This window comes from Notolepis coatsorum (assembly GCF_963971535.1).
Source record: "Notolepis coatsorum genome assembly, chromosome: 20".
Lineage (NCBI taxonomy): Eukaryota > Metazoa > Chordata > Actinopteri > Aulopiformes > Paralepididae > Notolepis > Notolepis coatsorum.
Window position 1 is genome coordinate 19,024,943 of NC_140184.1, and position 288,358 is coordinate 19,313,300.

A 288,358-nucleotide genomic window follows, 5' to 3' on the forward strand; every position below is an offset into this window, starting at 1 on the left:
CTAATACTGCCAATTGTATTAGTACGGACGACCAGCCAAACTGAAAACAATGTGGAGAGCTGGATTCGAAAATGCGAACCCAGCGTCTCCACCTTGGTGGCGAGTGCCTTGCCCACTACACCACCTAGCCGCCCAATCACTACCCACTTTCAAAAACACTCTCAAAAAACACCTACGGGAGACTGCAATTCGAAACTGGCCCCTGTAAATGTCCTAACACAACCCCCCCCCCCCCCCCCAATGTACAGTAAATGACCAAGTATGGTCTTGTTAATATTCCAATGTACAGTTTTGCTTGTACAGTTGTACAGTTTCCCCCACCCACCCCTCCTACCCAACCTCCAATGTACAGTCCCCCCCCCCCCCCCCCCAACCTCCTCCAATGTACAGTTTCTACGTCAAATGTATATACCCTCTTTTCTGGACTCTTTTCGTATCACAAACAGTACTGTATTTGCAAATCTGGTATGTCATAAATGTATAGATGTAGCAGTACTGTCTATCTGTATGTCATGTCATGTATGTCATATTATGATGAATTGAAAATGGGGGACCCTGATGTTGATTGATTGATTGATTGAAAACTTTATTAACAGATTGCAGAATGGGTACAATACAGTACAGCTCAATACACACAATTGTTAAGGGGATGCAGACCAGAGAAAGACTTTCATCTTGTTTACATCAGGGTCCCCCATTTTCAATTCATCAGGACATATATGACATACATGACATACAGATAGTCAGTACTGCTACATCTATACATTTATGACATACCAGATTTGCAAATACAGTACTGTTTGTGATACAGAAGGAGTCAAGAAAAGGGAGTATATACATTTGACGTAGAAACTGTACATTGGAGGAGGTTGGGTGGGGGGGGTTGGGTACATTGGGATATTGACAACCATACTGGGTAATTTACATTGGAGGAGGTTGGGGGGGGGGGGGGGGGGGGCACACTGTATAAACAAGCAAAACTGTACATTGAGGGGGGGGGGAGGAGACACTGTACAAACAAACAAAATTGTACATTGGACTATTGACAAACCCATACTAGGTAAATGACTGTACATTGGAGGGGGTTGGGTTAGGATATTTACAGGGGCCAGTGTTGAATTGCAGTCTCCCGTAGGTGTCCCTTGAGAGAGGTTTTGAAAGTGGGTAGTGATCCACATTCCTTTACAGCTTTGGGTAGGGCGTTCCACATTGATGTGGCATAATTGCGAAACGTGTTTAGTCCCTTATTTGAGCCGAATCTGGGTTTAACATGATTTGTGGAGCTCCCTCTGGTGATCGTGGTATTCACTGACCTTTGGGAAGTATTTTGACATGTACATGGGTACCTTGGTCGTGTAGTGTATCTTGTAGACCAGGCCCATTGCAAGTTGCTGTACTCTGTCGTCTACTCTAAGCCATCCTAGGTTGTCAAAGTGGGCAGGGGTGAGGTGGGTTCTAGGAGTAAGGTCAAGCAGTAGTCTGACCAGTTTGTTTTGAGATGTTTGTAATTTTGTTTTCAGCGCCTTTGAGGTGCTTTGGTACCATGAGGTGCAAGCATAGTCGTAGTACCCCTGAATGAGTGCTCCTGCCAGAGTCTTCAGGGTATTCTTGTTTACCAGAGAGGAGATCCGGTACAAGAATCGAGTTTGTTGGTTGACTTTTTTTATTACATTGGATGCCATTTTGTCACAGGAGAGATTAGCCTCTAGGATGGAACCCAGGTAGGTAATTTCATCTTTCCTTGTGACAATATTGTCACCCACTGTAACTGAGAAGCCGTCGGTCTTGCTGAGTTTGTTATTTTAACCGAAGAGAATGGACTCTGTTTTGCCCATGTGTAATGATAGTTTGTTATCAGCGAGCCATATGCAGATTCTGCCTAGTTCCGAGCTGAGGGTTTTTGCAACCTGTAACTTGTTCTTGTCAGAGACCAGCAGGGCTGAGTGTAAACAAGACGAAAGTCTTTCTCTGGTCTGCATCCCCTTAACAATTGTATGTATTGAGCTGTACTGTACTGTACCCATTCTGCAATCTGTTAATAAAGTTTTCAATCAATCAATCAATCCCTTCGGCGCAAAACCAATCAGAGAGGGTCTTCGCTGTACGCCGCTAGCCAATCAGAGAGCGTCTTCGCAAACATAGGCTACGGAAAGAAATCACGCGGAAGTACCGTATTGTTTTGGTCGTTTCCGTTCTTCCTCTTCTGATTATTTCTGGCAGATTAGACGCTTCGCGGCGTATTACTGCCACCCACCGGTTAGTATAAACATTTATTATCTCTCAAAACTAGCAGGAATTTTAGTTTGGTTGTGTTTTGGGTTCCATTAGACTTTATCCTTTCACATTATCACTTAACTTGCATACATTACTTCCATGCATCCATGCACCCACTACACAACAGATACTACTGATACACATATCACCTTGTGTTTAGTTTTCTATTAGTATATGTTGTGAAGGGCCAGATTAAAGCTGAGAATCTATGTTTTATTGTTTTATATAACTTGTATATTATTTATATATATAAGCTATATCCCTTTAAGCCTGCGTTTGAATCCTAGTAATATTCACTTTCCTCATTGGATAATGCCCTTGACATTATCGGCACCAGGCAGCGCGCCCCTGAAGTCAGGTTCAAAGGCGAGTCTGGGCATGTTGGGACATGCCTGGTGCCGGCGCATTGATTCCAGACGAGAGCTGAGGCTTGGCACTAGAAAGCCACTTAAGTATATATATCGTGGAAGGCGCGAACAGTAGCAGTTCGGTGAAACAGTGTTAGTGGGGGTGATTGGGGTGATTGGGGTGGGGCAGGCTGGGATTGACCTGTGGTTCACAGCAGCTGAGAAGGTCAGGACCGCCGTGTGCGGCTGAGCGGGGTTGGGGTGCTTGTTCGGGGGAGTCCGGCGGTCTCGTGGGAGGGGGAGGAGGAAATGTCTTGTCTTTCTTGTCTTTTGTGATGTCTTGAATTTAACTGGGGATTTTATTGGGGGGCAGCTATTTAGCTGTTTCTTCACTATTTGGTAATTTATTAGATAGTACCCCTTGAATTTTGAATTTAAAATTTAAAAAGGTTGAACTCTGTTTTCTTTTCTTTTTGTCTTTATAATTTATAAATTGTTATTTCTGTATTATTATTGTTTTTGTTATTTTCCTGTGAAGTTCTGTGTATTGTTATTGTGATTAATGTGTTGTCTTGTTTCATGTAAATAATAATAAAAAAAATTGATAAAAAAAAAAGGATTTTAAAGTTGACAGATGCCTGAAACCGCTGGATTTCGGGGAAGTGACCTCTGCTCAGTTACACCACTTTGCAGATGCAAGCGAAAATGGCTATGGAACAGTGACTTACCTGTTACTGCATAACGGCCACAGACAAACACACTGTGCTTTCATAATGGGGAAAGCCAGAGTGGCCCCACTGAAAACGGTCACTATCCCTCGCATGGAGCTGACTGCAGCCACGGTTGCAGGTCGTATGGACAAGATGAGGAGGAAGGAGCTGCAAATGCAACTTCAGGACTCAATCTTTTGGACAGATAGTACTTCTGTACTGAAGTAAATCAGGAATGAGACCTCCAGGTTTCGAACCTTCGTAGCCAACAGGGTTTCAGAGATACTCAATGTATCAAAACCGTCTCAATGGAACTATGTGAACACCTCAAGCAATCCCGCAGATTCAGCCTGAAGAGGACTGGCCTGTAAGCCCAGATGACTCTGGAAGTATCTCCTCAGATGACCCTGAGGTCAAGATAAGCTTGATGGTGAATGCCGTGCAGGCCGAAGAGGAGATTGATCCAGTAACCTGCTTGATTAATCACTTCTCCTCTTGGATTCATCTGAAGAAGATTGTTGGTTGGCTCCTTAAGTTTAAGAGCCTGCTACTGTGTCTTAGTAGGAAGAGGAAGCAATTAAACAAGACTCTTGCCCAGTCTGGCTTGGATAAAGTCCAACAGGAAAGAGAGATGAAAAAAGAAATGCAGAGTATCAAGACTCATGCCGTCAGTGAATCTCTCTCAATTGAAGAACTCAGGGAAGCAGAGATGGAGATTATCCGCTTCTGTCAAAGGAAGAGGTTTCCAGATGAGTTCAACAGCTTACGAAGAGGAGACACTGTGAGAAGGACAAGCCACATCTACAAGCTCAATCCATTTATTGAAGACAGTGTTCTGAGAGTTGGAGGACGACTTAGTAGATCATGTATGCCTGAAGAGTCTAAGCATCCCGCCATATTGGCAAAAGATCTTCACATTTCGGATCTCATTCTTCAGCACATACATCAAGAAGTGGGACATGGTGGTTGTAACCACATGCTATCTAACCTGCGCCAAAGATATTGGATCCCTGGTGCTAGCGCAGCTATAAGGAAAGTCCTGTCCAAGTGTGTTGCTTGTTGGCGACTGCATGCAGCTCCAGGGCGCCAGCAGATGGCAGACTTACCGCTGGACAGAGTTTCTCCAGATGAACCTCCATTCACTCGTGTAGGAGTTGATTATTTTGGACCCTTCGAAGTTAAGCGAGGAAGGAGTGTAGTGAAGAAGTATGGAGTTCTCTTCACATGTTTATCCATAAGAGCCATCCACATTGAAGTGGCATCATCATTGGATACAGACTCCTTTATCAATGCTCTTCGACGCTTCATAGCAAGACGTGGACAAGTCCTGGAATTACGCTCAGACAACGGAACCAACTTTGTTGGAGCTGAGCGTCAGTTGAAGGAGGCAATGGAACATTGGAATCTTGCTCAAATTAACAACATTCTCCTTCAGAAAGGCATCAAGTGGGTTTTCAATCCCCCTACTGGATCACATCATGGAGGAGTATGGGAGAGACTGATAAGGTCTGCGAGGAAGGTCCTGAACTCTTGCCTGAAGGTGCAAAACCTCGATGAAGAAGGTCTTCACACAGTCCTTTGCGAAACAGAAGCTATCATCAACAGCTGTCCCATCACTAAAGCATCTACTGACCCAAACGATTTGGAAGCCCTTACTCCTAACCACCTTCTGCTGCTTAAAACCATGCCATCTTTGCCACCAGGACAGTTTCAGAAGGAGGATATATATGCTCGTCGCAGATGGAAACAAGTGCAGTATATTTCTAACTTATTCTGGAAAAGATGGGTCAAGGAATACCTACCTCTACTGCAGGAACGTCAGAAGTGGTCAAGTGTCGAGCGCAACTTCATCGTTGGCGATATTGTGCTCATAATTGATGACTCGGCACCTCGCAACTCATGGCTTACAGGAAGGATTGTGAAAGCTATCCCAGATAGAAGAGGACTTGTCCGTCAAGTACAGATAAAGACGAAGACCAGCTATCTGGACAGGCCTATCACCAAGGTTTGCCTTCTACAGGAAGCGGAAGAGCCATGAGGACTTCAGATGTTCATATTGAACTGCATAGACTGGCATTTAACACATGAACATTGGATTACAGTTTTTTGTTTCTTCTGACTTGACTGACCAAATGATGATAAGTATCCCTCCTTAAGGCCATGTGCTAGTAACCTCTGGCCCTAGGATATGATTAAGAAAGAAGAAAAGGACATTTGCGAGAAAAATTATAAAAAAAATCGGGAAAAAAAACTAACTTGTCAATAATTGTGCCTTATATTTAATTGTTTTTCCTGTAGGCTCCTACATAATTTACAGTCGTGTAATTATTACATTTGAATAATTAGGACCGGTAACGGAAAAAAAACTATTGTTTGAATAATTAGGAGCGGTAACGTAAAATAACTATTGTTTGAATGATTGTGCCTTATATTTAATGTTTTTTCTTGTAGGCACCTACATATTTTACAATTGTGTATTTATTATATTTGAATAATTAGGGGCCGGTATGTAGGCGCCGTAATGGAGGTCTCTTTATTATGATTCAGTATTCTATTTGTGTTGTATTATTAGTTGTACTGTCACTTTAGGTGGTGGGCGTGCTCACGGGGGTGTGGCGCTAATGGGAGTGTTTTATGGAATTTCATTCACCTTTTCACGTCTGACAGTGCTCGGTGTTTTGACAGTTCACAGAGGTTGACAGTTCACGGAGAGAGGGGGTGAGAGTTAGGAGAGCATATTTTCTTTTGACCGCAATAACGCAAAGTGCAAATCGTATTTTGTTTGTCTCATGATGAAGCGAAAGAATAAAAGCCTCAAAAGTATTTCCTGGACGTGGAACAGAGTTATTTCACGTTGCGCGTCAATTGTTTGAACTCCTCCACTCAGCCCCTCGGCACTACCTGTCTATGACAGTCTACTGCCGCAACAGCCATCATCACCGTGGCAGCGAGTAGACCTTGATTTCGCAGGACCATTCAAAGACTCAATGTTCTTGATAGCTGTAGATGCGCATTCAAAATGGCCGGAAGTGAGAAAAATGAAGTCAACTACATCTGAGAAGACCATTTCTGTGCTGAGGACTGTGTTCGCCAGGAATGGTTTAGCACAACAGATATGCACGGACAATGGACGCCAGTTCGTTTCGGATGAATTCCAGACGTTTGTAAAGAGAAATGGAATCAAGCACTTCACATCTGCACCATACCATCCAGCCACGAATGGCTTGGCAGAAAGATTTGTGCAGACATTCAAGAAAGCAATCAAAGCGATGGATAATGAAGATCTACCGATCCAGCACAAAATCGACAAATTTCTCTTTCATATCGCAATGCCACACACGCCACTACCAGCCAGACGCCAGTGATGCTGTTTCTCAAAAGAAACCTGAGATCTCACATGGACCTTCTCAAACCAGATGTGCGACGTGACGTGGAGGACAAACAGTTCAAACATCTCAAAGACAAACCAACAAGGAGCTTCAAAGTAGGACAGACAGTTCTCGCTCATGATTATCGGAAGGACAAGTGGAACACCGGAACAATGACTTCATGTGATGGACCGCTCATGTATACTGTGGACATGGGAGATGATGTATGGAGACGTCATGTTGACCAAATCCTGGACACTCAGGTACAGAACAGTGTGTCACCTGGCCTGGACTCACCTGAGCATGAAATAGACAATAGACAGTTTTCTCAGCACCACCCACCGCAGCGCCGTCCGAAACTGAGAGCTCTAGTGCTGATACCTCACCACCTGCGATGTCTCCACAGCCTGGTTCCCCGCTCTCAAGCGAGCCAGTGAGACGCTACCCAGAGAGGCAGCGTAAACAGCCTCAGAGACTTGATCTGTAGCCTAAAGGCCATGTTGTTGTTTGTGTGTTCAGACATGTTTTAAAACATAATGTCATAGTTACTAGACATTTGGTTAAGGGTTTATATAGGCCTAAAGGGGGAGGATGTGTAATGTATGGAGTTAGTACAGGGACTACTTAACGTTAGTCTACATACGCCCCTCTTGTCATGCGTGCTTACGTTACGCACAGGTCATATGAATGTACTGCCAGGTTGGGGGTACGTCATTAAAGCCATGGGTTCAACGCTATCTCCATCTCCGTGATTCTTGTATTATGTAGTTGTGTAATTAGACAACATACACGACAACAGCCTTCTCTTTTCACAATGTTGATAAAACCCCAATAACACCAGGATGTGATTTCCTGTACAGATTTCATATCCATTAAGTCTCTGTTCGGCGTTTTCCATCATTAGCGTTGCTGAGGCACTGGGGCTGTCTGCACATCATCTATTATCCCCCCCTAACCCCCCCCCCCCCCCCCCCCCCCCCCAAGGAAAAAATTATATTCCTTCTGCGAGAGCACAGTTAGAAACAAACACACACTCATTAGCATATGTGACCCATTGGTGGTAAACGCGCTCAATTCCACATGAGTGCAGTGGGAGAATGAATAGGAGAGAAGCGGTCGAGGTAGGTGGGCCAGTCGCCTGCCTTTATGGGTGCGTTTATGAGGATTTAACAAATGCAAGTGGACAGGCACAACATTCTCTGGGCAAAACGGTCATGTTGGTACAGTGTGTACTTGTTGGAGGGTGACTCCCACTGTAGCTGTAGTCTTGGGTGGTCAGTGAACTTCAGTTAATTCATAATGGGTGCTAATTGTCGGAATGAGACGGCACCTTACGTCTGTCTGCCAGAATTGAGGTAATTTGTGGCGTTCAAATGCTTTTGTGCTTCTTCTTCTCTCGAATGATGAAAGAGGGCGATGATTATGGGGATAATCAAATCTGTCAAGGATTCCGCTTCATTTGGCCTCTCCCTCTTTCACAGCATCACAGACCGCAAACTGACAGTCACGCTCCGCTTGAGTCTCGGACTTGCTGACAAGATAATTTGCACTGTATAGAACTGTTTCAAACAGGAATTTGGCTACAGTATATGTAAAATACAGTAAATGCTATGCGATGAGTTATGTTTTGTGAATACGAATTAGACCAAATTTGCAGTTAACGTAAAAAAAGAAGTATATTCCTAGATACAGTATCTAAACAGAGCATTTGCCTATAGTTTTGGCCCCATGAATTAACTTTATTTAACAGAAATGTGTGTAGGCTAGACTGTAAACACATTCAATTGTGACATTCTGGCACATTCGGACTCTCTAGATTTGGATTCTATATAAAGCACGTCATATTAATGGCTTTCAGGATATAACATTTGTCTATTGACCAATACTAAATTAAATAGCATGTGAATTTCATGACATTTGGTCAATCAGATTCAGATATTTTTAGCATTTCTGACAACCCTATGAGTTGATTTGAGAAATGACATAATACACATAGTTTGGCCTGTGGCCTGGAGCAAGTTTCATGGTGATTGGATATAACCAATTTTGTGATAAGTCATGGAGTCTTAAAAAGTGTATTGCTTGATAGTGGCATGGTGTTTGATTGCAATGGTTTACACAGGATTGGTATGTATGCTATGCTGCCAGTTTAGGTAAGAGCAGATTGGACAACAACCACAATGCATTGGAGTGGTGGGAACTCCTGTATGGTGGACTTTATTGGTCGAAGAAGCACATCTGTATAATGAGGACAGTTATACATATCAGAGATGCTTAATGCAGGTTGATTGATTGATTGACAACTTTATTAACAGATTGCAGAATGGATATACAATACAGTACAGCTCAATACACACAACTGCTAAGAGGATGAAGACCAGAAAAAGACTTTCGTCTTGTTTACATAAGGGTCCTCCATTTTCAATTCATCAAGACATTTATGACATACAGATATACAGTACTGTTTCATCAAGAAATTTATGACATGTAAGACATTGTAGGAGTGCGGAACAAACAGACTGCCAGACGGTTGTTTAGATGCAATACACATAACGTCTCATGTTTACTTCCCACTTCCTTAATACAAACTAATACGTCATCACGTCAACCCGTGTGACTACATAACGTCAATGCCCTCTAACCACACCCTGTGCATAACATTGAACATGGAGGTGACAGAATATGAATGTGAATTCTATTGTCCATTATTGTCCCCCACATGCGCCCCCCCAGAATTCACAAGAACTGGCAGCATGAGCCGTTGAGGACCCCGTAAAATCCTGCCGAAGCGGCTTCGGGTGTCCAGAGTCTGTGTAGCGACGGGATCAGTTACCACCAGAGGGTGGTCTGAGGACTTAACGGCCAGGGGGAAACCCTGCGTCATGGTGGAACCCGTAGACCCCGGAGGGCGGTCTGAGGTTTTGATGGCCGGAGGGCGGCCGCGCCGTGGCGGCTGAGCTACAGGAACCGGACGGTCCAGGTCCACATGAGCCGGTTTCAGACGGTCCACTGAAATGTGGTCCGGTTTCCCTCCTATTTCGACTACAAATGACTTGTCCCCTGTCTCCAGAACACGAAAAGGCCCCTCATATGGTGGCCGTAGTGGCGACCGATGGGCATCATGGCGGACAAAGACGTACTTTGCTGTATGGAGATCAGGTGGAATATAAGCCTGGGGCACAATGTGCTGTGACGTAGGCACCGGCCTAAATACCTTGGCATTGTCCAGGAAAACAGACCGTTGCTGGCCAGCAGACCAAGGCGTTGTGGTGTTGGGCATGAAATCCCCGGGGACTCGCAATGGCTGCCCATAAACCAGTTCGGCTGAGGAGGACTGAAGATCTTCCTTAGGGGCTGATCGGAGGCCCAGCATGACCCACGGAAGTCTGTCAACCCACCCATTGTCCCGAAGACTGGCCCTGAATGCGGCCTTCATTGACCTATGAAACCTCTCGCACAGTCCATTGGCTTGAGGGTGATAAGCCGTTGTACGGTGCAGCTTTACCCCGAGACCCTTGGCCACAGCATTCCAGAGCTCCGATGTAAACTGAGGCCCCCGGTCGGAGGTTATATCCGATGGAGCACCAAAACGGGCAACCCAGGTGCCGATGAATGCTCGTGCAATGTCGGCAGATGTAGTTGAAGATAGTGGCACGGCCTCTGGCCAACGGGTTGTCCTGTCAATCATGGTAAGGAGGTGGGTGCAACCGTGTGATGGTGGCAGTGGCCCAACCAAGTCTATGTGCACATGATCAAACCGCCTTTCAGGCACATTGAAAGGGGTTAGTGGGGCCTTGGTGTGGCGGTGTACCTTGGCCCGTTGACACTCTAGACAAGCATTAGCCCAATCCCGAACATCCTTTTTGAGACCGTGCCAGACGAACTTGGCTGCCACCAACAGCTGAGATGGTTTCCTGCCCGGGTGAGAAAGGCAGTGAAGGGCGTCGAAAACACGCCTCCTCCAAGCGGCAGGGACAACAGGGCGAGGCTGCCCAAGTGAGATGTCACACAGGAGCGTAGAACCAGTGTCATTAAAAGAGATGTCCACCAACTGAAGACCTGTATCGGTGGTCCTACATGCCTGGACGTCCTTGTCGGAAAGCTGATCGGCTGCCATCTGTGCATAATCAATCCCGAGGTGGACCGTACTGATGATAGCACGAGAGAGGCAGTCTGCGACAGGGTTGTCCTTCCCGGCCACATGTTGGATGTCTGTTGTGCCGAGATGGAGGACAACTGGCGTTGCTGGCGAGCGGACCATGGCTCTGAGACCTTGGCCATAGCAAAGGTCAACGGTTTGTGATCGACAAATGCTGTGAATGGTCGGCCCTCCAACAGGAAACGGAAATGCCGTACCGCCAGATAGAGGCTGAGGAGCTCCCGGTCAAAGGTGCTGTAATTGCGCTCACTGGCTCTGAGCTGCCGACTAAAAAAGGCAAGGGGTTGCCAGTGACCATCGACTAGCTGCTCATACACTGCCCCAATAGCATAATCCGATGCGTCGGTTGTGAGGGCGATCTGCACCTCAGGTAATGGGTGCGCCAATATGGCCGCTGTAGCCAGGGCTTGCTTGGTGTTTTTAAAAGCTCCCTCCATCTCCTCTGTCCAAGTGAGAGTGAGCTTAGCAGGTTTGCCCTTGAGTGCCTCGTAGAGGGGCTGCATGAGCTGGGCTGCGCCAGGCACAAAGCGATGATAAAAATTCACCATACCCAAAAATTCCTGTAGTGCCCGGACGGTGGAGGGCTGCGGAAACTCGCTCACAGCCTGCACTTTCGATGGCAGAGGCACTGCCCCATCCTTTGTGATGCGGTGCCCGATGAAATCAATTATTCGCAGTCCAAACTGGCACTTGGCTGGGTTAAGAATCAAGCCATGCTGACTCAGGCGCTCAAAAAGTGTGCGGAGGTGAACCATGTGTTCAGCCCTGGAGGAGCTGGCGATGAGGATGTCATCTAAATAAATGAACAGGAAAGGCAGGTCCCTTAACACACTGTCCATGAGGCGCTGAAATGCTTGGGCAGCGTTCTTGAGCCCAAAAGGCATGCGGAGGAACTCAAAAAGCCCAAAAGGGGTGATTACCGCGGTCTTGGAAATGTCCTGTGACTGCACCGGCACCTGGTGATAACCACGAACCAGGTCCACTTTAGAAAATATGACCTTCCCCGCAAGGCGAGATGAGAACCAACATTCTGTGACCATTCTCTGGCTAAGATGTTTTGATGATTGATTTGACTTCTATGGACCTTTTATAAAATAGTTAGCCCCCGTGTCCCTCCGAAAAATCCCGGGATTTTTTGTCAGATGGCCAAATACAAAATACCTGCTGATGCCATCTTGAAAAATTAACTTTTGATCCAGAGCACCTAGAATCATGTATGAATACACTTTTTTGTGTAAGTCAACCATGACGATTCCAATTCTGACATTAGTTTGACTCTATGACATCAATTTAACCCAGAAATCCAAGGTGGCCACTGGCCACCATCCAGTAGAGCAAAAATGTTACTTTTGAATGGGAAAGTAAGATTTGGTGTTTGGGCAGGGCTTCAGACTAACAACTTTCCCAATAGCTAGCTAGGTAGCAACAACAACTAGTTAGCTAATATAGTCATTGTAGCCCTGTGTTTGGGGTTTGTTAAAGGATAACTCCACTATTTTGGGAAATTAGCTTATTTAACATCTTCCCTGGAGTTAGACAAGAAGATGCATACCTTTTTTGTCTCTGTGCATGCATTTTAGCTTTGGGAATAGATGCTCCGTTAGCATAGCTTAGCTTCATCACTGGAAGTGAGGCAGGACAGTAGCCTTACAGTGCCTTACAGTGTATTGCAAGGTCTGACATTGACCAAACTTGATATGCATGACCTTGGTGGGCTCTAGGTCAACTCCTGAAAAGGGGGTCAATGTCAGACCTTGCAATCAAAAGTTAGGGGCGCACTGAAATTATGGCAAGGGTTATTAGCCCCCTAACTTTTGATTGCAAAGTCTGACATTGACCCCCTTTTCAGGAGTTGACCTAGAGCCCACCAAGGTCATGCATATCAAGTTTGGTCAATGTCAGACCTTGCAATACACTGTAAGGCACTGTAAGGCTACTGTCCTGCCTCACTTCCAGTGATGAAGCTAAGCTATGCTAACAGAGCATCTATTCCCAAAGCTAAAATGCACGCACAGGGACAAAAAAGGTATGCATCTTCTTGTCTAACTCCAGGGAAGATGTTAAATAAGCTAATTTCCCAAAATAGTGGAGTTATCCTTTAACCCTTGTGTTGTGTTCGAAAGCTGTTTCTTTCAGGAGTTATTTTGATGATGTTCTGAGCTTGTGCTCAGCCTTCTGTTTCAAAAGGTATCTTGGACCACGCCATCTCGCCATTCCTTGACATGAAGAACTCCTGTTGACCTCGCTCATCCAGGCCTTCTTCTTCAATAGACTGCGAGAGTGTGTGTGTGTGTGTGCGTGTGTGTGCATACGTGCGTGTGCACATGTGTGTGTGCGTACGTGCGTGCATGCGTGCACTATCCCTTCATACAATGGGTTTCACGCTGGCTTGAATATGGAGCAGAGGAAGAGCAAGGCTTATTTTCATACATCTTACAATAAACCGCCCAACAAGTCAGTTGTGAATGACATCATGGAGAAGCTGTCTACCATCATCGCAACTAAGCACATGCCCTTCGCCTTCTTAGTGGGAGATCATCCTGTGTACGTCCTCATCACTCTGCTCAAGGCCAAGAACCCAAACAAGTACCATGACATTGTACCCTTTCTTGGTCCCTTCCATACACAGTGTGTGATGATGAGCGCTATCTACAAGCGCTACAAGGGGAGTGAGCTAGGAGATGTACTTGTGGCAGGAGTTGTTGCAGAGGGCTCCGTCGACCGTGCACTGAAAGGCAAGCATTACAAGAGGGGGCTGCGTTGCTTGAGGCTCATCTATGAGGCACTCATGAGTCAGCTGGTAAAGGAGAGGCTCATGCCCAACCTGGCTGATGAGACAAGGGAGAACCTTGAGATTCTGAGAGATATGAGTCTCTCCCAAGAACCCCGTGCAGCTGCACATGCGGCACTGGAGGATGATACTGACCTCGAGAGCCTCATCACCAATTTATTCACCCAGGTGGAGGCCAGTGACATGGCAGACTACTGGAGGGACTTCCTGTCTATGACGGATGCACTCATGCAGAATGTGCATGCAGTACATATCTGCAACTGGGATGAGTATGTCAGCTCTCTGCGTGCCATGCTGCCATGGATGGTAGTGTACGACAACAATGGGTATGGAAGGTGGCTGCCTGACTTCTGGGCAATGCTGACAGCTCTCCCTGCTGATTAGGTCGCCTTCCTTCGTACTGACTTCACTCAGTCCATCACAGGCAACCCCTACTCCAACATGGCCTGGGACATGTGGATCGAGTGTACAATGAACAAGGGCAGCAAAATGAAGTCTGGCTGGCTCTCCATCCTCCAGAATGAGAAGCAGCTGCTGGTGCACTCCAGGAATGTGAACAATTTGGCCAAGATCCGGGTGGCTCACAATGCCCTGGCCACACACAAAAAAGCCAAGAGGAAGCACATAGAATGTGGTCCGAAAAGGATGAGAGAAGATGAGCAGCGCGTGCAGGACCTGGTCGCATGCATGTATGAGTTTGATTCCTTCCCATTTGATCCAGCCTCACCCACCCTCCGCACCCTACAGTCAGCCATGCCTGCCTCTGATGAACTCATCGCGGACTTCAACTCAGCCTATGCTGTGGGAGAGGAGAAGTTGACCAGCTTCTTGCAAGACCGAGTGTTCAGTAAGAAAACCTCCCTCCATGCACCTGTCCCTCTGAGCAAACGCTTGACATTTGCCAAGCAGCCCTGCATGGAGAAGCCCGGGGAGGAACTCAAAGCAAGAGCTGCTGAGATGGAGCGGAGTGCTCTCAAGGCAGTGATCGACCTGGTTGAGGTCAGTCAACTTGTGAATCTCTCAGAGTTTCTGGAACATCGTGTTGTCGAGGAATGTGTGGCCATATTCAACTCCAATGGCACATATAGGAAGACACAGAAGAGCAAGCTCATTCAGAAGCTCTCTCTCCAATCTGTAGATCTGCAAGAACCCTACACCGCTCTTGTCGACATGGGCATGATCTGGAGGATGGCAACCCCATCAGCAGAAGATCAGCAGACACAAGATGGCACCCCATACAAGTGGTTGGACTATGTCCACAAGGTATCATCCATCATCCTTGCCCGCCATGGTGATGCTGACCGTATTTTCTGTGTAAATGACCCGTACGATGCAGCATACTCAACTAAAGATGATGAGCGAGATCTGTGGGTACAAGGTAAGGTACATGTCCCCAACACCTATGAAGCTGGGCGACCCCTTCCCCTCTGCCAGAGAGTTCAAAACACTGCTGTGTAGCGTCAGCAACAAGGAGCGGCTACAAAAAGTAATATGCAGCTATCTGACTGACCTTGTTGCACAGGGTGTAGATACAGAGATCGTCTACTCTGTTGGCTCCCACTGCACCAACTTGTCAACCCAGCAACCAATGCAGAACTACAGCTTTGACCAGTCTGAGGCTGACACCATCCTCTTCTCTGCTTACACAGTTCTACGTGAGTCAGGCTACAGTGGCCCTGTGGTCATTGATGCAGCCGACACCGATGCCTATGTCATGGCAGCGGTCATCTCTCAACAGCTGCCTGGTATGCTCTGCATCAAGAGAAAGCAGGACACTGTCTTCTGCTGTGGCCTGGTTACTGAGGAGATGGCAGATTGTATTGTGCAGCTACACTGCATTACAGGCTGTGATGCCAATTCAGGCTTCTATGGCAAGGGTAAGTCGTCGGTGTATGACAAGGTGGCAAAGAGCCCTATGGCACGACGGCTGCTCTCGCGGTGTGGAGATAGCCTTGACCTTGAGGAGGAGGTGCTAGAGGAGCTGTTCGAGTTCACACGACATGTTATTTATGGCGACAAGAAGAGTAGCACCATGGCTGAGGCCCGTGCCACAAAGTGGAAGAGAATGAAGAACAAATCATTCATCCATCTCCCTCCAGATGCAGATAGCCTACGTCAACACTGCCTCCGTGCCAACTACTTGGCATATCTAGTGCGCCACCCCTCCCTGAAGCGACACCCTTCGCCACTCGGACATGGCTGGGAGCTGGTGGGTGGTCGCTGTCGCCCTGTCCGCCACACACGACCTGCTCTCCCAACACATCTACCTGCACCAGGGCCAGCTGAAGAAAGTGAGGAAGAGGAGAGTGAGGAGGATGATGATGAGAAGGGAGATGATGATGTATGGAGGAGGAGGGGTGATTCATTGGAATCTGATGATTCAGAATCTAGTGAGGCAGAATGCTCTGATTTGGACTGATCATGACATGTTTAAAGTGGTTTCATTGTTGGGGCGCTCCAGTAGCACACCACATAGCGTGCTGAGTCGCGAAGCGGTCGTCCCGGGTTCGTTTCCCAGTCCCGGCGACCATTTGCTGCATGTCTTCCCTACCTCTCCTCCCGTTCTCCCTCTCTCCCTCTATCGGTCCTGCGTGGCCAGAAAAAGCTGAAAATGCTATAAAGTAAAAAAAAAAAATTAAGTAAAAAAAAATAAAAATAAAGTGGTTTCATTGTTAATCTGTTCAAGTTACAGCTATTTAAGAGAGCGTATTTTGAAGTATAATTAGTTATCTTATCATACTGTACATTCATCAATTATTTTGCTGAGATCCTTATGAAGGTAGTTTGTTTAAAGTACAGCAGTACCATGGTAAAATTGGTTTTGACATTAAAAGTTACATTTTTGCTCTACTATATGGTGGCCATCTTGGATTTCTGGGTCAAATTGATGTCATAGAGTCAAACTGATGTCAGAATTGGAATCGTCATGGTTGACTTACACAAAAAAGTGTATTCATACATGATTCTAGGTGCTCTGGATCAAAAGTTAATTTTTCAAGATGGCGTCAGCAGGTATTTTGTATTTGGCCATCTGACAAAAAATGTCGGGATTTTTCGGAGGGACACGGGGGCTAAATATTTTATAAAAGGTCCATAGAAGTCAAATCAATCATCAAAACATCTTAGCCAGAGAATGGTCACAGAATGTTGGTTCTTGACCCAACTACTAGGGCTGCATTTTAAATTTTGTTGTAACATTGTGACAATGACAATAAAAGATCATTCATTCATTCATTATATGTATGTTGTGTATGTCATAAATGTCATTATGAATTGAAAATGGGGGACCCTGGTGTAAACAAGATGAAAGTCTTTCTCTGGTCTGCATCCAATTGTGTGTATTGAGCCGTACTGTATTGTACCCATTCTACAATCTGTTAAAGTTTTCAATCAATCAATCAATCAATCAATCAATCAATCAATCAATCAATCAATCAATCCAGGAGCTGCCTATAGCTGAAACATATTCCACAGTGCATCCAAAGTAGGCTTCAGTGTTTATTTCAGGTATTGTACAGTCTGGAGCTTGGCCCCATTGACATTGCATTCGTTTTATGCCAGATTTCTGATAACCCCAAACAATTTGATCATATTTAAAAATCTTGTAGACTTCAGATCATTGGGGGGAAAGTGCTATTAATATACTGTGACCCATTCTAATATATTTTTTTTCTCTTATCCTACAGTATATATTATGATACTTGAACTTGTGTATTTATTGTTTGTGACTTTATTGGTTCCTTTAACCACAAGGTGGCAACAGTGACACGAATCCTGATTTTGCTGCATTCTTGATCTTTCAGCACAGAACTAGAGCTGATATGCTGCTCTCTTTGGTTATGAGAACACACTATGCTGCCTTTTTATTTTATATGCAAATGCCCAATGAAAGCCAAACCATCCTCTTGTAAACTCTAAGAGAACTTAGTTTTTTTCTAAAGCAATAAAGACCTGTTTGCAGCAAGATAAATCAATATGTTGAATAAAAATTTCGTGGTGGGGTGGGGGGGGGGCTGTACATTGGAGGTGGTTGGGTGGGGTGTGGGGGGGGGGGGTAGGCGGGGGGAGGGGTAACTGTACATTGGATTATCGACAAAACCTTACTTGGTCCCAAGAAGAGGGTCTCGTGTATTACTGGGTTTAGGACATTTACTGTACATTGGAGGGGGTTGGGTTAGGACATTTACAGGGGCCAGTTTCGAATTGCAGTCTCCCGTAGGTGCTCCTTGAGAGTGGTTTTAAAAGTGGGTAGTGATTCACATTCCTTTACAGCTGTGGGTAGGGCGTTCCACATTGATGTGGCATAATTGCGAAACGTGTTTAGTCCCTTGTTTGAGCCGAATCTGGGTTTAACATGATTTGTGGCGCTCCCTCTGGTGTTGTGGTCGTGGTATTCACTGACCTTTGGGAAGTATTTTGACATGTACATGGGTACCTTAGTACCTTAGACCGGTTTAGACCTTAGACCAGGCCCATTGCAAGTTGCTGTAGGCCTACTCTGTCGTCTACTCAAGCCATCCTAGGTTGTCAAAGTGGGCAGGGGTGAGGTAGGTTCTAGGAGTAAGGTCAAGCAGTAGTCTGACCAGTTTGTTTTGTGATGTTTGTAATTTTGTTTTTAGTGCCTTTGAGGTGCTTTGGTACCATGAAGTGCAAGCATAGTCGTAGTACGGTAGTACCCTTGAATGAGTGCTCCTGCCAGAGTCTTCAGGGTATTCTTGTTTACCAGAGAGGATTGATTGATTGATTGAATTGATTGAAAACTTTATTAACAGATTGCAGAATGGGTACAGTACAGTACAGCTCAATACATACAATTGTTAAGGGGATGCAGACCAGAGAAAGACTTTCGTCTTGTTTACATCAGGGTCCCCCATTTTCAATTCATCATAACATATGACATACACGACATACAGATAGACAGTACTGCTACATCTATACATTTATGACATACCAGATTTGCAAATACAGTACTGTTTGTGATACAAAAAGAGTCCAGAAAAGAGAGTACATATACATTTGACGTAGAAACTGTACATTGGAGGAGGTTGGGTAGGTGGGGTGGGGTTGGGTGGGTGGGGGGGGACTGTACATTGGAGGTGGTTGGGTGGGTGGGGTGGGGGGGGGGGGGGGTGGGTAGGAGGGGTGTGTGGGGGACACTGTACAACTGTACAAGCAAAACTGTACATTGGAATATTGACAAAACCATACTTGGTCATTTACTGTACATTGGAGGGGGTTGGGTTAGGACATTTACAGGGGCCAGTTTCGAATTGCAGTGTCCCGTAGGTGTTCTTTGAGAGTGGTTTTGAAAGTGGGAGATCCGGTACAATAATCTAGTTCATTGGTTGACTTTTTTTATTACATTGGATGCCATTTTGTCACAGGAAAGATTTGCCTCTAGGATGGAACCTAGGTATGTAATTTCATCTTTCCTTGTGACAATATTGTCACCCACTGTCAGGGATGCAGTCGTAATATCAGAACTGCCTGGATGCCACGTGCACGCACGTGCGTGCGCATACATGTTCCCTCGCGGTCGCACAGAACAGATGATTATTATGCATAAATAGTAGGAAACATGTTTGTATAGGAAATTACTTAGTTTTAGTTTAGTTTTTGTAAATATTGCCTTGAAATAAAGAAGCTGAAAAAGGTAGCAGGATGTAGCCTTCAATATATAAAGAAATTATATTGTCAACAGATATGGTTGAAAAACAAACAATGTTTTAAATGTAATTGTAGATACAATATTGTAGTTACAATTTCTTTAATTGAATTAACTTAAACTAGAAAAGTAAATACAAACTAAATTAACAATGTAACTTACAGTTTATAGAAGGCACAACTTAATGCCTCATCCTTCCAGTCGGGACCATTTGTCACATAGTGAGAGTTCCACAGATCAAGCAAACCCCCACTGCGCTTGTATTTTGGTTTTGCACTTCTATCCTAGTTATCCTATTATTATGCAAAGTCTAGGTGATAGATAAGTGCCGGGTAGTGTAGTTGAAGACACCTGACGACCTGCGCTATTGTTATAAGACGGTGGGTACTTAGCGCACAACGAGTGGAGCGCATTTTTGTGTGCGCGCGTGCACATCCGTGCGCGACTGCGCATACTTCTGCTCAGAAAACTGCTAGGACGGTGTGGTACCCCGTGGGACCAGTGGTGCGTTATTGAAATCATCTGGGGTGACACGCACCACGTGCACGCGCGCTCCCGCGAATGCGCATTTAATGTCCCCTCGCTTGGGCACAGACTAAAGACAGTGCCTAATTGCCTCTACGAATGGAATGTAACACGTCTTCACAACAAGGTTAAGTGTGAATGTGTCTGAGAACGTATTTAACACACCTGACGACCGGAGCTATTGATATGCAAATAGCGAGTGAGGTCCCACACCGTGCTACCCCGTCCCATGAACAACGCATGCCTGCGTGGGACCACCACTGCATCACTGCCCAGTGCCCACTGTAACTGAGAAGCAGTCTGTCTTTTTTTTTTTATCTAGTTTTTCCTCCCATTTTCTATTTTCTCCCATCCCAATTTCGTATCGTCCAATTCTACCCTCCCCTGTCTCGAACGCTGTTAGGCCAAACCAGAGACAAAAAATGCTCTGAGTTTCGTAAAAGTCAGTCAAAGCTTACTAAAAGCACGAGCAGTGAACTCCAAGCCCACGTGACTGAACTCAAACTAGAAAGAAACAGACTAAGAAACGACGTAAACTCCATGATCAAAACTGCAAAAAAGAATTTCATCAATGACAAAACTGAGGAAAACAAAAACAAACCACGTGAACTTTGGAAATTACTCAATAATCAACTAGGATGCAGTAAAAAACTTAAAACCAGATTCTCAAACATAAACATAAAAACTGACAACACGCTCATCACAGACAAGCTGGATGTAGCCAATTACTTAAACATTTTCTTCACAAACATAGCCACAACACTGGTAAACAAACTACCCTCCCACTCAGGGCTTTATGGGGTAGAACACATAGTAGCTTTCTACAAAAACCTAGGGGTCCGCAAGGACGACTTCAAGCTGGAAACGGTAACAACAGATGAGGTACTCAATAAACTGAGCGCCCTCCAACCTAACAAGGCCACTGGCCATGACAACATCCCCTCCAAATTCCTCAGAGACTCAGCAGCCGCCATCACACCAATCATCACACACATAATAAACCTCTCCATAAAACAGGGACACGTCCCCAAGGACTTCAAAATTGCGAGGGTGACCCCTCTGCACAAAAAGGGCAGCAAATTAGACCCAGGCAACTACCGCCCTGTTTCTATTCTCACCTCCATCTCGAAAGTCATGGAAAAAATAGTCTACGAACAGGTCGAAAAGTACCTAGCGGAAAAAAATCTAATCTACGAATTCCAATCTGGCTTCAGAACATCCCACTCCACTGACACATGCCTTCTCTATTTGAATGACCACATCAAACAAGAGGTGGACGCAGGCAAATACTGCGGCATGGTCATGCTGGACCTACAAAAGGCCTTTGACACGGTCAATCACTCCATTCTGATTGACAAGCTAAAAGCAATTGGTTTTGATAGTCTATCAGTGAGCTGGATGCAATCCTACCTTGAGGGGAGGGAACAGATGGTGGAGGTAAACGGTACCCTATCCCCCCCCCTCACAGTGAGCTGTGGTGTTCCACAAGGAAGCATACTAGGACCGCTACTGTTCCTAATTTATGCAAATGACATGTCGTCAGCTTGTGACTGCAACTTGTTCCTGTTTGCGGACGACTCAGCCCTGCTGGTCTCTGACAAGAACAAGTTACAGGTTGAAAAAACCCTCAGCTCGGAACTAGGCAGAATCTGCATATGGCTCGCTGATAACAAACTATCATTACACATGGGCAAAACAGAGTCCATTCTCTTCGGTTCAAATAACAAACTCAGCAAGACCGACGGCTTCTCAGTTACAGTGGGTGACAATATTGTCACAAGGAAAGATGAAATTACCTACCTGGGGTCCATCCTAGAGGCTAATCTCTCCTGTGACAAAATGGCATCCAATGTAATAAAAAAAGTCAACCAACGAACTCGATTCTTGTACCGGATCTCCTCTCTGGTAAACAAGAACACCCTGAAGACTCTGGCAGGAGCACTCATTCAGGGGTACTACGACTATGCTTGCACCTCATGGTACCAAAGCACCTCAAAGGCGCTAAAAACAAAATTACAAACATCTCAAAACAAACTGGTCAGACTACTGCTTGACCTTACTCCTAGAACCCACCTCACCCCTGCCCACTTCGACAACCTAGGATGGCTTAGAGTAGACGACAGAGTACAACAACTTGCAATGGGCCTGGTCTACAAGATACACTACACGACCAAGGTACCCATGTACATGTCAAAATACTTCCCAAAGGTCAGTGAATACCACGATCACAACACCAGAGGGAGCTCCACAAATCATGTCAAACCCAGATTCGGCTCAAATAAGGGACTAAACACGTTTCGCAATTATGCCACATCAATGTGGAACGCCCTACCCAAAGCTGTAAAGGAATGTGGATCACTACCCACTTTCAAAACCTCTCTCAAGGGACACCTACGGGAGACTGCAATTCAACACTGGCCCCTGTAAATATCCTAACCCAATCATTCCAACCCCCTCCAATGTACAGTCATTTACCTAGTATGGTTTTGTCAATAGTTCAATGTACAATTGTGTTTGTTTGTACAGTGTCTCCTCCCCCCCCCCCTCAATGTACAGTGTTACTTGTTTATACAGTATGCCCCCCGCCCCCCCCCCAACCACCTCCAATGTAAATTACCCAGTATGGTTGTCAATATCCCAATGTACCCAACCTCCCCCACCCAACCTCCAATGTACAGTTTCTACGTCAAATGTATATACTCCCTTTTCTTGACTCCTTCTGTATCACAAACAGTACTGTATTTGCAAATCTGGTATGTCATAAATGTATAGATGTAGCAGTACTGACTATCTGTATGTCATGTATGTCATATATGTCTATATGAATTGAAAATGGGGGACCCTGATGGAAACAAGACAAACGTCTTTCTCAGGTCTGCATCCCCTTAACAATTGTATGTATTGAGCCGTACTGTATTGTACCCATTCTGCAATCTGTTAAATAAAGTTTTCATTCATTCATTCATTCATTCATTCATTCATTCATTCATTCATTCCCACAAGCCGGCTGCAATGTGGACGAAGCCTTACATCACGTGTCCCCTCCGGTACTCGAGGAAGCAGCCGTCGCATCTTTTCACCTGCACAGCGCGATCTCTCAGCGGCGGGGGTCTGTGTGGGAGGGACACGCCGCCCCTGTCGCTTCCTGATTCTGCTGCGCAGGCGCACCAACCGACCTGTAGGAGTCGCTGTCCAAAACGTCCGATCCCCACCCATCAGCTTTCCCACCCCTAACACTGCCAATTGTGTTAGTATGAACGACCAGCCAAGCCAAGCTGATAGCAATGTGGAGAGCTGGGCTCGAACCCAGCGTCTCCTGCATTGGTGGCGAGCGCCTTGCCCACTACACCACCTAGCCGCCCCCCAGAAGCCGTTGGTCTTGCTGAGTTTGTTATTTGAACCGAAGAGAATGGACTCTGTTTTACCCAGGTGTAATGATAGTTTGTTATCAGGTGCAGATTTTGCCTATAGTTCCGAGCTGAGGGAACGATCGGAACGATCGATAATAGGCCTGCTGCCGGAAGCTAATCATATTGCACACAAAAAAAGAAAGAAAAGAAGACGTGAAGAAGTATAACAGCACAATACAGTCAGTTGCCATTTAACCGCATCTCTCTACCTCGGCCGGCGGCTGTCTTTATTGTCACATGGTATGCATTTGTGTGAGAGGAAAACAATCCCGATACCGATACTGGATCTCTCTGTCCAGGTTTTCCTTCTAACCTCGTAAAACGTAGCCAAGCCATAGTGTGTGTGTGTGTGTGTGTGTGTGTGCGCGTGCCTCCCGTGCCTTGTTGACAGCAGCGTTGGTTGATCCCACGGTGCAGAACCAGAGGATGGCTCCGCGCTCGCGCTGCTGCAGACAAGAAGAAGAAGACGGTTGCTTCTTGGGGACAGTCGAAAAAAACCAACAACGATTGACATTAGAGAAAAGCAAAGGAATTGACCAGACGAACGCGTTTAATAACTTGTATAATAATTCCCATTTCAGCTGCCTGTAGTAGGGGAAATGGATTGTATTTAAATAGTCTGAACGGGTAGAAGGAAGGTGGGAGAGACTAGAGAGAGAGACGGAGGCTGCAGTCGCTGCTGCTGAGACCATTTTTGTCCTCCTGGCTGCTGGCGCGGCTATTTCGGATCAGACGACGACGACGTCGTGTGCCGTCGTTCATACAAGGATGGTGTTTTCATTTCTCTCCATTCATGTGCAGCTCGCTAAGCACGGGGTCCCTACTACTAGACGACGACCACACTACTAGTCTGCTCGGTCTCATTTCAACCACGTTTGACTTGAGGACTCACCCCCCCCCGCCCCCCCATAACAACGTAAACGTTATTCACGCCGCGGCGCCTTGAAGCAGCAAAAAGAAGCTGAAGTGTCATTGGTTTCAACTGAAGAAATGGAGTCTGAAAATACGGATTATTACCCGAGGAATGCCCACCAGCGCTGCACCACGTTTGCCTTTTCAATTATTGTACACACCAGTCTGTAGTTGTTGTTGGCGAGGATAATAAACGAAGCTAACGATGATAAGCACACGTTATTATTATTATTATCTGCCGCTGCCACAGAAGAGATATCGCTGATTTGTTTGGAGTCAGTTGTTCGTTCCGTCGACACCGTCGTCGCTCCGCCGCCGCCGCGGACTCCCGAGAAATTCCATCGCATCGCGCCACAGTGTATAGTAGCTGTTAGCTAGTTAGCCGGCCTGGCTGCTTGTAGCTTCGCCACACAGCAGCTAACAGGAGCTAAACTGGCTGTTTATTTTTTATATTTATTATCTGACCCAGTTACCCGTCGTCACCGGGTTCTTCTTTCACTATTTATTCATCGGGACCTGGGAGGATTTATTATTGTTCAGGAATGAGGTCTTGCACAGAACGAGATCGTTTGACCTTGTTTTGGGGTCTGCTGCTGCTGTCTCTCTCCACGTTCTGCCTTTGGCCCGCATATGGAGAAAGTAAGTCAAGTGATGATGATAATAATCAAAGCTGCTTGATGATGATGATGACTGTGTTGTTTTTGCTATGCGATGTGTTGATACAGTGTGCAACAATGCCGCTGCAACAAATAGGCTAATTCAACTCCGCATGGAAACCCCGATACCCTGTTTTTGTATCACAAACAGTACTGTATTTGCACATCTGGTATGTCATAAATGTATAGATGTAGCAGTACTGTCTATCTGTATGTCGGGTGTATGTCATGATGAATTGAAAATGGGGGACCCTGATGTAAACAAGACGAAAGTCTTTCTCTGGTCTGCATCCCCTTAACAATTGTATGTATTGAGCTGTACTGTACTGTACCCATTCTGCAATCTGTTAATAAAGTTTTCAATCAATCAATTCAATACACTTGCATACTGCTGCTCCTTCTGGCTCCCAATCCCACACGTTGGCTTTGCATCGTTGGCCTGTTGTTGTTGGTAACAACACTAACTCCACATGCTTCCCTGCATTGTAAGCATGGCATGCAGCCAAGGTGCTTACTTATAGCGTCCCAATGTGTCTCCTCGCTGCTCTCTTTACGATTCTACAAGTCTGTCGCATGTTTATCTACAGCATGTGGTCAAGTCCCTCGGTTTCACATTCATCACAACGGTCACAGCTTCGCTCCTCCTGATCAGCATCGCGGTGCTGAAAGGAAAGCTCGTATCAGACCAGCGATGCCAATATTCACCAATTCATCTCGAGCAGAATGTATGTCGTGAATATTATGTTATGATGAATTGAAAATGGGGGACCCTGATGTAAACAAGACGAAAGTCTTTCTCTGGTCTGCATCCCCTTTACAATTGTGTGTATTGATCTTGTGTGTATTGATCTTGTATGCAATCTGTTAATACAGTTGTCAATCAATCAGCATTCATGTCGCAGCTAGGATAACTTACTTGAACCAAAGTTGGAAGGCTCAATACATTGTCAAATCAATGGCACCCACACAACCCACACACAATCATCCATTACATGCAGTGAGTGGTGCCATTCATAACATGCAAGTGATCAACTCCTCATTTACTGGGTTCGTGTTTGATCGTCAACACTTGATGGTTTTATGAATCATTATGCTGAAACGAACATAAGATAAGATGAGCCTTGATTAATTAACTACAGTACATGAATTAACATTAGCCTTCTAGTACTATTTAAGTACCCCCAAATGTTCCCTGTATCCAGGCATTCGTGTAAAATATGTATTTGAATGAAGATAATCCAAGAGGAAAATCAGTCATCTTCAGTTATTAGCATAATAAAGAATGGGATTACATTTGGCACCAGCCGAGCTCTTGTAGTTTTGGTTGGCCAGCCACTGCGAATCACGGGGCATTAGGTTTTAACGTCCTGCTGAGACAACGGGCCCTGAACTCACAATAGAATACAGAGCATGGCCTTTCCTCTTTAGCTTAGAGGTGCCATTGTTTGCTGATGTTTATTTACAAAAGGTCAAACTAACATTCCTGCAGTATTAACTCAAATCTGACAAACCAGAGGTCTCCACCCCTTATTTATTCCCCTTTGTTAAACAAGCCTCAAGTTACTTTGACCTTGGACATCTTTGCATGACAGATTGCCATGCAAAACTCCTCAGTGCTGTCTGAGTGTTGGAGACATTGTTAATGATTTATTATTTATTTCAACGAGGAGAAGGCACTTCCCGTCATGTTTTCATGGAGATCATAGAATGTCAAAAAGTGACAGTGACTTAGAAGAAGAATCTCATCTGCCCCCAAAATAGTCTATAGTTCAGGATAATGATCATCATCATATTTGAGAGTTGAGTCTTGTGAACCGTCTGCCACAAAGCAGAGACCAGAGAGCCAAGACTCTGCTCTGGCATGTCATCACAAGACACTTGACTGGGAGTCGCACTTTGTGGACGCTGTGATGATGATCTATGGGCGATTCTAGCCAAATCGAATTTGTGTCTGGTCTCGTTTGTGAAACAAGATGGAATTTGTTTGGAAACTGCATGGAAATCATTTACATAAGCATTCTTTTATTAATCAGCCGCTTTGGAAATATCGTTTTTATATGTAGGCCTAAAGAGTTTAAACAAAGAATATTTTAGAAGGTGGGCAGATATGAGTGAAGGAAGTGGTTACGAAGTTCTGATTGTTATGCTTCCTTTTATAATGCATTGTGTTCACATTGCAACCAAAACAAGGAAGATAAATTAACTTTGAACATTTCTCTTAAATTGTAAGTCTTAGCCTGTTCATTCAGTGTTTTGTTGTGATCTTATCTTGGTTTCACACTCAACTCAGACTATGACATTTGCCTGTTTGTCATCTGTTATTAGTTGCTGATATGGTAATAAATAATCTAGGCTAGATGTTTTGTGTTGCATGTTTTAACGTGATGTTATTGTTGCCTGAACATTGCAGACCTATCCTAAACATGAAGCTCTGTAAAATTCCTAGTGATCATAAAGAACACATTATACCCCTCAGATTGTTTGCAGGGTGTGCGCCTAACATTCTTTGTGAATTACGGTCTCAAGGAAACGGCAGACGCATGTACGCCTGTCCAGATGTCCTTATTTATGGGGTTGATAAATGCAGGATAATATTTGCGTATGGCTGTACTCTGTACATTTTACACAAAATAATATATCGACATTTCAAATTATCTGAATTCAACGAAAAGGTCATTGGTGTGACGACATCAGATTAACGAGATGGATAGACTCGGATCTTGAGTCTTATTCAGTTCTAATTGATTTCCTGACTTCTAGCTTTTGGAGAATGTTGTTCATATTCATTTACCTGAGTAGTTAATAGTCACCAGTCACCATTTATTATTATTATTTTTTAATTATGTTTTTGGTAGATTTGTATTGTTTTTATTGCCGGGCAGTCCGGTAGAGAGAGAGAGAGAGAGGAAGAAGAACGGGAGACAGCGGGGGGAAGACATTCGGCAAAGGACGCCTGGTCCGGGAATCGAACCCGGGTCGGCCGCTTCGTGACTCAGCGCGTTACATGGTTCGCCACTTGGGCGCCCCATAACCAGAGTATTTTGACATCTTTTTCACCGGATACTGTTACACATTTTGAACTTTGAGAGAACTTTGGTTGGACATGGGTGAGGACACCAGACGGAGACGGCTTAGTTGAAGAGGAATGACTATTCTACATTAATGACGATAGTGAGTAGTGCAAAGTCTAGAAAGCACCCAGTGAGCTTGCACACTCAAAAATAATTTTATAACTTTTTAAAACATGCATGTCTTAAGCTATACCTGTATGTGTCACCACCGCAAAATTTCCATGTTTCCAAGTATAAGGCAAACAAGGCTCCCTGATTCATCATGAGAGGAAAAGAAGAAAAAAAAGAAAAGTCTGGCTTTTAAAATAGAACACGTAAAAATACATTCACAAGCAAAACAGACTTGGTTCTGTTGATTGGAAAGAGTGAGGAGTTTGTGAAATGTGTGTTATTGGGTTTACTGTTAACCCCAAGCGGTCGTCGGACAAACCTGGCAGCCGCGAGGTTCTCTCATCGAAATCCCAAGTTTCTACCCACTCTGGCACGGAGCGATCTAAAGATTCCTTGTGTGGCTAAGCTGGCTCTCGTTTATTTTTTTATTTTTTTTGCTGTCTTGACTTATCAGTTGAGACTGAGGTGTGACTGACACAGGGGTTACCAAGTTCAGCCTCTTCACTCGAGCAGTGCCACATCATATTTTGAGATTGACCTTGTGAAAGTTTAATCTGTAAGTAATGGCCTGTGATGATTTTCGGCGGAATTTTTTCCCCACTCGTTCCGGGCCTTCTTGACTGTCATGTGGAAGTATTATTTAATAGGTTTTGATTGCCTTTGTGCCTCTTAAAGTAAACTTGTTTTCTCATAGACCTGCTGTTGTGGTAGTCGAGCCGCGGCTCAGAGATGCGGTATATTGCTTTCTGTTTAGGAAATAACTAGGGCTGTCTTAAATACTTCGAAGCTTCGAAGCTTCGTTCGATGGCACAAGCTTCGAACATTAAAAAAAAAAAAAAAAAAATATAATTTTTTTTTCTTTACTTCGATTTGTGTGTGTGTGTGTGTGTGTGTGTGTGTGTGTGAACTACCCATCCCAGTTAGGACAGCCGAATCCCGTCCAATCTTTCGCTGTCGACTAAAGACTCACTTCTTCAACCATTATCTGAAATGATAAAAGAAAAAAAAATATATATAACCGTGACTAACCTTACTGTCATGCACTTGTCCTAATAAACTAACCTACACTGTAACACGCAACACTTTGATGAACATTGTTACTCAGCTGATAGAGTTGTACCCTTCTTGCTGTCTTGTCGTACAGAACTTGTAAGTCGCTTTGGATAAAAGCGTCAGCTAAATGACTGTGTGTGTGTGTGTGCGCGCGCCTTGTAGAATTCCACACATAAGAAAGAAAGATACTGGGATGAATAAACAAAATAGGAAATAAAATGTAGAAATGCATGCAATACATAAATAAATATGAATCTCCATATATGAAATATAACATTTAGATAAGGTGCTACTGAGATGTTTTGGTGAGTTCTTTGTTTTTTTGTGGAAGTTGCCCTTCTTAAAAATGCATGATGAACATTCACTGATAATTGGTCTGTAGTGGAGTCTACAAGGTCTACATTGCCGGACCATGTAGAATCCGGACCTTGTAGACTGACATAATTCTGTGCATAGTTTAGTCTACACAGGCCATATTTCAAATAATCAAAATCTTACTTCATTCATCTTAAACATTCTTGATTTGGGGGATTGATAGTTCCCATGAAATCTGAAGTTGTTCAAACAACAACAGCGATCCACCTTGAATTAAATCACACAGCCGAGTGAAACCTTGTCACGAAAGGGGCTACTTAATTAATTAATTCAACCCACTTTATTTATAGAGCACATTTAAAAACAACAAAGTTTACGAAAGTGCTGTACAAGTCCTACAACATAAGATAAAGATTTTTTTTTTCTTCCGAAGCTTCGAATTAAAATCGAAGCTCGGCCCCCGAAGCTTCGATTGCCAAAAAAAGCTTCGAAGGTCAGCCCTAGAAATAACTAATCTGGCTCGGCGTAGATTTATCCTCATCCCCTCTGTCTGGACAGCTGAGCGGCAGCGGCTGGCCAGAGAGGTTATCAAGAGTAAACATATAATTTGGAGTTCCATCAATACACATGGAGAGATGTGTGTGTTGTTTACTTAGCAGTGTGAAATGTTTGAGGGGAGCCAGGTCTAGCTTGTTATTTAGCCAGTGTTATCTTTACCCTGTTGGCACACTGTACACATACCTGGATTGGAAACCTCGTTTCGTATTGTAAATCCTGGCTTCACTTAGCCTAAATAAATGGATGTGTTGTGGCCAATTCTGACTGAAAGGCTTCCATGATAGCGCTGTGGTGAGGCTGCGGGACATGAAGATATTTGTTCGTTGTGACGGAAGCAGCCGTACGTTGGCCGTCTCAGCTGAGTATTTAATGTATTGACCAGGGAGTGTAGGACGGTGTAAACATGCAGGCAGCATTCTGTACACTGATGCCGGCAGGTGGATAGATAGTAGAGGGGCAACCCTACAGCGCTGCCCAGGTTCATACGGGATGCACCGATCCGACTTTTTCAGTCCCGATACCGATACCTGGGCTTTGGGTATCGGCCGATAGCGAGTACCGATCCGATACCCATTGTTCAATTAATAAACTGTATGCCTCACTGTGTGGAAGAGACTGGGATCATTCTTTTGTGCGAGGCAACATCAGGCTTGACTTAAAACGTATTAACTTAAAGGGGAACTATCTTATAAATGGCCTTTGAGTGTTTAGCATTGTTTCCTAGCTATGTGAACTTATATTAATATGATCTATGTCTCAAAATTCTCATATTGGCGCATTCTTCCAATTCTCCTCTCACAATATTCACCCTCACTGAACTGAGTCATTTGAAAATGTGCGCGATATGTGATGTCAGAAAGACACCGCTGCATGTTAATGTTGAGATAGAAGATGAGCTCCACACAGTGGCTGGACCCTGACCAGGAGCCCACACAGCCTCTAGCTCAAAACGGCTCGAGATCTTGAGGTAGAAAAATGCTGTTTTTGAGGACTTGATTAGAAATACAAAAACGATGAATAAAAAAATATATATATATTACAGAGGTGTTCCATAGACTCACAGGAATTGTGTAAAAGTGCCCAAATAGTGAAAGAAATAGTAAAATAGTTCCCCTTTAAATTACTTTGCTAACTTAGTGAAACAAAATGTAACAAATGAACACATAGATATAAATGTCATCTGTATATATATATATATTATATATATATTTTGTAATACAATTTCTAGAATAAAGCATAAAAAAAAATATATAATAATTTGTCCCTGATACCCAATCTAGCTATTTTAGTCATATCGTGGGCCGATATCCGATATCAATATCGGATCGGTGCATCCCTATACCAGACACTGATGACTGTGACATCTTAGTAGGGGTGGGAATCACCGGAGGCCCCATGGTACCATATTATCACCACACTAGAGTCAGGATAGTGTTATATTGCGATTTTTTTAATCTGCAATTTATGTCTCAACCGGTGTCAACTGTCAAGTCAACATCTGAAATAAAAAATATCTGTTATCTAATAAGATGAGGTTTTCAGTCTGTTCACCTCACTCGACACTTGGCCTCAGTTTATCTAATAAGAGGAGGTTTTCAGTAGGGATGCACGATATTGATTTTGACACCGATACCGATAACTTTATGCTCCTCGAGCCGATACCGATACCGATAACCGATATTTATTGTATTATAATATTTTTTTTAACTGTATATATATATATTTTTCTTTATCATTTTTTTTTTTTTTTAGTATTTATAAGCTCCGACGTCATCGGTACTGCTATCGGTACGCGAGAAATTATGGAGTTTTTTTTTGAGGAATTTAAACGTCGCAAACTAATCTTGTTGGCCGTTGTCTATATCTCTCCTGCCTCTGTCTCTGCCTGCGCGGGGAGCGGGCTGCCTGCTCTCTCCTCTCTTCCCCTCCCACACACACACTCACTCACACACACACACACACACACTCACTCACACGGGTGCTGCGCTGCTCTCATAATGGCGGACAGAACGAAATGTTCAAAAGTCTGGGTCTATTTTACTAAAGTCGATGCTGACAACGCTCGTTGCCACAAGTGCAACAAGACATTTGCCAGTAATGTATAAGCAGGGACCAAAATTAGAGGGCGCCACCCGCCATTTGCGCTCAGTTTTTACGTTTGGCGCCTCCCACTGAGACGTCTGAGCGCCGTGTGGCGCTCAATCAAATAGTCATGTGAAAACCGAAAATCATGATCAAATTCTTTAGCGGAGTTCTCACTCGCTGTCTCAGCAGACATGAAGCGCGCACCGCGCACTGCTGCTGCTACCCCCTCCCCACCTGTTTCTGTATGCTGCATGTAAACAGAGGCTATTGCCTCCGAGTCACCGTGACGTTAGTTAGCACTTAGCACTGCTGCTCCTACCCCTGTATGCCTGCATGTAAACAGAGGCTATTGCCTCACCGTGACGTTAGTCTAGTCAGTGTGGGACCTTCGTGAGATAACGTTAGCTACCGTTACAAAATGACCCAGTCAACTATTCACTTAGTTTAATACACGAGGCATTGTGTAACGTTATCCAGCCGGCTAGCTACGGATAGCTCCCGACATCAACAAATCCTCCAGCAATAGTCCAGTGCATAATACCTCCGTTGGCTAGGTAACTAGTCACTACGAAATGTCGCAGTAAACTAAATAGTTCACTGAGGCGTTGTCCCAACGCCATCCAGCAGTAGCTACAGATAGCTCTTGGCATCAATGTCCTACAACATAACAACAACAACATGCGTATTCGAGTCCCTGGTTTACATCGCATGAGTGAGGGCTGCTGACTAGGGTCCAGGTGCAGCGCCGGAGAATTCTTTTGCATGCTGAATGTAGCGTTTAGGGTCCAGCTGCACCCCCGGAGAATCCTTGCTGGAGCTGGAGGCCACTCGAGTATACACACAGACAGTGGAGCTGTTTGCAGACAGCGAGGTGGCGATGTCTCGCAGATAACACAACCACAAGTATGATTATATAATATATATATTTTATTAAAAAAAAAATATATATAAAATAATAATAAAAAAAAATTTATCAAAAAAAAGTTGGCGGGTAAGAAATATGCTTGGCGGGTAGATTCTTCCCATCTACCCGCCACTGGCCGGTGAGTCAAAAAGTTTATTTCGCTCCCTGGTTGCACTAAAGGACAACTCGACAAGGGTTGCCTCATTGGCTGTCGTGGGCATCGAACTTGTGACTCATTGGTTGAGTCACCCTGCTTCCCAGTGTGTTAGATTTGATAACTTTTGATAGATTTGATTGATTTATCGACTCATTATTTGTAGTACTTTCTGTTCTGCTCCTAATAGCCATGTAACATCCTCATTATAAACTATAAAGATCACAGTGACATTAGGTGGATACAAAGCAACAATAACATTCAGGCTGTGCAATCTAAGGCCTCGTTTAGACGGAAACGCTAGCAGGTGAATCCGCAAAAATATTTTTTCGGATGTGCCTTTCGTTTATACGGAAACGGCGTTTTTACGGGGTGAAACCGCAAAAAGGTGAGACTACCTTCCAGGGTGGAATTCCTAGAAACGCAAAAGCTTTGCGCTCTCGTCTAAACTGTCAAAACGTATAAATCTGTTAAAACGATGACGAAAGGGTTGTCACGGCTCTGGTCGCGCGTACTGCTTACGTCACAGGTAGCAGGTATGCGCCAGTAGCCGAGACGTAAACAAAGCAAGTATGTCTGACACTATCAACGGAGATCACCTGAAGGCTACATTGGCAGTACTTTTAACCCTTTCACTGCCACACGACAGAAGGTTAACCCTTTACTATCACACAACCGGCTGTCGTGTGGCAGTGAAGGGGTTAAATACACAAGAATCTGTCCCGCGGCGTGAGTGGACCCACTGTCTGCGAGTGACTCTGCTTTGGTCCAATCACATTCCCCATCCACAGTCTGCGAATCAGAGGCAGAGTAGGGCGGGTCTTCACAGCACGTCATGTGACATATGCGCCAATCGTGTGACAGCGGGGGTCCGTCGTTACAGCGTCGTCTGCACGGAGAATTCCACCCCAAAACGCTTGTCTAAACGTAAAATTAAAAGTGAAACCGCAAGATGACTTTTGCGGTTTCTGTTCACAAAACGCTTGTCTAAACGTAGCCTGAGCTTTATTGTACCAGTTACATATGCCTGAATGAAACCTGGGTGAAGCATGTCGAACTTGTGAATGAAAATGAGTGCAACGCAAACACTCTGTGTCAACAGTACCACAGCTCAAGTGTACCATCAATATAAAAAGTGGATGGCTACGCAAGACTTTCAAATATTAGCATTCCTTGTATTGAATACTTTGCTTATTTAACTGTTTAATTCCTCCTTATTGTTTATCTTATTATACTTTTTTTTATCATACTTTTGTGTTTTTATCATTTTATTTGTTGTTTTTCAAATGTCTTATTTTACTGTTTAATTCCTCCTTATTGTTTACTGTCTAATTTAGCTATTATTATTATTATTATTATTATTAGTATTATTATTATTATTATTATTATTATTATTATTATTATTATTATTATTATTATTATTATTATTATTATTATTATTATTATTATTTTGTTTTACTATTACTTTTCAAAGTTTTCAGTCTTTATTATAATTTTTTTTGTCTTGTCTAGTTACTGTGTCTGATTTAGCTATTTTTTACTATCTTATCTAATTGTTTTTATTACCATTTTCTATCACTTTGTTATTTTTTATCCTTTTGTTTAGTTTTTTGTGTAAAGCACTTTGAGCTGCAATCTGTATGAATGGTGCTATATAAATAAAGTTGTTATTATTTAATCACCTAACATGTGGCTTTTCCTCTCTCCCCCAGTCTGTGGTCCCAGTATTGACATCGGCAATGACATCAGCGAGTTCAAGCGGCTGGAGAACTGCACGGTGGTGGAGGGATACCTGCAGATCCTGCTCATCGGGGACAAGAACAACAACGTCAACCAGGAGGTCTTCCGCGCCCTCAGCTTCCCCAAGCTGACCATGATCACCGACTACCTGCTGCTGTTCCGCGTCTCGGGCCTCGACAGCCTCAGCACGCTCTTCCCCAACCTGACCGTCATCCGAGGTCGCAACCTCTTCTACAACTACGCCCTGGTGATCTTCGAGATGACGAGCCTGAAGGACATCGGCCTGTACAACCTGAGGAACATCACCAGGGGGGCGATCCGGATCGAGAAGAACCCCGAGCTCTGCTACCTGGACTCGGTGGACTGGTCCCTTATTATGGATGCAGAGTTTAACAACTTCATCGCCGGGAATAAGCAGTCGAAGGAGTGCGGGGACGTCTGCCCGGGCATCATGGAGAACAACCCTCAGTGCAAAAGGACCATGTTTAACGACAACTACAGCTATCGGTGTTGGACCTCGAACCACTGCCAGAAAGGTAAGCTTTGAACCGTCGCATGTTTTGATAATGGCTCGAGGTGTTTCAAAAAGACATTGGTCTAAATCATGCAAACGGCTGCTCAGGATGCGGTTTATTCGAAATTGATTCCTTTTTACACTGCAGACATTCAGTTTTAAATCCTATTGCAGACCCGGGATATAATTAGTAGTGATCCACTGATCCGTTTCCACAGGCGATCAGAGAAGAGTATGCCGGAATTGTTGAATCTCCTGCAACAATAACCATTTCTCACCTTGTGTTTGCTGCTGATAGCCTCACTTCCATGTGTACAATGCACACGGATGATGGAATGCATTGTAGGTAGCGTTGCACAAGATGGTTGCCGTGACATTTCCTCCAGCTTTACCTTTTTATACAGAACAAATACCTGGTCAACTTAGTCTTCTTTGCTAGTTCACGAGGTGGGTCAGACCAGGTCAGCTCCGCCAATAATTCTAATATTGTAAATGATCAGTGTAATATATATATATATATATATATATTAGGGGTGTAACGGTACACAGAAGCCACGATTTGGTACCTACCTCGGTTTTGGGGTCACTGTTCGGTACGAGTTCGGTACAACAGGAAAAAAATATGTATAATTTTTATTATTATTAAATATAATTCTCTTTTATTAAGTTATACTTAGTTCCACCTAGGCTTGGCGCTGTAGTCAGTGATACCAGTGTCATTCTGTGTTCAGGAATCCACTTGAGTGAAACCGGTGTATACTTTCAGTTTCACTTCTAGAGTAGATTTAACTTGACGTGAAGCAGAGAAAGAAGACTCTAGAGAAGAGATGCCGTGTTACACAACAATGGCAGAGGATTTATCAATATTTTGAACACCGCAGCAGCTCCACTGGGGAGCAGCTCAGCAAAAGTACATTGTGTGTTTTTTCTCTCTGATCAGCTGTGAGTGAAAGTATCACGGAAGTTTGGGCCGTTTTTGTACACATCGGTATCGGTCCTATATCAAGATAGGGCCGATAAAAAGAAAGACATTTTTTTTATTATTATTATTATTTTAATAATTCTTTTCTTTTTACATATTTTGGCCTTAAATAGTTTTAAAATATCAGTCATTTCTGAAAATAAGTTACAAAATTAAAAAAAAATATGCGTTTTGGAAAATAGCTCTTTATTTGATTATCATAAAAAAGTGTTTTCTATACAGAGATATCGACATCGGTAAATATCGGTATCGGCCAGAACAGCAATATTAATATCGGTTATCGGTATCGGCCACAATTTTTGTGTGTGTGTGTGTTTTATTTGGCGAACAAGAAAACACTTTTAGTAATGACCCTGCTGTGTTACAAACATATTTTGGGAAGGGGTGAATTTGGAGTTGAGTAAAATTCTACAAAAAAGTTCTACACGTACCGTTGCATTAGTTCGGTACACAGCGCGTACTGAGCCGAAGGTCCAGTCAGTACTGAAACTGTTCTGTACGGATACGTGTACCGCTACACCCCTAATATATATAGTATATGACTCACTCTGCATCTACAGCTGCAACCTATTACCTGCAGTAGATTTACATTTTAACGTTGAGATACTGCTATTAACTTTATTTACGTTTTCCATGAGGGTGCCAGCCCGACTGGGACATTCGGCACCCGTTTACTCCTACAGTGTCGTTTTGTTTGGGCTCCGGGGCTTTTAACTGCTGCACTGGTGTGTGGTGACAAAATGGAGACGGGCACTTTGAGAGTGAGCCCTCTGTTTTTCCCGTCTTCTGAAAGATTAGCAGTTGGCGGCGGCGCCCACATGCCCCTCCGGTCTGGCCTTGGGTTTGATGATAACATGGACTCGCCAGACGTGGAGAAATCAAACCTGTCTGTCTGTCTGTCTGTGTGCGTGACTGCATGGTCCTTTCCCTCGAAAAGGCTGCTTAGGGAGAATGGTGGGAAAAATACCCCTATGTGAACTGGGCATAGTCTTGACTAACTTGTACTCTGAAACCCTGTACACAACACTTGTCAGGGTTCGTCTAGCGGCCAGCCTGTTCTTCACCCCTAACAGAGAGCTACTGGTTGAAGATTTGTCTGTCCCCCCCCCTCTAACGGAGAGAGCTACTGGTGTAAGATGTGTCTGCCCCCCCCCTAACAGAGATACTGGTGTAAGATGTGTCTGCCCCCCCCTAACAGAGAGCTACTGGTGTAAGATGTGTCTGCCCCCCCCTAACGGAGAGATACTGCTGTAAGATGTGTCTGCCCCCCCCTAACAGAGAGCTACTGGTGTAAGATGTGTCTGCCCCCCCCTAACAGAGAGCTACTGGTGTAAGATGTGTCTGCCCCCCCCTAACAGAGAGCTACTGGTGTAAGATGTGTCTGCCCCCCCCTAACAGAGAGATACTGGTGTAAGATGTGTCTTCCCCCCCCTAACGGAGAGATACTGGTGTAAGATGTGTCTGCCCCCCCCTAACAGAGAGCTACTGGTGTAAGATGTGTCTGCCCCCCCCCTAACAGAGAGCTACTGGTGTAAGATGTGTCTGCCCCCCCCTAACAGAGAGATACTGGTGTAAGATGTGTCTGCCCCCCCCTAACAGAGAGATACTGGTGTAAGATGTGTCTGCTCCCCCCTAACAGAGAGATACTGGTGTAAGATGTGTCTGCCCCCCCCTAACAGAGAGATACTGGTGTAAGATCTGTCTGCTCCCCCCTAACAGAGAGATACTGGTGTAAGATGTGTCTGCTCCCCCCTAACAGAGAGATACTGGTGTAAGATGTGTCTGCCCCCCCCTAACAGAGAGCTACTGGTGGAAGATGTGTCTCAGGCAGCATTTAGTCTTGAACCCTCCTCATCGTGAAGAAGAGCAGACAGTTTCTCATGGTTCACTCCTTCCCCAAAAGATGTCGCAGCCAAAAATGTCTTCTACCTGGACAAAGGTGTCATTATATTTTCACAGCACAGAGACAATTTGGTGTCGAGAAGGAAAACAATAATGCGTTTCCATGTCATGAACTGAGCATCAGGCAAGAGAGAACAAGGACACACGGTGTCCATAGATGCAAAGCATCCTCACAATAGACTGAACTGGTCTTTCCACCATGCCATGTCTGTGAGCCGCCACTAGGAGCAGAGTGGCTAAGTGTGAGTGAATGACTGAATGAGTTAGTGACATATAGAGGTGCTTCACATCTACAAAAGACAACACACAGGTGGACCATGAGCAGGGCTGGACTGGGACAAAAAACCGGCCCTGGCATTTTTGGCCCAGACCGGCCCACCACAATTGGTCGGACACCACCCACCAGTACACCATCCTTGCGGTGCCCTTAAATATGCGTACCTACTGTACTATTCCCCCAAACCACTAAAAAGCTGGGTAGTAAGTGCCATGGACAAGTGGACCCAGTGTACTCACTCGCTTTTGGCTGAATCTTGTTTTTGGTGGTGATGTAAAACACCTGCATCATAGCAGGCTCAGGATGGGCAAAGTAGTCAACAGCCTGTTCATCCCCGTCTCTCTCCTCCACAACCTGGCTTGACTAGACATAAGGAGAGAGAGATGATTACAATTAACTGGTACATTCAGGTCCAGAATTGTTGGAATTACCTGACAAAGATGTGCAAAAAGCTGTACAATTTAAACAATACCATACTGGTAATGAGAAAATAGTTGTTTATTCAATTAATGCATGGAGCTGTTCCATCTTATTTAATTTGATACTACTACCAACTATACAGATTTCAAGTATCCAAATATCAACGATGAATATAAACATTGCATAAGGTTTACACAGTTATTAATAGATCACCTTTTTGTTTTATATTCATGTTCAGAGAGGAGTAATAGTTAGATCTTTGTATGTGATTTATATGGCAATTAAATCAATGGTGTGCTTGTTTGTTTGGGGAGTTTGACCTACAGTTAACCCTTTCACTGCGGCGACCGTCGGTTGTGTGATAGTAAGGGTTAACCTTCTGTCGTGTGGCAGTGAAAGGGGGGGGGGTAACGTTGTCTTATATTCTGGCCATTATGATTATGGTAACTCGTATTAAAAAGAAAATCAACCCCTCCTCTTTCCGTTTTGGCTGGTCTTTAGATGCTGTCTTGTGGGACATTATGGGCAGTTTTCATCTATTCCCCCGGGTTTTGCACGTTGCAGTGTGCACTGCAGTAGCCGTGTTTTGGCCTGACAGACCTGTGTGTGTGTGTGTGTGTGCGTGTGGCTGAGTTGTTTTGGCTCGGTTGTACTTGGTGACGGCCTTGCTGACATTGCTGGTTGGTGTTTGTAGTCTTGTGACTGGGACTGCTGCTGTACTGACCTGGTTTGCACCCCCTCCCCCTCCTTGTGGGGTTTGCGGCTTGTTGAGAGTGAGCAAAAGGTGTGTGTGTGTGAGAGAGAGAGAGAGAGAGAGGGTTGGGGGTGGGGGGCACACTGAAAAAGAAGCCCAAATGGCGTGTTGGCAGGTAAAGGCAGAGAACTAGGCCATATTTACTGTGTCTCAAGCCATTGGGGAAAGAGACCTGACAGATCACATAAACTCGGTCAACTCCCTCCTGCTGAGGCACCTGGGCTGCTCCCCTCTCTCTGTGTTCTCTCTCTGTTCTCTCTCTCTCTGTTCTCTCTCTGTGTTCTCTCTCTCTGTTCTCTCTCTGTGTTCTCTCTCTCTGTTCTCTCTGTGTTCTCTCTCTCTGTTCTCTCTTTGTGTTCTCTCTCTGTGTTCTCTCTCTGTGTTCTCTCTCTCTGTTCTCTCTTTGTGTTCTCTCTCTGTGTTCTCTCTCTCTGTTCTCTCTCTCTGTTCTCTCTCTGTGTTCTCTCTCTGTGTTCTCTCTGTGTTCTCTCTCTGTGTTCTCTCTATGTGTTCTCTCTCTCTGTTCTCTCTCTGTTCTCTCTCTCTGTGTTCTCTCTCTCTGTGTTCTTTCTCTCTCTCTGTTCTCTCTCTCTGTTCTCTCTCTCTGTTCTCTCTCTGTGCTCTCTCTCTCTCTGTGTTCTCTCTCTGTGTTCTCTCTCTGTGTTCTCTCTCTGTGTTCTCTCTCTGTGTTCTCTCTCTCTGTTCTCTCTCTGTGTTCTCTCTCTGTGTTCTCTCTCTGTGTTCTCTCTCTCTCTGTTCTCTCTCTCTGTTCTCTCTCTCTGTTCTCTCTCTGTGTTCTCTCTGTTCTCTCTGTGTTCTCTCTCTGTTCTCTCTCTGTGTTATCTCTCTCTGTTCTCTCTCTCTCTGTGTTCTCTCTCTCTCTGTGTTCTCTCTCTCTCTGTTCTCTCTCTGTGTTATCTCTCTCTGTGTTCTCTCTCTGTGTTCTCTCTCTCTGTGTTCTCCCTCTCTCTGTGTTCTCCCTCTCTCTGTGTTCTCTCTCTCTGTGTTCTCTCTCTGTGTTCTCTCTCTGTGTTCTCTCTCTGTGTTCTCCCTCTCTGTGTTCTCTCTCTCTGTGTTCTCTCTCTATGTGTTCTCTCTCTGTGTTCTCTCTCTCTGTGTTCTATCTCTGTGTTCTCTCTCTCTCTGTTCTCCCTCTCTGTGTTCTCTATCTGTGTTCTGAGGGTTCTCTCTCTGTGTTCTCTCTCTCTGTGTTCTCTCTCTCTGTGTTCTCTCTCTCTGTGTTCTCTCTCTCTGTGTTCTCTCTCTCTGTGTTCTCTCTCTCTGTGTTCTCTCTCTGTGTTCTCTCTCTGTGTTCTCTCTCTGTGTTCTCTCTCTGTGTTCTCTCTCTGTGTTCTCTCTCTCTGTGTTCTCTATCTCTGTGTTCTCTCTCTGTGTTCTCTCTCTGTGTTCTCTCTCTCTCTGTTCTCTCTCTGTGTTCTCTCTGTGTTCTCTCTCTCTCTCTGTTCTCTCTCTGTGTTCTCTCTCTGTGTTCTCTGTGTTCTCTCTCTGTGTTCTCTCTCTCTCTCTGTTCTCTCTCTGTGTTCTCTCTTTGCATGCTGTGTGCTACATGTCCCAAAAGCCACCTCCAGGTAATGCCTGCACCTGATTCTCTGTACATTGCCCCGAGGGGACGGTGGCTTGGGAGGTAGAGCAGTCATCTGGTAACTGGAGGTTCCCGGGTCGTTTTCCTCTCCTCCCGGGCAGCGTGTCGAAGTGTCCTTGAGCAAGACACTTAACCCCTAACTGCTCCCGATGTGCAGGTCGGCACCTTGCATGGTCGCCTCTTCCGTCGGTGTGTGAATGTGTGAGTGAATTGGTCAAATGTGAGGAAGAAATTGTAAAGCGCTTTGGATAAAAGCGCTATATAAATGCACCATTTACCAAAAGGGCTTAACGGAGGTTCCTCTGGCCAAGGGATCAAGTAAGACTAGCAGCATACTGTGAAGGAGGCATTGGGAACTAGCTAGGCACCCTCGTTTCATTGTGTGGAGGAAAGTACATAGCAACTAATGAACTGTTCCTGACTGCTGCCAGCCACTGCTCCCATAGAAACTGAGATAACCAGGGTGGACAGCTTGGTCTTAGTCGACCATTATTATTGTCAATTAGTCGGTTTATAGGCTTTTTCTTTCCACAATTAGTTATTTCTAATTATCTCAAGTCCTTCTAAATTATTGCGTGTAGGAAACGCAACTCACAGTTTTGTCGATAAATACTAATCGATAAGTCAAATCAGTCATGGGTATTGGAGGGCAGCAGCAGAGATGAAGTGCAGGCAGGGGTTTGTGTCTTTGGTGGGACCACTGACCACAGAACAAGCCTCTAGTTTTACTATCGGGGGATTTGTTTGGTCTATTGAAAATAGACAATGTTTGTATTACGAGGTCAACGGTGTAGCTATTGTGAACGTCCCCCAGTGCTCCGCTGGTGGCGATGAAAGCCGATTTACTGGGCACCGGCGCCCCGTCTGTGGCACAGTCAAGGTCACAAGGACTGTGCTTAAGACGCGTGGGGCCCTGGCCTCGCCCTGACCTCTCTCACTGGGGCAGACTGAAGACAACACGGCCCGCTCTGTTTGAGAAGAGGCTGCAGCTGCTTAAACTGTCTATGTCTACCTTTCAAATGTTGTCCTCCTTCCCGGGGCAGGATCTGCTCATTTAGTCTAATGGTGTTATTGACATGAACTGTGTTGATGGCCAATGTCGGAACGCACAGGAAGCACTGTTTTAATGTTTTTAAGCCGGTTCATCAGAGACCTTTTTAACTGGATTAACGAAGAGCGCCCTTTGACCTTCTTCCCTTTCTGTCACGATGACCTTGAAAACAAAGAAGACCTTTATCATCATCAGTGTGTCATCGTTACAAATCGAACCCAGACTCTGTTCTTCTCCTGAAAGCACAGGAATTGATCTCAAACCACGCCGAACAAAGTCTGTCCCAAGGGAAGCAACATTTGCGATTGGAGGACCAAAAATAGAGTGCAGGGTTTTTGCGAGGGGTCAATCATTTGAACGACTCTGTTTCCTCCTCTGGTGGGTTACTGAGGCGGGATGGTCATCACCCTGTTCTCTGTGGAGTCACTGGTGGCAGTGCTGCTGCCTGGGTGGGAGGCGCAGGGTGGGGGGGTCTCTTTAAGTGGGCATATAATTAGGCAGGAATTCCAGCTGGCTTAGTCACTACTTGGATGGGCTTGGTGGATGTGGGGGGGGGGGGGGGGGGGGACAACGCTCTTGGCTATTACAGGGGCCATTGACTAGCTCTGTCATTCTCAAAGAATTTGTGTGTGTGTGAGAGACGGCAGTGGAGGGGAGCTGTGGGCAGGGTTGTGTAACGGGGGCACAGATTTGTCGCTGCCCTGTAGTAGTAGTATGTGTGTGTGCTTTTTCTTTCACAAAATGTCAAACCTCATTGTTACTTGAATCCAATATCAATTTGATATGTAATATAAATTGAATCCAATATAAATTAATTTGATGTGCAGATTAAATAAACTATGTAAAGTGTATGTGTGTGTGTGTGGTGTAATTTAGGGGTTGGTCGTTAACCAGCAGAATTCCAGGTGTCTGCCCATACACGCAGAGGAATGATCTCATCTGAACAGGTGAGGGTGGGTAAAAAAAAAGAAGACTCATCTCAAGGTTGTAAGTAACTGAGGCCCCGTTTAGACGGAAACGCTAGCAGGTGAATCCGCAAAAATATTTTTGCGGATGTGCCTTTCGTTTATACGGAAACGGCGTTTTTACGGGGTGAAACCGCAAAAAAGTGAGACTACCTTCCAGGGTGGAATTCCTAGAAACGCAAAAGCTTTGCGATCTCGTCTAAACTATCAAAACGTATAAATCTGTTAAAACGATGACGAAAGGGTTGTCACGGCTCTGGTCGCGCGTACTGCTTACGTCACAGGTAGCAGGTATGCGCCAGTAGCCGAGACGTAAACAAAGCAAGTATGTCTGACTTATATCAACGGAGATCACCTGAAGGCTACATTGGCAGTACTTTTAACCCTTTCACTGCCACACGAGTCACACGACAGAAGGTTAACCCTTTACTATCACACAACCGGCTGTCGTGTGGCAGTGAAAGGGTTAAATACACAAGAATCTGTCCCGCGGCGGCGTGAGTGGACCCACTGTCTGTGAGTGACTCTGCTTTGGTGCAATCACATTCCCCATCCACAGTCTGCGAATCAGAGGCAGAGTAGGGCGGGTCTTCACAGCACGTCATGTGACATATGCGCCAATCGTGTGACAGTGGGGCTCCGTCGTCTCGAGTCGTTACAGCGTCGTCTGCACGCAGAATTCCATCCCAAAACGCTCGTCTAAACGTAAAATTAAAAGTGAAACCGCAAGATGACTTTTGCGGTTTCTGTTCACAAAACGCTCGTCTAAACGGGGCCTGACTGTCCTTGCAGCGGCGTCGAGGTGGTGGATGGTAGCGACTGAGGAGGTGCAGAGAACCACAGGCTTCACCTCGCCTCGCCTCTCCCTCGCTGTCGTCGCGCCGACAAAACCATTCTAATCGAATGTATTGGAAATGGGCAAATATTCCGGAGCACATACTGCACATACCTCGCCCTGGTGTCAGTACCCACCCAATGTCCTGGAGCAATCTTTCCAGGTTACAGATAGCAGGTATGGAGTGATTGGGAGCATACAGGTGCAGACAGAGCTGCTGAGTAAACAGTGGCTCGGGAGGTCGAGCGGTCGTCTGGTAATCGGTAAGGTTCCCGCCCGGTTCGATTTCAGCTCTTCGTGGCAGTATGTCAAAGTGTCCTTGAGCAAGACACTTAACTCGATGAGCAGGTTGTGTGAATGTGAGGCATAAGTTGTAAAGCACTTTGGATAAAAGCGCTATATAAATGCAGTCCATTTAAACAAATGCTATCTCTTCTCCTAAACCTTGCATTCAGCTCCTGTGGTTGCTGCATGTGTGTGTGTGTGTGTGTCTACATGTATGTTTTCTCCCTTGTGCGAGAGAGAGAGGAGCAATTATGTCTGTAGAGCTATGTGCTGAGTGACTAATGTTGGAGGGAGTGGTGATTCATCTAATACTCAGCAGCACTCATTCATAAAAAATATCTGCAGAGTACAATTACTACTACAACTTCCTTATCCGCATGCCAGTGGCCCCAGCTCTGCTCTGCGGTTGATTCCATTCTGTCATGATTAAATGGCAGCAATGATTGAGTTCCCTCCTCAGCCAGCCACACCCCCTTACTCCACGAGGCCAGGGTAGGAAGCCAGGCCAGCCTAGCATCACTCCCCACCCCATCCTCCCTCTGGCCTCCCTCTGGCCTCGCTCTGGCTGATGGCCAGCCCAGTGGCCCCAGGCTAACGTAGGCTAACGGATGATATTATCACAGAAGTTGAAGACAAAGGGTCAGGGATTCACAAATTGTCACATTTGAAGGTTATTTAACTGCAGGGGTGGGGGCGGGGGAAAATCGATAGTGATATTGTGCGTGCCGATATCATACACACTGACGGCAAGTATCAATATAATAAAATTTTTGCTTGACAAGCCATTTTTGCTGCAATAAGTAAACAATAAATATTGTTATTACAGATGTTGGCAAAGAATTTAACATAACATAATTTGCAGTTATAAAGCAGAAAAAAGGTAATAATTAAGCAATATCACACAAGAGGGAGTCCCGTAGATAATCACAGCTGTGCTCATATTCAGTATAACCGCACAACCCAAGTGTGATATTGCTTATTATAGTTTTACAATTGCCATTTATAATTGATTGTTTATTTAATCAATTATTTAGCTCCGCCATCAAATAGTTCCACAACTGTGCTCTTTAATTTGGGCCGCTGCCTAATTAATGGTTATTAATAGAACACCTGTGCGGCGGAGTGATACAGTTAAAAGTCCCAGTGTTATACTGAATATCAGCACTCATGGAATGCCTTTTGACTTTGACTTGGTTGGGACTAACTGTTGTATAAACAAATATATATCACAATATTATAGTATCGTGAGTGACTCTAGTATCGGGATAATATCATATGAACGTGGGTGATTCTTGGAATGGATGATGAGTTTCTGGCCAGTTTAGAGCTATGCAGATTTGAGGAGGATGACGTGGTTTGTTTGTAGAGATTTAAGTAGAATAAATAAAGTAAAGGGACCTAAAGAGACTCTGGCGACTTCTGAGCACAAAACCCCACTCGTCTCACTGCTGTGTGAAAAAAAGTCTTTGTTATTGTACTATATATTTAGCTATTTATAGGTGCAATGAACTGGCAGTAAAGGTGGGCTCAATAAAAGGAAGGAAGTCGGATAGCTGTAATAGTCAACTTGGCAGTCAGAACAAAGTGCTTTAGCCCCTGAGGTCATCCTCTGGCAGGCTTGAGACCACCTTGAGAACAGAATGCCTTGCTGCTCTGCTGCGCTTTAATGTCTGGTGTGTTTGTAGTTAGTCTGTGCGGATGGAAAAATTAAAAGACTGGCTGCTCTCTGCTGGGAACTGCTCTTCTCAAGTCACATTGTTACCTTGGTCACCTGCAGAGTAGAGTGGTGCAAATACACACAGCTGGAGGATAGGGCTGGGCCATATGTTCTGTCCTTTATTATATTCTATTGTATGTTTATTATAATTGAGTTTATACATTCCATTTTATTTTATTCTACTTTAATTGTCTGTTAGTGTTGATGCACCAAATGACCAAGACATATTCCTTGTATGTGCAAGTTTACTTACTGTAGCACTGTAGGCATGCAAATACGCCCTTGTGCTTCAAATTCATCGGCATATACAATCTTCTTCGAAATCCTAACGCATCGATGGAAGGAGGTTGTGCTAGTTACAACTTTGCCAAACTGAAAGTGAAACTTGACACGGATGGGATGTAAACATTGCGAGAGCAAGGAAAGAATTAACTTTGAAATTGAAAAAAGTTTATTCTATTCAGCATGTAGACTGTATTTGGGTGGAAATGTGAATGATATAAACAAGCAAATTGTTTACAAGGAGAATTATCTTGGATACCTTTTAATATGTGGTTTTATCTTTAATTTAGATTTAGAATGAATGCACACCCATTGAGATGCAGTGACTATTGGGAATGAAACTGGTAAAAAAGAAAAACCTCAGTGCCTCACTTTCTTTTTTCCCCCTGTATCATTAATTTACATGATAGAATTGCGCAATATCATAATTTCCGCCTGATATCTGTAATGGGAAATATTAAAGGACAAAACGATGAGCCGTTTACAGTAATCATTCTGAGTCATTATTAATAATAGAAAGGTTTATTTCACCGTGGCCACAATGAAAGGACAGTTTACAGACAGAGACACATGTTCACACAGTAGCCTCCCTCTGGCCATAAAATGACCAAGAGCGCTGTTCACACATATATTAAATACACAATTGAAATGACGTCCACTAGACACCCAGATAGGTAAACAAAGTCTGCCCAAAGGAGAACCAGCCATGGCTAGGCGGTGATGTTCGCGATGTTCCTAACTGGAATGTTAAACAATCTTTCTAGCAGAGGAAGATATTTAAAGGGACAGTTGGGCTGGGCGATATGGCCTCTAAATGATATCGTGATATTTTTTGGTCATATCGCGATACACGATATATATCGCGATATTTTGACATTTCCTCTAAAGCACTTAAAAATGCTTGATTTAACCCTTTGATGCATACAGTCACGCCAATATGATGATTATAATAAGTCCCTGCAACATATGTTTGCATTACCATGAAGATGCTTTAAAAAATTATTTAATGAAAATGTACTAAGAGTAGTCTACTGACACACTAATACATTTTTTTATTTACATCTAAGACTATTTATATAAAAACCCTTGGGTGCCTAAGACTTTTACACAGTACTGTGTTTTCTATCCACTTTAGCCAAACACACACACACACACACATATATCTATATATATATAGATATAGCAGACTTAATGATTTTAGAATATTTCAGATAATGAAATTAAATGTTTATATCATCAACTATCCAGTTAGTATTTATACTGTCTGTAACATTTGGCTACTTTAAATCATTGAATGTAGAGAGAGAGCGAGAGAGAGAGAGAGTGGGCGAGAATGAACAAGAGAGCCAGCACCCCCCCCTCGGGTTTTCTTCTAGGTTCGCGTTTTGATCGTCTAAGCTGCCGTAGGTGATGACGTCACACTCGAATGTAAACAGGAAGAGATGGAGATGGAGACACACGGAGATGGAAATTGGATGATATACAGAAACGAATAACTAATAAATATGAAGTTATGTTGAAACTTCTGTTGTCAAGCGTTGTCAATATAACCCACCCCCTTTCCTCACGAAGGGAACTAGTCTTGTGGAGTCCGCTTTGACCGTTTTCCAGGGTTAGCAGCTATCGCTAGTTAGCTTAGCATAATCCTAATGGATACCTTGGTTAGCAGCTACCGTTAGCTCATTGCTTGTGTCAATTAAATTGCATGTTATTAAAGGTCCGCGCTGGTCTGTCTAATGAAATTACAACCGCAACATTATATCGCACTGTACAGCCCTGACTACACTAACGTTAGCCTATAGCTCCGCCGTCCCTGCTACACTCGGGACCAGTACACTAACGTTAGCCTATAGCTCCGCCGTCCCTTCTCGAGGAAAGCACTGCGAGTGTCTCTCGGCCGCGGGCGGCGCCATATAAACTAATACTCGATGTTCGCGATATAGTACAGTACTACATCTCGGGTAGAACAATCCGCGATACATCGAGTATACTCAATATATCGCCCACCCCTAGGACAGTAGTGTCTGCCACATCTGAGCACATTATATAGCTGGTTAGTCAAGCTGTCTATAATGACATGATGATATATTCCACGACATATCCAAATTCGATAAAAGGACAATATTGACAGCTCCGGGGTTGTCACCAGCTTGGCTGGCCGTCTGCACTAATACAATTGGCTGTATTAGAGGGTGGGAGAAGCTGGCGGGGTGGGTCCGGGTCGTTGTAAACAGCGACTCCTACAGTTCGGTCGGGGCGCCTGCTAAGCGCGGATAGGACTCGAGGGGGATAGTGTGGTCCTCCCACACGCTACGCCCTCTCGATGAGAATCCGCGCTGCCAGGTGAAAAGAAGCGGTGATTGGCTGGACGTGTGTCGGAGGAAGCACGTGGTAGCCTCCACTCTCCCAGATGATCTGACTGTGGGGGGTAAGTGCGCAGCGACCAGGAAGGGACTGGGAATTGGCATACGACTAACATTGGGATGGGAGAAAATCGGAGGAAAATGGAGGGGGAAAAAGACCAAAAAAAAAAGGACAATATTGAACCATGGCCCAACCCTACTGGAGAATACATTGGCCCATATGTTGACGTTCCCATTCTGGATCAGATCCCCCTTGTGTCACCTCAGAGGTTCCAGCCGTAATTCCGCATTGTGCTTCTCGGAAAAGTCTCGTTTGAATGCTTGGCTTGATCAGAGTTTCTCCTTTGTGTCAGTGCTGCGTTCGGCGAGGTGTTTCACAGCCGTCCCCCAGTGACTGGAGTTTCCTGTCGCCACTCATCTACGGGTCGTACTGTTGTGCTCTTGCTGTGTTCATTCATCATATTGATTTCTGGCTTACCCCCGGTGATGTGAAGGGAAATGCTATCCAGTTTCATTCAAGAGAGTGTGTTCTTCCATGTACTCATTCAGAAAATGACAACATTTTGCTCACCATAATTTAAGTGGGAAGATTGGAAAGGCGAAGATTGTGAAAATTCTTCTCCTGGGGAGAGTGGTGTGTGTGTGAGTCGGGGAGGGTTGGGGGGTAGATTCCCTGATTTACTTGAGCTCATTTGTTCTTGTTTGCGGCGGGGGGGGGGGGCATCATACTGTGTCTTTATCTGGGTAATAACTTGTGTTTCTGTGTGGCGAAGCCAAGACCGAGGAGAAGAGCTATGTCTTCCTGTGTTAAGAGTCTGCAACACACAAAGTTCAAGTTTTCAAGTTTTGTTTTATTTGTCACATAAGGTACGTGCACATTATAGTGAAATGCTTGGTTCTGTATGAGCCTCCTGAGAATGTGCTTCATACAAAAGTAAAAGACCAAACGCTATTCAAAATATACTAAACTAAAAGGTGCAAAATGCAAAAAAACTAAATGCAAAGATCTGGTAGAAGTGAAATCAAGAGATCAAATCAAAAAGTATTTTTAAATCATCGGCAGAGTCCAGATATTCAGGAAATGTTTAGAGTTGTGTCAATTGGCGCAGTGGGCAAAGCCTCTAACGCAGGAGACGCTGGGTTCGAGCCCAGTTCTCGGCGTTGCTACCGGCTGGCCGATCGTTAATACTAACACAATTGGCAGTGTTAGGGGTGGGAATGCCGGTGGGTGGGGATTTGACGTTGTGGACAGCGACTCCTATAGGTCGGTTTGGTGACGCCGGTGCGGCGGAAGCAGGACGTGACGGGGGCAGCGTGAGCCTCCCACCCGTTACTCCTCGTCACAGAGTTCGAGCTGCTGCGGTGAAAAGATGCGACAGGCTGCCTCCTCGTGTACTGGAGGGGACACGTGATGCAAGGCTTCTGTCCTCACTCCAACAGACCTGTGGGAGGCATAGTCTAGCAACGTTCAAGACAGGGGAGGGGAGAATTGGATAATACGAAATTGGGATGGGAGAAAAATAGAAAATGGGGAGAAAAAGTGGATTTAAAAAAATTTTAAAAGCAGTCTGGGCAATGGCAAGCCAAAAACGGTCGCAAGTGTGGTTACACTTTACAAAGCTAGATGCAGACGATGCTTGCTGCAATATTATATATATATATTAACATTTTCAAAATAAATAATAATGATGATAAATCGTTTGAAGTTTGGACACATTTTTTACAACTGAGGTAGGTATTGTGGAATAACTATCTCCCACGCCGCCCCAAAATTGTAATTACCCCCTCCCTGACAGACAGCCCATTGTCCCACAATATCCAAGTTCTGTCTAAACCCGTCTAACCTTCAACCCTAATGGCTAATGTTTTACTATTTTTTTGTATCCAATTTGTATGGATTAATTTAGGAGTGAAATGCGAATGAAGGGTTGAAATCACTACTCGCAAGGTTGCCCCCACATATTATTTTCCACTCGTGCGGGCCAAATTAAGGGGCAATTTGCGATCATCTCGTCGCAGTGAGTGTACAGCCCTGATGGACCCAAAACCCAACCACAGAACAGACCAACAACTCACCTTTCCAGTCCAACTACTAACTACCCCAAGACAATAGACACACCTCTCACTTCTCCTGTATATAATATAATGTAACCAATATCATCGATCTAGAGCTCAGTTTGGATACACCCGGCCAGTGTCCACTCTGAGTCATCCAGCTGTAACTCTTTGATTGACCTGAACCTATTTTGGTGTATTAAACCCATGTTTTTCAAGCCTACCTGACTGTCTAGTCTACATTGATTGATCCGGGAACATTTCTCCCACAGTAGATTACATTTTTAGAGACTAAAGTACCGAAAAAGGTACCGTTGGGTATCGGCTCACGTGTCCCAAGTCCCAACCCTATAACTCATTGACCGCAACCTCAATTAGGAAAATAATCAGCAGAATTCCAACATTCAGGCGGTGCTTGTAGTCGTCAATAGTAGAACGCTGATGAAGGCCATCCATTTGGTTGTTTGCTGCCTGTGCAATAAAATGACGACAAGGTTCAGTTCAGTGACGGCTGGTGATTCCTCTCGGTTAAAGAACCTCATCTAGAACGCGGCTTCCGGGAAGAGACTATTTGAAGAAGTTTGAATTGTGCTCTTGCATTGTCAATAATGGGGCTAGATAATGTATAGCACTTACTAGATTACTGCAGTGGATTCCTCTTGCAGTGGTCTTCTTTGCCGTTTCCACGGACTCCAGTGTCTCCTTCAGCCTGAGAATGCAGAAGAACTAGTGCAGTGAAACAAGTGGGTTTGTGTTCAGGGTAAAGGCAAACTAACTTGCAGTGCTACCATCCCAAAAGGGCCAGTCATCCATGAAATGTAGTTTTCAGTCTTTTAAAGTGGTTTATTTTATTGGCAGTGCTTCGAATACATAGTTTTCCATAACCATCCTAAACAACGATGTATTCGTCCCGAAGTGAAGAGGAACCATCCCAAATCCCAAAGATTCAGCCTTTATTCATCTACTGTCCCAGGACTGTCCCTGAATCTGTTTTGTGCTATCATATTGTCATATGTTGCCATTTTGATATTGGTGGGAATTAGTGCACTGCAACCTTGCCCAGGCCCGACGGAGCCCGGCCCGGCCCGGCGGGTTCGGGCTGGGTAGGGCTTTTTTTTTAAAATAAATAATTCGGGCTCTGCGTCTTTTTTTCTTCTTCATATAACTAGGGTTATAGGATCACCTTCGTTTTCCTTAGGATTCATTTTCTCTTTTGCGCCAGAGAAACATTTGGATGTAATTACCGCAGCGCGCAGGGAGAACTCAGGGGACAAGTTCAACTCGATTGGTTGTGTTGGAATATAGCCAGTTGGCGAACGTTTTAATTTGTTCTTGGGATGTATGTAGCTGGTTGGCGAAGTTTTGTTAACGGTGTTCAACGCGTTGCTGACGTCGTGGTGAGTGATGTTTATTATTTGCTGGGTCGCTATCGCTACCTGTTTTGTTGTGCTTTTCATTATGTTGCGCTCTGCTCGAAATCTGATTTCTGTTTTCTGTTTGTAGGCTATTGTGTGTCGTGTGTGTGTGTGTGTCAAAGAAGATTCTATAGCCTTCAATACGTTTTACGAGGCTGATGTGTGAGTCAGTCTAAGTGAGCACTGGGAGAGACGGCATTCTAATAAGAGAGAAACAGGCTATGTAAATGCTTCTTAGTTTTGTTTATTTATTACGTTCATATAAAACCGTGTTTCGAATATTTAAAACAAATACAAAAAAAAATTATATTTTAATAATAATAATATTTTTTTTCGGGTTTTCACGCGGGCTAGGGCTTAAAATATTATTTACAGTCGGGCTTATTTTCGGGCAGGGCCTGAAGTTCACGGGCTCGGGCAGGGCTCAGGCTTTATTTCAAGGCCCTTGCAGACCACTAGTGGGAATGATAATTTTTGCTTTGTCCTTTTTTCATTTAATTGAAAATTGTCTAAAATGATCATGGTGTGATTTTCTTTTTGTGGAGGTCTGCACCACAATAAAAATTATAGATTATTAAGTCTGGAATAGGATTTGTAGACCAGGGCTTCCCTGCAGCACCACATTACTGTATTCAAAATTATATTTTGACACATATTTTGCCTTGGCTTTTATCAAATATTGCAGCCTCCTGCAATTTTGAAATTGCACTAGGAATGATTTCGTAAATATTTTTTTATAAAAAAGGATGAATCTAATTGCGTAACGGGAACTGATACGTGAAACATCACTTCTGGTTTGAACTGATATGTGAAACAATTGCAAATGCTCGCTGGACAACCTGTATTCAAACCCAACTGGATGCCATCGTTTTTAATCATAACTGAGGTGACAAGCCATACAATACAATATAGCCTAGATGTAGCTTCAATAAAAAAAAAAAACACATCTTGAAACTAGTGATGCACCGATGTGAACATTTTGGCCGATACCGATAACCGATATTTAATATTGCTGTTCTGACCGATACCGATATTTACCGATGTCGATATCTCTGTATATAGAAAACACTTTTTTATGATAATCAAATAAAGAGCTATTTTCCAAAACTCATATTATTTTTTACTTTTGTAACTTATTTTCAGAAATGACTGATATTTTGAAACTATTTAAGACCAAAACATGTAAAAAAACAAACAAAAAAAAACATGATTTTTTTTTTGATTTTTTTATATCGCCCTATCTTGATATCAGACCGATACCGATGTGTAAAAAAATAAAATAAAAAATGACCATCGATCGGCCGATATTATATCGGCGGCTGATATATTTAAGCATTACATCACACGCAGGAGTGGTTTGTGACCAATAAACCATGCCTAGGGGTGGTTGTTAGGCCCGAGGCGCAGCCGAGGGTCGTTAGACCCCCCTAGGCATGGTTTATTGGTCACAAATCACGACTGCACGTGGTGTAAAGCTTTTATACAACTGCCAGATTCATCCAACCTTATTTCTATACAATAAACACACATTAATCGAAGATTTATTGAAAAAACCATCCGCCAGAAAAAGTAGTTCCCACAACTCCATGTGGAAGCAGCTTGAAGTGCATCCAACCAAACTAACACATCCAACTGTGTATTATTGGAATGCTTGAGAGAAGTTGCCTCATGTGGAAGCAGCTTGAAGTGCATCCAACCAACTAACACATCCAACTGTGTATTATTGGAATGATTGATTGAAAATTTATTAAAACGTTTTCTTTGCCCTATAGGAAAAAAACGTTTTCTTCGCCCTATTTTTTTATTTATTTCTTTTAGCCTAAACTTAACCAGTTGGAAACCAGGGGTACAGTAATAAAATTAGCAATCAACCAATCAATCAATTCAATAGACCATGCTCACTTAAAACAGCGCTGCTTCTCTCTCAGTCTGACTCCCCCGCTGTTGCAGACAGGAGTGTGTGTGTGTGTGTGTGTGTGCGTGTGTGTGTGTGTGTGTGTGTGTCACAGTGTGTGTGTGCGTGTGTGTGTGTGTGTGTGTGTGTGTGTGTGTGTGTATGTGTGTGTGTGTGTTTGTGGGTACGCCAGCGTCGGACAGTGTGAGAGAGAACGCAGTAGAAAGTAGGAAGGAAGAAATTTAAATCAATCAATTAATCTATCAATCAATCCGCGATTTTTCTTTTGTTCTAGATTGAGTCAAGACCCATCAATTACATCATCCAACATTGTTTAAAATACTAACACATTCCCCTTGACAGAATCGCTTCATATTTAGTCGTTATGGTGCTTTCAACATAACCATTTGTTTTTCCGCGATCCTGTTTTCTCCCGGAGTGAGCCGGGGAGGGTTATGTGATTTGGTTGTGGGCGGGTCCTGAGCCCAGGACCGTGGATTGTTGTCAATAAAGACGTGTGAATGGCCAATCAGAATCGAGAAATTTGCATGCCGTTGTATAACGTGCATCACTACTTGAAACTATTCCCAACAGTACTATTAGGCATCCTTTTATCTAGTATGATGTTAGTTTCAATTCAAAATAATGTTTTAATCATCGATCATCATCATTGTCGAGCAATTCCAAGTCGGACATCTTGATGATATTAGATGATCGAGTCTTGTGTTTTCTGGCTTTGGGAGAGAGTGGTTCATGCTCACATACTGACTGATTGAATTTTCCATGGCAAGAGGAATGTGGAACAGAGTGGGATTCCCCTTTAAGGCAGGCTGCTCGGCTTCCCTGTCACTGCTGCTGGTGTCCGCAGGCTGTGGGGCTCGGGAAGTGGGCACGGAGTTAAGACTGTTGCTATGGGTTACTACCTACCATGCTAATATGTCTATTATAATAATAATAATAATAATTCATTACATTTATATAGCGCTTTTCTAGACACTCAAAGGGCTCCCCATAATGTAGGGTGGAAATGGCCTCCTTCACCACCACTAGTATACACTGGCACTAGGCACACATCACACTACACAATGGCTGAACGGCTCAGGAGACAGGGATTGATATCAGCCAATTAAGGGGAAGGGATGATTAGGTGGCCTTGATGTCAGAGACCTGATTGGGAATTTGGCCAGGAACGTCGGGGAACCCCCTACTCTTTGCGATAGGCTCCCTGGGTTCTTTAACAACCGAATTCAGTCAGGACCTCGGTTTAGCGTCTCATCAGAAGGACGGCACTCGCAGCTGTACGGTGTCCCTATCACTGTAACAGGGGCATACTACTATGCACTCACGACTGTAGCACTAGTTTGACGCTGTTTGACGACGAACAATGTTACATACCCTTAGCTGAGTTGTACCCTTCCTGCTGACCTGTGTGTACAGAACTTGTAAGTCGCTTTGGATAAAAGTGTCAGCTAAATGACTAGATGTAAAATGTAAATGTATGCATTGCTATGGTAAATGGTGCATTTATGTAGCGCTTTTATTCAAAGCGCTTTACAATTTGTTCCTTACATTTTACCCATGCACTCACACATTCACACACTGACGGCGGAGGCAACCATGCAAGGTGCCAACCTGCTCATCGGGAGCAGTTAGGGGTTAATTGTCTTGCTCAAGGACACTTCGACACACTGCCCGGGAGGAGCGGGAATCGAAACCGGGAACTTCCCGATTACCAGACGACCGCTCTACCTTCTGAGCCACTGTCGCCCCATATGCATGCCAGTTGCAATCTTTGGTGGGTGTTAGGGGTGTAACGATTAGGGGTGCACCGATATATCGCTGGAACCCACCTGGAAAGAGGAAACGCGGCAGGCCTCGAAACACCTGGCGCCGTTCTTGGGAAGGGGAAATGAAAGAGGCTGGACTGGGATGGCACAACATCGTTCGGGAGGCCAAAAACCGTGCAACATGGAAAGAAATCGTCAGTGGCCTATGCTCCGCAGGGAGTGCAAAGGCTTAAGTCAAGTAAGTCATTGGCCGATAAGTGCCTTGTTGACTGCCATCGGCCTATCGGCCGATAAGCTAAAGTTTGCCGATGGCAGTCAAGCGATAAATATCCGTCAATTTGTGTCGCGTCAATCTGGTCCACGGCACACGCTCAAAATTTGAAAAAAGTTTCAGTCAAGCGACCTGCACAACGCCGCCCCCACACACACACGCTACTGCATCAACGTTACTTATGATTAACAAAGGCATTCGTTTTGTGGCATTAACATTATATAGTTACACGTTCAATAACATCAGCATATTTACCAGAGTCGACCATAGCAAGCATTACTCATTCATATCTCTCACTTCCTTCCTTTGCTCAGAGAGCCCGTACTGAATTGTACCCATTCTGCAATCTGTTAATAAAGTTTTCAATCAGACAAATGTATAGAAAAGCTTTTATTATAACATTCGTTGCAGTAAAATCATTATGCCTTGTTTAGTTCTTCTGCGGAGCGCTGGTAGTCTACTTGTGGGTGGCGGGGAGCTAACTTTATTATCTACAGTAAGTTTGTTGTGGTTCGCTCGCGTGTGTAAATCAATGGCGGACTTCCCGGAAGTAAAAAACGAATAAGCGCTTGCCGATTGGTGGTAAGAACAGCAGGAGGTGGGTGCTAGCGGTGTGACGTAATTGGCAGAATCGACTGTCAATCAAAATGTTTCTGTTGTACTTGACACGACACATGCATTGCAAACTCAGATTATGGAGATATTACTGGAGAACATGGAGCTTTGTTTGAGAGAGATACAGTGTCAGTGAGTGCTGTCTCTTAAACTCTTAAAACTCATAAACTTTTTTGTCTTTTTAGTCAAGTTAGTCTGTTGAAGATGTAAGCCAGTGGGTATTGTATGACTCAAGACTTCAGCAATAATCATGAGCATTATAAAATATATAAAAAACACACATGGCATGATGGAATACCATAAACATATTTCTTGATGTTTCCTTTTTTAAGTAAGTAAAGAGGCCTATGTTCATATCGGTGAGCACAATTTGTAACACAAAAAGAGAGACGTGTAGCCTATTTATTTTAATATTTTATTTATTCATATTATTATTATTTTATTTGTTGCCATGCCTAAAATAATAGTCAAGCATAGGGCTAACACATTTTCATAAACAATAATATCATTTTTTGTTATATGGTTATAATAAAAGCTTTTCTATACATTTGTCTGATTGATTGATTGAAAACTTTATTAACAGATTGCAGAATGGGTACAATACAGTAGCCTACAGCTCAATACAACAAAAGTGCTAAGACTGGAGGATGAAGACCAGAAAAAGACTTTTGGCTTTTTTACATAAGGTCCTCTATTTTCAATTCATCAAAACATTTAGAGACATACAAATAATACAGTAGTTTCATAAAAAAAAAAATGTGCCACAAATATCGGCATCGGCCGATTGTGTTAGTTGAACTATCGGTATCGGCCGCAAATTTTCATATCGGTGCATCCCTAGTAACGATGCATCGATTAATCGAAATGCATCGATTCTAATGTGACGATTCAACTGCATCGATTTGAAAATGTTAGAATCGATTATAATCTAAATGTATCGGGGGGGGGGAAAAAATTATAATTTACATTTCGTTTTATGTTTTTCTTTTTGTGTATTGTTTTTATTGATCTATAGTCCATTCATGCTGAGTGACCCCCAGCCACATTTGTGTATTCAAAAATTTTTGGGGAATTAACTGATAGAAAATGTATCGAATCGAATCGTGGTCAAATGAAGAGATTTCATGATGCATTGAATCGTTGCCTGAATAATCGAAATTAATCGTTGTGAGGTCGCATCGTTACACCCCTAGTGGGTGTACTTACATCAATTTGTATTGAGAAATTGCTAAAACTTCTAAATGTACAAAAACTGCGGTAGGGATGGAGAAAAAGAAGGTTTCTCCCATGACTGATGTGACATTTTCGGAGGCAGCTTTCCACACTAAGACCTTCAAAAATATATATATCCAGAAATCCGCCCGTCAACACAGTCACCTGGAGTAATCCTCTACCGGTGGCGACTTCGTGGTGTTACCTAACATCGCGTTCCCAAGCCCTATAGACGGTGTAGGCGGGCGATGAGCTTTCACTGTTTTCAGCCGGTCATGGACGCAGAACCCTCCGTTCCCAGTGTTGGCAGGTCTCGTTAGAGGTTCCCTGTGCTTTTCCACATGCACTATCAAACAATGAAGCTCCTGCTCTCAGACATGCGAGGACGGAGGGACTGCATTGCAGGGAATTAACCTCCCTGTCGGCACACAGCAAGTGTAGCATGCGGGCTAGCGTTCGGTTTATATGCTCTGCGTCATACTTGGGACAACGCTCATTATGCTTCCAAGGATGTTTAAAGGGGACATGCATTGCTATTCCTAGCACTATTTGGGCAACTTTACACAATTCCTGTGAGTGTATTGAACACATCTGTAAGGTTTTATTCAAAAAAAAATCATTGTTTTATATTTCTAATCAAGTACTCAAAAGCCACATTTTTCTCACTTTGGATTTCAGGCTGTGTTGGCCTGGCTCCGCCCATAAGCACTTTGAGTGACAGTCATCCACACAGTCTGCGACTGGCACAGAGAGAGAGAGAGAGAGAGAGAGAGAGAAACTGAGGGGGATACTAATTAATTTTCGCAGCAGGGGGGCATAATCCCACGGGACAAATACATTGGTAACTTGTTTCAAATGACAATATATACCCCTGTGAATATTATTGTACGGATCGGAATACGGGCGTGCGTGTGGGAGCATGCGCAAAGATATTACAGTGATATGCTGGTGCTCCCGACTGCAAGGGAGAGAGAGAGATAGAGGGAGAGAGAGAGAGAGAGGGACACATGGAGGCACGGAGCACTTACACACAACCTGTGTAAACGCTCCGTGTGTGTGTTTGAGAGAAGACGGTCCCTCTCTCTCTCTCCATCTCTCTCCCTCACTCTCTTTCGCTCGTCCACTTAGAGAGGGAGGGAGAGAGATGGAGAGATGGAGAGAGAGAGAGGGACCCGTCTTCTCTCAAACACACACACGGAGCGTTTACACAGGTTGTGTGCCTCGCAGTCAAAACCCGTTTGAGGAAGTGTCGGGTTACACTATGCGCTCTCTGCCTCGCTCTGTTTGAGGAAGTGAAGATATTTCCACTCGCTCTGCTGTCGCTGTCAACCATAGAGGGGGCGTTAGTTATGCAAATCAGTACTATATTCACGTCAGCAAAACTGTCAAATCAGAACAGCTTAGTTGAGTGAGGGAGGATCTCGTGAACTTGAGACTAGACTGATGAGTCAATATGATAAGTAATGACACAGACCACATTGATATAATCCCCAATTGCTAGGAAAACATGCTAATCACTGGAAAAGGCAATTTATAATACATGTCCCCTTTAAGTCTTTAGAGTTGCTAAAACCTACAAGTAGTCTGCAATTGCTGTTGCTGTAACTCAGTCTTATGAGCTGTATGTAATGCTGCATAAAAACAGTCCATGGATCAGTTGGAAGACTAAATGTTTGATCAGCAATAGGCAATATCTCATGTCATTGGATTTGGGTACCATTCACATTTTAACCGATAACAATACCAGTTCCTGGAATTCGGTATTGGTACCCAAATATTTAATTTCAATTGTAAAAATAAGTCCAAACTTCTCAATTTCAGCATTGTTATTTATTTAGAACATTTAGTTATTTGTTATTGTAACACCACGCAAACTAAATTACATTTATGTTTATTAACTCATTGGACGCCACCGCTTAAGTGCGCCATAGGGCAGTAGAGCGCCACCGCTTTGATCAATGGGAGGAGTGGGAGATTTGCGAGTGCTTAAAATATATCTTAAATTATGGCTATGGGTCTAATACACGTCTATTATCAGTGAGTTGCTTGCAGTCAACATGTACAAAACGGATTGTTTTTTCATCGGTACATTTCCGTTTTATACCGTTTTGAATACGAGTATAGTTTTGGTGATTTCTAGTAATTCCAGAGAAAGACGCGATAATAGCCCTTTAGTGGAATACACAAAACGCGTTGTACTTTTTCGGCTGATTATCGAATCTTCCTGAAATCAATGCTAGATCATCATTATTGTCCTTCATCGTGCACGCATGCAATGTTGTTTAGACTGGCGCAAATCTAACATTCCAGTCAAAAAATTAAAACATACTTGACATGTTTGCAAGATATCTCTTAATATATTGTCATATAATGTCATTTTGTTATGTATTGCAGATGAGATGTTTTGTCGGCAGAGCATTCCAGAGTACTATTGACCTATAAGTGAGTTTGAGAAAATTTGATTTTGGTGCTGTTTTTGTTCTGATGTTACCAGAAGTGGCCCCTCTAGTGTTGTAACCATGTTCAGAAGTAATTTGCAACTGATGAGCCAAGCTAGATGGCTTACCAGTGCTAATAATGTTCCGCATGATTATGTATTAATCATACTGGTTGGTTATTATTGTCTTTTATTAAGTGTCAAAGTTGCTAGTGGGCTTAAATGATACACTTGCTCTATCCCACATTCATATGGTCATTAAAAGCACAGATTGCGGCTTTGCCGCACTACCAAACGGTTAACCCTTTCACTGCAACAATACACAGAAGGTTAACCCTTTCACTGCCACACGACAGCCGGCGACCGTCGGTTGTGTGATAGTAACGGGTTAACCTTCTGTCGTGTGACAGTGAAAGGGTTAACCTGGGCTAGTCATTTCCGTCTTCCTTCTCGGATATGTGTTTTGATTCTTCTCGGTTGGGCCGCATTTGTCCTACTTGAGTTTCAGAGTTTCCAGTGTCTGCCAACACGTTCAGAGTGTCTATTATAACCGCTGTTTTTTTTCTGTTGGCTGAGTTTCTCACAGCTGCTGGGAAAGGGGTGTTATTCACTAATACGTGACACACTGGAGGCCTATTTCAGACCTGGAAACCTCTGTTACAGTGAGGCAGGAGCTGCGGCTCGCAACCTCATGTGAGACGAGGAACATTTCGTAACCCAGACAGAGAAAGCGGTAGTAGAGGGAAGAAAGCCAGAGTGTGTGAGTGCGTGAGAGTGAGAGAGAGAGAGAGAGAGTGAGTGAGAGTGAGTGAGAGTGAGTGAGAGAGAGAGTGAGAGAGAGAGTGAGAGAGAGTGAGTGAGTGAGTGAGAGAGTGAGAGAGTGAGTGAGTGAGAGACTTTTTCAGTACCGATACCTGGGCTTTGGGTATCGGCCGATAGCGAGTACCGATCCGATACCCATTGTTCAATGAATAAACTGTATGCCTCACTGTGTGGAAGAGACTGGGATCATTATTTTGTGCAAGGCAACATCAGGCTTGACTTAAAACATTACTTTCCTAACTTAGTGAAACAAAATGTAACAACGATATAAATGTACTGAATTGTTATTTATAATTGTATTTATTATTATATTATTATACAAACATATATAATAATAATTAAATAATAATCCGATATATATATATTTTTTTTTTGATAACCGATCCAGCTATTTTAATCATATCGGGGGCCGATATCCGATATCGATGTCGGATCGGTGCATCCCTAGTGTGTACTATGCAGTGATGTACACGTGTGTGTTAGTGCAGTATTTTTCAAAGGGTGGGTCGGGACTCACAAGTGGGTCCTGGGAAGATTCAAATAGGCCCTCAAATTATTCTCTGGAGGTATTATAAAGCCAATGAACTCTCAAGTCCATTAAAGGATAATCACGTTGAATAAAACTGTGTAGGCTGCTAGTTTAGCAGTCTAAAAGTGGAATGAATTTGGCTCTTTTGCTTTATTGTTTTTTCATTTAGCCAAGCAGTTTTGGGTCATTGGAATATTTTATTAGTTTGAAAGCCCCTGTGGGCCAGGGGTCCTTAAGGAAGTTCTAGGGGTCCTTGAGTGAGTTCTAGGGGTACTTAAGGAAGTTCTAGGGCTCCTTAAGGAAGTTCTAGAGGTCCTTGAGGGAGTTCCAGGGGTTCCCCAGAATAGGGCCAATAGCCCAAATGAGGGAAGATGTAAAAGTAACAATTTTGATCATGAGTTTCACTTTCTACTGTTATCTCAGCTACAGAATTCTGGAATAAATCATATCAAACTACAAAGATCTTTTCAGATCTTATCAAAAGGGGGTCCCGAGCTTTATTTATCTCAGTCTCGGGGGGTTGAGAACCATTGTGTTAGAGGGAGATGTGCCACCACAAAGTCTCCAGTCTAGGAGGCCTCAATACAGGCGGTATTATGTAATTAAGTGCCTTACCACGCCCAGCACCTTGCGCTGGATGTAGATGAATGGAAGGTAGGGGGGGCACAAGGGCTGACAGGGGTTGATTGATGATAATCGGCCTACTGTCTGAGCCAAGATATTCCGCAAGGCAGCAAGCAAGCACTTACATCTGCCTAAACCCATCATCAGCTTCAGGATGTGATCAGTGTCCCGGGCTCTAATAGGGTCAGAGATTAATGAAGGATCAGTGTGGGAGTGTTTTGCTGTTTCATCATCAAACAGGAGGTGGGGGAGGTGTACGTGAAGCAACTTAGTGTGTCCAGATAAATATAGTAGGGGAGAGAGTACACCCTGTACTCGGTAAAGCCTGCTAATTCCCCATCTATTATGGCAAACACTGTGATTACTGATGAGTTGTTAACAGCTTATATGGCTTGATGAACAGTTTGGACGTATGCTTTATGTATAGTGCCTTTGAGAAGAATTGGCACCCCTAATTAAATATGAACAAAAATATAAATCTATCCTTTAACACATTCGGGGCCATTGGGAGCCGTCTAATCCCACTCTATACGGCCAGCATATCAAAACAAACTTTCATTGTGCGTGAGGTTGTTTGTAGAGCTAAATCTATACTTTATATTATTGCCATCTGTCCATTCTCATTGTCAATTGACACTATAAACCGTCCCTTCAATATGCCTTATACAAATCTTTTTTCGTCAATACGTTCCCATTTTATAGCGTCGTGAATATGAACTATATACCGGAATGTTCTGGTATATTTCCTGGAATGCGAGTTATAGGGCGCTAAGCTAATAACGTTAAATCGAATGGCGTTTCGGCTATAGACCAGCTAGAGCTAAAACTCTAAATGCATATTGTGGTATCATGGTCCACCATGAATGCATGAAAGGGGGCGGGGGGGGGGGGGACGTCGTTTCTGATTATTGATGGTTGTTCCGATACCAGTATCGGAAATGCCTCCGGTACTGCCTAAAATGCTGGTATCGGCGAGTACCCTCTAATTCTGCGCTCCGATACCAAATGACGTAATTTATAAACAACACGTGCGGTATCCTCCTACTGAGAGTGAGCATTATAAAACAAACGTGTTTTTAATCGACTGTGAATTAAAGTGTAAATGCTGTTTGTCATTTTAACAGCAGATGCCATCGTCCCGACAGCAGTGTGACGGGGAGCTCTGATGTATTCGCTTGCTAGTGTTATTATCATTAGCTGAAGAGCTAACCGAAAAGCTAGTTTTAGCTTTAACGTTACCTTGGCTAAAGTTGGGGCTATTCATAATCCAGAAATAATGGCTGCAGACCTGCAAGCAAAGTACAGCAAGTTGGCAAAGGAGTATTCCAAGGTAAATAACTTTTTCACCAGTAACGTTATATTGTCTTGTTTCCATCTAACCTAGCTCGCGTTAACTGCTAGCTCATGCTAACGTGGCTAACTGATCAACCTCTCCCACACATGCATGCAATTAATGACATAATGCGGACAGCCATGATACCGGTGACAATGTTTAGCTTTTAGAGTCTGAGGCGGAGTCTCAAAAGAGAATGTTGAATATTTATTGTGCATTAAAAATCACAACAGAGCCTCTGCTACTACAGTAGCTAACTTAGACGGAGCCGACTGGATAGGAAGTGCAACAACGTGTAACCTCCGTGCGGAATCAATGTCACAACAACCTTTCCGTGGGCGAACTACACTGGTATCGGATCAGTATCGGTATCGGTCGATACCCAAAGCTTAGGTATCGGAATCTGATCGGAAAGGAAAAAATGGTATCGAAACATCTCTAATTATTGATTACCAATAACGGCATTAGCCTTATTCGCTGATCGGCTGGTTGGCTATGATAACAAGGCCTGATAAAGCTCTTGCCTGTGGCCGGTTGGATCCCCAAAAGGATTTCCCAGTTATCGATCGCCATCTGGTAGATCCATATGTCCATTGGCTGATGATATATTCCTTTACTGCATACTAGGGATGCACCGAAAGTTTTCGGCCGAAAATGGCAAAAAATGGCCTTTCGGCTTTCGGCCGAAAGAGTTTTTTCACCGAAAATATGTCACCGAAACAGAAACAACCAGTGGCGGCTCGCCACTGGTGGCGCTAGGGTGCCGACCCACCTGTTAAATGAGAGAAGAAAAAAAAATATTTTGTTTTTTGTTTTATAGCCCTATAAATAATATAAACATGTTTAAAATGAATAATATTTACTCATTTTAAGTGTTTGTATTTCCAATGCACAATATAACGTTATTATCTAAATTAAAAAAACTGCGTTTTCATGGGCAGGAAGTGATGTTTTTTTTTATTTTTTCGTATTTCTCGCCCGGGCAAGAAGCGATAGCGCTCTGACTGCGCGTCACAGTTTGATCGCTGTCTCCGTCACAGCCAATCAGTGCATACGGCGTTGTGCGTTGAAATATGACTATTATGTTGGAATCCGAGCGCGATTTGAAGCGGTCTAGAAAGCAGCGTGAACTTCCATGAGAATTTCCATAGCCGCATTTCGCGGAGACGCTCTCTGATTGGCCGACGCCAGTATTTTTTTCTATGGCAGAATTTCACAGAGACGATCTCTGATTGGCCGAATCCAATTTCGAATGTTCCAATTCTAGCTTCTAGCTTGGTTCCTGGTACTAGGACTGTTGTTTACATTTACATTTACATTTAGTCATTTAGCTGACGCTTTTATCCAAAGCGACTTACAAGTTCTGTACGACAAGTTCTGTTTGTCTTAGAGCGTGCCGTGCTGTGACTGCAAGTTCTTTAGACTGTTAAGCTTAGGCACTCTTTCAAAGTTGGTTAAGGTTAGAGTTTGTCTTAGAGCATGGCGATAGAACGCCAGGTAGTTTGCAGTCTGTTCGAGCGGAAATGGACAAAGGAATGTACTTGTTGAGTGTTGTGCTAACGTCGACGAGCTCAGCTGAGCTAACACTTGGCTAACAAGCTATATGGCGGATTATACACGTTTCCTGCCCTGGACGTTTCAACTAAACAGTGAGTCTCTCTCTCTCTCTCTCTAACGTTAGTAGTACTACTAGGCTGGTGCGGGCTAACTGGCTATCGTTCTGGGAGCTAATGTTAGTAGTACTACTAGGCTGGTGCGGGCTAACTGGCTTAACGTTAACGGTTGTAAATAGTTTTTTTAGGAGCAGTACTACTGCTGGCCATTCATGAAGCGAGACATTGCTGATTGTTTATTTATCGATGGCTCATTGATTTAACTACTGCAGCTCTCTCGGATTGAAAATACGTGGATTATGGCTTGTTCAATATTGTCTATGTTTGAATGAATGAATGAATGAGAACTTTATTAACAGATTGCAGAATGGGTACAATACAGTACGGCTCAATACACACAATTGTTAAGGGGATGCAGACCAGAGAAAGACGTTTGTCTTGTTTACATCAGGGTCCCAGATTTTCGATTCATATCGATAGTTTAATAGCTAGCCTTGGCTCGTTTAACAATATGCAAAATATGTGTACAGCCCTGTACTCATACTGAAGTTATTCTTGGTATATAATAGGTCTGATTGTGTAACGAATCGATTCCACGTCGCGCTGTGTGTGAGAGAGAGAAGGAGAGAGGGAGAGATCTGCCTGTGTTTGGAGACGGGTGAGTTTTGTTTCTAACTTTTCTATTTATATTGTGTTTCAAGTTGTGAATTAGAGTCTAGACTATACTTTATTTGACTGGTTGTGTGTTGTTGTAGTAACAGCTGAGCGACTCGTTCATAAGAGCCGATTCATTGCCGTGAGCGTGAGTCGAATCGCTCACGTCTTGCCATGAGTCTTGCGTGGTACAGTACTGTACTGTACATGTTTGCAAAATATTTGGTATAGCGCCCCTAGTGGCGAAGTACCCAGCGGCCGCCACTGGAAACAACCCAACAACCTTGCGTGTTGTTGTGATGATGTCGCGCTGTCGGGAGTCGCGCTGTTTCTATGTAAACTGCGCTCAATGCGTCCAATAAATGCGTCTTTAACATGCTTTATATCCTTATTTGCTATATGCCGCGGTTAATCACTGAGTGATCTACTATGCATATTATTTGCGTGTTGTTGTGATGATGTCGCGCTGTCGGGAGTCGCGCTGTTTCTATGTAAACTGCGCGCAACGCATCCAATAAATGAGTCTTTAACATGCTTTAGATCCTTATTTACTATATGCCGCGGTTAATCACTGAGTGATCTAATATGCATATTATTCAGAGCGAGAGGGGGGGGATTGTGTTTCTGCCTATGTTATGTAGTTACTCTCCCTCGTCCCCGCTGTCGTCCACACTCAGCTGTGAGAGAATTGTTGAATAGATACACAAATGTTCTAGAATGTTTGATTATGACATCATACTGAGCTGGACCTGTACTTTGTGACGTTATGTTATTTCGGGCATTCATAACATTATTTTGCGCGACTGTACATTGTAACGTTAACACAGCCCAGCTGTCAACTGTACTTTGTAATGCTATGTTATTTCGGGCATTCATAACGTTATTTCGCGCGACTGTACATTGTAATGTTAACACAGCCCAGCTGTCTGTCGCGCGTCTACTGTGCCGAGTCAAGCGAGCACATTCAGCTGGGGACTAGAAAGGTGCGCTCAGTAGAGCACAGATGTCCGCTGCGCAGCCAGAGAAATGATGGAATTAATGTACTGTATGCATTCAGAAGTGCTGAATAAATGTTTTATGGACCCATAATAGTGATTATTTATTATTTAAGTTAAGTTTTGCCATAATCATATATTTTTCCATAATCATAATGTTCCACAACATTGGTAAAAAAAAATCTATTCTATGAATCATTTTCGGTTTTCGGTCAACTGTTTTCTATTTTCGGTATCGGTTTCGGCCAAGAATTTCCCATTCGGTGCATCCCTACTGCATACTGAATTCAGCGTCCCAAAGACTATTCCAGGCCATCGGCTACACGCATAGCTTTAGGCTAACAGAAAAACCCATGCATAAAAAGAAAAGAAAAAAAAACACCGGTCTGTAACGGGGAACACTGCATTATCGAGACAGCGCCCCTATGAGGATCTTGCCGGTAATGCACTTTTCCGAATTCCAAGAGTAGGGTAAATCTGCAGTGCCGCAGGGTGACATTGAGTAGGATATTACAATGGAATAAAAGCCAAAGCAACCTTGCCACGTATATATATACATGGTTGGCCCTCAAGCGTTGGATCCGAAACACGTATATATACGTGGTTGGCCTCAAATGTGTTAATTGAGTTAAACCTTTTTTTATATATATATTTTTTTATTATACCTTTTCTCAAAAACATGCATGTCATAATTATAAGCACCCCAAGAAATTCCTATGAACAAAATATAATGGGTATTAGCCTATATTCTGATTAAGATTCTGCTTTGTTGTTTCCAAATCAACTAATTGGTTAGTGAAAAGATTCCACGACTAATTGTTGTCTACACACCCCTCTGGCCCCATATGGTGAGAGGGTACAACACACAGGGATGAGCCTAATTGTCTTACCTCAGCCGGCGGGAGATGACGATGGCATTGCTTTATTATGTAGCCAAGATCCCCAAATGACCCTAATCAGCCTTTCATGTGTAGGATGGAGGATGCAGTTTGAGATACAGACCTAGGCCTGGCTAGTAAAGGGTGTGTGTGTGTCCAAATGAGGGATAATTAGGTAAATAATTAGGTAAATAATTTACAACACAAATTAACTTATTTACAATTATACATACAGTAGTGACAACACACATATGAACTATTTACAATACATGGAGGCACATACAACACTCATAACTATTTACAACCAGTGACAGAGCGAGCGCACTCAAGTTGTTCGGAAATTCTGAGGGCTCAGAGTGCACACTGGACGCTCTGACCAAGAGTCAGTTTATCAGAGCGGAGCAGATTTTCAGAGTGAATTTATTAACTTAAATTATGAATTTTCCCGTTTTCGGATTTCTCTGTTTTTAATTTTCCCGTTTTCGGATTTCTCTGATTTTATATTCTTTCCTTTGGATTTAACAAAAAAAAAACTATACACAATTATGTTTTTAACACATCTGCAAAGAGTGCCAGTGTAGTTCAATGTTCAGTGCCAGTTAGGTTATGACTGAGGTTTCTTTTTTCCAATTCAGTTAAGTTCAATGCAGTTCAACGGCTAGTGCAGTGCAATAACTAAATAATAATTAAATAGTTAAATAATACAAAATAATAATTTGTTTAAAAGAAATCAAGAAAAAAACCGTAACATGTAATTAATTTCAAAGAGATGTCCTTTAAATGTTCATGCTTCTCAGAGAGAGAGAGAGAGAGAGAGAGAGAGAGACTTGTTAGTAGATTTTTTTCTGCGTCTCCGTAGACTGTGCCACACCATCGTTTTAAAGTCTTAGTGAAGATTGATTTATATGAAAACCGATTTATGTATAATTTAGCTAGCTCGCCAACGTTACTGTGATTAACCCATTCATTGCCGGAGCTTATATCTATCCTTGTAGCCTCTCTGCCAGCTCTATTTGTCTATGGAGATGTTCACCTTCTTTGCAGGGCTATAACCTTTTAAATTGTATTGCTAAATTGACATTACTATGGCCCATTCAACATCAATTATCTATCGTTCAGGATGTAGGAACGTTTTACTTTTTCATTCACACATTCATACAATAATACGGTCTAGAGTATAAATATGTTTTTATCGTTTTCTGCAGTATTTCATAGAATGTGAGATATAGCCATAAATGCATATATTAGATCATCAAATGCAGTTTGATACCGATCGACGCCAGATAAAAAATGTCAACTGTACACGGTCCTAGACGTGTTGACTGATCATCTGCGGTTGACCGGAGGGGGGGGGGGGGGGGGGGGTCGTTTATAATTCAATGACCGACGTTGATTTATGTAGTATGGGTGATATATAGGGATGGGTACCGAATTCGGTACTTTTGAGGTACCGAACCGAAACACGTCGGTACTACAGAGTATCGAATCAAGTGAGAAACCGAATTAAAAAAAAATATATATATTTTTATTTGTTTTACTTTATTTAATTTTTTTTTTACTTTTTTCTTTTCATGTCAACGTTCACACGCACAATATATGCTTACCTAGGATTTGACTTGATTCAACAACAAAGCAGTCGGAGCAATGACGAGCCGAAAACTGTCGAAATTGTAGTTATTTGAAGTTTGGATTTTTTTTTACGACTGAGGTAGGTAAATTCAATTTCTTGAGACTAAAGTACCGAAAAAAGGTACCGTTGGGTACCGGTATCGATTCACAGGTACCGGTATCTGTTCAAATGTGAAAGGTACCCATCCCTAGTGATATATAGATTAGAGCAGTTTGTATCGAAAATGGTAAAGAAAAACGCTGAAACTTACCCCAGTCTCCTCTTACCGTTGAGCGTGGAGCAAAAATATCGCTAGTATGGGATGTTGATCTAGGTGATCCAGTTCCGGTTTGTATAATACTAATACACGTCCAATCATGTTGTTTATTGAGTTATGGCAATGGATCGATATGCACGTGTCTGGATAGAGTCCCGCGAGCGATAGCGAGTGGCCGGACAGAATAGGGGACGGACTAAGCACTTCCGGCCACTTCCGGTTTTGGCAACTCGCCGATCGGCCACCAGGTGGCGGTATTGAAGCGATACAGAGTTGAGCGGAGTCCTACAACACCAGCAAAGACTCCGTGGGTGAAATGTGAATACCATGACGGAAATATGAAATATTGATCTCAAAGACGCCGTAACCCGTCATTGGCAGATTACGCATGGCGAGGAAAGACGTGTAAACACGTCATCGGCGGAGAAAGGGTTAAAGCAAAGTAAAAAAAGAAATAATAATTATTATATATATTTTATTATAATTTCTTCTGGAGGGGCGGGGCATCCCGTTGGCGGAGCAATGGTAGGGGAAACACTGCTTTACGCAAAGCCAGGGTATTTTGTATTGGTGCTGTTGAATCCAGAACATTAGAGACCGCAGTTTTCATTTTACTATCTTTTATTTTTACCTGTTAATTTTATTTAAACAGGGTGAGTTTGCTGGGCAGGCATGCGTGCTGTTTTTATGAAAGACCCCTGCTACACACTCAAAACAGTTAAACACATCTAGGGTTGCTATGGTGATGTGAAATTTCCCATGAATAATAAACTCATGACCACACCGGTGACGATGGACATTTTCCAAAATTACGCTCAATATCTGTAGAGCGCTTACTTTGATATTTAACGTTACATTAAAGATGCAGCTACATTTATCTGCTGTCTCTGTCCGTCTGTTCTAAACTTTGAAAATAAACCAACAGACGGTAATACCTTCCGTCAATCAGTTCATTGACAAATCAATGTAGCTGTTATTTAGTGCATCGTGCAAACATACTGGTCTGGACTGGTCCTCTGAGCTTCTCTCCAGTTGAGCTGATAGTTACAGGGTTTAAATCTGAACATATTAAATCCTCCAACTGCCCAACATCGCTGTGTTGTCTCGTCTCTAGAGCCTTTTTTCTCTGCTTCATGTGAAGTTAAATCTACTCTAGAAGTGAAAGTGAAACTTTAGCTACTCTACTGAGACTCTGCTGCACAGAGTTTTATTTTATTTTATGAATGTGGGCACTGATATGCAGTGTTGGGCAAGTTACTTTTAAAAAGTAACTAGTTACAGTTACTAGTTACTTATTCCAAAAAGTAACTAAATTACTTACTCAGTTACAAATTATAAAAGTAACAAGTAAATATTTTACATAAACAACATACACAAATCTAAACTATTTTAATGTTGCTGTGGGACAAAGTGAGACTAGCCTCCAATCAAATGCCATGTATGTAGATATTATAATTACTATGTTTATATAGTGGATCATACATATACAAACACAATAGATGTTTTGGAACTTTTGATATGTATTGCCCCTCAACAGGCCACAACTGGGCAACATTAAATTATGCTTGTTAAGCACTATACCAAAGATAAAGAACAAATATATACTGATTGATTGAACATTTTAATTAAACAGATTGCAGAATGGGTACAGTACAGCTCAATACACACAATTGTTAACCCATTCTCCAATCTGCCAATGACGCCGTAAGGTGTCTTTGAGATCAATATTTCATATTTTCGTCATGGTATTCACATTTCACCCACGGAGTCTTGGCTGGTGCTGTAGGACTCCGCTCAACTCTGCAACGCTTCAATACCGCCACCTCGTGGCCGATCGACGAGTTGCCAAACCGGAAGTGGCCGGAAGTGCTTCGTCCGTCCCCTATTCCGTCCGGCCACTCGTTATCGCTCCCGGGACTCAATCCAGACACCGTGGATATCGATCCGTTGCCATAACTCAATAAACAACATGATTTGGACGTATATTAGTATTATACAAACCGGAACTGGATCACCTCGATCAACATCACATAACTGGGATCTGTTTGCGCCAGTGTGATCGCCCAACGGTAAGAGGAGGCTGACGTTACTTTCAGCCTGTTTGTTTATTATTATCCATACAAACTGCTCTGATCAATATATCACCCATACTACATAAATGATTTAACGTCGGCCACGGAATTATAAACGACCCCCCCCCCCTCCGTTCACCCGCTGATAAGTCATAACGTCTAGGACCATGTACAGTTGACATTTTTAATATAACGTTCATCTGTGTCAAACGGCATTTGATAATCTAATATATGCATTTATGTCTATATCTCACATTCTAGGAAATACTGCAGAAAACGATAAAAACATATTTATACTCTAGACGGTATTTTTGTATGAATGTGTGAATGAAAAAGTACAACGTTCCTACATCCTGAACGATAGATAATTGATGTTGAATGGGCCATAGTAATGTCAATTTAGCAATACAATTTAAAAAGTTATAGCCCTGCAAAGAAGGTGAACATCTCCATAGACAAATAGCGCTGGCAGAGATCAAACAGTGATGGATATAAGCTCCGGCAGAGAATGGGTTAAGGGGATGCAGATCAGAGAAAGACTTTCGTCTTGTTTACATCAGGGTCCCCCATTTTCAATTCATGACATTTATGACATACACAACATACAGATATAAGAATCTAATCTAATCATCTAAACAAATCTAATCATGACATTTAAGACATGCATGACATACTGATATATATATATATATATCTGAGCACCTGAAGACTGTGCTATTAAACCAGGAAGTGCAGCACTATGTCAGCAGAGTAGAGCCTCCACTACTGCAGTGCCCTGCGCTGCAACACAACTAACACAACAGTGAACAAAAAACGCTCATGGACCATGGTCCATGAGTCAATGGTCATTGACTGCTCGCTTGTGTTGTTCGTTGGATTCGTTTTGGATTATTTGGGCTCGCCAAACAAACTGCTGAGGTTGGCTGAGAAGGACAGTATGCCTCTCGGCGCAAAGATCTGTCTGATGAAAAAAAACAGCTTCAATCATAGACAGTAACGCGCCGCATTTTTTGGCTGTAACGGTATTAAGATTGGAAGAGTAATCCGTTAGATTACTCATTACTGAAAAAACGAATGCCGTTAGTAACGCCGTTATTCCCATCACTGCTGATATGCGAGAACAAACAAAAATGGGGTTTATTTATGTAAAAAAAAAAATACTATAGAAATACACCGGTGGGGGGCAGTGGGCAAGTAACGTACTCTGTGGATGCCTGAACACCAACTAACACCATCGACTACCGCGGCGAGCCTAAACACATCTACACCTGGAAGACATTAGAGAACAGTGACTGTCCTGTGTGGGTTTTTAATTTGTGACGCCACACAGTGTCGTATTATATGTCAAAAATGAAATGTCGACGCCTGGCTAGTTCTAGCTCTGCACCTGCTCCCTAAAATGTCGGGAACACATTTGGCTGGTCGGTATCCTTCAGACTGACTGTGTCACATTGTGTCAGAAGAAGCCCCAGAGGAGCCTCAGTGCAGCAGGTGTGACAGGTGGGAGGGATCCCGGGCACAGCGGAGGGCCAGACCGGGCGCCATGCTAACATCCTGTGCGGGTGCTCTCCTCCTGTCAGCGGCCCCACACTGGCTCACACAGGAGGGCAGCTCCAGGGCTCTGCAGAGCGGAACTCTTCACCAGAGCCCACTCGCCCCGGCTGTGTGTGTGGGGGTGGGGGGTTGGGGTGTCTGGCATGGTGTCAGATGTCATCCTCTTGTCTATTGTGTGTTGCGAAACCGCCTTTTGTCTGTGTGTTTTCCTCTATTTGACCTTGAGAGTAGAGGTCAACCAGAATTGGCCATGTCGACAGTTCCTGTTTCACGAGTCGTTTTTAGTCTTAAATTTGTAGGCTCCGACTTAGAACATTTCTGTCTCTCGCTCTCTCTCTCTCTCTCTCTCGCTTTCTCAGCCCTTGGCCTGACTTTGACCTTGGACAGACGATGCTTAGATCTGCACTGCAGGTGGCTCTGCTCTATTCACTGGTTTCCCAACTGTATTACAAGCCTGATGGGCCGCAAGTTAACAAGATAATGTCCCTTTATCACCTATAATTGAAGTATAATAGAGAGATGCTCAGAATGTGCTGTTTAGCCTGTGTAATTACATATTTCATTCCAGTGGGGTTCGGAGTTCAGTTCAGGAGCTAATGTTCGGGATGGGAGCAATTAGGCTACATATGTATACAAACTCATCACAGGAAACTGCAAATAATTATGTATTTGCTAGCTGCTGATCATCAGTTTATCTGCTGATTTTGACTGTGATTACTGGTATTTCACGCTGATATACTTTCCAATTTCATATGTCCTGCCTGCCCTTCTGCTGGCTTGTTCATTGGATCCCCCCCCCCAATATGTACTTGTGAAATAAGTTTTTATTTAAACTTTTTTAATTTTGTGAATTAATAATGGTCATTGTGTACTGCTGCTACGTGCAATACCATTGTGTCAGCACGCAGTGATCATCTTGGTAATTCATGTCATTCAAAGGGCAAAGCAGAGCTGAAGGAGGAGAGGCAGACTTCGTGGAGCTGTGACTCGCACTGTAATTGTAGGGATGGCATTTAAAACGGGCACATCTATGACTCGCTGGCTTCTCTTTGCTAACTGTCACACCCATTCCCGGAATCCCCTAAAAACATTAGTGGTTTGACTGTATTTAACTGCCCACTGTAATTATATACCCTCTAACTGTGCGCATAGTTATCAACATTTAATTGAGATGAGCTTTGGTGGCCATATTTGGGGGAGCCTCAGATTGTGCTGTTTTAACATAACTCAGTCTAATACAGTACTATACTGTTTTAACATCTCAGTCTATACAGTACTATACTGTTTTAACATCTCAGTCTATACTATACTGTTTTAACATATCAGTCTATATACTATACTATAGCAGGGTGTTTCTGTCAGTGTCCTATGTCCATCTTCATAATGTTAGCAAATTCCATTTATCTTGCTCTTTGTCTTTGAAACTATAAACAAGGACAGGGGCTTGTTTAGAATGTATAGGTAATTTATAGAGGCTGGGATGATGAGACCCATCGTGTTCTTTATAGAGGCTGATGATGAGACCCATCGTGTTCTTTATAGAGGCTGGGATGATGAGACCCATCGTGTTCTTTATAGAGGCTGGGATGATGAGACCCATCATGTTCTTTATAGAGACTGAGATGAGACCCATCATGTTCTTTATAGAGACTGAGATGAGACCCATCATGTTCTTTATAGAGACTGAGATGAGACCCATGTTCTTTATAGAGGCTGAGACCCATCATGTTCTTTATAGAGGCTAGGATGAGACCCATCATGTTCTTTATAGAGGCTAGGATGAGACCCATCATGTTCTTTATAGAGGCTGAGATGAGACCCATCATGTTCTTTATAGAGGCTGAGATGAGACCCATCGTGTTCTTTATAGAGACTGAGATGAGACCATCATGTTCTTTATAGAGACTGAGATGAGACCCATGTTCTTTATAGAGGCTTAGATGAGACCATGTTCTTTATAGAGGCTGAGATGAGACCCATGTTCTTTATAGAGGCTTAGATGAGACCATGTTCTTTATAGAGGCTGAGATGAGACCCATGTTCTTTATAGAGGCTTAGATGAGACCATGTTCTTTATAGAGGCTGAGATGAGACCCACCATGTTCTTTATAGAGGCTGAGACCCATCATGTTCTTTATAGAGGCTGAGATGAGACCCATCGTGTTCTTTATAGAGGCTGAGATGAGACCCATCATGTTCTTTATAGAGACTGAGATGAAACTCATTGTGTTCTTTATAGAGGCTGAGATGAGACCCATGTTCTTTATAGAGGCTGAGACCCATCATGTTCTTTATAGAGACTGAGATGAAACTCATCGTGTTCTTTATAGAGGCTGAGATGAGACCCATGTTCTTTATAGAGGCTGAGATGAGACCCATCATGTTCTTTATAGAGGCTGAGACCCATCATGTTCTTTATAGAGGCTGAGATGAGACCCATCGTGTTCTTTATAGAGGCTGAGACCCATCATGTTCTTTATAGAGGCTGAGACCCATGTTCTTTATAGAGGCTGAGACCCATGTTCTTTATAGAGGCTGAGACCCATCATGTTCTTTATAGAGGCTGAGACCCATCATGTTCTTTATAGAGGCTGAGATGAGACCCATCATGTTCTTTATAGAGACTGAGACCCATCATGTTCTTTATAGAGGCTGGGATGAGACCCATCGTGTTCTTTATAGAGACTGAGATGAGACCCATCATGTTCTTTATAGAGACTGAGATGAGACCCATCATGTTCTTTATAGAGGCTGAGATGAGACCATCATGTTCTTTATAGAGGCTGAGATGAGACCATCGTGTTCTTTATAGAGGCTGAGACCCATCATGTTCTTTATAGAGGCTGAGATGAGACCATCATGTTCTTTATAGAGGCTGAGATGAGACCCATGTTCTTTATAGAGACTGAGACCCATCGTGTTCTTTATAGAGGCTGAGACCCATCATGTTCTTTATAGAGGCTGGGATGAGACCCATCATGTACTTTATAGAGGCTGAGATGAGACTCATCATGTTCTTTATAGAGGCTGAGACCCATCATGTTCTTTATAGAGGCTGAGATGAGACCCATCATGTTCTTTATAGAGGCTGAGATGAGACCCATCATGTTCTTTATAGAGGCTGAGATGAGACCCATCATGTTCTTTATAGAGGCTGAGATGAGACCCATCATGTTCTTTATAGAGACTGAGAAGAGACCCATCATGTTCTTTATAGAGGCTGAGACCCATCATGTTCTTTATAGAGGCTGAGACCCATCATGTTCTTTATAGAGGCTGGGATGAGACCCATCGTGTTCTTTATAGAGGCTGAGATGAGACCCATCATGTTCTTTATAGAGACTGAGATGAGACCCATCATGTTCTTTATAGAGACTGAGATGAGACCCATCATGTTCTTTATAGAAGCTGAGACCCATCATGTTCTTTATAGAGGCTGAGATGAGACCATCATGTTCTTTATAGAGGCTGAGACCCATCATGTTCTTTATAGAGGCTGAGATGAGACCATCATGTTCTTTATAGAGGCTGAGATGAGACCATCATGTTCTTTATAGAGGCTGAGACCCATCATGTTCTTTATAGAGGCTGAGACCCATCATGTTCTTTATAGAGGCTGAGACCCATCGTGTTCTTTATAGAGGCTGTGACCCATCATGTTCTTTATAGAGGCTGGGATGAGACCCATCATGTTCTTTATAGAGGCTGAGACCCATCATGTTCTTTATAGAGGCTGAGATGAGACCCATGTTCTTTATAGAGACTGAAATGAGACCCATCGTGTTCTTTATAGAGGCTGAGATGAGACCCATCATGTTCTTTATAGAGGCTGAGATGAGACCCATGTTCTTTATAGAGGCTGAGACCCATCATGTTCTTTATAGAGGCTGAGATGAGACCCATGTTCTTTATAGAGACTGAGATGAGACCCATCATGTTCTTTATAGAGGCTGAGATGAGACCCATCATGTTCTTTATAGAGGCTGAGATGAGACCCATGTTCTTTATAGAGGCTGAGATGAGACCCATCATGTTCTTTATAGAGGCTGAGATGAGACCCATGTTCTTTATAGAGGCTGAGATGAGACCCATCATGTTCTTTATAGAGGCTGAGATGAGACCCATCATGTTCTTTATAGAGACTGAGACCCATCGTGTTCTTTATAGAGGCTGAGACCCATGTACTTTATAGAGGCTGAGACCCATCGTGTTCTTTATAGAGGCTGAGATGAGACCCATCGTGTTCTTTATAGAGGCTGAGACCCATCGTGTTCTTTATAGAGGCTGAGACCCATCATGTTCTTTATAGAGGCTGAGATGAGACTCATCATGTTCTTTATAGAGGCTGAGACCCATCATGTTCTTTATAGAGGCTGAGATGAGACTCATCATGTTCTTTATAGAGGCTGAGACCCATCATGTTCTTTATAGAGGCTGAGACCCATCATGTTCTTTATAGAGGCTGAGATGAGACCCATCATGTTCTTTATAGAGGCTGAGATGAGACCCATCATGTTCTTTATAGAGGCTGAGATGAGACTCATCATGGTCTTTATAGAGGCTGAGATGAGACCCATCATGTTCTTTATAGAGGCTGAGACCCATCATGTTCTTTATAGAGGCTGAGACCCATCATGTTCTTTATAGAGGCTGAGATGAGACCCATCATGTTCTTTATAGAGGCTGAGATGAGACCCATCATGTTCTTTATAGAGGCTGAGATGAGACCATCATGTTCTTTATAGAAGTTGGGATGAGACCCATCATGTTCTTTATAGAGGCTGAGACCCATCGTGTTCTTTATAGAGGCTGAGACCCATCGTGTTCTTTATAGAGGCTTGGATCCATCATGGAAAACAATGATCTTCAAAGATATGCCTTCATAAAGGCCTTTATACTGTATTCTTCACTATCAGGGCCCGAAATTAAAGCCTGCCACCCGCCATTGGCGACCAGATTTTAGGTTTGGCGAGTGCCACTGAGAGGTCTGTCCGCCATGTGGCGGGTCACAAAATAGTCATGTAAAATTATTAAAAACTGCCATGTGTTTTGGTCTTACGACAGGCCTAATTTGTGGCTTGTTTACCGATGTCGCATCCACTACTCTTCTGTCCTGACTGCCCGTGGCGCCTGCTTGCACTGTAGGGAGCTAACGTTAGCTTAATAACTTTAAATGGGTTACAAATAATGTGGAACTATGAGAGTAAGCCGACCGCTAAAAAGAAAACCCACCGCGGCAGCGAGAGCGGGACCACCTAACAAAAGAACGTTTCGCAGAGCTTTTCCTATCATTTCAGACCATGAGCTGACTAAGCTAAGCTAATTAGCATTAGCTCCTAACCCTGGAAACGCTCAAAGCACTGTCAGTGAGTCCACAAAACCAGTTCCATTACTGAGGAAAGGGGTTATATTAACGAGGCTTGACAACGGGTTCAAAGATAACTTCACATTTATTGGCTATTCGTTTCTTAATTATATCGCTTCATGCAGGCTCTGTGTGTTGACATCCTAGTCTAGTGTGTGTGACATCATCAACTACGCGACTCAGACAGGGGCTCTCCCTCCCAATAGTATCCAGCTGCAGCCCGCAGAACAATAGTATCCAGCTGCAGCCCCGCAGAACAATACTATCCAGCTGCAGCCCTGCAGAACCATACTGGGCGCATCTCCTCTCTCTCTCTTTCTCTCGCTCTCGCGTGATTGATTTATTGATTGATTGAAAACTTTATTAACAGATTGCAGAATGGGTACAGTACAGCTCAATACATACAATTGTTAAGGGGATGCAGACCAGAGAGACTTTCGTCTTGTTTACATCAGGGTCCCCCATTTTCATTCATCGCTCTAACAGTAGGTTACAATTTAAGCTTAAGATTGAATTGACATGTATTGATTAATCAATCATCAATGAATATATTAAAATAATTTGCTTAAAATTTTACTCTGGCCTCTTATTTAAGTGTATTCTTCAACATAATACCCCATCTACTTGAAATGTACTGATATTTTTTTAATATATATATATGTGACACAAAAATGCATTTTTTTGTCTGGTAAGAAATATGCTTGGCGGGTAGATTTTTCCCATCTACCCGCCACTGGCCGGTGAGTCAAAAAGTTAATTTCGTGCCCTGCTCACTATACATGTACATAATCAGAGCTATAAAATGTTAGGCTACACTGTGTTGAGATTGACAAAGTATTTTGGATATATGTTTGCCGATATATATCTGCCCAGTTTTGAGATCCTATCAAGAAATAAGTACAAAGATGTTAAGTAGCCAGTTTGCCCAGTGAACCACTTTTTGCCTTTTCGTTTCTCCACATATCAACAAAACAGTTCTCATACCTCTGGTGATTTGTTTGCCAAGTAGCCTACTTTACAAGAGCTACCACTGAGCCTGTATAGGGAGTTATCATGCGCTATTACAATACCCTCATATATGAGAGGCCTTCATGGTGGCCTCTCTTGTCTCCTGTTTCCTTTCCCGCCTGGGAACTATAGCCATTTTAGGATTCATATCACTCCCCCATCTTTGCTGAGCTACAGGTGTCGGGTAGGGGTGTAAAGGTACACGTATCCGTACCGAACTGAACCGCTTCAGTGTGTACCGTACCGTACCGAACGGCTGTGTAGTGTACCGAATGAATACAACGGTTATGTTAACCACTAATATAATAATATTTTTTTATTTTATTTCTTTACAAGTCGATTATTAATTTCAATATAGAATATTCGTTGACAGCCCTACAAGTACAATTAGTTACTGCACACTACATCACCCCTGAGTGGAACATGGAAAGCCAAACTTTCCCCCACTGTACCGAAAACCCGTACCGAACCTTGACTTCAAAACCGAGGTACGTATCGTACCCAGCGTTTCCGTTAGCCGGTAATTACCGGTTTTTGACCGGCAAAATCTGTTGAAGTCCGACTTATTTAATATCTCCGGTCTTAATGTCCGGTGAAAATAATTCCCTGAGTCTAAGCACAATTTGATTATTTGAATTGTATTAAAATAGGCTAAAATTAAATAGCCTATGCGATGAACGAAACTATCATTACATTTGTTTCCTCGTTGCTTCTAATAATGACAACGACGTTGTCAGCGAGAGCTTAGTGCTGGGTGTGCGAGTGCATGTGAAGCTGCAGAGCCAGAGAGGCAACGGCACAATGCAGTATTCCATCAGTACTCCAATTCGGCCATTTTCAGCCAATGTTGGGTGGGGGGCGCTGTTGTGCGGTTCCCAGAAAAGAGCCAATAACAGCTGAATGAGCTTCTCTGCAGCGCCATACTCTTTGCAAATAAGTTGTTGCGAGGTGGAGAGAGTCGTCACGCAAACCACGATAATGTTGCCGCCTCTCTGCTTTCTCAGTTCTTCGCTTGATATAATTAATACAAATGTCCAATATAACGGAATTCGTTAGCTCATAAAAATGTGATTATAACAGACTGCTGTTTAGTGCCCACATACGCGGTCTATTTTAGTTCAAGTCAGCAGCAGCACGGAGTATCGAGGGACTTATTTTATTTGGAATATATTAATTAATGACTGTATACGCAAAAGTAGCCTAGTTTTAAGTAATAATATTATAAATCTACATGCCTTGAGGATGACATTCTTTATTCTAAACTATGACCGGAATTAATCTCATTTGTCCGGTAGATTGAAATCTTGCAGGTCACGGAGACCGACAACAATTTTTTCTAACGGAAACCCTGATCGTACCGTGGTTTTTGTGTACGGGTAATGTCTTTGGTGACAAAACTGTGTGTTCTAGATCCTTCCCTCCAATGTTTATGGTCTCTGGACACCCATGTAGATTTGTTTGGTCTCTTTCATGTTGGGAGGAGAGTTCTAGGAATATTTATTTGTCTAGATTGAACCTGTCTTGTCAAATGAGCTGGCATGAGGACTGTGTGGGCGGTGTGGCTCAGGGGTAGAGCGGGTCGTCCAATGATCGAAGGGTTGGTGGTTCGAATCCCGCTCAAGCCCATGTCCATCCCATCGCCGTTGTGTCCTTGGGCAAGACACTTAACCTACTTGCCTCGTATGAATGTGTATGCATGTGAATGAATGTTGGTGGTGGTCGGAGGGGCCGTAGGCGATGATTATTCGCCACGCTTCCGTGAGTCTGCCTCAGGGCAGCTCTGGCTGCAATTGTAGCTTACCACCACCGGTATGACTGTGTATGAACGAATAATGGTCTCTGTGAAGCGCTCTGGGTGTCATGAAGAGCGCTATATAAATCCAAGTCATTATTATTATTATTATTATTATTATGAAGGGACAAGCCGATGCCGCTTCCCTGTGTAGCTACAGTGACGAACATCGCTCTGTATCTGCTATGTGAACACAATAGCCTCTCTGGAATCGCTGTTGTCATTTTGAGTAACAATTAAATACGGTCATAATTCGATTTTACAAGCAAAGGAACTACACTGGCTGATTTACATTTTACATTTAATCATTTAGCTGACGCTTTTATCCAAAGCGACTTACAAGTTCTGTACGACAAGTCATCAGGAAGGGCACAACTCTATCAGCTGAGTAACAATGTTCATCAAAGTGTTGAGTGCTACAGTGTAGGTTAGTTTATTAGGACAAGTGCACAAGGTTAGTTAGGGTTAGATTTTTAATTTAATTTGTTTTATTATTACATATATATATTTTCAGATAGTGGTTGAAGAAGTGCGTCTTTAGTCGACAGCAGTGGTGCAGTGCTGGGCAACCGCGATCAAACTGCGTTTGGGCTTCGAAGTGCGCGCATCCTATTATTATGCAAAGTCTAGGTGATAAGTGCCTAGACTTTGCATAATAATAGGATACCGTTTGGCCTCCGCCCATATTACAACTGCACCCCTGGTCGACAGTGAAAGATTGGATGGGTTTCGGCTGTCCTAACTGGGGTGGGTAGTTCATTCCACCATTGGGACTGAGAAAGGGCAGGTTCTCCTTGATTACCCTCCCGGAGATTGGATAGGAGTGGGTCTGAGACGGCCAGAAGATGCAGAGCGTAGGGGTCTTGAGGGTGTGTAGTTAGAGACCATTGACCGGAGGTAGGCGGGAGCGGTTCCCTTTGCCGCACGGTATTCCAGGTCGAGGGCCTTGAAGCGGATTCGTGCAGCAATGGGGAGCCAGTGCAGGTCCCTAAGAACTTAAGAAGTGCCATGACATAGGTTGACTTCAGTAGGTTTGAGATCAGGCGGGCCGCTGCGTTCTGAATGAGTTGAAGAGGCTTGGTGGCAGTGGCCGAGAGGCCAGCAAGCAGTGCGTTGCAGTAGTCGAGGCGGGAGATGACTGTTGATTGGACGAGGAGTTGGGTGGCTTCTTTTGTCAGGAAGGGGCGGTTCCTTCTGACGTTGCTCAGGAGGAATCTGCAGGTTCTGGTTGTCGCTGCGATGTGAGTGGAGAAGTTCAACTGGTCGCCGAGGACAACACCAAGGTTCTTGGTCGGTCGGGGACGCGGTCACAGCTGCATTCTTGACTGTGATGGAAAGGTCGGTCAGGGGGGAGGATTTGGCCGGCAGGTGGAGCAAATCTGTTTTGCTTAGGTTCAGTTTGAGGTGATTGGTCGTCATCCAGGCGGAGATGTCGGACAGACAGGCCTAGATCCGCTCAGAGACGTGGATATCTGAGGGAGGGAAGGAGAGGAAGAGTTGAGTATCATCGGCATAACAATGATACGAGAAGGCATGAGACTAGAGCCATATGAAATCCGCGTTCACGGAATCGCGGACGGAATCGCGGAATTGAGCAATAAAAATGGAATCGACTGTAAAAAAATATATATATATAATTTTTTTATTTATTTTTTAATGTTGTGGGACTTTTACAGCACTTTGTTCAACTTTGTCAGTGCTGTAAAGTTTAAACCTTTTTAAATCTTAGACAAACAAAACACTTTGCTTTCATGAAATATTGTAAGCCGTCATTTGAGGCTTTATAAAAGCAGCACAATGAACACAAATCTGTCAGTGCCGAGTCCGACCTCATCTTAAATAACAAACAGCATTGCTTGTTGTAGTTAACACTTTGGCTGCCTAAGGTTAAATTCATGATATACCATAGATTGCCAGCGCTATTTGTCTATGGAGAAAGTCCCCTTCTTTGCAGGGCTATAACTTTTTAAATTCTATTGCTACATTGCCATTATTAGGGCCCATTCAAAGTCCTATATGTATTGTTCATTGTGTAGCAACGTTAAACTTTTTCATTCACATATTCATAGTAAAGTATGGTCTAATGTATAAGTATGTTTTCATCTCTTTCTGCAGCTTTCTCCTGAACGTGATATATAGCCCCAAATGCATTATATTGATGATGAAATACAGTTTGATGGCAATCAGCGCGATATAAAAAATTCCAACTAGACGTACTTCTAGAAGTTACTACACGTCATCTGATGTTGACCGGATGGGCGAGGGGGCGTTTATAATTCCGTGGGCAGCGTTATACCAATCATCTAATGTGGGTCAAATGTTGATAATAGCAGTTAGTATCGAAGACGGTAACGTTACACGCTGAAACTCACCCCAGTCTCCGCGCGCCGTTGGGCGATCATCGTCGAGTAGAAATCTTATCATTATGGGATATATTTTTACCCGGTCCATCTCCAGCTTGTATAATGGTATATACGTCCAAATCATGTTGTTTATCGAGTTATTGCCAATCGATCACCGTGTAGCGTGACGAGCCAGAGTCCCATGAACTATAGCGAGCGCCCGGAAGTACTACGGTCGTCATGACAACCTCTATTCAACATCCTGTTTGGCGATTGCGCCGATCGGCCACCAGATGGCGCTCCTGAACCGCCAGAGAGCTCAGTGGGTCCTGCTGGTGGATCTCAGGCCAGCGGAGGGGACATATGAATCCGATCGCAGATTTTTGAAATATTGATATAAGGACGACGTAACGCATCCTCCGGCAACCTTAGCATGGCCAGCAAAGACGTCTAAAGACGGGTCCCGGCACTCAAAGTGTTAACAAAGAGAGGCATAGTTGATTTATTTTTTATAATCAAATTTTTTTTTCATATTCGAATCCCATGCCCATCGAACGAAGCTTCGAAGTATTTAAGACAGCCCTATTAAGTGGACTATTATATATATCTTATATCATCTTAAATTGTGGACATTTATTCATTCCCACTTATTAGACACTATTTCTGATGGTAAAATGCGTGTACAAAGCAAAATACAGAATTCTGAAATATTAAAACGGAAAAAACAGAATTTGGAAAAAAATAAAATGGAATTTGGAAAAAAATAAAAATGATTTCATATGGCTCTACATGAGACGTGATAATGTTACCCAGTGATTTAGTGTAGAGGGAGAAGAGAAGGGGTCCTAGGACCGAGCCCTGGGGGACACCGGGTCCCTCTCCATGACACTTGGTAGGAGCGGTCATTGAGGTATGATGTCAGCCATGTCAGCGCAGATCCAGCCACTCCCATTTATGCGAGGGCCGCAAGGAGGATCTGGTGACATTTCCTGTCGTGCTTATCTCTCTTATTGTTCCCCGGAGAACTGTTCTTTCTGCTGGCATTTCACTGAAATGCTTTGCCACCACCTATTTTGAATAGACAAAACATTATAGAGTCATGTAGTCATAGAGTCACGGCCATGACCTTAATTCTAAATGTCTCGCATGTTTATTTGTAGGATATTAGCCGGTTTTGAGGCTCTGATTCAGGACTCCAGGCATTTGACCGATGGCGTTTTGGGTCTTGAGTCTTGACTTCTTCTTTAGATCTTAACACTTTCTATGCCACTCACAAGTTTTCTCGGAATTATTAATATTACGTTGAAAGCCACTCACGAGATTTCTCTGATTTTTCTTTAGCGATCTGAAATCATATTGCATCACGCGAGCCTACCCTAGTCTACCCGAGAGCCGCCGGCGATCAGATGTGGAAAAAAGCGCCCCCTATTGTCTCCCAGATGACATAAGGGATTTTGGAATGGACTCAATGAAAATGGATGGGGAAAAAAATCCTGTACTCCACATTTTCCAGTCCACTGATGCAGCCGGGGTTACCAGAGTTCATTATGGATCCTCTGAGTGCCGCGGATCATGAATTCTACTGTATCACGTTAGATCTATACACTTATCGATTTTTTTCGAATGGTGATCAGGAATTAGAATATACCAGTTGGATACCATCTGATGTCAGGTAAGGAATCTATGTTATCAGTGTTAGGATAATCAGACTCATTTTGATGAAGATATAAGCTGTTTTGTGAAATGTCCTCTATCGGTTTCACTGTAAAATCCATGAGGAAATGACCACGGCTATCAGCGCGCGGCTCGAATGGGCGTGCGTGTACGTATAATATTGATCATCTAGCGTTTATTTGAAAACGATTCATAAATAGGCAGACAAATATCAACGTTCTGGAATATTCCAGTAAAAGACGATTATCATAGAATGCCCCAGAATGGGCTGTTTTTTACCTCAAAACGGGTGCTTTTCAAAATGCTCTCAAACGGAAATGAAGCGATAAAAAACCAATCTGCCTTGACAGCACTGACTGGAAAATTATTCTTTGATAAGCGACGGGCAGATTAGACACATAGCCATAATTTAAAACATAGATTAGGCGATATTAACGTTAACATTAAAGTGGATGGTGGCATTCAAGCGCTAACTCTGGCGCCACCTGGTGGCACTGAAAGTGTTAATATGCTCCATTTCTATCTGTTTGAATTATTATTTATTTTTTTACCTGTTTCAGATTCAGAGTTTTATTTGCCACATGGAAGCAATACAATCATACAGTTTTCATACAAAATCATAAATACAGTTGGCAAAAGGCAAAAGGAGCAGGAAGAAGAATAAATCTTAAGTTACCTGCTCCCGATTCCTAAACTAAACAAGTATTACTTGATGGTCGGCGTACAACCTAATTTACACAAAATAATTATTTATACCATTAAAAGAAACAAACAATCCACAGATTAAACAAGAAAAAAAGTGCAATACAAATAAAATGTTGTTATTAAATAGTATTATTATTAAGCCAGCAGTTGAGCAGTGCTTTGAGAATTGATGAAAGTAAAATTGTCTCAAGGGAGCAGTGGAAGCATCTGACCACGCGCCTCTCTCCAGTCCAGTCTCCACCCTAAGGCCATGTCCAGACTAAAACGATTTTGGTCGTTTTAGGCAAAGTATTTGACCGTTCTGCCACACGGAACTGCGTTCTGGCAGCCTGAAGACGGTACTTTTTGATACCAGCTTTCAGAGTGCGCAATTCTGAAGACGCCTGAATACGCCCCCCATTGCGCCACCATCTTTACAAGCGATACGCGTCTTCTCCTTAACCGATGACGAGTTGGCCCATCTCTCCCTTACCCTGCATGCGCAAACTCTCAGCCAACATCACAACAACAATGGCGTCGTACAGAGTAGTTGCGTTCATGGTGCAGAAGCTATTGAGCCTGATCTGGCTTTTGCGGCAAACTGTTCCATAGCATACCCCTTCAGTTGATCATGACAAATCCTCTCTTACCTTGACGATTAAAAAGCCTCCATAATTTAGTAAATAAAGCTGAACCAGCCAGCTAGCAAAATGCTATCCACATTAGCTAAATAGCTAACCAACTAAATACAGATTACGGTTGCTAGTAGAAATTACTGGACACACACGGGGACAAGTTAAACATCAATCAATTAATTTATTCCAACAGGTAGTTTGAGCCGCGGTCTCTCTCTCTCTCACTCTCTCTCTCTCTCTCTCTCTCTCTCTCTCTCTCTCTCTCTCTCTCTCTCTCTCTCTCTCTCTCTCTCTCTACCTCTCTACTCCCGAAGTACGTTGTGCCGTGTGTCTCTGGAAAAGTAGGTCAGCTCGAAAAGCACAGAACCGGCCAACGCAAGTTAAGCTGCTAGCAACAGACACTATAACACTTCCGGTCGGGGGTTTTCAAAATAAAACGGGAAAGACATTTATTTTGTAAATTTGTGGCATGCACTTATTATCTTGAGACGTTTTCATTTTTACGGAAACCTTAAAACGAAACGAAAATTTAACAGATCAAAATCATTTTAGTCTGGACAAGGCCTAAGACTGCATCAGTTTCACACCTCAGGGTCTGAGAGACATTATCCCTGCGTCCTTCTTTCTCTTCAGTTACCATTCAGTTGTCATGGTTAAATGGTGCATTTATGTAGCGATTTTATCCAAAGCGCTTTCCAATTTCGTTCCTCACCCATTCACTCACGGCAGAGGCAAACATGCAAGGCGCCGACCTGCTCATCGGGTGCACTTATGGGTTAAGTGTCTTGCTCAAGGACACTTCGACACGCTGCCCGGGAGGTGCGGGAATCAAACTGGAAACCTTCAGATTACCAGACGACCACTCTACCTCCTGAGCCACATTCAGCAGCATTGCTAAAGGAGGAGTTGAGAAGGTAGTCTCTTTTTTTGTGTTGCCGTTTCTCTTGGTTCTAACCAACAAAAAACCCTGTCCCATCCTTTCCCAATTACTTTCATCAGTGCCTACAGCCACTTATCAGAGGTATTCACCTTTGGAGGCAGTGGGCCATAAATGATCAGTATGTTTTTCTCTGCCATCTCTGATAGTCTCTCTTCCTGCTTTCCTGGCAGTTCCCACCTTCCCAGGCTCCTTGGGGAGGATTTACGGCCTCTGCACAAGCTGTAATTATCAGCATGCAGCTTTGACTGCTCTTTAATAAAAAGCTCTCAGCCAGTCCCCAGACCAGGCCCATCCTCTGGGATACATCCTCAGAATGGCAGGAGAGGGATTCAACAGTTATTTGATGTCCCATCAGCAAACCTGTGCAAGGTACAGCTCATTAGTCACAGAGTACCTCCAGTAGGTGCGTTGGATTTATCTTGCTGGCCTGGTCTAAATAATAGTCAAATGCATTTCAAATATTTGATAAACACTCAAGGAACGCATTAGGGCTGTTGTAATGAATTTCAATATTCATTCATTTATTGACATACCTGCTAACTGAATGTAAATCAATAAATGAATAAACATGTGGCGGCTAAGTGGCGCAGTGGGCAAGGCGCTCGCCACTAATGCAGGAGATGCTGGGTTCGAGCCCAGCTCCCGGCGTTGCTTCCGGCTTGGCTGGTCGTTCATACTAATACAATTGGCAGTATTAGAGGGTGGGAAAGCCGGTGGGTGGGGATCGGACGTTGTGGACACTGGACAGCGACTCCTACAGGTCGGTTGGTGCGCCTGTACAGCAGAATCAGGAAGCAACGGGGGCAGCGTGAGCCTCCCACGCGTTACTCCTCGCCGCTGAGATATCGCGCTGTACAGGTGAAAAGATGCGACAGCTGCCTCCTCGTGTACCGGAGGGGACATGTGATGCAAGGCTTGGTCCACATTGCAGCCGACCAGTGGGAGGCATGGTCTAACAACGTTCGAGACAGGGGAGGGTAGAATTGGATAATACGAAATTGGGATGGGAGAACATTTTTAAATGGGGAGAAAATGTAGATAAAAAAAGCAAAAAAGAATAAACATTATTATGAAGTGAACTGAAAACATGACTGGTTGTTGTCCCCTTCTCTGGATTTTGGACTGAACTGGGGGCTAGTTAGTATGGGAACGATTTCGGCATACATTTGAGAACGCTAATACATTCATCCTGGGGTTAAAGGAAAGGGTGGAGGATGAGCAAGAGGAAGAGTAAGAGTAAAGGTAAGGAGGAGGAGGAAGGGCAGAGGGATAGGGTGATCGGGGGGCAGTAGCATTGGGGGGGCTATTTTGGGTTTGTGGATTGAAGTCTACATCATGGGCTGATTTGGCAAGGTCTGGAGGTGGGGGTGTGTGATCCTTGTCATTTTGGGTTTGTGGGTCCATGTCAGGCGATGGGGGGGGGGGGGGGGGGGGGGTGATGGTTTTTAGACTGGAGTCAATGTCACGCCACAGGCTGGTTTGACGGCGTCGGAAGGTGGGGGGATGATGTGGGGGGGGATGTGCTGGTCATTTTGGATTTGTGAACTTAGTTCCTCATCCTTGGGCATTGGGGGGAATGGGAGATTGTAGACTGTCTGGAGTCCATGACTAGAGGTGGGGGGATGTAATCCTTGGCACGCAGGCTTGCCGTAGCAAGGTCATGGGTTGTTTCCCACTGTTGTGGGGAATGGTGCCAACTCTTTGCATTTTACCACTGTTGGGTGTCAAATGGCGTAATCCATGTTGGAGGTGAACAGTTTTTCCCCAGATCTGTTAAGAGAGAATTAGGGATGTCCGATATCGGCATTAAAATGTGATATCGGATTAAAATTTTTTTTTTTTTACATTTCTATAACCTTTATTTACCCAGGCAAGCAAGTAAGAACAAATTCTGATTTTATTTATTGTCAAAAGTATGCATAATGTTGTGTTAATTCCACAACAAGAGATATAATGTTAATTACCTGAAATTATTCCATTTTTTGGGGGGGGGGGGACTCTGCATATATATCGGTATCGGTTGATATCGGTATCGGAAATTAAGAGTTGGACAATATCGGTGTATCAGTAAAAAAGCCAATATCGAGCATCCCTAGAGAGAATCCATTATTTCTGAAAATGCCTCTGCACTCCAAGAACAGATTGAAGTTGTCAATAAAGTTCACCTTGGGTTAATTCTGGCTGATGGGAGGGGAAAGCTGATATATGACTCAATCTCATCTTTGGAGCAGAGCAATTTTAGCAGTTCAGTAAAGTCCCGTTTTAGTGTTTCTGTCTGTTCCTTGGAGATATCACTTCCTCCAGCGTGAATAACAATCTTGTTCACAGTTTTGTGGGCAGACAGGATTTCTGGGATTTCTTTCTGTTATGTCACAAATCATTTCATCAGAGAAGCACTATATATTTGTATTTCTCTTACCATCAGCGTTGATATTTGTTACAGTAGAATAGCCAACAATTGGTGTTATTGGCTCAGTGGTACCATTTGTCAGCTGTTTGTTATCCTGCTGCTGCTGTTGACTCCTCTGTCCTGCGCACATCCTCAGTGTCTTGTTCTATCGGAGTGGCACAGGGCTGACATGCGAGCTAGTGGCATCCTCCTTTGGGGTCCATGCCATTGTTGTTTCCTTCTCCATGTTTAGACTTACTGCATATGCCTTAGATTTAGAGTAAATTATTTCCCTCTACATTTATGTTTTTATCGCCGCCCCAAAACAGATTTCAGACGTGCGTGCCTAAGTTTGTAGAACTTGAGTCTTAACAGAGCGTGCCTGTGTAAACTGTCAATGGGGACAGATTAATTGAGTACACGTGAAGTAGGCTAGCCTACTATAACTGCATGAAGTAGGCAACACGGTGGAAAACTGGTGAACTGTGAAAATGTCGTTTGAGCTTTTCAAACGAGTCGGCAGGCCAAAGTCGGAAGAATCAACAGGCTGGCAATTATCAAAGGACTGGCTGGTCATGGATTATCAAAGGACATGCAATACTGCCCAAGAAAGACCAAGAAAGAGGCCTTTAACTCCACGGCTGTTTTGGACAAATTAACGCAAATGACGCTTTTTTTTATTGCCATTCAAATACAAATATGGCATTTGCAGCATCCCTGGACCGGGTAGAGATTCACTTGGATGGGCACTTGGACACGGTTGAGCACATTGGTTATCACAGGGGATCGAATGTGCGACCTTCCGTTCACGGGACGGCCTCTCTCGTCACTACCCGGCTACCCCGCCGCACCTCGAGGTGGAGAGTGGAGTCTATCCCTCACCCGTCGCTCTCTCTCACAGTGAGCGCCTCCGCTCCCCGTGTGGGCCACTGGGAGGTAGAAAGATTAGCTGTGGGGATAAATTATCTTCAGTCGTGCACGGAGTTCTCAATGGAGGGAGTGAATGGCTCCCTTTGTTCTGGCGGGGGCATAATGGCGAGTGTGGGGATGTCACAGTCTGTGAAACAGACTGCGTGGTGGGCACAGAGAACGGAACCATGGGAGCAGTCACCAGTGACTGACTTGACTGTCTGTGGGAAGAAAAGGGATTCTCACAGAGGGCAGAAACAATGGCATTTCTCTCCCATTCATTAAGTTGTTATTATCAAGACATTTTGTCCGTATGAGAGAATTGTCTGGAGTGGTGTTCACTTCCGTTATCTGTCCTGTTTCATTAGTCCATGCACCAGCAAGGCCTGGCCCGGTCAGTGGAGTGTGCTGTGGCTGTGGGGGGGTATGGGAGGGGTGTGGGAGGGGGGTGGGGGGGGTGCTGACCGAGGGGCTGAGGGGTGCTGACCGAGGGGCTGAGGGGTGCCTCTGCTGTGGCCAGGTTCCCTGCTGAGGCCCCTCTCTCACCTCATGGGAGTGTGACATAAACAGGGCAGCCTAGTTTCCCCACACAGGCAGAGCTGTGTGACCTCAGGGGCCCACAAAGGCCTCAGAGCTCTGCTCACCCCCCCCCCCCAGGCCCAGAGAAGGATTTACTTCGCCCTGACCACCATTCTGTCTACTTCCTTTCCAGCTCTGATACCCCCCCAGCCTCCGCCCTACCCCATCATGAAAACACATGTGAACGCACGCACGTGCGTGCACACACACACACACGCACACACACACACGCACACACACACACACACACAGCTGCCCCTAGCCTCTATTCACTTGACCTATCCATAATTAGCAGTTAAAATATTTATGCTGCCTTATGAAAGGGTGTGTGTGCGTATGTGTGTGTGCGTGCATGTGCTCCCAAGTGGGTCAGTGTGTATTCACATCAGGCCTGTACATTGCGACATATATGTCGCACGTGCGACACTGACGTCAGTCTGTGCGATGAATGAATTGACTTCAGTAGCACTGGTGCGATGGCCCGTGGAGCAAGCAAAAAAAAATAAAGTGTGACGGTAAATTGAATGGACCACAGCGCCACGCTATCCACTTGGTACTTGTAGTCTCGTGCGATTAAAAACAATGTCCCGTCTCGCGTAGAGTCCATAATCAAACACCAAATCCCATAATCCCTAGCGAACAATATCCCCGCGACTAAGTTGCGAGCTCAATGTACACTGACTGGGTGACTTCGACAAGATGAAGCGCTTTTTTAAGGTATTAAATCCAACAAAAGAAGTACAAGATCAAAACCCCAAACGAGCCCGAGAGGGACCACCGTTAATAGAAACGAGACAAAAGGAGAAGATTAACAAGATGTACAGATATAACGCAGAGTGGGAAAATGATTTTCCGTGGATATTTTTTAATGAGGAAGCACAGCTATTATTATTCTGTCACTGGTGCCGGGAGACTCCGGAAAAGATCCGATCAGAGAATCCCTTGACTTGCGGGTAACAATATCCTAAAAAGGGATAACATTAATAAACACAATACGTCCCATCGACACATTCTTGCCCGGGATGCCTTCAACGCTAAACAAACTCCTGAGCGCGGGCCGGCACCCTCTTGCACTCGCTGAGTAAACAGACGACCAGAGCGGATGATGCTGATCTCCGTGAGGTAAAGTTTAAGATGAATGTGGCATATTGCATCGCCAAGGAAGAAATGCTGTTCACTAAATTTAAGCCGCTAATTTTACTCTGTAAAAAGAACTCCATCGTATGGCTACTTAAATTCCCCTCCGGGATCAATAAAGTATTAATTATCTATCAATCAATCTATCTATCTATCTAATAACGAGACAATATGCAAATAAGGTAATAATAATAATAATTCATTTTATTTATAAAGCCCTTTTCATTCATGCAGAGTTCCTTGTACTTAGTTCTGATTAATGCAATTGTGTGTGTGTGTGTGTGTGTGTGTGTGTGTGTGTGTGTGTGTGTGTGTGTGTGTGTGTGTGTGTGTGTGTGTGTGTGTGTGTGTGTGTGTGTGTGTGTGTGTGTGTGTGTGTGTGTGTGTGTGTGTGTGTGTGTGTGTGTGTGTGTGTGTGTGTGTGTGTGTGTGTGTGTGTGTGTGTGTGTGTGTGTGTGTTGTTGTTGGTTTCTAGGTGTTTCTAGGTTGGTTTCTAGCTTTCCCTGTAATCTGAGTCCACACCAGCGCTGCCTGGTCTCAGACTGCTTCATATCGGTTATATGGTTATGTCCTTGTTCTTTTTGTTTTACATTATGGGCAAATAAAGAAAGAATTTGTCTAAAAGCATTTCTTGTTAAAGTTTGGATTTTGTGTGCCCTGTATGCAAGATTCATGTCCCTTGCCAGTCACATACCTATTTAAGTAATGAACTGCACTACTTGTGGTTGTTTTTAGAGATTTTAGAGACGTTTTATACTCGTGCTACAAGATTTTGGCCTGTGCTACAAAACTATCAACCTCTGTAGCACCAGTGCTATGTGCAAAAAAAGTTAACGTACAGCCCTGATTCACATCCCCCTCTCCATCTTTTAAATTCCACCTCTCAATGATGCGGGTTGCACACCTTCATAAATAAGAAATGGGCTAAAATCTGAAAATGGAGAAAGAATTTAGTGTGATTTAATCTCTAAGTATGACCACATTTATTCTAGGTTCTAAGTGTGACCACGGTAAATTCCGTTGGGAGGAGTAAACAAATCGGCTAAGCGAATATAGCCCTAGTGCAATATTAAAATCACAATATAGCCTGGCCTTGCCTACAAATCGTATCCCACAGACCTACAGAAAACACCTTTTAATTGGTACAGATTCCCACAAAAATAACATCATTGCCATTTTAACACTTTGGCTGCCATAGGTTAAATTCATTATCAACCGTAGGTTGCCGGCTCTATTTGTCTATAGAGAAAGTCCCCTTCTTTGCAGGGCTATAACTTTTTTAAATTCTATTGCTACATTGCCATTATTAGGGCCCATTCAAAGTCCTATATGTATTGTTCATTGTGTAGCAACGTTAAACTTTTTCATTCACATATTCATAGTAAAGTATGGTCTAATGTATAAGTATGTTTTCATCTCTTTCTGCAGCTTTCTCCAGAACGTGATCTATAGCCCCAAATACATTATATTGATGATGCAATACAGTTTTATGGCAATCAGCGCGATATAAAAAATTCCAACTAGACGTACTTCTAGAAGTTACTACACGTCATCTGATGTTGACCGGATGGGCTAGGGTAGGGCTGGGCGATATGACGATATTATATAAATATCCCGTGCTGAGATATGCCCATTCCGCGGTCTGTTAATAAAGTTTTCAATCAGACAGATGTATGGAAAGGCTTTTATTATAACATTCGTTGTAGTAAAATCATTATGCCTCATTTAGTCATCCTGTTGCGCACTGGTCTCCTACTCGACGGCCGCGGGGAGCTAACGTTAGTAGCTTTGTTGACGTTGTTCAGCCACAGGACATTCAGGAAGTAAAAAACTAGGAGCTTGCCGATTGGTGCTAAGAACAGCAGGGCGGGTGCAAGCGCTGTGACGTAATTGGCAGACTCGACTGTCAATCAAAATTATATGTTTCCGTCAGAATGAATGAGTGAAGACTTTGTTAAAGGGTTGCAGAATGGGTACAATACAGTACAGGAGGATGAAGACCAGAAAAAGACTTTCGACTTTTTTACATAAGGGTCCTCCATTTTCAATTCATCAAAACATTTAGAGACATACATATATACAGTAGTTTCATTAAAATGCTATTGATTGATTGATTTAAAACTTTATTAACATATTGCAGAATGGGTACAGTACAGCTCAATACATACAATTGTTAAGGGGATGCAGACCAGAGAAAGACTTTAGTCTTGTTTACATCAGGGTCCCCCATTTTCAATTCATCATATTTCATATCTAAATCATATAATATCTCATTGCTAAATATATGCAATATATAATCTAATAATATAAATCTAATATATAATATAAAAATGCTAAATGCATGGGTATTTTATTTTGTCTTTAATGTTAGCTTGCAAAATCAAATACTGTCTTGGTAAGCCTCATAATGAATAGTTTGGGGTAAAAAAGAAAAACATTGTGATGTGTATCGTGTATCGCCAAAAGGTCAGAAAATATCGTGATATCATATTTAGGCCATATCGCCCAGCCCTAGGCTAGGGGGCGTTTATAATTCCGTGGGCAGCGTTATACCAATCATCTAATGTGGGTCAAATGTTGATAATAGCAGTTAGTATCGAAGACGGTAACTTTACACGCTAAAACTCACCCCAGTCTCCGCGCGCCGTTGGGCGATCATCGTAGAGTAGAAATGTCATCATTTCGGCCAGTCAGACCACAACCTTGTGAGGCTTGTATCCACATACACGCCTCTCATTAAGAGACAGCTTCCGACCACCATGTCTGTCCCACAGTGGTCTGACGACGTCGAGGAGGAGCTACAGGAGTGTTTCAGGTCGACAGACTGGGATATGTTTGAGAGGGCCCATGGTGATGACATTGATGGACTATCCCACTGCATCACAGACTACATCAGGTTCTGTGAGGAGAGCATCGTACCCACAAAGAAGGTACGCTGCTTTTCAAACAATAAACCCTGGATTAGCAAGGACATTAAACACCTGCTAAACAGGAAAAAGAGGGCCTTCATGGCAGGGGACACTGAGCATGCCAGGGCTGTCCAAAGGGAGCTCAAAAAAGAGCTAAGGGCAGCCAAGGTCAGCTACAAGGACAGGCTGGAGGGCAGACTACAGGCCAACAACACCAGGGAGGTGTGGGCGGGGGTCAGGAAGATCACTGGTTTCAAACAGCAGGGCACAGCTGTGGAGGGCCCGCCAGAGCGTGCAAACAAGTTCAACTCGTTTTTCAACCGCTTTGACCAGAGTGGCCTCCCCACACCCCTCCCCCACCCATCGACACCAGCACCAGATCACACCTACAAAGCAGCCCCCCCACCCCCCACCCACCCCCATCAGCAACGGCACCCCACCCCCAACACCAGCAGACTGCCCACCACCCCCAACCCTGACGATCACAACCAGTCAGGTCAGCGTCATTTGCGTTAATTTGTCCATACTGAGGGTGCCCCAGCTCTGGAAGACCTCCTGCATTGTCCCGGTGCCCAAGAAGGGACGTCCCAGCACCCCCAACGACTACAGGCCAGTCGCTCTGACGTCACACGTCATGAAGACGTTTGAGAGACTGGTCCTGCAACACCTCAAGCCCCTGGTGCGTGACTCCCTCGACCCCCTGCAGTTTGCATACCAGGCAAACATCGGGGTGGAGGATGCCATCATCTACATGCTCCACAGAGCGTACACGCACCTGGAGAAGCCGCGCAGCTCAGTGAGGATTATGTTCTTTGATTTCTCCAGCACCTTCAACACCATCCAGCCGTCACTGCTAGCGGAGAAGCTCTCTGCGATGCAGCTGGAGCACGGCTTGGTGGCCTGGATCAAGGACTACCTCACTGAGAGGCCACAGTACGTCAGACTAAAGGACAGTCAGTCTGACGTACTGGTGAGCAACACCGGCGCCCCCCAGGGAACTGTGCTGTCACCCTTCCTCTTCACCCTCTACACCTCAGACTTCTGCCGCAACTCCAGCGGGTGCCACCTGCAGAAGTTCTCAGACGACTCCTCCATCGTAAGCTACATCACAGACGATGATGAGGAGGAGTACAGAGCCCTGGTGGAGAGCTTCGTGGGGTGGAGCGACAGCAACCACCTCCAACTCAACACCAGTAAGACCAAGGAGCTGGTGGTGGACTTCCGGAGGGGCAAGAAGAGGCCCCCCCCGATTCCCATCTCCATCCGAGGGGTGGATGTGGAGATGGTGGACTCATACAAGTTCCTTGGGGTACACCTGAACAATAAACTGGACTGGTCGGACAACACAGAGGCCCTCTACAGGAAGGGACAGAGCAGGCTGTTCTTCCTGAGGAGACTCGGGTCCTTCAATGTGTGCAACAAACTGCTGCAGTCTTTTTACCAGTCTGTTGTGGCCAGCATCCTCTTCTATGCTGTGGCATGCTGGGGAGGCTACATCAACTCAAGGGACACCAACAAGCTCAACAAGCTGGTGAGGAAGGCTAGCTCTGTGGTGGGAGTCGAGCTACCTAGACTTGAGGTGATGGTAGAGAGGGGGATGATAAGGAAGCTGGATGCCATCATGGAGAACCCCTACCACCCCCTCTACGACGAGCTAGTCAAGATGAGAAGCTCGTTCAGCCACAGACTCATTCCCCCCCGACACTCAACTAACCGCCTCGGACAGTCCTTCATACCAGCGGCCATCAGGCTCCACAACAGTGGGCAGCGACTAGCAGCCTCCAGGCCCCACAACAGGGGGCAGCGACAGCGACTGCTACCAGACATTGACCTGGGACTTATAGGAACCCAAGGGGGACAACGTAGACTACCCTGGTACTTTGATTAATGTATACTCAGTAGATGGTAAATTATAACACTACCTCATGCATACTGCACCTTATGTGACACTGTGAATAATGTGAATATTCCTCAGCTAGTCAGATAGTAAATTATATTGACCATATTGATCAATTTGTTTACACTGCCTGTGTTGTCTTTTACTACCTGTATACTGTGTTGTTTTACTACCTGTACCCCTCCCCCCCCTCCCCCCCATGCTGCTATGATGCCTGAATTTCCCCAAGGGGATCAATAAAGGAATATCTTATGGAATATCTTATCTTATTATGGGATGTAGATTTACCCGGTCCATCTCCAGCTTGTATAATGGTATATACGTCCAAATCATGTTGTTTATCGAGTTATTGGCAATCGATCGCTGTGTATTGTGACGAGCTAGAATGCCGGGACCTATAGCGAGTGCCCGGAAGTAATACGGCCGTCCAGCACAACCTCTATGGCACTTCCTGTTAAGCGATTGCGCCGATCGGCCACCAGATGGCGCTCCTGAACCGCCAGAGAGCTCAGTGGGTCCTCCTGGTGGATCTCAGGCCAGCGGAGGGGACATATGAATCCGATCCCAGATTTTTGAAATATTGATATCAAAGACGCTGTAAAGCGTCTTCGGCAACTTGAGCATGGCCGGGAATGACGTGTTTAAGCGTTTCCCGGCACCCAAAGTGTTAATGTTTTTGGAGGTTTGGGGACGTCTAGGGAGGGGAGGACTGATAGTTTGGGGAGGTCTAGGGAGGGGAGGACTGATAGTTTGGGGAGGTCTAGGGACGGGAGGACTGATAGTTTGGGGAGGTCTAGGGAGGGGAAGACGCGTGAACACTTAAGGTAACTAACTTGCGTTCAGCGTTTCTCTGATTGGCCACGACGCCCACGTGACCGTGCGCTAGCACGCCCCCTTATCCACGCCCTGCCGCTCTGTGTGTTGCAGCGCGCGGCAGAGGTCCCTAATTTATACGCATGGAAGTATTGACTACGCCGTAACGAATCATTAAAAATTTAGTCACTGTGTGTTGTTGTAGCCACCGGGTAAATCGCGTTTTTTTTTTTTTTTTTTTACTTAAATTTTTATTCAACATTTATGGACATACAACATAACATTTGTATTGATCTCCATAACATATCGACATACATATACGGTTACATTCATGAAATTAAAAATAAACATACAATAAAACAACACTGTTAAACAGACCTAAATAATAAAGTACAAAAAACATAAAACAATTGTCATACCCAACAGAAATAAAAATAGAAAAAACTAACTAAAACAAAGGTGTGTGACACGGGTTCAGAGACCCTCCTTGAACCTCTTTCCTCCTTTACCCTTCGCCCTCTTGTGCTGCATTTGGTTCCTCCTCTGTGATGTCGTTTTCGTTCCCCTTATAATCCTCCCACTTTCCCCATCTTTCCCCAAATTTCTCTTCCTGTAGCCTCAGCATGTGTGTTATCCTCTCCATATCCTGTATCTCCTCTACTATTCCTACCCATTGTGCTATTGTTGGTGGATCTTCTTTGTACCACAGTCTCGTTATTGCTTTTCTGGCCGATATCAACATTATCTTTTATTAAATACTTGTCCCCCCCTTGTATTCCCTCGTGCGTCAGGTCCCCTAAGTAAAGCACCAGTCCCGTTTGTGGTAACCCGTATCCTATTATTCTGGTCATTGCCTCCCCTATCTCCTCCCAATACCCCTTCAGCTTCTGACATCCCCAGAATATGTGCGTGTGATTTGCCCCCTCCTTCCCACACATCCTCCAGCATGCTCTTTGTGTTGGTGCATATTTTCCCTTCAGCTCTGGGGTTATAAAGAATCTGATTATGTTTTTCCATCCAAACTCTTTCCATATCCTCGATCCTGTTGTTGAATGTTGCACCTCGCATATGTTCCCCCATTCCTTCCCTGTTATTCCTATCTCTAGTTCTCTCTCCCATTTCTCCCTTATATAATCGGTCGTGTGTCCCTTGCTGGTCATTATAGCCCGGTACAGTGCTGATATTACCCTTCCTTTCCCTCCTTCGTATGCCCTTACTATCATCCTAATTATTCCATTCTGTTCTTCTTCCTTGTCCCCTCTTATTTCTTTATTATAGTAATCTCTAATCTGTAGATATCTGAAGTGGTCCTTGTTTTCTAGTCCAAATTTCTCCTTTAATTTTAAATCGCGATTTTTTTTATTTGTTTGTCATGACAAACCAATTACATAATCCAACATATGTGTAAAGGCACAACATATTCCAGTTAACGGTATATTTTTTTAATGATTCGTTACGGCATAGTCAATACTTCCATGCGTATAAATTGAGGAAGGCGAGAACACACAGGGACCTCTGCCGCGCGCTGCAACACACAGAGCGGCATGCGTGGATAAGGGGGCGTGCTAGCGCGCGGTCACGTGGGCGTCGTGGCCAATCAGAGAAACGCTGAACGCAAGTTAGTTACCTTAAGTGTTCACGCGGGGAGGACTGATAGTTTGGGGAGGTCTAGAGAGGGGAGGACTGATAGTTTGGGGAGGTCTAGGGAGGGGAGGACTGATAGTTTGGGGAGGTCTAGAGAGGGGAGGACTGATAGTTTGGGGAGGTCTAGGGAGGGGAGGACTGATAGTTTGGGGAGGTCTAGAGAGGGGAGGACTGATAGTTTGGGGAGGTCTAGGGAGGGGAGGACTGATAGTTTGGGGAGGTCTAGAGAGGGGAGGAATGATAGTTTGGGGAGGTCTAGAGAGAGGAGGACTGATAGTTTGGGGAGGTCTAGGGAGGGGAGGACTGATAGTTTGGGGAGGTCCAGGGAGGTCTTCTTATGGGAGAAGATGAGGAAATGGAAGGAGGCTTGATGATAAAAAAAAAGAAATGTCTATTCATTTTCAAATCTTGCAATTAATCACATTACCCTTTTTGACCCCAACAGCCTCCCATACTGTGGTTACTTTGATTTCCTCCCGCGCGGCTGGTGATGTGTTTGTTTACATTCCTGAATCCCATGCGCCACAGGGAGAATAGTACCGTGACCAGACATCCCCCGAATGTCTTATTTCATAATACACATTTTCCGAATGGACTTTCCGATTAAACCAAGTCGTGATGCAGCGATGAGCATTCTTTCCCAGCAGAACACAAGTGACTTAGCGTTACACAGGTCGGGCTACGCACATTGGATAGAGGTGTTGATGAGAAGGAGCCGGTTGCCAACTCGACTCATGTGACCAGTACGTATATGTATACTTTGCCTAACCACTTTGTGAAAGCAGCTCATATGTGTGCTGTGCAAATATGATGCGCATGTGCATATACAGCTCTTTAACGAAGATGAGGGCCTCGGGTCTAGATCTGGAAAAGCTTTTGACTTTGGTGTGTGTATAATGACAACGCAAGGCAGGAACTCGAGGAGAGGGCGGTTGAGAGATGGAAGCAGAAATGTCTCACATTCCATTATAAGCTGCATACCAAGGGGTTAATAGAATGTTTTGAGGAGGTGAAATTGAGACATGGATTGGTAAACCATGACTTCTATAGATATCTCCAAGTGCGTCACTATTTAAATCAAACCATTACAAAAGATCATAGAAGAATCATAGAAGAAGGCATATTGAAGGTATTCACAGCAGCATAAAATGTTGAATCGTGTAGAAGGGTTATAGCGAAAGTAGACAATGGTCAACAAAACTTGAAATTGATAGATGGAGCAAATATCAAGGAGAAGGGTGAACATAAAGCACATTTTACTATACAATAGAAAAATGTGGAAAAATATGTAAACAACAATGAAAAACGACCAACTCCCAGACTTTCCCCAGAAGATTTGAGTGAAAGAGCATGGTCAGATTCTTCATCACACCCTCACAAATAAAATACAGAGATAAGTGCAATTTAAACAAACACACTCACCTTAACACCCACTTTACTCACTTTAGACACTTTAACTAAATTATATTTATCTATTATTATTAATAAAGAGATTTGCACTAAATTCATACCTCATTTGCACCTTACCCTAAGTTTTGTACCCAGGGACCGAAATTAGAGAGCGCCACCCGCCATTTGCGCTCAGTTTTTACGTTTGGCGCCTCCCACTGAGACGTCTGAGCGCCGTGTGGCGCTCAATCAAATAGTCATGTGAAAACCGAAAATCATGATCAAATTCTTTAGCGGAGTTCTCACTCGCTGTCTCAGCAGACATGAAGCGCGCACCGCGCACTGCTGCTGCTACCCCCTCCCCACCTGTTTCTGTATGCTGAATGTAAACAGAGGCTATTGCCTCCGAGTCACCGTGACGTTAGTTAGCACTTAGCACTGCTGCTCCTACCCCTGTATGCCTGCATGTAAACAGAGGCTATTGCCTCACCGTGACGTTAGTCTAGTCAGTGTGGGACCTTCGTGAGATAACGTTAGCTACCGTTACAAAATGACCCAGTCAACTATTCACTTAGTTTAATACACGAGGCATTGTGTAACGTTATCCAGCCGGCTAGCTACGGATAGCTCCCGACATCAACAAATCCTCCAGCAATAGTCCAGTGCATAATACCTCTGTTGGCTAGGTAACTAGTCACTACGAAATGTCGCAGTAAACTAAATAGTTCACTGAGGCGTTGTCCCAACACCATCCAGCAGTAGCTACAGATAGCTCTTGGCATCAATGTCCTACAACATAACAACAACAACATGCGTATTCGAGTCCCTGGTTTACATCGCATGAGTGAGGGCTGCTGACTAGGGTCCAGGTGCAGCGCCGGAGAATTCTTTTGCATGCTGAATGTAGCGTTTAGGGTCCAGCTGCACCCCCGGAGAATCCTTGCTGGAGCTGGAGGCCACTCGAGTATACACACAGACAGTGGAGCTGTTTGCAGACAGCGAGGTGGCGATGTCTCGCAGATAACACAACCACAAGTATGATTATATAATATATATATTTTATTAAAAAAAAATATATATAAAATAATAATAAAAAAAGAAATGTATCAAAAAAAAGTTGGCGGGTAAGAAATATGCTTGGCGGGTAGATTCTTCCCATCTACCCGCCACTGGCCGGTGAGTCAAAAAGTTAATTTCGCTCCCTGTTTGTACCTCATTTCTGCATTGTACCTCACTGTTACCCATTTTACTCTGTATTGTATATTGTATATAGGGCTGACCTTCGAAGCTTTTTTTGGCAATCGAAGCTTCGGGCCGAGCTTCGATTTTAATTCGAAGCTTCGAGAAATAAAAAATAAAAAATTTAAGACTTTTTTTAAATTCTTTTTTTATATATCTTATGTTGTGGGACTTGTACAGCACTTCGGTAAACTTTGTTGTTTTTAAATGTGCTCTATAAATAAAGTGGATTGGATTAATTAATTAAGTAGCCCCTTTCGTTTCACTCTGCTGCCCTGCCTGGGTGCAGTGGGGCTGCTCTCACAGCCAACGACATGACATTACATAATTATGTTGCAACCTTCGTCTATCAAGCAAACAATTATATAAATATTTATATGTAGTTGATAGAGACAAAGGCAGAATTCGACTTAATTAACACATTAACTGCCACGCAGTTTGCCCGTCTCATACCACTCTCTGCCACCACTCTAAGCCTATGGAGATGTTCACCTTCTTTGCAGGGCTATAACTTTTTAAATTGTATTGCTAAATTGACATTACTATGGCCCATTCAACACCGATTATCTATCGTTCAGGATGTAGGAACGTTATACTTTTTCATTCATAGATTCATACGAAAATACCGTCTAGAATATAAATATGTTTTTATCGTTTTCTGCAGTAATTCCTAGAACGTGAGTTATAGGCATAAACGCATATATAGATTATCAACTGCCGTTTGTTGCCGATACACGTTATATAAAAAATTTCAACTGTACATGATCCTAAACGTTATGACTGATCATGCGCGGATGAACGGGGGGGCGGGGGTGATCGTCAGTAAATGCTTTACGGGGGAAACCGTGCTGCGTCACGGATCTGGTGGACTCGAGTTCGATTCCCGGACCCGCCGTCATTTGCCAGAATGTCTTCCCCTGATCTATATCCCGTTTCACCCTGTATCTGTCGGTCATGCTTGACCAGAAAAGCGATAAACGCTAAAAAATAAAGAAAAAAAAAAAACGCCTTACCACGTCATTCCCTGCCATGCTCATTCTGCCAAAGACGCCGTAACACATCATTGATATCAATATTTTAAAAATCTGTGATCGCAATCATATTTCTCCCCCGGAGACTTGAGATCTACTGTTGATCCCCTCTCAACTCTCCAACGGTTCAAGACCGCCATCTGGTGGCCGATCGGCGGATCGCTCAAACCGGAAACCGGAAATGGAAGCTGGTGCTCATTCCAATTCGGTCCGATCGCTAATAGTCCCGGGACTCAAGCTAGACACAATGGATAGCAATCCGTTACCAATAACTCTATAAACAACATGATTTGGACGTATATACTATTATACAACCTGGAGATGGATCGCATATTTCTATATCCCATAATAGGAATATTTCTGCTCATCGCCCAACGGCCCGAGGAAGCTACGTGAGATTCAGCGTTTTTTTTAACGTGTTCGATATAAACTGCTCTGATGATCATATCACCCACACTAGATGAATCATCTAACGTTGGCCACGGAATTATAAACGACCCCCCCCCCCCATCCGGTCAACATCAGATGATAAGTAGTAACTTCTAGAAGCACGTCCATTTGAATTTTTTTTATCTCGCGCCGATTGCTATCAAACTGTATACAATCATCAATATAATGCATTTAGGGCTATAAATCACGTTCTGGAGAAAGCTGCAGAAAACGATAAAAACATACTTATACTTTAGACCGTATTTTAGTATGAATATGTGAATGAAAAAGTATAACGTTGCTACACCCTGAACAATAGATACTTGACGTTGAATGGGCCATAGTAATGTCAATTTAGCAATACAATTTAAAAAGTTATAGCCCTGCAAAGAAGGGGAACTTCTCCATAGACAAATAGAGCTGGCGTAGGATGGTTTATTAAGAAAATAAGCCTGGCGACCAAAGTGTTAGGATGAATCGGGTGGTGCCGACGGAGGGAGAATAATAATACCCTCTAATATCGTCAATCATTGCAGAAAATAATCATTCTGATTCTGACCGATATTTTGCCTCCGATTGTGACCTGCAGTCCTCAGTGTACAGGCTGGGGTTTGTAGTTGCCCTGTGTGTCTGGGAGGCCTCCTCTGTCCCCAGCCTGTGCTTGCATTGATCAACAGTAAGCTTATAGTACCAGGACACAAAACACTGTCTATAGAAATGATCACACATTTTCAAGAAGTAGATGTATTTATTTGTCTTACACTTGCGATGTCTGGGTATAAACAAGATTTCACGGGTCAGCGAGTTCACAATCACAGAGTCCTGATTGTAGCTATGGAGCCAGGGCACTGGGAGTTGGGACACACTGGTGAAAGGCTAATATCAGCCAGTGATGTTGATGCAGTAGTAAATCCGGCTCTAGGTAGAGACCAGGCCCTGCCTCGCACTCAGAGCCATTGATAGAGTGGCCAGGCAGCTGAGGTCATTCTCAGGGCAAACCTTCAGTGTTAGTTTCAGTGCTGCTGCTATTCTTGACCTTGTCCTCCCTGTCCTAGCCCTGGCTGTGAACAGCTGCAGAACAGTGTACAGTGGCTATTGATCACACGTGAATGAAGGTGGTCCCAAGATTATCTCTCGCTCTCTCTCTCTCTCCCCTCTCTCTCTCTCTCCCCTCTCTCTCCATCACTCTCGCAGAGGCATCTTGTTCACGATTAGAATCATGGCTTTGGCTTAACAACTTTAACTTTAATTTCACAGCAAGGGAAATTGATTATAATTTCATCATACATGCCTACTCGGCAACTTGGCTGATACAGCTTTGTCGCACCCAGGGTTTCCGTTAGAAAAAATTGTTGCCGGTCTCCGTGTCCTGCAAGGTTTCAATCTACCGGACAAATGGGATCAATTCCGGTCAGTTTATTGAGCTTAAAAACAATTGATAGGCAGGCTATATAAAGAATGACATCCTCAAGGCATGTAGATTTATAATATTTTAACTTAAAACTAGGCTACTTTTGCGTATACAGTCATTATATTCCAAATCAAATAAGTCCCGAGACTCCGTGCTGCTGCTGACTTTAAATCAAATAGGTGTCTCTGGGCAGTCAGCCCGACATTAAATACAGCAGTGTGTTATAATCACATTTTTATGAGCTAACGAATTCCGTTATATTGGACATTTGTATTAATTAATTATATCAAGCGAATAACTGAGAAATTTGGCAGAGAGAGACGGCAACATTATCGTGAAATATAAACGTTGCGTGATGACTATTATATCTCCGCCTCCCAGTCCCAACGAAGAACATACCAATAGTATGCAACTGCAGAGCCGCCCACCGCTCAGCAGCGCCACCCACCCAACAGCTGAATTGCCAATGGCTGAATTGGAGTATTGCACTGTGCGCGCACAACTGTCAGCTCTGCGGCTCTGCAGTTGCATGCTTCTCGCAAATCTAGCTCCCGCTGCCAAACCAAATGAATCTCGACATCGCTTCACCAATAGTCGTTATCAGAACACTACACACATATCATAATAGAACACACATCGTTGTCATTATTAGACCTGCTTGGTGAAGCAACAATGAAACAAATGTAACTATTTTAATACAATTCAAATTGTGCTTAGAGGGAATTATTTTCACCGGACATTATGACCGGAGAGATTTAAATATGTCGGACTTCAACAGATTTTGCCGGTCAAAAACCGGTAATTACCGGACAATGGAAACCCTGGTCGCACCGCAGGCTAGGAATGAGAAGATTTTTATTTATACCATTACCAGTGCCATTATCAATTCTGCTTATCAGTCCGATTCTTTATCGATTGGCTTATTAATTCCTGTAGAGAGCTGGCTGTAGCAACTAGTATGTCTGTCATCATCTAAAATGGATTAAATGAGAGAATATTTCTTTTTAGAATTCGTTTTCATTTAGATTTTTAGCAAAAATCTGTTTCTGATTTTGAAAATCGGTGTGGCACTAGTGTTTATTTGTAGGGATGTCCCGATCAGATCTCAAACATTGGAGTATAGTCGGGTTAACTGAACTCGCCATTGCTTGAGTGCCAATCTTGAGTATAGTTGGATTTTAATCGTTATTTCTTTTATTAGCAATATCCATTCATTTTTCATCCATCCAGCCTGACGTTATCATTGGGAATGGGTCTGAGCTCGAAAAGGGCAAATACCGCCGCCTATCGTCTCCCGGATGGTATTGCACATCATTGGATTGGATTGGCTGGGACTGTGCATCAGAAAAAAATTCCGATCCCGGGGTTTCCCTTCTCGGGCAAACAGTATCGTGTTATCACATTCACTGGCGAGGCTGGGAGCAGCGTCGATTATGTGTTTTGTTGCTATAACGTTGGATCAATAAACACAATCAATATTTGGAATGGCGATCACGAATTTGATTAATGTTTTTGCAGAACATCTGATGTGAGGTAAGGACTCTATTTTACCAGTCTTGGGTTAATCAGATTTTTTTTCTCCGCCATCGCAGCGCGCGTGTGTGTGTGCGTAACGTTAGTGCGGCATGGATAATCGATTTTTCAGCCCGCTTCTCTAGCGTGCATAAGTACACATATACTATTGATAATCTAACGTTTATTTGAAAACGATTCATAAATCAGCTGAAAAATTACGTGTTTTGTGTATTCCAGTAAAGGGCGATTATCGTGGAATTTCTCTGGAATTACTAGACATCTCCAAAACTATACTCTTATTCAAAACGGTATAAAACGGAAATGTACCAATGAAAAAACAATCCGTTTCCTGTTGACTGCAAGCAAGTCATTGATAAGCGAGGGGTGTTTTAGACCCATAGCCATAAGTTAAGATATAGTTTAAGCGTTCACAAATTTCCCCGTCCTCCCATTGACTTCCTTATTGGCACGCTAGCCCTAATATGGTCAAAGGGTTGTGGCTCTGAATGAGTTAATGCAAAGTCAGTAGAATTTGGCAAATTAAGCGAGGGACACAGACAACTTCACTCTGGGCGGCGATCGGAGGAGTTTTCCAGATATGCATAGAGTTCATGGTTATAGTGTTACCATCTGGCCAAATGGCCAGACACTGACTGCACTCCCTTGGGTCCTCAGCAATACACACAATCATGCAGTATTGCAGTGTGAAGTCGATCAGATGAGCGGTTCTCGAAGATATGCACAGGCCAAAATGTTATTTTAGTGCCACCATCTGGCCAAACGGCACCAAATCTGACACTCACTTAGGGCTGGGCGATATAATGATAACGATAAATATTGCGATATATTTTAATAATCGATATCGAATATCGAAATAAAAAAAAAATCGAAAAATCGTTTTTTTTTTTTTTTTTTTTATACCTGCAACAGGGCAGTTTTAAAACCAGAGACAGTGGACAGACTTGTCTTTCTTGCCTGCAACTTAAAGTAATGGCTTTGCTTGTCCAAATGACAATACTGACCAAATTCAGATTTCTTTTTCTCTTGTCCATTTATTTTGTTTGCTTTCTAATTTAAAATACATTTTGAAACCGTCTGTACACAGTAGGCTATGTGTGCTAGCAGAACTAGACTCCAGTCACGAGTCACGGTGCACATGTGAGGTGGTTTGTCCACCAAAAAAGCGCCAAAAGATCGAAAATAAACTAGCAGAGCCTGGCTCTGCTAAACTCCTCTGGAGCCACAGCCAGCATAGAAGCCGGTTTACTTTAGCTTTTAAACCAGCTGCAGCCTGATAACTGGACTGTGAGGGGATGTAACACTAAAGATGGCGGCAATGACAAAGAATTGCTGCAAAATAAACATACATCTGTTGTTAAAAAAAAACAATTTTTTTTTTTTTTATACTTATAACAATTCGATAATTATCGATATCGAGAAATAAAATAAAATTATCATATCGTTATCGCGATATGATTTTTTTCCATATCGCCCAGCCCTACACTCACTTCCCCGGGTCCTCGGCAACACCCTCAGAGTCTGAAGTAGACCGGACGAACGGTTCTCGAGATATGCTCGTCGCAGACACACGCGCATGCACACAGACACACAGAGATTCCTTCCTTTACAGTTAGATTTGCTGCCACTGGGCCGTTGACTCTGAAAGACATGAACCATTGAGATGAGGAGTGAAGACAATAATGTCCGCAGGCCTATAGAACATGAGGAATGAAAACATCCCTCTCTCTTCCAGTCCCCATGCTGCCTCAACCTTCATCCACAAATCCCATGTCAGCAGCTGGAGTTGTCAAGCAGCCATTTTATGAATGAGTAAAAAAAAAAAATGGGAGAGAGGTCAGGTGGTGAGTTGTTGCTGCTCGACACTCCTCATAGGCTCTTGTGTCTGGGGAGGAGACGACTGGGCGCTCGCCTGTTTTTCTGGCCTTGTTTTCTCCTATGTTACCCTCCTGGCTCCCCCATACTATTTGAAGTACCCCCCCCCACACACACACACACTTAATGTGAAGGAACAAAGCCACTGACTGACTCAATGATAATAGAACTTAGCTACAAAATAGTGGCTGGTATGATATTTTCATAAACATCAACTGCCCTGTAATAGTAAAAACTTGTTTGTTGATTTTTTCCCCCTTGTGTCAAAGTTTGAGTCAATGAGGATTGTATGTCACTTTGTACACACACACACACAGAGAGAGATACCGGTACTTTATAGGACTGCAAACCCAGAGGCTAGGCCGGAATGTTCTGAAAAGCTGAATGGAAACAATCAAATCAATATGTTTCCCCCAATGGAGGACTAGGAAGAAACATCACCATTCACAACGGTCTCCTGTCCGCCGGCCAGTCATAACAGAGGGAGTCACATTGTCTCTTTATTTAGCATTTAAATGTTGAGGTCAGTGCAAATGGAAAAGGAACGTGTGAATCCTCTGCTTGTCCGAAGGCCTTTTTACAGTCCCTGGAACCACCGCACACTCCCATTCACAGCATCGGCCGGCCTCCTGTCAAAGCCTTGTGTCAATCATACATTCACCCCTATTCACCCCCTCCTTCTTTGGCTGATGGTAATTATATGGTGAGCTTGCTATAATAATAATAATAATAATAATAATAATAATAATAATAATAATAATAATAATAATAATAATAATAATAATAATAATAATAATAATGGTGATCATGATAAAACATCAAAATAAGACTGAGACATGTATGGCAAAAATGTGAGCCACTAAAAATGCTCCTTGAGAAGTGACCGGTGTCACCGGGTCAGCTGACCTGATCTTCTATTCTATTAACGGAACGTAGACCAATCGCAGTCACTCTTATTGTCTGGGACCAAATACGGCCACGCCCCATTCCCAGTAAAAAGTGGAAATCTCTAGAATGGGTTTTGGGCGACGGTGTTTACGGAAGTGCGAGGGTAGCCTCTCAATTATCTTAACAAAAGTGCATCATTAGCATAATGTTTGTTGTCTAAAGGGAAACAAAATGGTACAATTTAAGATTTTAAATGTTATCCGCATATATAGGACAAATAAAACATTGTTAATTTGTAAGAAACCTCAATGAAAACGGCACAGGGTAAGTAATATTCGCTATTGTTATGAGAATGTGATAGAATCCTATAAAAATATGGACTCATTTGGTCACCGTGACGTTAGGCAAAATGCCGGGTCGCCTTTTTGTTTTCAACCTGTACCGAAGAAAGGATCTCAGGAAGTGGCGGCTCATATAAGAGGTTAAAAGGTCAATAATATAGCTCAGGGCCAAACCCAGACGAGGCTTGAAGGTAATCAGGAGAATATTAAAATCAATTCTATAACTAACTGGCAGCCCTCGTTAGACAATGTTCTGCATCACTCTTGACAGGAATCATGACCGTTTTATTTTGTGCCAATTGAGTTTTGGCTCATATGATCTTAAAAGAGGACATTATGTCTCATCGTGGGCCTGAAGTAATTAACGTTCAGCCTGTGAACTGTGAGATAAATTTACCATTTTGCTCTTTATGTCATGCTCAGGTTCAGATCGCTTTTGTTCTGCTGCCTGATAATCAATAGACATCCAGAATGGAACAAACACTCCACACTGGCAAAAGTTAGGCTGTGCTTGGCACTGCATGGCAAGGCACAAATACACAGTACATAGGCATAAAGTCAGCCTCAGCAGCATTGCACGTCAAGTCACCGTTTACGGTATGCGTTGAGAACTGAATTCTCAAAAAAGAAATGTACTTACAAAAAAAAACTAAATATAAACTAAATCCTCAATTTGAATAAAGTGATTAATCTGATTAAATTAGTCTTTTTCTTTTATTAAATTAACTTTTTTAATGAATATAACTCATCAGTTTCGTCAACATAAAATTATTTAATAATCCAATAAGGGCACGGTTGGTATGAAAGTGATGGTGACGTCTTATAGTATAATATTATAATATTACTGTAGCCTAATCTTTAACTGCAACTGTGAAGAAAACCCCCATTGGTTTAAACAGATTGAATAGACGCAAAAGAAAAAAGTAAAAAAAATATTTTTAATAAAAAATTCGAATGTTGATTTAGAATTCGAATGTCAACATTATGATCGAAGCTTCGAAGCATTCGGTACAGCCTTAGACGGCGCACACCCAACACTTAAGCGGAGCTGTGAAAGAGCCGAGTGGCCGCTTCCTCTGGCTGACTTCCGCGCCCCCACGCACCCAGAGCACCTGTCTCTGTGATGACGGCATGTGCTCCCACATAGTTTTGTGTCATAATAATGAGACGACCAAGGGACATATCGGGGGCCTGTGTGATTACAGTCGCGATAGTGATTACAAATTCACCCCTGATCTATGAATTTATTGCAACCTGCCTGTGGTGCTGCTACTTTTAGTTAAGCATTTTTCAATTGTTTTTATTTCATTTCTTTTTCTAGATTTTTGCTTTCAGTTTGGTTTCACTTAGTTTCCAGAGTGGGTTTGCTAGTTTCAGTTTTATGAAAATGTTTAGTTTAGTTTTTATTAGTTTGAGTATTTGTTTTATTTTTTATTTTTTTATTATTATTATAATAGGGGTATTTGTCAGGGGCAAGATTTAAGAAGTTCAGAAGGTATTGTGTAATGCAAAAAAATCACTTTATGAAGGCAATTGAATTCCCAGTCTCCTCACACTAGTTGTGTTGACAAAGACTAAAACTAAGTACATAATATAGTTTCAGTTAGTTACACCTTCTTTTTTTTGCCTAGTTTTTATAATTTATTTAAAAAAAAAAGGATAATACAAAATTGTATAAATCAAGAGCAACAAGTGACGGAGCAACACAATTCCTAATCCTTTACTTGTATTCTGCAATTGCTTTGTAGGAATGTCTGTCCAATTAGCATCTGAAATGGCAGCGCTGAGGTAGTAGCTGAGTGAAAGATTCTTATCTGTGTCGTCGTACCAACTGGCTCTCATCACCCATGTCTAGACGTCTGCCTTTTCCCTTGCTTGCGTTGTGCTGTGCTCATCAGCAGTGTGCAGCTCATGCCTGGGGCATCATTACACCAGCAGTGAGAGTGACTTTGTGGAAGAGCCTGTTCCTGTTCCTGCCACCCACCACCTCCTCTGTCACTGTGCCGTCCCCACCACCAGGTAGTGACATGCGAGACCGGAGCTGAGGACAAGAATATAGGGGAAGAGGCCTCTCTTAGCTCCTTCGCTAGTCTGTCAGCAGCGGCAGGAAACAAACGTATCTTTGCCCATCTGCCATCATGTCTAAAGAAAATAACTTATTCAAGTGTTGACCGTTTGTTACAGTTTTTCTTTCAGACGTTTCGCTTTAAACCGGTTAGGATCGATGTGATGCCGTCGATAACTTAATGCCTTGTTTGGATACTGTAGCCCTAACGGCATATTGATGGACTCAAAATGACAAAATGAACAAACTGACGGAAGGAACGGACAAACCAAAATATGGTTTTGTTGATTGGTTACCTTCCAGAAGTCAAACGCACAAGCCACAGCCAAGTAAATCATCAACATCATTTGATTGGTGGCTGGTGTTGGTTTCCCCACCCTGCCTGCCTGGTGGCGTGGTATTTAATTTTGCCCAGTGTGAATGTGATGGCAGAAAGTCATCTTCAACTCAGGAATCCCCCCCTCAGCTGTGTGACCTATCCTCAACCCCATGGCCTCCCAGTGAGCACCTCCCAGAAAGGGGAAAGGACACCCGTTCAGTGATGCCAACCTGCCATGAACTGAAGTAAATAAAACACCAAAAGCGAACCGACCTTATTTAGCAAAGTATACTTATGTATCACGTGTTGAACTGGTACCAAATAGAATAAACATAGACCATAATTGTAAGTATTAAGCCACGTTTGCGCCGAAACTACCAGGAACTCTAATAGCCAGGAACCGCATTGTGCTGAACTTTAAGTTTCTTTGGACCATTGTTCTCTGCGTTTTCACCGCGGTGAAAAGATCTGTGATGATTAGGCAAATTAGTTTGACGTGTGAAAAAGGTCTAGACATTCCATTTGCGGGACACTGACACTCATAACTCAGAGTCCAGATGACATGACTATATCCAAAGAAGGTGCGGTCGAATTGTCTAATAACAATCTTTATATACTTGAGCTGCAAACATTTCACCTGTTTAGTTCACACAATCTATAATTGTAACTGAGATATGCTGAAAAGAACAATCACGTTTGTGCATAGATCACTAGATATATCAGTTCATAATATTTATAACATTTTCATGTCCTTTGGCAACAGCAAAGCAATCTATAGCCTAATGAATAATTTGGCCAATGTGTCTTCATTTAATGTATTTCATTACCTGCTTTATGAGAGGACATGCAATGTGTTAAGAGAAACCCCCTTTAGAAATTAAATTGAGCGCATTAGTCCATTTTAAGTCATAGGGGGGATGTGAGTATTTCATTTTTTAGGGCTGGTATTAGTGTGATGGCTGTCTGACTTTGAATCGGAGACAGATTGTGGGCCAACTTCAACCGGTGCTGTATTCGCTGATCAGTTGAATCCATTACTCATCATGGCTGCCCCTCTCATAATATTGGTGTAAGACAGTCTTACTATTTATTGTTCACATGAATCAATTGATCGTATTGATTAGGCTAACTAGAGGACGAAGATTGTATTTCTTTCTTCGATCAGCTGTGAGGGAATGTTGTGCGGAAGAAAGTTGGTGTGCGTTTCCCACAGTTAACAATATTGGGTAAACAAGAAAAAGATGAATATATAGCAATAGATCTTTTGTGTGTAGATCAATAGATATATCTGCTCATTCCACATTCGCATTTCCTGGTTGAAAGCAGATGACATTGACGTAATTGGCATTACATTTCTCATTAACCTCTTAAACCCAAGCCCTATTTTCAGAACATTTGCCTAAAAATACATACCTAAGTAAATGGAAGATTGCTCCACTTCTACAAGGTCCATTTGCATGTTATTGGTATCTAGGGACATCTCTGGGTCTCAGGGAATGGATTCCCAGTGTCAGAAATATTGTTTCTGTTACTAGGCTTGAGTACATTGTAATGAACCAAAGGAGAATATCCCATTTTTTTCTTTTCTTTTTTCATGTTTGACAGTGAATAATGACATGCAAAATTGCCACGGAGCTCATTCAGCACCTTCTTGAGATCACGTGTACAAAAAATCTAAGCAAATGAACAAGTCTCTCGTTCCTGAACAAGTCCCTAGTTCCTGAACAACTCTAGTTTCTGAACTAGTCCGGGGGAAAGTTCCTGCGTAGCTAACACAGCTTTAACTGTAGTTCAAATGTGATGATCTCAGGTCAAATCACATCACTTTAAATGATGGCAGGTTGGAGGTGATGCTCGGACACAGTACAGGTCTATACATCATGACAGTGCATGCCATCCGTACAGGCATGTTTTTTGCCTGGATATAATGGGTGGGAATAATATTAATGTACATGCCAGTCTCTCGCTATTCCTCTCTGTAGACAGCATTTTGTTTGGCTCAGTGGTATGGTTTCCTTGAGAGAAGTGTGCTTAGTCTATACTTTTCTTGACAAATAGGCTAGTAGCTGTCATCTCGGTTTTCGCCGCACTTCATTCGCTCAATCATAGAGGCGCTTTCGACCGCTTTCATTCACCAACAAATCTTCTCATAACCAACAATATTGTGGCATTAGAGTTAACAGTACGGTCTCTGACGTGTCTCATAGATGGATAAAGAAGGTAATAAGTCGGTCCGGTCGTTTGAGAATATAAGAGCAGGCATTTTCCTGGAGGACGGGCAGCAAGCTGTGTAGTGTCATGAAGGAGAGTGGATTTCAGCAAGGAGGTGTCTGTGTGCAACACACCTCCCCAAGGAGGAGAAGCACCTCCCTGAGAAGCTCCCAGGCCAGGAAACACGTGATCCGGGTCAGAATGCTGTCCCTCGTCCAGAAAGTACCCCCCCCCCGCACCATGTATGCAGACTCCAGTCAGGTACTTCACAGAGGAGTTAATCCCGAAGGAATGTGAGGCATTTCATCCATGTTTTACATGAACCGTAAAAGTCCTCCAGTATCACGTATCGCCTCTAGAGACTCTTAACTGTTCACCTCTGTTCCAGATGAAACCGCAACTCTTTGCTTTTAGGTTATCTCTTTTAAGAGTGTGTCATTCAGCAGTAACTGTAGTAACCACATCCCAGTAGTAACTATAGTAACCAGGATCCCTATGTGACATTTGATGTATATTCAGTGATTTATAATTGGGTTCCGTTGTTCATTGTTCATTCGTTTTTATTCCTCTTTTTCTTTTTTCTTTTTTAAGCAAAGCTGGACCAAAACCAATTGGCTCACTAAATTCTAATATTCCAAATTCAATACATGGTTGTGAAAACTTCTTATTGTACAATGTGAGCGTTTGCCTTGTTTTGCGCTTATCCTTTGATCTGTTCATCTCAGTAGGTCTTTATTGTCCACAAAACAGGCACAGTGCCACGGCTTTGCCGAAATGACTTAATCCTCTTTTGTTTCCGAAATACATCGGTTTCATAAAAGCTTTCATCGTAGTGCCAACTTTATGATTAACTGTTGAGCAAGAATCATAGCCGTGTCATTTCACTTTTTATTTTCATTTATTTTTATTTTTTATAAACCTTTTTTCTAAAGGCAGACAACGTTGAGGACTGATTCTCTCTTCCCTTTATGGCACCAGTCAACAATGACATAGTGCTCATTAAGAGGCCGCGTGGGTGCGTGCGTTTGTCTTGGAGCTGAGTGCTCCCTCCCCAGCAGCTGGCAGTTGTTTGTGCCAGAGCGCAGGTCCCCCTGCTGGCAGCCTGCTGCTGTGCTCAGCCATTTGTCTGAGAGCTGTGTGAGGTCTCAGGCAACGCTAAAACAAATGTTGGCGTCTCCCAGAGCAGGGATTGGGTGGAGGGGGAGGGGGGAGCTATACTTCAAGGTGGTGGCTTTAGCGTTTGACATGCCACAGTCTAGAGGGGTCCTTTACTCGGGAAGAGGAAAGGAAATGACCAGGTAGTTTCGTCCTACAGCACAAGGCGGAGGCAAACAAACACGGGGCTCCTTGTTCCTCCTCTGAAAGGAGGGTTTTGAAGCGCCCCCTCCCCTCCCCAGTGTGGCGGAGCGGGGATCTGTAGAGCGGTTGTTTGCTTTGGAAAAGGAGGAAAGACACTTGACTTCAATCAGCAGCCGAGGCTTTTGTTTTTAGACGCACAGGGTCCAACGTCTCCCTGTCGCTTCCTCTCGTGTCCAGATTCATCCTTTCCGCTTCCTGCTTTCCGCTCTCCTCCGTTACTGTAGACTCTCCTCCTGTTTGGTTTGCTCTTGTCTTGATCTGTGTCCTCCCAGGAAGGTATAGAGTAGGGCTGCACGATTCTTGCTAAAATGTGAATCACGATTTTTCTCTCGAAGAATTGAGATCACAATTCTCTCACGATTATAATTTTTCGTCATTTAAAAAAGCTAAGTAAAAAGTAAAAAAATCTATATATTTATGAAAAAAAAAATCAAGTAAAAGAATTAAATAAAACAGTCATCATTTAGAAATGAGATCACATAGGTCTATGAATCGAGATCGTTTTTTTTTTTGTTGCAGTCCTAGTATACTTAAGTCTTTACTTTAGCTGCCTTTACATGCTTTATTTAGTGTCACCTCAGTCACCTGTGCCTCTCCGATGCACCGGAATAGCCACAGTGCTCCTGACTTTATTAGTTGTAATTGGTTTTTGCTCTTGATGGACATTACTTTACATTGCAGATAAAGAAGGCCAGCATTATCATCATTATAATCCCACGATTAACTTTTTTTCTGGAGAGTATGTCCAAAGCAGGAAGGACAACTATATTTGTCATTGTCTTATTGAAGCGAAATACCACCTCTGCCCTGTTACCCAATCACGTCTCCCACTACTTTCTGCCCCCCCCTCCCTTATTTCTCTCTCTCTCTTCCTCCTGGGGTTGATCTTCCCGTCAGTGTTGTTTATGTCAACATTTCACCCCTCCAAACATGGAGGCCCGACTCCCTCCTCTGTTTAATCCCCACCAGGGCTAATCTGCCAACCGCCTGGCAGACTGGTTTGAGTTACAGCTCGTGCTCATGCTGTGACCAGACACCTGTCTGGTACAGGGATCAATCTCTGTGATTCAGCCCCTCATCACTCCTAAGCTGCTCTGTGTTTACTCTATATGCCGCACCACGCCTCCCTGCCCAGAGAAGCTGTGTCCTGTGTGTGGCACAATACGAGCCCCTCTGCTGCCACCTTCAGCACCCTGCAGCTCACCTCCCAGCTCTGTGAAGTGGGTCACAACCTGCACCTTTTCCAAAAGCGTGTCAAGAAAGACACGACATGGAGGTTCAGTCAGCTAGTGTGTGTGTGTGTGTGTGTTTATGAAGAACTACCACAATCATAATGATGGGTCATGTCATGTGAGGTCTGATCACCATAGCAGTGTGATTGTTTGTTTGTTTGCTTTACATGTGTCTTTTCGGTGTCATTATGAATCTCCTGAGCTGTTCGACTCTTAACAGGTCATTCTATAATAATTATCGCCGCAATTGTCGACATGTATATGCAATGGATAGAATCTAGTATGTATGTGTGCCATGTCTGTCTCACATGTCTCACTTTTAGGGTGTGTGTGGGGGAGTGGGTTCATCTTATCCGTCCGTGTTTACGTCGCTCACGACCGAGAGCGCCTCCAGATTGGAAGTGAGTGTACTGTGGACTAATGTCCGTTTGAACAGAGCACCTCAGTGGGTGGCTGCTCCACTGTGGCTGCTGGCGCCCCGTTCTGTCTTGTGTCACCAACAGTGGAGATTTTCCACAAGACTGACCACCCTGCTTAATGAAGTGGAAACCTCAAAACACTGCCAGTAATATGAAAACAGGGGAAGTTGGGAACGCATGAATAGTGATATTGTGTTTGTTCCAATTTGATCACGTCAACCTGTTTGTATTGTGTGTGTGGTATGTCCGTGTGTGGTGAATGTGTGTGTGGTGTGCACGTGTGTGAGGTGTGTGTGTGTTTTTGCATTGCTGTGATTCTTCTCTGACCTCACGCACATTAAGCTGCGAGGAAACAACTTTTGATGATAATGGGGAAGCAGTGTTTCCCACAAGCTGTTTGTTTACTTGCTGTGGGTTGGGTCAGAGGGACGGAGGGATGAGGGTTTGCCCTGTTACGGTTACTTACCACAGTCTTATGCATGGGAAAGACTAGCGGAAGGGCACAGCTCAGCTGTGACTCGAATCAAACCGACCTGTTTCAGGACATGAATCCCCCCCTCCGTACGGTCAGCCGGGCATAGACGCTCGGCTGTCCCTATCGGCTGTTAAGGTTTGACCCTTGAGAACCTGCTACTTGTGGCCATGATGTGATCAGTAGCATACAGGCTTCTTCCTCAGGACTTTGTGGAAGTGTGGCGGTGGTTGGACATTGTTTACGCGGTGTCGCTGCTACAAACGTGTTAGTGGTACCACTGATGATGATGATGATATTACCCTTCCTACCTCTTAAGCTTTATTTATGGGGCGGCTCAGGAAGTTAGCAGGTTAATACGGGTTACTACAAATGCCGGGTTGCCATATTTAGAGGATCGCTCACAGCTTATTGCAATGCGTATAGAAATAGCTAAAACATACAAAATGTGCAAAAAATGGAGAAGGGAAGAAAGAATGGTCGAGGACGAGGTTGGCAGCTTTTCACCCTGAGACTTTCCCCACCGTCTTTTAACCCACATACAGTCAAAGCGGACTAATCATTTACATACTGTATGGCGGCTCGCCTCAGAAATCTGACAACACCTTCTTAAGTGTGTGTGTGTGTGCTTGGCCAGGGTGACTAGAACACTGCCATCTCTCTTCTGAGTGGAAGATTAGAGGATTTCATTACTAGCAGTTTCTCTCACTACTCAATTTCTCTTTTGGACAGAAAATGTTAGAAACTATCTTTTGCCAAAATGCACAGGTGTTATTGTCTGGGTCTACTATGACGGAATGGCATTATGATGCGCAGAGGTGCGATTTATGTGCACATACGGTCCAAGTGGTCTTTGATTACCTTTTGATTGGCAAAATGTTACAGAACCTAGTTTTAATTATTCTTGGCATCGGCTGTAGCGTTTGAGGGTAAAACGGTATATATATATAATAAACATCTAAATATAATAAACATCTAAATTCAGAGTGTTTCTCCAGGACCACTGTCTGTGTGGTTGGGTTTTCAGTTTGTCTCTCCAGTAGAATGGTTCTCCCTGATTTGACGTCGTCATGTGACAGCTTCTCCTCAGACGGGGGGATTAGAAAAGAAAAAGCAAGCGCAAGCCGCGTTGGTCCCTGAAGAATAATAGAACCCTCTGCAATTCGGCAGCATTCTGGGTTCCGACCGGATGATGAGCCAGTAAATCTCTGCGCTGTGTGCGAGAAGATTTACATGAAGAAGGTGACAGGCCAGTAGGGCTGACCTTCGATTTTTTTTTGGAAATTCAAAGCTTCTGGGCTGAGGAAAAAAAAAGTATAAATAATAATTTTTTTTATTAAAATTTTTTTATGTTGTGGGACTTGTACAGCACTTTGTTCAACTTTGTCAGTGCTGTAAAGTTTAAACCTTTTTAAATCTTAGACAAACAAAACACTTTGCTTTCATGAAATATTGTAAGCAGTCATTTGAGGCTTTATAAAAGCAGCACAATGAACACAAATCTGTCAGTGCCGAGTCCGACCTCATCTTAAATAACAAACAGCATTGCTTGTTGTAATTAACACTTTGATCGCCATGGGTTAAATTCATAATTTACCATCCCTCGCCAGCTCTATTTGTCTATGGAGAAGTTCCCCTTCTTTGCAGGGCTATAACTTTTTAAATTCTATTGCTACATTGCCATTATTATGGCCCATTCAATGTCCTATATGTATTGTTCAGGGTGTAGCAACGTTAAACTTTTTCATTCACATATTCATACTAAAATATGGTCTAAAGTATAAGTGTTTTTATCGTTTTCTGCAGCTTTCTTCAGAACGTGATCTATAGCCCTAAATGCATTATATTGATGATGAAATACAGTTTGGTAGCGATCGGCGCGAGATGAAAAATTTCAACTGGACGTACTTCTAGAATGATCTACGTATGATCTGATGATGACCGGATGGGCGGGGGATCGTTTATAATTCCATGGGCAGCGTTAGATGATTCATCCAGAGTGGGTCATATGTTCATCATAGCAGTTTATATGGAATAGGTTAGAAAATAACGCTGAATCTTACCGTATGTTCCTCGCGCCGTTGGACGATCAGCGTGGAGTAGACCGTTTTCGATTATGGGATGTTGATCCTGATGAACCATTTCCAGGTTGTATAATACTATATACGTCCAAATAACGTTGTTTATTGAGTTAGGGCGAGCGATTGATCATCCAGTGTGTTGAGATGGAGTCCGGCTACCGATGGTGAGTGCCCGGAGCACATATGGAGCACATATGCCGATCGGCCACCAGATGGCGCTCTCGAACCGTTAGACAGTTGAGTGGAGCTCACCAGTACATCTCAGGGCTCCAGAAAGGAAATATGATTTCGATGACAGATTTTTTAAATATTGACATCAAAGACGAGTTACGGCGTCTTCGGCAGAATGAGCATGGCTAGGAATGACGTCTAAACTCGTCATCGGCGATTAAAGTGTTAACAAAGATAGGCAGAGTTGATTTTGCACACAAAAACATTTAAATAATAATAATACTTTAAAAAAAAATTATATATATATTCGAATTTTATTTTCATATTCGAATCCCATGCCCATCGAACAAAGCTTTGAAGTATTTAACACAGCCCTACAGGCCAGAGATGGAAATACTTTCAAATGTACGTGCCCATCTCTGAATCAGTCACCCACTGTGAGGATGAACGTGTCCTCAAGTTCAAACCCCTCCAGGCAGGACCACCCACCACCACCACCACACAACCAGCAATAACAGGTGTGTTCATGAAAACAACTAAGGGACAGTGTGGAAAACAGTGTGTTATTGCTTCAGTATTCTGTTGTGAATTATGTGATGTTTGCTATTCCATTTTGGATGTCGTTCAGAGAAACGCATAGCGGCAGCGACATGAATGCATCATTTGTAATCGGCAGCTCTCTCTCCCTGTGATGTGATTTCTTTATTTAGGTTTAACGGCCTCAACAATTGGATACCGCCCCAAACCTAAGCTGCTGTTTTTCGGGGGTTTCCATTGTCGGGCTATTTGAAAGTGTCATTGACGTAAGTGAATAACAAAGCGGGCGTCTATGTCAGAGGTCGGATGAGGGGAGGCTGTCGTTTTTTGTCCGAATGTGTTGTCATTTAGTTGGAGCTGGTACAAACGAATGCACACACGCCGTCTGTTCCGAAGTAAGAACAAGTTGCAGCGAAACAAGAAAAACCACAGGCCCCGCCGCCCCAAGCATAGGCAGGGATGCCAGGCAAGGATGCCAACCGCCTGGTGCTGGTTTGGCCCGCATAATGGTGTCCCTGCTCAGGACAGGGGGCACAGCTGTGCCAGCATACCCTCAATGCACCAGTCCATGCAGAACCCCTGACAACCCCCTTAGGAGTGAGACACATGCAGAACCCCAGGAGTGAGACACATGCAGAACCCCAGGAGTGAGACGCATGCAGAACCCCAGGAGTGAGACACATGCAGAACCCCAGGAGTGAGACACATGCAGAACCCCAGGAGTGAGACACATGCAGAACCCCAGGAGTGAGACACATGCAGAACCCCAGGAGTGAGACACATGCAGAACCCCAGGAGTGAGACTCATGCAGAACCCCAGGAGTGAGACACATGCAGAACCCCAGGAGTGAGACTCATGCAGAACCCCAGGAGTGAGACACATGCAGAACCCCAGGAGTGAGACTCATGCAGAACCCCAGGAGTGAGACACATGCAGAACCCCAGGAGTGAGACACATGCAGAACCCCAGGAGTGAGACTCATGCAGAACCCCAGGAGTGAGACTCATGCAGAACCCCAGGAGTGAGACACATGCAGAACCCCAGGAGTGAGACTCATGCAGAACCCCAGGAGTGAGACTCATGCAGAACCCCAGGAGTGAGACTCATGCAGAACCCCAGGAGTGAGACACATGCAGAACCCCAGGAGTGAGACTCATGCGGAACCCCAGGAGTGAGACTCATGCGGAACCCCAGGAGTGAGACTCATGCAGAACCCCAGGAGTGAGACACATGCAGAACCCCAGGAGTGAGACTCATGCAGAACCCCAGGAGTGAGACTCATGCAGAACCCCAGGAGTGAGACACATGCAGAACCCCAGGAGTGAGACTCATGCAGAACCCCAGGAGTGAGACACATGCAGAACCCCAGGAGTGAGACACATGAGGAACGTTCCAAACCGCCGCACCACTTTTACCTGCAATGTTAGTGGAGCGTGTTATCCTGTCGAACATCGTTGCTGTTGACATTATCAACCATAGTGGGAGTGGGGACAGTTTTTCTTCTCTCGTTCCGTCGGTTAGAATGTTTTATTGTGTGCCAGATTTCACCTGAGTGAGAGGCAGTGTAGGGTAATTTGTGTAATTGAGATTAGGATTCCCCCAGTGGTGAATTTACAATGTGAACGTTCAGCCGGTGCCAGTTGTAGTCTACAGCTCTGCTGGTGTGTGACAGTGTTATTAAAGCCCCCTGTAGCGTCGTCCACTCATTAACCACTGCATGCTCTGGGACCATGGGAACAACTAGGCACAGTAGATCTGACAGTAGATCACAAAGACCCGTGGAAAATACTAACTTGAAGTAACTCTGGCCCTGGATTTAGATTTAAAAAATGAAAGAAATGCCTCAAAATGTAATCATTCTATTGTTACAAGAGTTAATCTCTGACCATGTGTTAATATACAACACATCTCTGACCGTGTGACGTGTGTTAATATACAACATAACTCTGACTGTGTGTTAATATACAACATAACTCTGACTGTGTGTTAATATACAACATAACTCTGACTGTGTGTTAATATACAACATAACTCTGACTGTGTGTTAATATACAACATAACTCTGACCGTGTGTTAATATACAACATAACTCTGACTGTGTGTTAATATACAACATAACTCTGACCGTGTGTTAATATACAACATAACTCTGACTGTGTTAATATACAACATAACTCTGACTGTGTGTTAATATACAACATAACTCTGACTGTGTGTTAATATACAACATAACTCTGACTGTGTGTTAATATACAACATAACTCTGACTGTGTGTTAATATACAACACATCTCTGACCATGTGTTAATATACAACATAACTCTGACCGTGTGTTAATATACAACACATCTCTGACCATGTGTTAATATACAACATAACTCTGACTGTGTGTTAATATACAACATAACTCTGACTGTGTGTTAATATACAACACATCTCCGACTGTGTGTTAATATACAACATAACTCTGACTGTGTGTTAATATACAACTCAAGGGCCCGGGACGGGTCCACCTATCTAATTTTTATGGCCGCAAGCGTCTTTTTTCAATTGATCCCAATGGGGAGGGAGCGTATGAGCCTATAGGAAATGCGCTGCAGTCGGCTTCTTTTTTCAGCGCCTTTCACCTTTTTTGTGCGGCCGCACCCAGCGTTTAAAGTTGAAACTTTCTGAACTTTTCAGAGCGATGCGCCGAGCGCATTTCCAGACAACCAATCACAGCCAATCATATCTACCACTCTGTTTGTAACCTGACACCGGAGCTGCCTGCCTGTCTTGGCTGTCTCCCACAAGAGACGGGCCATTGAGATTTGCGACAAAGCATAAATACACTAATAACTACACGAATACACTAATAAAAGCTAATAAAAAGCAAAGGGCGAACTGTGGTGTGAGGCAATAACTATATAATTAATATACAATAAAGTGTATTAAAATATGCTATATGTGCAAAACCGCGGCAGTAAATACGATAAGTTATTATTACAAGATGGCTGTCATGTACTGTAGTTGTCGCTAGAGTTCTTTCTCGTCATCAGGTAGGTTGGTGACTGACAGCTCGTTGCCATAGCTACAAAAGGCTTGCGCTGCGTTTATTTTTTCTCACCGCAAGCGCTCCACCCCAGCACTACCGGCGCACTGCCAGCGTTTTTCAGCTGGAAATATGAGGCAGGTGGACTCTGACTGTGTTAATACAACATAACTCTGACTATGTGTTAATATACTACTACTATGATATCTCAAATTTTTTGAATTCACCTTTGTGGGACATTATTGGTAACGGGGCAATTAATTCATACTTTTATTTTGGTTAAGATCCCAGAAATGGGGGCGCCTGGGTAGTGTAGAGGTCTTAAGTGCTCGCCTACCACCGCAGAGACCCGGGTTCAATTCCCAGTAGCTGTACTTCCGGCTTGGTCAGACATTCAATTCAGACGCAATTGGCTGTGTTCACAGGTGGGAAGCCGGTGGGGTGTGAGTCCTGGTCATTGCATTAGCGACTCCTACTGGTCGGTCTGTTCAGCAAGCGGAGATGGCGTGAACCTCTGCGCTCGTTACTCCAATTCCTTGCTGTCGGGTGAAAAGAAGCAGCTGGCAACTCCACATGTATTGGAGTCTACACCCTCCCCAGACCGACAGTAGGGCAGCATATGGTAGTCTACACCCTCCCCAGACCGACAGTAGGGCAGCATGTGGTAGTCTACACCCTCCCCAGACCGACAGTAGGGCAGCATGTGGTAGTCTACACCCTCCCCAGACCGACAGTAGGGCAGCATATGGTAGTCTATACCCTCCCCAGACCGACAGTAGGGCAGCATGTGGTAGTCTACACCCTCCCCAGACCGACAGTAGGGCAGCATATGGTAGTCTATACCCTCCCCAGACTGACAGTGGGGCAGCATATGGTAGTCTACACCCTCCCCAGACCGACAGTAGGGCAGCATATGGTAGTCTATACCCTCCCCAGACCGACAGTAGGGCAGCATATGGTAGTCTACACCCTCCCCAGACTGACAGTAGGACAGCATATGGTAGTCTACACCCTCCCCAGACTGACAGTAGGGCAGCATATGGTAGTCTACACCCTCCCCAGACTGACAGTAGGGCAGCATATGGTAGTCTACACCCTCCCCAGACTGACAGTAGGACAGCATATGGTAGTCTACACCCTCCCCAGACTGACAGTGGGGCAGCATATGGTAGTCTACACCCTCCCCAGACCGACAGTAGGGCAGCATGTGGTAGTCTACACCCTCCCCAGACCGACAGTAGGGCAGCATATGGTAGTCTACACCCTCCCCAGACTGACAGTAGGGCAGCATATGGTAGTCTACACCCTCCCCAGACTGACAGTAGGGCAGCATGTGGTAGTCTACACCCTCCCCAGACCGACAGTAGGGCAGCGCAATGACCAGTGACACACATGGAGAATTGGCACAACTCCTAAAATAGGATGAAAATTAGGGGAAATGACAGAGACATGTAAATAGCAGTATTAGACATTTGGACAGAAAATGCAAATGCAGTTGATAACTTAATCCAAATCACTTGGCGTGTGAATGTGACGTCGTTTCACAAGAAACTACTTGATCTCTGCCGTCTTCAACCATGAATGAGCACAACACCATAACGTACCATCTTTAGATAATCAAGTTTGAAAACACCAAACAAGAGTTATGCGGTTGTTCTTCTCCGTCTGAGGTGCTCGTATTTCCTTCGGCGTCATCGTTTCTCACCGTGCCACAAGCCCAGCCGGCCACCCTCTTAACCCTTTCACTACCAAAGGTTAACCGTCTGTAGTGTGGCAGTAAGCGGGTTAACCTTCTCTTCTCTTTATCTTTACTGTATGCAGCCCACTCTCAGGGCTCATAAGAAACAAGCATTTCATTATAAAGTATCCTGTATTTTGTTCTGACAAATAAAAAACAAACTTGAACCCTTTTGTTGTGTGGCAGTGAAATGGTTAACCTTCTGTCGTGTCACAGTGAAAATTGTCAATCCTTTTGTAGCACGGCAGTGAACAGGTTAACCTTCTGTCGTGGTCGCAGTGAAAGGGTCAACCCTTTTTATAGTGTGGCAGTGAAATGGTTAAGACGCTTCCGGCTCAGTATCCCCTGTTCACGTTTCCATACAGGGCCTCGTGCACCCAGGATGCACTGCTTCTCGTGCGATTTCTCCCTAATTAGCATGAGGGCAGCCTGCTGTGCGGCGCGGCGCCTGGGGAGACATGAGTGGCACCGCGTCGCGGGGGGACTGTGTGACAACAACGAGAGAGGAGCTCATTATTGGCCGCCGTACGCGCGGTAATGGTGCAGACTAGGTGCGGTTTCCGTGCGATGCAGCCGCCGCAGCAGCACCCCTCTGGCTGTCATTTACAGCTTATATTCAGCAGCCAGTCACGCTGTGTGCAGGTACCAGCCCAGCTACGAGAGTACAGTCAGGAGGGGCGGGGAAGCTGGCATCCATTACTGGCTGCTGACGTCCAGAGAATATATAGGCCAGGTATAGCTGGGAAGAAGGGCCTTGCCCTTGTCTTGGTAATCACAAATTGATTCCCCCCCTCCCCTCTCCCCCCTGCTATCACCCTCCACCCCCTCTAGAATACTAGTTATTTGTGTGTGTGTGTTTGCTTGCGTGTTTGTGCCTGCACATCCTCTTCTGTTGACACCTTGAGTCCAGGGCTGCTGGTACTCAGAGGAATGTCTCTCTGGCGGTTGGTAGCTCTAGTCGGAAGGGATTTCTTTTGAGGAATCTTTTTTTATTTAAACTGTCAACCCACGAGACGTTCACCGATTACTACTAAACATTAAGCTGTTCTGACAAATCCCTAAACAACACCGGTTGCCGGTGGGTACGTCGGTCTGAAGTGACTGGCTGAAGAGGAGCGTGCCGCGTGGCTGTCCAGGATAAAAGCAGACGCCCAGAGGGTTAACTCGGACGACCTCAAAGTGCTTTAGTTTCTATCTAGGTGGGTGCGGTCGTTGAAGAAACGGGCTCTGAAGGACTTGACAGGGGTCGTCCTAAAACTTAATCTAATTCCACTTCCCCTTGTCCACGGCTCTCGACGCTACATTCTTTAAGCCTCCCCAAAAGCTCAGAGTCTGGAAGGTCCTCAGTGGTAGAAAAGAGTGCAGCGTTATCCTCCCCTGACGGCGGCCGGTGGTCTAATAAAACTCCCCTAAGGGCATGTTGCCGTACATTACATGTTGTACACTGCGTAGCGCGGGATGGATGGGACGTATTTCAGAGGGAGGGGAGCGCACAAGGGTGGGAAGAGTGGGGAAGAGGGAGAGACGGAACATTCTGTGCCAGTGAACGCAACCTGTTTTTCTCCTGCATGTGGGCCAGTGGCAGCCAGAATCAGCCGGCGATGAAAGAGCCTCAGCTGAACTTGGGAGAGTTGTGTGAATTCATAAGGAAGAGCGTCCAAGGTGACAATGTTGACCGAAAAAGGGGGGGGGGAAGGGCCCCAAGGCTTACATTTCTTCATCTCTCCTCACCCCGAGGGACAGGCCTCCTCACCCCGAGGGACAGGCCTCCTCACCCCGAGGGACAGGCCTCCTCACCCCGAGGGACAGGCCTCCTCACCCCGAGGAACAGGCCTCCTCACCCCGGGCGACAGGCCTCCTCACCCCGAGGGACGGGCCTCCTCACCCCGAGGGACAGGCCTCCTCACCCCGAGGGACGGGCCTCCTCACCCCGAGGGACAGGCCTCCTCACCCCGAGGGACGGGCCTCCTCACCCCGAGGGACAGGCCTCCTCACCCCGAGGGACAGGCCTCCTCACCCCGGGCGACAGGCCTCCTCACCCCGAGGGACGGGCCTCCTCACCCTGAGGGACAGGCCTCCTCACCCCGAGGGACAGGCCTCCTCACCCCGGGCGACAGGCCTCCTCACCCCGAGGGACAGGCCTCCTCACCCCGAGGGACAGGCCTCCTCACCCCGAGGGACAGGCCTCCTCACCCCGGGCGACAGGCCTCCTCACCCCGGGGGACAGGCCTCCTCACCCCGAGGGACAGGCCTCCTCACCCCGGGCGACAGGCCTCCTCACCCCGGGGGACAGGCCTCCTCACCCCGAGGGACATATCATCCCAAGCAGTTTGGCAGCCGCCACATACATCTCATCCACGGGGTCATCGTGCTGCTCGGCCCTCAGTGGTGCTCTTGTCAGTTGAGAGGAAACTTAAGTAGCAGCCTTTTAACCTGTTGATGACACAGAGCCCAGACAGTAGGGAGAGATGGAATAAACAATCACTGCAGGACTTGACTATTTGTTGCATTTTGTTGAACGTTTTATTTATTTTCTTCCCAGTAGTACTTTATTTTCTTCCCAGTAGAAATATCAGCAATATTTAGTCTTTTCTATAGCCATGACATAATCTAAGCTATTTCTTATTTAGTCTAGTTATTGAAGGAGATGTGTTCCTGCTCTCTCACTCTATTTTGCTATCTTGCTGTACTAAAAACAGCAGGGCAGCACATGGTTTATTGAACATGGATTTAATTCAGCTTGATGAGATACTGGCCAGTATATAAATGGTAAACGGTGCATTTTTATATAGCGCCTTTATCCAAAGCGCTTTACAATTTTGTTCCTCACATTTTCCCCATTCATTCACACCGACGGCGGATGCAACCATGCAAGGTGCCAACCTGCTCATCAGGAGCAATTAGGGGTTAAGTGTCTTGCTCAAGGACACTTCGACACGCTGCCCGGGAGGAGCGGGAATCGAACCGGGAACCTCTGGATTACCAGACGACTGCTCTACCTCCCGAGCTACTGTCGCCCCAGTATATATCTTTTTATAATATATAATAATTGTGAGCAGAATTGTTGAATTGTTTGAACGTTTTAGCGACCAGTCCATCTCTCCCCCTCTTTCCATCTCCTGACTGTCAGCTATGTTCCACTTTAGCTAACTATCTAACACACTGTAACAACCGTGGATGCCTAGACTCGCTAGCCCTTAGCAAACGGGTTGGACCCTATGGTTAGCTCTGTCGCCCTTAGTCTGGGCGACCCGGGTTCGAGTCCCGGTTGCCCCCTGAATTTGCTACAGTACATTGCAGACTGGTTAACAATATTTTTGGATTATCAAAAATATATAATATAATATATTGTTAACCTTTTAACACATTAACTGCCACGGAGTTTGCCCGTCTCATACCACTCTCTGCCACCACTCTAAGCCTATGGAGATGTTTACCTTCTTTGCAGGGCTATAACTTTTTAAATTGTATTGCTAAATTGACATTACTATGGCCCATTCAACATCGATTATCTATCGTTCAGGATGTAGGAACGTTTTCTGCAGTAATTCCTAGAACGTGAGTTATAGGCATAAACGCATATATAGATTATCAACTGCCGTTTGTTGCCGATACACGCTATATTAAAAATTTCAACTGTACATGATCCTAAACATTATGACTTATCATGCGTGGATGAACGGGGGGGGGGGGGTCGTTTATAATTCCGTGATCGTCAGTAAATGCTTTATGTAGTATGGGTGATATATTGATCAGAGCAGTTTGCATTATTAATAATAAACAAACACGCTGAAAATCAGCGTCCTCTTACCGTTCGCCGATGAGACTGGAGGGAAAAGATCCCACTTATTTGACGGCGATCTACTAGATCCATTTCCGGTTTGTATAATAATAATAAACGCCCAAATCATATCGATTATTGAGTTATGGCAGCGATCGATATACACAGATGTGTGTCTAGAGTCCCGCAACAATATGTGAGTGCCGGACGAATTTCCCAGACGCACCGAGATCACCAGAGATCCATTTCCGGTTGTAACTCGCCGATCATCCACCAGGCGGCAGTATTGAAGCGTTGCAGAGTTGTGCAGGCTCCCACTGTATCACCGTTAATTACCGTTAGAAAGATCTATTTGTTGCTGTTGGAACGCCGCCTCACTCACGATATGTCAGGCGAGCCTCTTTTTACGCGGCACGCTTCAGATGACCACCCCGGACTCCCGGCGCTCCAGAACTGCCAATCATATGCTGATGGCGAAAATTATTGGTCAGCGTTGTAGCCAATGAGTGTAGCTTTCCGACGATACCCCACATGTGCAAATACAGGAAATAGGTGAAAGTTGACTAACGGGAAGGAATCACACGGGCAGATGAACGGGCATGGGTGCGTTATTTTTTTTCCTAGCCGCATTTCTGGCAGACGCTCTCTGATTGGCCACTGACTGACACTCTCTGATTGGCCACTGACATGTTTGCCCAATCGCGTGACGAGCTGTGTCTTTGCCCATTTCCGTGTCGAACAGCCTGCAAACTACCTGGCGTTCTATCGCCATGCTCTTAAGACAAACTCTAACCATAACCAACTTCGAAAGAGTGCCTAAGCTTAACCTTCGAAAGAACTTGCCGTCACGCTCCAAGACAAACTCTAACCTTAACCAACTTCGAAAGAGTGCCTAAGCTCTGTGTAGAAACAGGCGTCGGTCAATCAGAGTGTCTTGCCAGAAATGCGGCTAGGAAAAAAAATAACGCGGCATGGATGAGGAAATGGATTTTCAAGAGCTTTTTTTTTTCTCTCACAGTTTACCCGGATCTGTTTGCGGACGACTCAGCCCTGCTGGTCTCTGACAAGAACAAGTTACAGGTTGAAAAAACCCTCAGCTCGGAACTAGGCAGAATCTGCATATGGCTCGCTGATAACAAACTATCATTACACATGGGCAAAACAGAGTCCATTCTCTTCGGTTCAAATAACAAACTCAGCAAGACCGACGGCTTCTCAGTTACAGTGGGTGACAATATTGTCACAAGGAAAGATGAAATTACCTACCTGGGTTCCATCCTAGAGGCTAATCTCTCCTGTGACAAAATGGCATCCAATGTAATAAAAAAAGTCAACCAACGAACTCGATTCTTGTACCGGATCTCCTCTCTGGTAAACAAGAATACCCTGAAGACTCTGGCAGGAGCACTCATTCAGGGGTACTACGACTATGCTTGCACCTCATGGTACCAAAGCACCTCAAAGGCGCTAAAAACAAAATTACAAACATCTCAAAACAAACTGGTCAGACTACTGCTTGACCTTACTCCTAGAACCCACCTCACCCCTGCCCACTTTGACAACCTAGGATGGCTTAGAGTAGATGACAGAGTACAGCAACTTGCAATGGGCCTGGTCTACAAGATACACTACACGACCAAGGTACCCATGTACATGGCAAAATACTTCCCAAAGGTCAGTGAATACCACGATCACAACACCAGAGGGAGCTCCACAAATCATGTTAAACCCAGATTCGGCTCAAATAAGGGACTAAACACGTTTCGCAATTATGCCACATCAATGTGGAACGCCCTACCCAAAGCTGTAAAGGAATGTGGATCACTACCCACTTTCAAAACCTCTCTCAAGAGACACCTACGGGAGACTGCAATTCAACACTGGCCCCTGTAAATATCCTAACCCAACCCCCTCCAATGTACAGTCATTTACCTAGTATGGTTTTGTCAATAGTCCAATGTACAATTTTGTTTGTTTGTACAGAGTCTCCCCCCCCCCCCTCAATGTACAGTTTTGCTTGTTTATACAGTGTGTGCCCCCCCCCCCCCCCCCAACCACCTCCAATGTAAATTACCCAGTATGGTTGTCAATATCCCAGTGTACCCAACCCCCCCCACCCAACCTCCTCCAATGTACAGTTTCTACGTCAAATGTATATACTCCCTTTTCTTGACTCCTTCTGTATCACAAACAGTACTGTATTTGCAAATCTGGTATGTCATAAATGTATAGATGTAGCAGTACTGACTATCTGTATGTCATGTATGTCATATATGTCCTGATGAATTGAAAATGGGGGACCCTGGTGGAAACAAGACGAAAGTCTTTCTCTGGTCTGCATCCCCTTAACAATTGTGTGTATTGAGCTGTACTGTATTGTACCCATTCTGCAATCTGTTAATAAAGTTTTCAATCAATCAATCAAACCTGGAAAAATGTAACATTTTAGCTTGAAAAATATAAATATAGGATCGGTACTTAGATACTCAACATGTACGCGTCTATGTTTAAAAAGTGGGATAGAAACTAGAGGACACAGCCAAGAGGAGCTTAAAAGCATAGTGCATTATCTGTCCAAAACAGGTCTTTATGTGTAATGGTGCCATGTCCCTCTTGACTGTGAATGGTGGTGTTTTACATGGGCTGAATGTGTTGGTCTGCTGCAAATGGGAGCATTGCTGGTGGTAGAAATGAAAACAAACTCTGGACATTAATTTATTGTGATTGTTCCATCCGTCCCCCAGACGTCCCAGGACACGAATGGAACCGCGCCGGCGTCACATGTAGCTACAGGCTGATCTCATTTTCATACTCGGTTTCCACTGATCTGTTTTTCTTTCAATGGGTGATGCTCCCCGCTGCCTTATAAGGAGATCCACCTCACAATGGGGCTGCAGAGGATTTGAATAGGAGCAGCACCGCCAATGGAAAAATCCATCCCTGTGTGTGTCCCCTCCCCCCCTTTCCACAGGAACCACGATGGTTAAGCTTGTGGTGACACGGCTCGCTTTCACCCAACAAATTAACACACTGGGTCCCTTCCTGCCATCAGGGCCTGTTATGATCTCCTTTACGTGGCCGTTGGGTTTGGAACGACGAGGTAGGATGTTAATTGGACAAGGGGAGCCTCGGGGTGAATGTGCTGAACAACAGACTCACACCTAGGGCTGTGTATTAGGGTCTGTGTGTGTTTGTATCATCATGGCTATATACTGGAAATGGGAAGATGTCATGCCCTAACACTGAGACCAAATCACTCTCCCCTTTCCCCATAAGAGAGACTGCCTGTCACATGGCTCTGGTTCAGGCAAACTAACCATAACCCTTTCCCCATAAGAGAGACTGCCTGTCACATGGCTCTGGTTCAGGCAAACTAACCATAACCCTTTCCCCATAAGAGAGACTGCCTGTTACATGGCTCTGGTTCAGGCAAACTAACCCTTTCCCCATAGGACTGACTGCTACCGCTTTCAAACAGATGCAACTCTGGTTCCGTTCCGGTATCTCCGTGCTTTCTGGCGAACCAGCCCGCGTTCACACCAGTCTAAGTGGAACCAAAGTTAATCAACTGATGACTGAGGGCGTTGCTCAGTGCACATGGCTGGCGGAAGTAAACACGACAATGCAGGGCTGTACAGTGCGACGAGCTCGTCGCAAATTGCCCCTTTAATTGGCCGTTGCGATTGGTAAATAATATTTGGGGGCGGGCTTGCGAGTAGGGATTTCAAGCCTTGCATTCGCATTTCACTCCTAAATTATCCAAGCCGTGTGATGACGCCACTCACGCGAGCTGAGCACTCAGGTATGAGAGTGGGGAAAATCGATTGAGCACTCTGATAGACTGGCTGACTGTCTGATTTAGCTATGCCTATGAAGAAAAGTAAAGTTAGTATTGCTTCATATTTTCGACGCGTTCCACCTCCTAGTGAGCCGTCGAATGAAAATGTGACCGTCGAGAACATTGAGCCAGCAGTGGCAGTAGCCACCACCGCAGACCTGCCTTTGTACTAGGGTTGGATGCAGTTCCCTGTTGGTCAGTCTGTGTCTGTTATTCCATCTTCTTCTGCTCTGTTTAACGTTATACACTTCAAATAGTGCAGCATGTTTGAGAGTGCTCCCTTGACTGAGAGGATGGCTAGAGGATGGCCGGAACCACGAGAACTTTTATTAAACATTCTATTAAACATTCTGATATTTCCGCGGGTCTCGTGCAGTGGTCTCGTGCCACTGTCAACTAAAGCGAGCACTCGGAAGACACCCACCGTTTGACAGTGATATGCGCACTGACAGTCGGCGCAGTTGACATTTTCCAAGTGGGGGAAAATAAATCCTCTTCGTCCCGACTGTGTCCCGGCCCCGTGGAGGATTTTTCTTCATCCCAAATACATATTTTATTTCCCCCGGGACGACGGGACGGTGTTAGTCTCAAGCCCTGTCGTCGTATACCATTATCGATCCCCAGGTACTGGTTCAAATGTGAACGCTACCCAACCCTAACTGTTCAAAACGAAACGTCCCATTAAACTAAATAGTTCAGATAGCTCCTGATATCAATGTCTTATAACACTGAGTCGATGCGTATTCGAGCTGAGGGCACGCTGAATATAGTCAATACGGTCCAGCTGCAGCGCCGGAGAATCCTGGCCGTAGCTGGAGGCTACAGTATAGGGTCCAGCTGCAGCGCCGGAGAATCCTGGCCGTAGCTGGAGGCTACTCGAGTACACACAGACAGTGGAGCTGGTTGCATATAGCGAGCATTTTGACTTGTTGCGTGGTGGCGATGTCTCGCAGATAATACAACTACAAGTATGATTATATAATATATATATTTTATTAAAAAAAATTATATAAAATAATCGATATAAATAATGGTAAAATTGTTATTTAAAAATGTTCCCCTAAAAAATATTTTTTGCCCCTAAATTTCTCATTTAGGGGCAAGTGTGCCCCTAGTGAAAAAGCTTAGCGTACAGCCCTGCAATGGCAAAATGTCACTACTCGCTAGCTTTTAAAAAATATCTAAAATATTTTCTTATTTTCATATATATTTTAGCAAAACGTCACTCTCTAGCTTTTCCTAGAACTCTGTTGATGCCCAAATTGTGTTTCCTCGGCAGATCACTGCAAATAAATGTTTCCCATTAATTTGGACATTGTTGACATTGCCACTGCCTTAGGCTCCTTCCTTCTTCCTCTTGTCTGCACAGTTTAGAATACACGCCCGCTGATGATGTCACGCTTCACAAAGGAAAAAACAAATTTGAGAACCAACTTTTCTGGTTCCGAACCAATTTGTTTCCGCGCCGGCCGGTTCAAAATGAGGTTTGGGAACCGGAGCTGTGCCATGGTGGCAGTGTGAAAGGCGGACGTTTGTCACATGGCTCTGGACTCACAGTTTAACAGTAAGTCTTCATTTGACCTTTGTTCCTTTATGTAACTATCAATGAAGAAGATGGAAGGCAGGTTGGCACTCCCCACAGGAAACCATCTATCATCAGGCTCAATGAGTGCAGTGCGCACAATAATCACAGGCAAAGTCAACACCGGGGTTAAACAGCTCACCATTGTTATCCCAGGCAACAACCCATTGAGACTTGATTTATTCCCCCCAACTTGATGCCCCATGACCACGCATTAAGAACGTCCAACTCAACTTGGAATAGTGTATTGAGACATAACGCTCAACGATGCATTTAATTGCAGCTGTGTTTTGTCAAACATACATTGGAGTGTCTTACCTTGAGACTTTGCCCCATCGCCTTCGAGTCCAGTTAAATCAGTTAAACCATTATAGATGGGACTTCTCTGCTACGTCATGGCAACCAGGGGCAGCAATCTTAGGTAGACATTAGGGGTGCACTGAAATGACATTCCGTGGTCGATATGAGGAAGGAAATACTACGTCTAAATTACTGTTGCTTGAATTAAATCATTTCAAGGTCTTTTGATTTATGCTTTTCAATTAAAACCTTCCATTTAAGAACTAGTACAAGGTAACGGAAGAACTATTTTATTAGCTTGTCGATATAACAGTCCATCACAAATCAATGTTTTTGACGAGCTTTGTCAGTGTTCTGCTATGTTGTTTTTCCCCAGCGGTGTCGAGGTCGAGTTCAGCAACTTCCTTTAAATACTAAGCCACTAGCTTGGAGTGCTTTGTATTGCAGCCATTATCACAATGTTGCAGACGTCTTTAATCCAGCCCCTCTGCTTCCTACACCTCTTCCTGCATCTTCGTCCCTGCCTTGCTCATCTAGATGGAAAACGGAATTAAAAAGATAGATTAAAGATTAAAAAGATAAAATCAGAGGGCATTCACACCTGACTAACAACTTGGTTTTTATTTAGACTTATTTGTTTTTATTAATTAAATAATATAGAAATGTAAATGTATCTCCATGCCATCGGAAAGATGTGCACACTGGGCTTGAAGGTAATTGAAAAGCCAGAGTAGCAGTGTGCGTTTAGATTTGTTGAGAAATGCTGAGATATGTTGATCTTGATATTATCACAGAATGTGCAGATTTCACCAGTAGGGGGCTGCAATTTCATCGCATGCCTGGTGGACACATTAGACAAATGGATGAAAAGATTTCTCGTGCAGTAAATTTCATAACGCTATTTGTGTGTTGGAACAAAGGATGGGTCCAGTAATTGCTCACGATTGCTGAGAATTAATTATTAAGGCAATCTATGCAGTCTTGGCCAATTAAGCCACCAATGGAAAAGGGGTGTTCATTTACTACAATGGTCCCTATCAAATCAACTAAATGAATGGTTCTTATTAAAGTAACGCGCCCTATTTTCCAACAGTCATGTACTAACAAGATATCCAAACAAATTACTGGCACTGATCACAATCCTGCATTAGCTGTGACTTACCGACACTGTTTATTGCCCGTGGCTACATGTGTACCTAGCAATGCTGATAAACAAAACCCCTGTCTATTTGAGCTGAGATTAAGTGGAGGCCTAACCATAGTAATACAGGGAATTTTTTGAAGCCAATTCCAATTGTGAGTTGATAAGAAAATGATGGAATTGGAATCAATAATAGTGTACCAGAATCAACAAGGCTCAGTAAGCCACAGAATGATCCATTACCAAGCCGTTAAACTGCATTATTGTTTAGGCACATATAATATAATAATACTACATAATGCTAATGTTATTGAATCATAGCTCTAGAAAAAGTACTTATTTTTTCCACAACAGTTTCAATAACAAAGTTAAAGAGTTATATTCATTTAGACTAGACTAGCAGGGCATGGTGAAGAGTTATTTTGTAAAAACTAGGGATGGGCATGAGTAATGTTTTCCCGGATTGAGTGCTTGAGTCATTGTTTAGGGAAATCTATTTTTAGAATGCATCTTAAAGAGTCTCACACACACACACACACACACACACACACACTATCGATTGTATCTTGCTCTGCGGACGTAACAATGCACAGCAATATACCTGATGCTTAATGTGTATTGTCAGTCAAAACAGTCAGTTACCATTTGTAATAATTACATTACCTCCACTCTGTCTGCAGCAGGTCTCTCTGCTCATGGAACGGCATGTCCGTATAATACTAGTTAGGACTGGGCGATATGGCCTAAAAATTAAATCCCTGATTATTTATTTATTTTAATCCGATTTTACGATTTTAATCGAGTATCAAACCAAGATGAATGTCCCTATTGGGATTGAAGTGCAAACCTAACTTTCACCAATCTTCACTTAATTTTTTTTGTCCCTATTGGGTAGTGATGCACCGATGCGAAAATTGTGGCCGATACCGATAACCGATATTAATATTGCTTTTCTGGCCGATACTGATATTTACCAATGTCGATATCTCTGTATAGAAAACACTTTTTTATGATAATCAAATAAAGAGCTATTTTCCAAAACGCATAATTTTTTTACTTTTGTAACTTATTTTCAGAAATGACTGATATTTTGAAACTATTTGAGGCCAAAACATGTTAAAAAAATAAAAATTAAAAAAATAATATCGGACCGATACCGATGTGTAAAAAAACGGCCATATCGGCCGATATTATATCGGCGGCCGATATATCGTGCATCACTACTATTGGGATTAATAGTGCAATAACTAGCTTTTTCACCATACTTCACTTAAAACAAATAAAAGGTGCCTCTTGATCATCAAACAAGAATGAATTTCCCTATTGGGATTAATAAAGTGCAAATCGAACTTTCACCAAACATCACTTTTTGTAAAATCGATTTACATTTTTCAAAATCGTCCTAAATCATTCATTCGAATTAATCGATAATATCGATTAATCGCCCAGCCCTAATATACTAGTCTATGAATGCTATGCAAAGTGGGCGACATGTTGTTGGCACAATTTGGAAATGAACAAACGCAAACTGCTGTTTTTATCTTTTAGATGACACTAAGCTAGCTGTGCAACAAACTCTTTGCGGTAACGTCCGCGCTCCCAGGCGTTGTCTTCCTGCAACAACTCATTGTGGGATTTCAGAGCATCTGCTCCTTTTATGAGTGTTTGTGTTCCATGGCTTCGGACGACGGACTCACTGCAGTGCTTCTGGTAAACACTAGACATGTTGTAGAAGCCTGGGATGTTTCTCAGCTCTGTATCATCTCATAGGAAAACACACTATGATACTAGTGTTGTTAAAACGTCACGGTTTGCAGAGGATAATAGTTGTCGATGTCTCTGAGCAGTCTGTACACTGTCTAATATTAATAAGTGGTGTATTGAGGTCCAATATTAATAAGTGGTTTATTGAGGTCTAATATTAATAAGTGTTTTATTGAGGTATAATATTAATAAGTGGTGTATTGAGGTATAATATTAATAAGTGGTTTATTGAGGTCCAATATTAATAAGTGGTTTACTTTATTTGAGGTCTTCATAATGTGTGCCATACTGGGGCCTGCTGTAGATTTCGATTCAAATGTATTGTCATTATACAGCACAAGTACAGTACAATGAAAAGAAGTTTGGCATCCAACCAGAGTGCAAGTGCAATAGGAAGAGGTGGTTAAACTGGGTACAAATATATACAAATTAGTACTACGGAGTGTATAGAGTTGTAATATAATGACCCTACTAGCTAGCGGTGTAACTAGTAAGAGTAGGATATGTACAGATATAGATATAGTAAAGGACTATGTGCAGGTAAGTAGTAAGTACAGACAGGTGAGGAATGGATAGATATATATTTGCGGTGAGTATATAATAATATATATCGTATACACCTAGGCCTGCCACGATAACAAATTTTGCTGGGCGATTAATTGCCCCCGAAAATATCGCGATAAGCGATATTATTGCGACCGGTTAGAGAATTTTTTTTTGAGAAATTTATTTCCCAAAACTTTTATTTTGAAGCCCACCGCTCCGTCTTTTCCGGTGTTTTAGACTTTTATTTTGAAGCCCACCGACCGGACCGGAAGTATTGTTGTTATTATCCTAGCTTGCTGATGCTGCTGGTGGACTGGGGCCAGCTAACGTTAGCTTGCTGATGCTACTACTACTTCGACATGCTGCTAATGGGCTGGGGCCAGCTAACGTTAGCTTGCTGATGCTGCTGGTAGATCGACATGCTGCTAGTGGACTGGGGCCAGCTAACGTTAGCTTGCTGATGCTGCTGGTAGATCGACATGCTGCTAGTGGACTGGGGCCAGCTAACGTTAGCTTGCTGATGCTACTAGTAGATCGACATGAGCTAATGATAAAACAAATGTTGAGATTGTTGGTGAACAACTAACTTTAAGTTAGTTTTAACGTTAGCTACTAACGTTAAAACGCTAACGTTACACTACAAATAACGCTACTTGGTTAAAAGGAGCAACACTATTGAGAAATGTAGTTAAGCTATGTGGTGTTGCCCCACGGAGCTCCTGTGCTGTGCTCTCTGCTCTGTAGTAAAGCCAGCGGCCCGCCTCCCAACACGGACAGTGACTGACAATGGGCACTGGTTCCGCCTCATTAAAACAAACGCGCAAATAGCAATTAATCGCGCCCGTCAAAATCATTGCATTAATTTTAATTATCGCGGCAATTAATCGATTTATTGCTTATCGCGGCAGGCCTATATACACCGCATTATTGTACATGCAGAGCTATGTGCAGGTGTACAAGCAAGTGAGGAGTTATATCATGCAGGTACTGTATATTCAGACAAATATGGGTGTATATATATTGTTGTGAAGGGCCAGATTAAACCGAATATATATATTTATTTATATATATATATTTAATTGTATTTGTATATTCTCTAATATTCCCTGATATCCCTTGTATATTCCTTGTACAATATGCATTGAATATCCATTCTAGCCTACTGAACATCCCATAATAGTCTCCATTCTACTATTGGTCGAGACCTTGGTGCCAGGCTGCCATACCCCTCAGACCCAGTTCAAACGTACCGCTCCACATGTACGAACAAGTCCTAGTTCCGCGTAGGAATCTGGCTACCGCACCACTAATGGGACTATTTGTTCATAGTGCGTATATATACTGCGCTACTAAAGTAGGACTTCCTTTTCAGTCCAGTTTCTTACCCTCCAATAGAGTCACAGACGTAAAGCCTCCCCGCGACGCCACGTGTGGGAGTAAGGCCAAGTTCGCCTACCATCGGTATTGAGACATCGTGTATATTAATATTTGAATAGTCATATTTGGCACTATATCGTCGAGTTGGACGTAGTCTATTAAGCTAATAATAGTCTGTTAATATATAGTGCTTCGTGCGGTGAGAATACTACCGTAGTCAGTACCCCATCGTTTCGGGCAGAGAACTGGCTGCTTATCCAGGGTGGTTGACCCCACGTGAAGCTGCACCCGAGGAGCCCCAGAGCCGACGAGCGAGTGGACCTGTATACCGGATTATTCTACCGACGACAGCCCGCCTTCCCAGGCACGGATTATGCTTTGTATACTTTGATTATTCCATGGATAAAGACCCCCGACACTGCCGTGTGTTGGAACCCCCCCCCCTGGAGAGGACGCAAGGTGAGGAGACGCTCTGCAAGACGAGGTCGCTTCACGTCTCTCCTCCGTGGACCGGACGACGCCGGCCCACAAAGAGTCCACCTGCTTTCATCTGTGGTCCAAGGATCGCCGGCGCATTGAACGGCACTACAGTGGGTTCACCTGGGATCAGCGTTTCCGTTAGCCGGTAATTACCGGTATTTGACTGGCAAAATCTGTTGAAGTCCGACATATTTAATCTCTCCGGTCATAATGTCCGGTGAAAATAATTCCCTCTAAACACAATTAGATTATTTGAATTGTATTAAAATAGGCTAAAATTATATAGCCTATGCGATGAACGAAACAATCTCACCAAGCAGCCGGTCTAATAATGACATCCTGCTGTCAGCGCGAGCTGGCTGCTGATATATTTACGTGAAGCATGGCTTGGCAGGGTGCAGTACTCCAATTCAGCCATTGGCAATTCAGCTGTTGGGTGGGGGCGCTGCTGACACCACTGCTCTGCTCTGCCTGCTCCAAGTGCTCCATGCTTCACGTAAATATATCAGCAGCCAGCTCGCGCTGACACAGCGGTGCCAAATTTCTCAGTTCTTCGCTTGATATAATTAATACAAATGTCCAATATAACGGAATTAGTTAGCTCATAAAAATGTGATTATAACAGACTGCTGTTTATTAAGGTCGGGCAGACTGCCCACCGACACCTCAAGTCGGCAGCAGCAGCACGAAGTCTCGAGGGACTTATTTTATTTGGAATATATTAATGACTGATACGCAAAAGTAGCCTAGTTTTAAGTTAAAATATTATAAATGCCTTGATGATGTCATTCTTTATATAGGTCTATCGATTGTTTTTAAGCTCAATAAACTCTGACCGGAATTTATCCCATTTGTCCGGTAGATTGAAATCTACCGGACACTCAGACCTGCAAAAAAAAATTCTAACGGAAACCCTGCCTGGGATACCCTTGGCCGGATGAGGCAGCCGGATTCTACCCCCCCCCCCCTTTCCTACTCCTGTCGGCTTACAAGCGACCGGATTAACCCCCCCTAGTGTATCCAGTATATAATCATTAAAGTATCATTGCTGTTATTCCTTAAACTATTCCAGGTCGTATATGTACCACCTGCGCCTTCAGAGATTGGACATTCTCTATTGATATACCGACGAATACTCTTGCCATAAAAGTGCATACTAATTCCATTCATAAATGTGATTGATTTGATTAAGTGCTTGCTCTACACACCATCGCTGTGTAGAAATAAAGACCTATTTCTAATTCGTACATTTGTGTTGGATCCGTTTCATCTACGTGACAGTGTTCATCATAATATATTTATGCCGTGTACTGGGTGGCCGAATATTAAGTACAAAGGTAGTGGTAGTAAGTATCATATCTAGTAATACAGTCAGGGAATTGTACCCCTCAGTTACATATATTATGCTGTATATATATATAAATGTAACCAACCAGACACAGCTTTATACACTGTAGATTTCTATGAGTTGGTAACAAATGGTCCTCTCTCTCTCTCTGTTGACATTAGTAAAGCAGCACAAACCAAAAGCAACCGAGACGTGTCGTTCTTTCCTAAATGTAAGCCATGCTCGTTTGAAAAAGCCGGCGTTTTCCTTCCTGGTGCTACGGTATGACCTGAATCAGTTTTTCCTCTCTCTCTCTCTGTTACAATGCACTCTTATTTAGAATGATAGTAGAGGACCATGTATGACACACCTACGCAGACAAGTTGGACAATGTTTTGCAGGCTGTGTGTTTGTGACGTACAGGCGTAGAGGCAGCTCTGTGTAGGAGTGTGCCTGTATGAGTTATTTGTAGCAGAGTTGCCTGGAAAACCAGGAGCGGAGTTGTGTGTAGCTGTGGAGTGGGACTGAGCTCAGGGCACAGTAGATCTCCTCAGGATTCTGACTGTAACCTTGTGATTCAGCATAGAACTTATTTGACATCTAAGCTTTTTTTTTTTTTTTTTGTGATATTCGACACTGGGCATAGGTTACTTTTTTTAAATGGAGTAGTAGAGGCAAACTAACAGCAGAGTATGAAGTAGGAATCAAACATGCCCAACATGCAGCACTAGCAGCAGAGTATGAAGTAGGAATCAAACATACCTAACATGCAGCACTAGCAGCAGAGTATGAAGTAGGAATCAAACATACCTAACATGCAGCACTAGCAGCAGAGTATGAAGTAGGAATCAAACATACCTAACATGCAGCACTATGAAGTAAGTAGCTTCCTCATGAGCATTTGTTATCTTTTGTCTTTTACAACCTTCAATCGGGGCTCTGAGAGAGATAGCTTCTGTTTGATTTGACCCTCCGGCAAACATGAATCATTTGGAATGTCTCAATGGGACATTCCTGGATAAATAAAGGATAAATAAATAGCTTTATAGCCAATAGCCTCTGCCAATGGAAACTAGGGCTGACCTCTGTTGGGTGACCAATTGATTGTGTGGCCGTTAGGCTGTCGGTCCACCAAGATTACTTTTGGTTGATTACAAGGAAAAAGGAACTGGTGCACAATAAAATTTAAAAAGAATAAATATGTAAAGTAAATTAGGGAAAAATTATACAAATACACTAGTGCTTTGTTTGTGCTCGGAAAGCTGTTGAATGCCTTTCGCTGGCATTAACTATCTGCTACACGGCAAAGCATGATGACAATCGCCTAACCTCGTGGAGCAGTGAGTGGGTGAGCGAGTGAGCAAGCACACATACATATATATATATATATATATATATATATATATATATATATATATATATATATATATATATATGTAGCAGTGCTAAAAAGAGAAGTCCCTGTCTCAAGGAACCACAAGACCACCAGTATATTAGCCTACAGTCACTCTAAAGGGGGCCTATACATTCTGGAGGTCATGGGGAGGTCATGGGGATGTCATGGGGATGGCACAACAGCCTGCATCACTCTGAAACATAATCTAGCCTCTGTTTGTGGAGGAAGAGTGAGGAGAGCCTTATCGCAAGCTGGCGACCCCCCCTTTCCATCCAAACTCCATCAGAGCTGATCTTTTCTTAGTTAATATAATATGAATGTATAGCTGTACTGTCTGTCTGCCGCCTAAAATATCTACAAAGTGTTTATTGTCTAACTATGTCAATAATACCAGCCTCATTGTATGTGTAACAGGCAAGGGAAACCAATTTCACCATCAGTTGTTACAACTTCAATTTTTGTTATATATTATTTAGCATTTTACATGCATTTAGTCTACATTTCAGTGTTGAAACTAATTAAAACAGCTGAATTAATCTACTGTCCAGCTCTGGCACACTTTCTTCCCCCCTTTGAGACATAAAGCCTACATGTCAACTTTGGAATGTAGTGTTTCTCTTATGTTATATCTGGTTATCTCTCTGGCATGTGTATGGTTATGCGCCAAAGAAAGCGTGAAAATTAGGCAAAGACTACTAGTAGCTGTTGGTTATAAGAACGTAATGTTCTCGTAAATGTAATGTAAACTAATCTGATCCTTTAAAGCAGTAAACAATTATCTCTCTACTCCACAGGTACCTCCCTCTCTCTCTCAGACCTGACAGATTTACAGTGTTTTGTTTGTGATTATGAGTCATAGCTTTGATTAAACAATCATTTATGATTATCTGATTAGTCAGGCTATTGCATTGTATACCAGCTGAATAGTAGCAATCACTGTTTTTCCTCCTTTCACATGTCCTGCTGCTTTCCCCGCTGTCATCATCATCATCATCATCATCATCAGGTGGCTTCTTCGTTCCGAAGGTTGCCTATCACTCTCCAACCCATTCTGTCCCCACTTCTTCTCTCCAACTCCGTAACTCCGCCTCTCACTCCGCTCCAATCACAGACGTCGTCTACCCCAGGGTTTCCGTTAGAATTTTTTTTTGCAGGTCTGAGTGTCCGGTAGATTTCAATCTACCGGACAAATGGGATAAATTCCGGTCAGAGTTTATTGAGCTTAAAAACAATTGATAGGACTATATAAAGAATGACATCATCAAGGCATTTATAATATTTTAACTTAAAACTAGGCTACTTTTGCGTATATACAGTCATTAATATATTCCAAATAAAATAAGTCCCTCGAGACTTCGTGCTGCTGCCGACTTGAGGTGTCGGTGGGCAGTCTGCCCGACCTTAATAAACAGCAGTCTGTTATAATCACATTTTTATGAGCTAACGAATTCCGTTATATTGGACATTTGTATTAATTATATCAAGCGAAGAACTGAGAAATTTGGCAGAGAGAGACGGCACATTATCGTGGGTTTGCGTGATGTATATCTCCACCTCCCAACGACTGGTGCTGGTCATAATGTCCTGTGAAAATAATTCCCTCTAAACACAATTTGATTATTTGAATTGTATTAAAATAGGCTAAAATTAAATAGCCTATGCGATGAACGAAACAATAATTTGTTTCATCGTTGCTTCACCAAGCAGCCGGTCTAATAATGACATCCTGTTGTCAGCGCGAGCTGGCTGCTGATATATTTACGTGAAGCATGGAGCAGCAGTGTTTTTAGGTCCGGTCTGGAAACCGCTCAGCAGCGCCCCCACCCAACAGCTGAATTGCCAATGGCTGAATTGGAGTACTGCACCCTGCCGGCCGGCAGATGGATGCTTCTCGCAAATATATCAGCAGCCAGCTCGCGCTGACAACAGGATGTCATTATTAGACTGGCTGCTTGGTGAAGCAACGATGAAACAAATGTAATGATTGTTTGTTTCGTTCATCGCATAGGCTATTTAATTTTAGCCTATTTTAATACAATTCAAATAATCTAATTGTGTTTAGAGGGAATTATTTTCACCGGACATTATGACCGGAGAGATTAAATATGTCGGACTTCAACAGATTTTGCCGGTCAAATACCGGTAATTACCGGCTAACGGAAACGCTGGTCTACCCAGCCTCTTCTTGGTCTTCCACTTCCTCTCTCTCCATCCACCTTCCCCATCACCACCTTCTTGAACATCTCCCCACTGGATCCTCTCAGAACGTGCCTGCACAACTCCATCTTTCTCTTTTTCAACCTCCAGCAGCTGTCCTCCTTGCATATCCGCTCTTCTCAGTACCTCCTCATTCTTGATCTTATTCTTCCATGTTATCTTCAGCATCTTCCTCAGCGTCCACATTTCAAAAGAGTATCATTTGAGTCAGGAGGGGATGAGAGACGGGATGAGGGACGAGAAGAATGACCAGCCTGCTCTCTTTATATCATCCCCATCCTCTCTCTCTCTCTCCTCATTTTGCTTTGTAAAGTAATCAGCTGTAGACGGCTTAGTTTTGGCACTTGGGTTGATTAGACAAGCTGGTTCAGCTCTGATCTTCACGTTCTGTTTCCCTGACTGAGGATAACTTTTATATTTTTTAGACTATCGGTTATCAGTTGCCTACTCCAGTCAGGTAGGTACGCAATGTTATTACAGGCTGTAGTTAAACATGCCTGACACGCTCAACTAATGATAAGCAATTCCAGTGCACTATGTCAACATATAACCGTACAATAAAATAGATTACATGACTGCATTTTTGTTTTAATGAATCAATCGATTTCCCTCCCACTTGCACTAATGTGACCAAGTCAAGTATGAACGTGCACTTCCAAAAAAAATAATATCCATATACGACCATTTTACTCTGTCTAGAGCCCTGTCAACATCCCACATATATCTTTTTACCAAGGTGGTCTGGGAATCCGTCTGAAGTTCTCTATGCAGGAGAGAACCCTGGTAGCTAACCTTTGTTTGTCCGAGGGGAGCAACCGTTGTGATTGGAGAATCAAGACAAGAACGCAGGGTTTGAGATAGGCCAATAGTATAGTAATACCACTATATACAGTAGGTTGTAATCCCCAAGGTGTGAGCTGAGTTGTACGGCACACTGGCTGACTGCAGCCACCCAGTGTACATGAGGGCTGTAGTATACTGGGCTCAGTACCCGTGCTGTTCTGCCTGCCTGGCTGGTGCTAGTAAACAGAGGAGTAGCAAGCCCCCCCCCCCCCCCCTGTTGGCCAAAACAGCCCTCTTTGTGCTCGACATCTGTATGTATTCGTGCACACGTGTGTGTGTGTGCGTGCGAGAGAGAGAGAGTCTCGCTGACTGGGGTGGAGCATGTGTCTGCAGTGCTGCAGAATCGCTGAAGCAGAAAGCAGCTCCGACAGCTCTCGGGCTCCAGAACCCCTTAGCTAGGTCAGAGATGTTCGTGACAGACTGAGAGAGAGACAGCGATGTAGTGACTGAGGGAAGAGAAAGAGAGGAGAGAGTCTCACAATAGAGCCCCCCCCCCCTGGCCGGTCTTTTTGCTCTCTTTCATCTTGCCTCCCTCCTTGCGTCCCTCCTTCGCTCCCTCCCTCCTTCTCTCCTTGCCTCCCTCCTTCCCTCATTGCCTCCTTCCCTCACCCACCTCTGACTTGCGAGTACCCCTTGTTTTTACTGCCGCCTGAAACGAGTCATAAATGTACAGTTGAAGCATGTTATTGCACCGTCATTCCAGTGGGGTGTGTTTACCCACACGTACACTAGAGCAGCTGTGTGTTGTGTGTGTGTGTGTGTGTGTGTGTCCCCTCTGTCAATCACCTGCCCGCTCGTCTTTCTGCTTCCAGTTAATGTTAATGACTTCATCGGGGCGGCTGACGCTAAACACGTCCGACGGTAAAGATTGAGCTGTCGTTGGCACCGCGGCGCTGTCGGGTTTCAGCAGATGATGCGAAGGCCATGATGTGATTAGATGCCCGTGTAACTAAATGGACAAGTTCCCAGAAGACTGAACGCGACAAAGAGACCATAGAGAGAGTGAGGGAGAGAGTGAGTGAGTGAGTGAGAGAGAGAGAGAGAGAGAGAGCATGTGTTACTTAATGTGTGTGTGTTGGCGTGTGCACCTGGGCAGTCGTAGCTTTAGCGACCCCCCCCCCCCCCCCCCCTCACGTCCTTCCTCGAGTAGAAGCTAACGTGGTTTTAAACATCTGCACAGTCGATGCCGCGGTGTGTAACGTTACCCTCTTCTTCATCGTTTGACTTCGCGCTGCATCGCTCTACTCCCACAAGGTGATGATGGTGGTCCTTTTCACTCCGACCCTGCCCTGGGCGGCCTGCCTGGTGGTTTGCAGTGGTCACTGGTTTTTAGAGGACAAGGGAGGGATTAACATTCTGCAGTGGGATTATACAGCAGGCAATGCCATTCTGGGGATGTTTGACATAGCAGAGAGTGGCAGCCAGCCAGCGTCTAGAACACGAGACGAACGGCCCCAATATTAAAGAAAAACATCCAACTAGGCCTCTTCATTCTTTTCTTTTTTTCTGTTCTTTCTTTCTTCTCTTTCTCTCTCTCCCCCCTTTCTCTCTGTCTCTCTATCTCTCTCCCTCTCTGTGTGTGTGTAGAATAACATTAGTGTCGGGGGAACAGTGAGAGAACAGGCAGGTAGTCTCTCCTGTGCCAAAGTAAACCCGACATAGACACACACACACACACACACACACACACACACACACACACACACACACACACACACACACACACACACACGCACAAGCACATAGTGTATGCAAATCAACAGAATCATTCATGCATATTACCCACACTCCATACCATATATTAATGCATGAAATCAAAACACACACATTTACATTTTACATTTAATCATTTAGCTGACGCTTTTATCCAAAGCGACTTACAAGTTCTGTACAACAAGTCATCAGGAAGGGCACAACTCTTATCAGCTGAGTAACAATGCTCATCAAAGTGTTGAGTGCTACAGTGTAGGTTAGTTTATTAGGTGCATGACAGTAAGGTTAGTTAGGGTTAGATTTATTTTTTGTTTTTATTTTATTTATTTTTATTTGTTTTTAACACACACACACATTACATACTATGCTCACACATTGACTCATTGTAATGGCGTGGTGGGGACGGCCTGCTCAGACAGCTGTGTATGGATGTGTTTCCATGAGATGTGTGTGTGTTTTCACCCTGTTGTGAGCAGACTGTGTGTGTGTGTGCATGTGTGTGTTTTTGTAGTTGCAGGAATTTTCACAAGGGGCTGAGGCTCCGGTGTTTTACCCGGCTGTTGTCCAGACTCTATTAGATGTATCCTTCCTCAGAGCATGGGAATGGCAGCCAGGCAGGCAGGCAGGCAGGCTTTGATGCTGCTGCTGCTGTTACTGCTGCTGGGCACCACGTGATCCAGCCCAGACATGTTCTTGTTACGCTGTTGTCTGGCAGCTCGGCAATCCTCGCTTGCAGAGCACAGATTGACTGGCATCCTCATCGCTCCGGTATGATAGCAATCCGCCCACTGGCCAGACACACTGGCCTCCCTCCCATCGCTCTCTCCATCTCACTCTCTTTCTCTCTGTGTCTCCCTCTCTCTCTCTCTCTCTCTCTCTCTCTCTCTCTCTCTCTCTCTCTCTCTGTCTCTGTCTCTGTCTCTGTCTCTCTCTCTGTCTCTCTCTGTCTCTCTCTGTCTCTGTCTCTCTCTGTCTCTCTCTGTCTCTGTCTGTCTCTGTCTCTCTCTGTCTCTGTCTCTCTCTGTCTCTCTATCTCTCTCTCTCTCTCTCTTTCTCAATACTAGGGGTGGGAATATTTGGGAATCTCACGATTTTATTTAGATTCTTGGGGTCAGGATTCAATTTGAAATATAGATTTTCGATTCATAATCGATTCTCGAGTCAGTACAGTACAGTTACTTAGATAGATTTGGTTCTAGATAGCTGGTTTTGAATTAAATTTGACCGCGGTAGACGAAGAAAGGAAAGACTGAATGGAATGTAAACCTTGCCTACATTGTTGTTCCATGTTGTACACAATCACTCTTCAGATTGTGGAGTCTGTTGCTGCTCAAGAGCATGTGGTGGAACAATCTGGTCATTCGTTATCGGTATATTACCAGATATATATTGCCAGGTATATTACCAGATATATATGACCAGATATATATTACCAGGTATATAACCAGATATATATTACCAGATATATAACCAGATATATATTACCAGGTGTATATAACCAGATATATATTACCAGATATATATTACCAGGTATATATTACCAGATATATATGACCAGATATATATTACCAGGTATATAACCAGATATATATTGCCAGATATATATTACCAGGTATATTACCAGATATATATTACTAGATATATATTACCAGATATATAACCAGATATATATTACCAGGTATATTACCAGATATATATTACTAGATATATATTACCAGGTATATTACCAGATATATATTACTAGATATATATTACCAGTTATATAACCTAAACCAGATATATATTACCAGATATATATGACCATATATAACCTAAACCAGATATATATGACCAGATGTATATTACCAGATATATTACCACCAGATATTTTTCCAGATATATTACCAGATATATTACAGATATATTACCAGATATATTTCCAGATATATTACCAGATATATTACAGATATATTACAGATATATTACCAGATATATATTACCAGATATATATTACCAGATATATATTACCAGATATATATTGCCAGATATTGCCAGATATATATTGCCAGATATATATTGCCAGATATATATTGCCAGATATATATGACCAGATATATATGACCAGATATATATTACCAGATATATATTACCAGATATATATTACCAGATACATATTGCCAGATATATATGACCAGATATATTCCCAGATATATTAGATATATTACAGATATATTACAGATATATTACAGATATATTACAGATATATTTCCAGATATATTTCCAGATATATTACAGATATATTACCGATATATTACCAGATATATTACCAGATATATTACCAGATATATTACCAGCTATATTACCAGATATATTAGCAGATATATTAGCAAATATATTACAGATATATTACCAGATATATTACCAGATATATTACCAGATATATTACCAGATATATTACAGATATATTACCAGGTATATTAGCAGATATATATTATCAGATATATTACCAGATATATATTACCAGATATATTACCAGATATATTACCAGATATATTACCAGATATATTACAGATATATTACCAGATATATTACAGATATATTACCAGATATATTACAGATATATTACAGATATATTACCAGATATATTACAGATATATTACCAGATATTTTACAGATATATTACCAGATATATAACCAGATATATTACAGATATATTACAGATATATTACCAGATATATTACCAGATATATTACCAGGTATATTAGCAGATATATATTATCAGATATATTACCAGATATATTGCCAGATAGTGATACCAGATATATTACAAGGTATATTTCCAGGTCAGTAACGTTAGTTATGAGCTGCCATTCATGTGCAACGTGAGTCTGAAACATGTCATTCACGTTTCCACTTGTGTTGCTTTCATGTGTTACTCTAGTTTGTGGAACACAGAGGCAGGAACTCGAGCTGCCAGTCATCTGTAATATAGCGAGTAGTGAAGGTGAATTGCTCATGCCCTCGCATCACATGTAAAGTGCTACGGTTGTTGCTTTTTTCAAGACCTTTTCCTTTTGTCTCTTGGCTGAGGCACACGGCTTTCTCAGTAAAAAGCAGATGGGATGATATACACTAGTATCGGGGCTCAGTTGTGTGCATCGTGTATCCAAAACCTTCATTATCAGCGACGCTGTAGGAGCGCAGATCTTTTTTTAAATGAAATGGATGGAGTCAGTTATTTACCGTAATTTTCTGACTATAAGCCGCGCCTTTCCCCCCCATTTTTCGTCCCTGCAGCTTATATAACGGTGCAGCTTATATGTGACTCGACGTGACCAAACCCGAAAATGTAAAAATCTAAATATTTTTTTTTACTGCATTGAAATGTTATTTATCTGTTCCCTTATTTGCTAAACTTAATACAACTTGTAAATGAGTTAATTCTTGTTATTTGTCCAACAGTATTGTGTCCCAATAATGCTGGTGGAAAGACTGTAATTAAACATTAAAACACCTGCAGCTTATAGTCCAGTGCGGCTTATATATGTACACATCATTAAATTTAGCTGCTGCGGCTTATATTCAGGTGCGGCTTATAGTGCGAAAATTACGGTAGTTTGCCCCGTTCACAGTTGAGAAAAGTTGGTTCACCGGAATGTTTGCTACTGGAGGTTCCACTGAAGTCCTCTGTTTGGGTAGATTCTGCACGGTTCACTTCATGGCCCCAGAGAGTCCATTTTAAATGTATTCTAAACAATTGCATCCTGTAGCCCTTGTGACACGTCCCGTCTCCTCACGGGAAAGGACTCGCTGCTTCGTTCCTCTTCATACACGGCACGTTTTCCCATCTCTAGCGTTGCCAGTGGCATGCATACACAGAACAGGATTTATGTCATAGCACTGCATGGTGTGTGTGTCTACAGTGAATCATTGACTAACCCCCCCCCCCCCTCCATCGCTCTCTCTCTTATGTTCCCAGAATGCCCAGTGAGCTGCGAGCGGAGCGCGTGCACGGAGGACGGCGAGTGTTGCCACCCCCAGTGTCTGGGCAGCTGCACGGCCCCCGACAGCGACGCGTCCTGCGCCGCCTGCCTCCACTACTCCCACGAGGGCCGCTGCGTGCCCGACTGCCCGCACGGCACCTATAAGTTTGAGGGCTGGCGCTGCATCACCGCGGAGCTGTGCTCCAAGGTCCACCTGCCCGACTCTGACAGCTTCGTCATCCACGCCGGCGAGTGCATGACAGACTGCCCGTCAGGCTTCACCCGCGCCACCTCCGACAGGTGAGGGTCTCCCAGGGTCACTGTGGCCCTCCGCGCCCTTTTGACCCAGAGACGGAGCCACATGGGCTACATTGAATAATACACCCGACCTCTGTAACCCTCTTAAGGCCTCTGCATGCTACAGCAAATTCAAAGCAACTTCAACACAACATCGACAAAGCAACAGTGTTGCAGACACATTACCTTTATGCTTCTGCAAAATCAACGCGCAGCCTATGATGCAACAAAATGTACCCCGGATGTGCGGCTCGAGCGCGCCCAGCCCGCCTGAATACTTTGGGCAGCCGAAGGTGCGCACTCTAGCCATTACAAACGGATTTCCCTTCTCAACCATACATCGTTAGTATAATAATAGCCCTGTTTATGTTTGTTTTCGCTTGTGTTCTTGTATATAGTGTAATATCAACCCAGTCCATGTCATCCCCATTGTTTCCCCAATCTCCTTCCACGAATTCATCGTCATAATGCTATCCTTGTAGTCTTTAGACCCGCTATTATATAAATGTTGGTACTTTCGGACCTCCTCTGCAATACGTTCCTGCATTTGATTCATTTTAAACAAACAATTAAACAAGTGTAATGAAACAATACACTAGCTATCGAGCTCCTGTCAGAAAGTTTTCTTTTGGTCTCGAGCTCCTGTCAGAAAGTTTTCTTTTGGTCTCGAGCCAGGAACACTAGAAGTGACAGACAGCCCCGCCCCCATTCACTACCAACCAATCACTGCTACGCAATACCAACGCAACGGGTCTTTAGATTAGATTTTGGACACAGGTACGCAACGCCCAAGCAACACAGTCTACAAGACTGTCTGCAACAAGCGCGCTGAAATCGCGCCGATGTTGTGTTGAAGTTGCTTTGAATTTGCTGTAGCATGCAGAGGCCTTTACTGTGCATCCGGATGCAGGGCCTCTTTTTCCATCTTGTACCGCGTGGTCTGCGGAGACTGAATGATGTTGCATTATGAGTGGTGCCCATACAGTCAGTCTCATCCATCACATCACACAAAGCACATACAGTCCAGGGAATTACTATTAGTTACATAGTCTGCCTATTGCCCATTGCTTATTTCATGGTGATTTGTGCCTTTATAAGAGCACCAGTTTACATTTACTGAAATAAAAATCCTTTTCATGACAATGCCTCTCTGGCATGCACTTCTATGACCGTTGTCCCCAGCATCAAGGAGATTTGGGACAAGAAAACGTAAAAGAAAATGAGACGGTAAATTTAGTGCAGTCATTGTATCATCTTAGTACCAAGCCTGGAAAGCCATTTGTAATTGAATAAGCCTATTAAAAGACCCGTATAAGGCCTGTATGGCATTGCCTTTTCTTTTATTTGACGACCTGTTCTGATCTGTACACACTTGTGTACTTATGCACGCTAGAGAAGCGGGCTGAAAATCTATTATCTTATTTCCTGATCAGCACACACACTCACAGCCACACACACACATATGGGACACGCTGAGATATAGGTGAAAAAAACTCTGATTATCCCAAGACTGGTAAAATAGATTCCTTACCTCAGATCAGATGTTTTCCAAAAAGATTATTCCAATTCCTGATCGCCATTCCAAATATCGATCACGTTTATTGATCCAACGCTGGGTACTGGAAACACCTATTCCACGCTGTTCTGAGGGTCGGCGATTACTGCAGTAGTCTCCGGTTACATGCCTGACAAGTAAAATGTGGATTCCGGACTCTTTTTTTCCCCATCCATTTCATTCAATCCAATCCAATGGGGAGAGACGATAGGGGGCGGTATTTTCCCTGTTCGAGCTCAGACAGATCCCCACTGGTAACGTGAGGCTAGATTGATGAAAAATGAATGGAAATCGATAATAAAAAAAATAACAATTAAATAACGAGATTTCTCGTTCTTGGCACTCAACGCATGGCATGAACTAACGAGATTTCTCATGGATGGCACTCAAAGTGTTAAGACCATATTCTGTGGACCATAATTCTTTCATAATTAATCATTCTTCTAGGGGCGGCTAAGTGGCGCAGTGGGCAAGGCGCTCGCCACTAACGCAGGATATGCTGGGTTCGAGCCCAGCTCTCGGCGTTGCTACCAGCTTGGCTGGTCGTTCATACTAACACAATTGGCAGTGTTAGGGGTGGGAAAGCTGGTGGGTGGGCATTGGACGTTGTGGACAGCGACTCCTATAGGTCGGTTGGTGCGCCTGTACAGCAGAATCAGGAAGCATCGGGGGCAGCGTGAGCCTCCCACGCGTTACTCCTCGCCACTGAGAGATCGCGCTGTACAGGTGAAAAGATGCGACAGCTGCCTCCTCGTGTACCGGAGGGGACACGTGATGCAAGGCTTCTATCCTCACTACAGCCGACCAGTGGGAGGCATAGTCTAGCAACGTTCGAGACAGGGGAGGGGAGAATTGAAGGGAGAATTGGCGAGGCGAAATTGGGATGGGAGAAAAATAAGGAGGAAAAAGTGGATAAAATAAATATATATATTAATCATTCTTTAATAATAAACATATATTATTCTGACATTTAGGGGTGGGGGAAGAAATAGTGATTGTATCACTATATTATGCATGCTGATATTGTATTGATAGACTTAACTCATTCGGTGCCAGCTATTAGTTGGGGCCTGCTGTAGCTAGGCTGTGCTTTAAACGATAGGACTGAGTCACAATATATTCTATATTATAGCTATGGATACAATACTATGGCCCATTTGACATCACCTATCTATCGTTCAATATGTGAAAAAGAATGAATTTTTCCATCCATACGTTCCCGTGTTATACCGTGATGAATATAAGTATGGTTTTAGAGCGGCCTAGGGTAATTCATGAAATGCTGAGTTATAGCCCTATACGCCCTAGACGTTACCATTTCTTGCCTGTATACGCTATTATCCCGAAATCAAATCTATATCATAGGTATTATGTTCCATCATGAATGCATGAAAGGGGGGTGGGGGTCGTTTATGATTATTTGATTGTCAGTAACAGCATTTGTATTGAACACAAAACGCTTATCAGCCCGATCGGTATAAAAGCATTGCAGGATCAAGCAAAAATGTACGTCAGATCATTCTTACCTGTGATCGGGAGTATTCCAAAAATAATATTCCAATTGTTTGATCGCCATCTGGTACATCCAATGTCCATTTGGCCCACGGCATAATCCACCACAACATATGGATTGGGGATATTTGACGCGCTTCAATGGAACCGGCAGAACACCTGCTCTCGCCCAACAAGGACACATGAAACCGTAGACGTTTGGCCATTACACGGTAGGGCTGAACGATTAATCGATTTTAAATCGAAATCGCGATTTTGAAATTATGCAATTAGCACTTTTTTTTTCTTTTTTTTAACCAGGAAGTCCCATTGAGATGCAAGATCTCCTTTGCAAGTTGTTGTTATTGTTGTAGGAACAGTTTGGGAGAGGGAGGTAAGGCGTTTTAGATTGTGTGTTGTGAAGTTTAGACTTCAGAGAGGGAGTGTTGTGAAGGATCAGATTAAACCGAATATATATATATTTATATATATATATTTAATTGTATTTGTATATCGTTTGATATCCCCTGTATATTCCTTGTACAATATGCATTGAATATCCCTTTAGTCTACTAAACAGCCCATAATAGTTTCATTCTACCATTGGACGAGAACCTGGCGCCAGGTTGCCATACCCCTAGGTCCAAGTTCAATCGTGCCGCCTAACATGTCGTGGCAAGCCCCGGTTCCGCGCAGGAATATGTCGGGCGAAATACGAATGGTACTATTTGTTCATAGCGCATATATATATGGCGCAAGTAAAGTAGAACTTTCTTTTAGTCCAGTTCTTTACCCTCCAACAGAGTGACAGACGCAAAAGCCTCCCCACGACGCACGTGTGGTGTAGTAAGGCCTACTTGGCCCAGAATAGGCATTGAGATATCGTGTAGATTAATAGTTGATTGTCATAGTTTGGCACTATACCGTCGAGTTGGACGTATTCTATTAAGCTAATAAGTCTATTTATGTATGGTGCATCGTTCGGTTAGAGTTCTAAAGTTATCAGTACCCCCATCGTTCCTGACGTTATCTGGACGCTTAACCAGGCTGAGCAGACCCCTAGTGGTGCTTGCATCCGAGGAGCTCCGGGCCAAGAGCGACTGGACCTGTATATTGGATTACTCTACCCGGACGACGGCGAGCCTTCCACGGCTTGGATTATGCTTTGGGTGCTTTGATTATTCCATGGATAAAGGCCAACACTGCGGAGTGTTGGAACTACCCCCCGGAGAGGACTCCAGGTGAGACGGCGCTCTACACCAGTGAGGTCGCCTCACGTCTCTCCGTTGTGGACCGGCAGCTACCGTCCACAGAGGGTCCAGCTGTATTCGTCTGCGGACCGAGGTTCTGTGGGCACCGTGTCCAAGACTTTGGATTCTCCCAAGACACCGTCGGCCAGATGGGATACCGCCAGCGGCTTCTCTAACCCCCCCCTCCTACTGTCTTACAACCAGCGGGACACCCCCCCCCCCCCTTAGTGTATCCAGCTATAATCATTTAAGTACCATCGCTATCGTTTCCTAAATATTCCAGGTTGTATACTTACTCCCTGCGTAACCAGAGATTGGACATTCAATGTTGATTTACCTACGAATACTCATTTGCCATAAAAGTGCATGTTTCATATTTCAAATCATAAATGTAATTAAGTGAACGTTGTATATACCTTTTGCTATATAAAATATTCGATTTGGTACATTTGTGTGGATTCGTTTCATCAGGTGGGAAAGTGTTCATCATACTTATATCATGTACTGGATGGCCAGAAGTTAAAGTACAAGAGGTAGTGGTATTAAATATCATATCTAACAATACAGTCAGGGAATTGTACCCCTCAGTTACAGGGAGAGTACAGAAAAAAAGGTACTGTTAGGTACCAGTATCGATTCCCAGGTAAAAAGAAACATTTTCAGGCTCGGTGTCCCGAACAGACCCACCACGTAGGCCAGATGCAAGCCGCATTTTACAATAAACCTCTGTGGGGCTGCTTAATTTTTTTTTTTTATTATAATCGCAAATTTAATCTCAATCGCAATATCTGTCAGAAAAATCGCAATTCAATTATTTCCCAAAATCGTGCAGCCCTATTACACAGGCCAAGATACAAGGTTACAAAGGGTGCTCGATGCCGCCGTCTAGCGGGATGCGGCCGGTATTGCAGTTTGGCGACCTCAGACTCATTCCCTATGGTAACACAGAGGTCCGTGGATGAATAATGAATAAATATATCGAATAAAGGAATAAACGACCAAAACCAGAGAAATCTCGGGTCTTGGCGCCCAACGCATGGCAAGTTAACCTGGGATATCTCTGGTCTGGCACTGAATGTGTTAAGTATCAATATTTAAGAAAAAAGTATATATATATAAAAATCTTTTTAATTTAATAGCATTTGATTAGAAAATATATTATTAATATTCTTATTTTTATATTTGTATACTTTTTCTGCAATAAAAAATAGTGGAGTGAGGTCAACAGACTGAAAACCTTTCTGTTGGGGACATAATTTGCAGTTGAAAAAAGGTAATAAATTGCAATATATGGCAATACTATCGTAACTTACTAACTAACATAATGTAATATGTAATTATTATACACAGGGGTCTCTCACTCAAAACAATAGCAAAAGATGTTTGATGTCGTGAAGGAGTGTGGGATCATGGAAGTTGTTGAATGCAAGATTGAGAATTTGAATTAGCCTGACATGGTTTGAACGCTACTGGCAGACTGGGGTACATCACCCAAATTGCTGTATTAAATACGGAGTTGATAAGTAGATAAAAGTGTTGGCACAGAAAAGCTTTATTGTAAGTGAATGGAAAATGCTAGTGCCAATAATGGCATATTCCAGGAGCTATAGTTAAATAAAAACACAGATTTGGGTGGTCTAACCTAGTGTGCTAGTTATGGATTAGTTAATATTTCTAACCAGTGGGGTCCATTTCATATATATGTTCATTTATATCAAAACCAACGTTTTTAAATGGAAAATAAAATGGTAGCTAAAAGGGAGCTAAAACGGAGCGTGATCTTATGACGCCCATAAAGAGCCAGTCAGCCAATCACAGCGTGATATCGGAGGCACGGCAGTTGGTCATGCTACAGGGTGGGTTAGGAAGTGGGTAAAGGGGATATGATGTCATTGACAGGCGACCACAGGACACGGTGTCTGGTCTGCTGTAAAGTAAAAGAAGAAGAAGAAAACCAGAGAACAGCTCCTCCATGTTCTTAGTTGAACACATGTCTCAGGGTTTGAACATGTTGGAAACATTTGGGATAATGAAAGTACACAACTCAACAAAATATAGAACATAGGTCTAGCAGTTTTTAGATATTTTAATGAAGAAATGTTAAATTTTATATATTTAAGTATCGTGATAATACTATATCGTCTGGGCTCTGGTGATGAAATTAGTTAGCATTTTTGTATGCTCCCATAGTTCAAAAACAACTCAACTCATCGTTTTGATGCACCATTGTTGATTGGAATTACACAGAGCACTATCTGCTGCCAAAGAAAGCAGGACCACAACGTCCAATCCCCACCCACCGGCTTTCCCACCCCTAACACTGCCAATTGTGTTAGTATGAACGACCAGCCAAGCCAGTAGCAACGCCGAGAGCTGGGCTCGAACCCAGCATATCCTGCGTTAGTGGCGAGCGCCTTGCCCACTGCGCCACTTAGCCGCCCACCATTTACAGCACATTGTAACTGAGCTAGCACTCCGTCTCTTTAACTAAATAGAACAAATGTGCTGTGTTAGCTTGCTAGCTGAATGAATGAATGAATGAACGTTACTAAATTTGCGTAATGTTGCTAACCTACTAGGGGTGTAACGATGCATCGATTAATCGAAATGCATCGATTCTAATGTGACGATTCAACTGCATCGATTTGAAAATGTTAGAATAGTTTATAATCGAAATTAATCTAAATAAAAAAATATATATAAAAAAAAACACTTTTTTTTAATGTTTTTATTTTTTTGTGTATTGTTTTTATTGACCTATAGTCCAATCATGCTGAGTGAATCAGTTCCGCCAGCCACATTTGTGTATTCAAAAAATTTTGGGGAATTAACTGATTAACTGATTAAAATGTATCGAAAATGTATCGAATCGTGGTCAAATGAAGAGATTTCATGATGCATTGAATCGTTGCCTGAATAATCTAAATGAATCGTTGTGAGGTCGCATCGTTACACCCCTAATTAGTTAGCATTTTTGTGTGCTCCCATAGTTCAAAAACAACTCAACTCTCATCGTTTTGATGCACCATTGTTGATTGGAATTACACAGAGCAGTATCTGCTGCCAAAGAAAGCAGGACTTTAATCAAACTGTAATGCCAAAGATGGAGGATAAAACAAATACATGTAAAACATTATTATTATACATTTTTTTATTTACAATAATACTCGAAAGCTTGATACTTTATTTGTATTTATATACACATAATGATGCTGCTTCATTCTTGTGAGTAATCTGCCACCCCACGCCAACACTGTTACCATAGCGACTGATCTGGTACAGACTTCACACAAAGTTGCTTTCAAAAACTATTCATGGTCAGAATGCCAACAACACCTTGGCTTGTGGACAATTTGGCTGATGGTGGCCTACAATGTTGTAAACGGAAGATGACTGCACTAGTATAGCAAGTCTCTCTACCTTTCTGATTCATGACGGTACATGAATCAACCATCTATATCTTCTCTATGGTGTACATCTATACCATCTATACTTGGTATAAACAATCTCCACTATCATGTCTAATAATGCAAAAATGCCACAATGAGTAAAAAGAAGTCTCAGCCTGGGTGGCTTTATTCTGGAGCACTTCTGACTTTTTTTTGCTTTTCTGCTCTTTCTCCTCTCTCCTTCTCTCTCCTCTCTCTCTTTCTCTCTCCTCTCTCTTTCTCTCTCCTCTCTCTCTTTCTCTCTCCTCTCCTCTCTCTTTCTCTCTCCTCTTCCTGCTCCCCAGTATGTTCTGCTCCGCCTGCGACGGCCTGTGTGACAAGATTTGCCACGAGAAGGTGATCGATTCAGTGGATGCTGCCCAGTCATTCAAAGGCTGCACGGTCATCAAGGGCAACCTGCACATTAACATTCGCAGAGGCCGTAAGTGCATACTGCTGAAGCACTGCACCTTCCACAGTACACCTCACACAATACACCTTACACAGTACACCTTACACAGTACACATGGTGTCAGGGGTCATAGTGAAGCACAGTACACATGCTGTCAGGGGTCATAGTGAAGCACAGTACACATGGTGTCAGGGGTCATAGTGAAGCACAGTACACATGGTGTCAGGGGTCATAGTGAAGCACAGTACACATGGTGTCAGGGGTCATAGTGAAGCACAGTACACATGGTGTCAGGGGTCATAGTGAAGCACAGTACACATGGTGTCAGGGGTCATAGTGAAGCACAGTACACATGGTGTCAGGGGTCATAGTGAAGCACAGTACACATGGTGTCAGGGGTCATAGTGAAGCACAGTACACATGCTGTCAGGGGTCATAGTGAAGCACAGTACACATGGTGTCAGGGGTCATAGTGAAGCACTGCACCTTACACAGTCTGGGGTTTCCTGGCTTTAGGAGAGGCCTGTGTGGTAATGGTATACCGGATTTGAGCTTTCATAGATGGGTATACAAAGTAACGTATAGATACATTATAGATACAGACCCAACATTGATGAGGAATAATGTTTTTTGGACCATTGTCTATGGTTACACACCTTTGTTTACCCATCTATGACAATGAAAAATGGCTGCTGCAAGTCAAAAGGGGCCTATAGTCACACGTCCTGAGACCCCAATATAAGGAAGAGATGACTAGAACATACATCCTTCTCAGAGCACAATGACCTTTCAATGAATTCTTTGTTTAAGAAATAGTTTAAGAAATCGTAGAGAAAAAGATTAATCAAGCGTTCAGTCAAAGATGAGATGTTTTTAAAGTCTGGTTTAACTAAACTAAAGCATGTTTCTCTAGTAATTTGTATATGAAATGTATTGCTATACCTACCTGTACATGAATTATAATGCATTATAGATGGATGCTCCTCAGTTGTAGCTGTCAGCACAGTTGGAGTCTGTGAGGACAGTACAAAGTAATTGATTGGTTTATAACTGTACAGGGATCCTTGGGAATATACAACGCAGTTTGTAAGTCTGAGCACAGTGATGTTTTTGTTTGGACTCTACTCCAGCACATTGGATTTGAAATGGAGCAATAAATATTAGGTTAAATGTCAAACTTCCAACTTTAATTTGAGGTTGTTTACATCCAGCCTGAAGTCTCCGACCCTTAAGTGGTCATTTGACGCCCCTCAATACATTTAAACGGGACTTAATGAGATTTTAGGTGTAGTGTGGACTCTCCGTCAGAATACTCAAACACAATATGGTAGATGTACCTGTAGTTGTCCTGTGAGTTTTACTTTGTCCCTGAAGGTTTGAATAAAATAATAAAGCATCACCCGAATCGAAGGCAGAAATTGGATGTGGAAAAGTCACTGAAATGGACTGAGCTTTGTTTAAGAGTGTGTTATTTCAGATGCAAATTTTTCTCACAGTTCACTCTTGACCGAGACTTTTAGAGGATGCCAGAGAGACTTGGAATAGTTACACACTGTACTTCTCAGCACTGGTGGAATGTGCACACAAGGATTAGTGTATGACCTAACGTAACAACTTCTCATAGCCATTACTCGCTGCAGGCTGAAATATGTTTTGATAAAGGAACGTCTATCTGAGTTATTTGGAGGTTATGTTACAGGTGTCTGCCGTGTTGGCTGATTGCTAGATTGCCCTCAAGACTTTTTGGCACCCTAGGTAAATGTTGGGGATGGGCACGAGCAATGTTTTCCCAGATCGAGTACTCGCATGAATTACTGAGTAGTGCAAAAAGTACTTGTTTAGTTTTAGCATTAGGCCCCATGAAATCAAAATAGATGTTTGTCATTTCCTGGAAAACAAATTTTGCGTCCAATGAAATGCTTTCTAGAATGCCATTTACAGCACATTGTTTTTTTTTGTATCCACTTTTTCTCCTTATTTTTCTATTTTCTCCCATCCCAATTTCGCCTCACCAATTCTCCCTTCAATTCTCCCCTCCCCTGTCTCGAACGTTGCTCGACTATGCCTCCCACTGGTCGGCTGCAGTGAGGACCAAGCCTTGCATCACGTGTCCCCTCCGGTACACGAGGAGGCAGGTGTTGCATCTTTTCACCTGAACAGCGCAATCTCTCAGTGGCGAGGAGTAGCGCGTGGGAGGCTCACGCTGCCCCCGATACTTCCTGATTCTGCTGTACAGGCGCACCAACTGACCTGTAGGAGTCGCTGTCCACAACGTCCAATCCCCACCCATCGGCTTTCCCACCCCTAACACTGCCAATTGTGTTAGTATGAACGACCAGCCAAGCCGGTAGCAACGCCGAGAGCTGGGCTCGAACCCAGCATCTCCTGCGTTAGTGGCGAGCGCCTTGCCCACTGCGCCACTTAGCCGCCCACCATTTACAGCACATTGTAACTGAGCTAGCACTCCGTCTCTTTAACTAAATAGAACAAATGTTCTGTGTTAGCTTGCTAGCTAAGTTAACGTTACTAAAGTTGTGTAATGTTGCTAACCTACTAGGGGTGTAACGATCCATCGATTAATCGAAATGCATCGATTCTAATGTGACGATTCAACTGCATCGATTTGAAAATGTTAGAATAGTTTATAATCGAAATGTATCTAAATAAAAAAATATATAAAAAAAAAACTTTTAATGTTTTTATTTTTTTGTGTATTGTTTTTATTGACCTATAGTCCATTCATGCTGAGTGAATCAGTTCCCCCAGCCACATTTGTGTATTCAAATTTTTTTGGGGAATTAACTGATCGAAAATGTATCGAATCGTGGTCAAATGAAGAGATTTCATGATGCATTGAATCGTTGCCTGAATAATCTAAATTAATCGTTGTGAGGTCGCATCGTTACACCCCTATAACCTACTGTATGTTGCTAACATTAGCTTGCTAGCTAATGGGTCAACCATAATGCATTACTATTGGCTACTATAAATGCCAATCAATATATCCAGGACAAGCCCCTCCCTAGCTTTTTACATGGTTACAGGAAACGCAAATATGTGGAATCAAATAGCCTTCTGCTAGCTGTTTCATGGGGACTTTAAAGAGCGTGGCAGCAGCAATAACAAGATATTGCGGCGTCTCACACACACAGACGCTACCGATTTTATTATGTCTCACTCACGGACATAACCATGCACAGCAATATACCCAATGCTTAATGCCTATTGACAAAACAGTCGGTCACCATTTGCAACAATTACACTTCCACTCTGTCTCACAAACCGCCGTTTCCATCCCTTAGATAACGGCAAGCTAGCTGCACACAGCGCAACAAACCATTCGTGGTACTAGCAGTGTTGTCTTCCTGCAACAACTCACGCCTGCTCACGAGATTTCAGAGCGAGATCTCTGTTTCAGTGTCACAAACAAGAGCCCCCGGTGGACCTATTTGGTGGTAACCAAATACATTTAAAGAAATCGAGCACCCTCAACCACTCGAGTTCAGTAGAAACGGCGAGTACTCGAGTAAATGATTACTCACGTCCATCCCTAGTAAACAAAAAAGGCTTCATCAGCTAGATCTTGCACTCAAAATCTAATATGTATACTCTGATTAAGATTGTACATTTTAAAGTTCATCTGAGTCTTAAGTGGTCATTTATGAAGTAAGCCATTTTTGTGCATAGTTCCCCCAAATGTATTTGGACAAATGAGCATAAACTCATCTGCGACCCTTCATTAGTCATTTGTGAAATGATTGTGTTTTTCCTGCTAACAAAGCAGAGACCAACGACCCCCAGTCCATCATCAGAATATCCAAACACCATATGGGATATGTAGTTGTCTTGCGAGTGTTATTTTGTCAAGTCCCTGAGGGTTCAAAGACAGTATCATCGCCCTCACCGCTACTGAAGTTGCACCTACGTATCTAGATTTGATCTATGTATATTAACACTTTCCTTAAGCTGAACACCAGAGAGACGAGACTGTCATCAAGGGATAAATCCTGGAGCTGCTCCATAAACAGTGAATAGAGGGAATAACAACTCCTAGGACTGTAACCATGGTGATTTTTTACTGGGTTATAGGTTCATTCTCAGATTTTGAGCCGTAGCCCCTGCATTTAAATGAAACTCATTTCAATGTAATGAGTTTAATTTGGGTTGGGTTTCTATGAGCCCACAGAGTGTCACTTGATTACATCTCAAATTCAAGTGTTGACTCACATTTCCAGCTCAGGGGGACGGTTTTCTATATACACTAGATCTCTCACTGTAATTTCTGTTTTTAGGGTGGATTTTCCCTTTAAGCCTTTATAAAGTTGAATCTTAATCAGAATATTCTACATATATTAGATTTTGTTAAAACATATTTATCTGGGTGCCTATAATGCAACATGCATGCTTTTAAGAAAAATTCTATTTGTAAAATGAAAAAAGAAAGATGGATAAAAGATTTTTTTTCTTTTATTCTTTGAACACATTGCAAGGTTAGATTCCTCTGATATTTCGAGCATCAGATCAAGCTGATACACAGCGATGACATTTTCACAGCCTTTTTTACAGACATGTTTACAGCCAAAAGTCCTTAACACATTGACCGCCAGCAGCAGGGGGTGCTGATCCCCCTTCAGTGCCAGGTCTTTATTCAATGGATATAGTTTTAGACTGCGACATTTGCGAGTGCTTAAAATATATCTTATATTATAGCTATGGGTCTAATACACCCGTCGATTGTCAGTGAGTTGCTTCCAGTCAACATGCACAAAACAGATTGTTTTTTCATCCGTACATTTCCGTTTTATACCGTTTTGAATATGAGTATAGTTTTGGTGATTCTTAGTCATTCCAGGAAAAGACGAGAAAAGGGCATTTTAGTGTAATCCAGTCATCACGTTGTAATTTTTCGGCTGATTATCTAATCATTCTGAAATCAACGCTAGATTATCATTATTACATCTCCTCGTGCATACATGAAATGGCCTTCACAGAGGGGCGAGAGAAAGGTTGTCATAAGTGTGTGCAGTCATTGTGTTTTTCTATAGCTGAATGGTGTAGAATGTGTGAAGGAGGCGTCCAGGCTGATGTACTGTATGTTGTGTACGATGCATTGATACAAATCAGGCAAAAATCACATATTAGAATCTGCTAATTATACTAAATCTCAGATTGCATTTGGATTATTAACCATTATTGTCTAATGACCCCCAGACTAATAGTCTAAGTCATGCAGTAGATTGGTGCTCTGTGTCGGCCAATAGATACTGTACGCTGGTTGCCTGGATCCGGCAGCATCCTAACCGTGTTGTGTCTCTGTCCTCTTGCCAGACAACATAGCATCAGAGCTGGAGAGCCACCTGGGCCTCATCCAGAAGGTTACGGGCTACGTGAAGATCAAACATTCCCACACCCTGGGCACGCTCTCCTTCCTCAAGAACCTGCGCCTCATCGAGGGAGAGGAGCTGCTGGAAGAGTATGCACTCACTCACTCACTCACTCACTCACTCACTCACTCACTCACTCACTCACTCACTCACTCACTCACTCACTCACTCACTCACTCACTCACTCACTCACTCACTCACTCACTCACTCACTCACTCACTCACTCACTCACTCACTCACTCACTCACTCAGGGATATAGTGGAAGGTAAACAGGAATATAGTGAAGGAAGGTAAACAGGGATATAGTGGAAGGTAAACAGGGATATAGTGAAGGAAGGTAAACAGGAATATAGTGGAAGGTAAACAGGAATATAGTGAAGGAAGGTAAACAGGGATATAGTGGAAGGTAAACAGGAATATAGTGAAGGAAGGTAAACAGGGATATAGTGGAAGGATAAACAGGGATATAGTGAAGGATAAAGTGAGTCATATGCGTTTCCCCAATTTTTAGACTGACTCACTCACTCACATGCACACGGTAGGATTATGAACTTGTTCTCTTCCCATTTCATTGAAGTTGGTTTCCATCTCTTGTCTATTCAAGGAGTGTCGTTATGTTGACTGAAACCCTATCCAACAGGAAAATGACTAGAATGAGTGTCATGTCGATCCATACTTTACTGTTGTGAATGATTCTGCTTCCTACACGAGGGCCCGCCTGGCGTGAGGGATAGTTCCCATCGTGGTGCACTCGCTGCTAAATGTCAGACATATAGTATGTTTGTCATCTTTAAATTGCACCCACCTCTGACTTTGAAAAAGGATAGAGCTGTCATATTCCTACCCTTGACGCACATAAAAGTCAACACAGGCTGAACATCAGATTTTATTACAGCGACACTGAGACGGCAGCTGTGTACACAGGATCTCTTCTGCATCCTTTTATCTGCGTCGGTTCCTCTCTCCCGCAAACCAAGGTCAGATTAGAAGAGACGGAGGAAGCAAAAATGAGCAGCATTTTCTGTGAGGAATTAATTTACTGGTGCCTCAGACACCCCCCCCCCCCCCCCCCCCTGTTATGTGTTGTCTGTGGCCGTGGGCGTTGCCATGGGAACTCTGTGGCAGAGCATAAACAGAAACCATCCTCCTCACTGAGCAGGCCGGTCTGCTGACGCTGTATAGTAACGTTAGGACACTCAGTGCGAGGCTCCAGCACGTCACATTATATATTATACAAATATCACACATACTTTCTATTCAGTCTGAGTAAACCTTTTATTGGACATGGGCAAACCTGGTCCTTGTTGAATTTGAACATGTTTGATTAACAAATACTCAATCGTAAAAAGATTAAAAGACCAACATGTAATCAAAGGTATGTGTGTTTACTCAGTATTGACAGAATTTATTTGATCTAAAAGTTGTGTTGACAATGGAGGTGTTTGTCGAGCGGACTGTTGTGTGAAAGTGATTCCAGGCACGAGGGCTGTGGCTAATGAGCGAAGGGTAATGTAACCTCGCTCCTTTAAGTCCTTCAGCCACTCTCGTAGCCAAGCAAAAGGCCCACCTTGCAAGCTCATGGAAAGTTTTCCAAAGATGGCGTCAGGGTCATGGGAAGGCCTTCGCCCCCCCACCCTCTTTCTGAGCGTGAAGTTATACGCTGAAGAATTTTACTGTCCAAGGCCCACATTCCATTCCATAGTCTTCTCAAAACCAAATTGGTCAAAGGTTTAAAGGCCCCACCTCTCCTACCCACTCCTCTCCTCTGCCTCCTCAGTCTGGCGCTGTTTTTTTTCTTTCTTTCGGATACCGATAATGAAAACATAGAGATGAGCCTTCTTCGCTTTGACACTTGATGGATAATAAGAAACGTAAGCTTCGGTTGACAAAGTAAGCCAAGCTCTGACCCAACTGTGAAAGTAAATCTATGGGTAAAAAAATTTAAAGGGAGGCGGGGGTTTTGAGAATGTAAACAGGGAAAGGAAGCAAGATGAGAAGGTAAATAGAGTGTAGGAATGTCAATAGGTCCAAGGTCATAATGTCACATTCATTTCTCATAATCTCTCTTCTCTTCTTGTGGTCCTGTGTAGCTCAATGCGTGGTGCTCTTGAGCTATGGCGCTACACTGCCAGGGTTAGGGGTTTGATTCCCACTAGGGCTGGATGTATATCATTCCATTGTAAAACACTTTGTGGTATTGTATTAGAAAAAGCACTCAGGAAATTCACCCGTTCATGAATTCATTCTGCATTATGTTTCTCTCTCTGTCCACCAGAATGTACGCCTTCTATGCGTTTGACAACCACCACCTGCAGTACTTGTGGGACTGGAAGCAACACAATCTGACCATCAAGGAAGGGAAGCTCTTCTTCAGGGCGAACCCCAAACTCTGCATGTCGGAGATCCGCAAGATGTGGCAGAAGACTGGCATCGCTATGAAGTTTGAGGAGAGTGATTTCCGCAACAATGGGGACCGAGCGAGCTGTAAGAATTCACAGATTCTCAATTAATATTTAAAGTGGTAGCTAATCCATAATTTGCCTCTGGTATCATTTACTCACCCCGGAAATATTTAGATGGAAAATAATTTGATTCCAATATTTTACTCTGGTTTGAATTTTAACATTCCTATTTCTAATTTGATTATCATCTGACACTTGATAAAATGTGCTTCCAGTCAAACTGATTTAAGAAAGAATCATGGCCAAGTCCTCAACGTCTCATAGTCTCTACGAGTGGCACTGATCAAATGGCAACCAAAGACTCATGTCTAACTAGCTTGACGTCTTACCAGCTTAATGTCTAGCTACAGTAGCTTAACCTCCTTCCCAGGCATTTATATGCTACACGAACATTGAATGATATGCAAAAGCTAGCTAGGTAACATATCTAAAAAGCTACAGTAGCAAACGCTACAGATGACACTAGTGATGTCTTTCGACTTCGAGTACATCTTTGTTAGGTGGGACTAGTGGTCCAGGCAACCCTGAGAGAAGCCTGAGAGGATCTACAGCAGGAAAAAGAGCCAACGAGGAGAGCAACACCAGCCCCTGAATCACAAGATCAGCACTTGCAATTGGTGATTCAGGTTCTGGATCCAGGCGAGTCTGAAGACTTGTTGCATTGAGCCAGAGCAGTTAACCATTCTCCCTCAGGGCTAGACATGTACTGTAGCAGAGCAGTTAACCATCCTCCCTCAGGGCTGGACATGTAGCCTCCCTCAGGGCTGGACATGTAGCCTCCCTCAGGGCTGGACATGTAGCCTCCCTCAGGGCTGGACATGTAGGGCTGGACATGTAGCCTCCCTCAGGGCTGGACATGTAGGGCTGGACATGTAGTTTCCCTCAGGGCTGGACATGTAGGGCTGGACATGTAGCCTCCCTCAGGGCTGGACATGTAGGGCTGGACATGTAGCCTCCCTCAGGGCTGGACATGTAGCCTCCCTCAGGGCTGGACATGTAGCCTCCCTCAGGGCTGGACATGTAGGGCTGGACATGTAGCCTCCCTCAGGGCTAGACATGTAGCCTCCCTCAGGGCTGGACACGTAGCCTCCCTCAGGGCTGGACATGTAGCCTCCCTCAGGGCTGGACACGTAGCCTCCCTCAGGGCTGGACATGTAGCCTCCCTCAGGGCTGGACATGTAGCCTCCCTCAGGGCTGGACATGTAGCCTCCCTCAGGGCTGGACATGTAGCCTCCCTCAGGGCTGGACATGTAGCCTTCCTCAGGGCTGGACATGTAGCCTCCCTCAGGGCTGGACATGTAGCCTCCCTCAGGGCTGGACATGTAGCCTCCCTCAGGGCTGGACACGTAGCCTCCCTCAGGGCTGGACACGTAGCCTCCCTCAGGGCTGGACACGTAGCCTCCCTCAGGGCTGGACATGTAGCCTCCCTCAGGGCTGGACATGTAGCCTCCCTCAGGGCTGGACACGTAGCCTCCCTCAGGGCTGGACACGTAGCCTCCCTCAGGGCTGGACACGTAGCCTCCCTCAGGGCTGGACATGTAGCCTCCCTCAGGGCTGGACATGTAGGGCTGGACATGTAGCCTCCCTCAGGGCTGGACATGTAGCCTCCCTCAGGGCTGGACATGTAGCCTCCCTCAGGGCTGGACATGTAGCCTCCCTCAGGGCTGGACATGTAGCCTCCCTCAGGGCTGGACATGTAGCCTCCCTCAGGGCTGGACATGTAGCCTCCCTCAGGGCTGGACACGTAGCCTCCCTCAGGGCTGGACATGTAGCCTCCCTCAGGGCTGGACACGTAGCAAGCATCTATTTCTGACTTTTCTGTTCTGTCAGCAGGGTGTTTCCTGGCTCAAAATCAGGCGGAGGTGGTACCTCATAGTTTTAACATAATGTGTGCGTGTTCCTTCTTCTGGCCTTTTCTCAACCTTATCTTCTTATGCCAAGTTCAGACGACACCATTATAGCCCTAATTTGCGCACACTGACAGCTTTTTGGAGATCGCCGACGAAAGCCCCAGATCGGACGCAGCTCAGTGTTTGCTCTGTGTGTGCACATTGGCGCTCGATCACTATGTGTAAATTGTTCCAAGACACGACTCGAGTGACTCACCAATGTGTCACAGATGCCCGACAGATATGTAGCATGTTGAATAGCTGGACCCGGTCAGGGACAAGCAATGAGCTACAGCCAATGAGAGCGCAAGGAGAGAGGGAGAGCATTCTGCTGTGGTTGAGTTACATTGACTTTGAACTAGTGAGGGACCGCGAACAGAATGAAGAAACTCAGAAAATCAAAACAACTAAAAAACTATTCCGTAGGGCTGTACCGAATAGTTCGAAGCTTCATTCATAACGTTGACATTCGAATTCTAAATCAACATTTTATTATTATTATTTATTTTATTTAAATTTTATTTATGTGTATTCATTCTGTTTAAACCAATGGGGTTTTTCTTCATGGTTGCAGATACAGATTAGGCTACACTAATATTATAGTATTATGTAAGGGTCATTGTCGCAAAATAATTGACCGACACGGAGTTTAGAACACAGAGGCGCCTGAGCCATAGTATTGTCTCCATAGCTATAATATAGAATATAGATATAGCTCTGCAAACATCGTGACGCATCGTGAAAATGCCTATCTTTTAAAGCGTGGCCCATTGACCACAGGGATGGGGATACAGGCTGGCCGTGAATGAGTTAAGGTTAACACATCCAGCGCCGGAAACGGCTTACGACGTGTTTCAAGTTAATGCGAATTCTGCCATTCCACGGCGTACGACGTTATTGAGATCATATTCCATTTTTTCGCCATGTTATTCATAATTCCCTCACGGAGCCTGGTCTGATGCAGTGGGAGCCTGCACAACTCTGCAACGCTTCAATACTGCCGCCTGGTGGATGATCGGCGAGTTGCAACCGAAAGTGGATCTCTGGAGATCTCCGGTGCATCTGGCAAATGCGTCGGCACTCGCATATTGTTGCGGGACTGTAGACACACGTCCGTGTGTAGCGATCGCTGCCATAACGCAATAATCGATACGATTTGGGCGTTTATTATGATTATACAAACCGGAAATGGATTTAGGAGATCGCCGTCAAATAAGTTGGATCTTTTTACTCCAGTCTCATCGTTGAACGGTAAGAGGATGCTGACGTCATTTTCAGCACGTTTGTTTATCATTATTCATGCAAACTGCTCTGATCAATATATCACTCATACTACATAAAAGCATTTACTGACGATCACGGAATTATAAACGACCCCCCCCCCCCCCCCCGTTCATCCGCGCATGATGAGTCATAACGTTTAGGATCATGTACAGTTGAAAATTTTTATATAGCGTGTATCACCAACAAACGGCAGTTGCTAATCTATATATGCGTTTATGCCTATCTCACGTTCTAGGAATTACTGCAGAAAACGATAAAAACATATTTATATTCTAGACGGTATTTTCGTATGAATCTATGAATGAAAAAGTAAAACGTTTCTACATCCTGAACGATAGATAATCGATGTTGAATGGGCCATAGTAATGTCAATTTAGCAATACAATTTAAAAAGTTATAGCCCTGCAAAGAAGGTAAACATCTCCATAGGCTTAGACTGGTGGCAGTGGTCATACATTGATGGATATAAGCGTGGCAGGGAATGTGTTAAGGATCTGTTGTTGTTGTTGTTGTTGTTGTTGTTGTTGTTGTTGTTGTATTATTCATGTTATCTTCCCGGAAACTCACTGATTGACTTGTTTGTGTTTGCGTTTCCCCTCAGGTGAAAGCACAATTCTGCAGTTTAAGTCCAACAGCACCAGTGGTACCAGAATCAAGCTGACATGGCAGCGCTACCGACCTCCGGATTACCGAGATCTCATCAGTTTCATCGTCTACTACAAGGAGGCGTATGTCCACACAGCCTAGGCCACTTCTTCTCCACTAAGGGCTATTATTATATTATATTAAAATCATATATCATATCAAAAAGGCAGTTTTTACATACCGGTAGTTATGGGCGAAATTCCCCACATTTGTGTTAAGTATTAAACGTCCACTTACCCAGTTAGGCAGCCAATTGTATTTACTGAAGAAGCTTTCCTGCCTTACATTATCTTTGTGTCTGTCTGTCTGTCTGTCTGTCTGTCTGTCTGTCTGTCTGTCTGTCTGTCTTGTCTCTGGTGAATCTTGTTGACACGAGCCTCCACCTTAAGTTCCCACTCTTCCGCCCCCCAAAGAAGGAACTCCGTTGCGACACCGAAGGCCCAACTTTTGAATCCTCTCTCCGTGTCTCGCCCAGGCCATTCCAGAACATCACGGAGTTCGACGGGCAGGACGGCTGCGGCTCCAACAGCTGGAGCATGGTGGACGTGGAGCTGCGGCAGGCCAAGGAGGCTGACCCCGGGGTGCTTCTGTCCAGCCTGAAGCCGTGGACGCAGTACGCCGTGTTCGTCAAGGCCATCACGCTGAACGTGGAGGACAAACACATGCTGGGCGGGGCCAAGAGCAAGGTGGTGTACATCCGCACCAGCCCAGCAGGTACACCTCCCTCCACCTTATTCTGACTAGGCCGGGGGTCGGCAGCCTGGAGGGACACAGCTGCACAGGGTTTATAGGTCCTATGCAGTTCTATCTATGTGCTTACGTTTCTCCATGAGATGTTTGAACGTTGTTTGAGTTTGTTGTGTACTACACAGGGTTTGCACAAGGTCCTTGAAGTGCTTAAAGTGCTTGATTTTTTACAAAAAAAAGTTGAGGCCTGGAATTCCTTGAAAACAGACAGTTTTTTAACCCTTTCTCTGCCACGTACATCCTTATACCATCCTCTGCCAGCTCTATTTGTCTATGGAGAAGTTCCCCTTCTTTGCAGGGCTATAACTTTTTAAATTGTATTGCTCAATTGACATTACTATGGCCCATTCAACGTCAATTATCTATCGTTTAGGATGTAGCAACGTTCTACTTTTTCATTCACATATTCATACTAAAATACGGTCTAAAGTATAAATATGTTTTTATCGTTTTCTGCAGCATTCTGCATAACGTTATTTATAGCCCTAAATGCATTATATTGATGATCAAATACAGTTTGATAGCGATCGGCGCCAGATAAAAAAATTCAAATGTACGTGCTTCTAGAAGTTACTACTCATCATCTGATGTTGACCGGATGGGGGGGGGGGGTCGTTTATAATTCCGTGGCCAACGTTAGATGATTCATGTAGTGTGGGTGATGTGATCATCAGAGCAGTTTGTATCGAACACGGTAATAATAAACGCTGAAACTTACCCCAGTCTCCTCGGGCCGTTGGGCGATCAGCTTGGAGTAGAAAGTTTCCTATTATGGGATGTTGATCTAGATCAGTGGTGCCCAACCAGTCGATCGCGATCGACAGGTAGTTAGCGGGCTGATTTCAAGTAGATCTTGATTAATAAAATTCGATTATTAAAAAAAAAAAAAAAAAAAAAATTGCTAAATCAACTCTTCCTCTCCTTGTTAACTACAACAAGCAATGCTGTTTGTTATTTAAGATGAGGTCGGACTCGGCACTGACAGATTTGTGTTCATTATGCTGCTTTTATAAAGCCTCAAATGACTGCTTACAATATACAATTTTGGCTGGTAGCTCTCGGGCTAGGTGGTAAATAAAAAAGTAGATCTTGGTTCAAAAAAGGTTGGGCACCCCTGATCTAGATGAACCATTTCCAGGTTGTATAATACTATATACGTCCAAATAACATTGTTTATTGAGTTAGGGCGAGCGATTGATTATCCAGTGTGTCGAGATGGAGCCCCGGGAGCTATAGCGAGTGGTCGGACCGAATTTGGATGAGCACCACATTCTGTTTCCGGTTTGCTGTTTGGGCGATCCGCCGATCGGCCACCAGATGGCGCTCTTGAACCGTTGGAGAGTTGAGAGGAGATCTACAGGAGATCTCAAGTCTCCGTTGGTGAAATATGATTGCCATCACAGATTTTTGAAATATTGATCTCAATGACGTGTTACGCCGTCATTGGCAGATTACGCATGGCGGAGAATGACGTGTTACGGCGTCCTTGGCGATTAAAGGGTTAACAAGGTGCTTAAAAAGTTGTTGAAATTCCAATCAACCATTGAAAGTTTTGTTCATCCATGATAAAACATTTCTGAATCAAGAAATTGAAATGTTTTATTTAAAGTGTAACTAATTGTTGGAAATTGGTTTTAAGCCATAAATATTGGATCTGGTTTTTTGGCGTGGTTCGGTGTAATCAGGGTAGCAACATTGGCACACAGCTCCGGGCTCCACATTTGACTTCTGAGCCATGTAACCTGAGACTATTGCATTCATTGAGGCAACCGAAAGCAGCGTGGATTATCTGTTTCGAGGTCTAAAGTTGGATCAATAAACGTGATCGATATGAATGGCGATCAGGAATTGGATTAATCTTTTTGCAGAACATCTGATGTGAGGTAAGGACTTTATTTTACCAGTCTTGGGGTAATCGGATGTTTTTTCACAGATTGCACAACGTGTCTCATGTGTGTATGCGTGTGTGCGTAACGTTAGCGGCAGGCAGGGCATAGATAATCGATTTTCAGCCCGCTTCTCTAGCGTGCATAAGTACACATATACTATCGATAATCTAGCGTTTATTTGAAAACTATTCATAAATAGGCCGAAAAATGACAACGTGTTTTGTGTATTCCACTAAAGGGCTATTTTCGTGGATTTTTCTGGAATCACTAGAAATCTTCAAAACTATACTCGTATTCTGGGCGGCTGAGTGGCGCAGTGGGCAAGGCGCTCGCCACTAACGCAGGAGATGCTGGTATTGAGCCCAGCTCTCGGCGTTGCTACCGGCTTGGCCGGTCGTTCATACTAATACAAAAGCGATGGTTGTATTAGACACAGCCATAATTTAAGATATAGTTTATGCGTTCGCAAATATCCCCGTCCTCTCATTGACTAAAGCGCTGGCACTCACGCAATAAATAGTGCACCCCCTGCTGGCAACCAATGTGTTAATGTTGCCCCAAAAACGACCAAATCGAATTCCTTGTGTGTGAAAACTACTCTGCAATAAAGACCATTCTGATTTGCCGCAGCTCCCTCCATGCCGCTGGATGTGCGCACCTACTCCAACTCCTCCACCCACCTGGTGGTGCGCTGGTCTCCTCCCATCTCCCCCAACGGCAACCACACCTACTACCTGGTCCGCTGGCAGCAACAGACCGAGGACAGGGAGCTGTACCAGCACAACTACTGTTCCAAAGGTCTGGACACACACACACACATACACACACACACACACACATGCACACACACACGCACATACACATACACACATACCGGCACACATACACACACACACACTGGCTCTTAAAAGTTGATGATTCATGGTAACAGCTATGCCGTTTCCATAGCAACACGCGGTCAGACTAAATACTCCCGTCTCATCTGCTTCATATCTGTAGTGGTGTTTACAGGGTTCGCACAAGGTCCTTGAAGTGCTTAAAGTGCTTGATAAAAACATAATAAAGTCAAGGCCTGGAATTCCTTGAAAACAGCCAATTTTTTAACAATGTGCTTAAAAAGTCCTTGAAATTAAAATCAACCATTCACATTGAATGTTTTGTTCATCCATGATACAATTGTTCTGAATCAAGAAATCTGTATTTTTGTTATGTTTTAATCAAATCTAACTAGTCTCGCGCGCTCCAACTGCTTTTCCTCATTTCTTCGTGTGTGATGCTCTAGCTTGCTCTATCTGGCAAGCAGGCCAAGAAGATGCTTAAAAAACAGCATTTAAAAGTGAATTGTATCCTTCGAGTGACATCCTTGAAAATGAAAAAAAAGTGCTAGAAAAAGTACTTTAATTTCATTTTGCAATGTCTGTGGGAAGGAACCCTGTAAATACTCCCGTCTCATCTGCTTCTGTAGTGGTGTTTAGATCCGTGTGAACTGGGACGCATACGTTTGGCTTACCTGCACTTCTTGAGTGGGATCTGTTAGGGCTGGGCGATAAAACGATAACGATAACTATCGCGATAAATTATTTCCTCGAAATAAACATGAAACGTGGTCGCAAAGTTTCCATATATCGATTTTCCAAGCTTGGATATGAGCACACGCACTAACAACCAATCAGTGAAGGAGATGGCCGACAGCGGAAGGAGACGTAGAGAGGTATGACTCAAGTAGTAAACAAGGCTGGCTAGGATAATTAGCTTGCACAGCGCTATTTTATAGTTTACCTGCCGAGTTGGTGTGTGTTTTGAATTCTGAGGGTAACGGTTATAGTAGTGTGGGGTATACGGTGGACGTCGTTGCAATGTATTGGGGCTGAACAGAGTATTTTATGGTCATATTTAGTACATTGTCATGGGATACACCGCTTGGAAACGAGGCTGGCTAGGATAATTAGCTTGCACGGCGCTATTTTATAGTTTACCTGCCGAGTTGGTGTGTGTTTTGAATTCTGAGGGTAACTGTTATAGTAGTGTGGGGTATACGGTGGACGTCGTTGCAATGTATTGGGGCGGAACAGAGTATTTTATGGTCCTATTTAGTACATTGTCATGGGATACACCGCTTGGAAACGAGACTGGCTAGGATAATTAGCTTGCACGGCGCTATTTTATAGTTTACCTGCCGAGTCGGTGTGTGTTTTGAATTCTGAGGGTAACGGTTACAGTAGTGTGGGGTATACGGTGGACGTCGTTGCAATGTATTGGGGCTGAACAGAGTATTTTATGGTCATATTTAGTACATTGTCATGGGATACACCGCTTGGAAACGAGACTGGCTAGGATAATTAGCTTGCACGGCGCTATTTTATAGTTTACCTGCCGAGTCGGTGTGTGTTTTGAATTCTGAGGGTAACGGTTATAGTAGTGTGGGGTATACGGTGGACGTCGTTGCAATGTATTGGGGCGGAACAGAGTATTTTAGGGTCATATTTAGTACATTGTCATGGGATACACCGCTTGCTCTAGCTAACTGCTAACGTGTGCGGACTGATGACGACATCAACTCGAGACATTCGCAGCAGCAAAACAAGTCTATTAATAGCCCGTCCATCGGCGCCGGGCATAAGAAGTTAATTAAACTTGACATTATATCGACGATAATTATCGATATCGAGTTATATGAAAATAATTTTATCATTTTATCGCGATAACGTTTTTGGCCATATCGCCCAGCCCTAGGATCTGTTCTCGATGTCTGAATTGTCATCCCTCCCACAGAGCTGAAAATCCCTATCAGGATCGCAGCCACCGGGGTGTCTGACCAGGAGGGCGACACCAAGCCCACCAAGACAGACGCCGGCGGGGGGGATAAGGAACCCTGCTGCCCCTGTCCCAAGTCTGTGAAGGACCTGGAGGCCGAGGCCGCGGACGCCTCCTACCGCAAGGTGTTCGAGAACTTCCTGCACAATTCCATCTTTACCCCTCGGTAAGTTACCTTGTCAACCTCAACACTGGGGCTGGACCAGAGCTTGTGTGCGCAGCCTATAGGGCTGCAGCAACTAATCGACTAATAGTTGGCATTTTTATGGGTCTATGTTATGATGCACCTCCAGGGCCTGTTGTTGAAGCCATTTGATGTACAGCAAAGCCTGGCAACACTTGGTTTGTGTTTTATATTTTTATTTGTTATTATTTAAACCATTCAGCTCCTTTCAAACTTTCAAAAACAGGTTTTTGTAAAGAAAATTTAAGAATATATATATATGCATTTATGCACTCTTGATGTATAGCATACATTTATGCTTTTTGTTTTATAACCGTCAATTTACAATTTTTTTAATGTATTTTTTTCTCACTTTTTGTGTGTTTTTGCTCCCCATCCCAATTTAGTCGTTATGCCAATTCCCTTCCTGGTCGTTGCGCGCATTGCCCCACTGTCGGCCTAGGGAGGGTGTAGAACTACCACATGCCTCCTCCGATACATGTGGAGTCAGCCAGCCGCTTCTTTTCACCTGACAGCGAGGACTCTCACTGGGGGAATGTAACGCGTGCAGAGGTTCACGCTATTTCCCCCCACTCCCCTCCCTGCTGAACAGGCGCTCCGACCGACCAGTAGGAACCGCAGTTTACAACGACCAGGACCCGTGAATACTTTCGACAACAAATGTTTGTTTCCGCGTGCAAGTTTTGCGCTCTGATTGGCCAGGTCATGTGACATGTGCGCCAATCGTGGGACAGCAAGTTCTGCGCCTATTTCCGGGTCTAACAGCCTGCAAACTACCTGGCGTTCTATCGCCATGCTCTAAGACAAACTCTAACCTTAACCAACTTCGAAAGAGTGCCTAAGCTTAACCGTCGAAAGAAGGGCAGGCGTTCTATCGCCATGCTCTAAGACAAACTCTAACCTTAACCAACTTCGAAAGAGCGCCTAAGCTTAACCAGTGTAGACACTTGCGGTCCCACGATTGGGCGTACATGTCACATGACCAGAAATGACCTGGCCAATCAGAGACGCGGAAACATTTGTTGTCAAAAGCATTCAGGCAGGGGAGCTCCCGTAGCTCACCGCATATCTCGGCGCTATTTCTGCGTCGGGGAAAACCGTGCTCGTCACGGATCTGGGGGACACGAGTTCGATTCCCGGACCCGCCGTCATTTCTCAGAATGTCTTCCCCTGCTCTACATCCCATTTCAACCTGTTTCTGTCGGTCATGCTTGACCAGAAAAAGCAATAAACGCTAAAAAATAAAGTAAAAAAAAAAAAAAAAAAAAAACATTCAGGCGGCCAGGACACATACCCCGCTGGCTTCCCACCCGCTAACACTGCCAATTGTGTTAGTAGGGATGACTGACCAAGCCGGAGGTCTCTCCCAGAGTCTCTGCGGTGGTAGGCGAGTGCATTCTCCACTGCGCTACCCAGCGCGCCTAGTCAATTTGCAAGTTGTTTGAAAAAGCATTGTACAAGACGAGGAATTGTTTTGTTTTTTTGCATAAAATGTAGATTTTCTTTTTTTATCCGATGAATCAATTAGTCAAAGTAATAATCAACAGATTAATTTATTTGCTTGGGGGCATACAGATTGATAGCCACTGTTCTAGACACATTTGTTTATCAGTGGAACCATGACCGCAGTCGGCCTGCTCGAGTGCAGGTACCGGTGGCCAACCTGAACAGTCAGACCCACAGTTGTGCAGTGGGTCGTCCTTGACTGCTGTGTGTGTGTGCGGTGTACCCCATGGTGCAAAAAGGTACGCGTCCCAGAAGGGAGCGTGAGATCGGGGACACTGCACTTTTGGAGAACTACCAAGTAACTGCAGACCCGCTGAAATCCACAAGAGTCGAGGCCCAAATATGCCTTAGGGCTGCAAATTGTAGAAAAGGAGGCCCGGTGTGGGATGCAGATTCCACGACGGCCCTCAGTCAGTAGGGACTGTGGGAGGGAGGGTCATCAGGCCAGAGACTTCCTGTCAAACTGGCCAGTAAATATACTGAGGCTCTGCTGGACTCTGGGCTCTCTGGGTCAGACCGGAGTATGCCGAGGGTGGATAATATATAAGATATTATCGTTTTTACGCATCATACACATGGCCAACGATGATGGCCCTCATGGGTCCCCGATTACAGAACCATTATTCAATTATGCAGCCTGTTATGAATCTTGCTCTATTAGTCTGTCTCTCTCTTTCCCCTTCTCTCTTGCTTCACCACATTGTTGTATCAAAAAAGATAACATTATGTGAGCCTACGTTCTGACCCTGTATATAACGTTACCGCATATAGCCTAACTTTGTTCAAAATGTAAAAGAATGCAAATGCCCCTAACGTGACAGTCAATGGTGGCCTTTCACACTGAACAGAGGCCCTCCTCCTCCTACAGGAGCCTCCTAGCTGAACTCTGAGGCCCTCCTCCTACAGGAGCCTCCTAGCTGAACTCTGAGGCCCTCCTCCTCCTACAGCAGCCTCCTAGCTGAACTCTGAGGCCCTCCTCCTCCTACAGCAGCCTCCTAGCTGAACTCTGAGGCCCTCCTCCTCCTACAGGAGCCTCCTAGCTGAACTCTGAGGCCCTCCTCCTACAGGAGCCTCCTAGCTGAACTCTGAGGCCCTCCTCCTCCTACAGGAGCCTCCTAGCTGAACTCTGAGGCCCTCCTCCTCCTACAGGAGCCTCCTAGCTGAACTCTGAGGCCCTCCTCCTCCTACAGGAGCCTCCTAGCTGAACTCTGAGGCCCTCCTCCTCCTACAGGAGCCTCCTAGCTGAACTCTGAGGCCTCCTCCTCCTACAGGAGCCTCCTAGCTGAACTCTGAGGCCCTCCTCCTCCTACAGGAGCCTCCTAGCTGAACTCTGAGGCCCTCCTCCTCCTACAGCAGCCTCCTAGCTGAACTCTGAGGCCCTCCTCCTACAGGAGCCTCCTAGCTGAACTCTGAGGCCCTCCTCCTCCTACAGGAGCCTCCTAGCTGAACTCTGAGGCCCTCCTCCTACAGGAGCCTCCTAGCTGAACTCTGAGGCCCTCCTCCTCCTACAGGAGCCTCCTAGCTGAACTCTGAGGCCCTCCTCCTCCTACAGGAGCCTCCTAGCTGAACTCTGAGGCCCTCCTCCTACAGGAGCCTCCTAGCTGAACTCTGAGGCCCTCCTCCTCCTACAGGAGCCTCCTAGCTGAACTCTGAGGCCCTCCTCCTCCTACAGGAGCCTCCTAGCTGAACTCTGAGGCCTCCTCCTCCTACAGGAGCCTCCTAGCTGAACTCTGAGGCCCTCCTCCTCCTACAGGAGCCTCCTAGCTGAACTCTGAGGCCCTCCTCCTCCTACAGCAGCCTCCTAGCTGAACTCTGAGGCCCTCCTCCTCCTACAGGAGCCTCCTAGCTGAACTCTGAGGCCCTCCTCCTCCTACAGGAGCCTCCTAGCTGAACTCTGAGGCCCTCCTCCTACAGGAGCCTCCTAGCTGAACTCTGAGGCCCTCCTCCTCCTACAGGAGCCTCCTAGCTGAACTCTGAGGCCCTCCTCCTCCTACAGGAGCCTCCTAGCTGAACTCTGAGGCCCTCCTCCTACAGGAGCCTCCTAGCTGAACTCTGAGGCCCTCCTCCTACAGCAGGAGCCTCCTGGCTGAACTCTGAGGCCCTCCTCCTCCTACAGGAGCCTCCTAGCTGAACTCTGAGGCCCTCCTCCTACAGGAGCCTCCTAGCTGAACTCTGAGGCCCTCCTCCTACAGCAGGAGCCTCCTAACTGAACTCTGAGGCCCTCCTCCTACAGGAGCCTCCTAGCTGAACTCTGAGGCCCTCCTCCTCCTACAGGAGCCTCCTAGCTGAACTCTGAGGCCCTCCTCCTCCTACAGCAGCCTCCTAGCTGAACTCTGAGGCCCTCCTCCTCCTACAGGAGCCTCCTAGCTGAACTCTGAGGCCCTCCTCCTACAGGAGCCTCCTAGCTGAACTCTGAGGCCCTCCTCCTCCTACAGGAGCCTCCTTTTCAAGTCAAGTCAAGAGTTTTATTTGTCACGGCATACAAGTATACAATGAAATGCGGGTGGTCTCGCCCGCAACGATGTGCAAATAACATATAATAGAATCAACATTGTGCAATAAACAAGTAACATTGTGCAATAAACAAGTAACATTATTAGGGCATATCGGTATATGTACATAAGTTATTTACAGAGCATGGAGGACATGCTAGGTCCTTTGGTAGTGTCTTTCTGTACATGCTAATTTATACAATCCGGTTATACTATACTATTTTTTTAAAGTGACCTTTCCTTCGTGGCCATAGGTGTGGGCGTGTGCAGCATGAGTGTGTGTGTGTGCTCATGTTAAAGTGGCTGCTAGTGTGTGAGCGTGTACAGTGTGTGTGTGTTGTGTGTGTGCTCATGTGTGCTTGTGTGTGGAGAGTTCAGTGTTCAGGGCTCTGATGGCCTGGGGGAAGAAGCTGAGCCGAAGTCTCTCCGTCCTAGTAGCTGGGGTCGGCAGGCGTCTGCCTGACCTCAGCAGCATGAACAGGCTGTTGTTGGGGTGGTGGGGGTCTTTCATTATTCTGCAGGCTCTGGATTTGCACCTCTTGTTGTATAGAACCTGCAGGGGAGGTAGTGCAATACCCGTGGTACGCTCGGCTGAGCGCACCACTCTCTGTAGGGCCTTCTTGCCCTGTGCCGTGCTGTTTCCATACCAGGCAGTGATGTTTCCAGTCGAGATGCTCTCTACAGCTCCGGAGTAGAAGGACTGGAGTATCTTCCCAGATACTCTGAACTTCCTTAACTGTCTCAGGTGGTAGAGGCGTTGCTTCTCCTTTTTTTTACGACTGAGTCTATGTGTGTTGACCATGTCAGATCCTCTGCAATGTGGACCCCCAGGTACTTAAAGCTGCTCACCCTGTCCACGGTAGCCACGTTTATCCTCCTAGCTTAACGCTGAGGCCGTCCCACGGTAGCCTCCTAACTCTCCAAACTGCGCAACATAAAATACCATAGGCACAAACGACTCTATAAGGCACAAACAACAGAGTCTATATTCTACCAGAACCAACTGAGAAGGTTTAGTCAAAACGGAACACATTGGATAATTCTATGCACTGACCACAAACGATAATATAATTCATTTTTTTTTTTTTTTATATAAACCAATATCGTCAGTAGGGGAATTTTGAATATCGGCCAAGGCCTAGCTGGGGGCCCACTCAGTGAGTGAGTTGCTGTTTCCCTGTATGCACGGGGACACAGAGGAGGAGGAGACACCCTGGGGTCACTATAAGATGCTGCCTGGGGCCGGACCGCCCCTGTATGCACGGGGACACAGAGGAGGAGGAGACACCCTGGGGTCACTATGCTGCCTGGGGCCGGACCATCCCCTCTATATGCGCTACTAGACTGAGAGGCCTGCGAAAGCCAATGGTTGGCCGTGGGATTAGGAAAGACTTTCACCACCAAGCCTGCGCAGGTCTTATCAGCAGCAGGAGGCCCAGGACCCCCTGGGGTGTCTGAGGGGGCGACAAGGCGCTGGTGCTAATTCCGACTAACGAACGCACATTCTTTTGGGCTCGATGCCATGGATTTTATGACGGCGTCTAGAACCTGTGAACAACAAAGCTTGAGGACAAATGTAGAGCCGGTGACGTGTGTCTGTAGTTGCCAGCGTGTGGAATGCAGATGCGTCACAGAGTGCAGTGAGTTCGTCCGGTAAGGGAGGGGGGGGTGGGGGGGTAAATGGTGCATTTATATAGAGCTTTTATCCAAAGCGCTTTACAATTTGTTCCTCACATTTTACCCATTCACTCACACATTCACACACCGACGGTGAAGGCAACCATGCAAGGTGCCATCCTGCTCATCGGGAGCAGTTTAGGGCTAAAGTGTCTTGCTCAAGGACACTTCGACACGCTGCCCGGGAGAAGCGGGAATCGAACCGGGAACCTCTGGATTACCAGACGAAAGCTCTACCACCTGAACCACTGTTGCTCCATGCTCTGAAAGTTGAGAGAGAAACTCAACCGCTCTATTTATATAAACTGTATTCTCATGTCGTAAATCTACTGTGCGAATTGAATATTAAAGTTCCGACACCGAAGCCCAGGGGCCTCTGAAGTGGTCAGAATGACATGTGTTGTTTCACTGAGTAACGGTTCCACAGCAACGGGACCTGTCCACAAGCCAGGGCCATCAATCACAGTGTCTTCTATGTCATGGATGTAGCACACAACATGCCGCTGGCTGCCAAAACAATGAGTGACATCTGCAATGAGTTATCTCTCTACGTCTCTGTCTCTCTTTCACCCTGCTCTGACCCTCTCACTACCACACTACTTCCGACTAACAAACGCAAATTTTTTTGTACTCTATGCCAGGGATTTTATGACCGCGTCTAGAACCTGTGAACAACAAAGCTCGAGGACAAAATGTAGAGCCGGTGACGTGTGTTGTTGCCAGCGTGTCTCCTAGGTGTGAAATGCAGATGTGTCACAGAGCGCAGTGAGTTTGTCTGGTAAGGGGAGGGGATGGTGCGCCCCACTATCCACTGGGTGCATACTCTGACCTTTATCATGTTTTGTAACAGATTACAGAAGCTTATTGGAATGTGAGGTTCTGATATAATTTGATTAATATATATCCCACTTTATGCTTTGCTCTTGCTGCTTGTTTTACACAGATTGTATGCCTTATTTCTTACTGATGTAAAGCACTTTGAACTGCAATCCCCTGTATGAAAGTTGCTATACAAATAAAGTTATTATTACAAAGGGCTAACACTTTCACTACCACACTACAGAAGGTTAACCCTTTCACTAGGGTTAACCTTCTGTCGTCTGGTAGTGAAAGGGTTAACCGTCTGTAGTGTGGTAGTGAAAGGTTAACCTTCTGTAGTGTGGTAGTGAAATGTTAACCTTCTGTAGTGTGGTAGTGAAAGGGTTCATCTTCTGTAGTGTGTTAGTGAAAGGGGTAACCTTCTGTATGGTAGTGAAAGGTTAACCTTTTGTAAGGTGGTAGTGAAAGGGTTAACAGTATGTAGTGTGGTAGTTAAAGGGTTAACCTTATGTAGTGTGGTAGTGAAAGGGTTACAGCTACAAAACATGCACTCTCACATACACACAGTCAAAGACACTATCAAACAGCTTTGTTCAAGGGTTGTGTGTAGGGATGTCCGATATTATCGGCCTACCGATATTATCGGCCGATATTGGCATTAAAATGTGATATCGGAAATGATCTGTATCGGTTACATTTATTTAACCTTTATTTACCCAGGCAAGCAAGTAACAACAGATTCTCATTTTATTTATTGTCAAAAGTATGCATAATGTTGTGTTAATTCCACGACAAGAGATATGTAATGTTAATTACCTGAAATTATTCCTTTTGGGGGGGGGGGGGACCCTGCATATATCTGTATCGGTTGGTATCGGAAATTAGGGCAGGACGATATAACGATAATTATCGCGATATATTTTAATAATCGATATCGGGGGGGGGGGGGGGGGGGGAATATCGGGGAAAAAATATATCGAATATATATATTTTTATTTTCTTTTACCTTCAACAGGGCAGTTTTAAAACCAGAGACAGTGGACAGACTTGTCTTTCTTGCCTGCAACTTAAAGTAATGGCTTTGCTTGTCCAAATGACAATACTGACCAAATTGAGATATATTTTTCTTTTGTCCATTTATTTTGTTTGCTTTCTAATTTAAAATACAGTTTGAAACCGTCTGTACACAGTAGGCTATGTGTGCTAGCAGAGCTAGACTCCAGTCACGAGTCACGGTGCACATGTGCAGTGGTTTGTCCACCAAAAAAGCGCCAAAAGATAGAAAAGAAACTAGCAGAGCCAGAACTGTCCAACTCCCCTGGAGCCACAGCCAGCAGAGAAGCCGGTTTACTTTCGCTTTCAAACCAGCTGCAGCCTGAGAACTGGAGTGTGAGGGGATGTAACACTAAAGATGGCGGCAACGACAAAGAATTGCTGCAAAATAAACATACATCTGTTGTTAAAAAATTAAAATTATTATTATTTCTTTTACTTATAACAATATCGATAATATCGAATATTGAGTGATATGATATTGTTATCATTATCGCGATATCATTTTTGGCCATATCGCCCAGCCCTATCGGAAATTAAGAGTTCGACAATATCGGTATATCGGTATCGGTAAAAAAGCCAATATCGAACATCCCTAGTTGTGTGTGAACCTTAGTTCGTTTTTGATCCGCGCCATTCACTAAAGATCGGATAGGTTTTGTTTTTAACCCCCAAAAATCTGATCTGTTTTCATACAATAACAATCTGTTATTAATCAGTTGACAAGTCATTTATTTTGTACTTGAGGTGGAGTTTGTTTTTGATAGATATTAAACAAACCAGTCATAACAGAGCGGCTCTGTAAACGGGTGTCCTCTGAACATGTTCCAGTATGTGTCCCAACCCCAAACAATTCTCTTTCCCCAGGCGCGCCAAGGGACTAATAGGAGACGTTATCTAAAGTAGGGAACAGCATGTACCTCGACTTGTTGTTCTGCAGAAGTTACGGGCCGACCACGCCCATTTATTTGAGAGGGCGTTTTTATCGTCTATCGCTCGGCTTCCGGGGGGGCGGGAGACGGACGACACATCGCCAGAAATCTGTCAGATTGCTGGGCCGCTAAGATAATTACGCCTGTCCCCCGGCCAACTGTGTACAGATCTTACACGGCCAATTGTACACAGACATCTACAGGCCAGCGCCCCGAGCTCCCCGACAAGCGGAAGAGATGCAGGATTTATACTGAGTGCTGGAAAGGAGGGAGGGCAGAGGGAGAGGAAAAAAAAACATTGACTGGGAAGGAAATTATTTGCAGCCCTTCTGCCGCTGCCCTGCTCTCCCTCGGTCACATACACACACAAGAGCTGGGGACTGGGGCGGCTACGTGGCGTAGTGGGCAAGGCGCTCGCCACGAATGACTGAGACGCTGGGCTTGCCTGTTCGAGCCCAGCGCTCCACATTGCTTTCAGTTTAGCTGGCCGTCCGTACTAATACACATTGGCCGTATTAGGGGGTGGGAAACTGATGGGTGGGGATCGGGCGTTGTGGACAGCGACTCCTACAGGTCGGTTAGTGCGCCTGCGCAGTAGAATCAGGAAGTGTCGGGGGCAGCGTGAGCCTCCCACGCGTTACTCCTCGCCACTGAGAGATCGAGCTGCGCAGGTGAAAAGATGCGACTGCTGTTACCTCAAGTACCGGAGGGGACTTGTGCTATGTATGACTTAGTCCACATTGCAGCCGGCTTGTGGGAGGCAAGAAACAGCGTTCGTGACAGGGGAGGGTTGAATTGGATGATACGAAATTGGGATGGGAGAAAATATAGAAAATGGGAGAAAAAGTGGATAAAAAAAAACAAGAGCTGGGGACTGTTTGTCAAAGCAGAGCTCCAAGGAAATGTACAGAAGTCCCATCTGGAGTAGCGATGGAAACAACAGGAATATTCCCTCTCTAGCTGGACTCCACAAATCAATGAGCTTTGGCTGGCGAGGACGAATAGACACCCACTGGCTCCGTTTCACTCTGCCTCTCTACACACGGACAGACACTGCTACCCCCTCTAGTTCGCCTGCTAGCCTACATACCGTTTGATTACAGACTAGAGCGCATCACATTTGACAAACTAGCAGGGAATGAATCATTCACCAGCTGTATATATTGAGACTGAAGGCAGCAGTAGTCATGTAGCAGTAGCGAACATAAAAAGGGCCTTTTTTTGAGTGACTAGTGGGTGTAATTGTAATTGATCTCAAACCCGCCCTCTTTTCTTGATCTTTCAATCACAGCTGTTGCTTCTCTGGCTGAGGAAAGCAACAGTTGTGATTGGAGGATCAAGAAAAGAGGGGTCAATTGCGGGCTGCTTGGAGACCAGTGAATAGACCTGTTCACTGTACACAAACATACCATGTTCGAGCCAATCAGCAATGCCAACTGAGTCACGTGACTAAGTTGCCCCAGACCTGCGCGAGCTGCTGCGCAAGGAGAAAACCACGGCACTCCCCTGACTAAAAGTTGTTTTAAACGAAAACGGCTGGATGTAATTTGGCCAAATCAGCATGGCTGAGTGCGAGTCTTTCACCTTTTACATATCTAGCTTTGGCATGGATTGATACGTTTAGAGCGCTAGCATGACTAACAAATGCAAATAATATTGTAGTCTGCCCCGTTGTTCCTTACTGCTCCGGTGATGCGCGCAGCACACTGAGTCTGACGTATACAGCGAACAGGTCTATGGAGATGCGCTTTGAGTTTAAACACGACTGGGATCATGGTTAGGATGCCACACACACACACAGCTGGCTGGGTATAACAAAAGAATAACAAAGATCTATCAAGAGCCTTCAGGCTGCAATAAAATGGACTGTTATGATGTTTTTTTTATTGCTTTTTATTGAGCTCATAAATATTCCAAAATTATATTACTGTTAAAATACATTTTCAGGGAAGCTAGAAGGTGCTTTTAATGCAGAGGGTAGTGCCGCTACAATGCAGCTAATTTGTGGCCTTTAAACACCACGAGAGGAAGTGGATCCAAAGGAGCCGACACAACATGCACACGCACACATTCACTTTAAACACTTTTAAAACATTACACTGTATTTTATCTATGTATTCTTACACATTTGCACTAAGCTACCACATTTTTGCATTCTGTACATTTTAGTTTTGTATATTGTATATTTTGTATATTGCTTGGTCTTTTACTGTTTTATCCAACACAATCTCAGGAGGGTCATACAGAACCAAGCATTTCACTATAATGTACAAATATATATGTGACAACTTGAAAACTTGATGTTAAAGAAGTCCCAGAAGTTATAAGTTGCACTTGTGAAGTCTCTCTCTGTCCCTTCACGGATCTTCCTTCAGTGCATTCTATTCTCTCCTCCCCATTCACATTCACACGTCCACCATAGTTGTTGATGGATTGGCAAGATGTGGGAGTACCCCTTCACTTCGATGTTAAAACTTTGCTTTAAAAAAATACCACTTCAAGAACCAATAGTCAAAACAACCAGGCAGAATACACTAATGTAATTACAGACTCATGATTACCAAGCTTTTGTGTTTTGAAATGTATGGAAGTGAATTAGTCATCTGCAATGAAATGCGTTCATAACGATCGAAGTAAATAACCAAATCACCAAATCTAGTCGCATGAGTCACGTGGGAACTATCACGTAAATTATTTCCACTATAATTTGATTATCTCTAGAAGAGCGATTTTTTTTTTAATTAAATTTGCAGTAGTCATAACACTGGAGTCGATGCGGTTCTTCTGGTTTTCCAGCCTCATCCACAAGCGAGCTGCCGTTCAAGACCCTGTATTAACCCTTCACCTTCTTTTTTCCCTTTTTGTCTCTCTGTCCTTCCTCTCCTATTCCTCTTTGTTCCTCTTGTCTGTCTCTACCTCTGTCTCCTCTCTCCTCTTTGTTCCTCTGTCTGTCTCTACCTCCATCTCCTCTCCTCTGTTCCTCTGTCTCCTATATCCTCTTTGTTCCTCTTGTCTGTCTCTACCTCCCTCTCCTCTCTCTGTTCCTCTGTCTGTCTCTACCTCTGTCTCCTCTCTCCTCTTTGTTCCCCTGTCTGTCTCTACCTCCATCTCCTCTCCTCTGTTCCTCTGTCTCCTATATCCTCTCTGTTCCTCTGTCTGTCTCTACCTCTGTCTTCTCTCTCCTCTTTGTTCCTCTGTCTGTCTCTACCTCCATCTCCTCTCTCCTCTCTGTCTCCTCTGTCTGGCTCTACCTCCATCTCCTCTCCTCTATTCCTCTGTCTCCTATATCCTCTTTGTTCCTCTGTCTGTCTCTACCTCTCTCTCCTCTTTGTTCCTCTGTCTGTCTCTACCTCCATCTCCTCTCTCCTCTCTGTTCCTCTGTCTCCTATATCCTCTTTGTTCCTCTTGTCTGGCTCTACCTCACTCTCCTCTCCTCTGTTCCTCTGTCTGTCTCTACCTCCATCTCCTCTCCTCTGTTCCTCTGTCTGTCTCTACCTCCATCTCCTCTCCTCTGTTCCTCTGTCTCCTCTCTCCTCTCTGTTACTCCGTCTCCTCTCTGTTCCTCTGTCTGTCTCTACCTCCATCTCCTCTCTGTTCCTCTGTCTGTCTCTACCTCCGTCTCCTCTCTGTCTCCTCTGTCTGTCTCTACCTCCATCTCCTCTCTGTTCCTCTGTCTCTACCTCCGTCTCCTCTCTGTCTCCTCTGTCTGTCTCTACCTCCGTCTCCTCTCTGTTCCTCTGTCTGTCTCTACCTCCGTCTCCTCTCTGTCTCCTCTGTCTGTCTCTACCTCCGTCTCCTCTCTGTCTCCTCTGTCTGTCTCTACCTCCGTCTCCTCTCTGTTCCTCTGTCTCTACCTCCGTCTCCTCTCTGTTCCTCTGTCTCTACCTCCGTCTCCTCTCTGTTCCTCTGTCTGTCTCTACCTCCATCTCCTCTCTGTCTCCTCTGTCTGTCTCTACCTCCATCTCCTCTCTGTCTCCTCTGTCTGTCTCTACCTCCATCTCCTCTCTCCTATAGTCCACCAGACCGCCGGCGCAGGGACCTGTTTGCCATCGCCAACGCCACCTTCTCTCGCTTTACCCATCTCTACGCCAACACCACCAACTCCCCGCTCCCAGCCGGCCGCGGTGCTGGTGGGGGCAACTCCTCGGACTCGGAGCGCTCTGAGTGGGAGCACAACTTCCTGGAGCAGTCGGTAAAGAACCGTGACCTGCAGATCTCCGGTCTGAAGCCGTTCACCGTCTACCGCATCGACATCCACGCCTGCAACAAGCAAGTGAAGCGTTGCAGCGCCGCCGAGTTCGTCTTCTCCAGAACCAAGCCTGCAGGTACCAGCCCTGGCCTTTTGGGGGGGGGGGGGGGGTTATTCCAGACTTTTCAGGGGTGTATTCCAGAAAGGGAAGGGAGCCTGTCCTCTGCCCTCCTTGTGTTTGTTTTAACAGTAAGACTTAAGCCTCTCCTCTGCCCTCCTTTTGTGTTTGTTTTAACAGTAAGACTTAAGCCTCTCCTCTGCCCTCCTTGTGTTTGTTTTAACAGTAAGACTTAAGCCTCTCCTCTGCCCTCCTTGTGTTTGTTTTAACAGTAAGACTTAAGTCTCTCCTCTGCCCTCCTTTTGTGTTTGTTTTAACAGTAAGACTTAAGCCCGTCCTCTGCCCTCCTTTTGTGTTTGTTTTAACAGTAAGACTTAAGCCTCTCCTCTGCCCTCCTTGTGTTTGTTTTAACAGTAAGACTTAAGTCTCTCCTCTGCCCTCCTTGTGTTTGTTTTAACAGTTAGACTTAAGCCCGTCCTCTGCCCTCCTTGTGTTTGTTTTAACAGTAAGACTTTAGCCTCTCCTCTGCCCTCCTTGTGTTTGTTTTAACAGTAAGACTTAAGCCTCTCCTCTGCCCTCCTTGTGTTTGTTTTAACAGTAAGACTTAAGCCTCTCCTCTACCCTCCTTGTGTTTTTTTTAACAGTAAGACTTAAGCCCGTCCTCTGCCCTCCTTGTGTGTTTGTTTTAACAGTAAGACTTAAGCCCGTCCTCTGCCCTCCTTGTGTTTGTTTTAACAGTAAGACTTAAGCCTCTCCTCTGCCCTCCTTGTGTTTGTTTTAACAGTAAGACTTAAGCCCGTCCTCTGCCCTCCTTGTGTTTATTTTAACAGTAAGACTTAAGCCTGTCCTCTGCCCTCCTTGTGTTTGTTTTAACAGTAAGACTTAAGCCTCTCCTCTGCCCTCCTTGTGTTTGTTTTAACAGTAAGACTTAAGTCTCTCCTCTGCCCTCCTTGTGTTTATTTTAACAGTAAGACTTAAGCCTCTCCTCTGCCCTCCTTGTGTTTGTTTTAACAGTAAGACTTAAGCCTCTCCTCTGCCCTCCTTGTGTTTATTTTAACAGTAAGACTTAAGCCTCTCCTCTGCCCTCCTTGTGTTTATTTTAACAGTAAGACTTAAGCCTGTCCTCTGCCCTCCTTGTGTTTGTTTTAACAGTAAGACTTAAGCCCGTCCTCTGCCCTCCTTGTGTGTTTGTTTTCCAGACAAGGCAGATGACGTCCCAGGACCCGTTACCTGGGAGGGTCAGGAGGACTCCGTGTTCCTGCGCTGGCCTGAGCCAGTCAAGCCTAACGGACTCATTCTCATGTATGAGATCAGTTTCAGACTTTCCAACGAGGTAAGACGCAGGATCTAAGAACTTTATTTTTATCTTTACTTTCATTCATTCATTTCACACATTATTTTGCACACAGGAGATGTTGGAATGTCATTTATGACAGACCGAGATTCAGTAGTCTGAACATACATGAACCGGCCTATCTGCATCTGCAGTGGATGTCCTCTATGCCTGTACATTATATGTATTATAAATATATTCTGCCTAATGTTGATGTACATTATATGTATTATAAATATATTCTGCCTTTTTCCACTCTTTTATCCCAGCCTTATGCCACATATTATCTTTCTTTTCAGCAATTATATATGACTTCCTTGAATCTGTCGAACATTCAAGGTCTTTTTGTCTGAATCACATTTCAATTATTCAATTATTTATTGTTCAGCACCTCTTCCCTTGTATTGGACATGCATTCTACTATAACAACATCTAACATTCTAACATTAATTAATTGCGTAGTTGTCCTTTAAATGAATGATCTCCGTCCTGGCTTGGCTACTTTTATAAACTGGGTAGGCAGTGTCCTTGGTTCCAAAAAGCACAGGTAATGGGTTCATTAAAGCTAATTGATTGCATGTCCCCTCCCCCTTTTGACCTCACAAAGGGCAAAGGCCCTCGCTAAACTGCAAGGAGTACCTATGTTATTTCCCCCCGGTGCCTACATTTTAATTCCAAATCCATACGAAGACGAGGCAAAACTCATTTTCCATAATGTGTCCCCTTTAAATCTATAACTTTCAATGCTTTCTTTGTGCGGCACGGTCGGCAAACGAAGCATATTCCTATGGAATAAATGTCACAGCTTTTCTAGCCTGATTCCTGCTTTATGTTTGGTAGAGTTGGTATTTGTGTGATTCATATGTAGACTTACTTACCTACTTAACCACCTACTGACAGGGAGTAGATGGATATAAGTAAACCTTCCGTTTGTGCGATCATTCGCCACAGTAGAACTTAGGCAAGACTAATCCTGTGTGTGTGTGTGTGTGTGTGTGTGTGTGTGTGTGTGTATATGTGTGTCTGCCTGCTTGTCTGTCTGTATGTGCGTGTGTGTTGGTGTCGGTGGGTTTCCAGGCAGAGAAACATGAGTGTGTGTCGCGGCAGATGTACCAGGAACAGAAAGGCGCCCGGCTCACCAACCTCAGCCCCGGGAACTACTCTGCCCGCGTCCGAGCCACCTCACTGGCTGGCAACGGCTCCTGGACCCAACCGGTGGCCTTCTACGTGCCCGAGCGTAAGACACACTTAATAACTAACACATACATACATACATACATACACACATACATCATACATACATACATACATACATACATACATACATACATACATACATACATACATACATACATACATACATACATGCATAACATTAAACACTAAGGCCCTTCCATAACGACCTGGGTTGTGTGGTGTAGGAAAGAGGGCTGTTCAGTATGAATGACACTGTGAGCTTCGTCCGTCGTCACAGATGTTTCATTGAACACGGCCCAAGAAGCGGCCAGGAGGCTGTATGTAAGAAGGGAACCCAACGTGGGAGAAGCAGCCGTCCTCTCGCCTCACATGTACTCTAGACCAGGGGTTTTACTCTAGATCAGGGGTTTACCTATAGACCAGGGGTTTTACTCTAGACCAGGGGTTTACCTATAGACCAGGGGTTTACCTATAGACCAGGGGTTTACCTATAGACCAGGGGTTTATTTATAGACCAGGGGTCTAACTCTAGACCAGGGGTTTACCTATAGACCAGGGGTTTAACTCTAGACCAGGGGTTTACCTATAGACCAGGGGTTTTACTCTAGACCAGGGGTTTAACTCTAGACCAGGGGTCTAACCCTAGACCAGGGGTTTAACTCTAGACCAGGGGTTTAACTCTAGACCAGGGGTTTAACTCTAGACCAGGGGTTTAACTCTAGACCAGGGGTTTAACTCTAGACCAGGGGTTTAACTCTAGACCAGGGGTCTAACTAGACCAGGGGTTTAACTCTAGACCAGGGGTCTAACTCTAGACCAGGGGTTTAACTCTAGACCATGGGTTTAACTCTAGACCAGGGGTTTTACTCTAGACCAGGGGTTTAACTCTAGACCAGGGGTTTAACTCTAGAACAGGGGTTTAACTCTAGACCAGGGGTTTAACTCTAGACCAGGGGTTTAACTCTAGACCAGGGGTTTAACTCTAGACCAGGGTTTTTAACTCTAGACCAGGGGTTTAACTCTAGACCAGAGGTTTAATTCTAGACCAGGGGTTTTACTCTAGACCAGGGGTTTAACTCTAGACCAGGGGTCTAACTCTAGACCAGGGGTTTAACTCTAGACCAGGGGTTTACCTATAGACCAGGGGTCTAACTCTAGACCAGGGGTTTAACTCTAGACCAGGGGTTTAACTCTAGACCAGGGGTTTTACTCTAGACCAGGGGTTTTACTCTAGACCAGGGGTTTTTACTCTAGAACAGGGGTTTAACTCTAGAACAGGGGTTTAACTCTAGACCAGGGGTTTAACTCTAGAACAGGGGTTTAACTCTAGACCAGGGGTTTAACTCTAGACCGGGGGTTTTACTCTAGACCAGGGGTTTAACTCTAGACCAGGGGTTTTTACTCTAGAACAGGGGTTTAACTCTAGAACAGGGGTTTAACTCTAGACCAGGGGTTTAACTCTAGAACAGGGGTTTAACTCTAGACCAGGGGTTTAACTCTAGACCAGGTGTTTAACTCTAGACCAGAGGTTTAATTCTAGACCAGGGGTTTTACTCTAGACCAGGGGTTTAACTCTAGACCAGGGGTTTAACTCTAGACCAGGGGTTTACCTATAGACCAGGGGTCTAACTCTAGACCAGGGGTCTAACTCTAGACCAGGGGTTTTACTCTAGACCAGGGGTTTAACTCTAGACCAGGGGTTTAACTCTAGACCAGGGGTCTAACTCTAGACCAGGGGTTTAACTCTAGACCAGGGGTTGGAATTCAATTCCAACTTGCGCAGGCCAGACCATGCAAATATAGGCCAAAACAAAAATGATTCTGGTATAATGATGGTGTTTGTCGAGGACCGTGTTGGTTCCTAGTCCCTGAACAGCGTAATGGTTGATTGAACGAGCCACGCCAGTGTATTCATGGTAATGACAAGGGCCTTGGACACATTTTTCTTGGCTAAATATTTTTCGGGGGAAATGTTAAATCCACGCATTTTTTAAATGCAATTTCCACACTTTGGAAAATCATCCCTGAACTAGACATTACTACAATCTCTACACACACACACACACCACAGAGAAAGGGATGGTTACAGTAGAGGGCTCATTCATTATGTCATCTAATGAGACAGTATTACCCCCTTCCACCTCTGTAAGAAAATAATGATTTAATTTATACTCGTGGGGGTGTGGGTGGGGGGGTTCACAGTCAAAGCCACTGACAAATCCCAAATATGATCTCAAACCCCACCCTCTTTTCGTGATTCTCCAATCACAACTGTTGCTTCCCTCGGACTGTAGGTAGGAGGGTGAGGCAAGACACGTTCTGTTTATTCTAATCTAAAGACACTGGAGAAGTTTTGGTCTGTCTACCTTCATCTGACCAGTGAGTGTCTCTCTCATACACTTAACCTTCTCCCTCTCTCCCCCTTTTCTCTCCCCCCCCCCTCCCTCCCTCTCTCTGGTCCAACAGGTTATGAGAGCTCCCTCTACATCATGATCTTCGTGCCCATGGTGGTGGTGCTCATGTTCTGCTTCCTCATCCCCGCCTTCGTCGTTGTCAACAGGAAAAGGTGTGTGTGCGTGCGTGTGTGCGCGTGTGTGTGGGTGGGCACGTCGTTAGCGTGCGTCTGCGAGCGCATGTTCCCAACTTGACAGACGGGGCCACAAATGAGGCTGGGGGAGAGTGAGGTTTATTTTTAGCCCGGGGTGTGAAGGAGCAGAGATGTGTTTGCACTCGAGATGTTTAACAGCCGTCCCTTAAAATGAAAAGCTTTTTTTATTTTTATCTTTATTTTGTTCTCCTCCTCGTCACATCGTAATGCTGCAGGGGCTGCAGGCTGTGTTATAGACTTGTTTTCTTGTTCTTTCTGTTTTAATCTCCCTGACCGAGGAGAGCTTTCATTAGCCTAGCATGTCAAAGGAAAAACACAGTCATTGTTGTTCAAATGTTTTCCACTTGTTAAGCGTGCATGTGTATACGTGCGTGCGTGTATGTGTGTGTATATCTTTGTGTGTGTGTGTGTGCGCATGCATGCATGTATACTATGCATGTGTGTGTGTGTGCGTGTGCATGTATTTGTGTGTATATCTGTGTGTGTGTGTGTGTGTGTGCCCACATGCATGTATGCACATAATATGTGTGTGTGTGTGTGCATGTATGTGTGTCTATATCTGTGTGTGTGCGTGGGAGGTTATGTCCTAAATCCCGCCTGACGTATTGTGTCTTCACCAGGAACAGTGACCGGCTGGGAAACGGGGTTCTCTACGCCTCAGTCAACCCAGAATACTTCAGCGCCGCGGAGAGTGAGTGAAACTGGAGCTGTGTGTGAGAGAGGGAGAGAGGGAGAGAGGGAGAGAGGGAGAGAGGGAGAGAGAGAGAGATAGAGAGAGAGAGAGAGAGAGGGGGGGGAGAGAATACATCTGGCTATGTCAATGCTGCAGCGTGTGCGTGTAAAGAAAGAAGGAGCTGGAATGTGTCCATTAGCCTGGAGGTGGAATGTAAAGTGGTGGTCCTCCTCTCCTCCTCCTCTCCAGTGTACGTGCCGGACGAGTGGGAGGTGGCCCGGGAGAAGATCACCATGAACAAGGAGCTGGGCCAGGGCTCCTTCGGCATGGTGTACGAGGGCCTCGCCAAGGGGGTGGTCAAGGACGAGCCGGAGACCCGCGTCGCCATCAAGACGGTCAACGAGACGGCCAGCATGAGGGAGAGGATCGAGTTCCTCAACGAGGCGTCGGTCATGAAGGAGTTCAACTGTCACCACGTGGTACGATGATGCGCTCACGTGTTCATAAGCGGCATAAATAGACGAATGTCCAGTTTCGGGCAAAAGGGTACGAATCGAAATCGATATCGAGGAAAATGTGTCGCGCGGCAACGCGGTTGTTTTCTATGTGTATTGACGGTGTCGTTCTCCATGCTGCGTTGTGATTGGTGCAGGTGCGTCTCCTGGGAGTGGTCTCTCAGGGCCAGCCCACCCTGGTGATCATGGAGCTGATGACACGCGGGGACCTGAAGAGCTACCTGCGCTCCCTGCGATCCAAAGAGGTACCTGCCCACTGCGACGGTCTCTCTGCTCGCCTTCCACCTCGGCGCCTCCTTCACCTTCCGTCTCGTAGGAGAGCGGTTCCAGAACACTTAACCCGGGCTCCCGAAATAGAGCCCGTGTGGTGTGTTTCACAAAGCAGGGCTTTCAAATTAGGCAGATGACTTTGAAAATGATTTAATTACAGTAGAGGAGAAATTAAAGGGATAGTTCGAATTTTTTGAACATTAAGTTGTATGAAGTAGTGTAGTGGATGCAGAACTGTTAGCCGGAAGAAAACGGGGTCACAAAACCAAGAGGTTTTAATTCACACCACAACATGCAGGCAAAAGGGTTACGGACACAAAATCATCGTCCTCCACCACTATGGGTTCTGCAATCACGTGGCACTATTTTGCGAGTGTATTACTACGCACTGGAGCCGCTTCACTGCTGTTTCAACATGCTGGAGGAAGGTGGCGTAGTTTTGGAGTTGGTTAACCCTTTGCCTGCATGTTGCGGTGTGGATTAAAAAACCTTTTGGTTGCGTGACTCAGTTTCTGCCGTTAGCTGCCCGTCTGAAGCTTCCCAGCCCAGAACCCGGCCAGAACTCGTACCACGGGACTCGGTAAGTGAGCCAATAGCTTTGCATCCACTACATTACTAGCAAGTATTTCATACAATGTAATCTTTAATCTTTATTACATCTGGACAAACTATCCGTTTAAGCTGCCCCTTGTGAGCTGGTCAATGACAACTGTATAATGTTAAATGCTAATGCAATTTCACATTTAAAAATCATGATGATGATATCATTCCAGTCATTTTAACCTGAATTTCTCAAGGGGTTCAAGTTTAGTTTTATTTGTCACATATAAGGTACATGTACAATATAGTGAAATGCTTAGTTTTGTATGCCCCTCCTGAAATTGTGCTTCATACAATAAAAAGTTAAAGAATAAAGACCAAACACTATACAAAATATACAAAACTAAAAATGTACAAAATGCAAAAAAGGGACCCCGTTTTTGTATCGGGGGACCCCACATGAGAACCCGATCCCAATCTTTGGAAACCCTGGTGTAGAAGTTCAAGGCCTTTCCCCCTGTGTTCCCTGTTCTCCTCCAGTCTGTCTGTCTCTGACTCCCCCCGTGTTCCCTGTTCTCCTCCAGTCTGTCTGTCTCTGACTCCCCCCGTGTTCCCTGTTCTCCTCCAGTCTGTCTGTCTCTGACTCCCCCCGTGTTCCCTGTTCTCCTCCAGTCTGTCTGTCTCTGACTCCCCCCGTGTTCCCTGTTCTCCTCCTGTCTGTCTCTGACTCCCCCCTGTGTTCCCTGTTCTCCTCCAGTCTGTCTGTCTCTGACTCCCCCCGTGTTCCCTGTTCTCCTCCAGTCTGTCTGTCTCTGACTCCCCCCGTGTTCCCTGTTCTCCTCCTGTCTGTCTCTGACTCCCCCCTGTGTTCCCTGTTCTCCTCCAGTCTGTCTGTCTCTGACTCCCCCCGTGTTCCCTGTTCTCCTCCAGTCTGTCTCTGACTCCCCCTGTGTTCCCTGTTCTCCTCCAGTCTGTCTGTCTCTGACTCCCCCCGTGTTCCCTGTTCTCCTCCAGTCTGTCTCTGACTCCCCCGTGTTCCCTGTTCTCCTCCAGTCTGTCTCTGACTCCCCCCGTGTTCCCTGTTCTCCTCCAGTCTGTCTCTGACTCCCCCTGTGTTCCCTGTTCTCCTCCAGTCTGTCTGTCTCTGACTCCCCCCGTGTTCCCTGTTCTCCTCCAGTCTGTCTCTGACTCCCCCGTGTTCCCTGTTCTCCTCCTGTCTGTCTCTGACTCCCCCCGTGTTCCCTGTTCTCCTCCAGCCAGTCTGTCTCTGACTCCCCCCGTGTTCCCTGTTCTCCTCCAGTCTGTCTCTGACTCCCCCCGTGTTCCCTGTTCTCCTCCAGTCTGTCTCTGACTCCCCCCGTGTTCCCTGTTCTCCTCCAGTCTGTCTCTGACTCCCCCCGTGTTCCCTGTTCTCCTCCAGTCTGTCTCTGACTCCCCCCGTGTTCCCTGTTCTCCTCCAGTCTGTCTGTCTCTGACTCCCCCCGTGTTCCCTGTTCTCCTCCAGTCTGTCTGTCTCTGACTCCCCCCGTGTTCCCTGTTCTCCTCCAGTCTGTCTGTCTCTGACTCCCCCGTGTTCCCTGTTCTCCTCCAGTCTGTCTCTGACTCCCCCGTGTTCCCTGTTCTCCTCCAGTCTGTCTGTCTCTGACTCCCCCCGTGTTCCCTGTTCTCCTCCAGCCTGTCTGTCTCTGACTCCCCCCGTGTTCCCTGTTCTCCTCCAGCCTGTCTGTCTCTGACTCCCCCCGTGTTCCCTGTTCTCCTCCAGTCTGTCTCTGACTCCCCCCGTGTTCCCTGTTCTCCTCCAGTCTGTCTGTCTCTGACTCTCCCTGTTCTCCTCCAGCCTGTCTCTGACTCCCCCCGTTCTCCCTGTTCTCCTCCAGCACACCTCCTCCAGCCTGTCTCTGCCTCCTCTGAAGAAGATGATCCAGATGGCGGGGGAGATCGCAGACGGCATGGCCTACCTCAACGCCAACAAGTTTGTCCACAGAGACCTGGCTGCCAGGAACTGCATGGTAGCTGAGGACTTCACCGTGAAGATAGGAGGTACACTGTCTGGGTGTTAGGGTTAGGAACTGCATGGTGGTTCTTACGTTGTTAAAATGCCACTAATCTGCCATGGCAGTTTGGCAATCTAAGATATTGATTGTAAGATTTATTTGTTATTATTTGTGTGCTCTCGTCCTCAGATTTTGGCATGACGAGGGACATCTATGAGACGGATTATTATCGAAAAGGAGGCAAGGGTCTCCTGCCCGTCCGCTGGATGTCCCCCGAGTCCCTGAAGGATGGAGTCTTCACCACCAACTCTGATGTCTGGTAAACAACCCCTCATTGCCACACACACACACACATACCCCCCCCCCCCCCCCCCCCCCCAGTGGGACCAGGAGTGCCTACAGACGAGTGCAGCAGTGTTTCTTTGATTTCTGTGTGAAGGTAGGGATCACAAGAGTGACCTACGACCTTTTCACAATTCCGGGCCATGCTCTGTGTTGAACTAACATGGTTAACCTGGTTAGAAGGTTATACTATAGTACCCAGAAGGACATTTTCATAGCAATCGTCTATATTTGGCCTATAGCTGCAAAGCTGTAAACCTATCCCTTACCGTAACATTCCCACTAATATTCTTCCAAGCTATGGGATCTAGACACTACCATTCAGCATTTAGAACTGGAAGCACTGGAGCGGCTGGGTAGTGTAGAGGTCTAAGCACTGGAGCATCTGGGTAGTGTAGAGGTCTAAGAGGAAGCCGGTGGGGTATGAGTCCTGGCTGTTGCAATAGCGACTCCTACTGGTCGGTCGGGGAACCTGTTCAGCAGGGAGGGGGAGATCTCGTGAACCTCTGCGTGCGCTACGCTCTCCCCTCCCAGTGAAACTCCTCGCTGTCGGATGAAAAGAAGCGGCTGGTGACTCTACATGTATCAGAGGAGGCATGTAATAGTCTATACCCTCCCCAGACCGACAGAGGGTAGCGCAACGACCAGGGGGGAAATTGGCATAATGACAAAATTGTGGCTGTTGGAGCAAAGTAAAAAAAAAAAAGTAACTAGAAGCCGTGTTTAATTTCTTCAGTGAGCGGATGCAGCAGCTCAACAGCCACATAGTGAGACATGCAGCCTCCTGCCTCCTTGGTTTAAGACGTCCACCTTGGTTTCTGGAGCTTTATTAGAAAAGCCTGATGTGAAACTACATGAAGGGTAGGGTTCTACGTCAAGCGCCGCGTAGACTTAGTTGAACCGTATTTTCTGGGCGTGTGTCGGGAGCTCATTAAGAGTTTACAACAGCCACACGCGGTTAGCTTCTCCACGTCCCTCTCTGTGTCCTTGCCCTCCTCCTCCTCCTCCTCACCATCTCACCGTGAGAACTCCACCGGTATCTAAACATCCACCTCCCGCCAACAGCTGCCGCGGAAGTACCCCCCCCCCCCCCCCCCCCCCCGCCGCGGGACTTTTAGTAATTTGTAATCCCATGTTGCGATAAGGCCGGCGCTGTCCTGCTTTCAAAGGGAAGGGAGGGGAGGGGGTGGGGCACAGGTGGGCCGTGGAACCTTTCCCAGCTTTTAAAGACTAGACTGTTGGCTGTTAAATCACCTCTTAACACACGTTGCCAAAGTGGTGAGGGAGGAAGAAAGGAATAGAGAGGTTGTCGTGGTCATGGTGGTGGTGTCCACGGGGGGTGGGGGGGGGGGGGGGTCTGCGGGGCACTCCAGATGTTGTTAAATTACAGGCCCAACTCTCGGCTAACTACAGTCCCCATCATCTCCCTCTGGCCCTCCTCTACCCTTGACCCCAACCAGACCTAGCCCTCCTCTACACCCCCCTAGTCCTCCTCTACACCCCCCTACGCCGCTCAGTTCTAGCCCCCCCCCCAACCAGACCTAGCCTTCCTCTACACCCCCCTAGCCCTCCTCTACACCCCCCTAGCCCTCCTCTACACCCCCCTAGCCCTCCTCTACACCCCCCTAGCCCTCCTCTACACCCCCCTAGCCCTCCTCTACACCCCCCTAGCCCTCCTCTACACCCCCCTACGCCGGTCAGTTCTAGCCCCCCCCAACCAGACCTAGCCCTCCTCTACACCCCCCTACGCCGGTCAGTTCTAGCCCCCCCCCAACCAGACCTAGCCCTCCTCTACACCCCCCTACGCCGGTCAGTTCTAGCCCCCCCCAACCAGACCTAGCCCTCCTCTACACCCCCCTACGCCGGTCAGTTCTAGCCCCCCCCCCCCCCCAACCAGACCTAGCCCTCCTCTACACCCCCCTAGCCATCCTCTACCTCCTCTACCCACCCCGGCCAGATCTGGCCCTTTGAAGTAGGGCAGATTAAAGCCAGGCCGCCATGAGAACAGCTCTCCTGCAGCAGCATTAACTAGGCCTGCAGGGAGGGGGTCATTTTCCTCCTCTCTTCCTCCATTTAACAAAGCTCTTTTATGTGTTTTCGCTGCTTCACTCTGGAGACACTGCTGCTCTCGCTAATTAGATACAAGATGTTTGGGGATTGTTTGTGTGTGTGTTTGCGCCTAAGCACACCAGCTTGGCCCTCCTGGGGCGTGTGTGTGTGTGTGTGCGCACTTACCCTCCTACATTAGGTGTGTCTGTGTGTAACCTGTACTCTGTACTCTGTGCGTGTGTGTGTGCGTGTCGGTGTCGGTGTCGGTGTGTGTGTCGGTGTGTGTGTCGGTGTGTAACCTGTTCTCTGTGTGTGTAACCTGTACTCTGTGTGTCTGTGTGTAACCTGTACTCTGTGTGTCTGTGTGTAACCTGTACTCTGTATGTGTGTGTGTAACCTGTACTCTGTATGTGTGTCGGTGTGTGTGTGTATGTAACCTGTACTCTGTGTGTGTGTGTGACCTGTACACTGTACACTGTGTGTGTGTGTGTATATAATTGTACTCTGTACTCTGTACTAGCTAACGTTAATCAATAAAGATCCTCACTGTGATTGCCGATGGTTATGATAACTAACTAATCGCAGTGAGGATCTTTATTGATTAACGTTAGCTAGCTAGCACATTTTGCATAGAGTAAACTCGGCTAACGTTAGCTTATATAGCTAGCGAACTATAATTCTAGTTAAAGCTAGCTAGCTAACGTTAATCAATAAAGATCCTCACTGCGATTGCCGATGGTTGTGATAACTAACGTTACGTGCTACAGTAGCTCCTATCAGTACTGTAGTCATGTCATTGATGCCAACATTTGTTGGACAAGCTATGCTAGCTCTCGTCTCAACTAGAGTTTGTTGTTCTTCATTCCAGAAGGTTGCTTCCGGTAAACTAGCGCAACGTCACCACTGACAGCAGCGCTGTGCTCCAATAGGAAGGCATTCGCATGCATAATTTTTTTTTTTTTTAAGTACAGTTTTTTTCCCCAAACGCAGTATAGTATCATTTCGAACACTCTAGTACCGCGGTACTATACTAATACCGGTATACCGTGCAACCCTAGTGTGTGTGTGTGTGTGTACTGTGTGTGTGTGTAACCTGTACTCTGTGTGTGTGTGTGTGTAACCTGTACTCTGTGTGTGTGTGTGTGTGTGTGTGTGTGTGTGTGTGTGTGTAACCTGTACTCTGTGTGTGTAACCTGTACTCTGTGTGTGTGTGTGTGTGTGTGTGTGTGTGTGTGTGTGTGTGTGTAACCTGTACTCTGTGTGTGTAACCTGTACTCTGTGTGCATGCGTGTACTCTCTCTCCAGGTCGTTCGGGGTGGTCCTGTGGGAGATCTCCACCCTGGCGGAGCAGCCCTACCAGGGGATGTCCAACGAGCAGGTGCTGCGCTTCGTCATGGAGGGAGGGCTGCTGGACAAGCCAGACAACTGTCCTGACATGCTGTGAGTTCAGTCTCCAGATGGGTCCACATACAACAGACCAATAGACATAAACTCATTGCAAACGCAGTCAGATATTAAGGCCATGGTTACACTGGGGTAAAACAGCAACATTCTATTTTCGAATGACTACGTTTGCATGTCTAAGTTAAAAAGAAACGCAGTTTTGACAGGAAAACGCATTTTCCTAGTGGCAATGCTCAAAAGGTATTTTCGTTTTGGAAACTCACCGAAACTCGCCGACAATTGTGCCATGTAATTTGCGCAAGCCGGATACGGAGCTGTTCTGCCCAATGCCCATGCACAGTAGAGACCCGCACGGTTATTTCCAGTGTTTACAGCAGAGCTGTCCCAAGTAGCTGCGGCTACCAACGTGTTGTCAAGTTATTGTTATAAGGAACCCAGTACTCCAAACTACAACAGTCTGCATTCCCTTAACAATTGTTTGTATTGAGCCGTATTGTATTGTACCCATTCTGCAATCTGTTCAATAACGTTTACATCCATTTATTCTGCTAGCATTAACGTTACTACGCTGCTAGCCACAATGCTATACTGTTATAATGGCATATCCCAATCACGTTAGCACATAAGCTAACAAAATCTGCGATCTTTTTGTGAGACTAAACTCCGCTCTTGGTGGTCAATTGTGTTGATGTTAGTTTTGTTTCATCAACAAATCATCAACAAATAAGGCAGAACACACAGTGAATGTATCCCTTTTGTTTATTGCACTTTATTTCTTGCTGAAAAATAAATGCTATGTAGCTAAATGGCTCATGCGAGGTATAAAGATGGTGGCTTTTCTGAGATTTTGAGCAGGATGTGGAGTGACTCGTTCAACCTTTCTGATTGGTTGAAAATGGCCTTCATGTTTGAACTACATCGCCACCTACTGCTTTGGCATTGTACTACATGTATATACATCACTCGGTGGTCAGGAGACAAAACGATGTCTAACTTGCCTGCCATTACGTAGCGTTCTGAAAAACGAAACTGAAACTGAAAACTGAAAACGAAACTGGCCCTAGTGTAACCGCAGCCTAACTCTTTGACTGCCACGCTGTTTTTCCATCTGTACTCCTTGGCGGCAGCGTTTTTTGACAATTTTCACGATGTTTGCAGACCCATCGTATATTCTATATTATAGCTATGGAGACAATAGTATGGCTCATTTGAAAGGAAATATGTATACTCCCAACAGGGGAAAAAACGTTTAGTTCTACATACCTTCGTTCCTGCACTATCCCATGCTAAAAATCGTCCCGTTTCACAATAATCCAGGCTGGTACCCTAGAACGCGAGATATGGAGTGTTTTGTGCGCATGATCACATTTCGTGCTTATTGCTCACCTTACACCTATATTATTTCCAGGTCAAAGGTAACATGACCACAAACGTATTGTTCTATTCTCAAAATCACCATGGGGGGGCGCTACATACCAAAAAGTTATAACACATTTAGACTGGTGTAGAATTTGGTGAACATTTACATTTATTACAAGACAACATGAAATATAAAATAAACACACCACATAAGGACAGTATACATCACAGAGAAGGCATCAATAAAACAAAATCAAAAATATAATAAAAAAAATTAAATAAAAAGAAACTTTGAAGCCCTCACTATGTGGCAGCTACAAGATACTGTGAAACCATTCACAGTTGTAACATGTAATGTGCAATTATAACCTTGATTGTACAATATTTACAATTTACAATATAGTGTATATTATAGTATGTGTATACACTGTTATGTAGATATATACTATGATGTCTACACTGCTATCGACTGTACTATACTATAAAACTATATATACTGGCTCAGGTTAAATCAAATTAAAGGGGAGATGAAGCATAGCGATATAAACATAGTCATAGCATCAAATTAGTATTTAGATAAACCACAGAAAAAATCACGTTATAAAAATAAGGCGTTTCTAAGAAAAAACGATTTGTTATGTCCATTTATGTAGCATTTATGAACATATGCGCCGCCATTTTGTTGCTGACGTCACGGTGTTGGTTTGGTCTGGCTCCTAGTATACACTGCTGGTTAGCTGCCTATAGTAAACATGGATTGTCAGGTCAGTCAGTAAATAAAATGTTGCCTACCAAACAACGGGACCGCGGTAGTTCTTTTTGTATTGCTCCTGGCTGTTCAAACTAATTTTACCGTGTGAAAGAGAGAGGAAAGTTGGTTCATTTCCACAAACTACCAGTGAAAAAAACAGTGTTGTTGGCACATTGGCTGGCTGCACTGAGGCGGCGCGATCAGCCTGTTGGACAGGGAATGAAGATCTGCAGTGAACACTTCATTGCCTCGGATTATGTTGTTGTTGTCCAGAAGACCACTAATCAGCTGAAGCCCGATGCGGTTCCCTCGGTCTTCGACAGACAGACCGGCGCAGGCAGTTCAACCAGCGTCGCGGAGCATTTAGCTACCTAGCTCCAGTTCAACCAGCGTCGTGGGGCATTTAGCTACCTAGCTCCAGTTCAACCAGCGTCGCAGAGCATTTAGCTACCTGGCTACCTAGCTCCAGTTCAACCAGCGTCGCGGGGCATTTAGCTACCTGGCTACCTAGCTACGGTTCAACCAGCGTCGCGGGGCATTTAGCCTGCTGGCTACCTAGCTACGGTTCAGCTAACTAGCTACATGCAGCATTTAGCGAGCTGGGTTAGCCGGCTAGTTGGCTTTGAATCCCGGCTAGGTAGCCAGCAGGCTAACTGCCTGCGCCGGTCTGTCTGTCGAAGACCGAGGGAACCGCATCGGGCTTCAGCTGATTAGTGGTCTTCTGGACAACAACAACAACAACAACAACAACAACAACAACAACAACAACAACAACATAATCCGAGGCAATGAGGTGTTCGCTGCAGATCTTCATTCCCTGTCCAACAGGCTGATCGCGCCGCTTGAGTGCAGCCAGCCAACGTGCCAACAACACTGTTTTTTTCACTGGTAGTTTGTGGAAATGAACCAACTTTCCTCTCTCTTTCACACGGTAAAATTAGATTGAACAGCCAGGAGCAATACAAAAAGAACCACTGCGGTCCCGTTGTTTGGTAGACAACATTTTATTTACTGACTGACCCGACAATCCATGTTTACTATAGGCAGCTAACCAGCAGTGTATACTAGGAGCCAGACCAAACCAACACCGTGACGTCACCATCTAAAAAAGGCGAAAACAGGGAAATTATATTTGATTTTTCAGACAAATAAGCAGGATTTCACATTTGATTATAGGACCCTGTCTTACACAAGGTACACAACAAACAAACTAGGATCACATTGTTCAATGCTTCATCTCCCCTTTAAACCTGTAGCCTCAGGTACAATGGAGCGCCACTTAGTGACCAAACATGGCACTGCAACTAAACACATAAATCCAATAGGCAGCACATTTGTGACCGTTACATATATAACACGTTTTATACTCGTGCTACAATATTTTGGCCTGTGCTACAAAACTATCAACCTCTGTAGCACCAGTGCTATGTGCAAAAAAAGGTACTGCCCTGTACACATATATCCACAGTCACGATGGACTTCAAGTGTTGTGAAGTGACACGTATCGGTAGCTGTGGCTTTGTACAGAACAAAGGCATTGAACAGGCATATCTGGAACAGATGCATAACAAATTTCTTTGTTTATTTTGCAGACTTCCTAACACATGGGTGGGTAGTAAGCAATATTCTGATTGAGCTTGTCAACACCATTCATTGAGTTGTTGTTGTACAGAACGCCACCACGTGTCTGTTTCTGCACAGGTACCGTCTCTCTTTGGCCTCTCTGCCACACGTCTGCCGTTTCCACTTTGTCCTGGTGGAGGCTGGTGATCATTTGACACACACAGCCCCAAACCCATATGTTGTGTATTGTTCTCCCTCTGACACACATACACACACAGGCCTGGATACACACACACACACATAGACCTGGATACACACACAGCCCCAAACCCATATGTTGTGTATTGTTCTCCCTCTGACACACATACACACACAGACCTGGATACACACACACACATAGACCTGGATACACACAGCCCCAAACCCATATGTTGTGTATTGTTCTCCCTCGGACACACACACACTCAAGGTTGCCCAGTTGTCAGGTACGCAATAGAAGAGACACCCCAACTATTTTCCACTCTCTCTTTCTCTTATGTCCCTTGTATTGGGGGCGTGATAAAGAGAACCCAGTGACAGGCCAGGCACTTAATGCCAGGTTTTAAATTAAGCCAGTGACATCATTTGGTAGAACTAGCGCCTGTGTGCTAGAGAAGGGGGGGCTGTTATAACTCCACTGTCCGTAATAACCCCCCCCCCACACACACACACACGCACACACTGCCCTCTCTGTCTCAACGTCTGAGTCATTAATAGGTCATTAGGGGACAAAGGGAGTGAGAGGCTACATTGGCCAGAATGTCTGTAGGAATCCTGTGTGCTGTATCATAAATGCTAACTTATTAATGTTAGCATTTGGTGACATTGCAGTAATGTAACTTTTATAAATTTTTTATTTATTTATTTTTACCATTATTTAACCAGGCAAATCAATTAACACTTTGAATGCCTAAGGTTAAATTCATGATATACCATCCGTTGCCAGCTCTATTTGTCTATGGAGAAGTTCCCCTTCTTTGCAGGGCTATAACTTTTTAAATTCTATTGCTAGATTGCCATTATTAGGGCCCATTCAATGTCCTATATGTATTGTTCAGGGTGTATGAAGGTTAAACTTTTTCATTCACATATTCATACTAAAATATGATCTAAAGTATAAGTATGTTTTCATCTCTTTCTGCAGCTTTCTCCAGAACGTGATTTATAGCCCCAAATGCATTATATTGATGATCAAATACAGTTTGGTAGCGATCGGTGCCAGATGAAAAATTTCAAATGGACATGCTTCTAGAAGTTTCTACGTATCATCTGATGATGACCGGATGGGCGGGGGATCGTTTATAATTCCGTGGGCAATGTTATACCATTCATCTAATGTGGGTCAAATGTTCATCATAGCAGTTAGTGTCGAACACGGTAATACTACACGCTAAAACTCACCCCAGTCTCCGCGGGCCGTTGGGCGATCAGCGTGGGGTAGACAGTTTTCCATTATGGGATGTCGAAATACCCGGTCCATTTCCAGGTTGTATAACAGTATATACGTCCAAATCATGTTGTTTGTCGAGTTATTGGCAACGGATCGCTATGTATTGTGTTGAGCTCGAGTCCCGGGAACTATAGCGAGTGCCCGGAAGTAATATGGGTGATCACCACTTCATCCACATGACTTCCTGTTTGGCGCTTCTGCCGATCGGCCACCAGATGGCGCTCTTGAACCGCTAGAGGATTGAGAGGAGCTCAGAACTGTGTGTGAAGGCTGCAGAGGGGAAATATGATTCCGATCACAGATTTTTGAAATATTGATATTAAAGACGAGTTAGGGCGTCCTCGGCAACTTTAGCATGGCTAGGAAAGACGCCTAAACACGTTTTCGGCACTTAAAGTGTTAAGAACAAATTCTTATTTACAATGATGGCCTGGCAAGAGACAACGCCTCTTGAAGGGAGGGGGAGGGCTGAAAAGGAATTCAGGATTAAACATTTCCGACATACAATATATGTTATTACAATATAAATATACATAGAACAAGCAATATAGCATTGAGAGGGGCACCATGACAGACAGGGGGTCGGGGATGTTACTGGGTTGAGAAACGGTTGCAGGAATCAGTAAGAATGTTCATCAGAGAGTGCTTGAATGTTGACTTAGGCATAAAGGTGACCAGTTTGAGAGTTTTCTGTAGGTTGTTCCAGTTCCTGGCAGCAGCAGCCCTGAATGACGTTTGACCAAAGTGCAGTGTATGTTTTTGGAATCTTTAGGAGAATGTGTTGAGCAGAACGAGTGTTGTGTCGTGGCAGATGTCATAGGTAAGGGGGGGGGCGGGCAACCCAAGGAGGGTTTTGTAAATGAGCATGATCCAGTGCATATTGCGACGGGTGTGCAGGGATGGCCAGTTGGCAGAGGATATTAACTGCTGAATATCAAGCAGTAGCGCATATTTGCTGCATCTGTGCTTGTATGATGATATGGTTATGATGTAATAACGATAAAGCCGCTATGAAAAGTGTGAATTATCATATCCGTTGAAACGAGCGTCTATCTGGTCAGTAGCGTGTGGAAATTGGTCCTCGGAGAGCATACTGTCGTTATCTTCGAAAGCTGAAAGACTTGTCAGTTTTTCTATAACAAGAGTCTTTTTCTCACTCCACATGAGAGATACAGGACATTCTTTTATTTATTTGTTTGTTTATTTACTTGTTGTGTTTTCCGCAGGCAGGTAGACATGTTTAGTCTTTGTTGTTTGTGTGCCATGTTTGGTCACAGGACTGACCTCGCCTTTAAGACGAGCTGGATGTTTGGAGATGCTCCACTACCTCGGGTTACTCTGGTTGTACAGGGGTACAGTCGGTGTGTGTGTGTGTCTGCATGCCTATGTGTGCGTGTGCGCTCTGACACTTGAACATGTGCCAAAAGGCCGCTGCCTCTCTGCGTTTTAATGAGCCAGTGGAGAATTCCAGGGACCTGCAGTGTCAACTACTGCAAAAATATTATCCTTCCATTTGGTGAAGAGAGACCAAACCCCTGTCTGATGACAGACGAGACCTGCTGCTGCTGCTGCTGGTGAGAGAGAGACCAAACCCCTGTCTGATGACTGACAAGAGCCAAGCCCCTCCTCATATACGTACTTCACTAAATGAAGGGAAAAGTACAACATGGAATTCTGGCATAAATGATGGAGGACACTATATGAATAGCCTATGTTCCCGCGAGTTGAGATGGGATTTTGCAGGGGGGGGGGCGGGCTCCTGAGAGTACGAACATGCGCCATTATTCTACACCACCATGCTGGTAAATCAACTTTGCGAAGGCGCTTGCATTTGCACAAATGCGTGCAACATACTTACATAATGCACACGCAGACACACAGACCAGCTGGCCTGATGAGAATGTGTGACGCTATTGGTGAACCTGACAGGTTACTGGAGCTGTCGGAGCCCTCAGCGAACACATAGCCGCTCTGCACTACAGGCCAAAATGCAAACCTCCCATAACAGCCTGCATTCCTCTCCCTTGGGATATATGCGCATGTCTTGAGTTTGTGTGTGTCTGTGTGAGAGAGGGAGAAAGGGCAGTGATCTAGTGTCACTGTGGTCTGGTGTCCCTTGCCCCGCTAGCGGCCTGCTCTGTAGTGAAATGGCGTCCCGTCCCGGGTCATTTGGAGCGGGGGCCGGGGGGTGGAGAGAAAGAGAGAGCTCTATGGTATTTGGTTTCAGCAGCCTCACGACTCCCATGGTATTCTTAGCTTGTTTGTATATAATTAAAGGTGTGCGGCAAACTGGAATGTGCCGCTGGCCTCGGCCATCCTGTCATTGCCTCCGCCAGCGTTGTTTTTGTTCGTTTGTCGAGAACGAGGGCTCACTTGTAGGTTTTACACACACACACACAGGCCCCCGGTAAGCTGTACCGGTGGGCTTTATTACCGCTCTGAAAACGTCTGTGGACAGCGAGCCGTTCATTTGTCGCCGTATCCCGCGGCTAACACGCAGGTGAGGAAAGATCCAGACGTCTGTCCGCGTGCCGGAGCCGAGGCAGACTTTGTTTGCGTCGCCTCAGAGGCTTGTAGGTTCAGTTAAGGATTGTGTGCTCCACAGTGCCGTCTGCTGGCCAAAGGGGGGAACTGCGTGGCATCCGATAACTACTTTGTAAACAGCCTGTGCCTGGTTGAAAAACAAGTCATTAGAAAACACACAGCCATTTTTAGAAACTGAAAGTAAATGTTTGGCTAAACCAAATATTGGTCTGTCAATTGGAAGGTCTATATCGTCTCCTTTTGAATGGGGTTACCACAAGGGACTTGTTGTTGTCGCTATCTAGCCCAACGTGTGTCTTATGTATTTATGCACACAAGCTCATGTATATTACTGTGTGTGTGTGTGTGTGTGTGTGTGTGTGCGTGCGTGCGTGTGTGCTCCTCAGGTTCGAGCTGATGAGGATGTGTTGGCAGTACAACCCCAAGATGCGGCCGGCCTTCCTGGAGATCATCAGCAGCATCAAGGAGGACCTGGAGGCTCCCTTCAGGGAGATGAGCTTCTTCTACAGCGAGGAGAACAAGCCTCCGGACACGGAGGAGCTGGACATGGAGGTGGAGAACATGGAGAACGTGCCCCTGGACCCTGCCCCCTCCAGCCGGCCCCCCATCTGCAGCCCCACGTCCACGCAGCAGCCCCCGGCCCACAGGCAACAGCAGACCCCCCCCTCGCAACACACGCCGCCCTCCCCTGGCTCCAAAACGCCCTCCTCCGCCCCCACGTTAGGCTCCAGCCCTCCCTCGGCCTGCGCCCAGGCCCCTGCGTCCCCGTCGTCCCCCTGTCAGGCGAGCTCGGCCGCGGACAAGCAGCCGCCGGGACAACAGGCGGCCAACGGGCCCGGCGCGGCAGCTGCACCCGGCGCGGCCAACGCGATGCCGGCGTCTCTGGACGACATGCAGCCCTACGCTCACATGAACGGACGTAAGAATGAGCGCGCCATGCCCCTGCCCCAGTCCTCCGCCTGCTGATACCCCAACGCCCCCAGACACCTGACCTACAGGCCTGCTCCTTACTGTCCCACTGTGGATGGGAGGGGTTGGGTGAGAGGGGGATGGGGGGGTGGCGCGGCTGCTGAATACACACACCCTCTTTTCTTTTTCTTTTTTCAATATCTGTCGGGTTGTTTTGGTTTCTCTCTGAGCAGAGTAGACTCTCCAAGGACGGCCTGAGATGGAACCCGTGTCGGGCGGGAAACACAACGGTGGCATTCAGTCCATATTCTACTGTACCTCCATGGACACTCTTTTTCATATTTTTATTGTAGTTTAGGTTTATATCAACTGACTCACTCTGTCAGAGTAACAACTAGCCACTCGCCGTGGCATCAGAGCAATGGAGGACAACAAACTACAGAAGAAAGAAGAAAATCAACTGGGGGGGTGGGGGGGGTCTCACTTTCCATGGCTGAACTCATTTTATATATTTGTGTTTTTTTTTTTTTTTTTTACTTTTTATATATATATTTCCAAATAGGGAAAAACTAAATGTGCAGGCCTTTATACATTTATTGGTGGTTTGGTTGGGTTTGGACGGGCATTATATTCTGAATCTGTTAAGCATATCTGGAGGCAAATCCAACATAAAAGCACTACAAAGAGGTCGCTGTCTCTCTAATACATGTGTATATGTTGTCAGTCTCGAGGGGGGCGTGTCCCTCTCTCTTCCTCCTTCCCATATGTGATGACTGTCTCGAGGGGGGCGTGTCCCTCTCTTCCTCCTTCCCATATGTGATGACTGTCTCGAGGGGGGCGTGTCCCTCTCTTCCTCCTTCCCATATGTGATGACGGTCTCGAGGGGGGGCGTGTCCCTCTCTCTTCCTCCTTCCCATATGTGATGACGGTCTCGAGGGGGGCGTGTCCCGCTCTCTTCCTCCTTCCCATATGTGATGACTGTCTCGAGGGGGGCGTGTCCCCCTCTCTTCCTCCTTCCCATATGTGATGACGGTCTCCGCTAGCGAGGGCGCCAAGTGAAAATGGACGCCTCTCAACTTCAGTGGCTTCACTGAGGGGCAAACAATCTGCCAAATATGTTGCCAAATTCTTTAATTTTTTTGTATTTTCTCTCTTTTCCCCTTTATTCATCATAAAGCAACTAAAAACAATCATTCAATTTCTGACACTCCACATTGTTACACTGGCGTATTTCTTTTAATTTATATTTTTTTCTCGTTTGTTTTGTACTACAGTATCTTAAAAGGAACTGCACTTCGTGAGAAGATTCTGGCCCCCTGATATCTATTTTGGCCACATGGCAGTCATTCTAATCCATCCTTCCTTAACCACACACATACCTTAGAGCGCAAAGCAGGCGTGCGAACAGGAAGAAAGGTATGGGAAGGACCTATCTTCAAGAGAAATCAACACTCAACTAGGCCTTATCCACTTTGTTCTGAAAGCAGGTTTGCTCCGAGTCAAGTGAAACATTGTTGTATACAGGCAGGTTTTTTTTTGTTCGCCTAGACATTAGTCTCTATAAGAGTCAGACATTTCTATATTGGTCTTACAGTTGTATGTTAGACCACAGAGCATTTACATAGACATCATTTGTTTGTGTCACTTTTATAACTTTTTTACGATTCAAGATGTTCATCTAATTGTCTGTACAGAAAGAAGCTGCTATTTTATTCTTTATTTCTCTTGTGGTTGTAATATATATATCTATATATATATATACACATGTATATATATATAAAGAAAGAAAATCCTTCAGGTTCAATCTTTTGACCGTTTCCACTACAGTCCTTTTTTTCTTAAGCTTGTACTTCTGTAAAAAAACAAAAAGAAAAAAAAATTATTAAAAAAACAAAAAGGAAAAAAAAGGTTAATCTGAAACAACATTGTTTCTCTGTTGCTCATAAATTATGTTTTTGCCACATATTGTCCAATGCCTTCTATTTTTTTAATACAAGTACCCCCCCCCCCCCCATTCTTTGATAGATTGAGATCTTATTTTCTTTTGTTCTGAAGTATTTGTGATTGATTACTGTCCATGTCTTTGTCTTCTTGGGACACCTCTGCTCCGTTGTGAGTTGTTAATACCCCCCCCTCCCCTTCTAGCGCTGCGTCAACACGGTTCTCAGGTCAAAGAAGAGTAAAGGCATTACTTTTCTCCATATGTATGTATTCATTCATTCATTTATTGTCCTCTGGGTTTCACTCTCCGTCGTCTGGCCCCTGTAGTATAAGGTTGTTTTTCTGAGACTGGCTGATGTTTTCGTCTGGGTTTTGTTAGTGCTCTGATGGTGAGGTAAGGCTGTGTCCACCTCTTAACCCGAGTTACCAGCCAGTCACGACCCAGCGTCGTCCACCCGCCCCTCCTACACAAACACGTCTTCCAATCGGGAGGCAGGCGTCTGTCCAACACTACGCTGTTATCGACATATCTCCATACTAAGTCAAGTAGTCTGAACTGAAACTAGTACAGACTCCGCCGTTGTTTAACTTGGAACACAACAGTACATTTTTATTCGAGATTTGGATTCCAAATCCGTTAATTAATACGGTAGCTGATCAGAGGCCCACCTGGTTATGTAATTTGAGGAGTTGTTCACCTCAGACGGGTTGCTGTATATGTATTCCCCTCCTCCCCGCCCTCTTTAAGTTTATTTATTATTTTTGTTTTCTTTTGTAAGATGTAAATCACTGTACAAATACCCCATGAGGAAGTATTATTTGGATTTATTTTCTTTTCTTTATTTTTTTTCATATAGGGGAACTGTTTTTCTCCCCTCTTTTCTTCAAGCATTCATCTACCTCACTCTTTTTTAGATCTACAGGTGTACAAAGAAAAAAAAGTCGATACACCCCCCCCCCCCCCCCCCCCCCCTCCGCATACCTGCAAGGACAATGTTAGTGATCGTCTCTCTAGAGAACCTCATTGAAACACTATGAACGCTGGGGTGGAGATTCAGAGTAATCACAGGAGACATGTTGGAAGATGAGATCTGACCATCAAAATGCTGTGCAATTGACCAATCTCAAACCCTGCCCTCTTTTCTCAAGCCTCCAATCGCAACCGCTGTCGTCCTTGGACAGAAGCAACAGTTGTGATCATGGGGGGGGGGGGGGGTCAAGAAAAGGGGTCTTCTCTCCTCCGTCAGCACATTGATTGCATAAAGTGTACTTTTGGATATTGTTGGTAATGTTGTGATATTAAGAGGGGTATGATGGGAGAGGACGTTTTTCGGAAGAAGAAACGTTGGATGATGTATGAATATGAAATATCTGTGGCCACGTATGTTTTGAGTGCTGTCGTGAAGTGTGTCGAGTTATCTTGTGAAAACGGATGTTTGTTTCGCCGTAGCTTTGGACGGCCGGACCACCGTGTAGCTCGGTGATTGGGGCAGAATCGCGGTGGTACAATTTTAGGCAAGCTCCATTCGCCCCTTTCAAAATGGGTAAATGTCAATTAGTGGCGTTAATTTTTGTATAAAATTCCAGTTTGTATGTTTATAACTTGACCTACGCTGAGATAATAAAGAAATATCACATTCGGCACCCTGTAGCAAAAGGTCACTATGCCTCATATGGTCTGGCTTGTCAAAAGATACATTAACACACGTCTAGAATGTGAGACTGAAGGTTTGTCAATGAGAGCTTGCCTGGAAAGTCCAACCATCTCTTGAGGCGTGCCAGCCCTAGGAGGGTCACGGAGGTAGACTGCCAATAATGCCAGCTATCACCCATGACTCCACGGGGATATGTGTAGATCAGAGCGAAAAGCACCTTCATCATACTTGGCAAGCGGCGTCAACTCGTGCTGGTTTGACAGTGAGCAGTAGAAAAGGGAGTCGTCGTCGTGGTTTAATCCTCCGCAGGTCACCTGACCTCTCCAGAAAGGACAACCCTTCCCTCCCATCCTCGTCCTCATTCTCCTCTCCGCCTCCTCCTCCTCCAGACTCCCTGAATATACCTCCACAGACGCTGCCTACTGCCTGGCAGATTACAATACATAGTCCACCCAAACACCCACATACAGTATGGAACACATCCTCTTCTGTCCTTTACTTTCTGTCTTTTGATGCCATTCCAGTCGAGTGGCAGGTCATCTTCCCTACTAGATCCATTGGTCCATGGGGCTTTTTTTTTCAATTATTATTCTCAGGGCTGAAGTTGGCGAAGCGGGGGGTGGGGGTGGAGGTGGACGCCTACCGCTGCCCCCCTCCCTCCCTCTGCTTCACTGCTACTGCTGTCACTGCTTCAAACCCATGACCTGAAGAAGCATTGTACATGTTGGGGAGACGAAGACGAACAGGAGCGATGATAACTAGGTGGTGTCAGGGAGCAGAGGGGGCCGGCGTGTTCATATGATGTTCTCCGTGTCACCATCTTGATAGGGTAACGGTGCATTCTGTTTTGTTTGTTTTTAGGGAGGGGTGGGGGGGGGGGGGCATAAGAAGCAGCAAGGAGTAAGGTTATACAATCGGGGAGCAAGTGACAGTTTTTGGTTTGGGGGGGGGGGGGGGCGGGGGTTATGCCAGACATGTTGGAAATTCAGTCAAACGGTTTGGAAGAAAACATGGGGAGAGAGACACTGGTCTCGCCGTCCACATCTGTTGAGGCCTGCGTCAGAAGCACAAAGGCACGTACCTTTTTCTTTTCTTTACGGTTTCCCCCTTGAGAAGGCAGTGTTTTCTGTTTCCCCCTTGAGAAGGCAGTGTTTTCTGTTTCCCCCTTGAGAAGGCAGTGTTTTCTGTTTCCCCCTTGAGAAGGCAGTGTAACTCGAGTTGTTAGAAAGGCACATCGCTGGATGGAAATAATGTTCATTTGTTTTTGATTTCTTGTTTATTTTTCTATGTAAAAAAAAAAAGAAATAAATCCAGATCACCAGCTTTGTGCTCTTTCTTTGTGTTGCGTACAAATGGTGCAGAAGTAGAGTCTCCTCTTGTAGCTCTTAATGTATAAACACCAGAGCCACGTATTTACTTCCCCCCTTTCCAGCTCTAGTTACTGAGATAAGCTTGTTAGCTCAGCGAGTGGTACCAGTTGAGTTTTTTTTATAGTTACTCAGACGTGCTGCTACACATACGACCATAGTAGATTTATGGGTAGTCTCAATGACTAATGGAAAAAGTGAAGTTTACAGAATGTTTTAGGGGCAAGAATGTTTTTTAAGAGCTGCAATCAGCACGATCCTACTGGTTATATTGTGAACCCAGACGTAGGCAAGGTTCAGTTTTAAGTGCCGTGGTTTTTGAATCTTTGATCCTTCATACCGTACTAATTTAACCGCACGATTTGTATGGATGTCAAGTTGTCCATTATCAGTTCTGTTCATCTGCCAAGCTTATGGGCCTCAGATCAATTATAAGCAGAGGTCGTTTCTGACCTGTTCTGCATTTTCCTTTAGGACGATTCTGCTCTTGTTGCGGGGGATCCTTTACAGTGAAGTAGATTTTTCCAGAACACACTTCTTGCAGTTCTTGACAGACGTAGTATATTAACTTCATTTAAAGCAGCTGGAGGAGCCGTTATTTGCTTTACCCCCCTTTGCTTTCCAGGACCAGAGAGAAGATGGATGGTCACGCAAATGCCTTTTGAGGGCCATCAAAGTCTTAAGTCCTTGATTGTCCTATTGATGGAAAACTAACTATATAGACCTACTGAACCAGTACTGTTTTACTGTGGATGGTCAGTGGTCTACTGGGAGGAATGGGAAGGGGGAGGGTTTCTGGTGTTTTTTAGACAATTGATCTAAGGGACGAATGGCCTTTTCCATCCTCATGCCAGTTCTCCCATACCCTTCATTCCAATGTATCCATGCCCCTCCCCTCATCCCTTGAAGGTGGTCCTTGGCAACTGACTGGAGATCAGCCTCCCCATCCCTTCTCCAAATTAAACAGTTAGTGTGTGTGGGGGGGGGGGGCGGGTGTTTAAAGACTGACCCCAGATCAACATCTTAAGTGTAACTTCACCGTCAGGAGCAGCACCCTCACACTATGGCTGACACCCTGTGTTGCTTGGCGTTTCTCTCAACCACAACTCTCCCACTGGTCTCAATGAAGAGGGGTGTGGGGGATATGAACCTCATTAGGGGGTGGGAGTGTCAGTGACTCAGTGGGTCTGTCTCTCTCTGATACTTCTGATGTTTTATCTTTTATTTATTCAGATTTTTTTTGTCTCAATTTTACCACTGGAGTGCATCATGGAACTGACATTGAATAAAACAACTCTTTGTCTATATCGATATACAGTACATATTATACTTTTTTTTTTTTTTTAAATAAACTATGGGCAATTTGTTACCAAGAATTTGATGTGTATAAATTATTCATACCAACTCCTGTGTTTATATTGATATGATTCATTAGATTGAGTTTTCTTTTTTCTTTTCCTTTTTTTGGTGTATTGTAAGAAGTTATTCCTGTTATCAGTATATTCTGAATACTTTGTATTATGGAAAAAATAAACTTTATTTTGAATGGCTGAAGGAAAAAGAGAATGTTAGCTTTTCTAGGTGTTTCAATCACAAGATTTAAGTTGAATAAAAAAAAGATGTATGCAAACCTTTTGGATTCCCTACCATTATTGGAATATAAATAAATGGGGGGCCATTACAGCACAAGTACAGTACAACAAAAGAAGTTTGGCATCCAACCAGAGTGCAAATGTAGCAGTAAATTGCAACAGCAATATTCAATGTACATGTGATTAAACTGGATACAAAATATACAAATGAGTACTACGGAGTATAGTGCTAATCAGATGTATGTACAGAGTTGTAGTATAATATGTACAGTGATACAGGTATAAAGACAGTATGGTAGTAGTCATAATGTCCATCAGCGTAACTAGTAAGAGTAGGATATGTACAGATATAGATATACTACAGATATGTAAAAGGACTATGCAGGTAAATACAGACAGTCGTGGATAGATATATTATGTGGTGAGAATAATTATATATGGTATATACAGCATTTGTACATGCTATCATACAGAGCTATGGGTTATAATGCAGGTGTAAGTATATAGAGGGGTTATATGCAGGTATATTCAGACAAATATGGATATACAGTATATATACGGTAAATATAAGAATATAAATGCAAATATAAATATGCTGTATATACAGGACTGTTGTACATGATTGTTTCCCCTAGGATTTTTTTCGGGGGGGGGGGGGGTGGGGGGTGGTAGGCCCCCCGGAACTACTAGTGTTTTTAACCCTGTACGGTGACCTTGGGTGCTCAGAAAGGTGCCTTTAAATAAAATGCATTATTATTATTATTATAGTAGTGACAACACACATATGAATTATTTACAATACAGGGAGGCACATACAACACTCAACTATTTACAACCAGTGTCAGAGCGAGCGCACTCAAGTTCTTTGGAAATTCTGAGGGCTCAGAGTGCAGACTGGACGCTCTGACCAAGAGTCAGTTTATCAAAGCGGAGAAGATTTTCAGAGTGAATTTATTAACTCACCTTAACTAGGGCGCTATGAAATCCGTTTAATCTTTTCCTGTTTTCGGATATAAATTGTTTTATTATTTATTTTTTATTATACTTAAAAAAAGAAATCAGGAGGGGCAGGGGGTCCCGTTGGCGCGGCGGGAGGTAGGTATAAATTGAGTTCAGAGTCGTACAGTATTTGTGTAGACCTGAACTGGCGCTGCTGTGATGGCTGCCTTTCTGATCGCTCCGACGAGACTGTGCTTTATTTTGTTAATTTTTATAGTATTAGGAGTTTTATTTGCACCAACTGTTGGTGCATTATATGTGTATGACCGTCAGTCAATCATTGACATTGGATTAAGAAAAACTTACCGTTTGGATTGCTCTCTGGATCGGATCGCTGAACAGCAGAAATGGCCCGCCGAGATCCTTTGTTATGCCGGCCACGGACAAGACCAAAAGCCGCCGCGAAGACGAGGAAAGAGAGCCGGGGTCCGGAACAGACTGAGGTCCAAACGACACAGAACCACATTGCCCAGCATATTGTTGGCCAATGTGCAATCGATAGGAAACAAATTGGACGACATCAGAGCAAGGATCCAATTCCAGAGGGACATTCGGGATTGTAACGTCCTCTGTTTCACAGAAACTTGGCTGAGTCCAGATGTCCCGAATCATGCAATAGAACCGGCAGACCACTTCTTCGTTCTACGAAAAGACCGGACGGCATTAGAGTCACTAAAGAAGAAAGGAGGCGGCATTGCCTTCATGATAAACAAGGAGTGGTGCGATTTAGGCAACACAAAGGAAATGTCTAACCACTGCTCCCCAGACCTGGAGTTTATCACGATAAAATGTCGACCCTTCTTCCTCCCAAGAGAGTTAACGTCCATCATCCTCATCGGAGTGTACATTCCACCACACGCGAACACTGAGGTCGCACTTTCAAAACTTCACGACGAGGTAAACAAACTCCAGGCAGCTAACGTTGACGCGGCCATTTTGGTCTTGGGGGATTTCAACAGCGCGCGTCTTAAAAAGGTGCTGCCGAATTTCTATCAGCATGTGACCTGTCCCACCAGAGGCGAGAACATATTAGACCATGTATACTCGCAATTTAAGAATGGGTACAAGTCACAGGCTCTTAGTCCATTCGGTAAAAGCGATCACGCCGCAATTTTTCTTTTGCCTAAGTACAAACAGAGTCTCAAGCGAACGCCGGTGGTCTCGCGAGAGGTTAAGCGTTGGGCCGTGACGTCAGTGGAGTCACTCCAAGCAGTGCTGGGAAGCACAGAATGGAGTGTATTCCGTGATAACACAGCCAATATTAACGAATACACCGAAACGGTGATTGACTATGTCTGTACTCAGGTAGAAGTAATAATCCCCACCACCAAAATTAATATCTACCCAAATCAAAAGCCCTGGGTAGACAAATCCGTCCGTGAGGCTCTGAAAGTGCGCACATCAGCATACAACACCGGGCTGGTGACAGGCAACATGGAAGAACACAAGATGGCAAGATACAACGTCAGGAGAGCAGTAATAGAGGCAAAACGGCGTTACAGGGATAAAGTTGAACTTCAGTTTGAACAGGCTGACTCTAGAGGCATGTGGCAGGGCCTCAGAACAATGACAGACTACAAAGGAACCCCCCTCAAACTGAACAGTGACATCTCCTTAGCAAATGATCTCAACTCCTTCTATGCGAGGTTTGAGGCTGTGAATAACAACACCAGCCTACAAACCACGGCAATGGGGGGGGGGGGGTCTGCTGATGGAGACTCAGTGTTCAGGGTAACAGAGCATGAGGTGAGACGGATCTTTAAAAAAGTGGATATCAGGAAGGCAGCAGGACCGGACGGCATCCCCGGCCGCGTCCTAAAAGTCTGTGCCGACCAACTGGCCCCGGTATTCACTGACATCTTCAACCTGTCCTTGGAACAGGCCGTCATCCCCACCTGTCTGAAGAAGTCCACCATCATCCCTGTACCCAAAAAATCTACGCCCGCTTGCCTCAACGACTACCGCCCTGTAGCCCTCACCTCCATAGCCATGAAGTGCTTTGAGAAGCTAGTGAAGGGCTACATCTGTTCCTCCCTCCCCATCAACCTGGACCCTCTGCAATTTGCATATCGCCCCAACAGGTCCACGGAGGACGCCATAGCCCATGTGCTGCACACAGCAGCATCACATCTGGACAAGAGGAAGGGGAACTATGTGAGAATGCTGTTCATCGACTACAGCTCAGCATTCAATACCATAGTCCCCTCCAAACTCATAGCCAAGCTCAGGGACCTGGGCTTGAACTATGACCTGTGCCAGTGGGTCCTGGACTTCCTGACGGGCAGACCCCAGGTGGTAAGAGCCGGCAACTGCACCTCCTCATCCATCACGCTCAACATAGGGGCCCCCCAGGGCTGTGTTCTGAGCCCCCTCCTCTACTCCCTGTACACACATGACTGCGTAGCACAGCGGAACAACAACACCATCATCAAATTTGCTGATGACACAGTAGTGGTGGGCCTGATCTCTGCCAACGACGAAAGGGCCTACCTGGAAGAGGTAGAGAACCTGTCACAGTGGTGTCAGGAGAACTGCCTCTCCCTGAACGTCAGCAAAACAAAAGAGATGATTGTGGACTTCAGGAGGTCGGGGGTCAAGGACTACAGCCCCCTCAGCATCGACGGGGCACCAGTTGAGAGAGTGAACAGTTTCAAGTACCTCGGAGCCCACATATCCGAGGACTTGACATGGACCACACACATTGACAGTGTTGTGAAGAAGGCACGACAACGCCTCTACTTCCTCAGGCGCCTAAGGAAGTTCCAAGTCAGTCAGAAGATCCTTAGGAACTTCTACTCATGTACAATAGAGAGCATCCTGACCGGCAACATCACCTCCTGGTTTGGGAATAGCACTGCACAAGACCGTAGCAGACTACAAAGAGTGACACGTTCAGCCGAACGCACAATTAGAGGGGGGCTTCCCACCCTCCAGAACATTTACAACAAGCGGTGCAAGGGGAAGGCTAAGAGAATTATTAAGGACTCGAGCCACCCGAACAACTGCCTCTTTGAACTGCTGCCGTCAGGCAAGCGATACCGGAGTCTTATGGCGAGCACAGAAAGACTCAGAAGGAGCTTCTATCCCCAGGCCATCAGGCTGCTAAACGAACAATAATCGCTAAACGAACAATAATCACTATGCAACAACCATCAAATGCACACAGCACACACACCCACACGCACACACACACTCACTCAAACAAACAACACACTGCAGCACCCACTCTCCACACTTTAGATCACACAAACACACTTACACTTTATATTTATTGATAAAGGATTTGCACTACAACTCGTACACCTACTGTGAATTGTACCTAAACTGCACCTCGTCCATTTATGCCTTGCACTATATAGTATTGTATATTAGTACACTGCACAGTATTGTATATTGTATGGTAACTACGTCTACGAACATTGTACATATGTCTAAACTGAACACTGTGACCTCTTTTTTTCTTCTAATTTTTACTATGTTTTTATTTCATACTTATCTTGTCATGCACAGTCTCTGGAGCGCAACAGTAAGAAGCATTTTGTACAAAAGTATTCTGTACTTCTGTATGACAACTATTAAAGAAACTTGAAACTTGAAACTTGAAACTAGAAGGCTGTTTGTGCCTGGCAGCACCTACAACAAGTCAATGTATTTCTATGTGAAGTTGTGGGTGTTTCTGAAAAAAAGGGAAGGTAACCAGTCAACCTACTCATAAATAGACAAGACTAGACTCGCCTCGTACAACTCAACCCAATCCTTTGAGGAAAACAACAGAAATAATAAGAATCAAACCTGTGATATTATCGGCCCGATAATATCACAGGTTTGATTCTTATTATCGGGTATAAAGTTTCAAGTTTTGTTTTATTTGTCACACAAGGTACATTCTAGTGGGCGGCTGGGTAGCGCAGCGGACTAAGCACCTGCCTACCACCGCAGAGACACTGGTATAGAATCCAGCTGTCAGCGGTACCTCCGGCTTGGTCGGCCGTCCATACTAACACAATTGGCAGTGTTAGCGGGTGGGAAGCCGGTGGGGTGAGAGAGAGAATAGGGATGCAGCTTCTGTCAAACCTTATAAGGGCATATAGCCAAGCCCCTTTTAGTCTGATTGGTCGAGAGGTTTAAGGGGGCGGGACTTAGGGGTATGTCATACCTTATAAGGGCATATAGCCAAGTATATTATATTAGATCATCAAATGCAGTTTGATAGCGATTGACGCCAGATAAAAAATTTCAATTGTACAAGGTCCTAAACGTCATGACTCATCATCTGCTGGTGACCGGAGGGGGGGGGGGGGGGGGGGGGGGGGGGTCGTTTATAATGCAATGACCGACGTTAAATGTTTCATGTAGTATGGGTGATATATTGATCATAGCAGTTTGTATGGATAATAATAATCAAAAACGCTGAAACTCACCGCAGCTTCCTCGTAGCGATGGGGGATGATACTGGAGCAAAAAGATCGCTATTATGGGATGTTGATCTAGGCGAACCATTTCCGGGTTGTATAATACTATATACGTCCAAATAATGTTGTTTATCGAGTTATGGCAACGGATCGATTATCCAGTGTGTCCAGATGCAGTCCCGCGAGCGATAGCGAGTGGCGGACGGAATAGGGGTGACACCAAGCACTTCCGGCCCCACTTCCGGTTTGGCAACTCGCCGATCGGCCACCAGGTGGCGGTATTGAAGCGCTGGAGAGTTGAGCGGAGTCCTACAGCACCAGTCAAGTTTCACTTGAAATGCTTAGGGACAGTCGCATTAACTACCAGCTAGCGGTTAAAGCGGCGAGAATCACATATTTTTCTGACCTCATCAACAACTCCCACAACCCGAGGACCCTGTTCACTACCATCAACTCTCTCATTATCCCCCCCCCCCCCAGCACCTGCCTGGATGTGTCCCCAGCTGTGAGGAATTCTCAATTTTTTTCACCACCAAAGTTGAAAATATCAGAAGGAACATCTCACCCCCCACACGTAATGTAGCTGTCCCTCTGGTCTGCTCATCCACACTGACCTGCTTTCAGCCCATCAGTCTACTCACCCTCACAGAGATAGTTTCCTCTATGAAACCTGCGACCTGCCCCCTTGACACTGTTCCTACTGCTCTCCTGAAACAGGTTTTTCACACAACCGGTCCCAGCATCCTCTCCATTATTAACAGCTCCCTGGCAACTGGTACTGTTCCATCCTGCTTTAAACATGCAGTAGTCCAGCCCCTATTGAAAAAACCAAACCTTGACCCCACCCTGCACAGTAATTACAGGCCCATTTCCAAGCTTCCTTTTCTGTCAAAAATACTTGAAAAGGTTGTTCTGTGCCAATTGTCTCCCTACCTGCACCAGAACAGCATCCTGGAGACATTTCAGTCAGGGTTCAGGACTGGCCATAGCACAGAATCAGCCCTCCTTAAAGTGTCAAATGACCTACTCCTCGCCGCTGACAACCGTGACTGCTCTATTTTAATGCTGCTTGACCTCAGTGCAGCTTTCGACACTGTTGATCACACCATTTTATTAGATCGTCTCCAACATGGGGTTGGTGTCAGTGACACTGCACTAGCATGGTTTTCCTCCTATCTCACAAATAGAAGCTTTGCTGTCAACATCGCCAACTGCTCCTCCTCCTCAACCTCCCTCTCCTGTGGGGTCCCACAAGGGTCCATCCTTGGCCCGATCCTGTTCTCCCTTTACATGCTACCCCTTGGTCCAATCATTCAGAAGCACAACATCTCTTTTCACTGTTATGCTGACGACACACAGCTTTATGTTTCCCTGAAACCCAACAACCAGTCTCTACTTAACAGTCTCATATCCTGCCTGGATGATGTTAAATGTTGGATGGCACAAAACTCTCTACAACTAAATCAAAACAAATCCGAAATAATCCTCTTCGGTCCCCCAGACGCTGTCACCACCCTTACCAACAGCCTTGGCAACCTGTCCTCCCTGGTCAAGCCGTATGTCAAGAACCTAGGTGTCATTTTTGATCCACAATTTAAATTTGACAGACAAGTGAACTCAGTGGTAAAGGCATGTTTTTTCCAACTACGCACCATTGCCAAACTCAAAGCCCTTCTCTCCCCTGCAGACCTTCAGAGAGTCATCCACGCCTTCATTTCATCTAGATTAGACTACTGCAACTCCCTCTATATAGGCATTAACCAGTCTTCCCTGTCCCGCTTACAACTGGTACAAAACGCTGCTGCCAGACTGTTGACCGGAACCCGCAAGAGAGACCACATCACCCCTGTCCTTGCCTCCCTTCATTGGCTCCCAGTACGCTACAGGATAGATTTTAAGGTTCTCCTATTTGTTTTTAAAGCCCTTAATGGTCACACCCCCTCCTACATCTCAGACCTCCTATCCCCCTATTCCAACACCAGGTCCCTCAGGTCAGCCGATCAGAGGCTCCTGACAGTCCGGAGGTCTAACCTCAAGCTCAGGGGGGGCCGTGCCTTTGCTATCGCAGCCCCTGAACTGTGGAACAGCATCCCCACCTCCATTAGGCTCGCCCCCTCGATAGATGCCTTCAAATCGAGGCTCAAAACCCACTTCTACCTACTAGCCTTTCCCGTTCACTGACTCATGCCCTGTTTTTCTATGTGTTTGCCTGTGTGCCCTCCCATAAAACGGAGTGTGATTGTTGTCTATATGTATCTTGTGTATCTACCCTCTGTACAGCACTTTGGTTGACACGCGTCATGTGAAATGTGCTATATAAATAAATCTGATTGATTGATTGATTGATTGATTGAAGGATCCGTGGGTGAAATATGAATACCATGACAGAAATTTGAAATATTGATCTCAAAGACGCTGTAAAACGTCATTGGCAGATTAAGCATGGCGAGGAATGACGTCTTAAAACGTCATCGGCGGAGAAAGGGTAACAATTGTGTTTATTGAGCCGTACTGTATTGTACCCATAAAATAAAAATGTGTCAAAGAAAAGAAATAAAATTAAATAAATGTGATATATATATATATATATATATATATATATATATATATATATATATATATATATATATATATATATATATATTGGAGTGAAATCAAAGACTCGACTTGTATTGCTGTATTGCTTGGAGGCTTCTTCTCGCAAGCTTATTGCTCACAGCTGTAAAGGAATGTGAATCACTACCCACTTTCAAAACCACTCTCAAAGAGCACCTACGGGAGACTGCAAGGAATGTGAATCACTACCCACTTTCAAAACCACTCTCAAAGAGCACCTACGGGAGACTGCAATTCGAAACTGGCCCCTGTAAATGTCCTAACCCAACCCCCTCCAATGTACAGTAAATGTCCTAACCCAATAATACATGAGACCCTCTTCTTGGGACCAAGTAAGGTTTCATCGATAATCCAATGTACAGTTACCCCCCGCCTAGCCCCACCCCCCCACCCAACCACCTCCAATGTACAGTTCCCCCTCCCCCACATACCCAACCTCCTCCAATGTACAGTTTCTTCGTCAAATGTATATACTCTTTTTGTATCACAAACAGTATTGTAGTTGTAAATCTGGTATGTCATAAATGTCTAGATAACAGTATACTGTCTATCTGCTGTATGTCATGTATGTCATATTATGTTTGTTATGATGAATTGAAAATGGGGGACCCTGATGTAAACAAGACAAAAGCCTTTCTCTGGTCTGCATCCCCTTAACAATTGTGTGTATTGAGCTGTACTGTATTGTACCCATTCTGCAATCTGTTAATACAATTTTCAATCAATCAATTCAAACACACACACACACACACACACGCACGCACACACACACACACACACACACACATGCAGAAATACATGCAGTATAGTCACATAGTTTGATTTGTAAATGTTCTTAAACCGATTATATATTTTACTCCAATGCCACAAAATGCTTGGTGGTGGCTAAATAATTGTTTTCTTGGTGGTGGGGCTATCTTTTTTTTATGTTATTGGATCAATGATTGGACCTTTAAATCCCAGTGTTGTTGTTCGTTTGCAACCATTATGAAGACTACACTGTTTCTCTTTGCTAACCTGTAGCGCCCTCGTGTGGCCACGACTCTGGTTAGCGTCGTGCAATAAACTTTGACCCTGTGCGGTGCTCTATCGACTCAACTGTTACGTCAAATGTTGTTTACGTTGCTAACGTCAGTTTACTCAGATAGCTAACGTTAGCTAGTTTTGAGCAGGATGTGCGCAATAGAATGTGTGTGTACACATTGAAAATACATGTTCATCAAGTATCCATACACGATTAAGGTAAAGACACGTTTATACAAAGTATTGCATGTCGCTATATACACGTTTATGTACAGGCGGTTTACATGCAATATTCAAACGTGAGGTAACGCTAACGTTGTTTGCTAGGTTTAGGGAACTTGCTAGCTTGCCTTGCACTATAGCATTGATGTTATCACTTTTACAATACATGAATACAATATTTAACTAACATTATATTGTGCAAACTCAGCTTTTCATGTTGATGTATATAGCTGCCCTGTTGGACAGGATGCTCCAGCCCATCAAACACGATCTAATAACGGGATCACATTAAAAGTACCACAGGACTCTGCAGGACAGCATTCTCTTATGCAGCCCCAAAGTCCTGGAATGACATTCAATCAAAGTTAAAGTGGGAAGTTCTTCCTTCCCTTAGGGAATTTAAATGTCTGATTTAATTTCTAAATGATTCATGTTGTAACTGTTTTTAAACTGATTGCACATTGTTTTGTTGTTTTATCTTGTTGTTGTTGTTGTGCACTCAGCAGTTCTGTAAATGAGGTGGCCTCACCTCAGAGCTCACCTGAGTATAAATAAAGGTTTCAATCAATCAACGTTAGAGAAGTGCATGAGGGGGACCTAGCGTTAGCCTTAATATATACGGGCTGAGGATTTATGGGGCGCCCCTGGCTAGGGAGAAGGTGTTCAAGTTCCTGGGTGTCTGGCTAGATGAGAGGCTGACCTGGTCCACTCACGTCAGCAAATTAGTGGAGAAGGGTGAGAAGGTGGTTAACACCATGGGGTGCCTGGCAGGGTGTGACTGGGGGGCGGACAGGGGGTCCTTGACCCTCATATCAAGCAATGTTAAGGTCATATATGGACTATGGGTGTTTTATTTACGGGGCGGCCTCTGAGACGGTACTGCGTAAGCTGGACGTTCTCCAGGCGAGGGCTCTGAGGCTCTGTTGTGGAGTCTCAAAGTTTAGGTCCTCTCCGGTCCCTGCTGGTGGAAATGGGTGAGATGCCCCTGTCATTGAGGCGGGTCAAGTTAGGGCTGCAGTATTGGGTTAAGTTGAGCGCCTCCGGCCCGGGCTTCCCCGCTAGGCGGCTGCTTCAGGGGTCATGGGAGTCGGGGGGTAGTGTCAAGCGCAGGCCTTTCTTTGACGAGGTGAACAAGTGGGCCGGAAAATTGGGGCTGGTACAGGAGGACCCGCCTCCTTGTAGGAGCTGGACTCCGGTGCCGCTCTGGCTGATGCAGGAGCGGGATGTCAACCTGTCTTTCTTAGAGGTGGATAGGGATGGGATCCAGGTGGATGTAGAATCCTTCCTAAAACATGAATTGTAGAGGTGCACCTGGGGATCTTCACGGACGGGTCCAGGGACCCAGTCTCTGGGAGGGCTGCAGTGTTTCCCACAGGATTTTCAGAGACTATGGGGGGTGAACCTCTGACCCTCTAGGGGGGTCCAGGGGCATGCCCCCCCGGACCTTTTTTTGGTGTACATTTTAAAGTTAAATGCATCAATCTGGTCCACTTTGAGAGCAAAATAAAGAGGCTAGATTTATGATGAACTTTGTGCTCAAAACAAAAAATCTACTAGACTAGTGCTTCCCAATTCTCTCCTCAAAGCACCCCAGCCGTTCAATGTATTTGTTAAATTCCACCACCAGCACACCTGATTCAACTTAACTAGCCATTTATTAGTTGAATCACGTGTGCTGGTGGTGGAATTTAACAAATACATGGAATGGCTGGGGTGTCTCGAGGAGAGGTTTGGGAACCACGGGACTAGAGCTACATTTGAGCCATCAAAGAATTGAAGCAAAAGTGGTTACCTGTGTTGAACTGGTTTATTTTTTAGAAAATAAAAAAATATAGTGGATTACTATTACGACTACTACCACTGCCAATACTACTGATACATCCCTATTGGCAAACTTTATATTTAAAAAAAATAGTAAAATAAAAAATTGGTTTATTATACAACTGTGGCGGGCCGCCACAGTCTATGTCATTAATGGGAAACATTATGTGGCCCAGTGGGATCTGCGGGCTGGTCTTCGAATATCTTGATGGGAACTTAGTGTTTGTGTCAGAAGTGCTGGCTATCCTCTGGGCATTATGGTGGGTGGAGTATGTCAAGCCGGAGAGGGTGCTTCTGTGCTCGGACTCAGCGGCAGCTTTGGTGGCCTTGAGAGAGGGCAAGTCAAAGGCTCGGCCTGACCTGATCCAGGAGATTTTGATGGTGTTGTTCAGGTTGGAAAAGGTTGGTTGTGAGGTTAAGTTCTGCTGGGTCCCAGGGCATTCAGGAGTTGAAGAGAACGAAATTGTGGATGGCATAGCCAAAGGCTCATTTAGTAGGACGGCCCAGGATCTGTCTGTACAGTTAGGGGGGGCTGAGCTGAGGGGGGGGATTAGGGAGCGGGTTTTGAGGGAGTAGCAGTGTAGGTGGGACTCGGAGACCAAGGGGAGGCACTTTTACTCTATCCAGCCCTCTGTCAGGAGGATGGGGGCCCCTTTTGGGGCCTGGGGGGCGAGAAGGGACTCTGTTAAACTCTGTGTAGATTACGGTTGGGGCACTGTGGGCTTAATCAGACGTTGTGTACAGTAGGGAAACATCCATCTGGGTTGTGTGAGTGTGGGGGGGCGGAGTCAGTGCAGCATGTCCTGATGGACTGTATTAAGTATAAACCTTCTTTGGAGTTCTTTCTTCTCACTGGGAGTTAATTCTTTCTCTTTGACTTCATTTCTAGGCCTGGGTGAGAATCATCGAGAGAGAGCTAGTGCTGTTGTGCAGTTCCTGCTCGCTGCGGGGCTGTATAACAGGATATAGGGAGGGCTGAAATTCTATAGGGCTCCCACTGTCCTGTGGAGGGCGGCAAGACACGTTGTCCGCCGGAAATATACAAGAAGAAGAAGAAGAAGAAGTCTTAATATACAACTATGTCATATAGCCGCTAACGTGTCTAGTTAGTTAGCTAGCTACAGCGAAAATCCACCCTAAAACATGACCTGCATTGTACTATATACACAGTGGTTCTCAACCTTTTTCATGTCAAAAGACCCCACATTGCATGAATTGAAGACTGGTCAAATGTATCACAATTTTTGTTTCAGGTAGTAACAACAATGGTATAGAAGAAGGAGACGAGGACTAGTAAGGGGGCTTTTTTTTTCGTCTTTTTTTAAATGGCCACTGAACTCCACGAAACAATATGTATGGCCAAACAGGAGCGCCACAAAAACCTGTTCCTGAACTACAGGAACCTGAACAGCTTCCCCGTGGAGCTTCTGAAGGGTGAAGGCCTTCAGTTCCTGGAGCGGCTCTACATGAAGAGGAACTCACTCACTACTCTGGTAACCAGCTGCACTCTGGTAACCATAGTATTGTCACCATGACACCAGCTGCACTCTGGTAACCATAGTATAACTTGTACTGATACAACAAACAAAGATCTGAAATATTGGTGGGGAGGGGGGGCATTTTGTGAGCATGCTGATTGCAAAGTGTTCTTAGAATGATCATTAAAATCATTGTAGAATCTTCACTGTTAGCCAACACAATTGGAAACACGACCTCATTTTAGCTTGATTGGTGCCGGAGCCAAAGCAATGGACTCTGTATCACCATTTAGAACATACCCAGACATCATTTTGCTAATCGTTTTTCTTTAGTTCGATAACATCTTTCCTGAGAAACAGGAAACAGTGACACACAAGTCTCTGTTCTTGTGACAAATATAAATGAAAGAACCCTGTGTATCATCTTCAGATGTTGCTACAAGCCAGTTTTGTGTGACTCTACAATATACTGCTTCAGCTAGAGTTGGGTAGTGTCATAGATTGATAATCAGCCTGATATTCATTGTTGTAGTTATATTCACTCAGGCTTAACTGGTCATGGTGTGTCGGATGACAAATTGTTTTTTCTTTCTTTCTTTCTTTCTTTCTTTCTTTCTTTCTTTCTTTCTTTCTTTCTTTCTTTCTTTCTTTCTTTCTTTCTTTCTTTCTTTCTTTCTTTCTTTCTTTCTTTCTTTCTTTCTTTCTTTCTTTCTTTCTTTTTCTTTCTTTTTCTTTCTTTCTTTCTTTCTTTCTTTCTTTCTTTCTTTCTTTCTTTCTTTCTTTCTTTCTTTCTTTCTTTCTTTCTTTCTTTCTTTCTTTCTTTCTTTCTTTCTTTCTTTCTTTCTTTCTTTCTGTGTGTGTCTCTCTCTCTCCCTCTCTCTCTCTCTCTCTCTCTCTCTCTCTCTCTCTCTCTCTCTCTCTCTCTCTCTCTCATCTCTCTCTCCTCTCTCTCTCTCTCCTCTCTCTCTCTCTCTCTCTCTCTCTCTCTCTCTCTCTCATATAGCCTGACAATCTTGCACAGAAGCTTCCAAACCTAATTGAGCTGTAAGTATTCAGTTCACCTATTCATGTTACAATAGTGGTATTAAGTCTTGTTTGTTACATAGGCAGTTTATGGCTGAGTTTTTCACACATTGAAACATGTTTCTCTGACATGAAGGAAGCACATGTCATCTTTTTATAAATATTTTCAGAATCAGATCAAATCCATTTTGCCTACCACTGCTATTATTATTATTATTATTATTATTATTATTATTATTATTATTATTATTATTATTATTATTATTATTATTATTATTATTATTATTATTATTATGACTATTCTTTTTTATAAATGAGGCATCAGCTGACTGTGTGGTGGACGGCAAACTATTATACCAGGAGGTGAAATGTTTGTAAATTGACATTCATATTAAAGGTCCTGAATTTCTTTTTAATTTGTTCAGCAATCTTATACAATTTCCTTGTAATTTGTTGTTTCTTAAAGGTGGAATAGGCAAAGAGTGAGCTTACCTGTCCGCGTGTATGCCTTCTACAACGCTGTTCCAGTTCCGCGTTGCCGTTTTGCGCTCTGATTGGCCGAGCGCGCGCATGCGCATGAGCCGCGACAAGCCCCTCCGCCGTGGCTTTCGCCAGCCGGGAGAGTAGGCGCCGCGAGCGGCAGCCGTGCTCCGGCTTTCAACTGCGGGGAGAGTATTTTGGGGCTTATGCCGCGAAGCAGTAACACAACAGTAACATAGTTAAGTACGACTGACAGATGCATTGCAACTATGTGTTCACTGTTGTGTTGTACTGCTTCTTGGCATAAGCCCCATAATAAGACCGTCTCTGGCTTCGTCCAGCGGACACCATGGCGAGCTCAGCGATGCCGCTTGCGGCAGCATACTCTCCCCGCTGGCGAAAGCCTTATCGCAGCACGGAGGGTCATGGACCCGCAACGCAGCCGCGAAGGCGGCGATGAAGCCCGAGTCGCCCGATTTTTTCTTGGTTTGTCATGACAAACCAATTACATAATCCAACATATGTGTAAAGAACAACATATTCCAGTTAACGGTATATATTTTTTAATGATTGCTTACGGTATAAATTAGGTTAAACTGGAGCTTAGTATTGCTGCCTGGCTGAGGGCCGCGTCGCGGCTCATGCGCATGCGCGCGCTCGGCCAATCAGAGCGCAAAACGGCAACGCGGAACTGGAACAGCGTTGTAGAAGGCATTCACGCTACCTGTCCAGCAGAAATAGAGCAAAGCTCAGCATCACTTTTAAAGCTTGGCGCCGTGTGCAAAGCAAAGGTTACCCACAAACTCCCCGAGGCACAGGCAGCTTCGAGCTGGATTAAATAAAAATGGCCTACCCTAGGAACACGCTAACTTTTTTGGAAGATTCGCTTATTTATTGTCTTCCCCAGAGTCAGACAAGAAGATAGATAGTATACCCTTCTCATCTCTGTGCATGCACTACAGAGAGAGAGAGACCCACAGTGTGCTAGCTAGCTTAGCACAATGACTGTGATTGAGCCTTAAAAAACCAGTACAACTATGCTAAAAAAAAGCATATTGTAGAATGTTTTTTTTATTTTTTATCCACTTTTTCTCCATTTTTCTATATTTTTCTCCCATCCCAATTTCGTATCATCCAATTCAACCCTCCCCTGTCACGAAAACGCTGTTTCTTGCCTCCCACAAGCCGGCTGCAATGTGGACTAAGTCATACATAGCACAAGTCCCCTCCGGTACTTGAGGTAACAGCAGTCGCATCTTTTCACCTGCGCAGCTCGATCTCTCAGTGGCGAGGAGTAACGCGTGGGAGGCTCACGCTGCCCCCGACACTTCCTGATTCTACTGCGCAGGCGCACCAACCGACTTGTAGGAGTCGCTTGTTCACAACGCCCGATCCCCACCCTTCAGTTTCCCTCCCCGTAATACGGCCAATGTGTATTACTGCGGACGACCAGCTAAACTGAAAACAATGTGGAGAGCTGAATTCGAACACGCGAATCCTAGCGTCTCCACACTGGTGGCGAGTGCCTTGCCCACTACACCACCTAGCCGCCCTAGCATATTGTAGAATGTTAATGTCAGGAGTGTAATATTTTCAGCTTCAGATGTATCATTTGATTTGTTATAACTGTTTTTTTGTTTTTTTAGCCCTCTCTGAGCACAGCCAACTCTCAATATGTTGAGGGGGAGTGGCCTTCTGTTCATTCAAAAGAGATGTCAAGTTAGCATCATAAATACATGACGCTTTCAAATTCATAGGACCAGTGTAATCGGTTGCTCTGGGAGATTAATGTTGGCTAACTGTGCTAGCAGGTGATAAATAAATTGTCACAGTTGATGTTTTTAAACCACAAAAATTACGGTAACTAAATTGTTTTAACTAGTTTCATTACTTGTTTGTGGACTAGCTAGCTGATGTGCTTTACAACTACCGGTACTGACAACTGACAGACTGACTGATGGGCGAATCAGGGTAACCGGGTAGATGATGCAATCTTTTGAGGAAGTAGATTGGCTATCTGAAAGGGGTTGAATATGATGACAACCAGTGGTGCGTTATTGAAATCATCTGGGGTGACACGCACCACGTGCACGCGCGCTCCCTGCGCGTGCGCGCGCTCCCGCGAAAGCGCATTTAATGTCCCCTCGCTTGGGCACAGACTAAAGACAGTGCCTAATTGCCTCTACGAATGGAATGTAACACGTCTTCACAACAAGGTTAGGTGTGAATGTGTCTGAGAACGTATTTAACACACCTGACGACCGGAGCTATTGATATGCAAATAGCGAGTGAGGTCCCACACCGTGCTACCCCGTCCCATGAACAACGCATGCCTGATGACAACCAGGAGCATAGTTTCTCAAGGGGAATTTAGTCCTATTTCCATAATACTCTATAAACGGCTATAACATTTTGGGTAACTTAACATTGACATACCTTCTGTTGTCAAGGCAACACGATTGAAAAACAGGATTTTCTTTGTACTGGTTCTTTAAATGTGCTGTAAGTGGTATTCCTTTGTTTGTTAAAATAATATCTACATTCTGACAGTCATCACTGATATAGAGTGTCTTGTCGGTAACATGAGTCTCCCAGTCCCTCTCTGCAGTATATTTTCTGGTATCCTGTTCCCACTTAGAGAGAACTCCACACTGCAAAAATGGTCTGACAAAAACAAGAAATAAAGACTAGTTTTAAGCAAATGTGTGCTTGAAACAAGTAAAACAACCTACCAGTGCAGTAAGCAGGCAAGATTTTTTATTTTTTTTTATTTATCTTTTTCCCCCTCCATTTTCCTCCAATTTTCTCCCATCCCAATGTTAGTCGTATGCCAATTCCCAGTCCCTTCCTGGTCGCTGCGCACTTACCCCCCACAGTCAGATCATCTGGGAGAGTGGAGGCTACCACGTGCTTCCTCCGACACACGTCCAGCCAATCACCGCTTCTTTTCACCTGGCAGCGCGGATTCTCATTGAGAGGGCGTAGCGTGTGGGAGGATCACACTATCCCCCTCAGGTCCTATCCGCGCTTAGCAGGCGCCCCGACCGAACTGTAGGAGTCGCTGTTTACAACGACCCGGACCCACCCCGCCAGCTTCTCCCACCCTCTAATACAGGCGACAACCCCGGAGCTGTGAGCTGGATTCGAACAGGCGAATCCAGCTCACAGCTCCGGGGTTGGTGACGAACGCAATCTCCGCTCGGCCACCTAACCGCCTACTCAAAGCAGGCAAGATTTCTTGATATAATAATAAATAAATATCTAGGGTTCTCTCCTGATAAAGTGGGGAGGGATACCAGAAAAAGTAGACCCAGGATACTGACCAAACACTCTATATCAGTGATGACTGTTGGAATGTAGAGCTATTTAACACATATTTAAACAAAATAAATACCATTTACTGCACCTTTAACAACACTGGCACATAGGGAGTACCTATGTACATTTTTCTTAGTGCCTAAATAAATTTTAGACTGCCAGATCCAGACCGAGACTAGGCAATATGCTATAATCTGTCATCATGTAAACTTAACTCCATAAGGTTTTATAGTATTGACCAATGAGAGATTCTTGATTTATTTTTCTCTTTCAAGGTATTTGCACTCCAACAACATAGCCATCATTCCTGAAGGTAATTCCTCCTTTCTATCATAGAAGAGGTTGAACATGGATTCAGATGTCTAGATTAATTGATTGATCGATTAATTGATCTGTGAAGTTCTTCGTTGCACAATATCAGAGTCATTACTGTCTTATCCACAGCTATTGGCAACCTGACCAGGCTTCAGTCATTGGACCTGAGTGACAACGCCCTCCAAATCATCTGTCCAGAGATTGGTCGACTGAGGTCCTTACGTCACCTGAGACTAGCCAATAACCAGCTGAAATCCCTCCCTCCAGGTATATTTCATCATCTATCTAATTGACATATCTCAAACCCTGCCCTCCTTTCTTCCTCTAATCCCAACTGTTGCTTCCCTTGAACAAAAAGCAACAGTGATTGGAGGATCAAGAAACCCCCCCCCCCCTCTATCTCTATAGAATCCTTTACTGATTATAAATAAGGAGAACGTTTGTTGGCAAAACTCTACTCATTTTGGGGAGAGACTCCAGGGATATGAGGTCTGAATGAAACCATGCAATGTCCCAACGATCTGTCTGTAACCGCTTTCATCCAGAATGCCACTAGAGTAGTGTTGTCACGATACCAAAGTCTGTACTTCCATAACGAAGTAAGAGAGCGTGAGACTATTTTCGGTGACTATTTTCCCTATGCATTGGTGTGTGTTCAGCCGACACTGTTGATACGACCACTACACAAAGCGTGCGCTCTCTCTCACACACACACACACACACACACACTGCTCCGGTAACGCATCCACTCAACTCAAATACGCATCAGGCTATAATTGAACCGTTTCTAACAGCTAGGTGTTGCAATACTTTTCTAGTATCGGTGTATCATGCAACCCTACACTGGAGTCTCTCTCCCCGAAAGATGCGTGTGTGGTTTGGTTTTCAAAGTAGAGTTTTGTCCTACAAGACGAAAAAAAATTATGTTGTCTTTATCTCCCTCAGTCTCAATATGTCGCAATTAAGGCTGTCAAAGTTAACGCGTTAACGCACAATTCTTTTAACGCCACTCTTTTTTTTAACGCAAGATTAACGTTTATTTTTTCTTTTTCTTTTACTTTCTTTTTTTACTACTGTAGACTTCACTCAGGTGTATTATTGATACTCTCATTGATACTATGTTTGTTTCTGACTCAAAGTGTGTGTGTGTGTGTGTGTGTGAGTGAGAGAGAGAGAGAGAGAGAGCTGGGAGAGTGTGTGTGTGAGAGAGAGGAGGGGCGGGGGGGGTTGGGTGAATGTAACAAGTTCTTAACGTTTTCTTTCCCCTATTATTTCATGCACACTTTATTCATTGTTTTAAATTATTATTTTCTTTTAAGTTATTTTGTGCATCACTCTGTTTTGAATTTGATGCAAATTTGCAATGCATGATGAGGGTCATCCTTTTGTGTTAAATGGCTGCATAAAGCAAGCATTTGTTGACTCATGTTGATAAGAGTATTAAAACTTGAAAAGGATCCGTTTAAGGTAGATTTAGAACAGATAAAAAATATGCGATTAATTAGCGATTAATCGCGAGTTAACTATGGACAATCATGTGATTAATCAGATTAAATATTTTAATCGATTGACAGCCTTAGTCGCATAAGATTCCACCTCCTCTGTCAGGGCCATGGACGTCTTGAGGGTGGCCTCATATGCCTTGTCTCCACTAGCCAGGGTTCAGCCGTGCTGTGGCCTGTCTGGCGCACAGTGAGCGTCTCCATTGTCTATTGAACCTGGCCAAACCACGGCTGGACCCTGGCCGAGACACTGAGACACAGTGAGACAGCCACCTCTCACAACCTGGCCAGACCTGAGCCAAAGCCACGCTGGCACTGTTGTATCATCATGGTTTAGCTTGTGTAGTGAAGGGCTACATCTGTTCCTCCCTCCCCATCAACCTGGACCCTCTGCAATTTGCATATCGCCCCAACAGGTCCACGGAGGACGCCATAGCCCATGTGCTGCACACAGCAGCATCACACCTGGACAAGAGGCAGGGGAACTATGTGAGAATGCTGTTCATCGACTACAGCTCAGCATTCAATACCATAGTCCCCTCCAAACTCATAGCCAAGCTCAGGGACCTGGGCTTGAACTATGACCTCTGCCAGTGGGTCTTGGACTTCCTGACGGGCAGACCCCAGGTGGTAAGAGCAGGCAACTGCACCTCCTCATCCATCACGCTCAACATAGGGGCCCCCCAGGGCTGTGTTCTGAGCCCCCTCCTCTACTCGCTGTACACACATGACTGCGTAGCACAGCGGAACAACAACACCATCATCAAATTTGCTGATGACACAGTAGTGGTGGGCCTGATCTCTGCCAACGACGAAAGGGCCTACCTGGAAGAGGTAGAGAACCTGTCACAGTGGTGTCAGGAGAACTGCCTCTCCCTGAACGTCAGCAAAACAAAAGAGATGATTGTGGACTTCAGGAGGTCGGGGGTCAAGGACTACAGCCCCCTCAGCATCGACGGGGCACCGGTTGAGAGAGTGAACAGTTTCAAGTACCTCGGAGCCCACATATCCGAGGATTTGACATGGACCACACACATTGACAGTGTTGTGAAGAAGGCACGACAACGCCTCTACTTCCTCAGGCGCCTAAGGAAGTTCCAAGTCAGTCAGAAGATCCTTAGGAACTTCTACTCATGTACAATAGAGAGCATCCTGACTGGCAACATCACCTCCTGGTTTGGGAATAGCACTGCACAAGACCGTAGCAGTCTACAAAGAGTGACACGTTCAGCCGAACGCACAATTGGAGGGGGGCTTCCCACCCTCCAGAACATTTACAACAAGCGGTGCAAGGGGAAGGCTAAGAGAATTATTAAGGACTTGAGCCACCCGAACAACTGCCTCTTTGAACTGCTGCGGTCAGGCAAGCGATACCGGAGTCTTAAGGCGAGCACGGAAAGACTCAGAAGAAGCTTCTATCCCCAGGCCATCAGGCTGCTAAACGAACAATAAACACTATGCAACAACCATCAAATGCACACAGCACACACACCCACACGCACACACTCACTTAAACAAACAACACACTGCAGCACCCACTCTCCACACTTTAGATCACACAAACACACTTTATATTTATTGATAAAGGATTTGCACTACAACTCGTACACCTACTGTAAATTGTACCTAAATTGCACCTCATCCCATTTCTGCCTTGCACTATATAGTATTGTATATTAGTACACTGCACAGTATTGTATATTATATGGTAACTCAGTTACGTCTATTCTGCATCGAACATTGTACATATGTCTATACTGAACACTGTGACCTCATTTTTTTTTACTTCTAATTTACATGCTATACTATGTTATTTTATTTCATACTTATCTTGTCTTGCACAGTCTCTGGAGCGCAACAGTAAGAAGCATTTTGTATAAAAGTATTCTGTACTTCTGTATGACAACTATTAAAGAAACTTGAAACTTGAAACTACTACCACAGTTGGTGGTGTGAATTCTAAATGGTTGCCGAGCTAACCGGAGAGTTTACAAGAAATACAACGGAGACACAAACACAACCATACCATAATATACAGGGGGGCGACAGTGGCTCAGGAGGTAGAGGTAGAGTCATCTGGTAATCGGGAGGTTATTGGTTTGATTCCCGCTCCTCCCAGGCAGCGTGTCGAAGTGTCCTTGAGCAAGACACTTAACCCCTAACTGCTCCGCCGTCTGTGTGTGAATGTGTGAGTGAATGGGTGAATGTGAGGGACACAACATTGTAAAGCGCTTTGGATAAAAGCTGTTATATAAATGCACCATTTACCATTCATACTATACCATGCTAGACCATGGCCAGGCTGAACATAGCTAATGGAGACAAGGCATCAGTGTAGTGTGTGTGTGTTGCTGAGAGCTCTGTCAGTGGGACTTCAACTCTTGGACCTGGTGCCCGTCCATTTGGAGCCGGTCCTGGCTCCAGCGTACCCGTGTGGCCGGGCCAGCTTCAGTCCTGGCTCCTGCCCGTGTGGCCGGGCCAGCTTGGGTCCTGGCTCCTGCCCGTGTGGCCGGGCCAGCTTGGGTCCTGGCTCCTGCCCGTGTGGCCGGGCCAGCTTGGGTCCTGGCTCCTGCCCGTGTGGCCGGGCCAGCTTGGGTCCTGGCTCCAGTGCCTGTGTGGCTGGGCCAGCTTGGGTCCTGGCTCCTGCCCGTGTGGCCGGGCCAGCTTGGGTCCTGGCTCCTGCCCGTGTGGCCGGGCCAGCTTGGGTCCTGGCTCCTGCCCGTGTGGCCGGGCCAGCTTGGGTCCTGGCTCCAGTGCCCGTGTGGCCAGGCCAGCTTGGGTCCTGGCTCCTGCCCGTGTGGCCGGGCCAGCTTGGGTCCTGGCTCCAGCTTGGCTGCCTACTGCACTTATTTGCAGCAGCCAGCAACATCTTTGCCCCCATTTCTCCCTCCCTCACGTCTCTCCTGCTTGGCAGCAGCACACCTCACGCTCTCCAGGTTCCTAATTTAGTTACGGTGAGTCCAAATATGCAGGAAGGAGCAGACTGGAGAATGTCAAGCAGGAGTCCAGTGAGACCCAGTGGTGTTTTCTCTGCTCTCAGCGGCTACAGGTGGTTTACATACTCGCTCCACTACAAGCGTTGCATTGTGTCGCCGCCGTCGCTGCCATTTCTCCATTCTACCTGCTCCTCCACAGGAACGTGTTGTGTTGACTCTGAGGAGGAGAGGAGGAGGACAGAGGGGAGTGTCTGTACATCCCGTGAAGAAACAATGAACAGTCACTCTGGAAAAGCAAATACAATCAGTAGCTAAAGCTGCACAGCCACAAACTAAAGTCAGGCAGTAGGTCACAATTCTGTCATTTATTTTTTTATCAAATTATCTTTGGGGGGGGGGGGGGGGGGGGGGTTAAAGTTTTTTCATGTGAGCCAATACACCAGAAAACATCCAATATCAACTTAATTTCTCTCTATTTCAATACCCTGCTGGACGCAGCCACCGGTGCCCTAAAGCAAACGTTGGCTTTGTCAATAAATAATCTTTGCATCGATGCTATGAGTGTGTGACTACCTTCCTTCAGTGTGACTACCTTCCTTCAGTGTGTCTCCTGGTCAGTAGCGCTCCTCCAACACGGCTGTGTGTTTTAACTCTACAGAGTAGGGCTGCTGACCCCGATTAGTCGAATAGTCGACTAATCGATCGAAAGGAGCCGTAGTCGACTGCCAACCTCTTAGTCGAATGCAAAAAATAAAATATATATATTATAATTATTTTATTTAAATTTTTGTTATCATTCTTTCCAAAAGCAAAGAGGCCTAGAAGCGTGGCTAACGCTAATGGCGCGCATACCAGCGAGGCTAACTGCCTTAGAAAACACTGAAGGCACTGAGAGTGTTTCACCCATCTAATGAACACACTAGAGTAGACAAATATCAAGTTGTATCCATCAGTGGACCAATTGCATGCTTTCGCAGAGGACAAGAAGCCTTCAGTCGACTCCTTCAGACATTAAGCACCCCCACAGCCCAAATGAAAAAAAAAATAATATATATTTATACTTAAACATTTTTATTTTTGTTTTGCATTCAGTGGGGTAGTCGACTATTAATTTCGGCCAATCAAAGTCGACTATCCAAATCCTTAGTCGGGGACAGCCCTACTACAGTACAGAGTGTCTCTCCTGGTCAGTAGCGCTCCTCCAACACGGCTGTGTGTTTAACTCTACAGAGTGTCTCTCCTGGTCAGTAGCACTCCTCCAACACGGCTGTGTGTTTAACTCTACAGAGTGTCTCTCTCTCCTGGTCAGTAGCACTCCTCCAACATGGCTGTGTGTTTTAACTCTTCACACCAAGTTTCAAGTTTCTTTAATAGTTGTCATACAGAAGTACAGAATACTTTTATACAAAATGCTTCTTACTGTTACGCTCCAGCAGTGCAGAAACATACAGGAGTGAGTGTAAGCGCTAAACCATGTGGTTATCGACCTGGCACGGCTCTTATCGTCTCTACACATCTGGCTAGGAGTAGGTCGATGGGACACTCCTTTACAACTGCACAACTGCAGCATGTTATCTTTAACTGTACTGTCTGGGGCATGAGTGCAATTCTATTCACTAGTAGCTAGTGATGCACGATATATCGGCCGCCGATATAATATCGGCCGATATGGCCGTTTTTTTACATATCTGTATTTTATTATTATTTTTTTTGTACATGTTTTGGCCTTAAATGGTTTAAAAATATCTGTCATTTCTGAAAATAAGTTACAAAAATAAAAAATAAATGCGTTTTGGAAAATAGCTCTTTATTTGATTATCATAAAAAAGTGTTTTCTATACAGAGATATCGACATTGGTAAATATCGGTATCGGCCAGAACAGCAATATTAATATCGGTTATCGGTATCGGCCACAATTTTCACATCGGTGCATCACTAGTAGCCCACTATGGTACTGTAGGACTTCCTAGTAACCCACTATGGTAGGACTTCCTAGTAGCCCACTATGGTACTGTAGGACTTCCTAGTAGCCCACTATGGTAGGACTTCCTAGTAGCCCACTATGGTAGGACTTCCTAGTAGCCCACTATGGTACTGTAGGACTTCCTAGTAGCCCACTATGGTAGGACTTCCTAGTAGCCCACTATGGTAGGACTTCCTAGTAGCCCACTATGGTAGGTCTTCCTAGTAGCCCACTATGGTAGGTCTTCCTAGTAGCCGACTATGGTAGGACTTCCACTATAATATAATAATAATAATAATGCAGAAGTCTTTATTTTGGCATGCAGTGACAGTGACACACATGCAATGGGCGGCACACACACAGGAACACACACACAGGAACACACACACAGGAACACACACACAGGAACACACACATGCAGTTGTTGGGTCGCCGATGCGATTGAGTCTCTGCACTGACTTAGTTGCCTCTCAAGAGTGTGGGCTATTACTTTAATAATAATAATAATACATACATTTTGTATTAGCGCTTTTCCAAATGCTCAAAGACACTTTACAGAGCAAAATAAACAATAGAGTTTTAGTAGAATTAATTTTTTATATAAAAGGTGAGAGAGGAAGGAGTTCAAGGCTTGAACGCAAGGGTGGGTTTTTAGGGCTTTTTTAAATGATGAGAGGGTGTCTGCATGACGGATATGGTTGGGCAGGGCGTTCCAGAGGATGGGGGCAGCTGCAGCGAAGGCCCTGTCACCCCAGGTCCGGAGTTTAGTCCTGATGGGTTGGAGGAGGTTAGCATCTGCGGACCTGAGGCAGCGGGTAGACGTGTGGTGGGGAAGGAGGTCAGAGAGGCAGGAGGGGGCCAGGTTGTTGAGGGCTTTGAAGGTGATGAGTAGAATTTTGGACTGAATCCTGTATATGATGGGGAGCCAGTGGAGATCATGGAGGATGGGGGTGATGTGGTCGTAGCAGCGGGTGGAGGTGAGCATGCGAGCAGCAGAGTTTTGGACGTATTGTAATTTGTTGAGGATTTTGGTGGATGTGCCACTTTTTACCAATCGGTCCGTAATTGTCACCTTCGTCTCGTGGTCAGACAAAGAACTTTATATCGGTGTTCGTTGCTTTTTCTTTCTTGAAATCAGTAGCCCCAGAATTTTACGGTATGTTTATAAAGTATGATTAAGCTCCTTATCAGTCTCATCTTTTTTTTTTTTTACTTTTTCTCCTCTTTTTTCAAATTTTCTCCCATTCCAATTTAGCCGTGCCAATTCTCCCCTCCCCTGTCTTGAACGTTGCTTGCATATGCCCCCCACTGGTCGGTTGTAGGGAGGATAGAAGCCTTGCATCACATGTCCCCTCCGGTACACGAGGAGGCAGCCTGTCACATCTTTTCACCTGCCAGCGCGGACTCTCATTTTGGCGAGGTGTAACGTGTGGGAGGCTCACACTACCCCCGCCATTTTTCCTGTCTCTTCTGTGCAGGCGTCCCCCAACCGACCTGTAGGAGTCGCTGTCCACAACGTCCAGATTACCAACCATCGACTTCCACCCGCTAACTCTGCCAATTGAGTTAGTATGACGGCCGGCCCAAGCCGGAGGCAATGCCGAAAGCCGGAGTCGAACCCGGTGTCTCTTGCGTTGGTGACGAGCGCAATGTCCGCTACGCCACCCAGCCGCCTTCTTATCGGTCTCATCTATAATCCTCCGCTAGTATGAGGAATAGCACGGGTTGTGTTGAGAAAGGACTCAACATCATCATCAGAACTATCCCTTTATGGGATCCTAGATAGGCACACAATCTTGTATTACATTTCCAGAATAATGTGCAGGTTCTTTGGTTCTCTATCCCAAGTTGCAGGTCTCTCCTCCCTTGCGTGATACACGTTTATTTATTTGTTCTTTTAGTTTCAGGTTTTTATTTCAGAGCTGCTCACCAACACGACTACAGACACAAATGAAGTTTACCCATCTTCCTTGTTAGCCCGTGGACCGACCTTTCCATCACAGTCGAGAATGCAGCTGTGACCGCGTCCCCGACCGCAAAGAACCTTGGTGTTGTCCTTGACGACCAGTTGAACTTCTCCGCTCACATCGCAGCGACAACCAGAACCTGCAGATTCCTCCTGAGCAACGTCGGAAGGATCCGCCCCTTCCTGACAAAAGAAGCCACCCAACTCCTCGTCCAATCAACAGTCATCTCCCGCCTCGACTACTGCAACGCACTGCTTGCTGGCCTCCCGGCCACTGCCACCAAGCCTCTTCAACTCATTCAGAACGCAGCGGCCCGCCTGATCTCAAACCTACCGAAGTCGGCCCATGTCACGGCCCACTTCTTAGGGACCTGCACTGGCTCCCCATTGCTGCACGAATCCGCTTCAAGGCCCTCGACCTGGCATACCGTGCGGCAAAGGGAACCGCTCCCGCCTACCTCCGGTCAATGGTCTCTAACTACACACCCTCAAGACCCCTACGCTCTGCATCTTCTGGCCGCCTCAGACCTACTCCTATCCAAGCTCTGGGAGGGTAAGAGAAGCTGCCTTTTCTCAGTCCTTGCCCCACAATGGTGGAATGAACTACCCACCCCAGTTAGGACAGCCGAAACCCATCCAATCTTTCGCCGTCGACTAAAGACGCACTTCTTCAACCATTATCAAAAAAATAAATAATAATAATAATCTAACCCTAACTAACCTTACTGTCATGCACTTAATCCTTAGTCCTAATAAACGAACCTACACTGTAGCACTCAACACTTTGATGAACATTGTTACTCAGCTGATATAGTTGTGCCCTTCCTGATGACTTGTCGTACAGAACTTGTAAGTCGCTTTGGATAAAAGCGTCAGCTAAATGACAAAATGTAAAATGTAAATGTAAATGATAGTAGCGCAATTGTACCATTGCATAAAGGTTCACTTAATTATGTAGCAGAAATGCCAAAAGGCCTGTGTCATATAGAAATATTATATTCAATTTGTACACTTTTCTTTAATTGAATTAGTAAATAGTGCTGTGTCATGAGGACTACAGTATGTAATGTAGTCTAGCATGTGGTAAAAATGTATTGAACTGTTGGTATTGTCTTTTGCCAGCAGGGGGCGATAGATGGCTTTTAGACTGCCAACGCAGGCAGTGAAGCTCGCGGGTTGTTGGCTTGAGAAAAGCCTCAACAGTGTACAATGTGTTGCTGTTAGTAGTCCTCGCTTTTCTAACTAGCATTGCGGCTGATAAGTGTACTTGTACCTTTGACCCTCAACACAAAAGGACACACTTAAGCCTCACAAACACTTGAACATGGACAAGGGCTGTGTGTGTGTGTGTGTGTGTGTCTCTCACTCTCTCACTCACACACTCATGCACATACACCTCTGGTCCTCATTAGTGTTGTTAATTAGCAGGGCCTGAGATTTGTAGTGTGTCTCTGTGGACCTGTAGCCTCTCCACATGTTTATTCAGCCTGGGTTTGAACTGGTCCAGTAATGGGACGCTCTGACGCTGACACTTTGTTTTAGGACACACTTTCCATCTCTCGTCAACGGGGCATGTTTGTGCATTTCTTCCCATTCACCTGAAATGTCGCCAGAAATCGTATATATCATCAGGTTGTCCTCCCCTTTGTGAAAGTGTATTTCTGCTTTTCAGACGTTAGATGTTCATCTGCTATGAACGTGTATAGAATAATGAATAGATGAGTAACTAAACACGGATCCGGTGCTTCGATTCCAGCATCTTCCCGGGAGACCTGAGGGTGCTTCGTTACAATACTTAAGTACTGTTTTGGGGGATTTGTACTTTACTCAAGTATTATTAGGTTTGTATACTTGTAGTTGTACTTTTACTCAATTACATTTCAGAGGGAAAAAAACATACTTTTTACTCCTTACATTAAAATGCAGACCTACAAAGTACAAATCTCGCAGGTCCAACAATTTGAATTGGTATTAGTTTCTCTGGCTGAACTAACGTTAACGTTATTAATCCTGCGGCCGCCCTTTATTTAAAAACAGTCAATCAAATCCCCATTAATGGAAAATGAATCCGCCCAACGCCCAATACCCATGCTGATTGGTTCTTGTGCAAGCCTAGAAAGCGGGGATCTTTGATTAAACACCTGCTATCGGAAGAATACAGTTTTTACTTTCACTTTTTAGTACTTAAGTACATTTAAAAGTAGACACTTTTTGACTTTTACTCAAGCGTGTGTTTTTAGCCAGATACTCTGACTTTTACTTGAGTACGATTTTGAGACAGTACCCATACTTTCACTTAAGTATAATCTCTGGGTACTTTTTACACCCCTGCTTCATGACACACCAGGTGGGCTGAGAGCGGATCTGCGGATCTGTGGTGGTAGTTGAACGTTTGCAATAATGTTAAAGCCAAAGGGGACATGCATTGCTATTCCTTGCACTATTTGGGCAACTTTACACAATTCCTGTGAGTCTATTGAACACATCTGTAAGGTTTATTTAAAAAAAAAAAATCATTGTTTTATATTTCTAATGGAGTACTCAAAAGCATAATTTCAGGCTGTTATTGGATGGGCTCCGCCCATACGCGCTTTCAGTGACAGTCACCCACACAGCGTGATACATATGAGAGAGAGCGAGAGAGAGAACGAGCAAGCGAGGAAGTGTCGGGTTACACTATGCCTACGTCCCCGATACACACGCAGTCAAGTTTGTGTGTGTTTGTGTCCCCGACGAGGGAGATATATGGCACACACACATTTACACACACTTCTGCAGGCCGTCCCTCTCTCTCTCTCTCTCTCTCTCTCTCTCTCTCTCTCTCTCTCTCTCTCTCTCTCTCTCTCTCTCCCTCTTGCTCGTTCTTTGCCTGTGAAAACCTGTTTGAGGAAGTGTCGGGTTACACTGCACTACAACCATAGAGGGGGCGTTACTGCAAGTCAGTGCTATATTAACGTCAGCAAAACCGTCAAATCAGAACAGCTTAGTTGAGTGAGGGAGGATCTCGTGAACTCGAGACTAGACTGATGAGTCAATATGGTAATTAGAGACACAGACCCATTGATACTAACCCGTATTACTATAAAACCATGCTAAACACAGAAAAAAGCCATTTATAATGCATGTCCCCTTTAAATAAATAGCTTTTGTCATCGGAAGAAGTCAGAAAATGTAAATGTTCCCGTATTACAAATAAGTACATAACGTTATATTTAGGGATGTTTGATATTATCGGCCTACCGATATTATCGGCCTATATTGGCATTCAAATGTGATATCGGAAAATATCGGTATCGGTTTTCAATTTTTATTTTATTTATTAATTTTTATTTTTTTTACATTTCTATAACCTTTATTTACCCAGGCAAGCAAGTAAGAACAAATTCTGATTTTATTTATTGTCAAAAGTATGCATAATGTTGTGTTAATTCCACAACAAGAGATATGTAATGTTAATTACCTGAAATTATTCAATTTTTTGCGAGGGGAAACCCTGCATATATCGGTATCGGTTGATATCGGTATCGGAAATTAAGAGTTGGACAATATCGGTATATCGGTATCGGTAAAAAAGCCAATATCGAGCATCCCTAGTTATATTACATATTCAGAAAAGGTTTGAGCTCCCTTGCTGGGGAACGAACCCAGGGCGCTCACATGGGAGGCAAGTGCCGAGACCTTTGCAGATACGAAACGTAAATATATTACTTATGGCTATAACATAACATACATTATGTACCTTTTTTCCTGTGGTCGATTAATACTTTATTTATGTTTTCTGATGAGACTGTGTTACAAGATAACTTGATGTTGTCTTTATTATTGTGTAATTGATGGATGACAGTTTGTGTGAAGCTCAGTGCAGATTATCACTCATCACTACTAGAATAGATGCTAGTTTGTGCTCAGTGCAGCTTATCACTCATCACTACTAGATGCTAGTTTGTGCTCAGTGCAGCTTATCACTCATCACTACTAGATGCTAGTTTGTGCTCAGTGCAGCTTATCACTCATCACTACTAGATGCTAGTTTGTGCTCAGTGCAGCTTATCACTCATCACTACTAGATGCTAGTTTGTGCTCAGTGCAGCTTATCACTCATCACTACTAGATGCTAGTTTGTGCTCAGTGCAGCTTATCACTCATCACTACTAGATGCTAGTTTGTGCTCAGTGCAGCTTATCACTCATCACTACTAGATGCTAGTTTGTGCTCAGTGCAGCTTATCACTCATCACTACTAGATGCTAGTTTGTGCTCAGTGCAGCTTATCACTCATCACTACTAGATGCTAGTTTGTGCTCAGTGCAGCTTATCACTCATCACTACTAGATGCTGTTGCTCACAATATCCATAAGCCTTAAACCGATTAATTAGTAACAAAGTAGTGTTTGCTACAAACTGATAAGTGATCAAAGAAAATCAAAGGCAGCTCAAGGCAGGCAACACAACCAGTGGTCCGAATTAGGGATGCACCGATCCGACTTTTTCAGTCCCGATACCGATACCTGGGCTTTGGGTATCGGCCGATACCGAGTACCGATCCGATACCCATTGTTCAATTAATAAACTGTATGCCTCACTGTGTGGAAGAGACTGGGATCATTCTTTTGTGCAAGGCAACATCAGGCTTGACTTAAAACATTACTTTCCTAACTTAGTGAAACAAAATGTAACAAATTAACACATAGATATAAATGTACTGAAATGAATTGTTATTTATTATTTTATTTATTATTATATTGTAAAAAATGGAGAGAAAAAATTCGATATATATTTTTTGATACCCAATCCAGCTATTTTAGTCATATCAGGGCCGATATCTGATATCAATATCGGCTCGGTGCATCCCTAGTCCCAATTGTGCTTCTAGTCATCGGCTCGTCATGCATGAGTGATTGATTATTCCGTGTAAGCGGTCAACCGTTCCGTGTTTACCACAGCTCAGATCGTGGATGTCCATTCCACACGTTACGTTTCTATATGGCTGACAGACATCTCCGCCGTTCCTGTCTTGTCTCTGCCCCCCCCCCCCCCCCCCCCCCCAGAGGTCGGGGACCTGCATGAGCTGGAGACCCTGGACATATCCATGAACCAGCTGAGCTCGCTGCCCGAGCGGCTGCACCAGTGCCTGTCCCTGCAGTGTTTGACCGCCGACCACAACAACCTGCAGTCTTTCCCCCGCCAGGTCTGTCAGCTGCACAGCCTCAACGAGCTCTCCATGGCTGCCAACTGCCTGGCCACGCTGCCTCTCGGTGAGGAATGGGGGACGGGGGGTCGGGGTAGATGTTTTAAGGATCACAACAAGAATCGATGGTGAAAGGTCACAAGGGTCACTGCTGACTTATACATAAATAACGGTTGGGTAACAGTGACACCGCCCACTGAGGTCATTACTGGTAGAACTGGGAGGTTATGAATGGAGTTTACAGCATCATGGAAACATCTTTCATTACATCACACACACACACACACACACACACACGCACACACACACACTAGGGTGATATTTTCAACATTCCTCAGGTATATGATGTAACATAACTTCTCTCTCTCTCTCTCTTCTCTCTCTCTCTCTCTCTCTCTCTCTCTCTCTCTCTCTCTCTCTCTCTCTCTCTCTCCCCCTCTCTCTCTCTCCCCCTCTCCCTCTGTGTAGCTCTTTAGTTGACTCATGAAATAGTTCTTCCATATAAATGACTCAGCAAGTGGTCTCTCCACTCTGAAAAAAGAAGATAGTCCCCTCAGGCTTGGGTGGGAATTACTCTATCTCTTCCTGAAAGCCTGGCTTTTTGGCCCTACGGATGCCTAGTGCTGCATCCGATAGGCACTGGTTATGCCCAGATTTGTTCATTTACATTAAGTCATTTAGCTGATGCTTTTATCCAAAGCGACTTACAAGTTCTCAAGTTTCTCAAGTTTCTTTAATAGTTGTCATACAGAAGTACAGAATACTTTTATACAAAATGCTTCTTACTGTTACGCTCCAGAGACTGTGCAAGACAAGATAAGTATGAAATAAAATAACATAGTATAGCATGTAAATTAGAAGTAAAAAAATGAGGTCACAGTGTTCAGTATAGACATATGTACAATGTTCGATGCAGAATAGACGTAACTGAGTTACCATATAATATACAATACTATGCAGTAGGGCTGGCCGATATAACGATAACGATAAATATCGCGATATACTTTAATAATCGATATCGAATATCGAAATTAAAAAAAATCGAAAAATCTTTTTTTTTCTTTTTTTTTGTGACCTGCAACAGGGCAGTTTTAAAACCAGAGGTGGTGGACAGACTTGTCTTTCTTGCCTGCAACTTAAAGTAATGGCTTTGCTTGTCCAAATGACAATACTGACCAAATTGAGATTTATTTTTCTCTTGTCCATTTATTTTGTTTGCTTTCTAATTTAAAATACAGTTTGAAACCGTCTGTACACAGTAGGCTATGTGTGCTAGCAGAACTAGACTCCAGTCACGAGTCACGGTGCACATGTGCGGTGGTTTGTCCACCAAAAAAGCGCCAAAAGATCGAAAATAAACGAGCAGAGCCAGAACTGTTCAACTCCCCCGGAGCCACAGCCAGCAGAGAAGCCGGTTTACTTTCGCTTTTAAACCAGCTGCAGCCTGAGAACTGGAGTGTGAGGGGATGTAACACTAAAGATGGCGGCAATGACAAAGAATTGCTGCAAAATAAACATACATCTGTTGTTAAAAAAAAAAAAATATTTAATACTTATAACAATTCGATAATTATCGATATCGAGAAATATGATAACATTATCATATCGTTATCGCGATATGATTTTTTTCCATATCGCCCAGCCCTACTATGCAGTGTACTAATATACAATACTATATAGTGCAAGGCAGAAATGGGATGAGGTGCAATTTAGGTACAATTTACAGTAGGTGTACGAGTTGTAGTGCAAATCCTTTATCAATAAATATAAAGTGTGTTTGTGTGATCTAAAGTGTGGAGAGTGGGTGCTGCAGTGTGTTGTTTGTTTTAGTGAGTGTGTGCGTGTGGGTGTGTGTGCTGTGTGCATTTGATGGTTGTTGCATAGTGTTTATTGTTCGTTTAGCAGCCTGATGGCCTGGGGATAGAAGTTTCTTCTGAGTCTTTCTGTGCTCGCCTTAAGACTCCGGTATCGCTTGCCTGACCGCAGCAGTTCAAAGAGGCAGTTGTTCGGCTGGCTGGAGTCTTTGATGATTCTCTTAGCCTTCCCCCTGCACCGCTTGTTGTAAATGTTCTGGAGGGTGGGAAGCCCCCCTCCAATTGTGCGTTCGGCTGAACGTGTCACTCTTTGTAGTCTTCTGTACAACAAGTCAGCTGGAAGAGTACAACTCTGGCAGCTAAGGGTAAATAAGATTGTTCATCGAATGGTGTCGAACTTGAGTGTGACAGTTTTGAGTGCATAGTTGTATAGACATATTAGCATAGCAGCTAGTAATATAGGCGAGGAGGGAGCCGTTCCCCTCGCCTTACGGTATGCCAGGTCAAGGACCTTGAAGCAGATTTGTGCAACAATGGGAAGCCAGTGCAGCTTTCTAAGTTGTGGGGTAACATGGGCTGACTTTGGTAGATTGGAGTTCATGTATTTGTCATTTTCTCCTAATCGTGATAGAAAATAATGATTAAATGTTGAAATGATGTTTGAGATAGGTATTGCCTGATTTGTTTCATCAAATGATCTTATTGATATTAGTACTTAAATGGGCTCTATTGTAAATATAGCCTTTCCTGTGTTTTGCATTGTTTTTACACAATGTATTGTGGGCTTGTCCCAACACTGAGAAATTGTGAAATATAGTACATGTATGGTACATGTACATACATAGAAACAAGCCATTCAGAATTGCAGTCATAATCAACATTAGGGCTGCAACGATTAGTCGACATAATCGACGATGTCGATTATAAAAAATCGTCGACGAGGAATTGTTGCGTCGATTAGTCATTAAAAAAATAAAAAATAAAAATATTATAATTTTTTATTTTTTATTTTTTTGCATTACCTATCTTTGTGAAAGTGGCTTCTCAGCTTTGGTCCAGCCAGCTGAAGACTTCTTAGCTTAACATAACAGACCGACAGTAAGTTTGGGGAAACTAATGGGATAACTGGGGATGTTGTTTGGTCCTGACAAGAGTCTCAAAGCAACTCAGAGGTCATGCTCAATGTCCAATTTGTTCCTCTGCTCTGTCTTCAGCTGGACCAGAGCTGAGAAGCCACTTTCACAAAGATAGGTAGTGAATTTTTTTTTTTCTTTTTTTTTTTTTTATATAATTGTTTTTTTCGATTAGTCGACTAATCGAAAAAATAATCGACAGATTAGTCGACTACCAAAATAGTCATTAGTTGCAGCCCTAATCAACATAGTTAACAACGACTGACCAATCACAATGCACTCATTGAATATGGGTTAGGGTGCATCAAAAGTTACACGCACAAGGTTGCAAGTGCAACATTGTTACATTTCAAGCACAGAGACCTGTCCGCTCCCATATTCCCGCACATTTTACCCTGTTTTGAAAACATTTTCTCGCACCTGCAACTTTTTGGGGGATGGGCCTATAAATAGCTTTACCTGTGTGGCTCTGCATCACAGTTTACTCAATTCCCCCAACTCCACCAACGCCCCAAAAGGCCCATTTTCATATAGAATACTTCAAAGACATGTTTAGGGGACCTCAAAGACCTATATTAACTTGTGGAACAGGACTAAAATAACACTGAAACTATATATACACTATAGGTTGACATACAGTACCCGATTTATTTTACTTGAAATTTCATTTTGAAATATACCTATAGTCTCAATAACACTTCAAAACGACTGAGAACGACAAATAATCAACTACTCCTTTGACATTTCTAGGCAATAAAATGCTCTAAATGTGCCTACATTGCCTCAAAATAATTAAGAACTGTTGGGCATTTGACGAGGCTGGGTGTGGCATCTAACCTGCATCATGAAAAAGAAGGATGATTCTAAACGGTTATAGATATAGAGAGAGTAGCATCTAGACTAGCTGTCTTCCTCTAGCTGTTACGGTAACTACATTAGGTGTCTGTGATGACACTAGTGAATTCCCCTGATAACGACACACACGCACATAGTTCAAGCTTTTTCCACACTACAGACTGAGCTTTGTTCCCTGGCCGCCATGTGCGTGGCATATGCTAATTTTGTGATGGAAGGGAATCCAACAGCCTGCGCTGTGTGTGTGCAGTGTGCACGTACTTCTGTAACGTACGTATCTGTGTGTTTGCACGCGGGGGGTTGGGAGGGGGGGGGGGGGGGGGGGTTCTCGGCTCTCTGCCCGATCCTTTGATCAGGCCAGTCTGGTCCAGCGTGGCAGCCCGATGGAAGTGTCTGAGACACTGGCCTTACCCCTCCTTACCCCCCTCACCACCACAGGCCACATGAAAAGGGCCCTTTGTGGACAGAAGCAGCTATGTGACTGTGTCTCACTGTCTGCATGTCCTCACACCCTTCAGGGCAGATGTGGCGGTGGTGCGTGGAAGCGTCCGGGTGGGAATTGAATGCGGTTGCTTACCAGTTACCACACAGATCGCCCATTGCATCTCTGGAACACATTAACAGCATGCTGCATTTCATCTCACTGTGGGCATCGGAGCATGTGGTCGACTTCCAGCTCAACAGATGCTTCCGTCTACACTGGAACCTGCTGGCAGAAGAGGTATTTAATAGCTGGAGGCAGGCGTCCATTACAATAGATAGCTAATCTCTCCTGTGGATATAATGGCTGTCATTTGGAGTAGAGGGGCAGTGAAGGGGTCTTTTCTGATGGATCGCTCGGCCTTCAGACTCTCCCTCACCTCCAGTTCCTCCAGGAGTGATGCTGGTGGTGGAGGAGGGAGGAGTGAGAGTGAGAGTGATGCTGGAGGAGGGAGAGGAGAGTGATGCTGGTGGTGGTGGAGGGAGGAGGAGGATGGAGAGAAGAGTGATGCTGGTGGTGGTGGAGGGAGGGATGAGGAGGAGGGAGAGGAGAGTGATGCTGGTGGTGGTGGAGGGAGGAGGAGGATGGAGAGAAGAGTGATGCTGGTGGTGGTGGAGGGAGGGATGAGGAGGAGGGAGAGGAGAGTGATGCTGGAGGAGGGAGAGGAGGAGGAGGAGAGTGATGCTGGATGAGGGGGAGGGAGAGGAGAGTGATGCTGGTGGAGGAGGGAGAGGAGAGTGATGCTGGACGAGGGGGAGGAGGAGGAGGAGAGTGATGCTGGAGGAGGAGGAGGGAGAGGAGAGTGATGCTGGAGGAGGAGGAGGAGGAGAGGGAGGAGGAGAGTGATGCTGGAGGAGGAGGAGGAGGAGAGGGAGGAGGAGAGTGATGCTGGAGGAGGAGGAGGAGGAGAGGGAGGAGGAGAGTGATGCTGGAGGAGGAGGAGGAGGAGAGGGAGGAGGAGAGTGATGCTGGAGGAGGAGGAGGAGGAGAGGGAGGAGGAGAGTGATGCTGGAGGTGGAGGAGGAGGAGAGGGAGGAGGAGAGTGATGCTGGAGGAGGAGGGAGAGGACAGTGATGCTGCTGGAGGAGGAGGGGAGAGGAGAGTGATGCTGGTGGAGGAGGGAGAGGAGAGTGATGCTGGTGGAGGAGGAGGGGGGAGGAGGAGGGAGAGGACAGTGATGCTGCTGGAGGAGGAGGGGAGAGGAGAGTGATGCTGGTGGAGGAGGGGAGAGGAGAGTGATGCTGGTGGAGGAGGAGGGAGAGGAGAGTGATGCTGCTGGTGGAGGAGGGAGAGGAGAGTGATGCTGGAGGAGGAGGAGGGAGAGGAGAGTGATGCTGGAGGAGGAGGAGGGAGAGGAGAGTGATGCTGGAGGAGGAGGAGGGAGAGGAGAGTGATGCTGGTGGAGGAGGAGGGAGAGGAGAGTGATGCTGGAGGAGGAGGAGGGAGAGGAGAGTGATGCTGGAGGAGGAGGAGGGAGAGGAGAGTGATGCTGGAGGAGGAGGAGGGAGAGGAGAGTGATGCTGGAGGAGGAGGAGGGAGAGGAGAGTGATGCTGGTGGAGGAGGAGGAGAGGAGAGTGATGCTGGAGGAGGAGGAGGGAGAGGAGAGTGATGCTGGTGGAGGAGGAGGAGAGGAGAGTGATGCTGGTGGAGGAGGAGGGAGAGGAGAGTGATGCTGGTGGAGGAGGGAGAGGAGAGATGCTGGTGGAGGAGGAGGGAGAGGAGAGTGATGCTGGTGGAGGAGGGAGAGGAGAGGAGAGAGATGCTGGTGGAGGAGGGAGAGGAGAGATGCTGGTGGAGGAGGAGGGAGAGGAGAGTGATGCTGGTGGAGGAGGGAGGGAGAGGAGAGTGATGCTGGTGGAGGAGGGAGGGAGAGGAGAGTGATGCTGGTGGAGGAGGGAGGGAGAGGAGAGTGATGCTGGAGGAGGAGGGAGGGTGTAGGAGGAGGAGGAGGGTGGATGGGGCTAGTTTGTTACCCTGAGCCCCCATACTGAGAGGTGCTGAGAGGGAGCCTCAAAGGGAGAGCACACGCACACTCACACACACTAATGCTAATAAGGGCTATGGTGGGAGGATATGTGAGTGTTCGAGAAGTGGGAGGTGTGTGTGTGTGCGTGTGTGTGTTACCTCTCTAGCAGTGTTTCTTCCTCTACCACTGCTGCCCCCCAACCCCCCATCTTCAAAGGCAGTTATCTCTGTATCTATAGATACATCGTTGCCAGAGGAACACTTAAGGATAACATCGACTCAGAGTTTATATGAAGGGCAAAGAGTCTTCCCACAGTCAGCCTGGCATATTCTTCAGGGTTGCCTGAGCCAGCAAAGCAAGGCAGACTGAGGTGGAGGAGAAGAGAAGAGAAGAGAGGAGAAGAGAGGAGAAGAGAAGAGAGGAGAGGAGAAGAGAGGAGAAGAGAAGAGAATGGTGAGGTGGAGGAGTGGAGAGGAGAAGAGAGGAGAAGAGAATGGTGAGGTGGAGGAGTGGAGAGGAGTGGAGAGGAGGTGGAGGAGAGAAAAGGAGGGTGAGGTAGAGGAGGTGGAGGAGAGGAGAGGCGGAGGAGGAGATGAGAGGAGAGCAGAGGAGAGGAGAAGAAAGAAGAGGAGAATAAAGGAGGGAGGAGTGGAGAGGAGAGGTGGAGGAGAGGAAAGGAGGGTGAGGTAGAGGAGAGGTGGAGGAGAGGCGGAGGAGGAGAGGAGGAGGAGATGAGAGGAGAGCAGAGGAGAGGAGAAGAAAGGAGAGGAGAATAAAGGAGGGAGGAGTGGAGAGGAGAGGTGGAGGAGAGGAAAGGAGGGTGAGGTAGAGGAGAGGTGGAGGAGAGGAGGAGAGGAGGAGGAGATGAGAGGAGAGCAGAGGAGAGGAGAAGAAAGGAGAGGAGAATAAAGGAGGGAGGAGTGGAGAGGAGAGGTGGAGGAGAGGAAAGGAGGGATGTGAGGTGTGTGGAGTGGAGTGGAGTGGAGAGGAGAGAAGTGCTATCAAGATGGAGCCAGTCTGTCGTCCAGGTGGTTAATGCTGTATATTGCTGGGATCATATTATTTGTATCTTTCACGGTGGTGATTAGCATCATAAAATCTGTCCGGGAGATGTTGATGATATTCGCCAAGAATCGAGAGGAGGGGTTTGATTTGGACATCACATTTTTATCCAAAGTCAAAGAACACATTGCAGGAGTTGTCACACGAGGAGAAAAAAAGGCAAAATAATTCTAACGTGTGATGAACATGGTGGTGTGACAGGTTCGCCACAGTTCAAATACAAACAAATTCGAATGTCCACACGAGCAATATCAATCAATACAAGTAAATTACATGCTATACTATGTTATTTGATACTATCTTGTCTAGCACAGTCTCTGGAGCGTAACAGTCAGAAGCATTTTGTATGAAAGTATTCTGTACTTCTGTATGACAACTATTAAAGAAACTTGAGAAACTTGAAACTTATTTATTGAATTTAGGGCAGAATCCAGTGGGAAAAAGCAAAAGAATGGTCGTGATTCAGTCCGAGGGTCAAAAAACACAAAACAGGCTCTCCGACATAAAAAGGGATTGTTCACAGTTCAGGGTAGTCGTCCAGTCCAGGGTCAGTACACAAGGGGGTATCTCAGCCAGTCCAGGGTCCAGTACACAAAGAACACCTACTCGCCTTTACCTCTCCTCTCACTACCTCTCACCTTCACAACTCCGAATATAACAATCTCTCTCTCAATACACAACAACTCCAACCTTTTGGTTTCTTAACACTATGCTCACTGTGCAGACTGTATGTCGCTTACATTTTTGGATAATTTTTTTTCCAAAAGAATGCATCACAGACCAGATATTCCCCCAAGATATCACATAAATCCACTGATTTCTGATCGCGTGTTCGTTTGTCGTTTCCAAGACATTTAGTAGAGTGACTCCTGCATGTTGATTCTGCTGTGATGCTGGAGTTTGCCCTTTCAATGACCTACAAGACCAGAGACATTTATAATATGTAGGCATATATATATATACAGGTGCAGCTTGATAAATTAGAATATCATGGAAAATTTATTTTATTTCAGTAATTCAATTCAAAAAGCGAAACTCTCGTAGATTATAGATTCATTACACACAAAGTGAAATATTTCAAGCCTTTATTTGTTTTAATTTAGATGATTATGTCTTACAGCTCATGAAAGCCCAAAAGTCTATCACCAATAAAATTTTTAAAATAGATGTATTTTTCTTTTGTATATAGAAATGTCGGCCTTCTGAAAAGTATGTTCATGTATGTTCACTCAGTACTTGGTTGGGGCTCCTTTTGCACAAATGACTGCATCAATACAGCTAAATATATAGACTTTTCCACGATATTCTAATTTATTGAGCTGCACCTATATAATATATATATATAATATTATATATAATTTTCTATATGGAAAATGGAAAAGCCTCACTGCCAGATGATGTGTATACTGATTTTAAATGTGGTGCTCCGGTGATACTAGCCTCCTCTAGACCCCACTCTGGACACAAACAGGACTACAAGTTATGGGTATCTGGCTTCAAACCTATTTTCAGCCACATAGACAAGTGATCATAGACAATAGATTGCTGCCACTTGCACCATTTTGTATCCCCAAATGAAATGTAACGGATGGCTTACTGTGAGCCGACGGACATCAAATTTAATTATAATATGACGTCAAATTGAATGAAACAAGAGGGAAGATGTGACATCAAGCCCCAGAGGTAACCGTCATGCTAACGTATGGATGTGTTGTTTCAGATTTGGGACGTTCGCGGGAGCTCCAGTTTGTGTTTGTTGACAACAACGTTAACCTCAAGGGCCTGCCGTCCTACCTGTATAATAAAGTCATTGGATGCAGTGGGTAATGACATCTTCCTGTCTTCGCAAACATACTGTACTCACACTATATGTACTGTGTTCATACTCTAGTCCTCTTCTAGACGTACTGTGTTCATACTCTAGTCCTCTTCTAGACGTACTGTGTTCATACTCTAGTCCTCTTCTAGACGTACTGTGTTCATACTCTAGTCCTCTTCTCAGGGATGTGATTTCTCCGTTTTTAACCGGATTTCCTGTTTTTCTGACCTAAAATCATGATACAAATTATTATTATTATTTTTTATTATAAACATTTGGGGGGAGGGGGGGGGGGGTCAGGATCAATATTGAGCTTTATGTATGTTTTGATTATTTTTCCACTTGGTCTAAGCGAAACGCGAAAGCAACATCTATCAGACCTGCTATTCTTGCATAACAGATTTTCAACCCCTCTCCCACCTTCCTCTTCCCTGTGAACAGTTCAATCTATACAAATAAAATGTGTTCATTCATTCAAATGGAGTGTTTATTTAAAAGAAAATTATAATAATAATAATAATCGTTTCGAACATTTTCAGGTTTTTTTCTTAAAGGGGACATACATTATAAATGGTTTTTATTCTGTGTTTAGCATGGTTTTATAGTAATAGGGGTTACTATCAATGGGTCTGTGTCTCTAATTACCATATTGACTCATCAGTCTAGTCTCGAGTTCACGCGATCTTCCCTCACTCAACTAAGCTGTTCTGATTTGACGGTATTGTTGACGTGAATATAGCACTGATTTGCATAACTAACGCCCCCTCTATGGTTGACAGAGGCAGCAGAGCGAGTGGAAAATCTTCACTTCCTCAAACAGAGCGAGGCAGAGAGCACATAGTGTAACCCGACACTTCCTCAAACGGGTTTTGACTGCGAGCAGGGAGCAGACGAGCGAGAGAGAGAGAGAGGGACCCGTCTTCTCTCACACACACAGCGTTTACACAGTGCTCAGTGCCTCCGTGTGTCCCTCTCTATCTCTCTCTCCCTCGCAGTCGAGCACCAGCATATCACTGTAATCTCTTTGGGCATGCTCCCACGCGCACGCCCATATTCCGATCCGTACAATAATAATCACAGGGGTATATATTGTCATTTGAAACAAGTTACCAATACATTGTCCCGTGGGATTATGCCCCCCCCGCGGCGAAATTAATTAGTATCCCCCTCAGTCTCTCTCTATCTTTCTCTGTGCCAGTCGCAGACTGTGTGGATGACTGTCACTCAAAGTGCTTATGGGCGGAGCCAGGCCAACACAGCCTGAAATCCAAAGTGAAAAAAAATTGGCTTTTGAGTACTTGATTAGAAATATAAAACAATGAATTTTTTTAATAAAAGCTTACAGATGTGTTCAATAGACTCACAGGAATTGTGTAAAGTTGCCCAAATAGTGCTAGGAATAGCAATGCATGTCCCCTTTAAGGTGCAATCACATCCCAAGACGTACTGTGTTCATACACTATTCCTCTTCTAGAAGTACTGTGTTCATACACTATTCCTCTTCTATGCGTATGCGTGTGTGTGTGTGTGTGTGTGTGTGTGTGTCTCTGTGTTTGTGTGTGTGTGTGTGTCTCTGTGTGTGTGTGTGTGTGTGTCTCTATACCATCCAGGTGTGGCCTGTCACCACAAGTGCCAGACAGGAAGCTGCTGTCGGTGGCACAGGGGGAGATGACTGTGCCGCTGCCTGCTGAGGTGAAGGCCATAGGCTCTGAGGCAGAGCGCGTGTTGCCACTGGAGGAGCTGGCCATCAGGGCCCTGTATCACAGCTGCACCCAGACCGCAGAAGGTGAGGAGACGTAGTGTGACGACGACAGGCCCTGATGATAGGCCTGACGAGAAGAAGCAAACCACCTAGCAATTAAATGTGGGTCATTTAAAAACAATAGTGACATCTGGTCAGGTCTGTTTTCCTTGGACCCGGGCCGTAGGTAGGAGAGCATAAACACCCATCCGGGGGCTTTCGCCTACTTGCCCGACACTCACGATAAGCCGGTTTACTGTATTCGGTCTGAATCTGCAGAAACCGCTCCTTCCTCGAGTGGTTTTCAAACACGCTCATGCAGAATAGCGTCCATCATTCAACTTGAATTTAACAGTGAGTGGATTTAACTGTCGTCTCCAAGTTGGCTTAACTGGCACATTGTTTCTGAAAGGACCAGTCTGCCAGTCCCCTCAGAGGGAAGCAGTGCTCCACCACTGAACCTAGAAGTTTGAGAAAAATAGTGTGCTTTTTCTGCCCACATTTTTTTTTATAAACACCAAAGGCATAACTCGGCATTATCTCTCTGAAAACCTTCTCCCAAGATTCAAGCGTAGCTATGACTCACACATTTGATCATGTGGAAATACAGTAGGAGGGAAAAGCAGGACACCATCTTTGAAGATGTTTATCAATGTTTGACGTTTTTTTCTTTTTTTTTTGCTGCGGGTGTCCCTTAAAGATGTTTTTGTACTGAAAAGATGTCCTCACGTCAGGTCCTTTTGTCCTCCCGCGGGTGTCCCTCAGAGATGTTTTTTGTACTGAAAAGATGTCCTTGTTGTGCCGGGTCAGGTCACACACACACCGCGCTCCCCGTAGCAAGTCAGTAGATCCATCAGATGCTCCAGCAGAGTGTCTCTTTGTGCCGGTCTCCACACTAGACCTTTGTAGTGCTGCGCCCGGGCCTATTAAGAGGGAACTCTGCCCCGGCGTCTGGCTGGCGAATGCATTGAGAGAGCTGAGGAGTTTTGAACCACAGGGGAATGCTCGTTAAGTATCTATTGTCTTGTCTGTTGACACCAACAATGACACACACTGGTCTGATTTTAGAGCCGCGATGACTTGACTGTCTGCGACGTTTTGGCTCTGCTACAAAAATAAAACTCAGTTTGAGTGCGATGACGACATGATCAGAATCGACGTCCGGGATGGTTGAAAATTACCCAACGACCGGTACTTTGACTGAACGGGGCCTTATTTGTTTGGGGTCATTGGATAACAATCTACTTTATTCTCTCTTTCTTTCTGAGAGAGAGAGAGAGCGAGCGAGAGAGATACCTAACATGCTTGTATGTGCCAAACATGCAGAAAACCAAGTCACTTTGCTTCTGTTTCTGACATGCTACTATCAGACTTTTCTGATACCTATACCTATTTTCAGCCCGATATCTGATACCACTGTCTGTACGGTATCAATGCTGTTTATAATAAAACACAAGATACTTGTGCCCTAATGATAAGGATAAGCGCTCAAGGAAGAAACCCACTCCAGTTGCCAAAAGAAAGTCTAACATTCCTATAAATACGTCTATGGAATTACATGCTATGAATGTATTATGTGGCCTATAATGGCCCCCCCAAACAGCATTTCCATCTTCAACAGACCTGTGTCCCTCCAGGTATTGACCATGCCGATCCTACCACATGGCCCCTAATGGCCATCACAACCCAATGTGTAGATAGATGGGCAGCGAGAGCCAGCATATGACCAGGGTTATCAAGTGGGCACCTCCCTTCACCGGTGTTTCATCAAGTTAGGCCTAACAAAAATAATAGTTGGTTTCAGGTTGGTTGTCAGTTTGGCCATGGGTAGGTAGGGAATTTTTTTTTATTTTTTTTTTATTTTATTCTTTCCCACGGCGACTATGGATAGGGAATTTCTTTATTTAATTAACCCTTTCACTGCCACACGACAGAAGGTTAGCCCTTTACTATCACACAACCGACGGCGATGCTCCATCATTAGCATCATTAGCTCCGCATCCGCGGAGCTAATGATGCTAATGATGGAGCATCGCCGTCGGTTGTGTGATAGTAAAGGGCTAACCTTCTGTATTGTCACAGTGAAAGGGTTAACCGGCTGTCGTGTGGCAGTGAAAGGGTTAAAATGTTCACAACAACATGGATGCATGTACTCTGCCAGCATGTTTAATATCCATAATACTAAATGTTTGACTAAGATTTCTATGAAACTTTATTCTAAAAAAAAAAAAAAAAAAAAAAAAAAAAAAAACTTTTTTTTTTTTTTTTTAATATATAATTTTTTTTTTAAACTCATAAAATATATTGGGTCGCACCTAAATCGGCAGGGTCGGTCGGCAACCTGAAACCAACCATTATTTTTGTTAGGCCTTAGGCCCACGACACCTCAGGAAGGTGGTTAGTTCCAGCGTCCCTCTAATTTTCTATGCCACCCGCACGTCGAACTTCCTTGTGTTATCCTATGTCAAAATAGAACAATTCCCGATAACAATATCACACATGAAACGGCAACAACCGAGAAGAAAAGGAATAATCTTACCCTTTGTTTACTTTGGCCCCCAGCTGACCTTATTTCTCCTCAACCGGATCCACTGACTCCCTTTCAATGCTTCTTCCGACATCTCATTTACCGCTTTTCGCAAACTCCGCCCACGAATCCCCAACTCTTAATGAACCAATAATGATAACGTCGATAAATCCTCTGCATCCCACTTCCACCGGACACCAAACCCTAGCGTTCCATCCTCTCTGTTTCAGTTTCTGTTGCCAAGTCTGCATATCTAAGCTTTTTCCTTTCATACGCTGCCTCTACTAAATCCTCCCACGGCACGGTTAATTCTATAAGATAAACTAACCGCTGACTAACATACCATAGTACTAGGCCAGGCCTCTAGTTAGTGCTAACAATCTCTTGTGGAAAGGGTTTTCCTGCCAAATCTACCTGCATCTCCCAATCAGTAGCTCCATTTAGGTGGCCTAAAAACCTACCTCCTCTACATTTCTCTCCCTCACAGATAATTAAATGGCTGCACTCTCCACCGGATTACATCCTGAATTCACTTGTACTCTTCTGCTCTCAATTTCGGCTGCTAAGCTTATCAACGCCTGGCTATGTCGCCATGTATACCGGCCTTGAGGAAGAATATTTTCAGTACCATCTACACCCCCCTCCTGCAGCTCTACACCCTCCTCCTCAATAACAGGGTATATCCTGCAAACTGTGGTTTTCCGTCAGCCGGACTTCAACCCACTGACTTGACTGACTTCTCAAGAAGTACTGATCAACGTGGCCGACCAATGAAGTCTATTCCCTCCTGTCACACGGACCTTCCCTAGTCGCCAGCTGCTCTATTCACAGCAGTCACCAGCTAGACTAGATCTGAATCAATAATAAGACACAAGATACGTGTGCCCTAATGATAAGGATAAGTCTAACATGCCTATAAATACTTACTATGGAACTACACACTACAAATGTACTACGTGGCCCATAGCGGTCGCCCAAATAGCATTTCCAACTTCAACAGACCCACGGCCCTTTGATGTGAGCCTCAGGTATCGACGATGATGCCGATTGAAAGGTTCATGAAACAGATGTATCTTAACACGATAAGATAAGAGAACTTTATTCACAGAGATGTCCAGAGATAATAATGAATGAATAGGAAACTGTCTTCTCTTGTTGTGCGGTGGTGTGCTCCCTCCCAGGGCTGAGCCTCCTGACACCCAGCCTGCTCCCCAGGAGCCTCCTGGCCCTCCTCCAGTGTCCCCTGGGCCACTGCCACCGCTGCAGCCAGGCCATGTTTACCATCGTTTACCCCAAGCTCTTCCCTCTCAGAGAGACCGCCCTGGCAGGAGTGCACCGCAGGTGAGACACCCAGCGCACATCCTCATCCTAACCCCCCGGAGAGACCGCCCTGGCAGGAGTGTACACACACACGCGCACACACACACACACACACACACATGCACACAGCCACTGTCACGTCTCAACCAAGTTAAACCAAACCCAGTGAGCGATAATGCTTTCAGGTCCTTCGCTCTCTCATATACCATGCTGTGCTCATCTGCATACTAAGTACAGTATGGAGACAGCTGGAGACATGCGTTTTTCCTTTAAGTTGGTTTGATGAGCAAAGGCTTCAACTGGGTGCGCAGGAGGAATGCGGTTCACATGGTCAAGGGTTCTGTGTGGAGGCACTGGTCAATTATGAGTTAGAGGCCTAGAGAAAGGATTCTAAAGGACCCTCTCCCCTTTCCATCAACTCTCTCTGTCTCTCTCTCTCTCACACACACTAGGATAGTAGTGTTTTAATTAGGGCTGTCATGATTCATCGACCAAGAACTTTCGTCGATTTGCATATTCATTATCGACGCATCTTATTGTTGTTACTTGTATGTCTTGTATGGCAGACGTTCACATTCGCAACTTGTAATCTAACTAGTGCGCAATGAATCACGTTCGAAATATAAATCACTTCTCTTAGACCACTATTTGTGATTCTGCCTAGAGCAAAAACTCGACAGTGCGCATTCCGCTCATATTTTATAACTTTCGTGTTTCACGTCAACTCCAGCTGGAAGGGAGGGGCTGAGCCCAATACCCCCACCTTCAATTTTAGAAGCTATGACAGCTATTCAGCCCTGCGTTCTACAACCTATATAAACTCTGCAAGCAACTGGTCCAATAAATGCGTCTAACATGCTTTACATCCTCGCCATTCCTGTATGCCCACGTGATGTCGCATTAAAACCTGAACGTTAGCTGCTAACGCTAACTATGCTAAGCTACAGACACAGGAGAAATTGGTTTTGTGGAGTTCCAATAGTGAGGAAGCGGGGGGGGGCTCTTCTCTCTCTTTCACTGTACGTTCAATTAGGGCTGGGCGATAAAACGATAACGATAACTATCGCGATAAATTATTTCCTCGAAATAAACATGAAACGTGGTCGCAAAGTTTCGTTATATCGATTTTCCAAGCTTGGATATGAGCACACGCACTAACAACCAATCAGTGAAGGAGATGGCCGAGAGCGAAGGAGACCCGGAAGGAGACCCAGAGGTAGGACTCACTCAACAACAAGGCTTGCTAGGCTAATTAGCTTGCACGGCGCTGTTTTATATATTTACGTGCCGAGTATGTGTGTGGCGTGAATTCTGAGGCCACGTTTATAGTAGTGTGGGGTATACAGTGGACGTCGTTTCAATATATTGTGGCGGAAGAGAGTATTTTAGTGTCATATTTATTATATTGTCATGAGATACTCCGCTTGTCGGCTAACTGCTAACGTGCGCGGATTGATGACGACATCAACTCGACTCGAGACATTCGCAGCAGCATAAGAAGTTAATTAAACTTGACAGACATTATATCGACGATAATTATCGATATCGAATTATATGAAAATAATTGTATAATTTTATCGCGATAACGTTTTTGGTCATATCGCCCAGCCCTACGTTCAATGATGATGATCAATGAAGTAGCTAAAAGTTACACTATAAAAACTAACTGGATAGTGTATTTCAAAATCATTAAGTCTGCTATAAGCTATTATCCCTCTCTCTTGTGTGTGTGTGTATGCATTTACTATAGGCTACTCTTTTTGACATGGATTAGGCTAATTAGCTTTAAAAATCTTGATTCCTGAGCCTATTTTATTCAAAAGGAAGATATTGATTTAAATATGTATATAGCCTAATCATATCTCCTGTGCTGGCACAAGCACTACCATAGCGTGGAGTGGAGAGATAACACATGACATGATACATAATAATTCATGGAGATATACTACAAAGCTATTTTTTTTTATCTACTTTTTCTCCTCCTTTTTCTGTGATTTTTTTCTCCCATCCCAATTTACCTCTTGTGCCAATTCTCCCTCCCCTGTCCTGATCGTTGCTCGCATGTGCCCCCCACTGGCCGGTCGTAGGGAGGATAGAAGCCCATCACATGTCCCCTCCGATACATGCGGAGGCAGCCAGTCACATCTTTTCACTTGCCAGCGCGGACTCTCATTGGCGAGGTGTAACGTGTGGGAGGCTCACACTGCCCCCGCCATTTCCTGTCTTTGGCTTTGCAGGCGCCCTGACCGACCTGTAGGAGTCGCTGTTTACGATGATCAGACTACCACCCATCGACTCCCCTCCCGCTGGCTCTGCCCATTGAGCCAAGCCGGAGGCAACGCTGACAGCCGGATTCGATACCGGTGTCTCTTGTGTTGGTGACGAGCGCAATGTCCGCTGCGCCACGCAGCCGCACCCTACAAAGCTATTTATAATTTTTGGCTGGTAAAAAAATCTGGATGAAAAGCTAAAGTTAAAAAGAAGATTTTGTTCCCAATTTTTCAACATTTAGCTACAGGCATGGATACATTGTATGTAATTAAACTGGACTTTGAAGAAGTCTTTATCCATTGCACACATTGACAATGTCGCCATGCAACGACACGATGGGCGACAAATTTCGTCTCTGCCATCCGGTCGTCCTCTGCCATCTCCAGCCTGGCAACGCGGTAATAAAGTAGCTATAATGAGTCAATAGATAATTAAGCATTACATCACGCGCAGGAGTGCGTTATGAGAATTATAGCATGCCTAGGGGTGGTCGTTAGACCCCCCTAGGCATGCTCTAATTCTCATAACGCACGACTGTGCGCGGTGTAATGGCTTTTATACAATTGGCGCATTCATCCAACCTTATTGCTATACAATAAACACACATTAATTGAAGATTTATTGACAACCATCCGCAGAAAAAGTAGTTCAAAAAAAAAAAAAAAAAGAAGTTGCCTCCGTGTGGAAGCAGCCCCAGAGGTGCGCTGTTTCAAGGCAAGAATGAAGTGAGCGTGTGTTATTGGATTGATTGATTGAATTTTTTTTTTTACAGATAGACAGTGCTTACATCTTTATACAATTGCCGAATTCATCCAACCGTATTGCTATACAATAACACACATTAATTGAAGCATAATGGAGATTTATTCACAACCATCCGCAGAAAAAGTAGGTAAAAAAAAAAAATAAAAATCTTTCTTTTTTGTTTGAACCTAGTTTCTATAGAAGCATCTAAGAATGAAGTGAGCGTGTGTTATTGGAATGATTGATTGATTGATTGATTGATTGATTGATTGATTGATTGATTGATTGATTGAATATTTTATTAATGTCCGCCTTGTTTCAAACTGGTTATGCTTTGGCCCTCTTTCGAAGTCGGTTATGCTTAGAGTTTGGAATCAGGGCTGGTGGTCTATCGCCCTGCTCTAAAGACAAACTCTAAGCATAACCGACTTCGAAAGAGGGCCAAAGCATAACCAGTTCGAAACAACAAGGCTTCAAAGCATGCCGTCTAACAGTGAAGTGAGCGTGTGTTATTGGAATTATTGATTGATTGAAAATTGTATTAATGTCCGCCTTGTTTCGAACTGGTTATGCTTAGGCCCTCTTTCGAAGTCGTTATTCTTAGAGTTTATCTTTAGAGCAGGGCGATAGACCACCAGCCCTGATTCCAAACTCTAAGCATAACTGACTTCGAAAGAGGGCCTAAGCATAACCAGTTCGAAAACAAGGCGGACATTAATAACATTTTCAATCAATCGATCAATCATTCCAATAACACACGCTCACTTCATTCTTAGATGGCATGCACCTCCGAGCTGCTTCACAGCATGCCGTCTAACAGTGAAGTGAGCATGTGTTATTGGATTGATTGATTGCTTGAAAACTTTATCAACAGTGAAATGAGTGTCCTTTTGACGAATGGCATCTAACAACAGACTTCCCGCGATTTATATTTTGTTCCACAATGAGTCATGACCAACCAATTACATAATCCAACATTGTGTAAGCAACTAACACATTCCACGTGACAGAATAGTTTTGAATGAGTCGTTATGACGCTATCAACACATCCATTCATAAAGATTATTGTCCGCCATCTTGGTTTAATTTCTAAAAACTCGAACTGGCGGAGTGATTGTAATTAGGTTGTGGGCGGGTTCTGGGATCACAAGCATGTGTTATGAGAAATAACCACTTCTAACTTGACTTTTTCAGCCAATCAGAATCACGAAATTTGCATGCCATTGTATAAAAAGCAGTAATGGCATGTAGGTTACTCACCCTACTCATGTACAGTAGGCATCCACACTACACAGCATTTATAGACATAAATAAACTTCATGGCTCATCTCCTACTCTGGGTATTCAGTAGGTGGTGTCAAAGAGGCAACTACCCATGTGACCTGAGGATACTAGTGAAACATTTTGAAATATTCAATTGCAAATAGAATCAATTGTTGTTGATTTTATTGGTAAATTAATCGTTTAGATTAATCGACTAATCGATCAAATAATCGACAGATTAATCGATAACAAAATAATCGTTAGTGACAACCCTAGTGTTGATATAGCAATCATGTGCAGTGAACACATCAAACACTGTATGTATCTCAGTGAGTCAGCTGGTGTCTCATATCCTCCACTCTCTTCCTTTTCCTCTCTCCTCCCTGATTGGTGTCTTCTCTCTTCCTGTCCTCTCCTCTCTCTCAGTAGCTGGTAAACTGGTGTCTCTTCCTCTAGCCTTCATTCACCCATACAAGGGCTGAGGACTCACCCCCCCGCCCCTCCTCTCTCTCTCACACACACTCTCCCAGCTCTCTCTCTCTCTCTCTCTCTCTCTCTCTCTCTCTCTCTCTCTCTCTCTCTCTCTCTCTCTCTCTCTTGTCTCTCTCTCCTGTCTCTCTCTCTCTCCTGTCTCCTGTCTCTCTCCTCTGAGACATAATGTTGATGTGTTCATGAATGCCTGGGGACGCGTGTACCACTTCCGCAACGGATTTGATTTCCGGGGTTGCCCTGATTGGCCGCGACGGCCACGTGACACACCGCGGCCCCGCCCGCGGCAGCCGCAGACGCGGCAACGCCAGAGGCTGCTGTGTTTCACTGCCGCTTTCCCACTTCAACGCCGCAGCAGCATTGTCGCGCCTAGCACAGTCTCTAACAGTAACAGTAAGAAGCATTAATGTTGCTGAATTAAAGAATGAATAAGTTAAACGTGTCAATTCAGCAGTCAAAGTGTACTGTATAAATCTAACTTCATTAGACGGCCGACGTACGGCTCTCTTGTCCATTAATGGATATATAATGGATAACTAAACCATTCTCTGCCAGTACTATAAGTCTATGGAGATGTTCTCCTTCTTTGCAGGGCTATAACTTTTTTAATTGTATTGCTAAATTGACATTACTATGGCCCATTCAACATCGATTAGCTATTGTTCAGGATGTAGGAACGTTTTACTTTTTCATTCACACATTCATACGAAAATACCGTCTAGAGTATAAATATGTTTTTATTTTTTTGATCCACTTTTTCTCCCATTTTCTATATTTTCTCCCATCCCAATTTCATATCATCCAATTCAACCCTCCCCTGTCACGAACGCTGTTTCTTGCCTCCCACAAGCCGGCTGCAATGTGGACTAAGTCATACATAGCACAAGTCCCCTCCGGTACTTGAGGTAACAGCAGTCGCATCTTTTCACCTGCGCAGCTCGATCTCTCAGTGGCGAGGAGTAACGCGTGGGAGGCTCACGCTGCCCCCGACGCCTGTAGCTGTTCCGCAACTGTAGCTATTTCCGGGGTAGGCCTGATTGGCCCCGACAGGCACGTGACCCGCCGCGGCCACGCCCCGCGGCAGCCTTGCGACGCGGCAACGAGGCTGCTGTGGTTCACAGGCGCTTTCCGCCTTCAACGCCGCCCGCAGCATTAGGAAAATAGTATAGAGACATATGTACAGCGTCGCGATCGCAGTCATCAGTCATAATAATCGCGCCGCAGTCGGCAGTCATGCAATCATTTATCATTTAACATTTGAAAGGCATACATTGTTGTATGAAATAAAATAGTATAGAGACATATGTACAGCGTCGCGATCGCAGTCATCAGTCATAATAATCGCGCCGCAGTCGGCAGTCATGCAATCATTTATCATTTAACATTTGAAAGGCATACATTGTTGTATGAAATAAAATAGTATAGAGACATATGTACAGCGTCGCGCCGCAGTCGGCAGTCATGCAATCATTTATCATTTAACATTTGAAAGGCATACATTGTTGTATGAAATAAAATAGTATAGAGACATATGTACAGCGTTCGATGCAGAATAGAAGTAACTGAGTTAGACCGGCAGCTACACATACAATATACAATACGCTATAGTGCAAAGCAGAAATGGGATGAGGTACAATTTGTTACAGTAAGGTGTATGCGTTGCTATTATCACTGTAGAGAGCGGCGCGATTATTATGACTGATGACTGCGATAGCACTTGTGACAAAGTGAATCTTGCTTGATGTGAAATAAAATACAGCAGAGAGCGGCGCGATTATTATGACTGATGACTGCGATAGCACTTGTGACAAAGTGAATCTTGCTGGGATGAGGTACAATTTACAGTAAGGTGTATGCGTTGCTATTATCACTGTAGAGAGCGGCGCGATTATTATGACTGATGACTGCGATAGCACTTGTGACAAAGTGAATCTTGCTTGATGTGAAATAAAATACAGCAGAGAGCGGCGCGATTATTATGACTGATGACTGCGATAGCACTTGTGACAAAGTGAATCTTGCTTGATGTGAAATAAAATACAGCACTTACTTCAACGTTGAACAGTGATTAATATTATCACTGTAGAGAGCGGCGCGATTATTATGACTGATGACTGCGATGTGAAAGGCGCCGCGAACTCCTGCCTAATGCTGCGGGCGGCGTTGAAGGCGGAAAGCGCCTGTGAACCACAGCAGCCTCGTTGCCGCGTCGCGAGGCTGCCGCGGGGCGTGGCCGCCGCGGGTCACGTGCCTGTCGGGGCCAATCAGGCCTACCCCGGAAATGGCTACAGTTGCGGAACAGCTACAGGCGCCCCCGACACTTCCTGATTCTACTGCGCAGGCGCACCAACCGACCTGTAGGAGTCGCTGTCCACAACACCCGATCCCCACCCATCAGTTTCCCACCCCCTAATACGGCCAATGTGTATTAGTATGAACGACCAGCTAAACTGAAAGCAATGTGGAGCGCTGGGCTCGAACAGGCGAGCCCAGCGTCTCCGCATTCGTGGCGAGCGCCTTGCCCATTACGCCACGTAGCCGCCCCACAGTATAAATATGTTTTTTATCGTTTTCTGCAGTATTTCCTAGAACGTGAGATATGAATCGAAACCAATCAGAAGTGGAGAGAAGAGAAAACGGATTAAACGAGACCCACAGTGACTTCTACCTTCTCAATGGCTCGGAAAAGAAACATCCAGGCGTACAGTAGTAAAGAAGGCGAAACAGCGCCTCTACCACCTGAGACAGTTAAGGAAGTTCAGAGTATCGGGGAAGATACTCCAGTCCTTCTACTCAGGAGCTGTAGAGAGCATCTTGACCGGAAACATCACTGCCTGGTATGGAAACAGCACGGCACAGGACAAGAAGGCCCTACAGAGAGTGGTGCGCTCAGCCGAGCATACCACAGGTATTGCACTACCTCCCCTGCAGGTTCTATACAACAAGAGGTGCAAATCCAGAGCCTGCAGGATAATGAAAGACCCTCACCACCCCAATAACAGCCTGTTCCAGCTGCTGAGGTCAGGCAGACGCCTGCGAACCCCAGCTACTAGGACAGAGCGGCTTAGGCTCAGCTTCTTCCCCCAGGCCATCAGAGCCCTGAACAATGAACATTGAGTGCCACAGAACACTGAACTATCCACACACAAGCACACATGAACACACACACGTCACGCACGCTGTGCACGCTCACACACTAGCAGCCACTTAACACTTTAACATGAGCGGGCACACACTCATGCCGCACACACGCACACTTATGGCCAAAAGGAAAGGCCACTTTAAATTAGAATAACAGGAACAGTGTATTGCACTACCAAAGCTACCTAGCATGTCCTATATGCTCTGTAAATAACTATGTACAGATACCGAGATGTCACACCATGTTACCTGTTACCTGTTTATTGCACAATGTTGTTTTTTATTGGATTCTATTATATGTTGTACCACTGTATTGCACATCGTTGCGGGCAAGACCACCCGCATTTCATTGTATACTTGTATGCCGTGACAATTAAAACTCTTGACTTGACTTGACTTGTACTGTAGGAACGGCGGCTATAAACGCGTTACTAACAGCCAGCCCGGTACATAAAAACGTACCCCCGACTGGCAGATTGGACCGTAGGACCATGATCATCCTGGTTCTGCTACTTTCGGGAGACATTCAATTAAACCCAGGCCCGGTTTTGACCAGAACTCAGGCTAGAAGACTTGGTCTGGCAGCGCAAGAAGCGATGGAGGTGCCCATCGCGACCAACAACATCAACAACTCAGCCCGTGGCTACATCCACAGCGCAGACGGCGACTTTCCCCCAATGACGCCGCAGCAGACAAGCACACGTGAGGCAGAGACGAGAGGAGGTGAACCGAAGGTCGCAACCATGACGACCATCTCGACGCGGGACTAAAACATCTCTACGACCGATAGCCGGCTAGCCAGCAGAGCTAACAGCGAAATCACCCAGGAACAAAGGACTTTGGAACGAGTCCTTTGTTGTACCAGCACGGCATGGGACCCCCCCTCCCCCCTTCCCACCCACGACAACAAAGCCCCCCTGCTCCACACAGAGGAACAGATCACAAATGAACAATACTTCGAACCGGACAACATCAATGAAATAACCAACTCTAATGGACTGAACATATTCCATCTTAACATAAACAGCCTAAAAAACTAATTGGATGAAATAAAACAATTATTCATAAATGGTAAGGCAAACATACTGTGCTTCTCAGAAACTAAGCTTGACGATTCTGTAAAAGATCCAGAGATAGAGATTGAGAACTACTCAATAATCAGGAATGATAGGAACAAACATGGAGGAGGCATCTGTATGTACATACACAAAGACACCAAATTCATCAACAGAAATGACCTGAATCATGCATCAATTGAAACTGTATGGGTGGAAATCCTATTCGAAAGGGCGAAATCCCTACTGGTTGGCTCAATCTACAGAACGCCAGATCATAGTGGCTTTTATGATACACTTGACGGGTGTTTAGCTGGAGTTGAGGATGTAGACAAAATTCTTATTGGAGACTGGAACACGGATATGCAACGAAAAGATGCACCTGTCTTCAAGTCATTCAGTAGATTTTGTGATCTGCACGGCCTCAGCCAGCTAATCACCCAACCCACACGTGTATGTGAATCAACTCAGACTACCATTGACCTCATTCTGACCTCCGACAAGTCCAAGATCTCCAATAAAGGGGTTATAGCATGCGGGTTAAGTGATCATTATATGATATTCTGTACCCGCAAAAAGCTAAAACAAAAGGCTGGCTGTCACAAAACAGTCACATCTAGAGACCTCAAAACGTACTCTAGCGAGGCCTTTAACCTTGAACTGGAGAGTCTGGACTGGTCAGATGAACTCAATGGTACACTGGTTGAAGAAACATGGCTTGGTTTCAAAAACAAATTTTCAACAATACTAAACGACATGGCCCCCCTAAGAACCACCAGGGTAAAAAATCGCGCTGAGCCGTGGATGCACTCCGAAATACTGGCCGCTATGAAAACCAAAGACAAAAAATGCTCTTGAGTTTCGTAAAAGCCAGTCAAAGCTTACCAAAAGCACGAGCAGTGAACTCCAAGCCCACGTGACTGAACTCAAACTGGAAAGAAACAGACTAAGAAACGACGTAAACTCCATGATCAAAACTGCAAAAAAGAATTTCATCAATGACAAAACTGAGGAAAACAAAAACAAACCACGTGAACTTTGGAAATTACTCAATAATCAACTAGGCTGCAGTAAAAAACTTAAAACCAGATTCTCAAACATAAACATAAAAACAGACAACACGCTCATCACAGACAAGCTGGATGTAGCCAATTACTTAAACATTTTCTTCACAAACATAGCCTCAACACTGGTAAACAAACTACCCTCCCACTCAGGGCATTATGGGGTAGAACACATAGTAGCTTACTACAAAAACCTAGGGGTCCACAAGGACGACTTCAAGCTGGAAATGGTAACAACAGATGAGGTACTCAAAAAACTGAGCGCCCTCCAACCTAACAAGGCCACTGGCCATGACAACATAGTGTGTGTGTGTGTGTGTGCAGGTGAGCGGGTGTGTGCAGGTGAGCGGGCGTGTATGGGTGTGTGTTGGTTTTATGAAGATGCCGTGAGATTTTTGTGTCTACTGACTGTCTTTAGTTGAGATGTTCTAATAAAGAATATCAAAAGTCAAATTCTCCCCTTCTCTCTCTCTCTCCCTCTCTCCCTCTCTCTCTCTCTCTCTCTCTCTCTCTCTCTCTCTCTCTCTCTCTCTCTCTCTCTCTCTCTCTCTCTCTCTCTCTCTCCTCATTGCTGTCGTCTGTCCTGTGTTCCCTCCTGTCTCTCTCTCTCTCTCTCTCTCTCTCTCTCTCTCTCTCTCTCTCTCTCTCTCTCTCTCTCTCTCTCTCTCTCTCTCTCTCTCTCCTCATTGCTGCCGTCTGTCCTGTGTTCCCTGCTGCTGAGGCTCATAGTGCTGGCAGTGGCTGGAGGTTTGCAGGGACAGGCAGCAGGCTAATTGAAAGGGAAGGCTGCGCCGGCTGATTCCCTCTGACAGAGCTGCTTTGCCAGGAGAAGTTCTGCCATGCAGGCCCCCCTCTGTGTGTGTGTGTGTGTGCCAAAGTGTTCTATTATAGTGTGTGTGTGCGTGCGTGCGTGCACGCATTCCTATATGTGTATGCATGTCTGTGTGAGTCTGTGGGTGCTAGTATTTGTGCTCACACACATTGTGTGTCCATGGGCTTCCAATGAAGGATTTGTTTGTGAAATGGCATAGTGCTAAGTTTGGCTTACGAGTGTATGGATGAGTTCCAAATACAATTGAGTGTGTCTGAAAAAACAATTGTCTCCCCTAACTAATGTTGATCCAGTGTGGGACTGCTAGCCGACTAAAGGCTCAAGGTAACTTACAAAATCAACAAGGATGAAAATATGCTGGAAAAAAGATGGGGTTTCTTTAAAGGGGAACTATCTTATAAATGGCCTTTTTGAGTGTTTAGCATTGTTTCCTAGCTATGTGAACTTATATTAATATGATCTATGTCTCTAATTCTCATATTGGCGCATTCTTCCAATTCTCCTCTCACAATATTCACCCTCACTGAACTGAGTCATTTGAAAATGTGCTGATTTGTGATGTCAGAGAGACACCGCTGCATGATAATGTGGCTGTGTGGCATCAGGTACATGATGAGCTGCACACAGTGGTTGGAGCCCAGGCTCAAAACGGCTTAAGATCTTGAGGTAGAAAAATGCTGTTTTTGAGGACTTGATTAGAAATACAAAACAATGAATAAAAAAAACCAAAAAATTACAGAGGTGTTCCATAGACGCACAGGAATTGTGTAAAAGTGCCCAAATAGTGAAATAAATAGTAAAATAGTTCCCCTTTAAACTATGGAAAGGTATTTGACGACATAGACAGATCAGGCTTTGAGATGAGGATTTAAGTAATACATGAAACAGTAATAGAAAACTATAGTAGTAGTAGTAGTAGTAGTAGTAGTAGTAGTAGTAGTAGTAGTAGTAGTAGTAGTAGTAGTAGTAGTAGTAGTAGTAGTAGTAGTAGTAGTTAGTAGTAGGCAGAGCGTTCTCTTTGATCTACTACTCAATTGTTGGGGAACTGTAGGCCTACTACACCTATAATGAAAATTCAAGTCCTTTTAACTTTTTTTTCTTTTTCTTTTTTTTCATCTATCTATTTTTTATTTGATATGTATGTGGGGACGAGTAGGGATGGATATTGGATGTATACTATGGATGGATGGATAGGTATACTAGTCCAGGATCAGTAACATCTATACTGGTACTCACTCTTTTGTTTATGTATGCACTTATGTTTTTGTTTTTGTATGGGTGATGCAAAATGCAAAAAACTGTCAAGATTTTAAATATACGTATGTATATGTACACTTTGTGTGTGTACATATGTATGTGTGTATGTACACAGTACATTTCACAGAGTAAATTTAACATCTTACTCAGTTTGAGTCAAATGTACTCAGTTTGAGTAAAATGTACTCTGCGAAATGTACTGTGTATGCATACATGTATGTATTAGGGATGGGCGTGAGTAGTAATCTTTTTTTACATATTTGTTTCACATGTATGTGTAAGATTATAACTGTTTGTTGGTTTCCTTAAACATATACGTGAATGAACAAAAGTAAGTACAAATAATAATAATAATAATAATAATAATAATAATAATAATAATAATAATAATAATAATAATAATAATAATAATAATAATATTTCAAAAATATCTTTTGTTTTTTTGTTTTTTTTTTTGTTTTTTTTTCCTTTTCGAGTAATACACGATCAATCGAGTATAGCATCCGATCAATCGATCTGGATTTTTCTTAAAAATGCCCATCCCTAGTATGTATGGATATGTGTATGTGTGTACATACTACACCAAATGTAGTGTGACTTCAGTATAAAAGTATAAACAAAGGCTCATAGAGGACTGAGTGTGGGTTCTAAGAGTCCCCATGCTCTCTGTCAAGCAGCTCACATTTCCAAGAACCCTCTCTCCTGTACTGCAGCTAATCAGTCCCCCAGCACGCTATCAGCTGGCTTGTCACACAGTGCCTTCATAGTGTCTCCTGTCACTTAGCCAATGATAGCTAGCTAGCCGTTAGCCCTGCGGCAGCATAGTTGGCAGTTGACATCATTTCAGTAGCTCTTTATTATACCCTATGGGCAATTAATCTTCTGACAGATGAACATGCAACATGTACACTACAGTTGGCATTGCAGAGGGAGAGAGAGAGAGAGAGAGAGACAGAGATGGGAAGGGGAGAGGGTCCTTTAGAATCCTTTCTCTAGGCCTCTAACTCATAATTGACCAGAGAGGGAGAGAGAGAGCAAATGTAACATGTTGATTATAATGTTGTTATATTAGTCTATTAGGAGCAGCCATATTAACCAGATTAGATTAACCAATCTGCCTAAAATTACATACCCAAGTAAATGTAATATTGCTCCACTTCTACAAGGTCCATTGGCATGTTCTTGGTATCTAGGGACATATATGGACCTCAGGGAATGTATTCCCAGTGTCAGAAATAATGTGTCTGTTACTATGCTTGAGTAAATTGTAATGATCCAAAGGAGAATATCAATTATTCGTTTTTTTTTATAAATGTTTTCCATCTTTGACGGTGAATAACACCATGCTAACATTGATCTGACATGAAAAATCAGCACCTTCTTGAGATCAAGTGTACTAAAAATCTAAGCAAATGAATAAAGGCCAGATGATTTTGTAGATACAGTACAGAATTTCGCCATCCGGCCACATATAGAATATCAGGCCTATAAATTACCTTATTATGGCCAACTTTCCAATGGCGCCCGTTTCAGTGCAGCAAAGACCGTGAATTAAATCTACTGTAAGTAAAATGCTCCACCATTTTGGGTATGTAATTTTAGGCAGATTGGTTAATCTAATCTGGTTAATATGGAGTCGAACCCGGTGTCTCTTGCGTTGGTGACGAGCGCAATGTCCGCTGCGCCACCCAGCCGCCCACAGCTAATAACACTTAAAATCATTGGTAAACAAACGTAGTGCTGTAAATATACACTTTGTATATTCAGTTTACAATTGTATGGAAACACGGCTACACACACACACACACACACAATCTCATCACACAGACACACTCTTACACATTATCTTCTTTCTTCTGCAGGACAACGATCAGTTTCGTGGCCTACTGCTGCTCCAGTCACTGTGTACGGACCTTTGACCTCCAGGGATGACCTACGATGACCTCTCCCCCTTCCCCTTCATCAGCTCCCGACTCAGCCCCTAGGATCTGACTGATGACAGGGTCTATCAACAGACGATGGACCTCCAATAATACCTCCAGTACCTTGGGGGGGTAGGGGCTTGACTGACGGGACCTAAAAACATATTCCACCACTCAGAATAAGCCTGTGCAGACATGGGCGGGACATTCAATGATTGACTTTGAGCTAGTTCATTAAAGTTATGAATAAACAGAGTTGTGAATAAACTTTCAACGAAGAATGTATGATCAAAAAGGTCTGTGGCAATGCCTTCGCCTGAGTTGAAGAAAGTTTAATTTAATGGAGTTGATCTGCACATTACATCTACTATATACATTTTCTTAGATGTCTTATCTGTTCGCTCCAGCAACTCCATCAGTATTGCAGTCATGCCATCTACTTAGCCTACTCCCAAGAAGAGGCACGTTGGACAATTTAACGATTTAAGGCAAATAAGTAGACAATTGTTTTTGGATGTTGAGACCTTTTTACTCAACATCTCAGACAACATAAGGCTTTAATGAAAACATCCCAATGAAAGTGCATTAATATTTCTGTTATTGATGCTTATTTTCTTATGATTGTAAACATATTTTGTATTGCATCTTAGTTTAGTTGATGGTACAAAACAGAAAAAAGGTTTTGTCTTTGGATATGATATTTGCAACTATAATAGAGCACCTCAACAAAAGTGTCAGTTGCTCTTTTCATTCTGAAATCCTGAATGTTACAGAATAATTAAATAAATGTAACTTGGTACATTATACTCTGTATTCTACTACCTGGTTTTGAGCTGGTTGAGGCTTTGTGTTATCTCCAGAATGTAACCCAAGACTATACTAACTTGGGTATTTCACCTCTGGCATTAGAGAGGGCTTATAACCAAAGAGAGAGTTTTTGTTAAATATGTAAATGTACATAATCTGGCTTCAAATGTATCTCTGGAGTGGATTTGGTGGACAAATTATTTCTAAACCCATTATTTCCTATTTGAAGCCAGGTTCTCCCTTTTTACACTATGAGGCATCGCCCCAACCAGAGCTCTATGAGGCATCGCCCCAACCAGAGCTCTATGAGGCATCGCCCCAACCAGAGCTCTATGAGGCATCGCCCCAACCAGAGCTCTATGAGGCATCGCCCCAACCAGAGCTCTATGAGGCATCGCCCCAACCAGAGCTCTATGAGGCATCGCCCCAACCAGAGCTCTATGAGGCATCGCCCCAACCAGAGCTCTATGAGGCATCGCCCCAACCAGAGCTCTATGAGGCATTGCCCCAACCAGAGCTCTATGAGGCATCGCCCCAAACAGAGCTCTATGAGGCATCTCCCCAACCAGAGCTCTATGAGGCATCGCCCCAACCAGAGCTCTATGAGGCATCGCCCAACCAGAGCTCTCTTCAAAGAGCTGGAAGATGTTTCTGTGAAGTTAAAAAGTGGTCTCAACACCAGGACCCGTAAGGCCACTTGAAGTTGTAGCTCTTGTAGTTCATGAAGATGCTTTGAACCCAGGAACACTTGAGGAATTCTGAACATGGACATAGTATGTCATATCCACACACGCAGCACATGTCCGTTGACTATGAAACCCTTCAGGGGCTCACTTACACAAACAGTCTGTGTGTATTGAGTTTGTTCTTGGAGTTGTTCCCGTTGAATTGAATCTTGAATCCTCCACAGCCTCACAATAACGCTTGTGGCTAGAGAGGGTTTCCGCATTCCATTGTAGTCGTTGTGATTTTCACACAAAAAAAAAATCCATAAACCTAACCCTTCCCTTAACCTCACTGGAGACAATGTGCCCCATCCTAACCCATGGTAGAGGTTCAAATGTCCGTTTTGATTTGATCGGACTTCCTGAGATGTTCAGTTCAAGGAAATGCACTTGTGTTCTAACCATGGCCCCCTTAATTGATTGATTAGAATTCTGAATTACCGTTTTCTTTTTTTTCACTAGAAAGACATTGTGTCCTTCCTTGATTGAAGTGACTGACCGTTGTATGTTAATGGTGATTACTACTATGTTGTACAATTCTAATTTATGACCAGTTGCTTTTAATTTGAATGTCTTGCATTTGGCAATAAACATTTTGCTAATGTTTAACCTGAGCCGATCATTGCTAATGTATGTACAATAGACACATGAACCTGTACAGCACACACACACCAAATAATTTGAATAGTTACTAGTCAAAACAGAGGCCTCAAAGATGGGAAATGGAACATTTCTTAGTTTACTTGAGTAGCTAGCAGTGGACATTTTACTTTGCCCCCCCCCCCCCCCACACACACACACAGTCACTGAGTAGTTTCGAGTGTGTTTAAGACGTCAGGTTGGTGTGTGTCTGGTTCTGAGGAGCCCTCAGGCCTCAGGTCATCGTCAGGCTGGCTGCATGTTGGAGGCAGGGTGTGTATCACTGGCACAATGCATTTTGGTGACGAGGACTGGCCTAACGATATTACAGGAGCTGCCAATTTAATGCCTGGCAACATAGCACTTTTATCTCCTAGCACACGGTGAAGCTGTCCAGGCAGCATTTGTACTAACAACAACATCTGTATGTGAGCTGGTCTCAATACCAAGAAGAGACCTAATTCAAGAATCATGTCACTGATCTGTGGCCCTATAAAATCACTGTCTGGATCCTGACTCAAGTTCAAGTTTCAAGTTTTGTTTTATTTGTCACATTGTCACAGGTAGGCCTACATGTACATTACAGTGAAATGCTTGGTTCTGTATGAGCCCCCTGAGAATGTGCTTCATACAGTAAAAAAGACCAAGACACTATACAAAATATTCAAAACTAAAATAACAAAAAAACGAGACTATTGTCAACCAATTATTCTCATAAAACCTCTTACCACGCAAGGCCCCCGTATACAGGCCCACTTGAGGACGATTTGCCCACCAGCACGACACACCATTTTGGCGACCTCTAGCGGCTCGGGTGTGCATATTTTTTTATACAATATATAAATCGAATTAAAGCACTATTTGTTGCCTGTCGATAGCCATTTCAGGCAACGAAATCCGCTCATCGGTTCTCGAGTTACATGCCGATATGTGAGGCGTGCACCGAAGTAGACGGCAGACTTAATTTTTTCAAATACTGTACCACTGCCGACTACGGACTACCTCAATCAATCATTTGGCAATCTCGAAAATGATTGGACAGGGTTGTAACGAATGAGTGTGGCTTTCCAATGGTACCCCATGTGGGAATGAGCGAATCAGGGATCTAGGTGAAAAGTCACGAGCGAAAACAGGAAGAGAATTCTCCGTCGAATGCATTGGAGTCTGAGAAAATCGTTTTCTGAGCGTTGTTTTTTTCTCACTTTTTATCAAAACCGCTTCTAATCACTCATTTCTGATCGGATTTATATGAAATTTGGACAGGTACTACACAAGGAAATACTACTTCTGGACTACTAACTACTACAGAAAAATGTGAGTAAGGGCGGCTGGGTGGTGCAGCGGTCTAAGCGCTCGTCACCAACGCGTGAGACACCGGTATCGAATCCGGCTGTCAGCGTTGCCTCCGGCTTGGGCCGGCCGTCATACTGACTCAATTGGCAGTCAGCGGGAGGGGAGTCGATGGGTGGTAATCTGGTCGTTGTAAACAGCAACTCCTACGGGTCGGTCAGGGCGCCTGCACAGCAAGGACAGGAGATGTCGAGGGTAGTGTGAGCCTCCCACACGTTACACCTCACCAATGAGAGTCCGCGCTGGCAGGTGTAAAGAAGTGGCTGGCTGACTCCGCATGTATCGGAGGGGACATGCGATAGATTCTTCAACCCTCCCTACGACCGGCCAGTGGGGGGCACATGGGAGCAACGATCAAGACGGGAGGGGGGAATTGGCACGACTAAATTGGGATGGGAGAAAAAAAGTGGATAAAAAAAAAAAAAAAAAACGTGAGTAACAAGTTTTTCTACAACTCAAGTTCAGACCTATGTTACTCTATTTCATTAGCACTAAAAGTGAATTTCCTTTATTGTATCAGAAACTTCAGAATGTCATCTTTTAAAGGAGACCAGGCTCATGCATGTGCTATAATGGCCCAATGGCTTTTGGGGGCGCCTGTTAAGCGGTTAAAATCTCAGAAATGTCCAAGCATTTTCATTTGTTATACCCTCTCCAGCTGCAATAGAAGTCATCCTACTGTAGATAGTGCTGGATCTCACTAGACAACCTGTACCTCAACAGGACAGGAGAGATCACACTGGGACCGCTGGACAGAACACAACCTGTACCTCAACAGGACAGGAGAGATCACACTGGGACCGCTGGACAGAACACAACCTGTACCTCAACAGGACAGGAGAGATCACACTGGGACCGCTGGACAGAACACAACCTGTACCTCAACAGGACAGGAGAGATCACACTGGGACAGCTGGACAGAACACAATGAATTATACATTATGAGGGAGTTATATTTCCCAAACCGTAAAATCCATAACATTAAAGTTTGGTTCTGGGCTTTGGGAATAGTTGGAGCAGTCATGTTCCTAAGTGAGGCAATCGTCAAGGAAATTCCAATTCCCTGGAGCCATTTCTGGTCCCAGGGAGAGAGTCTTGCTGCCATGTAAATGTAAATGTAAATGGTGCATATACCATGCTGTGCTCATCTGCATACTAAGTACAGTATAGAGACAGCTGGGTTTCCGGGCCTGAGTTTTCCTTTAAGTTGGTTTGATGAGCAAAGGCTTCAACTGGGTGCGCAGGAGGAATGCGGTTCACATGGTCAAGGGTTCTGTGTGGAGGCACTGGTCAATTATGAGTTAGAGGCCTAGAGAAAGGATTCTAAAGGACCCTCTCACCCTCCCCTTTCCATCAACCTCTCTCTCTCTCACTCAGAGTCTCTCTCTCTCTCTCTCTCTCTCTCTCTCTCTCTCTCTCTCTCTCTCTCTCTCTCTCTCTCTCTTTCTCTTTATCTCGCAGCCACACTGTCCTCTGGGATTGTGTGTTGTTGTATCAGATTACTGGTGGCGGAGAGACAATGCTAAGGACACAAGGACAAGTTATGTCGGTCTGGAAAAAAGGTACAGTACACACACACACACACACACACACACACACACACACACACACACACACACACACACACACACACACACACTTCAACCTTCACATGGCTGAGTTCAGGTTCACAAGGTGAGGATCAGTGCCTGAACAATGGAATTCTCATTTCTAGAACACATTTGCTCACACCTTTACATCTCTATAGCCTACCAAGCACAGCCACTATTCAGCCACTCCGGTGGACGTGTACCCAGGCAGATATATCCCGTTCCTGCATTGTCCCGTCCCCAATGCTGCCGGGGCCCTTCTGCTGAGTCGGATGAAATCCCATTAAGGCATGACATTCCTGCAAGCTCTGGTCCTTGTGTTTGTGGGGTCCTTGTCCCCGGCCCGCTCTCTCAATCCGTTCTGGATCCATCCTCTCTGGAGTCTTATCCCTCTGTTTCACCTCACTGTCCCAGCGGTGGAAGATAGGGCTCTCAGATAATGCAAATTGCACGAAGATGAAAAGGGATGATTCACTTTGTAAAAAGCATTTTCAGAGCTAATGGGCTCAAATGAACCGTGCCCGTTGTGCTCAAGCTCATCTCTCCATTGTTGCACAGTTAAGACAGCACTGTTGTTAAACACCCATTTGGAAATAGTTGAAGAACTTTTATTAAAAAAAAAAAAAAAAATAATGATATATATATATATATATATATATATATATATATATATATATATATATTGTAGGTGGAAATAAAAATGTATCACATTTCTCACATGTCTCATTCATGCAAATTCTATTATCCTTTAAGAATAAATTATATAAAAATAGCTGCCAGATGAAACATTTGAGAGGCACTGAAGAGCCAGGGCTACAGATGTATTAGTCAGATAATTATCAGCCCCTATTTCATGCCGTGTGTTAAGATAATGTTGGATGGTTTTGTTGCCTATTCTCTATCTTCATTTTAAAGATACAGTATGTTCATATATTTAGCAATGTGCTGATTTGAAGCATAAGGCTATTCGTGCGAGACAAATCATTTTGTTACAGTATTTGTTTGAGATCAAAGCCACAGGCATAAGGTTTTGTTAATATTAGATTGTTACAGATCTTTTCCAGATCATAACATTTGTAATATGTGCAAGGAAACTCTATTTTATACTTTTTCATACTTCATACTGTCCTTAACCCTTTCACTGCCACACTACCAAAGGGTTAACCCTTTCACTGCGACAATACGGAAGGTTAACCTTTTCACTGCCACACGACAAAGGGTTAAGCCTTTCACTACCACACTACAGAATAGTAACCCTTTCACTACCACACTACATCTGGGTTAAAAGAAAAAGGATATTGGCAGGCATGGGTTATTAGAAATGTAAGCTTCCAAACACCAACCATCTCATATCAGTCTATGCCTGGTAGGACAGTCTACAGTAGGCCTCCTGTTGGCTGGGAGTCTACATTGTGAGCTCACATACTATAGCAGTAGACAGCGAGGCGGTCCGTCTTTGCCAAGGAAGTTCTTTAGAGTCACAGGGAGACAGGGGGTGGCAACGTGGCAACAGGACCAGGAAGTAGACTACAAATCACCCATCGTCCATCTGAAACAGGAAATGGAATGAGATCATGCCTTACGAAATGAATCACAAATGTTTGGCAAAGGAAGAGACAGACAGACAGACAGACAGACAGATAGACAGACAGACAGACGCTCTCAAGAAAGGAAGAAGGAAGAGGTGGAGGAGAAGATCATTCATGCTGTACATAATGAGAGGAGGGGAGTGGGATAGAGGAGAGGAAGAGTGAGAGGAGAGGTGAGAGGGAGGAGAGGAGGAGTGAAAGATATGAGAGGAATAGTGAGATGGAGGAGTGGAGGCGGCAGCCACACTGTAACACTGCTGCTCAACATATATTACCATGACCTGGTTCTACAGTATAATGAGGCTGCAACTCAAAAGGAATCTACAAAGAAAGACAGGAGAGGTCAGACACTGAGAGGAGAGGTCAGACACTGAGAGGAGAGGTCAGACACTGAGAGGAGAGGTCAGATACTGAGAGGAGAGGTCAGATACTGAGAGGAGAGGTCAGAGGTCAGACACTGAGAGGAGAGGTCAGACACTGAGAGGAGAGGTCAGACACTGCGAGGAGAGGTCAGATACTGAGAGGAGAGGTCAGACACTGAGAGGAGAGGTCAGACACTGAGAGGAGAGGTCAGATACTGAGAGGAGAGGTCAGACACTGAGAGGAGAGGTCAGACACTGAGAGGAGAGGTCAGATACTGAGAGGAGAGGTCAGATACTGAGAGGAGAGGTCAGATACTGAGAGGAGAGGTCAGACACTGAGAGGAGAGGTCAGACACTGAGAGGAGAGGTCAGACACTGAGAGGTCAGATACTGAGAGGAGAGGTCAGATACTGAGAGGTCAGATACTGAGAGGAGAGGTCAGATACTGAGAGGAGAGGTCAGACACTGAGAGGTCAGATACTGAGAGGAGAGGTCAGATACTGAGAGGAGAGGTCAGACACTGAGAGGAGAGGTCAGACACTGAGAGGTCAGATACTGAGAGGAGAGGTCAGACACTGAGAGGTCAGATACTGAGAGGAGAGGTCAGACACAGAGGAGAGGTCAGATACTGAGAGGAGAGGTCAGATACTGAGAGGGGAGGTCAGACACTGAGAGGAGAGGTCAGACACTGAGAGGAGAGGTCAGACACTGAGAGGAGAGGTCAGACACTGAGGAGAGGTCAGACACTGAGAGGAGAGGTCAGATACTGAGAGGAGAGGTCAGATACTGAGAGGAGAGGTCAGACACTGAGAGGAGAGGTCAGATACTGAGAGGAGAGGTCAGATACTGAGAGGAGAGGTCAGATACTGAGAGGAGAGGTCAGAGGTCAGACACAGAGGAGAGGTCAGATACTGAGAGGAGAGGTCAGACACAGAGGAGAGGTCAGAGGTCAGATACTGAGAGGAGAGGTCAGACACTGAGAGGAGAGGTCAGATACTGAGAGGAGAGGTCAGACACAGAGGAGAGGTCAGAGGTCAGACACTGAGAGGAGAGGTCAGATACTGAGAGGAGAGGTCAGACACAGAGGAGAGGTCAGAGGTCAGATACTGAGAGGAGAGGTCAGACACTGAGAGGAGAGGTCAGAGGTCAGATACTGAGAGGAGAGGTCAGACACTGAGAGGAGAGGTCAGAGGTCAGACACAGAGGAGAGGTCAGACACTGAGAGGAGAGGTCAGACACTGAGAGGAGAGGTCAGAGGTCAGACACAGAGGAGAGGTCAGACACTGAGAGGAGAGGTCAGAGGTCAGCCTCAGAGGAGAGGTCAGACACAGAGGAGAGGTCAGACACTGAGAGGAGAGGTCAGACACAGAGAGGTCAGACACTGAGAGGAGAGGTCAGATACTGAGAGGAGAGGTCAGACACTGAGAGGAGAGGTCAGACACTGAGAGGAGAGGTCAGACACTGAGAGGAGAGGTCAGACACTGAGAGGAGAGGTCAGACACTGAGAGGAGAGGTCAGATACTGAGGAGAGGTCAGACACTGAGAGGAGAGGTCAGACACTGAGAGGAGAGGTCAGATACTGAGGAGAGGTCAGACACTGAGAGGAGAGGTCAGACACTGAGAGGAGAGGTCAGACACTGAAAGGTCAGACACTGAGAGGAGAGGTCAGACACTGAGAGGTCAGACACTCAGTGGAGGTTTCTCTATGACAACACGTGAAACACAAATTCACTCATAATTCATAATTATTATTAATTTACATATATATATTTTTTTTTTAATTTTTTTATTTTTTTTTTGTATTAGAAAAGTTTTCCTCTGTAAAAAAATGCCAGTGAATTTTTTTTCTTCAAAAATTGCCAAAATTGACAGCTCTGAGCAGGCCTGCACTGCAGTAATGACTGCAGTAATATTCGTGCAGAATAACTTCACAGGTTGACCCAATGTTAAATAAATAATAAATAATAGCCAATCAAAATAGGCTATTAACTTCATCTAAGCACGGTCTGTGCAGTTAAACTCTTGCCATTGAATGGAGGATTGAATGATTGACAGCCTTGACAATCCAATAATGTGTGTGTGTGTGTGTGTGTGTGTGTGTGTGTGTGTGTGTGTGTGTGTGTGTGTGTGTGTGTGTGTGTGTGTGTGTGTGTGTGTGTGTGTGTGTGTGTGTGTGTGTGTGTGTGTGTGTGTCCGCCTCATTACACCAGACAGCTACATGGCTACAGAACACCAGTTGTGATTTGACCAGGGTCCATTATGTATAATGAAGGAGCGCTGATTTCGAGATCAGTTTAAATGGGAATTACACCGCGAGGCAACGTTAAACTAATTTACCAGATTGAGGCATAACTGATTCATTCTCTCTATGTGGCTGTGCTAAAGCGATCTCTGTTCAGAGATATTGCCCACGGAAGGTGCCCATTTGGTGGAGCCAAACATCACAATGACCCTCTCTACCATCGTTCAATTTCTAAGAACCACAATGGAAAGGTAATTTGAATT

At 44.5% G+C, this 288,358-nt stretch overlaps 2 protein-coding genes across 2 annotated transcripts; both read left to right on the forward strand.

Annotated features, from left to right (window-relative positions):
- The first annotated feature begins 23,711 nt into the window (after nucleotides 1-23,711).
- Nucleotides 23,712-212,647, forward strand: igf1rb (insulin-like growth factor 1b receptor). The gene is made up of 21 exons (XM_084337679.1): nucleotides 23,712-24,800; nucleotides 34,781-35,344; nucleotides 152,156-152,459; nucleotides 160,486-160,622; nucleotides 165,921-166,065; nucleotides 168,254-168,462; nucleotides 172,215-172,341; nucleotides 172,734-172,972; nucleotides 175,525-175,692; nucleotides 177,667-177,874; nucleotides 190,386-190,696; nucleotides 191,878-192,011; nucleotides 193,089-193,248; nucleotides 195,675-195,774; nucleotides 196,437-196,507; nucleotides 196,739-196,968; nucleotides 197,142-197,249; nucleotides 199,692-199,854; nucleotides 199,998-200,127; nucleotides 203,505-203,639; nucleotides 211,696-212,647. The coding sequence occupies exons 1-21, from the start codon at nucleotides 24,704-24,706 to the stop codon at nucleotides 212,273-212,275; spliced, it is 4,320 nt and encodes a 1,439-aa protein (XP_084193805.1). The 5' UTR covers nucleotides 23,712-24,703; the 3' UTR covers nucleotides 212,276-212,647.
- A 15,301-nt stretch (nucleotides 212,648-227,948) lies between these two features.
- lrrc28 (leucine rich repeat containing 28) lies at nucleotides 227,949-281,003 on the forward strand. Its single transcript, XM_084337801.1, has 10 exons — nucleotides 227,949-228,042; nucleotides 231,120-231,359; nucleotides 232,348-232,388; nucleotides 236,441-236,478; nucleotides 236,610-236,747; nucleotides 249,896-250,102; nucleotides 259,068-259,170; nucleotides 260,777-260,952; nucleotides 264,616-264,775; nucleotides 278,733-281,003. Exons 2-10 carry the CDS (start codon nucleotides 231,192-231,194, stop codon nucleotides 278,800-278,802), a joined length of 1,101 nt encoding a protein of 366 aa, XP_084193927.1. The 5' UTR covers nucleotides 227,949-228,042; nucleotides 231,120-231,191; the 3' UTR covers nucleotides 278,803-281,003.
- The last annotated feature ends 7,355 nt before the right edge of the window (nucleotides 281,004-288,358 follow it).

Bases quoted from the DNA above. Each gene is read 5' to 3' on its own strand.
- igf1rb (XM_084337679.1), top strand. From the start codon at position 24,704: ATGAGGTCTTGCACAGAACGAGATCGTTTGACCTTGTTTTGGGGTCTG. The intron at 160,623-165,920 runs GTAAGTGCATAC...TCCTCTTGCCAG, and splicing joins CATTAACATTCGCAGAGGCC to ACAACATAGCATCAGAGCTG. The intron at 193,249-195,674 runs GTAAGACACACT...CTGGTCCAACAG, and splicing joins GGCCTTCTACGTGCCCGAGC to GTTATGAGAGCTCCCTCTAC.
- lrrc28 (XM_084337801.1), top strand. From the start codon at position 231,192: ATGGCCACTGAACTCCACGAAACAATATGTATGGCCAAACAGGAGCGC. The intron at 236,748-249,895 runs GTATATTTCATC...CCCCCCCCCCAG, and splicing joins GCTGAAATCCCTCCCTCCAG to AGGTCGGGGACCTGCATGAG. The intron at 264,776-278,732 runs GTGAGACACCCA...TTTCTTCTGCAG, and splicing joins CTGGCAGGAGTGCACCGCAG to GACAACGATCAGTTTCGTGG.